The sequence below is a fragment of the Odontesthes bonariensis genome, chromosome 5, assembly GCF_027942865.1.
Source record: "Odontesthes bonariensis isolate fOdoBon6 chromosome 5, fOdoBon6.hap1, whole genome shotgun sequence".
NCBI classification, from domain to species: domain Eukaryota; kingdom Metazoa; phylum Chordata; class Actinopteri; order Atheriniformes; family Atherinopsidae; genus Odontesthes; species Odontesthes bonariensis.
In genome coordinates, this window is record NC_134510.1 from 14,194,550 (window position 1) to 14,441,281 (window position 246,732).

General features: G+C 41.8%; 5 protein-coding genes across 11 annotated transcripts; 3 read left to right on the forward strand and 2 right to left on the reverse strand.

Annotated features, from left to right (window-relative positions):
• Nucleotides 1-23,035: 23,035 nt before the first annotated feature.
• LOC142380682 (DEP domain-containing protein 1B-like) lies at nucleotides 23,036-32,685 on the forward strand. The gene is made up of 11 exons (XM_075466580.1): nucleotides 23,036-23,193; nucleotides 24,443-24,708; nucleotides 24,925-25,069; nucleotides 25,566-25,693; nucleotides 25,780-25,910; nucleotides 25,991-26,038; nucleotides 27,029-27,169; nucleotides 27,265-27,431; nucleotides 28,330-28,506; nucleotides 29,326-29,508; nucleotides 30,071-32,685. The coding sequence occupies exons 1-11, from the start codon at nucleotides 23,146-23,148 to the stop codon at nucleotides 30,233-30,235; spliced, it is 1,599 nt and encodes a 532-aa protein (XP_075322695.1). The 5' UTR covers nucleotides 23,036-23,145; the 3' UTR covers nucleotides 30,236-32,685.
• An 11,463-nt stretch (nucleotides 32,686-44,148) lies between these two features.
• On the reverse strand, nucleotides 44,149-61,874 carry LOC142379735 (galanin receptor type 1-like). The gene is made up of 3 exons (XM_075464949.1): nucleotides 60,803-61,874; nucleotides 60,644-60,709; nucleotides 44,149-50,843 (listed from the first exon to the last, which is right to left on the reverse strand). The coding sequence occupies exons 1-3, from the start codon at nucleotides 61,466-61,468 to the stop codon at nucleotides 50,523-50,525; spliced, it is 1,053 nt and encodes a 350-aa protein (XP_075321064.1). The 5' UTR covers nucleotides 61,469-61,874; the 3' UTR covers nucleotides 44,149-50,522.
• A 24,135-nt stretch (nucleotides 61,875-86,009) lies between these two features.
• Nucleotides 86,010-134,459, forward strand: LOC142379736 (myelin basic protein-like). Of its 2 annotated transcripts, none has more exons than XM_075464951.1 (4): nucleotides 86,010-86,244; nucleotides 102,769-102,827; nucleotides 112,703-112,784; nucleotides 134,156-134,459. In XM_075464951.1, the coding sequence occupies exons 2-4, from the start codon at nucleotides 102,783-102,785 to the stop codon at nucleotides 134,452-134,454; spliced, it is 426 nt and encodes a 141-aa protein (XP_075321066.1). In that variant the 5' UTR covers nucleotides 86,010-86,244; nucleotides 102,769-102,782; the 3' UTR covers nucleotides 134,455-134,459. The 2 variants fall into 2 exon arrangements, with proteins under 2 accessions (XP_075321066.1, XP_075321065.1); XM_075464950.1 differs by lacking the exon at nucleotides 86,010-86,244 and adding an exon at nucleotides 97,428-97,512.
• Nucleotides 134,460-134,588: 129 nt separating this feature from the next.
• Nucleotides 134,589-149,648, forward strand: LOC142379737 (myelin basic protein-like). Of its 5 annotated transcripts, XM_075464954.1 has the most exons (7): nucleotides 134,589-134,708; nucleotides 142,721-142,825; nucleotides 143,031-143,057; nucleotides 143,593-143,622; nucleotides 144,961-145,032; nucleotides 145,153-145,170; nucleotides 148,117-149,648. In XM_075464954.1, the coding sequence occupies exons 1-6, from the start codon at nucleotides 134,589-134,591 to the stop codon at nucleotides 145,153-145,155; spliced, it is 357 nt and encodes a 118-aa protein (XP_075321069.1). In that variant the 3' UTR covers nucleotides 145,156-145,170; nucleotides 148,117-149,648. The 5 variants fall into 5 exon arrangements, with proteins under 5 accessions (XP_075321069.1, XP_075321068.1, XP_075321072.1 ...); XM_075464953.1 differs by lacking the exon at nucleotides 145,153-145,170; XM_075464957.1 differs by lacking the exon at nucleotides 143,593-143,622 and having other exon boundaries at nucleotides 144,970-145,032.
• Nucleotides 149,649-153,121: 3,473 nt separating this feature from the next.
• On the reverse strand, nucleotides 153,122-227,117 carry znf236 (zinc finger protein 236). Of its 2 annotated transcripts, none has more exons than XM_075464959.1 (32): nucleotides 227,036-227,117; nucleotides 225,749-225,888; nucleotides 223,222-223,386; nucleotides 222,946-223,124; nucleotides 221,057-221,187; nucleotides 217,880-218,052; nucleotides 210,566-210,688; nucleotides 207,683-207,856; nucleotides 206,861-207,038; nucleotides 206,439-206,711; nucleotides 205,916-206,119; nucleotides 205,541-205,673; nucleotides 204,293-204,553; nucleotides 203,899-204,125; nucleotides 201,813-201,914; nucleotides 200,516-200,658; nucleotides 200,030-200,133; nucleotides 198,150-198,301; nucleotides 197,518-197,694; nucleotides 196,293-196,605; nucleotides 195,169-195,272; nucleotides 194,253-194,696; nucleotides 193,277-193,422; nucleotides 189,207-189,438; nucleotides 188,919-189,110; nucleotides 186,824-186,982; nucleotides 164,408-164,565; nucleotides 164,120-164,242; nucleotides 163,707-163,901; nucleotides 161,910-162,039; nucleotides 156,611-156,784; nucleotides 153,122-154,199 (listed from the first exon to the last, which is right to left on the reverse strand). In XM_075464959.1, exons 1-32 carry the CDS (start codon nucleotides 227,085-227,087, stop codon nucleotides 154,078-154,080), a joined length of 5,583 nt encoding a protein of 1,860 aa, XP_075321074.1. In that variant the 5' UTR covers nucleotides 227,088-227,117; the 3' UTR covers nucleotides 153,122-154,077. The 2 variants fall into 2 exon arrangements, with proteins under 2 accessions (XP_075321074.1, XP_075321073.1); XM_075464958.1 differs by having other exon boundaries at nucleotides 203,893-204,125.
• Nucleotides 227,118-246,732: the final 19,615 nt, after the last annotated feature.

Sequence of the window (246,732 nt, forward strand, 5' to 3'; positions counted from 1 at the left end):
GGCAAGTTCAAGACCAATATATGAAAACAGCATTTTCTCTTCTGAGTTATATTCAGTTGATAACCAAACAACATTTTGCCAAAACACTTTTGTCACTTCCTGGTTGCGATTTGGCCTTAACATTGAATGGTTGGGGTTAGAACAAGATAACAGTTAGGGCTAAAATACATTTGACCTTCACCCTCATGTAGCCTTGTGTTATTCAGAATCAGAATCAGAATCAGAAAAAACTTTATTTATCCCCGAAGGGCAATTAGAAGGGCGAAGAGCGGTCCATTAAAGAAGAACAAGAAATGGAATCATAAAGAAAATAAAACACAGAAGGGGGGTGACAAAAAATAAATAATGAAAAATAAAAATAAAATAAGAATAGAATATTTAGCAAATAAATAAAATAAGGCGTCGATTATATTAAAATGACAAAGTAATTAAAGTGACAATAAAAAAGAAAGAGACATTGTCGTTAAAGTGTCGAGGTGACATTGTAATTTGCAAATCAGATATTGCACTACAGAGTGTACAGAAGATCTAAGTTATAGTTAGAGTCACTGTCTCAGACTTCTTAGAGTTCAAGTGGAGAATGACACTGGGAACAAAGGTTGCTCTCCTCCTTTGGGTCTTACAGGCCGGACAGCGGAACCTGCGACCAGATGGCAGCTTCTCAAATGCCGGAAACAGAGCATGAGTCGGGTCCTTGAGAATTCGACGAGCCAGGCTGCTAGCCTGCTGCTCGTACACAGTGTTCAGATGGCGAACAGAAAGTCCAATAATCTTAGAACACACCTTGACAATGTTATGCAGGCGGTTCCTATCCTATAGTAATGGAGTGATACCAGATGCATATGGAGAAAGCCAAAACACTCTCAATGAATGAGTAATAGAAAATCAACAAGATGTTCTGACTGACAGAAAAAGAGTTCAGTTTCCTTAGTAGGTACATCCTCTGGTGACACTTCCTCAGGATCCCTTCTGTGTTGGAAGAGAACCTCAGTTGGCAACCCAGGATGGTTCCCAGATATTTGTATTCCTCAACTGTCTCGACCGGAGAACCGTGGATGATAGTGGTGACAGCCGCCGCCAGTTCCCTTTGGCTGCTAGAGAAGGTCACCACCATCTCCTTAGTTTTGGTGACATTCAGCTCCAGGCAGGAAGAGTCACACCACTCTATGAACTGCTGAAGAGCGGGTCCATGATGGAGGGAGGGGCCGGATAGGAGGGACAGGAGAACTGTATCATCAGCAAACTTAACCATGTGACAGTTGGAGTGTGTTGATCTGCACTCATCGGTGTACAGAATGAAGAGCAGCGGAGATAGCACACAGCCTTGTGGGGAGCCAGTGGAGGTGGTGAGGAGGTCAGACAGGTTGTTATTAATCCGGACACGCTGGGTTCGATTGGTCAAAAAGTCCAAGATCCAGAGGATGAGCTGACTGCTCATGTTGAAGTTCCGGTGGAGTCTCTCTGCTAGAATATGTGGTTGCATGGTGTTAAAGGCTGAGGAAAAATCTGCAAACAGGAGTCTGGCGGAGGTATTGGGAAGCTCCAGATGTCTGTGAACAGTGTCAATGATGAAAGCTTTGGCATCGTCAACACCTTTGTGACTTTGATATGCAAATTGGAGCGGGTCGAGTTGTGAATTGGTCAGAGTGAGAATGTGTTGCTTGATAAGCCTCTCCATAGCCTTCATCACCTGGGAGGAGAGGGCCACTGGGCGCAGATCGTTCAGGGCCATGGGGGGGCTTCTCTTGGGAATGGGGATAATTGTTGAGTGTTTCCAACATTTAGGGACAGTTCCTGTGTTGATGGAGAACTGGAACAGTTTCTGGAAGACACTCCCTAACTGGTCCGCACAATGTCTGAGGACCCGGCCACTGACGTTATCGGCTCCAGGTGCGCTATTAGCCTTGGACCTCTTAAGGGCCCTTACAACGTCTGTGGTGAGAAAAGAAATGCAAAGGTCATCCAATTATTTGCCTTGGTTACATGTCAACACAACACGTTACGACAAAACGTTGTCACTTCTTGGTTGGAATTAGTCAATACATTCACTTGGTTAAAATGATGACTGATTCTGATTCAAATACATTCTTTTTACAATGCCACAGTCACCATCACTGATGCCATGTTTTTTTTACAGTTCACATGCTATCACAACCATTAGAAGTTATATAATTCAAACAATTATATAAGCAATTTTGGCCTGCATTTAGGCCTACCAACAACCCATGGGGAAGTATTTGGGTGGAGGACAATTCCCAGCTTAATCAAAACATATAAAAACAAATAACTGGAACTAGCGACAGCTAGTTAGCTTAGTTAGGCATTGGTAGCAAGAGGGAGAATGCTAACCCAGCTCTGTCTAAAGACAACAAATCTAATTCACCAGTAACTCACTAACAACAACAATAGCCTAAAAGTGCTGGACTATGTATTGGCAGTATATGTCACATCACACCAGGCTGAAATTTGGAAAAGAGCTCCATCTTGTGAGCAACACTCTTCTGTTTCCTGTACCTTTTGTGGTCTGGTTAGCTTAGATTTAGTTTGGCTAAATATTTGTAGAAGGGTGAGATGGAGACTGTTAAGGAAAGAGAAAATTGACTTTACTGATTGAAACAAATGGATTTGTAGGCTGAATTACTGAAATTAATGCATTGTCTGTGTGTGTGTGTGTGTGTGTGTGTGTGCTCTGCATAGTGCAAACCATGCTTTTTGATGCACTATGCTTGAGATTAAAAGCTACAAAACCAAGGAAGCCCCCAAACATTTTTGCAGCGACTCCATGTTATGAGAAATTAACTAGATCTTTTTGTAGTGAAATCTGATTCCCGGGTATAAGGCACATATCATCTTGGAACTTTTACTGAAAATGTTTTACGTAGCATTGAACAGATAAGTGCGTCATTTTGTTACATTGATTAGGAAAGGGCTGAGAGTGCCTCAGTGCTCGTAAGACCCTTACAATAAGGTGCATAAACACACGTAATTAAGTGATGATAATATTGAAAAGGAAATACTCTGCCACATCACTGTTAACTTTGAAAACAACCAGGACACCCTTCTCCTGTTTCTAAATGCTGTTCTAAGTTAACTGGCTTCCACCTGCTCCATCTTCACATTTATTTCACAGACCCGATAATGATCTTCTCATATAACTCATAGTGAGAAAGAATATTAAATTATCTTCAACAGATTGGAGGGCTGGAAATATAATAATTGCAGGTTCATTTATGCATTTGAAATCCTCTAACTATGTGTGCATCTTGTACAGGGAGAGGAAGGGACTGTTTAGAATACTCCATCAGAAAATGCTGAGGCAAATAAAATCAGCATTGATGTCTTATCTAAACTCCTGTCTGTGAGTAGCACAGCATGAAATGTGTATTTGATAAAACAGGGCCGTATTTTGCTCTCAGATCAACTAAATTCACTTTAGAGAAACAAAGTAGAGTACAAACAGCCCACCAGCTTAAGACATATAAGCTGGTAAAGACTCTACAAAAAGTATAATTTGCTCCATGTGTTGTCATGTCCATGGGGTTTTCTCCATGTCTTTAGTTCTTTTGAGTTTTATCATGTGTTAGTTTATCTCACGTCTTAGTTTTAAGTTCATGTTGAGTTTAGTTCTGCCATGTTTTAGTTTTGCCATTGTTTTTCCCCTCACTTCCCATCTCAGGTCATTAGTTCACTCACGTCACCTGTTTATTGTCTTCAGCTGCACCCACTCACCAATCACCCTCCTCAGTATTTAGTTTCCAGGTTTCCCCATGCATTATGTCAGATCCTTGCACCTTCACGATGCCAAGCCAAGTTAAGGTCTTTCATGTATTACCCAGTCATGTTCTTTGTTTTGTTTTTTCTTAGCCATGTTTTCTTCACAACAGTCTAGTTTTGTCTTTCGGCTCAGCCGCGCTTTATGTTAACCTTGTTTTTTTAAATCGATTTACAACTGGCTGAGAAGAGTGGAGAAAAGTTATAGCTACAATGTAAGAGCTGCAAGAACAACATTTACTGACAATTTTCCATTTTAAGTCCAAAATGAATGTTGGACATCTGCATCAGGTTTCAGTATTTTACTCTTCAAAAGCTGTCTGGAGTGAAGAAAAGCAGCACCAGTAATCACTTTTTGTTATTGTTCAGACATTAAGTGTCTTTGCTGATGATCGCTATTTCTTTGTGGGAGGGGTTGTCGGCGAAGGTAATGAAATGTAAAGGAGCTTCCACCTTTGTTCTAATCACTGTTGTTTTCACTAAGAGCATGCTTTGTACAAAGAGCATTTTCAAAATGAAACTTATATAAACCAATATACCCCAATAACAGAGAGAGAACGGTCCACTCTGAGATACGCTGATTCCTGTGAAACAGTCAGGATCTTCATAAAGTGGAGGGGCAACGGATTATCACTCTCTTTTGACAAGAGCTTTTATGGTTTTGCTCTTTAGATTATTTACTTCCCTAAGGACATTATCAGTGTGCATGAAGCAAAATGCCTTAACTGCACATCCCCATTCATCCTTATTGCATTGGTCCCAATAGTAAAACCTCATATTATTAAAGATTTTGTAGGGTGGAGTGGACTGATCCAAACGGGCACAATACAGGAGTCTTCACTCCTCTTCACTTTTGTACTTTAACCCAAGATCTGATGCAACATGCTAGTATTCTAGTTCCCATGTTTCAGAGTCCCCTCACATTTGAACGAACAAACAAGTTTAGCATGATGACAGGATACACAGCTGTCGCTAAAATGATGATCAACTGCTTAATAATCACAAGTAGCAACTCTTTTGTTTTGATCGTTCTCCACTCTTAACTGCAACATATTGCTGACTCTGGCTGCGTTTATTTGATTTTAGCAGCCATCTGGCCAACTCACTGCTCTTTTATTTCTTATTACAGTGAAACCAGCTTTTCACTTGCAGATTACACGTGTCTGTGCGGCTCAGTCTTATGGAAAAAGATGATATAGTCATGTAACAGACATTTTTTTTATTTGCGCTAACAAAGAAAAGAAAATCTGTATTTTTTTATTTCTATTTATCTGTTAATTGTGTGACACCCAACGTGACTTTCAAAGTAATGTATTTCAGTAGGACATCTGATTGATGTGTCCAGCGTGTTTTGTTTATTTAGCTGAGGGGATGGGACTCAACAACCAGTTATCCAGAAAACGGATATTTTGATGCAAGGCCCTTATTGCAGGGTCTATTTTAATGCAAGCCATGATATTTTCCCTAATCTTAAGCAACTAGTTTTTAATACTTAACCTGATAATGTGTAAAGTAGCAATTAAACTGTAAGTGAATGCACAAACGATATTTCTGAGTAAATTTACTTGAAGGCACAAGTAGTTGGGACAGAGCTCAATCTTCTCTCTACTACAGTCAGATATACAGCACCATCCTCCAACCCCCAAATACAGACTTTATTGCTTATTAAGTCTGATTCAAATTTCAAAAAGTGACTCTGTGGACTTACTTTTGTCTATGGTTTCATAATAACAACAACATTAAAAAAAGATATGGTGTCTGTGGATACAAAAAATACAAGATTCATAGCTCATGTTTAAAGAGTACAGCAAAACATTTTACCAAGGGCAGGTCATGCACGTAAGTGTGCAGGCGGGATACCACGGAAGGCAACAAGAGACTGAATATATTCAGTCCTTCAGAAAAAGAGAATGAATACACTTTACAAACAATAACAACAGCTGGCCAGTTGTGTGATCTGTGGAAAAGCCCCACCCCCCAAAAAAAAAAATTAAGCTTTTTGGCAATTAGATTCAAGAGCGTGCAATTTGATTCACATCCCCATGGTGAAGAACGGTAATGGCAGTATCATGTGGGTGGAGCTGATATGTCTTTCAACTTTATTGTTGACTTGACTGTGGCAGGCATTGGAAGTAATGTGATGGTGGGGGCTAAAAAGAAAGCAATCATAGTGGCAGAAAATTGGATGTGTCCTTACAGTGACCTGCAACAATAAACCAAGAAATCCTCACTGGAATGACAAGGAAAAAAAATTGATGTCATTGAACCTGATAAAAGTTGTGTACTAACCACTTTCCTTCACTCCGACAGAGCTGGGCAATGTTTTTAAGAAAAATGGGGGAAAATTGCATTGTCCGCTTGTGCAAAGCCAGTCGAGATATCACCGCAAATTATGAGATAAACTGAAATTGCTGCAAAAGCCATTTGACATGGACTTGAGCATTTATGCAAGTTAGTTATGAAAATGATTAATAGTGTTTTCATTTTGGCATATCAACCCTCTGGTCTTATTTCCTTGCATAAATATATCATAGTTAAGCAGTAGCCTCTTTTACACTGCAAAAACTCCTGATCTAGCCAAGACTTGCAATCTTATATCTAGCCTTAAAGTCTTATTGATCTTGTTTTGAGATAAATATACTATGTAAGACCAGATTGTGTAAGATAATTAAGATTGTTTTAAAAACATTTGTACTTTTTTTTCTTACCTAGTAAATGAATCTTGAAGTTAGTTACTTTACATGTAAATCAAGCCAAATTACTGTCAGAAACATTATTTGAGGCCACCTTGTGTTTTTTAAGACTGTTTTTTAACTTGTTTCAAGATTGCTGAGTAACAAATACTTACACTTAGGATTTGTTGAGTCACATAACTTAGTTTATTCCAAGTATTGGTGCACTGTTAACATCAGTTACTTGCAATTGTTTACAAGCAGTAACACTTTCACAACCATACACAACACAGCCATATCAAGAATTTTAAATCACCACACCCACCTTCCAAATCTTATCCAGTGGTTACTCAATTATAGTTTTAAGTGCAATGACATCATCAAGATTATATTTTGTCAAAACATACACACCATTTTTTAAACAGATTGGATAATATGATGTATGATCAACTAGCTTTTCAGCATCTATCAACTCTGTTGCCTGGGCAAGATTAGGTACAGCAATTTCATATGCTAAAAGATCTCTATTCAAACCCAGAGTTTCATAAAGCTGATATTCAAAACAATAAAACAAACTGTCTATCACATAAATGTTTTTTATAAGTCCAAATACAGGTACTGTCTCATTTGCATTGGTGATTATCAGAGACCTTTCACAGATGTACTTGTTACCACTGAGAATAAGCCACTTTACTGTGACTGCATGTCGTATGCCATCGATCCCCAAGAAGTCTCTAATCTTTCCTGTGATGTACTCCATATTTGTCACCTCTGAAACAGGACCCAATTCCTTCTCATGTGCAAAAATGGGATGCTCAGTGCCCATTTCATTTTGACAACATTCTAAGAGCTGATTGTGGTTCACAAGTGACTTACAGACATTTTTGAAGTTCAATTTAGATGACCATTGCTTGAAAAAACAGTGCTTTGACTCAAATCTCATGCACATATGTCTTATCAAAGGGCCCAGAGAAAGAATTTGTGCAGGGAGATGCAGCATGTAATGTTGCTTAGGAATAACATTATTCTCAGGAAACAGTTGTTTAAACTGTTTGAGATGCTGTTCGATCATTTGTTTCAGTCTCAATACACTTTTCACAGATATAATGGGAGCAAAAAGTAGCTGAACAATCTCAATCAAGTCCAAAACAAACTGAACATATTCATTTTTCTCTATATTGTTCAAAAGAAAAGGTATGATCTTCAACAATATCAGCATTTGCCCAGAGGACTGTTTAAGTTTGTTATCATTAGATGCTAAGGTACTGACACTGATAGGACAGGGTTTGTCACGCACATCTATTGATGAAAAAGGGAAACTCTGCATGGCTGAATTGAACATTTCTGACTCCATGTGTCCAGAGAGAACAAGGTATTTTAACACACACTTAATTTCCATGGGTGCAACACCCTCAAGAATGATGTGCATGATATCCTGTGGAGTTTGTTCAATGAGGTCAAAGGCTGGAAAATCAACCAGCTTGCTTCTCCTGTTTATCCCATACGTGGTTTTGAGGGCTGATTTCAAGTAATCTGTGCTCGCCCTTTCGATTTCAATGCACTGTCTAATGTGTTTTTCCAATGTCCTTTTGGTAAAACTCTGTTCAGCAAAATTCCTTTGCATTTCCTCAAAGGTACATTCACAATGCCTACATTTACTGTAGGCAAAACCAACTCCTTCCTTGAAACCAGCAAGCTCATGTTGTGCAAGTGTGTCACCACATACCGAAACAACAGCTCCAAATAAATCCATTTCACCATTCTGTGTTTGGATTTTGACACCATTGTAAAGCAACTGTAAGTCTTCATCAATTTTTTGTAATAAAACATCAACACCACACTCGTCAATATCATTAGCTTTTGCTATAGCAAGCAGTCTGATTGCAGCAAGTTTCGACCTAAACTTGGGGTCTATGTTTCCTAAAGTATAATATACCATCAGTAACTTATTGACAGAAGCATGTGACCCCAGGGGATTACATATTTCTATTTCATCAGTATACAAAATCACCTGCAAAGCTGAAGGTTGTATTGAAAAGAGTGGGTGGGATTTGAAAAGACTCCCATCAATTATGTCATACAAAAAACCATCTTTGGGGCAGCTCTGTGGTGCGGTGTTGATCATATCAAAAATTCTGGAGTTGGACAACAACTGTTCAAGACTCTTAATCAGGGGTATATAGTAAAAACATTTGTTTTTGATTGCAAGAACCCTTGATTGTCCTTTCTTAACTCTACAAACCCTTTGAGAAATCACTATCTCCTCTGGTTTAACTGGGTTGAAAAGCTTCTGAATCGTGCTGTCCTGCATGTATGTAGTGGCCATTACGGAGAAAGGATCCTGAAAATTGTCCAATGTTGCCAGTGCCTCCTCTTGGAGCTGCTCCATACTATCTGAGTGTCTTTCGAAGACCCTCCTCATTGTGTCCCTCAAGGTATTCAGAAGAGCAGCTTGATACTGCTGGACTCCAGAGACAATAGTGCTGACACTCCTCTGAAATATTAAAAAAGCAAAAAAAAGTATAAGACACATCCTGTTTGTCCATAACCTAAAACTAACATATGTCTTAACAAGAGTACACAAAACAAGATTTTATACCAAAATGGTTACTGTCTTATTACAGCAACTTTATCAAGTTTGTGCATTTTGGAGATAACACGCGATTTCTTTTGACGGACCCTTGCTGTCCGCCAACATGACCATGGATTGCTAAAAGAAATAGAAGGTAAGGAATCTTCCTTTTTATATGTATTCCTGTCACAAACTATGGGACTGTTGTTGCTCTAACAATGGGATTGATTATAAAATTATCCATAAATATAATTGTCGGTTTTCATACTTAAGAAAGGGTGCATTGCATGTGCAGATTTATTTGATTTTTGTTATTTAAATTTACTGTTGATTTTTATTGTTATTAAATAATAAAATTATTCACCTGATGAATTGGAAGGGGTATTAACATACAATTTAAAAAAAAATTAAATAATGGCCCTGAATATTGGTAGTGCAATACCTGTGACAGGTGGCATTGTTCCCGGACATTGATGGCAAATGCTGCTGCACGTCTGGTAAGATTCTCCTTTAATGCACCAGCTCCTTCCTGTAGACATGATATGTACAATTAGAGTTATATATTGTTTGACCCAAGTATTATCTGTATTTCCTTCTTTTTTTTTCAAACAGGAAGTGTTGCGCAAACAGCATAATGTCAAAATAAAAATCGAACAAGTGAAACAGGAGCAGATCAGAAAATAAGGACACTTTGAACTAAAATATGACCAAAATATAATAAGGGAGTTGTCTATCATGGAAGCAAGCCAACATTACATTACCTGATGATCAGGATGTTGAATCTGAAAATCCTCAGGCTCCTGCATTTCATCTGGGGTGACGGTCATGTTGACTTCACTGCTGGTCCTTTGCATCCCTCTTGAGTGGCACAGTCAGAAAAAATTGGTAAATCAAAATTTTCACCTCCAACTCTAGATGGCTCAGATGTAGTTGCCGTAATCCATCCGGTTGGCGGGTGCCCAGTTGCAAGATAGAGCGCATGTGTGCGTCTGATATGGTAGTAGAAGGAGTTGAAGACTCTGTATTCTTCAGTACAACCATCAATTCCGCATATAACACGGAAATCTGGATTACGACTATGAGCGGTGTTAATATGGCTCAAGAGAGACTTCAATGTTAAGGCAACAAAAACAAAGCAAATCATACACCTCCAACAGGTCATGATTTTGCTCTTGCTAGCACAGCGTGACAAAAAAATTACTTGCCAACTATAGTACTACAAAAATACATAAATTCAATCCACACCGTCTTCAGGCAGCAAGCAACTACATCGGAGAATTTTTTTCACTTCCTGGCGGGCACAGACTACCGAGCTCATTGGTTGGGTCAATACCAAATCAAGAATTAGGGGGGATTTATTGTAATACTCAATGTAATTTACATTCAATAATGTCATTCAAGAAAAAAGAAAATTTATTTAACGATGAATTTATCTTTACAGGTATAATATCCAACAATGATTTGTTTTTATTATAACTATTTACATTTGGACGGATATTTTGAGCACATATTTCCCCTCACGCTAATCGTCACGTCTGGCATGCGACGGTTAGGAGAAGTAATAATTCGAAGCCAACAGTTTGGACACCAGCAAGAAAAGGTATATTTTTTATATTGAAAAGTACATTGAACTGTTGGTAAATCATGATTTTTCTTGAATTTTACACTACTCATTGAAGCTAGCCGTCATAAACTATTCTGAAAACTGTACAACGGGATGGCCACACAGCATGTAGCTAAATTCACTTAGCTAACGTTAGCTGGGGGAAAGTCTGCTCCCGCCCGGAGTGAAACTGAGAAGGGTTTTTCACGTTTGACACCGACCTTGTGCCATGTGAAGCCCCGGACCAGACTAGAGTGAAAAATACTCTTTAAGTCACCTGTGGTGACCGTTAGTTAACATCAATGTCAATATCACGTTTCTTATTGTGTTGGCTCTATGTACTGTAAATTCTAGTAATGTTAACAAGCAGTTAGCATTCCTTTTTATATGTGGTCTGAAATACTGTACTACTAAGTGTGAATTTCAGTATAAAGGGTAAAGTATGCTCAAATTGGGATGATTGAAGATGTAGTTTAGGTATGATTCGACTGTTTTTAATATAATTTATGTTGATTGTAGTTTTAAAGTGGCAGAACCCTATCAGAGGTTGTCATTTTGTCGAGATAAACAGAGGTATTTCATGATTATTCCCATAAGTACCACCACGTTGCAGGCATTACAGATAGTTAAGTTAGCTATTACAAGTTGCACTCCAATTTTAATGCTGTCTGTATATGACCAGCAATCCGCAGAGATGTCTAGGGTTCTCATTCCCGTTTGTGCCTGTGCAATTGATACTATTTTAGGTTTCAGATAAGGTGTCACAACTTTTAATTGCTGTGGGACAAGGGATCCATGGCGGACTGGCATTGTAAAAAAACTGATCTTGAGTCAGAAGGCTAACTTGTCTAATTGTGACCTTAATATGATGATTTCTCCCTTCCAGATTGAGGAGAAATTAAAGGGACAAGACAGGGGGCAATCATGGATGAGCTGGATGATGTCACAGTATCAATTTTAAATGGTATGTCATGTTTTGGTATGAAAAGATTTCCATTAATGGGATTTGTCAGCTAAGCAATTAAATAACAGTATGCTGACACTGATCTCAATAACAAAATTAAAGTATTGTACAAATTAAATACAAAATGTCTAAATTGTATTACATTTACATTTAATCGTGGTAAGAGAAACTGACAAGACACAAAACTTACTTGGTTTGACCTGTCAAGTTGAATACTGGTAAATTCATCAGTTGAAAAATGTATAAAAGTGTAAAGGGTTTGTTAATGAATGGACTGTCTTTATAGCCGCCAACATTGATAAGGCCTTGCTCCACACCCTCAGTCGTGATGATTTGAGAGACCTTTTTCCCGGGCCAGAACACTTTCTCAGGAGGAAACGGGTTTGGGCTGTTATTAGTGTAGAGGTGATTGGTTACCTACTTTGCTCTGAAAACATCTAGCATAACACATTTTGTTTCTAATATGGTCTATTGTTTCACTCTTCATCATTTTTTGATCTGGTTTTCTCTAGGATGAGAATGCCCCCTTACCAGACAACATTGGGCCTGATGAAGCAGGAACTTCACCTAGAGGAACACCTCCAATCTGTCCCCAGACATCCACTCCTTTGGTGAAGAGCAGCCCAAAGAGGACCCTACAACTTCCTGGTCCTCCAGAATATGTGATCTATACAGACAGTGAGTTGGAGCTAGCTCGTAAGCACTACTTTGAGATGGCCCGCACTGGCAGAGAAAGGGAATGTGTCATGTCCAAAGAGCTGAGATGCAGGCTGGTGAGGAACACTGCCACCAGCATGATTTCCATCTTGAGAGCCAGAGCCAGTCAGCAAGGAGAGGAGGTCCGGTACCCCTCTAAGCATGAAGTCACTGCAATGGCTAGGAAACTAGTGGAGTATTATCCCATGCTACAGGATAAAGACAAAACTATGAAACATGTAAGTGGTTATATTATTTTGTGCATTTAGATTTTGAAGTGTGTGGATATTTTTGGCTGATACTGTTTATCTGTGAACATTCAGTTTTCATCTCTATTTGTTCTTTCAATGAGTGAAATTTTATTTACCACAGATGAGCATTTACAAGAATCTTCACAAGAGGCTTCAGAATGTGAAGTCCCCACACAAGAGGCAGGGGCCCACACCAGAGAGGAGCCGTACAAAGAAAAGGCGTCACATTGACTTCTCAGCAAGTGACCAGGGAGAAGATTATGACGCAGACTCAAGTGGTGCATCAACAATTATTTTGCATCAGTCCCCTGGGACCAGTTCTGATAATGGCCACAATTCACGTATGTAGAAACATGTCATTTTGATGATAATAATGGGTATGCAAGGCAATGTTATGATAGTTCTGGATATCATGATATATTACCTACATTTTTACATTTCAATTCTCATTGGGTCTTGATATATTTTGATGCTGCAGACGATTTCATCCATTTGGCTTTCTAAAGAGCAGAAACAGCATATGTTGTTTAATGTATAACATGCATAATATAACTCTGTGTGTGGTGGGGGTTATAAGTTGCTTTTGTTTGTCAATATATTTTGCACTTTCAATCAGAGATACACAGATTGCAATTATCTGTCCTGCATTACTGTTACACTTAGTGTCATTCAGATTGACACTACCAATACCCATTACTGATTTGTTTTCTCCATTTCAGCGGTCGAGGATAGTCTGACAATGCAGGCCAGACATTACCAGACCCTGCAGGAGCTGTACAAGAAACCAAAACCCAACCAAGATGCTGTCTCCCAAATCCTTGAACTTGAGTTTCAAGCCAGAAGAGCCTTTATTGACAGTGATGCTCTGAAAGAACAGGACAGGCCAACAAAGATCCTGGATGCATATCCATGTTTCAAGGATCTTCATCATGTAAGGGATTAACTTGTTTTGGATTATTAAGAAAAGCAAGCATTGTTACAGGTTTTAACACTTACTTGCATTATAGGTGATGAATGAGCTGCGGAGAATCCTGGATAAGGACAACAGAAAATTCATAGATGAAGTAAAGAAGAGATGGGATGACTTCTGCTCCAAGGTGCAATTTTACGGTGTTTGGAAGAAAGTGATGAAGCCACCCATGACCCTGGATGTAGGTAAGTCATTTAGCTGTTTCTCTAATTCACTGTGTAGCTGCTTCCTCATACATGGGTGTGAATAGGACTGTGTATGTTGCTCTGAAAAAATAGATGCAGAATGCTAATACTCTTCATGGTGAAAAAATAAGATTTTTTTTGTGACCAACACAAACCTAATAATAGTCATGTTTAGGAAGACTAACTTTGAACTAAAAGTTGATTTGTTCTGTTCTAGTGGAATACACCATAGCGCTGTTCAAGGCACTCCCCACACTCTTTCCTTCTCCAAGTCCACCGCCTAAGAAGCTGGGACATGCCAGTGAGGCCTTGCTTCATGTCATTCAGGTGAAAGTTTGTTCACATTTTGTCAAATTCAACAGTTCATGTCTGCAAAGGCATTTACTTAAAGCTGCCGTTGGCAACTTTTTTTGTCATATTAGCTTGAACTGTCATGGGATTCTGAAAGGAGAATATTAAATAGGCTGTTTAGGAAAAATCCCGAATTCTGTAGCTCCCTCTAAAGCCTGTAATCGTGCTTGCAAAAATCGAGCGCTCCCGGCTGTTTTTAACCAATCACGTTAGGTTTATTATTTATGTATTATCTGAGCAGAACAGTCACCCACCAAGTCTTCCATGCTGAGCGTGAGTCTGCCCCAGCTTGTGTGCGCTCACACTGGTGTGAACTCACGTGCACAACCTCGTCCACAGAGGGGGAGGGGTTTGGGGGGCGATTCTGAGCTTGTTAGAGGTTGGGGGAGGGACCTGAAAGTTGCATCCGTTCGAATTTTCCGACTTTAGACTGTGTTTTGAAAACCTGCCTACGGCAGCTTGAAAGTACCCCAACATTTCCTAAAGTGTGTAGTGAGCTTGACTACTGAGGCAAAAGCCATTCTTCTCCCAATGATTTCACCAGCAAATGTGTTTTGGTATTTTCTTTAAAAAAGAAAGCAGTCTGCTTTCATATACCACATGCATGTCTAGTATTGCTTCAATGTAACATGCATGGGCATTGTGGTGTTTCAGTGATAGGACTGCTTGGGTAGTTTTTTCTGTTCTACCCGAAATAAATGTCTCTGTTTCTTTCTTCTTTTTCTTTAGCCAACAGAAGATCCCACAATCTACCTGCAGAAGAGATCTCTCTGCAGCCCTGTGTTGCTGTTTGATGGGTTCCGCTGTCTTGTCTGTCTGGGAACCTCTCCCGCCACCACATTTGCCAAGGAAGACTTGAGTGAAGGTCTGCTTTATCTAATGGCTTACTACTACACCCTGCATCTCACATATCCAAAGTGTGTGGCAACCCTCCTCTCTGTCATTCAGACAGAAATATTACAGGACACTATCCATGAGCGAGACACCACAGCCTCATACAAAAAGGCCATGGCAGAGTGGAGAGATTTTATTGGGAAGTAGAGCTGTATAGGGGTACTTGGGATAAGTATTGATAAAACTGCTAGTTTGACTCCCCTGGTACTATGAGTAACTTAAAGGGGAACTCCGGGGCATTTTAAGCGCAATCCCATTGCTAGAGATTGTCAAATACTGACAGTAGGACACAGACCGGTGCAAATCGGCGCTCCCTGTGCGGCGATTGCGCTGTTTGCGCAGCCTGTCATGCTAACCAAATTTGTGGTGGCTAGGGGCAAGCGCTAACCCTTCCACGTAAAACAACAACTTGCACACTGCAGAAACGTCACACCACTTTATAAACCATCCGACAATAAAGTCACAAGCCTTACCATCAAAACCATATGCATGGTTCTCACATTACTGGCATGGGGACGTTACAAAACAACTTTATAAACAGCATGTCACTCACCGGCTGGTTGTAGGCTCGCGCATGTGAAAGCCCAAAAGAGTTGATGGACGATACTCCCATATACAAAACAATTATATTCTCTAGAAAAACTGCGTTCAAGTGTTTAAAACATTACAACAATATTACTGGGCATGTATTGTTGTAATGTTTTAAATACTTGAACGCAGTTTTTCTAGAGAATATAATTGTTTTGTATATGGGATTATTCTCCATCGACTCTTTTGGGCTTTCACATGCGCGAGCCTACAACCAGCCGGTGAGTGACATGCTGTTTATAAAGTTGTTTTGTAACGTCCCCATGCCAGTAATGTGAGAACCATGCATATGGTTTTGATGGTAAGGCTTGTGACTTTATTGTCGGATGGTTTATAAAGTGGTGTGACGTTTCTGCAGTGTGCAAGTTGTTGTTTTACGTGGAAGGGTTAGCAGTTGCCCCTTAGCCACCACGTATTTGGTTAGCATGACAGGCTGCGCAAACAGCGCAATCGCCGCACAGGGGGCGCCGATTTGCACCGGTCTGTGTCCTACCGTCAGTATTTGACAACCTCTAGCAATGGAAATGCGCTTCAAATGCCCCGGAGTTCCCCTTTAAGGGTGGGAGGGAGTCTGTGTTGGACAGTTGGTTTAAAGTTTTTCTGTCATTGATCAAAAATTCTTTTGGGCCACCAATGTTCTGTATGCCCTGTTATTGACATATAAGAAGGTTTACAAAGTTACAAGCATGTCATCAGTGGTGGTAGGAACACAGCACTAGTATGCAACTCTTCAAATATTGTTTTTTTGTTGTGTAACTGAGCGTCAGGGAATGTTCAATAATGATGATAGTGAATAATGTAACACCACCACATTACTACCTGAGATGTTTCATGTTGCAATGCCTTAGTGTTGTTTGTATTACGAGGCACTATTTCAGCAATTGAATTGAATAAATAATTGTTGACAATATTAATTGTTTGCTTGATTTTTTTTTTTTTTTTTAGTGTGAATGCTTGGTCTCATTTTAAGAAAGAAAAGCTAATAATGAGAACTCTTGAATTAAGAAGAATCATCTTGTTTAGTAGCGCTGGTTTTAAGATTTTTTACACTCAAATTAAGAAAGAAGCAAACGGTGGAATAAGAATTGACAAGCTAGTTTTGAATTTATTTGACTTAGTACAGTGCTTGGAACAAGTGCTTCACTACTTCTTTCAAGAGATTTCTCACTTTTGTAATGGCTAGATATATTTTCTTATTTTAAGAAATCTTACCAAGTCTAAATATCTTACTGCACTGGCAGATAATTTGACTTGTTTCTAGTCTTGTCTTTCTCAAATCAAGTGATTATTTCTCGTATTTAGATGGTCAGTTTTTGCAGTGTACCGGATGTGTGTTCCACAGCGAGGCTTGAAGTTGCATTTTGAATGCAAAATTCTTTATGGGATACAAAAAAAAAAGATAACATGTTGTTGTGGGAAAAATAGTGTACCTTAGAGTAGATCATTTCAGTCTCTGTCTGGTCCTTTTGGCATATTACATGTTTTTTTTAAACGCATATGTTTAATATAGTGTATGATAGCTGATTTTTAGTGTGAGCGTGTGTGTGGTCATCTGACTCTGTGTGGTCCTGTGATGGACTGGCGACCTGTCCATGGTGTACCCTGCCTCTCGCCCAATGACGACTGGGCGAGAGGCAGCTGAATTACAGTTGAACTACAGTTGAATTAAACAGGTATAGTAAATGGATGGATGCATAGGCGCCATCTTCATGTCAACATTGGGGGCGCCGGGGTGTGACGTCATGTTGAAAGATCAAAGACTTAGTCGCGCAAGTCATTTTCATTCATTACTATTGCAAGCGGGATGCATAAAAAACTCACGACTTTAAACATTGTATGGAAAATTATTTATTCAATAAACAGTTTATTGCAAGCATTACATTTATTGCATTGTAAGTTTAGTGCAATTTTCTTTGAAATTAATTCGAGAGACAACCGACAATAGTGCAAAAGTTCAAACGTGCACCAACCATATAGCCTATATCTAACTTACAAACTTCAGCAATAGCCTACATCTCGTTCATGGCCACAGAAATGAACAGGTAGCCTAGGCCAGTAAAACGAAATAAACAATAAAAGAACAAAACCATCTCGCACCTAATAGGCTCCTAAAACTTCGCAAAAATATCACCCCTTCAGTCATTAGCGCTGATAAATTCATTGGTATTTTTTTTCAAATCAATCTGGTCTGTATGTCCCTTGTGTGTGTACAGAACAGCCAAATGATTCAGCCTCGGAGCAGTCATGGTGCTCCGCAGGTAGGTCTTAAGCCTGCGCAAAGCACTAAAGGACCTTTCTGCTGTGCATGTAGTGACTTACCCAGGCTCCGCCCTCGCAGTGACGCAACACCTTCGGCTCTGCTACACTTACTCAGGCAAACTGCTCATTCAGGTGGATTCGAGTTCCCGAAAAAATGGGAACTCCACCCACTTTGTCGGGAAGCAATCAACTTTGAGCAGCGCCAACGGCCCAGGGTAGAGGCGTGTTCAAGGTAGTGACGTGGTTGAACTGCCACTCAACCCATGGATTGTACACGGAAGCGCTTCATTCAATATCAACATGGAGCAGCGTCAAGCTTTTGACACTGCTGTAGATGCTGTAATGAAAGTGTTCGACGGGAGATTCTTGTTAAAAATCGAGCAAAGAACAGCCCTTGAATCATTTCTTGACAGGAAAGACGTTTTCGCCTTGCTCCCTACTGGCTTTGGTAAGAGTTTAATCTACCAGTTAGCCCCGCTGGTAGCTAAATCATACGTCAGAGGAAAGAGTGGTGTGATTGGCTTAAGCTTAGGCACAGCCTTTTCTGGCCACAACCAGTAGCAACCCGAGGGAGGCGGGTTGACCAGGCCATTTCGAATCGTATTCGTTATGGTCTTGGTCAGACCAGAATCTCGAAGAGATTTGAAAGTCTATGTTAATCAGGCTAGTAGTGACTGGCAATGTGTAGAACAACTTAATGGCTTTAACCACCTCAGTAAACAGCCCTTTCAAGCCCACCTCGGATATGAAAAACTCCTTCAGATCATGCATGGAGCGAATAGTGAGACTGCGCGCTCTACAGGTGTCACCAAGCATATCAAGCTGTACTTCCAAACGCCCCACATCCACGTCTTTGCTGAGGGCCGTACTGTCCCAGTCCGAAGCCCCTGTATCTCCGGTGATTTTTGCCAGTAGCGCACGCTCTGTGAGCTGGGCACGTTTGAAAGCCTCTGATGCGAATCTGTCGTTCAGACAGGCCGTGCAGCTGTCAAGAACAAGTATAAACTCTGAAAGTACGCCTTTGGATCAGAGTAAGTGTTGCTGTTGTCGGCTTCATCCTGGAATCTGCATGGAACGGGGCGCGCCTTCGGAAGCTTGGGGTCACTGACAATTGAGCTGTCCCGAGCGCTCTCCACGACTCCTTCGTAGAATGAACTGAAGTAGGCATCGTTCCGCTTTGACAGCAAACTGTTCAGCAGGACGTTGCCGGCCTATTGTTTTGAATGACCCACTTGTCCATTTTGTTTCATTTCTATGCTCACTGTTCACACTAAAAAATGTTTGCCTCAGTAGCGCGCTTCCTTGGTTGCCATGCGACGCATTTTTGTTTCTGTGCATTTTTCGGGGAGAAACCTGTCAATCACTTACTGTAAACCATTGGAATATTGCAAACTGAGAAGGGGGCGGGTCATGTCCGATCATAACATTTTAGATTGCGTTTCTCTATTATGTAGTTTGTATTCAAAGCTAGGCGATTATTTGTTTACTTGGTTTCAATCGTCAGTTTAACATGAATTCAGTGCTGTTGGATATTTGTCACGTTTCATTATTGGGGGGGGTTTGCCCCCCCAACTTTATCTTTGGGGGGGCAAAAAGGTCATTGCCCCCCCATAGATGGCGCCAGTGGATGGATGTCTGCTTTTTCTCCTCATTGTTGCCTCTTTCCCTGTCCTGTTGGTAAAGCCTTTTTCTCTGCCTCTTCTTGTCAAGATGAGGCTGTCTTTAGAGTTAATAAGATGGCACTTTTTGCTCAGATTTTTCATTCAGTTATTCTCGAGACACCTCTATTAATATCAACTGAGAATTTAAGGCACTCTTTCTGGTAGCAAGGGCAGCTATGAACTCAGCTCTTTATCGACCTTTACCTGTCAAGTATTCTCAGACTGTTTTTATGTCACTCTGATCTTCAGTTTTGCTTGACAATGCCTGTCTGTAATATATAGTCCATAAAAGAGAATAGTTTGAATGATAGAACTTGAATAATTACTGTGGCATTTTTTTAGCTAGTTGGAGCTATTTTAGTTGCTATTGTTTTAATTAAACAGGAGTCAATGTTTCTCATGAATTTTAATGGAGCATTTCCACAGTCGGAGTTCATTTTAAGGTGCCACTCAGCTATCTCTCTCAGACAGTCTGAGTTTTTTTTAAGCAGCTCTGCCCTGACCCAACTGATCAGACTTCTGTCCTTATCTCATTGCTGCCGCAGGCTTCTTGTTTCATATCTAAAGCTCTCTCAAATTGGTTAGAATTATACACATACACACACACACACACGCGTGTGTTTGCTTGTTTTTATTGTTTTTTTTTTTCAATTATTTTAACCTGCATGATTAATGTTGGAGGTCAAAGATGACTTATTTCCCCAAGCTTGAATGCAGACAATATGAATATCCGCCCCTTTGGACCCACAGTAACCAAAAGATTCTTTAATTGGTATGTTATTTGAAAAATTATGAAACCAGCACCTTTCCTTTTGTCCCAGGAGTTTCTTGCTTTGTTTCATTATCAGCTTAGAACTGCCTCAGTTATTAGCCATTAGGTCCTCCTCTCATCAGGAGGCGGTCACCTCTGCAATTATTCACATATCCCTTAACTTCTGAAAACCCCAGCACTCTATCCAGAAAATTTAACTTGGCTATGATGAAAACACCATGTCACCAACTGCTTGTCATTTGACTATATTATTAAGATATTTGTGCATTTCAAGCCCGGCACGTCTCGCAGCTCTCTCAATCTGTCAGACCCCTCCAAACTAAACATGTATATTTTTATACTAATTGCTCGGTGTTTTACGGGAAAGATGTTATTATCCACAGTAATTAAACTGCTACGGTACTTACTGTAATGACATGGAGGAAACAATTACAACATTAAACAATGTCAAGTCATCATTAATCATTTTGATTAAGCTGGGATGATTGGTGTAATTCTGTTCCAAGAGATACAGTAAAACTCAACTTTTACAAGCCAAACATATACTGTGGAGGAGTTTCTTTCCTCCCAATCAAAACACCATTCACAATAGTTTTAAGGGAAACATTTTAAGCCCTTTTTTTCACAAATTTACATGGTTCTCTGAGGTATTAATGAAGTGTCTGCGACGTACTTTGGTGAAATTAACACGGACACAACAGCAGCTCTTTTTTTTCTTCCACTTACTTACACCTCTATTTCATTGTTTTAGGAGCGTGGAGTGACCCACTCAGTTCCACTTGACCACCCTCTTTCAGGAGGTCTTGAGATATGTAGTAGTTAATAACCCCTGGAGTCATTAAGGTATAAAAGCATATTTAGGAAATAGCCTGGGAGCTCAGACCCCACACCAAACCAAAATAATGAACTGGCTGTGTTCTCAAACATTAATATTGCCCCTATTTGCTGCTCAACCATGGACAGCTGGTCAGCTACCAATCTGTCTTTTCACAGCCCAGTCATGTGTTGAACTAACCCATTAAAACTGACACAGCAGAACCTAATGGCTGCTGGCTGGTTAATAACAGCGTTGATAATCCACTTCATCATCCCTCTGTCACATAGCTATTCCATAAACTCTGCACTTCACTGTCGTTCCATTCCTCTGTGATTAGTTTAATTAGTTTTTAGCAGATAACATTAAGAAAACAGTGACAAACAGTAGACGGATCAAAAGAAGGGCCAGAAGCCCTTCGTTCAGATTTTATTAGGAAAGCATGCACATCATGCTGAGATACACCATGTTTTCATCTTATAACCTTTATTTTCTATCTTTCAAACTCTGTTAACTGCAGAATTTTTATAGATGCAACAAAAGAAGTGTGAACAAATGATGTCTCTTTGCAACAGCCTGCTATACAAAGTGCCTAAAGATACCATTTGAAATTGGCTCTCTACTAAGTTGTCTGTTATTTGGAGACACAGCACACCTTGATTCATTAAGTTAGGTGCCTTTTTTCTCTTGAATGTGTAATACCTCAGTGTTAAGTAGCTTAACCAACAAAACAAAACATTTCTCAATGTGTCAGGTACAAGGACTTAATTGGCAAGGCAAGGAAATGCAATTTTCTTTATAGAGCACAATTCGTACACAAGGTAATTCAAAGTGCTTTACAGCTACATAAAATCACAAGAAGGCAATAAAATCATTAAAAATAAAAAAAACCATTAAAAATAATCATTAATTAATTTAAAAGTGAAGAGTGCAGATAAAATACTTTCAGGTGTCATATGCCAGCACAGCTAAAGAGAACTGTTTTCAGCCTGGATTTAAACATTGTCAGAGTTGAGGCCTGTCTCACATCTTCTGGAACACGGTTCCAGATTTTAGGAGCATAAAACTGAAACGCAGCCTCACCTTGTTTAGTCCTGACTGTTGAAATTGAAAATGAGCCAAAAGGCCTCTCGACTCCAAAGAAAAACTTTGAAAGACCTTCAGAATCTTTAAAGCAATACAATGTAACTTCTCAAAAAGCCCATTATGGAGCTCCCCCTATAGGCTTGGAGGTAATGTACGGTTACACTGTCGTAAATACAACACCCTTTCGCTTTCACGTTTCACGTTTGTTGACGAACCGGCGAGGAGTCAGAAGGTGCAAGCTATGTCGACCGAGAAGGTAAGAGTAATCAAATGTACCTGGGAGCGTGAGAGGGGTCTATTTGTTTTTGCGGTAGGTGTGCCAGAAAGCAAGTCGAAGTACTTCCGCTCAGCTCCCGGGCCGCTCCAGCAAAGTTACATAGCGCAGTTTTTCCAACTCAGACCCCCGAAGGGCATAGGAGACAGGCCAATCGTAATATTAAAACTCATTCTAGCCGCACAATTTTTTTCAAGCTGTTATTTTAAGGTAGAAATGTTACATAGTATTGCTTTAAAACTCATTCTAACTGCACAATTTTTTTCAAGCTGTTATTTTAAGGTAGAAATGTTACATAGTATTGCTTTAAGAACTATTGCTCAAGGCAACTTTAAAAAAAGATTGAAAACTTGAAAGAAAATCTGTAAAAGGCTGAAGTTTTTAACTGCATACCTGTAAGCAATAGCTTTTATATTAAAATGCACTTTAAATGACGAAAGAACAAAAACAAATCAAAAATAAGTTATTAAGCGTTGGAATTAGTTCATGTTACAACTTGTGTTAGCTTATTATTGATGTGCATTGTGCACGTTTGCTACCACTTCCATTCACAGACGCTGTAGTCCTGCTTGTCACGTGACCAGTTCGCTGTCAAATCAGGTCGTTTAAATGATGTGACGCACAAGATTCAAAGTTGGCAGCAACGTCTCTGTTCAGACATTTATTCTTCGTTCTTCCACGGCTTTGGTATAAACTTAAAAAAAACAAAAAACCTCATTGCTCCATGTTTTCAGACGTGTGAAGATAGTTTTCTGTCTCAGAATGGAAGGTAAAGTTATCGGACCAGGGCCGTACCGGGCGACGAAGCTGGTAAGTCTGTCATTTTAGAAGCGTGACGTTAAAAAGCTTCAACCTAACGTTAACCGTTAAACGAGCTTCATCTTCACAGTGTGGGTCGAACATGTTTAATATGTTTACTTCCTGCTACTTACGATATACCACCGTAAATTTAAATTTTGTTACAGTTATGTTCAGTTGTCGAAAGTTCATAATGGATTTTATTAGATTATTAGCTAACACAGTAGTTTTTCATCTCGTGAAATTGAGAATTTAAAACTTTAAATGTCAGAAAAACCTTTGGTTTTCGTCATCAATTGCAACATTTTCATGTGGGAAATTCGGCTTTGGGTTGGAGAAGTGTGAGTATCTGCATTATCACGTATTATTAGTTATGTCCACTGTGTGTACCCTACGTGAAATGTAGCTATTATGGCACAAACGCAGTTTTCGTCTTATTTGATGCAAAAATAATAATACAGAACATTCACTCCCATTATCGCTCCTTTACAGCTTCTTTAGTTTGGTACATTGCACATTAGTATAGATGAAATGCAGCATGCAGTGTCATAATACATCATATGTCTAGTAGCCTACACCACACAGTAATTTGGTTGTGATAAGTCCCTTTACACGGCAGACAAAGCACAGGACCTCTGTGCTATCCGAGAGTCCACATGCACAATGGGAGAACAGAGGCACCAAAATGGTATTCAGCTGTCATTAATTCTTATTTACAGCTGGGTTTATTTTGTGTCTTCCTGGCTAGTCCCGTTTTATACATTCCAACTCAGTTTTCTGTCTAGTCTGCTGAGTTACAGTTGAGATCCTTTTCTTTTTCTTTTTACTTTAACAGTGATTGTTTCCTACAATACCCGGGTAGTCAGTCCCTGTCTCTCTACTTCAGTCGGTTTCATCCATTTTCCTTCAACCTATCTGATAACTCTAAGATGTGATCCCACTTAAACCTGCAAATGGAAAGAGTCCAAATGGCTGTGAAACCCGCAGTTTCCCAGACTGTAGAGGGCATATCGGATCATGAGGGCCACCATGCTTAATATTCGTATGGTTGTGAAGCATCACCATTTTGACATTGTGGGACATCCAGCATAATACTTATATGTGCATCTCCAAGTACTTTTTAATGGTGTTGCCCTGAACTTTTTGATCTTCTGGTACTGAAGTGATGGCAAATCAACACCGACAAAACATGTTAGCTGTGACATACTGGTTTATTGGTTCATTGACAGTGTCTTTGGCTGATCGTCTCCCTCTCTCACAGTGGAATGAAACCATTCAACTTTTCCGTGAAGGCATGCCATCACGAAGGCACTGGGCTCACTTTCGCTATTATGACGGCAGTTTCACGGGATCAGAGGCTGTGGATTATTTGCACGAGCTGCTTAGACTCAACTACAACTTTGGACCTGAGGTCACTCGCTACCAGACTCTGCAGCTGCTCAGGAAGTTCCTTAAGGCCCACGTGATTGAAGACATCAAGGGACGCCATGGGACAGAGGACTTTGAAGACAATGGCCACTTGTACAAGTAACAAAATAAGACAACCCTCGTGTTTGCTATGTGGTCAAAAAATATTGCTTTGTTAATGAACACATCTATTTCGGATAAATCTTTGTTCTTATATAGATTCTGTGAAAATGATTTGTCGTCCTGCATTACTGAAGGCATTGTTCCGTCGTCATAGTTCACCAGAGTGCAGCTGTTTCTCTTCTCCGAGCTAAGTGCTGTCGTCTTTCTCTCCAGGTTCCCCACACTGTCTCCTCTCAAGTCTCTACCGGCAAGGCCTCCATGGAAAGACAACAGTGACCTGCCCAGACTCATCCGCTGGGATGACTACGAGGAACTGCCTCAGCAGGAAAACGTTGCGCCCCTCAAGTCTACTGCCTTGGTAAGAAAGGGAAAGTGGAGCCACAGCCTCCCCCGTGTTTTAATTAACTTAATGTGAATATGCAAATTTAAAGTGGGCAGAGGAGAAATTTCGCTATTTAAATGACAAATGAATGCTACCAATACTCTGCTCTCAAGGTTAAACGGAACCCTGAGAAATGAAAAGAAAAGTTTTAAACACTTCAGTGTAGTACACGGGGGAACCAAGTGCTCAAATGACATTCTAAGTTTTGCTTGAGTTCCTCAAGATTAATGTTATGCTGCACTCTGACAGACAGCGTCTTGTTGATCATTCTTTATATTTAATCACCTCTGTGTAATGGATTCTGGTAAAAAGAAGCAAGTATTTAATTCAGCCTTGAAGTCTTCATAGAGTTGGCATCAGCACAAAGAATTCTATAAAAGCTTTATTTGATTTGTTCACAACAGAGTTTTTATTTTATTTTATTTAATCACTGTCAAGCTCTCAGCATTTTTCATGTCTACATTTCCCTCAGACTTCAGATTTGTGGAATAAAAGACACAGTGTTGCTATCGGAGATGTTCACGAATGCAAGCTCATACGCAGGAAGGAGGTAACTCCAAAACAAGTGGACCACATCTGGAAATCAATGACATTTGCGCAGTACGTTTTCCTTTCCCGTGACTGGTAAACTATTCCTATCATCCGTGCCTGTTACTTACTTTTTGATACCGACTTTGTTGATGTAGTTTACAGAGAGTTTTGGGCCTAGAGACGTTGGAAGGAATTTTAAACCCAACACATGTGAACGGCAAGCACATTGTCCACAATGTCTTCAGCGTTAATAAGACGGGCATAGTTGTACTGGAGAACAAAGCCGGTAAGGTGCATTAGTTCCTAAATCTAAATGTTGACACTGAAACGACTACAATGATTAATTCCTTTCCTTTGTATCTCCAGAGGACATGCCTTATTGGGTGGTGTCGGCAATGAAATGCCTTGCAAAGTGTAAGTATTTTATTTATTTTTTTGTGCAGACTATAAACATCAACCTTTTTTAAAAGAAAAGAATCAGGACAGGTTCAACAACTTTAAAAACCTCAACTGTAATGGAATTAAAACAACCGAAAGACATGAGTAGAGCCTCGTTCACACTACAAGATTTGAAGCTCTTAGACAAATGAGTTTGAATGGGGGTCATCAAACACTGTGCGAACATTGTAACGGCATGAATTGGAAGGCTCAAAGACACCTTCCACTGTGAACAAATATCTAACTTGCTTGATAGTCTGGTGTAGTCAGCAGGGAGAAGTTTGTGAGAGACAGGGTCAGGGGATTCAGTAGGGGGGATACAGACCAGAATTAGCTTATATATCAGCAAGAACTCTCACACCTCTGAAACTTTTTGAAAACAAAATTAAAATGAATCCCCAGTATGCAAACTCATGACAGACTCGATGTGGAGAGAAACGGCCAGTTATCTTCAAACGGAGCAAAATGGCGTAATTCAGCAGGAGCTACTTGCGTCATGGTGTGAAGTTAATGACAACACAGATACTTTATTCCAAGATTGCTGGAAGTCCCAGAAGAAGACAAGTCGAGGGTAAAGTTTGGCAAAATAAATGAGTGTATGGAGTCAATGTTCCTTGGAGTGTCTGACCTCCAGCTGCAGATCACTCGTGTGGTGTGGACTCGCTGTCGCTCCTGATCACAGCGGAAACAGTTCAGCAATCTGACATCACTGAGCATCTCGAAGTGTGAACGTGGCTTTAAACTACTAAGATGGATAAGGCCCATTCTGTCGAGTAATTTCCCTCCTTTTCTTATTTACTAAATGTTTTTCATCAACCAGCTTTCTGAAGGAGTTGCTTTCATGTGTTCAATACTTGCTGTACTTCCTAGCTCTTCTGATATCACTTAACAATAGACAAGTATGTTTTTATGTCATATGGGCATTCTTTATAATGAGCTATAAACCTGCCTTTGACCTTTTCTCAGGGCCTAACGGCAATGAAACAAGACAGCCGGTGTACCCTGGCTTCGAGAGAGACGTTCTGAAAACGGTGGCAGATTATTTCCAGAGACTCAAAGAGCCGCTGTTGACTTTCCATCTCTATGAGGTCTTTGTCAACATTCTCAGTGAGTGCTTCTCATTGTGGACCCAGCACAATATTTGGGCACTGCTTACAGATAAATATTTGCTGATGTTCACTTTGCTCCTCATGTCATTGCAGGCCTGCTGCAGGAGCAGGATGCAGCCACTGAGGCTCTGCAAGTCAGCTGCCTCCTGCTGCCACCACCCAACCGACGACGCCTGCAGCTGTTACTGCGTCTCATGGCCCACGTCTGCCAGAATCCCCTGCTGCCTCCGCTCAATGATACCATTGCTACCCGCACGCTGGTACTCATTCCCACAATTAAATTTGCACTGCTTCCCTGGTTTGCAGAGTTCAGTTCTTCAGGAACTATCCCACAAAGCTGCATGAGATGATGAGATGAACAAACGGTAGAATTACAACATAGTTGTTTAAAGTTACTTCTAAAAAGCTTGTAGCTCGGTGTATGACAACAGCAGATTCGGGAGTCGTACCAAATACCACAGAATTCCCACAAATGCACAATTGTGTAGCCAAAAAGAAATGTGCCTCTTTAAATGCATGCATTTAATTCAGTAATTCTTCTATTTAATAACTTCTTGTTCACAGAGTTGCACAACATATGTGAATGAGGGAAAACGCCAACAAGCATTATCAGCAGTAATCCAGTTCAAATAATTATCCATCAGCTATAGAGGGCCACTTTAGTAACTGAAACTACAAGTAATGCTTTTCAAAATTCAAATTACCATCAGTGAAACTCTGAAAGATCTTTTCTGACCAGCGACTGTGAAATCAGAAGGAATATTCCAGGAAGCACAGTGTGTCGAGTGCATCACGATGAGATCATTTCCATGGGCAGCTGTGTCGTTATTTCAGTATGGAAGGTGATTCTTGGGATTTCAGAACACAAAGTGGGTTAAGGCTGTTCCCCAAAGCTTGCATATACAGTACAAATATCACAGGGTGAAGGCTGAAAGCTGAACTTTCAACAAATAACTGTAAGTTGCTGTCGAAAGCAGTAAAATGTCTGTTGTCATTTTGCTGTGAGTTGAACCTGCTGTCCAATCTCGATGTTGATAAACAAATCCTGCAAAGTATGTATCAGGGTTATGCCAACAGAATACACTGTCTATACCCACGATGTGTGTTTTTTCACTAAAATAATTTTCCAATCCTTTCCCCGTTGTGGTCCATTTTCAGATGGTGCAGATGTTCTCTCCCTGTGTCCTGGGCTCTGCAGACGACATTGACTTGGACGAGTTACTTGCTACCAAACTGGTGACCTTCATGATGGACCACCATAACACCATCTTCCAGGTCAACACCAAACTGCGGCATCAGGTGGAGGAGCATCTGTCGCACCTCAAAAGAGCTCAGGTCAGCACATTTTCTACAGTCACAGCGCGACGGTGAATGAAGCGATGAAAAGGATAAATGACTAAACAGGAAATGCAGCTGGAACAAAGTGAGAGCAGTAAGATGTGATTTCCAGCAGTCGGCTTTATGAACGCGGAATAAAAGTCTGAGGTTGTCATGGAAATGACTACCCGTGTTCCAGTTGAACATCAGTGAAAGCAGCGCTGTTCATTAAAATCTGGTCTTACTAACACTGCTGACAGAAACCATCCACTTGACTTGATATTTACCTCCCGCCACTTCAAGGAAAATTCATGTTCAACTCTATTGGCATTCACTGAAATGAAATTGGGCTCATGACATATGTCACCTCCGTGTGAGATATGGAGCTTATCATGATTGGGATTAAAGGACAGCGAGGGGATTCGTAAGGGTGAGACAACAAGTGACTCGGACTCTGTAAATTAAGATTTACATTTTCTCAAAGATAATGTCCTTGCTGTCTTCATCGGGTTCACTGTTTTTATTCCTTGGTATGAAGAAATCGTGCACAAAAACGTGTATGTGTTGAGTTTCAAATGACACGTCAGAATATAAACAAAACTTGGTATCTGTGCTGCAGATTGTTTGACCTACAAACGGAGGTTTGCACACCCTGTGCTATGATTTGATATAATCATGCTCTGGTTGGAAAGCCAATATTCTGCTGTATTTCAGCATAGCAAGCAGTTGTTTGTTGCTGTATTATATTTTGAAGTAAAATACATTTAATTTGTTGCGTCACTGCATTGCATCAGTATACATGTTCTTTGACGCAGCACTTCTTCCTTCTTCCATCAGATCAAATATGCAGGTTCAGATACAGATTTCAGCGCGTCCCCAGCTTTTTTTAAACAGATCAACAGGGTGGAGTGTGAGGAGCAGAAGGTAATAGGTACACAGACGCCCCTGCAACAGCTGCTGGAAGGCCTGATCGCAGACGAAGAACTACCTGTCAAGGACAAGAGGAAAAGACTCAAACAGGTATGCTTCTGTAAAGTAAAATCTGCTCTCGTACAGTAAGCTCTAAGCATTTAGATGGCATTCTAAATACATCACCACTGCAAGTATATAATGAAAAACCCATAATGAGTGCTAAAATTGTGGAAAGCGAGGTGCTTTGTGTTTTCCACTGAACAAAAGATGCAGTTGATGCTTCAGGCACTAGAAAAAACTCTTGGCTGTAGACGGCAGTAATGTGAAGTGATTGAGTGCCAAGTTCAGTCGATCCAACAGGTCAGCTGGAACCTTTGTTTTGTGAAAGAATCCTGAACCGATTGTGTTTGACTTTACTTTAACATGTTGGCAACATGGTGAAATGTCCCCGTTTTTGTATGCATGTTGCCACAGCTGCCACCTGTCTCAGCAGCGATACATATACAACATCCTCAGCAGTTTTGCATTGCCGGGCCTATCTCCACACCACAGTGTTGGCTTTAGCTAAATAAAACCCCACACAAAGTACCTGTTGGATGCCTGCAATATCTCCAAAGAATGTGTTTTTCTGTTCAGTAAGATGCTTTTCTCTAACCCCCCCCGTTTTCAGTTCCAGAAATCCTACCCAGAGGTCTACCACAATAGGTTTCCCACTGAGGAAAGCAAAGCTGCTGTCTTACCAGACAAAACCCCACGGCTCAAACCTCAACTCATGATCTTTAACCTCAAAAAACCTTTCCAGCCTTTTCAAAGAAGCTGGAGTTTCAGAGCATGATTTGCAACTGCTGACACATTGACTCTGAGATGGAGGCAAAAGCTGTGCTACTCTCAATTAACTCGTATATTTGTGTGTAAAGAAAGGAATCCTTTTTTGTGGTACTGTTAAAATTTAGTAATAATTTGATGGATCAAATTATTCAAATTGCAAAAGTTTTCCTTCTTTCCTAAAGAGCACGGGTCTTGGCTGCTGAGCGTTGTCTCCTATTGAACTTTGATATAAATGCTGGATTTGAAAGATGGGGATGGATGAATGGACCCTTTAAGTAAACCTTTTCTTATTTAAAAAAAAGTTAAGGGAACAATGACCCACTAACACTAAAGAGTCACTGATGTTTCTTACTATGAAAACTTAATACATTAATGTCTGTCTATTTCTGTGTGTACTACGTCTAAGAAGCAGAATTTAAAGAACTAAATGGAATGAACAACATTTCAAAAGTATTAACGTGTTAATAGATTGTTAACGTAAAAGTTGTTGAGTGTTAATGATCAAATACAGTCTGTATATAGTGCATTAAAGATAACTGATTTATATCTCAGAGTTAATCAGCTTTGATTAAATCATATTAGGCAGCTTAATTATCTTTTTTCTACATATATTTAATCGGGTAAACGTTACTTGGCATCGACAAACATATCAAGGGTTGGCTTAGCAAGGCATTACAGTACAAATCTCAAATCTGGACACACCTACTTGTTCGAAAAATAAACCTGTGTCCAAACCTTTAATTAGTACTGTGCATGTGACTGTTACACAACTAAGAAGAATTAGTTAAGCTGAAGATCACAACTGCATTTCCAGCTACATACACATGTGCATGCACTATATTGCCAAAAGTATTCGCACATCTAGCTTTACACATAAATGAACTTAAGTGACATCCCATTCTTAATCCATAGGGTTTGATATGACGTTGGCCCACCCTTTGCAGCTATAACAGCTTCAGCTCTTCTGGGCAAGCTTTCCACAAGGTGTAGGAGTGTGTTTATGGGAATTTTTTTTTTTTTACCCATTTTGTGAGGTCAGACACTGATGTTGGACGAGAAGGCCTGGCTCGCAGTCTGCACTCTAATTCATCTCAAAGGTGTTCTGTCGGGTTGAGGTCAGGACTCTGTGCAGGCCAGTCAAGTTCTTCCACACCAAACTTACTCATCCATGTCTTTAAGGACCTTGCTTTATGCACTGGTGCGCAGTCATGTTGGAACGGGAAGGGGCCATCCCCAAACTGTTTCCACAAAGTCGGGAGCATAAAATTGTCCAAAATCTCTTGGTATGCTGAAGCATTCAGAGTTCCTTTCACTGGAACTAAGGGGCCACGCCCAGCTCTTGAAGAACAACCCCACACCATAATCCCCCCTCCACCAAACTTTACACTTGGCACAATGCAGTCAGACAAGTACTGTTCCCCTGGCAACCGCCAAACCCAGACTCGTCCATCAGATTGCCAGAAGGAAAAGTGTGATTTGTCACTCCAGAGAACGTGTCTGAGCTGCTCTAGGGTCCAGTTACACCACTGCATCCGACGCTTTGCATTGCACTTGGTGATGTATGGCTTGGATGCTGCTGCTGCTGCTCAGCCATGGAAACCCATTCCATAAAGCTCTTTTTGTCTTGAGTTCTTGAGCTAATCTGAAGGCCACATGAAGTTTGGAGGTCTGTAACGACTGACCCTGCAGAAAGTTGGCGACCTCTGCGCCTCAGGATCCGCTGACCCCGCGCTGTCATTTTACGGGGCCTACCTCTTTGTGGCTGAGCTGCTGTCGTTCCCAATCGCTCCCACTTTGTTAAAACAGCACGGAGAGCAGACTGTGGAATATTTAGTAGCGAGAAAGTTAATGACTGGACTTGTTGGGCAGGTGGCATCCTATCACGGTACCATGCTGGAATTCACTGAGTTCCTCAGAGCGACCCATTCTTTCACAAATGTTTAAAGAAGCAGTCTGCATGCCTAGGTGCTTGAATTTCTACACCTGTGGCCATGGAAGAGATTGGAACACCTGAATTTAATTATTTGGATGGGTGAGTGAATACTTTTGGCAATATAGTGCATGTCGAACCAACCTTTCTCTCCTAACCCTTTCTATACCTTACTTGAAGAGTCCCACACTATCTGCACTGTTTAAAGAAATAATTTAGTGTTTTTACTTGCTGGTTTTATTCTGTATGTAAAAATTCTGTTCTTAACCGGTACATATTCCAGTGTCTGATATCAATGTAGCCACCAGTGTTGTCTGTTACCTGCTGTCCTGCCATGTCAATCAGGTGGTCTTTCACTTAATTAGAGACTGAAAGTGGTTTATTTTTGTAAGTGTTGATATATATTTTTTTTAAATATAGTTTGTGAATTGTCATTAATTATCTGAAATGCTGGAATTACTGTTACACTTGAATTTATCACTCTGTGTTGAACAAAAAAAAAAGGGACACGCAGGATAAAGTGAATTCATGTCAGTGCTGATTTTCTTATGAAAAAATATATGTATTGCATACAAAACTTTGTTGTCTGTCTTCATTTTTGTTCCAGCTTTTTATGGAGACACTAAGATAGCATCTGAACTGAAAACTAAGTGTAATATCTTGTGCATAAGCCTCCACAGAACGGTGATAAATGACCTCTTCAAGAGCTTCTATAGCGCTGCAGGAGTGCAGCAGCACCCTCAATATCACTTTTTGTCTTTTGATTTAAAATATATATATATATATATTCTGCAGTTCCTCATTATGAAACTATCTCCATTTCCCTTCAGGCAGCTATTTGACAGTGAAAGAATTCAGTTTTATAAACGACTTTCGCTCATTTTTCTTCTTCTTGGCGTCCCTCGCTGTAGAGGCTAATGAATAGTTCCTAGCCGATGGCAATCGTACAACATGACGGCGTGCCTGAGCGGCAGTGACATGCTTAGCAGGGACTGGGAAGAGAAGAGATTTTGTTTCAATGGCGGAAAAGTTGCAAGTCGTCATCAGACCCCTGCGAACATCCCACTCAGTAAATACGTTGGTTGATGCTCTTAGGCAGGAGGGAACATATCAGCTCTGCTTTTCCACACAGGTCACCACTGATATGACTCGCTGTTGAAATCCCACCGCATTAAGTTTTTATCTAACTTTGAAGCAGTTGCCGTTGAACAAGTTAAATGTGGGCTATGTGACTCTGGCTTTCAGAAATGATGACCACAAGAGATTTAGCGGAGTTTATGTTTTCATTCCCATTTCCTTGCCTACCAGGTGACAGTGAGAGAAGGGATTACTACTGTTGGCTCTAGACGTCAGGTCCCACAACGTACAACCTTTCTCTGTGTTGACTGCGTTGTGGTTTGAGGCAGAGGCCTTGATGATGTGATCCCTGGCTACTGAAGCTGGTCACAGCAAAGGAATTCAAGGTCATGTCCGAGGATAAGAGAATCAGACTTGATATAGTTGAGCTGGCCTTGACGCAGCGTGGATTCTAACTCTAGAGTTTCCCCGAGTGTAAGGTGGCAAAAAGGGATGGGTTTACTCGTAGCCCCCTGTCTTGGCATCCGATGTTGGAGTTTTTCTCAGTTGATGAGGTAGTGGCTCATTTGGGTGACCCAACGGGCTCTGACTGGGCTTATGTTCCTGAAGACAGTTTCTGGGTGGAGTGATATTAGATGTGGGCTGCACAGTGGTGTGGTTAGCACCGTCGCCTCACAGCAAGAGGGTTCCTGGTTTGAATCTTGGCTGGGGCCTTTCTGTGTGGAATACTCCGGCTTCCTCCCACCGCCCAAAAACATGCAGGTCAGGTTAATTGGTTTACTCTAAATCTTCCCTAGGAGTGAGTGGGAGTGTAAGTGTGGCCCTGTCCTGGGTGTACCCTGCCTCTCGTCCAATGGCAGCTGGGATGGGTTCCGGTGGGGTTTGGTGGGCTCAAAGAACATGACTTTCAAAGAGGTTCTGGCAAATGCTTCCGCAGGACGAAGCAGTGCTTCACCAACCGTGTTTACAGTACGTGTGGAGCGCTGATGACACTCTGCCAGTGAAGGGAATTCTTTTGAGGTTCTGGGACTGTAAGTGTCTGAATGAATCTCCATCTGTTACCAGCTGAGATAAACCAGTCAGTGCCAAGCCAAATTCTCTGATATGAAGTCTGCCTCACTATCTGGGAAGAACTCATTGCTCCCACCACTGAATGCAGATTTAGAGTAAACTTGGGTTTGTGTTTGGGTCACATAATGAAGGCGTGAAATCCTCATTACATTTTTCCTGCGTCAGTGTGAACACATCCCATTTCAAACGTACTGCTGACTAATGCACAGAAAGCATTCATTTGAAACCATTTTGATGCTCAGAGTGCACTCATCAACACTTGCTACAGCTGTTTCCATTAACAAATCCATCTGCCCTCAGCTACATGCACCATAATCTAGTTAGTAGCCAAAGAGCAATGCAGACGGATGGAAAGACCATCCAAGTCTGGATGCTTGGGTTCAAAAAATGATGCCTTTGAAGGCCTTTCAGTGACTGTTTGGGTTAAAAAAAAAAAAAGAATTAATTTAATTTGCATAAAACACACATCTTGTAACCTTAATGAACTAGTATAGCTAAAATTCACCTTCAGGCTGATGGTGACGCGTCGCCTTTAAAGAACCGTTACGACTGGTTTATAACTCTGTCATCATCATCCGTTACAAATGAGATGTCTGTTTAAGAAATGTGAATTACATAAGACTCTAATGAGAAGCCGCACCGTGTCTGTGGCTCAGTGTTATTCTTGAGGCGATATCATGGCATTAATATTCTGGCCTGTTTGTCCGCAGATAGTACGGTAAGTGTTCAGTTCAGGGTGATGAGTAAAAGCTGATGTCTCAGCAGTGGAGTGAAGAAGAGGGAATTAAGTCCATCATCAGGACCTCTTCAGCCTTTGTAACCATGAGTGCCAAACCTGACTGGAATACAAAGCAGCATATTCGCTTTCAAATATCAAGACTGCGTAGCTCACATCTGATAGGGCCTAGTACTCTATTCATTGACACTCAACATATTTGATCCATAAGCGGCGCTGCGGGATGTTATGCACTCTGACCTTATATACAACCTTTTTTTTTTTTCTGAATAGCTAAAACCAGTAAGTGAATTTTATTTTATTTTTTTTAGTCCCATAATGCCAAAGTAGCTTTTCTTACATCCTGCACTCTGTTTCAGGCCGGAGTTCCAACAGAGCAATAACTTTGGATTCTGTGAATCTGTGAGAAAATAAAGCTAAATGGTTACTTTTCACTCTCAGCCCCAGATGCTGTCAAGGCTGCATGTGCCCATGCAACATTTTTAGGTATTGTGTGTCAGAAGCTCAGCCCATGCTCTCCAGTTGGGAAAGCCCACGCTGTTACCCTAATGCTTTTCTGGGAAGAGATGTGTAGCCTTGGTAATTGGTTTTTCACTCTGGTACCCGTGAGAGGCAGGATCACAGTGACCTCAAAGCAACACAACACAGGAGAAAAATATCCTGCTGTAGTTGCAGGGTTTTCCCACTATTAACTACACATATGTCAATTCCAACACTTTTTTTTTTTTTGGTTAAATCAAAGAACAAATAGTCAGTGACTAGTTTACCCTTACAACACAGATGGATAGTAAGTGACAGGTCCCGCTATAATTATAGACAACCTGAAATTTTTGGGATTTGTTCAGCGTTATTGCTGGCAGCAAATGCTTCTTATTTTAACCATTCTGAAAGAATCCAAGCTTCAAGAGTCTACGCCTACGGTATAGCAGCATAGATGTTGCCAGGATATCGTTTCTTTCAAAAAGGATTATTTCTTTAGTGATAGAAGAACGGAGAATGACACTGGAGACCTTACATAACTGCTTTTCCTCTCTGCTTGATTTAGAAGCCACTCACGATCCGCTGATGTGATTTGTTAAAACCGTCTTGTGACGGACAATAATGGCACACCTCTTCCTGGAGTGTTATAGACTCACTGGTTTACAACAGGTGACAGTGCCATTTTAACATTTTGCCCGGGTGTCAAATGTACCAGCCTAAACCTGAAACTACATTGGTGGTTCCTTGAAGTGGCAACAAAGGTGGATATTGGACGACTGAAAGGGAAAAATATTGGTTTCAGGCACCTCACTTTTTCGCTCAAGAGACTGGAGTTTTAGTCCTCCGCGGTTTTGATTTACAGTTGGAATTGTCTGATGACCTGTACATGCCCATGAATTGACAATAGCTCGACCAAATAGTGATTTTCATGATTTTGTTATTGATTTGCTACACGTACTTATGTACTGTTATTAAAGTAATATAAGTTTTATAATCCAGTATTTACATTGATCAGGCATAACATGTAGGACCAGCGACGGGTAAATAAGTAACATTGCTAATCTTGTTCCAATACATGACACAAGAAAAAGATAACTTTTTGTCTTTGTCAGACTAAAACTGAACCTTTAAAATGCACGTAAACCATGTCAGAACAACCAAAATCGCACAAAATTAAGCCTGTTAATCCCAGACTAACACCTCTAGGTAATGTGGTTGGGCCTTGGAGCACTTGGCCTCTACACATGTTTATATTAAAACAGCTAAATTTCCAATAAGCTGCCCACATTCACATATTTTTATGCTACTTTTGTCAGACGTCTGAATAGGTCAGAAATTTAACATATTCAAATCACTACACAACTTTGCAGGAAGGTGCCACATTGCCATATTTTATGTGAAAGTTCCTGCTCTGCAGAGGAAGGTGCGTGTGTGTGTGTGTGTGTGTGTGTGTGTGTGTGTGTGTGTGTGTGTGTGTGTGTACGCACACACACACACAAACAGCAGAGGGGACACTGTGACTTGAACCGATGACAATGTTTTTATTGTACTCGCACTCACATGACGTTATTGGCTGGTGTCTGCACACCCTCGAGCAAAAGGTTGTGGCCTTGCAAAAATCCCATACACGGCAAGGAGAAATTCTGAAAACAGTTTCTCTTAACGGGATCTCTCTGCACAGAAATGATGATTCATATATCTGTGGGAGTCCAGACATTAGAAAAAAAATCAGGTGGTTCTGCTTAACAAATCATTGGGTTAGTGAAGATATACAGTGCACATTCATAGTAGTCTCATGTAGCAAAGGCATGAAATCAGAGCAAACATTAAATCATATTGCATTAATGCTAATATAAATGAATTGTGCATTTTTTTTCATGACATTCAGCACTTTCATAGTAATGTATTTCAGAAGGATGTTTCTATTCTACTGTGCTGGACTGGAGAACTGTTAAGAGTGTACCCCACCTCTTGGCCAATGGCAGCAGCTATAGAATCCAGCACCACCACGGCCCTAAACTGGAATAACCACATATAGAAAATGGATGGAGCTATCATTTATTATATTTTCCCATAGCTGGGATTTTCTACCCTAAAGCTCAACAAAAAAAAAAAAAAGACCTCAATAAGAACTTTTACTGCATAAGCTTAACTGGTCCGTGAGTGATGCCAAAAGGAGACGGCAACCAAGAACAAAGGTGAAAAGTGACCTGCCTGATGTGAACTTGCGTATAAAAAAATAATCCACTCTCCACCGCATTCAGTGCATCAATTAATCTTTTCTTGTGAAAAGCCGAAATAAGTCTGCTGTGAACAAGCACGTATTCCTACATCAAGAAAAGAAATTCTGTTAATTGATTAAGATGTGTCCATGCTGCGTACGACCCATGTCTCAATTAAGCATGCATCAGTCATAATTGCAAGTACAAAAACACTCACAGCGTGAATTTCACCTGTTTTGCAAGGCTGCATGAAAACACAATGTTACCGTTAATCACGAGGGAATAAAACAAAATGGTGCAGTATATACAGAATGGAGAATATCTGCAGTAATAAATGCCAGTGAAGCAGCTTTGTGCGATCAGAATATTTTAAGTCTGCAAAGTACATTAGTTTGTTTACTCGAGATGGAAAGAAGACCATCAGGAAAAGAACAACTAACCCACAGTAGATAGTTGTAGAGGTTCTGTCACGCTGTGAGGTCTTAGTACAATTAGTACAATAGTACAACCAGAAAAGGACCAAGATATTTCAGGATGACATACACTACCAAGAAAATCTAAGTCTGAGGTGAAGCTGTTGGGTCTTTCAGCACGACTGGACACATCCCACAGCAGACAGGTGCGTGAAGCTTCTCGAAGGCTTGAAGAAACATTTTGAGGCTGTTATTGTTACTAAATGTTTTTGATTGAACCTTTAATCAAAGGTTTCAGTAACCAAGGTTACATTCTGTGTTTGTATCATTGCACCACGATGCATGTTTTGTTCAATAACCGTGGATGGTTCGGATTTTACAGAGTTGGTTCAATTGCGTTTAATTCTTTGGATATTTTGAATTGTGTGCTCAAAATGACCTGTGCGGCAATACAAAAGTGGGCCAAAGTGGAGTTAATTAGAAATAAAGCAGAGTCAGTGGGAGCGTACAGGAATGAATAATGTATCATTTCAGATAGCAACACTCATTTTCTTGGTGACCTTTTTAATCCATCCACTCGTTTTGATATTGCATCTGCAGTCTGCTCCACTGTTCAGACAGGCCGAACTTCCTTCTCCATCAACGTCAATTAGATAACAGCCAATTCAGAGGAAATGAGGCTGCGGTGTCTGTACTTGGGCAGAGTGAGCAGCATTATTGTTTATAAGGGAGTGAGTGAAAGAGTGGTTTGTTTTTCTGCCACTTGCAGTTCGAGTGACTTTTTGTCTTTCATCCTCTGTGGGGTAGAACGCATTCAGCTTTTGTGCAGAAGGTGTGATTGTAAAATTGCCTATATTTTTCTTCCTCATTATGTGGCTGATGTGAACCTTGCGTATCTACCCCTAAGTGTATGGCTCTAGTAAAAGCATTTTATTAGTTTTTGATGAAAGCACTCTTATGAATCATTATCGTGATCTAATCGCTAAGTAGCTCTTCTTGGAAATATGACCAGTTGTCAGAGCCTTTAAAAAGCATCTTCAGTCACAAGTTCTAATTATTCCCTGCTCTCCACGGTTTCTCTCAAACTTTGAATTTTGGCAGCGATTATCAGAGGCTACCAAGGCAGAAATAAGATCACTTTGATGTAAGATAAACAGTAGCAGTTCCTTTGTTTTGCGAGGAGGAGAACACTTTATTAGCAAAGATGTGTGTAATAATTATGTTGGACAATGTGTAAAGACAGCAAAACCTACTGGCCTACATCACGTCTGCAAGGCACTTTTCTTCCACAACTCCTCAGGGACTCTTCCATGGGAAAGGTATGTTCCAGAGGTCAGAAAAGAAGAGCTGCTGCAGAAGTACTCCACAATCAAACTTGCTGCCAGGGGTGATATCTGAAGCCTGTCGGCATCCCTCAAAGAGCTGCAGACCTGAGGCAGAAAACTGTGGGACATAAATCAAAATGTAGTCTGGTTTAGAGATTTTGAAACAATTTGGGCTTAGGAAGGAGCTGTTAGACTTGTTTCTCACATTTAACATTTCCCAGCGTTAACAGCATAGCATGGAGTACGCTGAGTTTGTTCACTCAAAATCAAATAGAATAGAAAAATACTTTATTCATCCCCCAATGGGGGAAATTCAAATTAGTCAAGTAGCTCAAAATTTTTTTAAATATTTACAATGATTGTATTAACAACAACAATAATAATACCAATTCTAGTAAAAATACTACTACTAACTTATAATAATAATAATAAATGACTAAATAAACAAATAAAAAAAATCAATCAATCAATTTGAGAAGAACTCAGCAGTCACTGTTAAATAGCCTTATGGCTGTGGGGACAAAGGACCTTCTGAACCTCTCAGTCCTGCAGCCTCTCACTGCAGCTGCTCCTCTGTCCTGCCAGGATGCTGTGGAGAGGATCTTTATTGTTCTCCAAAAGAGAATACAATTTCCTCCTCTTCCGTTTCTCCACCACAGCACCGAGAGGGTCCAGCCTTCTGCCTACAACAGAACCAGCCTTTTTCACCAGTTTGTCCAGGCGCCTACAGTTTCTGTCTGTAGTGCAACTCACCCAGCAGACAGCAGCATAGAACAGTGCACTCTCAATGTGATAAAAACATGCACAGCATATCACTGCAGACATTGAAGGACCTGAGCCGGAAAAAGAGACGCTCTGGCCCCTCCTGTACACTGCGTCTATGTTGGCAGACCACTCCAGTTTATTATCCAGCACCACCCCCAGGTATTTGCAGGTCTGAACAGTCTCTATCTCCCCTCCATCAATGCAGACTGACTGGTATGGGGTTTTAGATCTCCTGAAATCCACCATCAGCTCTTTGGTTTTGGTGGTGTTCAGGAGCAAACAGTTCTTTTTGGTCCAGTCAGTAAAGGCCTCCACAAGGTCCCTGTACTCCTTCTCCTGTCCACCATGCACACATGCCACAACAGCCGTATCATCAGAATACTTCTGTATGTGGCAGGACTCTGAGTTGTACCTGAAGTCTGATGTGTTGTCATGATGTCAGGGAGGGGGCCACACCCATACTGAGCAGCTTGTCTTTCAGTATGGGAGGCTGTATGGTGTTGAAGGCACTGGAGAAGTCAAAGAACATGACTCACATATGAACCAAGCACATCCAGATAAGCATATGCCCGATGCAACATGTACAGAATCGCGTCTTCCACTCCTATGTGCTTCTGGTAGCCAAACTGGAGGGGATCAAGAGCCTCAGCAACCTGCAATCTCATGCGACGAACAAGGAGTCTCTCCAAGGTCTTCATGATATGAGATGTCAGAGCCACCGGTCTGTAGTCATTCAGCTCCACCGGTTGCCCTAATTTGGGCACCGGTATGAGACAAGAAGTTTTCCACAGAGCCGGGACTTTTTCCATCTGAATGCTCATATTGAAGAGCCTCTGAAGAGGGACTGCTAGTTGACCAGCACAGTCCCTCAGAAGCCTTGGACAGACTCCATCTGGGCCTGAAGCCCTCCCTGACTTAAGTCTCCTGATTTCAGCTCCAACCTCCTCTATAGTTAGATACAGAGGTTGTAGCGAAGGGATGGCGACAGGAGTGATGTTGCTATCAACCATAGAGGTGGGGGTAGAGGTGCAGCTGGACAGAGGAGGGCTAGTGGTGGGAGTTGCTGCAGAGGTGGAGGAGCAGCTGAACCGAGGAGGCCAGGCGGTGGGAGCAGCCACAGATGTGGAGATGCAGCTGTACTCAGGATGCCTGGAGATAGAAGCTGCCACAGAGGTGGAGGTGCAGCTGGGCTTAGGAGGCCTGGCAGTGGAAGCTGCCGCAGAGGTGGAGGTGTGGCTGGGTTCAGAAGGCCTGGCTGTGGAAGCTGCCGCAGAGGTGGAGGTGTAGCTTGGCTCAGGAGACCAGGCGGTGAAAGTTGCTGTAGAGGTGGAGGCACAGCTGGACAGAAGAAGCTTGTTGGTGACAGTTGCTGCAGAGGTGGAGGTGCAGTCAGGTGAAGGAGGAGGCTTGGCGATCTTGGAGCTGAACTGTAATAAATATATGCAAGGAAAAATTTGTATTTTGTCTGATTGTCTAAGCTGAGTTTTGAGACTGTCCAGCTGTAACCTATTATTACATTCAAAGAATATTCAATCTCCAGTGGTCATGAGAGCAACTGTATTCCAATAAGTAATACTGAAGTACTTTATGTTTTATTCATTTTCAGTGTGTAATGCACCATTGGCTCTGTTGGACCCTTCCACAGCCTTTTTAAGCTAATTCAACATGAATCAACATGAGATCTCTCAGTGAGAGAGGTCACTCTGCTTGGATTTTTAACATAGTGAATGGGCTCATTAGTGCATTAATATGATGTTGATTGTGCTATTTTTCTTGATGCATGAGGCTTGAGTACTTAACAAAAGCCTACATGTACAAAATGGTGCGACAGAATGAAAAGCAGGTTTGTGAGTCCAAATTTAATACACCGCACTAAACTGAACCAGAACTATATTACATATTAAAAGGCAAACAAATTGTTTAGTCCACGGTTTTACCTGATTGAGTTATGTATAGAATCTTTCTCTTGTACCGGGGTTGATTGCACATCACTGACTAAAGTTCCTAGAGAGGGTATACAAGATAATACCAAGGCAAACATTGGAGCATGAAAGTTTGGACCTTGGTTGCTATTGCATAATTCAATAACTCTCTCTGCAGGACTTTACTGAAAAGCATTTACTACAATAACACCCATACTTGGCTCAGGTAATCCTGAAACATCCCATAGTTATGCTGCTATAGGCCTAGACTGCTGGGGGGCCTCATCTGTCACACCTTTCCTCACTTTACTCTCTTTTTCCCCTGTTTAATTTCTCCAATGATATTATGTACATGTGACATTATTGTGGTCATTAACTCGTGTTTCCCTGTACCAACAGGCATCTTTTCAATGGTGTTACATTGTTTTTCCCCCTCTTTTCTGTCTTCTGAAACCCCAGCTGGTTGAGGCGGATGGCCACCCTTCCTGAGTCTGGTTCTGCCAGAGGTTTCTTCCTGTTAAAAGGGAGTCGTTCCTTTCCACAGTCGCCTCAGGCACGCTCAGGACGGGAGATTGGACTGAAGACAACTTTCAGTGCAATCTGTTGGTTTCCTTAGCTAGGAAATTGTTTTTGAATTGGCTCTATATGAATGAATTGGATCATTTTGTAAATAATTATGATTACAATGAATTGAATTCCAATTGGGTTGAATTGGACTATACTATCTAAGTGCCTTGAGATGACATTTTGTTGTATTTGGCGCTATATAAATAAAACTGAATTGAATTGAACTTGTGTGTACCTACTTGATTAACTGTAATTCCGAAATAGTATAAGATTTAACCGTGTCCATTTGATCTTTTACAGAAATGTTTCCTGGCCTTCCTGCTCTCACTCCTCTTTCTCATGCCTTTGCGCCTCCCAGCAACAATCTGAGAGGGACGGAAAGAGGAGCTGTGACGGTGGAGATGTCAAAGCTGTCAAATTACATCCCTGGCTCAGTAGCATCAGTTTTAAGAGATGTAACTCACTTATTACAAACATCACACCTCTTGAAGACCCACATAAGTGCATTTAAGTTTTTCTACAGACTTCCTCTGTCTTCGCCTCGTCTCTTTAAAGTTAATTCGAGTGACTGGAAGATCCTCCATGATGAGGGGGGATGGTTTCTGGGTCATGGAAGAACAGAGGATGTAAGGAAGCATATGTAGTCATAATGAAGAAAACCTAACAGTGTGCCATGCTTGCTATATTTAGTTAGCTTACCAACTGCTAATATTTGCTAGTTAGCACTGAACAGAAAGTGCAGCTGAGCTTAAAGGGACTGTCATTTGTTTGGCAAGTGTCTGATTACACACAATTTATCGGACAAACTAAAAATGTCCAAGATGAAAGGTCAGGAAATCAGAGAGGGACATGAATGTCTGAGACAATTTTCATTGCAACTTCCACAACTCAAACTTCTGAATGCCAGAGCTGTTTCTGCACTGAACGACTCATCATCTGGGAATACGAATAAGAACAATTCGTTTTCCTCATGTACAGAAAAATGTAGGTAAATATCAAGTGATCTCCAGGCTAAATAGGAATCATTTTGTGAGGCATCTCATTTAAAATAATAACTCATAATAAGCTGAGTATTTTCAGTGCAAGCCTTCGTGGGAAAACATTGTTTCTTCAGACCTTTTTTGGGATCATTTGGGTTGATGTGATGACAGAAAATGTCTCCAGGCCACAAGTGTGTATCCAACAAAACCAAACTCTGAGGGGCTGTGGGAACTGCAATTTTCCTTTTTTTGGGGTAAGACCCTTTGCGGAGGTGAGGGTTGAACAATGCGGTTTAATTGAGGCTACAGAAAAGCTCCATTTATAGGGGTAGAAGCCTTAACAAGACATTTAGCAAGAGATTTTCATTTGTCAGAAAAGACAAGCATGTTTTCTTACAGGAATAAAAGGATTTCTTCAAGTAAATGCCACAGATTTTAATTCAGCTTTGTAATATAAGTAGCACTTTATATAACACAATCCAGATACGGAGTACTTCAGAGAAAGCATTATGTTAATATGTTGCATTCCAAGCAAAAAAAAAGCAGACTTAAAAAACAAAACTCATCTTTTTTTTTCACATTCTGGTCGAACTGTTTATATCACAGCGGCAGTTACACAGGAAACAGGATTTCAAAGATACAACAGCAAGCCCTGTAAAACACACTGACTTGAAAGATGATCATAATTGTGTAAATTAATAAATAAAGATAAAAAAATCATTTAAAAACAAAGGAACCATCAGAAATGTGCACAAAGAAGAGCACAGATATTGTGTGTTCTCACTCGTCCCATGTGTAGTATTTAAGATTAAGATCAGATTTATTGGTCATGCATACATGCATACACACGAAATTTGTCCTCTGCTTTTAACCCATCCAGGTTGGCACCTGTTGACACACTCATGCTCATGCACAGGGTCACACACTCAGACAGATGCCATACACTGGAGCGGTGGGCAGCCATTCACAGCGCCCGGGAAGCATGGGGGTACGGTGCCTTGCTCAAGGGCACCTCGGCCGTGACAAGGAGGTGGACTGATAACTCTCCAGCTGTCAGTTTCACCGATCTTTTTTGAGTGGCGAGAGTGAGAATCGAACCGCCGGTTATTGGGGACGACCGACTCTAACCACTGAGCCACTGCCGCCCCCTATTTGTCGTCACAAATGGATCTTCTCTTAAAACTGTGGTTTTAAATGAAAGAAAAAATAAGGCTTTTTGTCACAAAACCACAACATTATGGAGAAACAAAAATGCGTTGAAAATCCTAATTTTCCAAAATGACAGATAATAACACTTGTGTGGCTCACAAATTACAGTGAAAGTACTTTACATTGCCGGTGAAATACCAAATAACAGCGTTAGAAGTGTAAAACAGTCTGCAGACAACCAACTGTGTTTAGATCAGGATTTGAAATAATAAAAAAAACATTTTTTTAATATAAATATAAGGTAGAAGCATTACTTGTTTGTTTTAGATTATGAACATTTATTGTTGATGATGCAGTGATCAGTTTTGATGGTCACGTGGTTCTTACATATTACTATATTACTTTTCAATAGTTAGATGAACTGAATAACTTGAATGGTGCTATCTGATAGCTCTCATGACAGAGTTGCACTACTCTTCCTACAGCAATACTGTATAATAGCATGATATGAACTCTGTAGAAGCAATTTTAATGTACTCTGTCATGACAAAAATACAATAAAGTCCCTCTCAAACCCATGTGCACAAAGTTGAAAACCCCCCTTTTCCCTGCCTCCTATTTTTTTTGTGTCATGCTGAGATTTGTCTGAGTCCACAAAAACAATAAATATCACAAACCTCATTTCGAAAAAAGTTTCCTAAACTGCTATTACAAAGAAAAAAAATCTTGTTTTTCTTTGTTTAACAGACACTAGCCCAAATAAAATAAATTTTGTATCACTGACCAACTTCCTTGTATTTCAAAACTATGAATCAATGAAAATTTGAGAACATTTTAGTCGGTCTCTCTTAGACGAAACGTTATTAGACTACACAAGTGACACTGACTCTGCAGATTAACTGGCAATTTGTTGGTGGTGAGGGTGTCAGGATTGGGTATAAAAGGAACATGCAGCACAAGGTTTAGTCTTTCCAAGCAAGGCTGGGTCCAAGTGGCTCACCATTTGTGCCAAACCTGGTCAGAGATTCATCAGAGATTCAGGTCTGGGTAAATGACTAAAGGCCACGGATTGAAACTACTCTCAAACAAAAGTGGTTTTCAAGCCTTCAGACACCGCTACATGAAAATCTACATCATGCCACCATGATCAATATAGCCTCATGGGCTTGGGAGGAGCTTGGAAAACCATTTTCACATAACACGGCCCACAGGTGCATCAAGAAATGTGTTCTCTGAGCACAAGCTCATCTTTGATGGACAGAGGACACGTGTTCTGTAGTTACGTGGGTCAGTTGCTTTTGGTGAAAAAAAATTAGTTCTGCTTCTTGGTGCCAAAGATGAGTGAGACCATCCGAAAGCCAGCAACTGTGATGGTGCAGGGGCCAATGTCCATGACAAGGGTACCAATGATGCAGAGGCATATATTGGAATTTTGGAGGCAACATCTTTTCCTGGGAGTCAAGTAGTTATTTCACCTGGACTATGTTAGACCTCATTCTGCATGACTTACAACAGTATGGGTGTGTGCTTAACTGTCCTACATGCAAACCACATCTGTCCTCTATCAAAAAGTGTAAAACATCACGATGAAGAAAATCCAAAAAAAGCAACAACCGTGTCTTTATAGAGTAGCTGAAATCTGGCATTCAACAAGAGTGGGCACAGATTCCTCCTTTAAAACGTTTAACAGCGAGTATCCTCAGTTCCCAAACAATTAAAAATTGCCACTACAAGGAAGGCTGATTTAACCCAATTAATGCTGTATAGCATTCAAAATTTTAGCACTGTTGACCGGAAGCCAAGTAACGACATTTCGCTGTGTTTTTTGTGCAATGACAATAAAAGAAAGTCGAAGTCTAAGTCTTAAGCCTTTATCCCAACTTGTTTCGAGTGTGTTGCTGGCATCAAATTTTACATTTGTTTATATTCTCTAAATACAATGAAGTTCGTCACTGTGATGGACCGGCGACCTAATATCCAGGGTGTCATTTAGTCGGACCAGTTTGTTTCTTTTTCTGCATTTTAGAAAACTTCCAAGTATTTTCTGAAATTTCACTGGAATTTGCTGGCTGTAATCTTAAAGGGACACTATGTAATTTCTTCCCACATCTAGTGGTGCAATTTTATTTTGCAAAGTTGAATGAATTTGCTCTCTAGCGCCTCGCGTTTTCAAATGTGCGTTGCAACTTCTTGAACTACGGCAGGCGGTATGTGTCAAGATTCAAGAAGCTATATATTCAGACTCAAGGTCCATACAACCAAAAATACATCAAGACACACAGTACAAAGGATTACATAACACACATACAACAACACTATAAATACAGATGACAGATAACATGTCAGATAACATAAGTTGACATAGCCTTTGGTGTGCAAATCATATTCCGGGAGTTACCGGAAGTGACGTCGACGCAGCGTTAGCGTTAGCAGCAGTGTGTAGTTGCTATCTGGAAAGTGTTCTTTTAAATAAACTCCCGGTAAACTTACAAACTTTCTAATGCCTCGTTTTGTGAGTTGAGAGCCTATGTGTACTACGGCAGAAGTTTGGTAACAATCAATGCATTATTAGTGGGATAATTTACGAGATAAAATCTATTTACCATTAGCGCCACTAATAAGCCATTCGGCGGACGTGACGTCAAAATGACGTCATTTCCGCTTGCAGGCCCGGCGTTGGGGAAAACGCGATTCGAAGTGCTTTTTGTCCCTCTCAGCACTTCGTCGTTTTTCATAGACCGGAAGGACATGGCAGCCTCCATAGAGCTTGCCCGCTCTATGTAGATACAGACAAGTTATTCTTCACTCAGGAGGATAAGTGAGATTTTTGACAGAGATAATTTTACACCAATGAGGACTAATTTATGAATGAATATGTTGATTTGAGCTAATAAATGACTTAATATATTACATAGTGTCCCTTTAAAAAAAAAATTTCAAACATTTTTTTTTTTTTTTTTGCTTAGACAATCTTTTGTTCATGTGCTCTCATGTTAAATACATTTGTTTATGTATTTCTGATCTACATTGTTTTTTTATTAAGCCAAAAATAAAAAATTCAAACAGACACATGCGACTACAATGTATCCCAACGAATTGCTATGCTTGCAAAGCATCCAGGATTATGCTGTCGTGCACAGGTCCTCTGCATCACTCCCTGCACTCTGTACTATATTGAGCAAAGACATCTACTGCACCCTCCTCTGCTCCCTGGGAAAAATCCTTGATTATCACATCCAAAATCCTCGCCGTCACGGGGTATGAGAATCTGCTGATTAAACTGATTAGGTCATGTTAATCAGTCACTTCAGCTGCTGGAGGGAAAAAAAATATAAAAAATCCAACTGCAGCAGAAAAACACATCAGGTCACACCAAGCTTAAATCGACACGCAAAACTTTGGCTCCTTTTAAGGTAAAACATGAAAAACGGACGCAACGTTTTCCAGCAAACCTCTAAAGGCAAACATCAAATGCTTAATTCAGCTTTTTTTGTTATACTGAGGTAACGCTGTGCTGTGTGGAGGCATGACATATACAGGTGACATGTATTTCAATTCTTCGTTCTTCTCAACAGTCTTCATGATGATTCCCTGACAAAAGGGTGCAAAACAAGCATAGAGCTTAATGTGACAAAGAGCCTAGCTCAGTCCTACAGCACAACACAGTCCAAAAACTGTCAACAAAGCATTTAAAGCAAAGTACAGAGCAAGGCTTTTACAGGCTTGTGTGAAGATTAACTTCAATCTGCAGATTATTTACAACCAAATCTAGTTTACGCAGGTCACATGAAGAAAAGGATCATTTACCCCACTAATACATTACTGTAACTAGCACTGCTCCAATAAAGCTTTTAACAACCCCCCCCCAAAAAAAAACTTGCTTAGTAGAGTACGGAAAAGAAGATGTCGTCTTTCAACAAAAGCTCAGCCAACAGCTCAGCCAGCAGCTTTCCTCACGGGGATCCACTGTCGGCTACAGGTACAACAACAGTGAGATCAGCCCCCCCCCGTGACTTCAGAAATGATCTCTGTCAGGCAGGCTTAATTTAGATCACTCATTTTTCTGATATTTTGTGTGTTTGTTATGCCGAAGCATTCAGGAACTACCAAGTCCAGTTATGAACAAAATGGGTGAATAAAATGATTTGCAGCTGTTATAAGTGTATGTGTACATAGCTGTCTACATATGACCTTTGTGAGCTGAATGCCAAAATGCTCGTGTTCCGATCAGTCAGACTGGACACAGTCTGGACTTTAACCGGCCAGGTCCCGAGACATAAAGTGGGCACTGCAGAGACTGTGCCGCCTTTGGAACTAGCAGGACCTCAGATCGCCCTTTTACTGGCCTGAATCTACAATCTTCTCCTGCTTTTTTGCAGAAGGCTGTAATCCCCTCGCAATTTTGAACAATTACCTTCCATTTATCTTTGCTGGTTGGTACAGTTTACTGCCTTGTCATATCAATTTAGAAGCTTGGCTCTACCAGTCCAACTGGTTTGCTCACTGCATTCTGTCATACACGCATCTCTGTGATGACGTGGCACAGAGACCCTGTCCATAACCCCTTCTAAAATAATGGCACTTGGTGCTTCATTCCAAAGAAATTCTGAATACTCAACAACCCTAATTTCTAATTTACCCCTAGTTTGTTCTATGTGGTAGTGGGGTGGGGTTTTGCTCAGATGAATAAGAAGCATGGGGAGAGGAGGCAGTGCAGCTGCGGGAACACTGTCTTTTCACTTCCTCCTCTTCAAATGCAGTAACGTACCTGCTGTATGCAAAAGGAGGCTGGAGACTAATTTTGCCACTTTTAGAAACAAGGTTGGCTGTTTCCATGGTATCTATTATTAAGAATAGTTGAGTGTACCAAATGACAAAATAAAGGAAAACATGGCAGTTTGATGTGGTAACATCCATATTTTGTTCTTTACAAAATTGGTGTGTATTTACTGAGAATTCATGGCACATCAGTGCTAAAGTTAGTCCAGATTTGGACAACTATGTGAAACAAAGTAAAAACTCTGAAGTGATTAGCAAGCCAAGCTAAATTCATTATTTATATAATGTCTACTTTGTGATGTATGGATTGATTTCACAGTTACTAGTGGCTACGTTTCTTCTCTTTCAAAGCGGCTGTAGGCATCTCAGGCTTCTGAGTTAAGCTACCTAAGCTAACACATGCTCCTGGAACAGTTTTTTCCACTCTAGCAACAAGAAGAGACGGGAAGTCTAACTCCAGATAGAGTCACACACCAGCCAGCGGTTAGAAATTGTAGGAATTTGACATGGTAATCCTTAATAATCCCTGGAAAAAGGGACTACAGTTTCACAAAATGCTCCAATTGTTCTTTTGCAGCTGGAGGCGATGATGTTTGTGAGTCAGTATTTTGAACCGTGGTTGGGGGATCATTTTCCTGAGTTCTCCACACCACAGGCTTTTATCATAGCATGACTCATGTCCTGCAGCCACTGTGGCTGGATCCCCCTCCAGTCCAGGTATAGTGCCAACTGCTTATGTGGAAAAATACAATCAACTATACTTACCTACATCAAAAACACCCGCCCACTCATGTTTCATGACTGTGTCACAATGTCTTGTCTTGAGTTTCGGTGTCACCGCTGGCATAAGTCATTCTCCTGTGACCAGGCACTGTCAGTCAAACATTGGTGCAATTAGTCGAGGGTGGGGTATCCGCTTTGCAGCGGATCTCCTTGATGTCGTTGAGTGGGTAGTCACTGGTGCCAATCTGGCATTTGAACACCTGCTTGTAAGCCTTCCTGAAGTTCTCTGACAGAAAGGCGTAGATCACCGGGTTGACAGATGAGTTGCTGTACGCCAGGCAGTGGGCGGCCACCCGTAGCAAGAAGGAGGCCTGGTTCAGTGGGAAGGTTCCAAACTCCACCCACAGATGAACAACGTGGTGAGGGAGCCACGACAGGCAGAACACCACCACCACCACCAGCACCGTCTGAGCTGTCTGAAGGCCATAAAGGAGAAAGACAGCACATGGAAGAATAGCACAGAGATTTAGTCAGTCCCTAAAAAATGCCTCTTTTTGTCTCAGTTGAAATAAATGTCAGCAGCTGGACTGACTGACAGACTAATGTGCGTTGTTTATAGGAACGACATTCATTCTAGAAGTGTATGATTCAACTTGTTTGTTTTTTTAAGGAGGAAGAAAATTGCAATTACTGATTATATCGAATCGCAATACTTGGAGAATCGCAATTATCAAGAATCGTGATACAATCGAATCGTGACCAAAGCATATCGTCCCACCCCCAGCGATAATGTCTGCATACTTTTGTCAAGTTCAGAGTTCTACTACAGATAAAAGGATAAATTGAGTTTTGAGAGACTAGTAACTTGGAGGGCTTATCCTGCTTCAGCTCTGCTGTTTCCTCAATTAATTTATCTTACTATCTTCATATCTCAAATCTTTGTAATATGATATGAAAAGACCTAACCCTACCCTAACCCTGTCTTATGATGTAGGGTTTAAGATACAAATACATAAGTTCATGGGTATAGAACATAAGCCACTTTATACTAAGTTATTGTTTGTCAAATAGCCAAAAAAAGATGGAGCCATCAATCCTTCTTTCCCTCAAAGCTACACTGATGATTTCAAGGCAAGAATGTAAATCCAGCATTCATTCTCCTCTTAGGTCAACTTTGGTCTGCAACCTCTGAAAACAGACTACCGCCTGCTCTATATTTCACCAGATAATGGCTTCTTCGTGGCACCAAGCAGGAATACAATGTTTTTCATAGCTTTTGCGTTATTAACTCTTCCCAGCTGCAGCTGGAAATGAGGTTTGTAATGAGGTTGAAACAGAGTTACAGGCTGAAAATCAGACCAACGCAGTCAGCCGAAATCTGAGAGCTGACGAGAAACGGACGTTTTCAAGCGACCCCTTTCACCAAATATTGTGTCATTTGATTTATTGTTACTATATAATCGCCGCTTTAAATTGATGACATATCACATCATGCAAACAGGCACATTTGCGCGAATGCCTCTGAAAAACCAAAATGATGTGTAAATCACATCATCCTATTGATAATTCTCTCAGCAGATCCAGATGCAGTCCTCTAAATGTTTAAATGACTCTCTTATCAGAATCGGCCATGATGCAAAGACTCATGAACATTTATTCACTTGCAGAGATAACGCGCACTTGTGAATACAGGGGAAAAAATATGGAGAAATCTGTCTAATTCATCTCTTTCTAATCGCCCTACATGTCCATGGAGCTGTTTATATAAGGCTTAGACTTAGTCTGTATGTCCTTGTCGAAGCTTTTAATGTATATGGGCTGAAGAACCTTGAGCATATATTCACCATTTATAATATAAAATAGAATTTGGGCGAATTAACAGCAGGTCACATGTTCTGATGCGCCTGGAATCTAATTACTTCTGAGTCCGGCTAGAAAAACTCTTAATAAACACTTAGACATGTCTATTTACCTGAGACTAATTAAAGGACAGAGAGCATCTGCATCACACAGTGTAGAAAGGAATGAAAAATGTAAAAATGTCTGGTTCACAAGTTTAAATACTACTGGCCTTTTAGTACTATTACATACAATACAAGAGTGGCAATATGGTTCTCTGGTTATTCAGAAGAGAAAGGTATCTATTAATACACCCCTCTCTCCCCTCCGTTGCCTGCATGATTTTGATTGAGGTTGGGACAAGAGCAGGGAAAAAATTGACTTAAAGCCATTTTCACAGCAGAACGCAACTCAAATATAAAAATGAGTAATTTAAGGTAAACACAAGAAAAAAACAGGTTTCAAACAACACAGATGAGAATTTCAAATATCAAATGAAAGAGTGATGAAAGAGCGAGAAAGACACTCATTTATTGCCCTCAAAACTTAAGAGTGGAACTTTAAAGCCAGTTTGTACAGAAACAAGGAGCCGGTGTCGGTTGCGTAGGAGTCACATGATCTCTCATTTCAGTCTCAGCTTGTGTTACAAAACCGACAGCAGCAATGTTGAGAGTTTTAATGAGCCAATATATAAAGTGTTACAGGCAAATAGACTTGACTTTGCCGGCTCGGTCGAGGTCGCACCCTCAATATATTGCACAAATGATTAAAAGCAGGGATGTGATTATCATGGCAAAGATGCAAATTAGCCTCTTTAGTGGACTTCAGTGAGTCACCCCGTACACTGCCACCCACTCACTAACCAGTGGGAGCGCAAAATAACCTGAAAATGTATGTATTAGAATAAATGCAGGGGGGGAAAAAAAGTTCATCGTTCTGTTTGTGCCTACACGAGAACACTTAAGGGAAAAAAATACTGTTTGTCAACGTTGGCTTAAAAGGTGAGACCAGTTTTCCACACGACGATGTAAAAGTTGGTTGAAAATATCAAAGGTTCCACTAAAATCAACAGCAAGGACAGACGCGCTTCCACTTTCAGCGTTTCATCTGAAAGGATTTCAAACTTGGACAAGAATTGTCTATTCGATCATTTTGGCATCTCCTTCTCAAAAAAAAGGTGGATTAAAGAGGGGACAATTAGTGGCTCGAAGAGGTCGGGATATGGAGTGAAGTCAATCACTTGCCGTATCTAAAGGGTTACTTAAAAATGCCACAGAAAGAAAGAAGGATTCGTAATGAGGAGCTGATGTGAAGGCAGTGCATTCAAGTGCTGGTGAAAAGGTCAACTGGAAAGGAGCTGGGAGAGGAGAGTGCTGAGTGCTGTTTTTTTGCACGGGTCATCCAAAGACTAATGTCAATGTTGTGGCAATATTTCATGGAAGAGGTTGGAAGTTACAGCTGATTTGATGTGAAAGTTTTCCCTCTGTAAGATCATCCAAGGGACAGACATTTGGGTAAGTTTTCGCCCAGTTGCAATCAAGAACATGTAATGTAATTGGTTATTTCTTTGTTTTCTAAACAGCACTAATTGTAGAAAGGATCTAACTCTGTGAGGGGGCCGTTGCCTTTTGTTTTGTTTAGAGCATCATTTACTTGATTTTTATCCTAACACCTAAACTCTTGCAACTGACAGCAAAGTAAAAAAAAAAAGGCCAGACTCAAGTCAGTGTGACAATCTTCTGATTAAATGAAGTATGAAAAGCATGAAGTCACGAGTAATGCTTTTTAAAGGCAAACATAGGTTTGTTATCATTTTGGAGCCCTGAATTTGTAGCAATTCACAATTCTTCAACCTTTATCATGAAAAAACAAACAAACTTTGGAACAAAATCGCTCAGCAATGTCGTGGGACATCTTAAGCGACAGAGTGATAAAGTAGAGCTTTTTCTGAAGAGATAACATATTTGACCTTTTTTTTTTCGAGTCACATCAGTAGAATAAGGTGATGTTAATGGTATTACCAATACAAACAACACGAAATGTAAGTTTACAATTTCTCCCCTGAGACATTTCCCATGAATTCTACCCTTCAAACATCAACTGCCAAGTTATCTCTCCCCAAATTCTTTCGGCCGCCGATGTTTGAAGGGTGTCTTCAAACATCGCTGTATCACCCCATAGCTTCTCAATGGGACTAAGGTGGCTCTTTGATGGGCCCATTCCACAAACTCTCAATTTCTTCCTTTTGAGCCTGGATGGATTTACTGAAATGTTTGAAGTCATTGTTATTGTCAAGTTCTTCTTTTTCAATCCGTGGACTTGCATTTTCTGCACGTACCGTCTGACACAATGAAGAAATCGTATTGGATTCTGTGACAGTGAGTTGGTCCAGCAGCTGCAACAGAGCAGCCCCAAGCTGCACACAGATGTTTGCTTAAGATTCCTTTGCTCAAATCCAGTCGCTGGTTTATGCCAGAAATGTCTCCCTTTGCCTTGAATCTAATTCTAGGAGTTTTGTCAAGTCATATTACCTCAACCTTTCATTGTTGTTGAAATAAAGATCACATTTCAACCCTCAAAAAAGGATGACATTTTTATCGGGTGTTCTTCTTTTTCCATGACTGTGTTTGTCTCGAGATCCCTGCTCTGTGCTGGCAGTATGGGTATATTAGGCAAAGCGTGGAACATAGGTTGGGAAATGTGTCGATTGGCTTCTGAAGGCAAAAGGTGTGAGTTCCTGGAGGACAGGCTTTTGGCAGGCGCTTGAGATAGCGACATCACAACGATCCATCTTCTTCTTCTCTCAGTTTGGCACTCCAAAGATGCATTCAGATGATTTAAGTCAAAAACACATCAGACTTGTCCTCTAAAAGGAGAAACATAATGAAAACATTTATCTTGTGATGTGCTCTGCAGTTCAACTAATAGTCTAATTTCACTGCTTGCTGCCACATTTCCTTTATTACCCTAAAAAAAAAAACAGCCTTGGAATAGGCATTAACTTAAGGATGCAATTTAAGGATGCAACAGAAATGAAAAGGTGCAAGCATCATTTTAAATGATTGTTTTGAATGTACATCACTTCATTATTCTTTAGAAACGTCCAATTAACTTTGCTTTGAATTACTCTGCAAGTCACTGAGAGTCGATGCCGGGTGTAAGTCCTACAGATGAAATAATAACACCCAGTTTAGGATAGTGATGATGTTTGGCCACAGAAGCATTAGGCTTCCTTGATTTGTTTTACAGATGCTGTTAGAAAATTTCAAGAGGACTCTGCCAAATATTAATTTTTGCAATTACCCATAACCATCTGTGTTCTCCCTCTGGGAGGCTGACAGACTCGAACTCCCTTAACAACCAGTGAGTGCTGAGCCTCTCTTAACCTCTGGTTCAACACTGAGAATCCAGTAAAAACGGAGCGTTTGCCAAATAAAACAAACAGCAAAAGACCCTTTTCTCTGTTCTTGGAACTGTAATATTTACTTTTTCCGTTTCAGATACCAACATGTCTCATCTGGAGCCGTATTGATCGTGGCCCAACATCTCCTGCTGTTTTTTTAAAAACAGGCTTGTCGCAACTTTGCACGAAGTACTTGCAGAAAGATGAAAGACTGATTGACAAATTATTTTTGGATTTGGCTTTTCGTGGTGTCTGTGAATTTTGACGGCTGCATGATTTCCTGGGTGCCTGAATGTGATAAGGAGTTTGTATTTCCCAACAGCAGCGGGAGTGACCTCGTTCTCTCCAGGTGCCATTTACGTTCCATTTCAAAGGCCTGGCAGTAAGCTCGTCAGCCAAAAATGTTATTGGCTACGCTCCGTGGCCCACTGCGAGTATTTATTTGTCCCAGCTTATTTGGAATGTCCTGTGATACTTTAGGACAGCAGATATAAACAAAACATGACACTACTCTCAAATTTAATGCATAGCAATATTTTGGGTCAATCATAAGTTTCCCCAGAGATAACCTAGTTTAAGCTTGAAGGAATAGTTACACATTTTGGAATGTTTCTTTTGGAAGGTTGATAAAGCTGTGTGCTCAGGTGGCTGGAGGGTACAGCTAGCTTGCTTTGTGTTTCTTATTTATTCAAACCACATGAAAAAACTGAACCGAGTGGCATCTGGTCACGCACATACTGTATGCTGTCTTCACATTTGGACCATGTGGGGAGCACATTCTTAGTTCCTTTCAAAATGTCTCTGACTTCATGAAAAGGACTAAAGAACCTAAAAGCTCAGTGCTCACGCTTTACATACCCAATGTCAACCCTAATGCACTGTGCATCAGGTGTGCATTGTACACCTAATGCACAGTGTTTCTTCACTATAAAGGTGCTGATGCATGCATTTTGCTTGCTCTGGACAGAGCCAAATGAAAAGTTTTTTTTTTTTGCTTTTTATCTAAATGTAAAGCTTGGCCGTAAAGCTGCTTCAATCAAAGTCCTCCAAACAAAATGACCAATACCCTTTAATATGCACTATAGGATATCTTTGCTGGTGGGAGGTATATGACTGGATTATGATTGTAATGAATTGATCTCCAATTGGCTTGAATTGGCTTGTATTATTGAAGTGCCTTGAGATGACATTTGTTGTAATTTGGCGCTATATAAATAAAACTGAATTGAATTGAACATATCTGAGGAAATGTTGTTCCCAAGTGCTACCTTTACCAATTCATAAAATCCTCTTTAAGCTGGATTTACAGTTGATGCGTTGCTCACGGCGCAGTCGACCCGTGACGTCAAAATGACGTTTCAGGCCTGGCGATTGCCTTGAAAAGACGGCGCAGCGCGTTGTCGTGCACCAGTCGATTTTTGTAACTTGGCTGCGCCAGAGCGACAAACCGGATGGACCAATTTGAGACCAGCCTCAGTCAGGAGGTGCGTTTGTACAGAAACTGCAGTGAAACAGCACAGGGACCACGTAAACTCCCAAAACTCGTGGACAGAGATTGGCAGAACTTTGGGGAAAGAGGGAGAGTTCTGTAAGAAAGTGTGGAAGAAGCTACGGGACAGATACGTGAAGGCAAAGAAGAGGGCAGAGACTCCAAGTGGTGATGCCGGGGGCTTCAGACCTTCACCTCTTTTAACTGAATTAAAAACTTAAAATTATCCAGATACTGCAGCAGTATCATTGATGACAGTGTTCCTGCTCTTGACAGTGGCAATGTTTTCTTCTCGACTTTCGTGGTTGTAGAGTAGTTAGCAGTAACCTTCACGTAGCAGCGACACCTCTGTGACGGAGAAAATTGCAACTACTGGCGCATCGACTTGCGCCACCATATATAGCCGGCATAAAATCGTGACGTCATCAACACCGCTCGCTCTCGCAGACGCGGCAACCATGCTAAAGCCTTTAGGATGAGGAAGGCATGTGGATGGTGCAATTAGTGTTTTCAAGCACGGCATGCGAGTCTGACACCCAGGTGCAAGAGCTGTTTTCTCACTCATGGGTTCAAGTCAGTCGTTAACACAATAAAACTTTATTAAGACATTTTGCATCACTTTCTGGCTGAGTTTACACAACTTGGATAGGGTTAGAAATCAGAACTGCATGGTTAAGGTTGGAAAGAAAATTACAGTTAGGACTTAAAGGCGGGGTAGGGGATCTTTTTCTGGAACATTTTTTTACATATTGCTTGAAATACTCTTCACACCCTCATTGCAACCAATCAATTAAAAGTTTTGACACAAATATGAAAAGTTTTAGTGGCCTCTAGAACGTACAATCTAGGAAAAACAGTATCCAATCATTGTGAACGGTCCTGCCGTCTATCAAACTGCAATCTGCTCCTCCCTCCCCCTCCTTCTCCCTGTGCGCGTACCCTGCTCCGTGAACGTCCAGAAGCTTGCCAGGAAGCTAAACTAGAGCCAGCTTGGCTAGCACCTAGCATTATTAAACGTATAATTAGCATAAACTAAATACTAAATACTAAAACGATCGATGCTTGCTGTCAGAACAGCGCTCGTGCACCTTCGTGCTCGTGCGCGTTCATGTACTCTAGAGGCGTGCCTTCGGGGGGAAAGTGAAGAAAAGGGTTGGGACTTTTTACCGGTGTATTTTCAAAATGCAGCTTCGCTGGACTGAAAATCCAGGATCTCCTACCCTACCTTTAAATACATTCTTTGTGCCATGCTACATTCACCTCAATGGATGCCATTTTGACACCTCACGTGCAGTTGCTCTCGTGACCACTAGAGGTCATATATTCTTCTAATGTATACATAGGTCATTATTGCCTGCATGAAGAAATGACCTTATTGGTTGTATTTGGGAGGAGGACATTCTTGGTAGTACATCTGTCAAGGAGCAGTGAGTAGGATTTGGCGACATCTAATGGTGAAGTTGCAGACTACAAAGAACTGATCCTCCACTGTTTTTCATCTTCCCCAACCAAAAACATCAGAGAAACAACAACGACAGTGCAAAGCAAAAATGGCAAAACAGCATGTTGGACTGTGAGAGGGAGGACATGTGGTTACAATAATGTGGGCATGTACAGCCATGCTGGTTTAGGGGTGGTTATTGACATATTTTTAATATGATGCAAAGTGCTATTCTTATTTATGTCATTCTAAAACGATAAAAAATATTTTGTATTAACCTATCATTTGTTTTACAAAACTACTAAGCTTTCTTCTCCGTTTTTTCACATTGTTCACATCACATCAACTCAGTCTAAATTGTTTGCATCTTTTTTTTATAACACCAACCAGCCAGGGAGTTGAGTCATCTCTGGACCTGCCACAGAACACGGGTTGTGCCAACTCGTTTCCTCCTGGAAGTGTGTTTATCTACCAGCACCTTTAGCTTAATTTCACATCATAGAAGGCAGAGAAAATCAGCAGCTGGGGCGCCTCAAGTACAGCTTTTTTCCAACCTTTTGAACACAAATATTTAAAAATAGTTTGAGAGCAGTGTTAACAGATCCAGTGTCGGATTTAGTGCTTCTGTTTGTTCAGTGAGCTTTAAACAGAGTTGGCTATATGAAGATATACAATAAAGACAAAAAAATAAAAGCTACCTCCAAAAATGTTTGAATGACACAAGTATCTAACATATAAATGCAGTTTTCAGTCATTTCAATCCGTCTGTCAGCCTTGCACTGTGTGTTCAAACCGTCATTTGTCACAGTAAAAGTATCCATGTTGGAAACGTATGTATTACAGCTTAGGTTGAATGCACTGTTTGCCAACCATTTATCACAAAGGCTTCTTACGTTCCCTCTGTGCATTCTCAGTGAGCCCTGTAAATCACGAGAATATCTGACATTCCTCTTTACCTCCCACAGCTAGTCTTAAGCCTCATGCAATAAAATATGTTTAAAGAGAGATACGCAGTCACGTTAAATCACATTTACATTCTCATCAATCTCTCCTCTTGAGGCCGACCCGTGGCCTTTACCCCTGGCTTTATAGCACGCTGCAGTTATCAGATTGTGCTTTTAAACAGACCAGCTGTGAAGAGCAACGGCCGGACAGAGAGACAGACAGACAGATCGGCAATCAAGCAGGCGACGGCAGATAACTGTCTCTTGGTGAAGCTACAGTAAAATGACCTCCACCAAGAATAATGAGTGCTAGATGACAATCTGATTGCCCATTCCCTTTTGGGCACTTTGCTCGAGTGTGCCAGTTCACGGAAAGAACCGAAGCATTAATGCTCACTTCTTGAGTTCCAAGGAAAATCAGAGAGGGTTTCCTCTGGCTGGCTGCTGGATTAGCAGTAAGAGTGCAGCGTCTGGTGCAGACTCACTGGTTCCTCCCTGAACGTGGGCTGGACTTGCCATACATACTGCTATACATCTTTCTATAGGCCATTAACACTGACCTCTGCTTTGAATCAAACCACATGTTCACGGAAGATGAGGCTGCAGCATAGCGAACCATAAATACACAGATCCACATAGATGTAGTGCATTTCAATGCAATTTTAGCTTTTAATTAAATGTTTTCACCCTATTGATCATTATTTAATGGGATTTGACAGCAGCAGCAGCATGGGATATGATACTGTAATAGTAAATATAGGGGCTTAGAGGCTGCTTTTGTATGGAGATTTATCCCACAATGAGTATTTCAGGGGGAGCATTATTTAACTAGATGTCTTTTATACACTGTGAGCTTATACTCGATCCATTTTACTCTTATTTTTGTGCATTTATTCAACAGGTGGCAGACAGCTCTATTTGTCTATATGTCACCTAGAATATAAACTAATGTCATTTATTTGTAGAAATTACAAATTGTATGTTTGCAAATACACATGCGCACACACACACACACACACACATATATATATATATATATATGTATATATATATATACTTACATATATATATATATATATATATACAGTATATGTGTGTTTATATATAAACCATGACATTAACTTTAACACCTACCTGTCCATAACTGACTTTATACATACCTTTTTCTTTGATGCCTCAGACTTTTTGGACATATTTCTCAGTTTTTTGTGCAAGTGATTTAACACCTGGAAACAAGAAGATTATAGATAAGACTTACTTTTGTTTTAAGCTCAACTTTTTTTGTCACAACTGACGAACCTTTTAGCAGGTTTTCTTACCTTTGCATAACAGTAGGAAATCAGCAGCAGAGGCAACACATAACCGAAAACAAACGTGCACACCACGTAGATTTTCTTCTGGTTTTGATCCGGCCACACTTCCCAGCAAAAAGTGTGATTCTCCCCACGGTGAAAAATGTTCTGGTAGTACATGACAGGCGCTGCCATGGCCAGAGAGAAGATCCAAATCACCAACACGCCGATCAGAGCGTGCTTTGCCACCCGAATAGAGGACGACTTTCTGGAGTGCACGATGGCGATGTACCGGTCCACGGACATGGCAGACAGAGTGAAGATGCTCACCAGCATGGACACGGTGAAGAAATAGTGGATGAATTTGCAAATGAATGCGCCCAGTACCCACGTCGGCATCATGTAAATGGTGGACTGGAAAGGGATGCAGAAAAGCAGGTAGGACAGGTCCGCTATGCTCAGGTTGAGGATGAAGATGTTGGTGGTGCTCCGCGGCTTCCCGGGTTTGCTCCGGGCCAGCACGGTGATCACCATGGAGTTTCCCAACACCCCGAGCGTGAAGATGAGCCCGAAAACCAGCAGTGTGATGAAATTATCCGTGCCGATCCCGAATAAAAGTTTCTGGTCCTCCTCCTCCGCTCTGCTGAGGTTCCAAGGCTCGTCCAGGAGCCACACAGCCTCTGACAAGTTCATGATTTCTTCTTTTCCCCTTGAATGAACTTGAAAATGTTGCCAAATTGAGCTACAGGTGTTCTGTGTTCCGCTGCTGCTTCATGGCACAGAGTTTTCACGGCGGGGGTTTATGGTCCGGCGCGTTTCCATAAGAGCGTCTGCAGTGTTGTGCTGTCTTTGGGCTTGTCTGCAGTTCTGTGCGTCACATCAGTGTCTAGTTTGAGTTAAGAATATTCCAAACCTAGTTAGTTTTCTGCACATCATGTATAATTTTTTTTTGCTGCTGAGCCTTTTGGAGTTCCTCCGTCTCCTGATGCGCACCTGATGCGTCTGCGCGCTCATCCACTCTGTGGACTTGCTCCCTGCGTCTGGAGTTTTTCCCCTCACACTGAAGCAGGGGCTGGGTTGTGCCATGCACGTCAGCACCCATACCACCTCCCAGAAATTCTGAGAGAGAAAAAGAATATGCGTTTGGATTAACTTTTTTCTTTTTTTTTTCCAATTCGTCGCGTTTTTCTATGGAAGCCACTTTCCGCCACTTAATAAAAAGACATTTAGAAATACTAAGTCACAATTCTGAAATAGGATCTCATAATTATGAGATACTAATTCAAAATGATGAGATAGCCTAAGTCAAAGCAAGTCTGTGTCTTAAAGCAAAACTACACTTTGATGTGACACATGGGGGGTTGTAAGTGAGTACAAATGACTAAATGAAATAGTGTTGATTTTTGTGTGTTAGGATGACACATTAGATTAAAGTTGTAGATTAACATTTGGTCATTTTCTGTTCCTAAATCAAGTCTGAGTCTGGCAGGGCACCCACCAGAATTGATCACAGCATCCATTAAGTAAACAGTAATGATCTTAGGGTCATTGTTTGTTTTGTAAGCTTCCAGCCATACAATCTTTCTGGAAAATCCATCGATGCATCCACTGATTGCAACTCCATATGGCTTAAGCTTATCGTAGCCATCAATGTGCCAGACATAGTTTGGACCACAGCTGTGGTTTACACCCCCTTCGCAGCCTGTTTCTTGACCCCAGATCGACACCTTCACCATCCAGTAACTGTAGTAATATTTGCAATAGTTTCTCTGTCTGTCACAATTCCATGTAACCAACATTTTTGGTGCATCCAACTGTAGCCATTGCACTGACCAGATGTTTGCAGTTGCTGTTCAATGAAAGTTTCCACCTCAGCCACATCAGTTTCGTTCTTTCTACGCCAGAGTTGCTTCTTGCTTAAAATCCTCTCAAGGGTGCGTTTGCTTAGTACAATCCCATGTGAATCAGCAAGCAAATTAAGCAATTATTTGTTGTAAAGCCAAATTTAAAGTAGTCCTCAATGTACTCACAATCCATTTCTGTCATACTTCCCACACCAAAGAGCTGCTACTTGAACTGCTGTGTGAAAATATCTCATAATTATGACTTAGTATCTCATAATTTTGACTTAGTATCTCATAATTATGACTTGGTATTTCTAAAAAAAAATTATTAAGTTGCGGAAACGGGCTTCCATACATTTTGGTATCCATTCCTGATATAATTTGAATGCCAGAGGCCAAAGCCATTTTGTCAGACATGTAGAAACTTGAATATTAACAGATCTTGGTTTCATTGAGTTTCCCACAACTCTATTCTAACACCCCCAGATGTGAGGAAGTGCAAACAGTAGATTGCGGTCTAACAAACGTATTACATGTTGAAAGTGAGATATTTTGCTATTTTATAGAAAAATATTGGCTGAAAAATATTGGTTAAATATAATCTTGAATTTAATTGCAGCAACATGTCTCAAAGTTTGTACAGAGCATGTTTACCTCTGTGTAACATTTCCTTTTCTTTTAAAAACAGCTTGTGAACATCTGAATACTGAGGAGACCAGTTACTGGAGCTTCGGGAGTGGAATGTTGTCCCATTCTGATACGTCATTCTAGCAGCTCAGCAGTCTAACAGTTGTATTTTATGTTTCATGATCCTTCAAATGTTTTCAGTAGCTGAAAGGTCAGTCCAGCACCTGTGAAGCCATGCTTCTACTTTGAAACCATGCTATTGAAACAGATTCAATTTTCAATTCAATTCAATTCAATTCATTTTTATTTATATAGCGCCAAATACAACAAATGTCATCTCAAGGCACTTAGATAGTAAGTCCAATTCAAGCCAATTGGAATTCAATTAATTAATAATAATCATAATTCATATGTCGTATGTGACTCAGCTTACTTATGTCTTATGTATTTCTCCTTACAGAGTGCTGGACAGTTGCTCAGAGGAGTTCATGGTTGTGGATTGTCAGAACAAACTAGTTAAAGACTGAAAATTGTAACAAATTTATCTTGGAGCATATATTTTTTGAGTTGCCCAAACTTTTGCATGCCGCTCCATTTGTTTTTGTACGTTTGTTTTGTTTTGTTTTCCAGTAGTGTACAAAGAAAATCAAATAATCGTGCGTTTCATATCTAAATTTAAGTGTGTTGACGGCATAAGATGTTTTATATTTTCTTAATACAAAGAGGCTGGTGAGTGAAGACACAGAAAATGATTCATTTGGACTTGTGTGTGGATTATAAAAAATCATACAAATGACCACATTACAGAAAAGTTTTTACTGAATCCTAGAAAATTCCCCAACCTTTTCTGAAAATGTGGTTTGTAAAGTGTTGTTGTGCTATTGACTGAAGGTAACCCAAAAATGAAAAGAAACTGTTCTTATGCATGTATTGAATTCACGAGTCATGGTTAAAAGAGCAGCACATAGCTGCTCCGTCCATCCCCTCCTTCCTCCATGACAGCACTTTTGTGGCTTCAGAATTGACGTTAGTAGAAACACTCGTATCTACCTCCTTTTAAGTGGTGGGGCAGTAGTTGTGGGTCCTATGGGTTGTATCAAACTACCAATTAAGTCATTTCAGCTGGAGAACATCTTGTGACAGACACACAAATGATGGGACTTCTTGAAGGACATTCCAAAGCTCTTCTTTGGATGTTGGCTTCTTTTTGTTCCGTTCTCTGTCAACATGATCCCACACTGCTTCAATAATGTTGAGCTCCGCGCTCTGGGGAGGATTCATCCTTCCATAAGACCTGTTGCCACTGATTTTCAGTCCAGTTCATTTGGCAAAACTCAGCCTTTTCTCCCTATTTCTCTTCCTAAGAAATTATTTCATGACAGCCACCCTTAACGGAGACCATTTATAATGAAGCTTCCTCCAACGGTAGATGGATTGATCGAAGGTCCAGGTGCATCTCTGAGGTCCTGTGTCAGGACTTTGCTGATTTTTTTCCCACTTTATAAAGAACATCCACTGTTAGATACTGTTCTCCTGCCATCAATGGCTTTTTTTTTAGGCCTGACACTTCTTTCATCTTCCATCTGTTCAGTGTTTTCCAATTTTTCACACAATGTGAAGATGTACAAAGTTTTCACCTTGTTGGTAGAAAAAAATTCTGTTTTACGCCTGTCAATGTTGTCATCTGGCTCTGTCTGGCTGCATCCCTCTCCTGAGCTGAGTGTGTTCACTCAGGGAAATCTTCCCCTGGGTAAGACTCAACACCAGCGGTGCATCTCCTGACAGGTTTGGCACTATGGATAAAATCCATCCTGTTGTCGGCAGAGTTCCGGTGTGAAAGTTCCCCGTCTCCGTGTTATTACGGAATGAAGTTGCAGTTTCCTTCAGCCTGGTCCAATCGCCTGTTCGTTGTTTTCCCCGGTGGTAAACTCAGGTCATGCTGCAATCTCAGTCTTGTTCTCCGTACTGACTAATGTGCACTCTTTTTGTCCACTTCAGGAGCCCCATCTGCCAACAAAAGGCAGCCTACCCTGCTGAAGACAATGCCTGAACAAACTTCTGTTGTTGAAAATAAATCACAGATTCAACCTTTAACTCTGCCTCCATGCCAAGACTTGGATTAACCGGTTAGTTCATGCCAATCCATGAGATTTATCAGCATCTCTATGAAAAGAGCACACAAAATATCTGTGTTTCTTTGAGTGATTGCGTAATATGTTGAAAAAAAAACTAGAACGAACATCATAGAGTTCAGCAGCCATTTTCGAGGCTATTCTTACTGCATTCTTTCATGAAGTGCAGATTTCCCAAGAGACTCAAAGGGTCATGCTAAAGTTCAAGATGAGTTGTTGATGGAAATTTCATTCATGAACTATTGGCTTATTGTTCGGTTTGACGGAGGGACTGCTGTGTGGAGCACATAATGACATGGTTCACTAAAAGTACTGTGACATGATTTAGCGCAATAACATTTATCTCCAGAAATATACTGACTGCTCTCACTTCTGTGACGTGCTCAGCCAAGCCGCCAAACGTTAAGGGCATTAGCAGTTCATCATATGTGGTCAGAAATGGGTGTACATTTTTTTCAAAATGATTACTCTTTTTTTTTTTTTTTTTATCATCCATAAACGACTGGCTCTACAGAGCTAACAGTGACAAAGTGTCCGTCACAACTTCCCAGATAAAACAATGGGAAATCTTGAAACTGCTTGATTGGTCCTCTAGGCAAAAGTCAGACATTCAAACATGTGTGGCTTACCGCTGACAAAAAAACAACAGACATTTTGCAAATGAGGGGCTGATCATGGTTGGCTTGTTGTTGTGTTTCAGTCGTGTTATGAAAGCATCCAATAGTCATTAACTTCGCTTTGCTGTCATTATTCGTGACTGCTTTGTAAAGGTGAAAAACTGTCAGACAATATATATGTTGTTGACACTTTAGCCTGAAGTTGAACTTACTTCTAGAAATGATCCCATGCAGGAAATTTTTTAGCACCTTTACATACATTAGTGTGTGTTACCCGTCAAAAAACCATGACCACTTTAAAAGCCGAAAGACAACGAACAAGAGCAAAACTTGAATTGTTTATATAATAAGTATATTGCTCCACCCTGGGGCTCTTGGCTGTAATGTTTGATATACAAGTAGTTCTTTAACAGCACAAATGTTATCGATATATCTATTCATATAATAGAATAAGTCAATGTTACAGACTTTATTATACTATATGAATCCCATCCATCCATCCACTTTCTATACCCGCTTGATCCAATTAAGGGTTGAGAGGGGGCTGGAACAGATACCCAGCTTACATTTGGTGAGAGGTGGGGTCCATCACAGGGCTATATTAAGCCCCAAAGTGAAATTATATTATTACAGTAAAAGAATGAAAAGTTGAAAATGAAGAGAACAATCATAACAAATTGTTTGTAAGGCCATTGTTGCAGGCAGGAACGGCTTACTTGGTCCTAAATGGTCCTCATTGCAGCCGACCCGAAGAATCCTCTGACTGAAGACATTCCACTGTTTAATCACTATGGGTGTGCAATTTCAGCTAATAAACGGATATTCAAATATATAATTGGTGCATTTTCCTCTTTGTCCAAAATGTAATAAGGTCCCAAAGGAAGTGCGAAAATTGACAGACTGTTTTTTATTGCCTGTTATTTTGTTTGGGGAAATGTTCAGAGTTCCGTTTCACGTAGCAGGTTTAGTAAAAACTCTGAGTAGGTTAACCCTGAAATGAGGGAAACCCTGAGTTTTCCGTTTCACAAAGGGAGGTAACTCAACCCAGAGAAAGAGGGGTAACTCTAGCCTGTTTCACAAAGAGAGGTAACTTAACCTCACGGTCAGTTACCGGAGTAACAGACTCTCTGAACCTAACCTGGTCAGGACCAGGTTTTATTCAAGAAACCTTGAGTTTCTTTCTGTCTCCGCCCTCTTTCAGCCACACACGCCATTTGATTTCCTCATTCATTCAGTCAGCAGAGCGAGTTCTTCTACTTCTAGAAGTCCATTAGGCACAGTAGGAGGCAACTTTTTTCACGAACATGTCCTTTTGACAATGATCCCGTGGATGAAGGTGCAGCATTATTGCGCAGAGAAATAAATATTCGTGGGAGATGGTTATCAGACCGCGCATAGATTTTTGCATTTACAGACAATTATCTTTTTGAGCGGCACCATCAGAATTTTGTTGGGACAAAAGAAAAAAAAGACATAAAAGACAAATAAATATTTGTATGAATAGGCTTAAAAAAGACATATATAGGCCTATTATATTTTATAAAGGCACAAGTGTCTTGGGGGTGGATTCCCTCCGGGGATTCCCTCAGCCACTGCCCTCCCGTTAGAGGTGGTGGTGCTGGGCAGCACCGGTTTTACGGGCATCTGCCTTCTTTCTGTTGGCTCAGTAGAATTCTGTGTTAGTTTAAATAGGCTTAATTATTTAACAGAACATGATATAGATGATGACTCTAAATTGTCCTTAGGAGTGAGTGTGAGTGTGCATGGTTGTTTGTCTCGTTTGTCTCTATGTGGCCCTGTGATGGACTGGCGTCCTGTCCAGGGTGTACCCCGCCTCTTGCCCATTGACTGCTGGGATCGGCTCCAGCCCCCCCGCGACCCGACTGACGGATTCAGCGGTGTATAGATAATGGATGGATGGTATAGATGAGAAGACATAGTTTATATGTGTGAAAACAGCATTATGTTGGGAATAAAATAACTGCACAGTCAAATAGCCACTTAATATTTATTTTACAGTGTAAAACATGATCAAAATGAGGTACCTCCATGCCGAGGTCTCACCTGTTTGAACAATGTTTTTATATTTCATCTTAAACTGCTGCCAAGAGCGCTTCTCCCCTGCGGGATTGCACCTAAATGAAATAAATGAATGGGCTACCATTCAAGCAGTTTCCCTGTAATATTATTGTGATTGCAAAGGACTACATTTAAACTTACACTTTTGCTGCTGCAACGGTGTTGCACTTATTTCTAAAAACGTATTGAAACTCGCCGTATGAGCGCATTAAGATTTCCAATTCGAGGTTGGTGAAAAACGTAGCCCCTCCTCTTCCCCGTTGCCAAGGTGACTCGTCGAATCGGGGCTCCATTGATGCTGGCTTTTTAAAGTTGTGGTGCACGCGCTTAACTCAAGGTGAAGGTGAACTTACTCAGAGTTGATTAAACTCACTCAAATCAGCGTTTCTGGAACCGAAAACTCAGGGTTTTCTATCTCAGAGTAGATCAACTCAGAGACCAGGAATAGACTCAGAGTTGGTTGAACCTGCTACGTGAAACGGACCCCAGGTGATGTGGTTCAAACCTGTAACCATGTCTTTGTTGATATCCAAGCCTAACCCTGTAGTTTATTTCTCCATTCCTCACCATATATGTATTACCTAAACCTGACCGTGTATTTTTTCATGCCCAACCCTCCCAACCGCGACAGATCTCAGGGTTGAAAAGCGAAAACTTGCTGGACAATATTGGTTCTCTTGAATGGAATCTCATGATTCAACGGCTCCATACACCCCCACCAACCCTTTAACAAGCCTTTTTTTTTCAAAATGTAACAGTTGTGCAATTTCAAATTTGCGACAGTTACATGTAAGGCAAAACATAGGCATGTTACAAATTTGCAGTTTGTTTGTTTTTTTGCCGTTTTACAATTCTTCAGCCTTTTTTTTTTTTTTTTTTAAACTGCTGCATTTTGGGCCAATGCAGTTCTTTCTCATTCTGGTGTATGACAGCATGGGCCATATTGTTCATTGTGTTTAGTAACTCATGCAACATTCTTGTTTGCACAGTCAGCTCTATGGTTTCAAGAACAGTCCCCAGCACAGAGCCAGCCTTCTTTATCAGTTTGTTCACATGATATGGCGATATTGTTTGCAAAGGAGCTGTTTGCTTGCACATGCAGCAGCCATGAAGTACCATTACCATCCATTTTAAGCCATGTTTCTCGCCCCATGGAGACTGTCAGTCCTCTTAGCTCAGATTTTGGTCAGCTCCTGCTGCAGATATCAATAGCGTTCGATGGTTTTCTTGTTGCGTCTTCTGGCACTCACTAAAGCTTGGTAAAGCTGAAGGGAAATGCAGTTTAATGTGATTCTCGCTACTTGTTCTAACCGTTAATGCTGTGATTAACTGCTTCGAGGCTACCTAGGTCCATCAAATTTCACAAAAACTGCTTTGAATGTCACATCAATTTTTTTTTTTGTTTAAAAGCTTTCTTAGAACAAATATGGCATGACAGATTTATTCAAAGAATCTTTATTTTGAGCCATTAGATTCTGATTTTACATCACATTCCCATGGCAGAGACACAGTTCTGCTCTGCCACTGACATCTTTTGCTGCTGTTTTTTTTTTTTTTGCCATCCTTTGCCGACTTGTGTTCCACAAGATTCAGCTATGGTAAAAAAACTGGAACGTTTGCAGCATCACTGAGCTCTGCCGGCAGCTATCGCACAGAGCTAAGAGACGTAGGTGTGGAAGGGTCGGTGCAGAATAATTCACCGCTTTCTGCTCCTGTCAGATTTTCAAATCCCACAAGTGCAGCCCGGTTCTTGTTGTGCCTCACAGCAAAGTGTATGAACATAATCGGCTGGGTAGCACGCAGAACAGAGAGCACACGCATCTCAACAATCGTTTGTCTATTCAGACATGATTAGATTGCATGTAACCTCTAAAATGGTCAGTGTAATTGTTATTCAAAGGTCAGACAAAAGGCCCAATACAAAACAAATAGATGAATAGGACATTCTACTGTAATATGATACAGTACTGAGTATACTATTGACATTTTAAACATTGTATACATTGTGTAGAAGGTTTTTTCTCCCAAGAGACTCTGTAATTGTTCAGTTCTGTGTATGGCTGTCTCTAAATGTCATTGCTAAATGTCTCTCATTTCTTTTGCTGGTTTAGCTGCGTTCTCTCATAAATCTGTTCTTCTGTCATAACATTTATACTTCAATACATAGAGTGTTGAGATTTAGGATCTAGAAGGAAGAGAGAAGAGCCGTCGTTGGCCAGTCGCAAGTTTGATCGAAATGTCCTTGGGCGAGAGTGTGTGGAAGAGAAAAAGTATCTTTAGCCTGTAAGACTCTATTGGTGTGTGTGAATTACTAATGTGGCTTGTAGTACAATAGTGCATTGAATAGTCAACAAGACTAGAAAGATGCTATACAAATACAGTTGATGAATGGGCCTTAACTTGTTTGTTGTCATGATTTTCATATCATTTCACTCCAATGGAATTACGTGCTTGCATGGACTAAGTGATAGAATTGTACATGGAGGTACAGAATGTTGGTCTCAACAAGATGGACATTGAGCGTACATGATAAAGTGACACTGAATGGAGGCTGCAGCAGCGACCACGTCGTTTTACTTTTGGCCTCCGAAAGTTTAATTACGTGGTCTTCTTGTGTGTAACAGAGCTGTGGTCCCCAACCCTGATGCTCAAGGCACATGGCCGTGCATGTTCTTCATGTTTCCTTTCTCCAGCACACCTGATTAAAATGAATAGGTCCTCCTCGGCCCTCTTCAGAGTTTACAGAGCTTAAGAGCTGACCCATTTATTTGATTCAAGTGTGTTGGAGAAAGGGCACATGGGAAGCATGCATCTTCGTCTTGGTTCACTTCTATTCATTACCTTTGTAAAGCTTTTGTAAAACCTCCCTCTGTAAATATACAGTCCATTTTTTTCTTTTGTTTTATATTTTTCACCAGAGTGCAGATTTACCACCTGTCTGGTTTCAGTCCTGTTTCCTTCCTGGCAGTTTGGTTGCTTTGAAATATAGTTTTTTAGGTTCTATTCTTTTTGTTCTTCGTCCGGGCGCCTTCTGTATGTTCCTACACTTAGGTCCTCTTCTGCTTACCTGAGCAGGTATCGGCCTTATTCCTGCATCAGATCTGTTGCAATTAGGGAATGCCTTCAAACTGATTCAAATTCATAAAAGGCCCTCGAGTGCAGGGTGAGTCATCAGCATATTTCGGACAAACGTTTGGACAAAACTTCTATTTTATCATTCTTAGGCCAGGCTAGGTGATGTGGTGTATAAGTGCTGTATCACAAAAAGACACAAACATTAAATTGGATTTTATGGAAACTTTAAAATCATATAATTTCACAATTTCTAAGGTGCCCAATTAAATTGCAACAACAGTAATGTCAGCTTGTCTCAACAGTGAGAGCTCAGCAACCCCACATCAATTTAACACCTGCCGATGGTCGTCACTGTAGCATGTTGTCATCTTGTGTTATAAAACTTTAAGGATCGTGTTCCAGGAGATGCTGCTGTTTTATACAGAAGATGCTAACAGAAACATTATTTTGAAAACTTGTGATGGGAATCTATGCTTGACGGCTCAAAGTGCATTTGTGTATTCGGGTCATGCAGACGGTTTGCTTCTATCTCTGGCAGTAATTCCCACTCTGTGCTTTTGACAAGTATTCAGTGAAAATAATGAGACTGTGCGAGCCAACTTGATTTTGGAAAGGCACGCAGGCTAATTTCTGTGGTTACAGAGTGCCATCATATATGCAGTGAAAAGATTTGGACGAAAGTTCCTTTACTGTCAGTTCCACACAAATCCACGCAGTGCAAAGACATGCTGGATGTCAGAATGTCAGTTTGTGGTGGTTCCTATAAAAAGATGTGTTTTTTTTTCTTTTTTAATCAGGTATGTATCAAGAACTAGGAAACTTGCGGACACAAATGCAGGAAGACAGATGGTATTCAGTTCTCAGGGTTATTTATTCAGTCCAAGGGTCAAAATCCAAGAAGTCAATCAGAACAGGGAGTGGTAAAAAAAAAAAAAAAAAAAAAAAAAAAAAAAAAAAAAAAAAAAAAAAAAAAAAAAAAAAATCGACAAAAAACAAAAACGATCAGACACAGGGAATACTCTTTTACAAAACCGCTGGAAAGCTGCTCACTGACACACAGGGTACCACTGGTTATATACACACAGGAGGGATTTAAGGTAAACACAAGAAACAAATGGACCAGACTCCGTGAATAATTCCCTATAAACCCTATATAGACCAGTGAGCAGTGCTGACCAACATGTCATTGGGGTCATCAGGTGGGAACCTCCTTTCATCAGTGTTTCGTCTAGTTAGGCCCACGACACCTCCAGGAGGCTAGACAGTGATCACTGGTATCCCAGAGTTACTCCCCTAATGCCAGCCATCACTGTCCCTCACACCACAACAACCATCTTTTTTTTTTCCACAATCACAAGCTACCCCAGTTTCTCACCAACTGCACACCAGTCATAGCGGGGTGGGGATACAAACCCTGGTTCGGGTAGGGGGTAGAAATAGAAGAGGTAAAGATAAGTAGGAATGGAATTCAAACCCTGGTTCGGGTAGGGGGTAGAAATAGAAGAGGTAAGGATAAGTAGGAATGGGATTCAAACCCTGGTTCGGGTAGGGGGTAATGAAAGTATAGAGGGTGCCAGAGGTGGAGGCATGACAAGAAACACTAGCAGATTTAACAGACAAACTCACCTAAACAGTCCTACAATAACTAAAAATGCCAGCAAAAACAAAGCCATACAGGCCAACTCACCTAAAATGGCCACCTGGTTTCAAAAGGCTCACATGGGCCACCCTCCACTTAAATATCCTGGATTTCTTACTTGCTTCTTCCAAGAGTCTGTTGATCCTAAGTGCTCCCCCTGCTGGGCCCCCAGCTCCTATTGCTTCTTCTAATCCAAATCCACTGACTGGACTTTACTGGACTTTCCCTTACTGGGAAGGGATAACAAGACACAGGTGAAACACATAAGGGCGAGGACGGGTAATCAGCGGGGAACAGGGAGTGAACAGAGAGACAAGACTATCAAAATAAAACAGGAAACTGATAGAAAACACAGACCCTGACCGTATGCTGTATTACTCATTTTCTGCCATTAAAGACAAAACGGTCTCATTTGAAACATTAGTACATGACTTTGTTATCTTTTATTTTGGCTAGTAAGAGCTTGGCAACAAAGGAATAACACCTCTTTATTACCTTTCATAGCGCGACAGATGGAAAATATTCACACCACAACTTAAGGCCAACATCGAATCAATCTGTGTAGGTGTGTATTAGACTGATAACAAGTTGGCTTCAACAGCTTTTTAAAGTCTTTTTCACCATGTAAAGATGTACCGGTACACTCCAAGAATACAAAACCCATCTATTTCGCTTTCTCAAGAAAGGCTAAATCCTTGTATTGAATCCAGGATCTTTTTATGGCTATTCTTAGATTCAGCAGCACACAGCCAGTCAGAGTTATGGGACCGAAATGCACAACACAAGAGCAGCAAAAAGAAGCAAAAAATTGAATGTAGCAAAACCGAGCAGGCAATAAATTAAAAGTGATGGGGCTGAGAGAAGCCATGGTTTTTTACGTACAAAAGCACAAAAACAAACAAAGAAAAAGCGACCAGATGGAAACTTAAGCCGAATACAGGAAAGCACCCAGCTTCCACTAAAAAATACAGATGGGATAGCATGAATAATATGTACCGAGGGACTGGTTAGCAGAGTGGAAACAGCCGAGCTGACTGGAAAAAAGGGTCAATGGCAGGAGACAAAACTGACCAGCAGGATTGCTTGTGGGTGGAAGAAAGAAAACTGGAAAAAAAATTCTTCCAAAACTAAATACATGAATAAATAATATGGTCAAAACTCAATTGAAATGGGTGTAAAAGGTCTGAGGGTGATTGGGGAAACAGATAAACCAGAAGCCTTTAGTAGACGGCACAATGGAAAAAAAGATTATAGGGCTGCTGAGGTAAATGCTCTGAAGGTGTGTTAGGCAGGGTGAAACGCAAACACTGGAAGAACTTGTAGGACACAGGGCAGGCAAAGGGTGGGAAGAAAGATTAATTGAACACCTACTGACAGGATGGGCAGTTTCCCATTAGGTGTGGGATCATAGATCAGTGGCCAACAGAACCTCTATCTAATAACTATGGGGCTGAGAAGCTGTGATAAGCCATGCTTTTTGTACTGGTCTTTCAAAAAACTCAGAGATTGGCTATTGGCTGGTTGACTTAAAACAAGTAAACTAGTGGGAGGTGATGCAAGTCCAAACCAAGTATCTTTAATTCCTTCAGTCCCACAGCAGAATCTTTCCAATGAAGATCTCCCTTACAGCAGGTAGAAACCAGTGTCTACTGGGTCCATATATGCCAGAACATATAAGACATCAGATTGAAGGAGATGCATCACCAAAAGGTTGGCTTTAAAGTCAAAGGGATAGCGTCATCAGTCAAACATAGTTACATGTACAGCTGAATTAAGCTGCAGTTACAGCTCAACTTGGCCATTTAATTGGACCCCTGTCCCTTGTCCCAATATACATGCGTGGGAGTGGAATTAAGCTATTAAATAAATTATGACTGACACAGAGACATTGTGATCTGAGTGAGAAAATGTTCATGACATTCTGCCACTTCTAACTGTCCCAGAGGGAGGTGGGACTGAATTCCCCGCACAGACGTCCTCTTTAAGTTACTTTAATAAAACGATAAAACCAAGATTTTTAAAGCAGAGCAAAGCTGCGAGTTTTTTTTTCTCGTGTCATGTAAACATGTTTAGTGTCTTTGTGTGAGAGATTTGCATTTGTTTTCATGCTTATCCATAGTCGTGGCTTCTCTCCGAGTCAAGGACTCTTCCCCCGCTTGCAGCTTTTACCGGATTAAATTTAGAAAGGTGAAATCAGGTGACAATTACTATCCATCAGGTCTCTTGGTGTTCATTAGATAAATGTGGAAAGAGAAGTGCGTGTAAAACAAACAACAGTGTGCTGAAAGACTGTACTTTGGTGAAGCAGCATTTTCAGTATTACTGACCATTCAGAATGAAATTTTGTCAACATTCCTCAAATTACCTTTCATCTTGAAATTAAAGGCACTGAAATATATTTTATGAATCATTCATTTAGCTTTTTGTTTTTGTACTTTACCCCATGCAAAGTTGGTTATGTGGCTGAATTAGCTGTTCATCTGAGAATTACCAAAAGTCAGAGTTGCTACCAGGGAAAAATCTGTTTTACTGCAGCCCCTTTTAAAGAAGGTGGGTCAGATTAAAGCATTTTAGTGGAACATGTCGATTACGTTTGTTGCGGAGACAAATAGAATTTGAGGGCTTCAGGTTTTGATCACTGAACTTTTATTTCACATTTTAGTTTTTTATTTCAGTTTGTTTATTTCGAGCAAATAATCTGAACGAAATAAAACACAAAGCAAAATAAGAGAGTTTAGTGTCAGCAGTAATCACATAGTTTTCCTATTTGATCACTTTTTAGCAACATTTTCTTACCAAATATGTTGGTTTAAAACAGTTCTGTGTTTTTATGAAGTGATAAACATGTTTTATTTCCTCGATGCAGTTCATCCAAACATTACTCCCTTACCTGTAAAGTTGTGATATTTTGTTCTCAATGTCCTCTTAATTCATGACATTTCAGTCTTTTTCGGAACAAATCCTGAGTGTTGTGGGGCAATGACTGGTTTCTTGCACTCCACACAATTTGGGCTGTTTTGAAGTCAACCTAGTCCTTAAATTTGATTACAGTATGTCACATGTGGAAGTGTAAAGGAACAGTAAAGAGTGTGCAATGATTTTTGGTTTCTAACATTTTTAACTTTACATAGTAAGTGATTATATTTTATTTTTAATATAACTGATGTGTGGCTTCCAGCATAATCTATTTTGTATAATCACTCCAAGGAATTTAATTTCAGATACTTTTTCTAATTCTACCTTGCTAATCATGAGTTTCTTATTTGTGGAGGTTAAGCGATTTCCAAATATCAAAAATACAGTTTTACTTAGGTTCAGTGTTAAGTTGGTGTAAACAAACCAAATCTTTTGTTTCTTTCATTTAATTCTCCACTTCATTAAGACATTGCTCCAAATCATTACCACACCACAGTAAGTTGGTGTCATCTGCAAATAGAACTGTCTTTAGTCTTTTTAGAAATTCCACACACGTCATTCATGTAGAGGACGAACAGCAGTGGCTCTAAGACAGATCCCTGGAGAACCCCACACGTACCAGTTTTAAATTGTGAGTTAAGATAACTTTCCACCCATGATAGTTCAATCCCTCAGATTCTTTTATATATGTAATTTATCAAATAATAAATCACCGTAAACAGTATGAAATTTTTTTTAAATCTAGAAATATGACAATGCCATATTCCTTATTTTCAACTGCAGTTGCTGCTATATCAACACATTCAGTTAGTGCATTTGATGTAGTTCTTTTAGGTCAGAACCCATATTACTGTAGGCCTATATGTAGCGCATAATTCTTTTGTGATGAATTAATATAATCTGTTGTGGAATATTCTTTTGAGTATCTTAGAAAACTGTGGGAGTAATGAAATAGAGAGAATCACCAGCCTTATATATTGGTACAACCTTTTTTAATTTTGTCAGAGAATACACCAATTTGTAATGACGGGTTACAGATGTAGATAAACGGTTTTGTGATACGTTCTATGATACTTTTGACCATGTCTATATAAAAGTAATCACAGTCTGTTGATTTCTTGACCTTATATAATTCAACTATACCAATTATTTCCTTTCATCAGTTCCCCTTATAAACACTGAGTTAGCTGCATTTATGATTTTAGTTTCAGGAAGGTCTCTAACCTCAATGACAAAGAACTCATTAAAACCATTTACTATTTGAGTAATATCATTGGTGGTTGTGTTTTGTATTAGAAAATGACTTGGGTATCTTGATTTTCAAGTTCCATTATTAATAATGTTATTTGTTTTTGATATTATTTATATTATCCTCTAAAAGTTTACCATAGTAATCTCTTTTCCAGTTTCTAACAGTTTCTGTCCTTGTTGCTCTTTTCTTTAGAAATTATTTATACAATAGGTATTTTTTCCCCCCTTAGTAAGCCATGGTTATATACCATATCTAACGGAACAGGACACCCAAAGTAGTTCCAACAGGAAATACAGGAACACTTTAGATCTCATGAGTAAAGAATTTCGAGCAATAATGGAACATAAGAAAAAATTAGTAAAAGTGCTCATTTTAAGATGAGAGATAACAATTGGGATACAGTTATGAGGATTCCATCCCTCAATAATGGGGGAAATAGATCAAAACTAAGTGAACTGACAGATTACTACAGAACAAAGTTTAAAATGTGCATCTCTCAGTATCAATGAAAATATTTTCAGCTTCTACTCTACTCATCCATTCCAGTCAAGTCAATATCAACAGTTTAACTAGACAAACTAAACTGAAAAGCTACATGGCGAGAAATATATATTTTTTTATTCTTCATTTAATGTTTCACACATTTTCATGGATGTTTTAACTGATAAATTGCGTTCTTGGTTGGTGAATTAGGTGTCTTCCTTTGAGCTTTGAAGGATGTTACTGACATCTACATGGCTCACTTATGATTGCATTCATACAAATAACTGGGGAGAGAATTAAATGACAGATTGTGTCCATATGTTGACGGGAAACAAGGAAAGCCATCTTCTCTATGCATGACGGCTTTCAATTAAGATAATTACCTTCAGGAAAAATACAAATATGAGTAAGACACCTGGGTTTATCTCTGACAGGTCCTCTTGCAAAAACATCCTGCAATACATAAAACATGAAATCACAAAGATGTGTCAGCTTCAAGGCTGTTTTTCATCACCTGTGCTTATCTGCAGCTGGTGAGAACAGACACTCTGTGATTTATGGGGAGTTTTTTTTTTCAGTCATTAACAAAGGAAACATAAATACTAGTTTGGGTTAAAGGACAAGACCGGGTTTTTGACATTGGGCCCTTGATTTCACATTATAACATGATGTTCTACTCACCCCTGCTTGTTGTTGGTAATTTGGAGCTGTTCCGAAGATATTCGAGAGGCGTCTGGCTGCTCTCTTGAGATATTCGGCCATGAAACGGTTTCCTATGGGCAACGTTATACAGGCACAAACTATGCTGTTTATAATTTATTAATTACTGTACACTAGCACTGATAACGTGGAGGTGCGTCGCTTACTTAAAAAAATCCAGGTTACTGTAATTTTGAATTTTTGTCGTAAAGTGGGTGTTCTGACGTCATCATCGTGCTACTACCACAGACAGCCCACAGACAAACACACACAGACTTTACGACAAAAATTCAAAATTACAGTAACCCGGATTTTTTAAGTAAGCGACGCACCTCCACGTTATCAGTGCTAGTGTACAGTAATTAATAAATTATAAACAGCATAGTTTGTGCCTGTATAAGCTTGCCCATAGGAAACCGCTTCATGGCTGAATATCTCAAGAGAGCAGCCAGACGCCTCTCGAATATCTTCGGAACAGCTCCAAATGTTCAACAACAAGCAGGGGTGAGTAGAACATCATGTTATAATGTGAAATCAAGGGCCCAATGTAAAAAAAACGGTCTTGTCCTTTAAAGGAAACACGACTCTGTATATCTTGTCAAGAAATTGCCAAAGTTTTCCACAATACAAATACATTAAAGACAAATATCTCCCATCTGCCTAACACATGCTGTCTAGGTTCATTACCTAGACTGAAGCCTGGGTATTTCCATGACAACGTGTTACAGTATCTCTGCTGAAATCAGTCCAGGCTCTGAGTTAATGGGTTATTACTCTATGACTGACAATGTTGAGTCATTTTCTATGCCTTAGGCTGAAGTCCCTGGTAAACAAATTGCTGATACTGCCAGCATCCCCCCCGACTGCCATTCCCACCACCCAACTCCCACATCGCCCAACCTGTACAGTACAGTCATAAACACATCAGTTAGAATGGATTAGACCCACTCACCCCAAGATACATTATTGTGGGCGATTTGAGTTATTGAGCCATAACGGCATCATGGTATTACTGCCTTGAAACTAAATATCCTTGTTTTATATTCAGTTTGAGTACTTTTAAAGCTAATGGCACTCCCAGAAACTTCAGTTGTGCATGTGTTTAATGTTAATTAATATACTTTAGTATGCCATTATGATAAATTAAGTTGGTGAAAAAGGTGCTCAACATGAACAAGTTAGCAATGTGATCACTGATCACGTGTTAGCATAAATTTTAGTCAAATTTTAGCAATTTTAGTCATGTAAATGAGTTATTTATTGCCGGATCAGGTATAAATATTAGCCCCTACTTTAACTTGTGAGCACATTTAAAAAACAAGAATCCATGAACTATTAGACCATTTTTTAGTTGGTAGATGAACAAATGTGAAACTGAATGATAAAGCAAAAGAGTGGTGATTGATAAGCACTGAGCCCTGCTATGTAATTGTCTTAGAATGGCTTAGTTACTTTCTTTCATCTTCTATCGTCATACAGTCCTCGAAGGGAAGGGGTTACAGAATCATTTGGGGTTACTCAATCAAAAAGTACCCCAGTTTCAGGTCATTTTGGTGGTTGTTGTTCAGTTCAATCCACATTCATTTGGATCCTTGGAATAACTTGCCAAACCTAGTCTTTACTATTGGGGGAGCGCTCTTTGAATCTAACAGGAACAGGTTCAGTAGTAGTAATGTGGTTGGTCCCTATCAGGATCTAGGGCTTTACATTAAATATGTTTACACGAGATTTAAAGAATCACTGTTAAACTGATGAAAACCAAACTTTTATGATTTGTTTCAAGACGTTAGTGGGGGACTACTGGTATTCAATCAAATTTATCAGTCGGAGTAACACACCTAGATTGGCCAATGTGGTTTGGAGTCATATGTCTCCCACATGCACCCTTTCAATCGGATCCAAACCAACCTAGGCACTCTGTAGCCTGATTAACATAGACTTTCAAATCTCTTCGAGATTCTGGTCTGACCAAGACCATAACGAATACGATTCGAAATGGCCTGGTCAACCCGCCTCCCTCGGCTTGCTACTGGTTGTGGCCAGAAAAGGCTGTGCCTAAGCTTAAGCCAATCACACCACTCTTTCCTCTGACGTATGATTTAGCTACCAGCGGGGCTAACTGGTAGATTAAACTCTTACCAAAGCCAGTATCAAGGCGAAACGTCTTTCCTGTCAAGAAATGATTCAAGGGCTGTTCTTTGCTCGATTTTTAACGAGAATCTCCCGTCGAACACTTTCATTACAGCATCTACAGCAGTGTCAAAAGCTTGACGCTGCTCTGTGTTGATATTGAATGAAGCGCTTCCGTGTACAATCCATGGGTTGAGTGGCAGTTCAACCACGTCACTACCTTGAACACGCCTCTACCCTGGGCCGCGGGCGCTGCTCAAAGTTGATTGCTTCCCGACAAAGTGGGTGGAGTTCCCATTTTTTCGGGAACTCGAATCCACCTGAATGAGCAGTTTGCCTGAGTAAGTGTAGCAGAGCCGAAGGTGTTGCGTCACTGCGAGGGCGGAGCCTGGGTAGGCACTCTGTGCCCGTTTCATAATAAAAACCTGCCCTGAGCTTTGACTCTGAAGAAATAGAAAAAGCTGTTACATTGGAGAAGAAAAAGTTGACAACAACAGAGAATAACCACATAAAAACAGGATTTACAAGGTGATGTGGCTAACCTTGAAGCTGCTCTGTAGCTACTTGAGTGCAGAATCGGGCTGTGGCCCATTAACATAAGAAAGGCTATATATCGGGCTGGGCTCAGATCAAGATTATAGTACATTTAAGTACGTTTGTAAGAAGTTTTTAAGAGGGATTATTTGTAAAGAGTGAAGTTGGTCAATGAGTGGATTATATTTGGGTTGCATATCTTTTTCAGCCATATGTTGCTATGCTGGAGCTTGTGGGTATTGTGATATGTAGGGATACTGGGACTAATATAAATGACCAGGTTGGGAAGAGGGAGCAAGCTGAGCTGGAAATGCAGCCAAGGGTAGATAAACATGAGGTGGGATTTGGACACCAAAGGCTGAAATTCTATGAGCTGACTGTAAAGAAGCCAATTGTTTTTGTGGAGGTACATAATGTTTGGCTGTGCGTGGCCTGTTGGCACAGGAAGTGGTCATGATTTGGGCTTTGATGTGCTTAAGTTAGAGGCACTTGATTGACATGAAGCACCTGGCTATGATTTCCATGGGTTACAGCCAGTTAGCTAAAACACACTCATAACATTAGCCACAAGTACACTTGGGCTTAATGTGTTTGGCTGCGTAACAAAAGTCCTGGACAAAGTCATCTGTATTATGCATAAGCAGACACTTAGGTGTGAGATGTTTGATCTGTGCATGGCTGGGAAGAGAATTTGGTTCTCTGAATTTAATTCTGTTTGACTGCGCTCCACAGGGCTGCGGTTACACAAGGGTATTTGACTGACAGTTACAGAAAATAGATTCCCACAGCCTCCAGCTGCAGAGTGAGCTAAAGACTGTGAGTGCAGGCTCCTATAGATTGTTCTATGCTTTCTAACGGGAAACATGCTTCTTTAACATAGAATCCCTCTTTGTTTATTCAAGTGTATTTTTTAAGCTTTTCAAACAATGATTGTTAGTTCTGCAGGTTCATCTCAAGTTCAAATTGACACTAAAGTTTATGAATGTTGAAAAACGCGAAGAACATCAAGTAGAATTAACTAAAGAAAAATCAATACACGACCGATGAGACAAAAAGATGGCAAAAAAAAAAACAATAAATGCAGAAAGTATTAGGGACTACATCTTGCCTAAGAACTTCATAAACATCATTACTATGGAAATGACTTACAGATTACTTTCCGTTAACTTATCTCACATCATAATCTTACCACAATTTTGGAGCTTTTGCAGCTAGGCAATATGAAATGGTTGCTGTGATACTGAGTTTATCCTCCTGACAGACAAAAGGGATTCGAAGCCAAAAAAAAAGGAGCAATAGCTTTGTCTGGATTAAGAAACTACAAACAGACATACAGACTTTATCATGCTGGCAGGTTCTTGGACGGGGGAAATGTAATTTTGGTCAGATACATTAAGCCAAAATAAAACGTTTTATTTTCTCGAGGAATTGAGGTCTCTCGGAGTTGCATCCCTGAGGTCCGCTCTGAGTTTATCTTTAAAGTTGTGGGAGATTTAGCAGGGGATAAAAGTAAAAATAGACAATTCTGTCCTCATTGGACAACACAAGACTGATTCCATGATACATAGTGATGGCTTCTTATGGAGATTTTGAAGGGAAGAAGGTGTTGACATTCCATGAGAGAGCATTTTCTTTATCTGAGCCAAAACAGAAAAGGAGATTGAATCCAAAAAAAAGAAGAAGAAAGATGCAAAAGCCTTTCAATTCCGATGACACCTTTTTTGAGTTCTTTGATTGAAAAGTTGAAGTTTCTGAATAAATTATGAGCATATTCATCAATTATTTGAGCAAAACGGAGCATTCAGGACTGAACAGTCTAATACGATTTGTTATGAATATCCAATCAGTATCTCATCATTCATCAGTCATTTCTGTACAAAAATTGATTAAAAACTAAAAGTTGAGTCCAAACAGGCTGGTGTAGACCAATTACAAAGTCATTAGAAAGTACACCCTCTTTAATTTCTGAAGGTTTTATCGGGACATGAAAATTAGGTGAATACTAGCTCAGATGAATGACAACGCATCCTGTTACACCGTGTCATTATCCAACTCAAAATAAGCAAAAATGCATTGAGTGCATCACATGTTTCAACGCTCCGAACAGCCACCATTAGCAGCATTAGAAGTTTCTGTAAGACGGTATCAGCCTGTTGTGGGAGCATTTTGGACCACCTTGCTTCAGTTTTTTGTGGTTTGCAACCATTTGTTTATGCACAGCTTTCTTGAGATCCCACATCGTGATTTCCATCGGGTTGATGTCTGGACTTTGACTGGACCATTACAATTTTTTTTATAGGCATTCTGTGCTTGGGATCATTTTCCTAAGTGAGGCCTGGTTTTAGCTGTCAAACAGGTGGCCTCACATATGACTCAAGAATACTTTGGTATGCAGAGGAGCTCATTGTCGACTCACTGACCACAAGGTGCCCAGGTCCCGTGATCTCTCTCACCGATGAACCCAACACAGATTGAGTCGAAAAAGGTGTCCAACAGTGCAGATGCATCAAAAAAAAACCAAGAGAGATCATATTTTTCTACGATATGTTCATCGACAATCCCGACATCTCCAACAGCTGATTGTGGGCTTTGAGTATACAGCCCCTTGAAAAAGAAGAGGCTTTGTCCTATCAGTCCTTTCCAAACAAGCCGTAATTGATCAGTCTTTCTCTGTCATAAACGGTAACATTTAGCATGCTAACTGAGGCATGTAGAGTCTGAGATGCAGCTCTTGGGCTTTTATGTTTTTTTTCTCAGTTTTTGTTAAATAAAGAATGAGAATCTGTAATATGTCAAGTTGTATTTACCTGACTTTCAGACCAGATAAGGACCAGAAGCTCCCTAATAAATATTTGACTAAGATGGATGTAGTGTTTGCTGTGCTTCTTGTTTGCCACAATAAATGTGGTAGTTCTGCAGATGATGATGTATATACCAGGTTCAATTGTAAATCATTAATAACTCATTGTTATGATGCTTTCATATACTCTCTAATTCAAAGTTTGGCAGGAAGTAAATGATCCATTTTTGATGCACACTCTGTACTCTGGCATGGTAATGAAGATACTGAAAAGCTTAAGAGGTTAGCTGACTGTTTCAAAAGGCCATCTAAGCCTTGGGATGCACCCTCAATGCAGTGGTGGTTGGTGGGCATATAGAGAATAAAGGGCAAGGTGTCACTTCTGCCATTTCATTCACAGTGTTTAAAGATATCTTAATCAGCTTTGCACTTACAAGACCAAACACAGCAAAACTAAGCAATGTGAATGCAAATAGATATCATGGCTGCCAATTATTTGCTCATAACATCTTTTATTCGCTCATTTACAGTACCTAGATTGTATATTTTCTCACTTTGGGGTCATCGTATTTTGCGAATCCTGTTGCAATTCAATCATTAAAGACATTTCAATTCTCCAACAATTTCTTCACATGCAATAGCAATTAAGAGGTGTAAATAAGGAGTGACTGAAAAAAACAGTTCTGGGGGATGGAAGATGTAGCAGCACCCTTCAAACGAAAAAATATCACGGGTGTTTTTCCCCCGCAGACATTTCCACATGTGACAGCAGGAAATGCACAGGTGTTACCAATAATACGAACAATGGCTCACTGAGCCAGTATGCACAGTGCTGGGGCCAGGAACTGAAGCAGCTAATTGGTAATCAGCCATCATAAACATAATAACTTACACCTGGGCTTTTTTTCCCCCACATCCCTGTCTTCTATGATAAAGCCTGCATGACTATGTTTTAATACTGAAATAAAAAGCACATATTCGACATGTTGAGAAGCAGTAATGTCAGCAAAATTATCTCTAAGTATGAAAGTTTTGAAGCTCAACTTGAGTTTGTAGTTGAAGATAAATCCCTCAGAGGGAAGATTTCATGGTCAGATTAGGGAGCGTTGAGCTGTCCTGCCACAATGACCATAAACATGTGTAGATGAGTGAAGATGAGGCATTCAGCCTGTAGAGCGGTGTACCAACTAGTAAGCATGGTGGTGGTAGCATCATGCTGGAGGTGCTCTGCTGCCAGATTTCGCAAAGCGGAAGTAGTAACGAAGAAGAGGATTACCTCAGATCTCTTCAGTATAACCTCAAACTATCAGCGCAACAGCTGAAACAAAAGCTAAATTGTTTGTTCTAACAGAACAGTGACGTCAAAAAATGCATCAAAGCTGCTTGTGGAATGGATAAAACCGATTCAAATTAAGCTGTCTGCGTGAACTTTCCAAAGTCCTGTCATTAATAATATGTGGACTGTGCTTAAAAGTCGAGGACATACCAGGAAACCAGTTAAACTGAACATTGCTGCCGATTTCATCAAAAGGGGCAAAGGGGGGTAATACATCTAACCATAATTCTGCCCAGCGTCTTATCTTCCTGTTGTTCTTGTTTTCTCTATTAAAGTTCTGCCTGAAAAAAGAATTACACACAGAAATCACTGAAAGCCAAATACAGCCACGACCGTCCATAGATCACAATGAGTGTCTGTAAAATTGATTTAGGAAGAGCATAGAGCAATGAAATACTTCACCACCCGCAATGTAATAGGTGCAGGACATAATTCTGCACAAGAATGTACCAATCCAGCTCATTTCAAAGCGTCTTCAAAATGAGACATTTGCATAAGCAGCACATGTTCGTGCACAGGTGGCTGTTATACTTTAGAGACCGTTGAATGTGAGAAAATAGTGAAGGTGTAGGGACAGTGCATTAATAAGGGCGGATCCGGTGTTAATTTACTGTGCAGGCCTGACCAAAAAAATAAAAAAAAAAAAAGAGAGAAAAAACTGTTAAGAATCAAATAGAAAACTCCTTGTGGTTTACATTGGGGTAGCGATACGAAAGATGTCTTTATTTATCGTGAATTTATTGGGAATGGTATAGACTGTCAGGTTTTTCAAACTTTAAAGGAGTCTGGGGGAGTGAGCGCGGATAAAATAGTAAGGGAGGATTGCCACTGCTCTCCTGCAACCTGCAACATGGGCAACCCACTCACCTGTCGGTTGCTGGTATAGTGCAACTTCTTAAACGCGTTGGATCCTATAGGACCTATTACTCCCAAAGCACGTTCTTTTTAACCCCCCCTATAAGTGCTCCCGAGTCGGTAATCATACACAGACGTGCACCAACGTGCTTCCAAGCCAACATTTCTTGGCGGACTGAAGCTGCATTCCGCCCCACCCCTTGCAAACAACATCATCACCACTGTACCTAAATCAGGAAGCACGGATACGTTGTTTTTCTTTCCCCCCCCCCCTTTCTAACGGAGACACTAAAGTGATTACAGCAAAAACCAACCGTAAAAGGGGGAAAAGGCGTTATTGTCAACGGTGTTGACAACCACCGTCGACCACTGCTGAAGAAGACTGACAGTTGGTTACATCCAGTGCAAGGCTCAACTGTGGATGCATTTAACACAGACCAACCGGAGACGGGTATGTGCACTGTCAAACTGATCAAATTCACGTTTGTGTTCAAGCCGATGTAGGGAGAGAGAAAAAAACTAAACAAGCACACGAGCTCGGTGGTGTATATGCAACAGCCGCTTTGTTGCGGCTTTTTTTTTTTTTTTTTTATACGAGGGCTGGTTACGTGGTTTTTAACTATAGTAAACATGTTATCCACGTAGACTTGTTTACACTGCGTAACAGACGTCAAGAAACCCTGCAGGTAAAAAAATGTGCTTTTTCGCTCTCTTCCGTGTTGTCCTAACTTGGTGTATGAAAGCACATTAAGTTTTAATGGGTTTAAGCATCTCTCTCACCAAACTGTCAGTTTGTCATGTGCTTTGACTGTGTGGCCCCCACCGCCTGCACTACCCCGCCACCCACCACGACCATCTCTTCCGCTCCAATCCCTCTTAGCATATATCGTAATTTAACGCTTATTTAAGCTCTGGTAGTGCATTATATACTTTGCACGAGACTTAGCAATTTTTTTCATAACAATTGGATGGTTTTCTTACATTCGGCATATACGACGCAAACAAAGCAGTCTCAAAATGTAATGAATTTCAGTTTGTATTGAGCAATTACTGCGCACTCCTACCGGAAATGTGTGTAGCCTTGGAAAAGATGAACGACTGAGTCGTTTGCGAAAATAGCTATTTATTTAAAGCTTTAATGCAGACATTTGAATTACTAAGTCGATTGTATGTGTGCCGAAATTAGCATTACGGTCAAATTGAGACTTGGAAAAACTGAATTGTGCTCCACGAGGCATTAAGTCCTGCTCTGATGTTTGTCATCTTTAAATAGGAAGATTTGAAAATGGTAGTTTAGCATTTGTATTTAGGGGCAGCACGGGAGGGGAACATGTCAATGTTTGCTCCTAACCTACAGTTTATATTGTCTGCCAAAATACCCCACATTAATACAAACACAACTTTAGGGAGCCACAATCTTATTTTTTTCTTCTTTAATGACTAGAGTATCCATTTTTTTTCAGTGTTTTCACAGTTGTTGAAATCATTTTTCCGCTGGCTTTCATGACACTCAATGTAAAGCCCAGAGGAAACTTAAGTATTACATCACTCTGCTTCCTAAGCAGAATGCTTGTCTGCAGCAAGCTCCACTTGTTACCCAACTTTACATAAAAACACTGAAAGCCTGTAACAGAAACTGAATGGACTCCGTTGGCTTAAATGAACAAAACAGCTTCAGCACTGCCCTGTTGGGGGGGGAAAAGAGTGGCAAGTGTGCACAGCAGCTGAAGATCCTACAATAAGCCCACAGCTACATTTCTTAATCACATGTTGTCAGTTTGATATGAAAGGGGAGATGGGAGCTCAAAGCTGTGATTACGTGCTCGCTTACTGTCGCTGCTTGGCGCAGGCTTTGAATAATGCACTCGCATATGAGTGGGTGCTTTTGTCTGAACTGCACAGATTCATTAAAGCCTACTGCCCTGAATGCTCTCGAGCTGGAGAGTCCTGTGTGAGATAACCTCAGGCCTTAACTGATGCTAATTACAAACAGGTTTAATCCTCCCCTTTTTTTTAGATCTTCCTTCAGATGGTGAAACACTTAGGGTTCATCCTTTATATCAGCACGGTCACAGCGCGTGCACGGCAGTCTGGCTGTACTGTTGTTTCAGTTTTAATACAGAAAATAGAGAAATCATAGATTTAGTTAAATATCAGGGATTACTAAGTATTAAAGGTATGTAAAGCCAACGTTTTTGCTGAGATAATGAGATGGCAAAACCTTAAGGTTAACCTCTACATGCTTTGAGGAGAAAACTCATGTTCGCCTGTGAATACCTTTCCTGGATAGGTCTGTGGAATGCATTCCACTGAGTTTCGCAGGATTTGCCCCGACCAGGAGAAAATGCCAAAGGCTTTGCTCACACCCTCACGTGTTTCGCTTGACATTCCTTTGTCTTTATAAACGCACTGCACTTACAGCAGAAAGATTGGAGAGTACTTCTGACAGAAATGTGCGTCTCCTGTCAGAATTTTCGGCACCGAGGGACGTTTTTCCATTTTGCTCGCTAAATGCACTACATCGTGGCAACAAGTTTTCTCAGGTGATACACTGAGGTTAGTCGACTTCCGTGCTTTCAGACTCACAAACTTCCTCCTGCTTCTCACTTCCCCTCCTGTCTGTGCCTGTTCTTGGCAGACAGGTCGAATCGCATTACCTCCTGTATGAACACCTCTTGAGCAGCAGCGCAATGGTTTTGTTCATTTTGCCCAAGGTATGACGCAGGCAGTCAGTCCGGGGTGCTATTCTGAGAGCATATCCCATCATCCGCAGTATTTAGTGTGGGAGAGAATAACTGTTTTGATCAAGGACAAAAAGTGTAATATAGCCTTTTTATTTTGTCTCTGTATTCAGATTGAGAAGTCACAGATTGGATTTTTAGGCTGGAAATGTAATTGCTTTTAATAATCCATTTGTTGGGCTGCGACGGCTGCCTTGTGCATCCTGTGGTTATACTAGCTTCAATTTTGGCTACAGGAAATGTCGCTGCATGTAAATATGGTAGAGGCAACGGAGGGTCAAATTTGAGCTGATGTCTCACATCCTCAATGAAGGTGCTTTAAATACCAGCTATGATGCTGCAGCTATCCTTTTCTTTTTCCAAAAAGGTTGGAACTGGAAGCAGTGGGACACTGTGTAAAATGTGAATTCAAAACTTGCAAACCTCTGAATAAAATAATGTGTTCACAATAGAACAACAAAATAAACGTCAAATGTTGAACGTTTACACGTGCTCATCTTGAATTTGATGGCAGCAACACGTTTAAAACAAAGTTGGCCTTGAAAAGTAAGTCGTACTAAAAGGAAGTAGCCGAAGGTTAATTGGCATCAGATCAATAATATGATTGGGTATGAAAAGAGCACCCTAGAAAGCCAGAGTCTCTCAGAAGTAAAGAGAAATGTTCAGCAATCTGCAAAAAGCTGCGTACAATGTATAGAGCAATCTCAGAATAATGTTCCTTAATGTTCCTGTGAAAGTGTGAGTGCTTGGAATATTCAGTCATTGACATACAGTACAGAACAGACTGTATATATTCATCATCATTATCATTTATTTACTCATCGTCAAAAGAGTTAAAGAATCTGGAGATGCCTCTGTGTTCAGGGGCCTGACTGAAAACCAGTGCTGGATGCCTCTGAACATAGTTCCCTGTGCCATCTGCTAATGCAGGTTAAAGTTCTATCATACATAAAAAAAAAATCCATATGTGAAACAAGGGGGATCCAGGAACAAAGTGAATTTAAATGGACAGAGAGAAAAGGATTTTGGGTCCGAAAAATCGAAATTTGAAATTTGGTTTGGAAAATGAAATTGTGGAGAGTGACCATCCACCTCGTTTTCGGTGCTCAGTTCAAAAACCTGCATCTCTGATGGAAGTCGATTGCATTAGTGCCTACGGAACTGGCAACTTGCACATCTGGAAAGGCACCATCAATGACGAAATGAACATACGGGTTTCGAGAAACATGCGCTCCCGTCCAGACATCTTTTTTGCATATTTTAGGAAGACGATGCCAAACCACATGCTGCATCTGTTACAACAGCATGCCTGCAGTCCAGACATTTCTCCAACTGAAAGCCTTTCGCTCGTCGTGAAACACAAAATCCGTCAAAAAAGACCAAGGGCTTGGCTCGAATCCGATATGGGACAAGACTGGAACGACACTCATCGAGGGCCAGCAGCTGGTCTCCTCAGTTTATAGACTGTTGTTAAAAGAAAAGGAGATACTACACAGTAGTAAACATTGCTCTGTCCCAACGTATTATTGAGATGTGGAACCGTCATTAAGTTCATGTCAAAAAAAAGTTTTTTATAGAATGCCTCACTTTCCACATTTAACATATTTTTATGTTCTATTGCGAATACAATACTGTGTTTATGAGACCTTCAAATCATTGTATTCTGTTTTTTGTTTTTTTTACGTTTTTATACAGCATCCCAACATTTTTGGCATTGAGGTTGTATTTCTGGTCTTGGATAGTAGATCCAGAGGGGCACCGGCTGTGCATCACCACTGAAGAGTATTGTCCTTATGCTTCAGGTCCTTGGCTATATTAGCTGAACTCCGAAACAAACATCTACTTGAAAGAATAAAGCATTCTCTATACATAGCACTGGACCCTTGGGATTATTGTTTTAAACAAACATTCCCATAGAGCCATATGTGCCGTTTCAAAAATGTCCCACAGCAGCTTTTTCTAAGAATTCACTCACGTTACACTTTATTTGTCTCAGCAGTCACACTCCTGCAAAACATCAGACTGTGTGTCATAGTCTGAAATATAAGTCCAAGTAAGGGGGTCCTCATCTGAATGAATCACCCACGTGTGAAACCATTCATGTTGTGGTTTTAGAGCAAGAAGCCAGAGTGGCAGCGACTTTCATGTTTCAGTCGGGCAGCTGGAGCCCAAAGGCAGACGTTGCCTCGCTCTGTTGTGGAACTTCTGTAGTTCAGCCAAACAGTCATGTCTGCCTGCTCACCAGTCTGACGAAACCGAAACTCCTTCTCCAGTTTGGCCCCACGCACAACTGTCCTCACAGATAGACACCGAGGATCTCAAACCAGGCTGCCATTATTATCTGAGAGGAGTGCGTGCTGATGCTGATGATGAAGGGATGCTGGCATGACGAATGTAAATGCAGGGCCCTGACGATCAGACACGACTGTGACGGCCTGCCCTGGCTTCAGTTGGTTGTTTAACGATCACAAAGAAAGCTGGGCTAAAAAACTGGCTTTTTATGTCCTCGCTATGAGTATTTTTTTTTTTTTTTTTTTTGCCATTCTCACTTTGGTTTATTTGCAAAAATGATTTTCAATCATTCTTAAGCTGCAGAGTGTTTTCCTTGTTTTCTCCATTGTCTGGAAGCCATTGAAAAAATTGCTGTGACGGTATACTTGAGTGCAAGGTTGGCCTACAAAAATACCTGAAAAACTAAACTATCAGGCAGAGTTTTTGAGATTTTGAAATAAATATCAAAATCATGAATATCAAAGTATTTGACCACTGATTTTTCTTTGGCCAATTCTGATGATGAGTAAGAAGATAAGATTGATGTTTGAGTGTTTTTTAGAGGTGACTCTCATTTCTTGTCTCCTGTTTAAAACAAAAACAAGAAAAAAAAACACCTGTGAAGATCGCTGATCTAAGTGATTCAAATAATAATAGCCTTACGTGCTCTAATTACAAAACCTGCAACTCGTAGTTGCTGAAGACTATGACGCAGCGTCACATTGGCTATGACTAAATGAATCTCTTCACGATAATCCCTTCCTTTAAATAAAACAGAATAGTGGTCATTTTCTGTAAATTTTCTGCTTATACCAGTGATGTGCAGTAATGGGTTACTGTAATTCGATTACTTTTTCAAGTAACGAGTAAAGTAAGGGATTACAATGGCAAAAAACAGTAATTAGATTACTGTTACTTTCCCGCAAGCAGGCTGCGTTACTGTGCACCTCTCGCAACGTTTTTGTCATCCGCTTTGAATTACCTCCACACCGCAGACATTCGCCCAGCTTTAAGCTGCTGCCGTGTTCTGCTTCGCTTTACGGCACGCAGCAAAGTGACGTCATGCCGCATGCGTTTTTTCTGTGTGGAGTTGAGACAGTCTGACTCTGTACCACCACGTTACAGTAAATACTAAGCTGTTGTTTTTTTCCCATTTATTTTTTAAATATTATAGTTCTGATTTTAAAAAAATAAATAAAAAAAGAGAATAAATATACATTTATAGATAGGCTATATATCCGATCCCTGATCGGGATGTAACGTCCGATTCCGATCGAGTCTGAAACCACGTGATAGGATCGGGAAATCCCTAGCTAACGTTACCCTAAACTTTAACAGATAGCTGCTTTCAAAGAGCGAGAAAAGTTTCTGGTTTTATTTCAGTGGTTAACAAATGCATTGGGTAATAATATGCTCTTTCAGAAGGAATGCTGGGTAGTATCATAGCTGATAACAAAACTGATTAACAGAGAATGCCACTCTTCATACCATTTAAATACCATCCCCCTGGCTGCCGAACCATGTGCTTCTTTCTTACAGGGAAAATTCCAAAGCTATGCTGTGTGGTGTCTAAACTGTAACTGCGCAGGTGTCGGCAGTGGAAGGGGCTTTGATCAATGGCCGAGAAACTGACCTCAAAATAGCAATGGGGGATCATTTGCATTCGGGTTTGAGTTAGTGATGCACTTCTTATTTGGTGACTTGCCACTTATCTGCTAGCATAGAACACCAGCACAAAACAGAAGCCTGTCTCCCAAAAGCATGACATGCACTTAGGGCTGGGCGATATGGAAAAGAGTCATGTCACAATATTTATTTATTTTTTTATATCAGTTGATATCGATATATATATCGGGTCCATAACTTTTAGCATCCACTTGAACCCCTTATTTTACACTGTGCTTATTTTTAGCATGTCTTTTGCAAAACAATGAGCTACTGCATTTGTAATATCACGGTGTCTCTTAGATTTTTTTGTCATACGGCACGGCGCTGGATAAAGCAGACTCTATGGGCTTTTGTTGCTGCTGCACAGGTGTTGTTATTGGGGGAAGATTAGCACTTGTTCCGGGCTGTGTTTGTAAAAGTTTGCATTCTCCGTGCTCAAACGGGTGGCGCTGCTTCAGGTGATGAAAAGGATTAGCGGTATTCCCTGTCTTTGCCGGAACATGTGCTCAACATAATTTGCAGTGCGCACTACTCTGTTTTGTGTTGAACTTCAAAAAAAAAAAAAATACTTCCACACCACCAAACTTTTCGAGCCCTTCTTATCAACAATGTCATCCCTTACGCCTTGGGCTGTGTCTTCCGTCGTTTCTTCCCGAAGGAGCACCCATTTTCTTCTTTTTATACGGCTGCAGCAGCTAAAACAAACACGCCACGGCTAGCTGCTGGCATAGCTCTATTCCAGCCACGTGATTGGTTCAGTGCGACGCAACTCTCGTTGTCATTTGCTATTTGTATTGTCTATCAAAAGATGGACAAATGTAATCTATCGAAAAGTATATCGACCGTGTTTCATATCTCTGTCGAGGAAAAGTTATTCCTCGATAGCTATTGTTATCGTTTTATCGCCCAGCCATACGTGCACTGCATCTCTTTCACCGTTTCAAACTTTTTTGTATGATTAACTCGATACAAAACATTATTTAAACACTAATAATGCCTGTAGAAAGATTGATAACGGCCTAATTTTCATCAGGACGAGTGGTTTTCTGAGCTGGACAAGTATCGGTGTCTTTGTGCAGCCGCCTGTGAAACCAGTTCACTGGGGCTCTTTACCAAGTGCAACATCTGAAAGAGCAGCGGCTTCTGCTGGCTTTCATGTTTGATAAAAGGCGATGCGTGCCACTTAGTTCTCAGTTGGATCCGTATTGTTGATTAAGATCCACAGAGACATCTTTGATTTGAGAGCAACAGAAGGTCCTATAACCTTGAGCTGTTTCAGTGATCTAATAGTCGGCGTCCGATCAAATTACAGTTGCATTTTTAAAATGAAAGACAAGCTGCAAAAATGATTGAGTTGAAGGTCAAATTGAAGCATGAAGCATACTGCTAAAAAAAAAAAAAAAAAGACTAAAGAGACTGAAGTCAGCCAGGTTAAATGTGAGACTGTCTCTTAAACAGCACTGTTCACACAGATGCCCTCCCTCATTCACAGATGTTGACCTTTGACCTCATATCTCTTGGCAAGAATAGTGTGCTCTCACTGGCAGATTAGCAGAGTGTTATTACAGTTATTTCTCTCCTCCTTGCCCTCCCCCCCTCTCTCGCATATATGCGGACATGCACCAAATTCATTACGTAATTGACTCTCACAGAAGCTCCTGACATGGTGCAGACATAGCAGGCAGCTGGAGGAGCTGCTGTGTCACATGCTTGGATGCAAACCTCAAGCCAAACAAAGGAACCAAGCAATTTCCAGACAGGCACACGTGTTCCGGTCAGAGAAATGGGTTTGTCCACATGTTGTGGAGTGATATGCCATGAAGGCATAGAATAGAATTTTTAGAATAAAATATGTATGCTGTGGTTTCCTCTTGTGATTCTTAGCAGTAGGTTTGTGTTAGTTCTGCTCCACGGGAGATATACATATATATATAGATATGTGTATATGTGTATATATAAAATGTGCTTAGTTAGACAGAGATATGCGAGAAAGACAGAGCAAACATGCTATTGTGCTGCAGTACGAAGGGACAAGCCGTCTGCTGAGCCAGTTAAACTCCTAATGTGCAGTTAGATGGGCTTTCCTTACTGCAGCTGCCATAAATCTTACGCGAGTGGAGTGTTTTTATTCGCTTAGCACAGAGATTGGAGGCACACAGAGACTAGACCAGCTCTCATCAATGTTGAAGTCCCTTTTTTCTTAAATTATTGATAACTTTACAGTTTACAGTAAAGTGGAGGCTGCAGAGTTGGGTTTTCAGAGGAAGTTATGTGCTCGAGCTGTTTCCCGGGGAACAGAGGCCAGCAGTCTCAGAAGTCACTGTGTCACCTTGGTGAGAAATATTTAAAGCATGTGGCACGCTATGATATTACAAAGCGGCAGTAACACTTTTTTTTTTTTTTTTTATTAGCAAAGACTGTGTGTGTTTCTGTTCATGAAGGCGCTCTCACCGGATGAAGCAGGGTTTCCTGCATAATTTTAGTCGTAAATGTTACGTCAGGGTCAGCCAGAAAGCGAAAGGATCGACTGTTTTCATTCAATCAGCTCGATGAAAAGTAAAAGCAGCCCAAGCAAAAAAAAATTAAATTCTATTTTCCTTTAATTGACACAAATCTGACTCTTTTGATGCACTGAATTAGTTTTGATTCGGCTGTTTGAGCTAATTTCCATTAGCTCTTCAGAAAACTTGGCTCTTTGTGGGAAGATAACTCAAAAATAAATTGGATTCTGACTGTGTTTAGCAAGAGCACACAGAGTAAACTGATTATCTAAAAGAAATTATGCTTATATGCTGCTGCATGGCAGTGATGTCTGTATCATTTGATTAGATAGTCTGGTTTACGTTTCTGTTACTTTTCCTTACCCTTGATCTCGCATTTGCATTAGGATGGAAAGATAAGAGTTTCCTACCTTCTCTTGGCCTGTCGACATTAAACTGTCATAAAGATGACTTTGATTACAGACGTGACTGCCACTGTGTTCAGTTTTAGACCCCTGTTATAGTATGACTTAATCGTGCAGATGCACCTTTTAAGAGTAAAATCATTTCGTTGCAATAAATACTCAAACGTGCTCACACGATGATGTAATTTAAAGCCTTTAGTTCTTACACATTGGTTGACGAGAAAAAAAAAAAGAAGCACGAAGTGTCACGGGCTCATGTGGCCTGCAGTGAAATACGACGTCAAAGTAAGTGTAGAAATAAGTTTGACAGTTTTCCGTACCATCCCAACTTTTTAATGGTGTTTTTTTTTTTGTTTTTACCTTAAATGTGTCACGCTGGGGATCTTTCCCACCCGGTACGACACGGGTGGCGTGCGGCGGGCGAAGGTGGATGCTGAGCCTGGCCCTCGGAACTTTAACCTCCGTCCTGCACCTTTCTTCCCTCCTCCGCTGGAAGTGCAGGGTTCGGAGTCACAGCCTTCCAATCACTGTTTTCAACCTTCTTTCAACTCAAATAGTGAGCCGTCTCCGCGTGTGTTTGGATTTTCTAATATCTTTTAAATCTGCGGGTATGTATCGAGGCAGGATGTATGAATCTGAGCTAATGGAAACACTTTGACTGGCGGCTCTGTTTTTCTGCCTCAGTCTCAGCACATTAGTGACCTCTCTGTTAGTGGAGTCACTGACCTCGAACCTCTTAAGTCCTTTACCCTCGCATGTTCCCAAATGATTATTAGTTCTCCCCACAGAATGTGCCTTTAAGGGAAAATTGTCCAAGAGCATTTCGATGCACTAATATGCTGGACAGAAAAGGGAAGTAAATTGCCCATCGTTGTTTACTTGGCTCCTCCCGTCCGCTCTCTTTTGTTATGTTAGTTACTGCACTACAAAGTGACGCTTTATTTAAGGAAGTCTATCTCAGACAGAAGAGTCTGTCCCTGCACACCGTGTTTTGGCTTCGTTCAGAACTGCTTCTCCAAGCAAAAAAAGTGCAAACATACTGACTGCCTTTCGATAAGACAGACCTTCTTCATTTCACCGTTCCGACAGTCGTCGTGAAATCTGTGCATCAATGCATTTAGGAGGGAAAGATTGGGATTTTGGCTGTAAATAACTTTACAAAACTTGAACCAAATCTGCAGCCGGTGGCCCAGAAAAGACACCGCAGGTAATATTCTTCCATCTGTTCAGCTGTCAGTCCTGCTGACAACTCCACCGTCGCACATCATTTTCCTGCAAAATGTGAGAGCCCCCGGAACACGATCTCTGAAAAGAGAATCCTGTCATTCGGACGTGATGGCTAATACTTGTAATACTCAAGGAAACGGAACATCAGGTTTGAGTAACTCGGTGAGAGCTGTCAACAAAGAATATACAGTCTGTTTTGTTTATTTCAGCGTGCAGCCGTTTTCCCACTAATGACTCCCGTTTTGTTTTCTTCCTCCGAGCCATGTAAAAAAACATTATTGGCTTATGAGGGTGATGATCTGAAATGGCTTCGGGTAATGGGCTGGTCAGAGGGATGTAATTGGTCATATGTACTGCACTGTCCACTTTGGGGAGATAATGGATTCTTCGAGGTGCTGGCCTGTGTATGTAGCCACCGGAAAATAAAGAGCTTTTTCCATCTTGATGATGCATTAAAATCCCAAACAAAAATGTTTCCAGATATGCACTTAGGCACACCTGGTGGCTAAATGCAACCTATAGGTCTGAAACCAGAAGGGATTATTGAAATGAGCTTTTCCTTGCATCGTTGTTAATTATTTGTTTTTAAATTACAGGGGTGTGTGTGTATGTGTGTGTGTGTGTGAGGAAACCAAAAGGCCATGCAGTACAGTCTGTGCTGTTTTAGTGGTGCAGTTGTATTTTTCCCTGCTGTATCACACCCCGCCTCCCGCTCTTCTGCCTGTCTGCCTCTCTCCTTCTCCCTCTCTCACACTCCATTATGCAATCGTCAATTCTTGCAAGTCCTTGCAGGATCGCGGCCTCGATTGTGTAACATTCAAGAGGGAAACGCTTTGTATGGCCTCACATTTACCCACAAAGGGTCCGGGCAACGTGTCACGACATCCAGCAAACATCAGAGTCCTCAGTAGGTAGTTTGATGTAGATGTTTGTTGATGTTCTGCGTATCAGTAGCTCTAAAACCGCGAAGGTCGTCTGCGTTAGATACGTGTGGTCGTGTTTGGGTGGAAAAAAAACACACCCTCTCAGTGGAAAACAGAAACACAGAAACCGGGTTGTTGTGCTTCGTTATTCTGTCTCTACTTTGCCTGACACTCTGTTTGAGGATGTCTGAATTAGACAAGAAAAGTTAATTTTGCTTGCACTAATACTTTCACTTGTTGTTATTCCATCGGAAGCGACAGAACGCCCTCATGTTCTCTGTCTCTTGCTCACATTCACTGCCTCCTTCAGCTGCCAGTCTGCGGTCAAGAAATCAGCCACCGCATTTAGCTAGTCAAATTATCTGCTGCTAAGTTTGGAGCGCAGCCATATAACGGCCATTATGGTAATGCACTGAAGCGTCCCTCTGTGCTCGAAGCAGAGAAGGGCAGAAAGGGACGGTCGTACATGGAGGGTAATTAAGGTTTTTGAATCGTCTCCACATTTTCTTCTTCTTTTTTTTTTTTTTTTTTGGCAGGTGCTTTTTTTTGAAGGGAAAAAAAGACGCTAAGAGCCGTCAAAATGTGTGAATTAAAGGGAAGAGGCCCACGTAATGTGCGTGTGAGTGAGTGAGTGAGAAATGATGGGGTAACGGGCTCAATATAAGCTCACATTGGTTTGGAAGCCTTAAATATATTTATTCTGAAAGTTTTAGTAAGGAGCAGCCCAGCAAGGAACAATCACAGAATTACATTCATGGCAACGGGTTGAAGGACCGGTGAGCTAAAAGGTCGAGTGAATAAGAATAGGTGATCACACACTGTAACTTCTGTTAACTGCAACAGGTCCCACAACCACGTCTGAGCATGTGGAAAGGTTCTTTCCCCTTTAAGATTTAGCGGTGAACGCGGGGCAGCCAGTCGGGATTTGCTGTCAGATCTGAGAGATCTAGGAGCTGAGTGGAAGCGAAAAAAGCCTGTGGGGCCCTGGATATGGAGAGGTTTGAAAGCAGTCAGCACTGCAGGGACCCGATATTGAGTTCTAAAATAATCATGGAGCAAGTGAAGGATGCCCTGGACTAGGGTGATGCGTAAGGACTTTTTAAGTACCTGCTTTACGAATAAATAAAGAAGGAAGGGGCTTAAATCTGTTGAATTGGACTAACTTTTTCCAAGTCAAAGATCTGGCCACACAGATAACAAGTTAGCATAAAAATGTCAATATTTACTCAGTACTTGGATCAAATCAAACAAATCACTGTCAGTTATGTTTCCATTTCAATTCACCCACTCGGCGCTAAATAACACTTTAACTGCACCCACTTAGGAGACGTGTTGAAATGCGTCAGTCTCTGGTTCCCTCTGCCACCGACTGAACAGAGCGGGGACTGAGAGAAGTGTGTCTGCAAGACCTTCCTGTCGCAGTGCAGGGCTCCAGGTCGCCTGCCTGAAAGCAAGTTCACACGACACGATTACATGTTGCATTGCTCAAACTACCAACCATGCGACTCTTATGATTGGCAGTCCCGGTGGTTTCACAGTTTATGAGTGGTCTGCAGCAGGAGATCACCCACTACAAGAGTTTACCCCAACTCGTGTGTCTGATCTCTATCAAGCAGTCCCAGCTGTCAGACAGACATTACAGTATGATAGAAGTGACTCCTGTGTTTACATCTGGAACTTGCCAAGTGTGTAGTATGTTTGTTTAGCCCTTAACCTACTGGTCAAGAATCAGTTACCAGATTTTGATACCCACTAATATCTGTCTTTTGAGAGCATTGCAGAATCACTTAAAAGGCTTTCAGCCCTGTATCAATTGACTCAGCAGTTGTCGTGGTATTTTATCGGCTCCAGCTCGGCACTGATTGGAACAAAGATTGGAACTTTCAAACCTGCTGTGTTGGGCTAACGTCTGCAATCTACTGTGCAGGGCTTTTTGCGTTTCATGGAGCTAAATTTGCTCAGATCCATATATCTGAATATTTGGACATAAAAACACGATTTTAGAGTACGTAAAGTGTTTATTCCAAAGGGAGCCATTGAAACTTTACTTTGTTTATCCTAAAGAACCTAGGAATCTGTGAAAATCATCTGTAAAGACAAGACATTGATTTCTCCCTGAGTACCCTCATAATGCAGAATGTGTCAAACCGGCGCGGGGTAGGTGCGTAAGTGGGCAGCCATGGTACCGCCGGACTGTGTCACCTGCAGAGGGAAGTGTTGTTGCTCCTCCTTTGTGCACTAAAAACTATTTTCATCACGTCTTCAGGACCCTGTGTCAATCTGCCCGCGTAGTTTTAAAGGGGAAATTTGTTCTGTTTTTGTCCAAATAAATAAACCACTGTGCAGTGAAAACCTTGCACCCCTCCTTTTGTTAGTGGTTGGAAACCGCTGTTCTACAGTCACTTTGTAGATAATCTGTAAACTATGCGTAATGAGCAGTTTGAAACCTCAGCTAAACGTAATAGTCTCTCGTTCATCAAGCCAAAGTAGTGACAGATGCTTGATGATATAAATCAAATATTTTTAAAGCGTATTATTAGACTAGCTGACGTGTGCACAGCGATGGCAAGTTATTCTACTTTTTAAAAATGTGTTGCACTGAGATAACACATGCGAGCACGGGCCTCGATGGCCCACTTGCATCAAGTCCACCTGTAGAATGCAGCACAATGCCATCCCTTCATGTCGTCATAGTTACAGGCTTGTCTCCTAGAAGTTGGGGATAGTTTTTTGACTGGTTCTCGAGGTTGAATATCACATCTTTGAAATGTTGACACATGGCCGCAAACTGAACTCTGCCTTCCCTCGGATCAGGGCCATTCACAAGCCACCTCCAATGTTTGTCTCTGACGTGAAAATCGGGATTTGAATCTTGTGTGAACATGCCTTAAAGGGCCACAAGAGCTGTCATTACGACAGTAATACTTCAAACTAAGAATTTCAGTGTTTTCAGCTCCAATGAGAGTTTCAAATGCTTAAATAAATTTAATCAGTTTTGTTGTTCCAAGGTTCCATCTGTTCAGTGCACAGTGGATGCAATGACACCTCGCAATGGGTTTTCTTTGTAATGTGAACTTTCTATTTAACTTGTACCATTGACAGTTGCATTAGGCAAATTAGGTGTTTAATCATGTGTATGACGTGGTTTCTATCCTTGATTAATGTCTTCTTTTAACTGATTGACTTATCTGAAGGGAGTGGGGAACTTGGGTAACAGACTGCATTCTTGAATGAATTGCTCTCAGACACTGTTACCTTTCAAATGTCGAGTTCTCCACTTTCCTACTCGCATTTCTGTTCCAACTGTCAGAAACCTATTCCAACATGAGAGTGTACGATGAATAGACTATCAAAAAACCACATTACCGAACAGTTGTATTTGGCCTGAGCTATAGCAGCAGTATTATTTTTGACTGCATAGAAAATAAAGAAAGGCCGGGGGGGTCTCAAAGATGATGAAAGCATTTTCTGGTGTCTTCAGAGCTCTCCCGAGAGCCAGAAATGCATGCTGTGATTATTAGAAAGTATAGGCAAATGGTCCTTGTTGGGGGGGGGGGAGTATTCCCAGAAATGATGGGTGCAGGCTGAGGTTTAGATAAATATTCACCCCTTCAGCTTTTTGCTGTACAGCCTTTCGCTTTTTAAACTTTGTACGTAAATGAACGTCCGTCTGCCCCTCTTTACTCAAGTTAGAATCCTTAATTTCTTGCTGTCTTGCTTCGTTATTCTGTCATAATAATGTTATTCTGAGTTCGGTTGTGCCAGAAGCATAGACACTGGGACACACGAACACGAATAAGTCTTGCCTTCTAGTGCTGCATGATTGACTACGCCGTCATTGTGAACGTTTATAATCGCGTTGATTAATCACGGCTGGTAATTAAGCCACTTTTTATATGATAAAGACACCATTACTTTCTTTTTATTCCTTTCTTTCTTTTCCGGACCAAAACGCCTTTGGTCACATGGCGGAGTAGCACACGATGATTAGGACGTGATTAATCGGTGGCGCCCCACAGCAAATTGATAAGTCAGATGAGAGCTTCCAAGATGACTCGGAGGAAGTGGCTGCTAATCGACCGCAAGCTGTGCGTAGCAGCAGCAGTAACACCGCAGGACAAAAAGCGGCGTCACACGGTTGATACGGGGACACGGCAGCTTTGGTGGGTTCCAGCATTCTCTGCTGCGTTTGCCTACTCAGTTTGGTTTGTTTGGAATCTTTTGAAAGGGAGCATGATTATGCGACTCTATAAGAAAACCAAACAAAATATTGTGTTAGTTCGACCAAAACCGGATTTAAAATGCATGTAACTGTTAGTCTAATCAATATCTTACGAAATCGAGCTTCTCAAAACTGCACCAACGCACCCAGAGAATATGGTTGGAGGCTGAGTAGCTCCTGCATATGTATATGCTCAGCTAGATTGAAAATATGAACATGCCCCAGAGTTCCATATTTCTGCATCATTTTGTAAAGCCTAACTGGATATTGATGCAGCTAAATTGACAGTAAAGTTGCTCTCCATTCACATAGTTTCTTTTTCGTTAGATGGCTAACAGTTAAAATGTGAGCTACTTAAATCAGCATCCAGCCTCCTACGCCTTCCCTCAGCTCCAGCTAGCACGGCTGTTGCTGTGCCTCGGAGGTGAAGTAGAAAGTTGAAACTATTTTTCTCTTGCTTTTTGCTTCGCCCCATGCCCCTGGATGAGATTACGCAGGTATGGAAAATGGATGGATGGATGGATGGATGGTGATGGGCGGTGCTCCCATATTCCCGTATCGCCTCCTCTGATGGCCACTGTTCCCCAGCACGTCTCGCGTGTCATGTCACCTTTCTCCTCCCAAGACGCGACCGTCTAAACAATTCCTAAACGGCTTTGAAAGTTTGAAAAAAGAAGTGCAAAGCTTAATTTGCCTTAAAATCACGACTATCCCCATGCCTCTATTAGGGGACAGAAACATCAATGTTGAAATGGTACGAAAGTTAAAAAAAAAAAAACTCATTATAAAGATTAAATCTAAAGCCAATGTGAAATACACATACACATTCAGGAATCAAATTCTTTTTTCCCAATATTTAAGTTACTACTCGCACAGTGTGTGATGCTGCAGTTTCACACACTGACTGAGGACGCTGCCCCTCTATCTCAGATAAGGAGGTGTTTTTAATCTCCACATAATATGCTGCTTACAGCCTCCCTCCCCCCCGGTGTAAACTCATTGTCTGTGTTTCTTCCAGTCTCTGTCAGCAGCATGGGACAGCATCTAGGAAAGAGGGAGTCTCCCGCAGACAGCAAGGTAAGAGTCTTCTCTGGTTTGGATGCTCTAATGTGTTGTTTAGAGTCCACTCAAGATCTGGGAATGAAGCGTGTGTGAGGACTTTTTTTTTTTTTTTTTTACCCTTATCAATGTGAGCGCTGGCTTTTATCAGCAGGACTTTGGACCACTTTGCAGTCGTGCTTGTCGGCCTCCTTCTCTCATGCTGATTTATTACTGTTATTGAGCTTTCAGTCAGACGGTTAACCATTCCACAGTTTGTATGTCGGGAATCCCTTTTGAGAAAACCTTGGATAGGACGGCACAAAGTTCTAAATTATAGAATGTAGTTCTTGTTATCTTTAGAAGGGGTTTAAGTACTTTTGGAGCCACCTACAGTTTGCAGTCTTGGTTACAACTCTCACTCCCAGAGCTCGGGTCACAAATCGAGGCTTTGTGCTAATCACACTGCCACAGGCCACACTTTGTACCCCCCCCCTCACAAATGTATTAATTGGTAGTAATTCACAAACAAAGCTTTGACTCGCACCTCGTGTGTAGGTTTATCGCGTTCGGAGCACGGTATAAAAGGTGAGAATCAAATATGTTACAAGTTTCAGATTGCAAACTTACTTTTTACTATCTGGCCGTCATTTCGACTCACAGTTATGATGCAAAAAGAAAGTACACCCATGTGTTAGAAGGTGTTGCGTATCAGAACATGATGATAATAATAATAATAATAATAATAAAAAGAAATAAACTCTGTGGTCCTTACCACAACAAATGACACTGTCATGTTTGTTTTTAAGTAAAACTCGGCCAAAGCCGAGAAGCAGCCTGATCGAAATGCTGTGGGGCCAATAAGTGATGAAAGTGATAATATCCCACAGAAAACTATTAGTTAAAGTTATTTCTGTTTAAGCTGGTTCAATCATGGTCTAACGGTGTAATTAGTTTTTCACAAGCTGCTGCTGCATCTCGACTTATCTTTGATTAAAAATAGATAATGACACTTTCACATGTATTTCTTTTCTCGGTGCTGTTGCTATATTTGACCTCATTTTAGGACCTGGTAAGGACCAAATGATTTTTTACATTAAAATTGAAGGAGGCTGTGTAGAGATGTGTCATTTCTCTGGGATAAGGACCATGCGCAGTGTCCTCTATATTCATTATTTCCCTAAGTGTGGAAGCTCTCATTGTGAGAATGAGCACATCCACACTCTCCTTTTCAAGCACGGCTGCTTAGACCAAATTGCTTCTCGCTTTTCAAAGATAATATTTCACACATTGCATTTTGAGCAGTCGCAGCAATCAGCATCTCCTTTTCAACCGCAGCAGTTTGCCATAGCGATACCTATGACGCGGCGAGCATCCAAGGTTCTCGTGTGCCTCCCGATAATATAGTCTCAAATAATCATAAGTCTTCATAGGTGCAGCAACACTTCACAGAGGTTCTCATTTGAACTGGACAGAGTACACAGAAGATGGCCAGCATCAGGACTATCACTAAACCCTTTCCAGGTAAACATCTCACTCAGCCGTTAGCTTTGGCCCAAGGATCAGAAGGATACAGTTCACCTACCCTTTAATCCCTCTAGAACAGGGGTCCCCAACCTTTTCAGCACCAAGGACCGGTTTGGTTCTGCAATTTGTTCCTGCGGCCCGGTCGGGGGTGGGGGGTTGCGGTTACTTTTTTTTTTTTTTGTACTTTACGTTCAACAGACATTACATTTAGCAGACGCTTTTACAAATTAGGATATGATGACAGACAGACAGTCATCATTGAAAAAAATAAACGTGCACAATCGGCCTCCTATAATGCAATCTTTGCAGTTTCCAAGTATAGAATCTAGCGAGTGAAATGAAAGAATTCCTGATTTCCATGTCTTTTTTTTTTCCCCCAATCTCACGGCCCGGTTTGGAATGTCTCGGGACCGGTACCGGTCCGCGACCCGGTGGTTGGGGACCCCTGCTCTAGAAGACCAGCTTCCGGAAGTGGAGCGGTAGCTTTTGCTGTTTAAAAAAGTAAACTGGAATGAAGTGAAACTACACATGCTGATGGAGTGTGTTTGTTGCTGTGACGGGTCAGCTAATGGAAATAATTATTGGAGCAGAAGCACCTTTTTTTTTTTTTTAGTCGTCAGCTTCACCTGGAGGTTGGCACATAAAAGAACAGATCTATATCTGGTAGTGCTGTCATTAAAGAGAACAATTCTTCTTAATGTTTCAGCTCTGTAAGTGGAGAAATTACAGGTCAGGCGCTGCTCCTGTTAGCGCATCATGTAAATAAGTCCAGCCTTGTTTGAGTTCTTCGTGCCACAGCTTTTAAAAATGACCGTGGCTGTAATGAGTTTGCACCATAATGGCGGAGGCTCCAATCATATCTGCAGAGGTTTGCAAGCTAGTTGTGAGAGGATCTAACCTCAAGACTCTGAGTCTGTGAGGGGAAAAAAAGAAACACTGAGGACGGAAGCACTCCTCTTTATCAGCTCTTGAGGTTGTGAGCAGCAGCATAAACCTGTGGACCGCCTCTGTGATCTTTCTTTTGGCTCCGTGCAACGAGTGTGTAGGGAAGATCGGGAGCCTGAATCAGCAGTGAGGCTCGTGGCTCAGCTCACATATGATTTGTTTCCTGTGCCTGCCAAACACACTCCAGAGAGACGAGCAGGAGGGAGAGAAGTGGATCGATTTGTCAAGTGTGGAGCTGGTGGAGGAGGTGTTGGGGGCAGCGTGCCGCATTAAAGCAGCTTTTCCTTTCAGGTTTTACATTTTTCTTTACGTTTGCTGACCACGTTTCTGTATTTCTCATTTGTTTTGCCATTACTTTATAGTCAACTTAAAGCCCTGACAAAAGAGCCAGTTGTCATAGCGACGGTAAAACAGGAGCAAGCGCAACAGAGCAAGGCAGGTTGTGTTTAGATGCTGTTTTCAGAGTCATGATCCATCTCGGAATCCCTAATCACTTTACGAAGGTGAAATTACACCTTCTGTCTCTCACCTCAGTGGAATGTAAACAATAATGAAATCATGCAGCCATGAATCCTGCCTGGAATTACAGGATAGTTTTGTGTTTTAGACAGCACGGTAAGGAAAAGGCATTTTTCCACGAATAAGGGTGCTGAATGTCATGACAAGAGCATTCTCTCAACTGTTAAGCACGGGGGTGGAACAGTCATTTTTTGGGCCAGTGTTGCAATCACTTTCACAGAGAACATTTCAGTTCCAGAGGGAAGAATGTATTTGATTAAATAGGACTTCAAAAGATTTTTCTTTAGTTAAAGTAGCTCTTATAGAACTAGTTCAGCTATGAGTGCGAAAGCTGACGTTATGCTAACAAGATTCACAGCCAACAACATCACACATGTTGACCAAGAGTTGGTGGAATATTTCATAGTAGGCTATGTTTAACAGTAAGACTGGCTAGCTATCCACGTCATTATTACAATGCAAAAACTTTAGCAGACAAATGATTGACGGCGTACCTTTGCTACAGTTTGAAGCCGAAGCAGCAAGATGAATAGTGAACAGGATGTGAGATGATTGTTGGAGTAAAACCAGCTCCACAGAGAGGCTGTATGGCTCTTGCAGCTTGTGTGTGTTACAGCTGCCATCCTGTGGTGTTCAGAGCAGGAGGCGCTGAAGGGCTAATGAGATTTCTAAAAAATGTTTCTTGTCACTTGAAATGTCAAGGGGGTTTGCCGACACCTGATGTGGATGATCCAGTGCATTCATTAATTAATTAACATTTCCACTGGAATGCCGTTGTTGTTGTCCATTATGAAGAATTCGTGGTTATTGCAGCCAATCACAGCTGAGTGCTCTTCCAGGAGCGGCTACGATCCGAAAACACCCTTCAGGATTGTATCATGGACTACCTCAGAAAGCTCTCACCTGAGGGTTCCCGTAGCCTTCGTTCGCCATTTGACCTCCATAACAACACAAATCTGTGTATGAACCTCGTGTGACGTGTGCTCAAGATGAAATCTCACAAAAACAGAAGACAGTTTTGAATGACGACTGAAAATCCTCACAAAAAGAACTGAAATATTCTTTCTTTATTTATTTATTTACCCTGCAGCCTGTGCAATCTGTTCTTTTTCTTTCTTGATATTTTTAAACTGTAAAAATAGCATAAAGCCTTTTGAAAACCAGGTGATTTTTAACTCGCCCACACTGTCACAGAAATTAGTATCATTCTTGGCTCATATGTTTCTTTACTTATTAGCACTTTTGAGAGGGTTTAAAGAACTCTTGATATCAGTAAGTTTGGATGCAGTCTGTGTGCTTTAAGTCAGCACTGAAACACAGAGATAGGGGTGGGTACATGCTTAGATTATTTTCCACTGCATTTAATTTGAACTAACCATCTGAGTAGACGTGAAAAAAAAAATGCATCAATTAATACTCAAGCCTGCTTTAAAATGACAACCATTTGTGTACCGTGCATATCTGACTGCCCTGTGAACGACACCCATCTGTTGCGTGACACCTCGTGTTTTTTTGCAAAGTTCCAGTGAGTGCTATTGATTTTTACTCGGCTCGAACATCAGCAGAGAACATCAGGATGTGGTATAGCCTCGACATGGTGCACCCTTTTCCTCCCTAGAGTTTCTGTAATGCTGAACAGTCAGAGTGAAACAATTACAGTAAGCACAGCAAGAGGTAAACAGACCACAGCAACCACCTCCCTCTGGCTTCATAAATGCTTTTGGGAATGTGCAGCAGTAGTAATGTACAGTTTACTTTAACACATGGTGTCTAAAGCCATTTTTGGGAAGTGTTTGAATGAACTAACTGAAGAAATAGATTTATTATTTTAATAGACTTATTTTGCTCCAGCATGACTCCTTTTTTGTTGCTTTGCTTTATATTCGTGTAAGTTTCGAGACTACATTTTCACTTCAAAACTCGGAAAAGAAAAGCTCACCAGAGTGAATATGATTGGATCTGTTTAACACATCTAACAGCATCTTTTCTCCTCACTGCAGAGAACGGATGTAAATCAGATTGAAAGACCCAATGACTGCAAGTCACCACGCACAAAACTCTTTGTCCGAATACTGAAGGAGAGTTATGAGCTTGGCCTCGGCAAATTAAACAGCAACAAGTACAGCTCAAGTTTGTGGTTTGCTGCTCCAAACCACAAACTATGTTTGCATTAAAGCTTCACAATAAGGTGTCACTTCACCAGTTTAATGTGCTACTTGGTGCTTGGTTGCAGTGCAGCTCTATTACTGAACCGGCTGAACCGAAGACTCAAGTCTCCAGATGAGGGAGCTTGAGGCTCATTTTAGTTGACAGATCAGCCGTACCAATTAGAACCCTCTGTGTATTGTGACAGGCTCAGCCGGCATGTTGCTGTATTTACTTTTCCTCTGTGTAAAGTCTGTCTGGAGTGACGGCAACATCAGAATCACGGCTACTTCTTCCCACCCCTAAGCGTGGAATTTACACCCCGCCACATTACTGAGCATAAAAACTGAAACTTTGACTCTGCTATTACCTGTAATACTTTGACTGGGTGTGGGTAAAGATATATCATTCTGTATGTGCTCTTTTCCCCTGTGGTGGGTATGTTGCGTTCGCTTAGTTTTACAATGACTGAGGAACCTTTCAGATGTTGCTCCCTTCTCTCATCGGGAGCTTTAACTTAAATTCCGCTGAAAAAAAAAACGTGCATGCTTCATTTGTCCTCAGTTCCTCAAGAGTGGACAGGATAAAACACTGAAGTGCACAGCCATCACTGAAATACAGATGAGGCTAACTTGGATCCCTTTGAAAATCTCAAATCAGCCGAGCCATGAAAGGTGTTTAAATTGCTGCATTCCTCTTCACCTTTCTCTGAGTGCTCAGGAACACTGAGCCCCATCCAGCACTCTTACACTGAACGCGGATCAGAAGGCCGGAGTGGACTAACACGACACTCGGGAAGCTTCGGGGCAAAAACATTGTCATTTTTTCGCCTTTTCTCAAACTTTAGCGTTTTTAATTTCGTTGTAGACAAAAGCAGGCGAATCTTTTCCGACAGAAATGAGATCTTCGGAGCTTTAGTTAACCATCTAATTGTTAGCTACCTTTCATTTCAACATTTACATTTGACTGGTTCAAAGTGGGCCTGTAGTTTGTGCACGTTTAAGATTGCATCGATTTGACAGATGCTATTATTCCTGGCAAATTGCAAGTAAAGAATCTGGTAAAGCATCACGTGGCCTTTAGTGGAACTCCATCTTAAGATATTTGCTCACTGCTATAGTGGTGTTCATTAAATCCAGGTGGCTCAAGGAAGGTGTGTGGTCCTAAGGATGCTGTAACGTTTGAGGGGGCAGTCATAAGAATATGTTCTAAATATTTCAGAGTATGATTGACGATAGCATAAATAAAGGCAACCAGATTAGAGTAGAGCAGGGCCTTCTCTAAAAAGCTTGAAAAATAAGCAACTTAGCTCGCATCCTGCTCCCAATTTCAGGCCACTCAGTAAGATGCTGTCTCTCCGTCTCTGGAGTCAAGACTCACATTTAATAAGCCACCAGTGGTGAGTGGGTTTGAAGTCCCTCTGACAGCAAAATTGGCCTCTCGGACATGTTTCTACATATTGTCATTATTTTTGTTGCATTTTGTCCGGTCATGCCATGTCTCGATGAATAGAACCATTGTCCTAAAAATCCTAAAAATCAAGATGCTTTAGGCTAAAGTGCATTTTTTCTTTATTTTTTTTTTTCTTTAAACCATTTCACTCGGGTCAAGTCACGAGCTGTTTTTGAAAGCCTGTCATGGGCAGATCCAGTCCCCGCAGTTTCCTTGCCAACCTTTTTTTTTTTTGTTTTATCATTGTAGGAAGTGTCCAGCCACCAGTGGCCCAGTTCTTGGAATGTGGATTTGTTGTTTGCATTGCTGAATTTAAAAAAAAAAAATCGGCCAAATGTCTGCCAAGAGAGATAAGACAGCTGTCCCTTTGTGTGTGGGTGTATGTGGAGAAACTCCAACAAAGGATGAATGCTGGATGCTTACATGATGGAGAAAAAAACATGTAAATGTGCCCGACTGTAGGAATGCAGAGATAATGTACACTTTAGCAATGCACAAAAATCCATGCGCAGCTCTATTGTTTTCCACTATTATGCTGTTTACAAAGATATGTCCACCTGTTTGTCCACCATGCTCATTATGTTGTTATCAGTCACACTGTTAAAGGGTGTGAAAGATGAGACTTCTTCAGCTCGGGATGTCAAAACAATGCACAAAATATAACCATAAGATTTGGGTAGTTGTAGCTCATAGTTGGATCAGATTCATCTAACAGTGGCATCGTTTTTTATTTGTTCACAACCACAATTTTACTTTGACGCAACAACAACGACTGCGGTGGACATCCACTAGAGGAGAATGGAGGAAAAAAAGTTCTTCATCCGGAAATACTTCTGAGAATCTCTGAGAATATCTAGGACGTTATTATCATATCAGGGAATCTGGCAGCCAGTTGTGGCAGTTTTTTGTTTCCCTGCTCTGACACAGAAACAGCCGGTGAGTCAAATCATTTTAACGTTTGCCAGGTCATACGTGATTTGCAAAGTTGTTTTCATTCCCCTTCGTGTACATCAAGTTTTCTTGGTCCATCTCGGAGTGACATAACTGCGAGCTCAGAGGCAGAACTAAACAAGGAAACTAACCTACAGCCTACAGCTTTGTTTAGACTTAAAAAAGACCCTTAAAAGATTAAATTGCTTTTGAATGTTCTTAAGTGTAATTCTCTCAAAAGGGATAAATAGTCACTTGGAGTCCAATAAATAAATCGGAATTTCTTCACATTGGCGGAAAATGCATAATGAGCTTACATAATTACATAATTAAACAGTCAGCAAACTTAAAAAGCATGGCACTTGTCGACCTTTATGTGATTTGCATTAGTAAGTGCTCGCTCACCACACTTCACCACCACTCAGCTGACAGGACTGCTTCACAGATGCACACAACTGTCAGCTTGTTCAAATGGAGCAATGTGCCCACGGTTTTCGAATGCCTTTGCTGATTCCCCGTATTGGCGAGCCCACTTGGAAGTCGAAACCGGAGCCCTAAGTAGACACTTTGTCAACAGGAGGAGTGGATGAGTAAGGGTTTTTAGAAAACCAAGATTAGAAAAAGAAAATGCCTCAAATGCTTGTGTATTCAGTGACAAAGTAGAAGTAAAATAACAAATCATGACGCATAATTTGCTTGTTTTGTGCCAAAAGTACAATTTCTTTTGACTCAGAAAGACATGTGAGCGTATTTACTGCTCTTGCATGTGGGCCAAGTTACGCATTCATCCATTTAAAGGTGGATTTTGTTATTTGGGCTTCAAATATTATCACCACAAGGGGGTAGAGTTTTATCAAGCAAGATGTATTGAATGACAATGTAGCCCTCCTCACATGTTGGTTCCACCTTATCAGTGCAAAAGTTAAAAAAAATGAGGTCCTTGTTAACTCGTTAACCAGCTGTTTTCCCCCTGTGGTAATCCCCCCGTACCAGAGGCAGCTCAGCACTCACTAATGTGTGCACAGTAATGTGAGTTTACTTCCCAAGATGGCATGGCGGAATCGGCTGAGAAAAATTACTGCAACATCAGAAGCTGCATCCACTTTGTTAACAATTGAAGCTTTTTACCCACCAGTCCGGAATAAAAGTTCCAACCTCCGCATCAGAATTAGTCATTTACTGCCCAGAAGCAAAGTAAAGCAACACCAGATCTGTTCTTGTTTTGGCTGATTTATTTTTTTTTTGTATCTTTGCATAGTACATCTGAATTTTTTGTGTAAAGTCAAAGAAATTGCTTTTTTCCAATTTTGTTTCTGTCTTTAGTTGAATTTTGTTTCGTGTATAGCGCAGACGAAACGGGAACTCCATACCTGTCCTGAAATGGCTGCTAAGTGTCACGTGGCGTCTGATTGTGTTAGCCATCACTCTGCTGCCAAATCTGTCAACTAACTGAGCAAAACTGCATGTGTACATGTTTCCATTTTCACCCTCATTACTTGAAGGCTCTGTTGCGACAGCTGCTGAAGAAACGAGGCAAAGTATTTCAACCGCATCAGCGGTGTCCACAGAGTCTTGGCTGTCTCTTAAGAACTATTGTGATTTTGAACAGGTGAGATCGCCTCGAAGAACATTTTAACGGATTCATAGATTCAATTTGGGAATCCGTGTAAAACGGTCAAGCCGAGGAGTAACTCACCAGTCTTGTCATCGATGACATCTGGGACAATGAGCTTAGCCGCATTGCTGACCGCCGTCATCCGGTCTGAATTTTCCATTTCACTGGCTTTTTCCCCCAAATCTCTGGATACGCTCACAGTAAACCCTTCTCATGAAGGAGGGTGCCAATGTTATACGTGGATTTGCTTTGAATTTATTCGGCTTTCAGTTACAAAGACGGAGACACTAGTCTCTGCATGTAAAGATATATCACAACAATCCAGCTCAAATCCCAAGTGTAAACAATGTGGCGCATGATGTGAGGCATGAATTTGCTTTATCCTTTTTGTCACATTGCAGGCTGTTGATTTAAATCACCTAAAATAAAGCTGCAGTATTATTCAAAGCTTGACAAAAAGAAATAAGAGGGATTTTCATCGATACAGTGGCGTAGAAACTAAACGCCCTTCCAGCCGAAATCTCTTGCTGAACGCTGTTAATCCTTTGTGAAATCCTGATTTAAGAAATAAAAGTGACATGTGGAGTTCATAATCTTAAGTTCTCCTCTTAATGCTAAATGAGTGAATGCCTTTCAGCATCACTCTGCGCTAATGAGGCATCTCTCCTTTCTCTCCCTCCCTCCCTCCCCCGTGGTCTGTCTGTTGGTCTCTGTCTTTGCTCTGTTGCCATGGCACCTCAGCGCCTCACCTCTTCAATCTGTTTTTGTGTTCTTATTAAAGGCTTCATCACCTGAACCCGAAGCAGAGCCGGCACTAGCAGCACAGGGAGCAGCAGAGCCTGAATCACAAGATGAGGTTTTTGGTAAGACGTCCAAATAAGTCCTTTTTATTAGAAATGATGTGCATGCTGTGTGAACATCACCGCCACCAAACTCCAAACGTGTGTGTTCTCGCTTAATAACACACGTGCATTTAATGCAAATTCAACCCAATAAAGTGGTTTCTCCAGCGATTTTTGCTCGAAACTTTATGCATAAAACACTGTGGACTGCACTGAAATGTGTTGGCCAGAGGGTAGCTCAACCTGTAGTTTGAGCATTGACTCTACTCTGGAACAACTCCCAGCCCAGTTTAACTCGGCTATTTTGACTCACTATCTGCTCTTTCCCCCCATCCCTTTTGGCCAGAATGACAGCTTCTGTTTCCCCGAAGTGGCTCACGGTCTGCTCATCCTGCGCTGTGACATTTGTTTGCAGGAGGCAGTTTGACCATTTGAAAAGTGAACAGACACCGAAAAGAAAAGAAAAGAAACTTAGTGGCTTCTCTCCAGTATTGTTTCGATTTTCATACACCAAAAAGTTATTATTTGATTTGTTTTCTCGGGGGTTTTTTTGTTTTGTTTTTTGGACTCACAGCCATGTTCGGTGCGAGAGGGCAGGGCTGCGAGTTCCTTTGTAATGCCGCCGCTCAGCAGATGAGGGCAGAGTTTGACGTACAAGAACGAACCCATCTGCAGGTTCGCTCTGAGCCCATTGATTTCAGAGGGAGATGCTTTCAGAAATCAGGATGAGGGAGATGATTTGCGAGAATTACTCGCGCATATCCGCCGAATCCTTTTTTTGTTTGTTTTTTTTATTCTTTTTAAAGAAACAAATTCGTCCAAGACCCCTTAAAACTGACTGCTGGGATCTACGCTGCAGTTTCTGCCCAAAGTCATGAGCAGAAAATAAGCTCCTGGAAAGTTTATTTTGAATTACCCGACTAGTTTCTTTCCGACTGTAAATGAAGCTGTCAGTATCTCCGACGCTTCCTGTTGGCACTTGTCAACTTTGATGTCTGAGGCTGTGTGAAGATTCAGCATCCGTCACCACCCATGGAGAAGGAAATTACTTTTTTTCTTCTTATTTTTTTTTGTTTTCTTACTTCCCATACACCAGGCGCTAGAAGCCGACTATAGAATCCCAATGTTTTTATCTTCCCATAACTCCCTGTTCCGGCTGTTTGACCAGTTGTTAAAGAGACATTTACCTTAATGCTGATTCTGTGAGTATGTGTTTATGAAAGAGTTGGAACACCATGACCCATTCATGGCTTATTGACAGCACATACATAATGTTATCATTTCTAACATTTCTAATGTTTTTGATCATCATTTCTGTCTGTTATGACCTCTGCCACAAGTATCAACACAACTGATACTACTGGAACGTTCCGTGTCAAGTCAAACAGGTATTCCTATGACAGCTTTTCCTTCTTTTCTTTCTTTTTTTTCAGCCTCATGTCGAAAGTTTAACTCATCCCAAATGTTTGACACATTCAAGTACAATTTGTTGAATTATAGCTATGTTTTCAAAAAGGTTGGGACACAAATGTCACAATAATCCCCTTTTACAAAAGATCAAGCACCTTTCCATGCTACCAATGGTTGTTTTGGTTGATGTTAACCAAGCATGCTCAATACTATAAACCACCACTACTTAAACTGTGTTTAATTCAAGATATTGTACTGAACGAGCAACAAAGTATACACAGTATGTGATAGGTTATGTGGATATGCCATTACATATGTGTGATTTTTGTTTTTCTGTTTTTTTGAGGGTCGGCTAATCCAGCCAATTAAAGTCTATTAGTCATGACGTCATCATTAAACTAACATTAATCACCAGAGCAGTTATGTGTTCCTGTTGTTTGCTGTCACACGAGCCTTTAGTGAGTCCTCATCGCGCTGGTAGAACCCGCGGAAAGCTAGCTTCATCCCGCGTAATGTGCTCTCGACTTTGTTATCCACTTGAGTGAAATACTGCTACGTGATGCTGCCGTTGCCGACATCTGCTGCAATCTGCTGCTTCTGCTGTGGGCGTAAGCTCCGGCAGAAACATCAGTTCTCTGCGGAGTGAAACGTAAGTCTCCTCCTGTCCTGTCCCAAACAAAAATGAGTCAACTCTTTAAAGTAGTCAACAATGTGCGCCGTTCCAACTAATCGATTAGTTTATTACGTCAGTCATGCTCATCTTTAAAATGTATTTGTTTCGGTCAGTGCTCCTAAAATTTTTTTTTTTTTTCCGTGTTAGTGCTCATAGTACATCAAAGTAGGGCCTCTGCTTTGAAGCTCTGTGCAGCATGGTTGGTTGGGAGTCTTAGTAGTTGAATTTTTTTTTTGCTTTTTACATCACACTGTATGTTTGTGCAGGTTTCACAGAGGCCCAACTTAGCTAGCTTTCATGCCTCAACTTTAAAACGAACTGAGCCTAAAATCAATAGTGAGACCCAGTTTGGAGCCCAATAAATAACTTTCATATCCTATTTAATAAAGTAAAAAAGAGAAAACAACCTTTGTGGACTCGGATTGTATCCCTGCGTTGATTACTGCATTTGTGGGCATCACATATAAATGATTTCAATCACCGCTTAACATCAGACACAATGTGTCGGACTTTAAGTCTCAAACATAGTCAACATCGAGTATCGAGTGATTACACGAGTTGTTGATACTTCATTACAAGGTGTAAGGCTCAAATTGATTGGTTTTCCAAAGGTCTTTATTGAGTTAATATTATGCGTGACGAATTGATCTGATGCCTGATTGAACTTTTGTGTGCCCGTGGTAATGTGAAGTCATCTGGTTTGAGTGCAGCTTGTATGCCTCTGCATGCAGGAACAGAGAGCCCTTACTCTCTCCTGTTCTTTTTACTGGTAATTAGCAGGAAGGTTATACACTGAAGGGGCTGCATCTGATAGATCCACTCGATCCACTTCTCCCTTGATGGCATCTGTAATTAATGTCCCACCTGTTAAAAACTTGTCATTTATCAGCAGGGAACAGACTCGGAGGGTCCACTGCTGACACAAGTGATAATTCAGAGCAGTCCCCCACACAGTTTGTGTGATAACATAGCAGTCAGGCACTGTCATGGAATTATGTAAAATAGAGTAACTCACTCTGACGTCACTTGCTTTTTGCTTACATTGTTTATTGGCCTGGCTTTGAATATACAATGATGAAACATGGGGAAATGGTGTATTTCTTTTACCTTTCTGTCTCCTTTTTGCCTTCAGTTTCCTCACAGTGGCTCATGATAAGAATGAATAAATTAGGAGGCAGGTTTAAGTGATTAAAAACATGATCGGACTGCAGTGCCTGCCTCGCTTGCTCAGGTTCTTTAAGTTCCAGCCGAACATTCCGTGAGTTGTACCTCTTCTATAGAAATAACTAGTTTATTTAAACCGATTAAACTTTTAAATGAAGACTGAAGCTGTAGTAATGATGGAATCACCACCACTTTTTTAAAGTAATAAGATAGAGGCATTCGTTTAATTTAGGGATCACTCAGTCGTGAGGGGGCAAAATTAAAGAATCATGAGTGAAAGTTCTCCTCCTCCTCTGGCTTTTATGACATTTGAATTCTTCGAGGACTAATGAAAAACATTGGGCCTCATGCAAGAACATTTTTGTATTTTTATTCTAAATTCCTCTTACTTTTTTTGCACAAAGGTCTCGTACGAACCTGCCACGTCAGATTCAACAAACACTCTTAACTTCGGAATAGGTGTGTAAATGATGAATCCCACCCGTGTGTATTTATGTGCACGTGCACGAGGATAGTAGATTTGCATACTCCACGCCCTAAATTATACCATATAAGGCTGTGCTTCCTCTCTGCTGTGCCAGGAAGTGTTGAGTGCTGAGTCATGAGAATGGCATCAAGACGCAAAAAGAACAACTTTAGGGGCTCTGAGACTGAAGTTCTGCTTTCAGAGATCCAGAAAGGAAAATCTGTCATTTTTAGCAGTGTCAGCAGTGGAATTACGGGACCTGCTAAAGCGAAGAAATGGGAAGCAATAGAGCTTGAAAGTCCCGCCTCCTTGACGTCATTCAACTTCCTCCCCTCGGGACCACGGAAGTGTAATAATTTGACATTCAAGTCAATGACGGAGCCATGACGGAATAAAACTATTTTTTGCGCTTGATGGAATTGAGTCTTGCATTTCACATATGTTGTGTAGGACATTTTTTAATATTTTTTCATACCAGTAGCGTAACAGTTTAGCGGGCATAAGTGCTTCATTGTTGTTATTTTTCTGAGCATTTCTCGAACTACAGCATGTAGCGTTTGGCACGGAAAATAAACGTCATCACGTTTGGGCGCGCAGAGGAGTGGAAGAAGAAGAGCAATCATGGCGCTGTCGTTGGCCAGTTTCACTCAGTTTTTCGAGGGCGAACGAAAACTTGTGAGCCGAGGAGAGAACCACTACCAGTCGGGGCACGTGGAGAGCTTCTGCTATGCTGGTGGTGATATGTCTGGCTTCGTTCATGGTGGGAAATATGATCAGTGACGTAGCATATGCGACGCAATGTAGTCTTTTTACCCTAACTTTTTTTTACAACGTTTAAGCAGGCACTCCTACGACAAATCGCCAATGTTTTTGCATGAACTCATCCATATTTAACCCCAGAACATCATGCGTGTACTGTAAAAAGGCATATAATGACTGGGAACAGAAGACATCATCCTGCCCATGTCAATAGATCCAGGCATGAGGTCCCATGGGGACGACGGAAGTAGGAAAAAAAAAGCAAAAAAGGGGGCGGGACTTTCAAGCTCTATTAGGAGTCCTGTTTAGTCCGTGTCACCTGTAGTTCGTAATGTCACCAAAATAAAGAAGAAATGGTTTGATATGAAAATGGCTTAAAAAAACGTCTCGCCATGGGCAGGCACTCGATGACTGCAACTAAAGCCGTGCAATCAGTTGTTGCCTCATCATGATGGCACTTTGATGGGGCGGTCCATGAGGGGGGTCTTCTGGCACCACACCTTCTGGTCTGCCTGGGCTGGTACAGGTGGAGACCTCGTTCATGGCAATATTGTGCATATTTTGTACTTGTTGGACAGCGGTGTATGGGAATTTGATGTATCATGGGTGATAATGAGCTTTGATGACCAAGGGGAGCGCACGATTCACAGAGGACTGGGACACCCCCGATCTGTCTCCAATCTCCCTCTGAAAGGTTCCGTTGCCAAAAATCCAAGGGTGGTGAGGACCTGGACGTTTGGTGGAATTGGGTTTGATCGGCGTGTTTCTCTCTGGAGTTGTGGCTCTGGCAAGCTGCATATTTGCAGCAGCGCAGTCCTTGGGAATCTAAATCGCGATGTCAGCCATTCGTCTGTCTCCACGGTCTCGGAGCACACATGCGCTAAGGCATCCAAATTTAGCAAATCAGCCGCTGTTTACATTCCCATTGATCTTGTTATATACAGAGTCAAATTAACCTTCAATTAGTGCACAATTTAAGTCAAACAGAATAATGTCAGCATCATTGTGGGGTATAATGTATATATTTATTTATGTTTGCTTCAAAGTAATTAAATATACAATCCATTAGTCAAGCAAACTTGATTTAAATAACAGCGGACTATTTTACGAAACTCCTACGACAGCTCTGGATCACTCGTAAATTCTGTTCGTACCTGAAAGAAAACGTAAAATACGAAAAAGATGGGTGAATGCGCAAATTTTCTTAAATCACTCGTACGCACGACTTAAGGACAAATCTGTGCGTACAAACGGTTCTTGCATGAGGCCCAATGTTCTTCATCAACCAGGTTCCAACTTTCTTGTGTAGCAGATGACGGATAAACTTTGGAGGATGAGGCCCTTTTTTTTTTTTTTTAGATGGTTTTACATTCGACTTTTCTGGTAAACAACATTTTCCTGTTTTTGCTGCCCATTTTCTATTTTCAGGGCCTATTGTTTTTCTGTCCCGACACTTTGACGTCTTCCACGGTCCACCTGTGTGTTTCCCTTTTACAACTGTCCCGTTTTGTTGGCACTCGCTCCAGATTTTAGACACAGCTGACTGGGACCAACCACCGTCTTTTGTCACACTGAGCTGAATGACTTTGTGCACTGTTTCCACTGTCAGCTCTACTGTCGGGGCCATGTTTCCTGCCAGTCGGCCAGGTGCAGCAGCTCATTAGGCTCTGCAAGAACCCTCTTAGAACTGCAGTCATTTGCATATTAAGACTTGTGCAGGTTTGTTTTAGAAATGAAAATAATAAGGCGATTTCTTAATTTTTCTTGTTGAACGAATGATTCTGTAGCTTTTTCTTCAACTTCACCTGGGAAAAAAAGCAAAAATTGCAAAGATTTTATAAGAATCTTTAGGGATGTCTTAGGAAGATGTTAAGCTATAACGTTTTGTGTCGTAGAGGTTGTAAAAAACTCTAACACAGGGTGTATTTTTACTGATGGTTATGGATCAAAAATCTGCTTCTGTGCATCTTGATAAGATGCTTAATGTTTAACTGGTGTTTTGCTGAATCAGCTGTACTTTCTGATGTTGTATAAAGTCCCATTTTCTCTTCAGTTCCTAGCTCATTGCTATGGGATATAGGGTGTGTTTAAAACCTAGGTAGGTCCAGAGTGCAGGCAATGGAGAAAATAAAGAATTTCCACTAAACTGGCACTGTTTGAGTGCTTTATGACAAGGAGCTTAGCTGTCTTATTGGAGCATCTTTTGGTACAACTATCATCAGCAGGCGTCATGGCTCTTTTCGAAATGTCCAGCGTCTGGGATCCATGCCGCTCTTCCTGTTTGTGCTGCTTTTTTCACTGAAGGGCAAACACTGCCTTCAGCTGCCCGGCTGTTAAAAGCCCATTATGAGTCCATTACCTGTCCCAGCCTGCAGCAGGCCCTGGCTCAGCAAAACAGACCCCCTGTATCTGTATGTCTTCCTTTTCCATCCCGACTCAGACTGAGTTACTCTTTCTTCGTCATCGCACGCTGCAGTGAGGAAAAAATGCCTAGCAGTTTTAGATGGGAGTCCAGGAGACGCAGACAAAAGTGAGACCGACACAGCAACGGCTGCCTCTCCACACATTTTATTTACATTGCCATTTTACATTCAGCCCAGAGGTGCTGAGCACACAGTGGAGATGGAGCGTCGCTGTGAGAGAGCAGTTACACCTGTCGTGCTTCTGGTCGCTCGGTTGGAACGCAGACTGTAGGTGCCGCTCCAATCATAATCATAATTTTCTATGATGCCCAGGCTGCTACATCACTATTACAACTGTGAATGTCAGCGATCCCAGCATTTGTTTTCTAACATCATACATGCTAAGAAATGGCCTTCGAGAATATTGCTTTATTTCTGCCAGACAGTATGTACCGTAGTTCAACGCACCACAAACACGTTTTACTGTTCAGACTGAACAGCTCAAGTTTCAAATGTGGTTCGTGTTTGCATTTTACCGATAATTTCTCAAATCCTGTGGCTCGAAAGGAAAGAGAGCCATCCGCCTTGTGGCTAAGATCTCAGTGGGGTATTACCTGCTCACCAGGCATTCTCAGCTGGTCAGAAAATCTCAACAACTAGCCACAAATACTAGCGCCAGCGTGCCCTGTCAGCTCTTTCACAGCCCTTTTACAGACAGCCGTTCCACTACCTATTCGCCCCATTATAAAAAATTTGGCTGCAGTTCAGTTGATTTTCTCTGGGGGCGCTGGCGAGCGAGTGCAGAATGACCATTTTCCATAGGGCTGGCGCTAATAACTCAAAAAATGTCCCCGCTAGCGGCTGAAACCTGAAAATAATACTGTGATTTCTGACAGAGGGATGTGGATTTATATCGAAAGTACAATAACCTGGGAGTTATAGCTTTCTGTTTTCTTACAGGTCTGGCATTTGCGAGTCAGTATCCGCTAGCATTTAGCTAACGGAATCTGAAGAACGCACGGCTGATTACGACCGGCTGCTTTACGGCACTCGTCCACTGTGCCAAAGTGCTAACCTGGTGCCGCTAACAACAACCAAAGCTAAACCAGAGGCTAGTCAGAGAGTATGTAAAAGGGCTGTGCTGAAATCTGTAACTATTTGAGCTAACACCTCTCTGCTAGCTCAGCGTTAGGACTGACCATGCCGTAAAGTGATGCCACATGCGTGACGTCACTCGGGATGCAATACTGACAATAAATGTGTATTTTAAACAAATCTAGTGAGTCTAAAAAAATCAAACCAAGTGCCGTTTGAAAGGATAATTTATCCTGCCTTTAGGAAAATTAAAATGAAAAAATATAAAAAATTCTATTAAAAGCAATGGCTGCATCTAAGGTGGATTTCATAGTACCACCATGGAGTTCTGCGTGCTCTGCACTGCTTCGTTGGCGCCCCTAGAGTGCAGTACCACCCGGAAATAGCCGCCAGTTTTCCCTCTCCTCATAATAGAGACTCTCTGGCTCTTTGCTCCAGTGCGCAGTGCATGATGGTCTGTTTCTATTGGTGACGTGTCCGGCTGCTGTACGCCGCTTTTGGTGTACCATGTAACAAATCTTTAGTGCACTAGGATAGTGATTGAAAAGCTTCTGTTTAAATTTCAAACAGTGCTACAAAAATGGCCGCCTCACTAGATTATGGTTATGGTTATCGTCATTTCCTGTCAAAACGGCAGTTTCAAGCTAGCTACAACGAGGGTAGTTTCACTTCCTGTTTTAAAAAAAAAAAAAGCACCAATTGTATCGTAATGGCTTTCCCTATGATAAAAGGCAGCGGGTATTTTATTTTGTGAAAATAACTGGAAGTGCGTTGCTCACTGCGGCTAGCTTTAGTAGCACCAAATTCGTCTGAACAAAATTGTAAATAGCCGGCATTTTGGCAGGTTTTCAACACGTTGAGGATCTAAACGATTACTTTCTCGCCTGAAAATGTTTCAAATGTTGCTAAAGTTTACAGAGTTTAGAGCTTAAGCGAAATCAGCTTCAGGCCGGCTGATTTCGGCTCGGGTAGGAGCGAAATGCATTGTGGGTAAACGCTCTGCATACTGTCTGATCGATGAGTATGCCGTATGTAGTATGAATGTAGAACCCATACAGGGCTCATTAAAAGGTGCTCGATTCTAATTTTGGGATCTAGTAGAACAGGTTGAATTTCTGTAAGGTTCAGAAATAGCATTATTTTCCTGATACTGTTCACTGCTGTTTCGTATTTTGTTAACCTCGGTCGATATATGCTCTATTTTAGCTCCTTTACGAAGGAGAAAGAAGAAGAAGTCAGAGTTTGGGCTTTGTAGCCATGCAGATTTTTTACATGCAAAAAAAAAGAAGCTATAGAACTCTGAAAAAAAAGAACTGCCCGAAATTGCCACTTTCGAGGAGTGAAAATGTGTTTTTCTCATTTTTTCCTTTATATATTTTCCCATTCTTGATGGAATGTGCAAGTCAAACCGTAACAGAATGAAATCAGGCTTCACCACAGGAAGGAGAGGAGAGACGGGGAGCAGATAAATGTTTCCCTGCAGTGGATCAGAGAGGGAGCTCGCGGCTGACTTGTTGATGGCTCAAACACGATGACACTACGCGTATACGGCGAGATCAGACGGCACAGAGTGTACAGTCACGGGGAAAATGAAAAGGGGAAAAATACACGCTCTTTCAGCTCCAAGGTTTTACAGATGAGGACGTGATCAAGGCATCACACTTTCTGAATCTTTCTGAATTGTACGTATATGACATAACGCCGATAACCGAAGAACACAACGAACGAGCCAATTGATGACACTCGCTTTGGCGCTCTGTGACCGTCAGGAAGAAAACCGATTTAAAAAAAGACTTTTAAACTTTTAAAAAAGAAAATCGCACATTAATGGCATATTTAATCAATACCACATTTAACATCAATACCACCATATTAACTTAAAGGGTCTCAGTTGCTCTTCAGTTTTCTTTATGGCTCTTTTTTTTTTTTTAATCATTACAGAATTGATGAAATTAATTAATGAATTATTACTGTGGAATGAAGTATACCCTCAGAGAACGCTGCAGAGAAACCCACTAAATTGGAACCAAGCCTACACCGTTTCTTTTTTTTTTTGAGGAACAACAAGCAGCTCGTGTAGCTTTGGACAAAATATGGTGAGACTGTTCCCTGAAAAACAGGCACAGCCGAGTTCTATCAGTGTAATGAATGGATATCGGCATGAGCCAGTTATCGCTTATTTCATACGCAACGTGCATCCCCTCTAATTGCATTTGGGACTTACGGGCTACTCTTGAAATATTGAGGGTGGAACAGGCTGCTGCAGATGGCATTGATTTGCTCTGAGCCTGATGAGTTTAGTCGGAGTGCCCTCTTTTCGGGCCGATGGGGAGCAGAAGGAGGTCTGAGACCCGTCCACTTCTCTGTCTGTTCGTTACTAACAGTGTAGAGAAGCCTCTGAAAAAAGAGCGAGCCTAAATAAAAACAGATCCCGAGCATTTTCTTAAGAAATTTAATTTACCCTCATGAATTTATTTTTTCTTTAGCATATGTGATGTCTGCTTTCGGCGATGAAATTAAAGCAGATTTGTGTGCGGCGGGGTTTTCATTTACCGACATGCCCTTCGTCTGCTTGCCTCGGTAATGATGTCAATTTCTTCCTCGCCCTGCCGCTTTCGCTGTTTGCACTAAGCAACGAATGTCGTATTCCTCCAGAGAATAAAGGAGCCAAACCAGTGCACTTTAATTTGTTTTGTTTTTTTTTTCTTTTCTTTGGTGGATTTTGGCCCCATCATCCCACCCAACAGCTCCACAGGCTGAAAGATGAGACGGTTTTCTTTAGAACGGCACAGCTGTGCCTATATTTTAACATAGTACAGTTTCCACGTGGGCTTTGGACTGGTGTGCGTTTGTGCTCTATATTGTCACTTAGATTGTGCGAGCATTGCTGACTGTGCATACAACACAGCATTGAGACTATGTGTGAAAGTGTAGAGGCTTGGTCATTTGTCTCCGTGGCGGAGAGCGGCTCGAGCTGGTACGGGCCCTGGCACTGCCAACACCTCTCCATGCCCCACTAAAGCTCTGATTGTTAAAGCGCAGCATCCATCACTGGACCAGTGTTCCTCGGTTTGACACCATTGTTCAGAGTCTCCCTCTGTGTCCCCTCTCTCTTCTTGCTTTCTCTCCTCTGATCTCTTTTTCTTTCTTTCTTTCTTTCTTCTTCTCTCTTCTCTTCTCTCTTCTCTCTCTCATGTCTCTCATCGTGTAGGAGCGAGCTAATCGCTCAGGAATGTGACGGCTTTACTGTCGGTCCTCCGCGTTGCATCTGTGTTTAGACAAACACGTTCATTACCTCTTTTGCACGCCGCCTCTGCCCCCTTTCTATGGGTTTGTGGGCCATGTTGTAAGAGACTGTGCCTTAGTGTGGCCAAGAGTTCAGGAGAGCACGTCATCTGGCTTCGACCATCTGGCAGGACAATCACCGAGTGTGTGTGTGCATGTGTTAGCAGCTGGGTCTGTGGCCACAGAAAAAACCCCAAAGGGGAGGGGATGATGGGTGACCAAGAGAGTACAGAAGCACTACCATAACTAACTACATCCCATATGTCAGACAAGATGTACTGGAGCCCTTTCCTGTTGGAGGGAAAAAACAAACTCCACTGAAAATGGAAGTTGAGATGTGGATAAGCACAACATTCATCTCAGGTTATGTCTGTGTTCGGTGAATATGGATTACTAAACAACTCCAGACTATTTTCACCCTACAAGAACTATTTCCTGAGTGTAGACCACAAAGACACCAAATAGATTCTGGGGAAAACTCTTAATCCCTTCCCACAAGAGTTAAAGTTTACTGTTGATGTCTTTTATTTATTTATTTATTTTTTTTGCCAAAGCATCTATCACACGGTTTAAAGGCGGGGTAGGGAATCTTTTTCTGGAACATTTTTTTACATATTGCTTGAAATACTCTTCACACCCTCATTGCAACCAATTAATTAAAAGTTTTGACACAAATATGAAAAGTTTTAGTGGCCTCTAGAACGTACAATCTAGGAAAAACAGTATCCAATCATTGTGAACGGACCGTTCACAATGATTGGATTCTGATGCCGTCTATCAAACTGCAATCTGCTCCTCCCTCCCCCTCCCCCTCCCCCTCCTTCCCCCTGTGCGCGTACCCTGCTCCGTGAACGAAGCTTGGCAGGAAGCTAAACTAGAGCCAGCTTGGCTAGCACCTAGCATTATTAAACGTATAGTTAGCATAAACTAAATACTAAATACTAAATACGACAACGATCGATGCTTGCTGTCAGAACAGCGCTCGTGCACCTTCGTGCTCGTGCGCGTTCATGTACTCTAGAGGCGTGCCTTCGGGGGGAAAGTGAAGAAAAGGGTTGGGACTTTTTACCTGTGTATTTTCAAAATGCAGCTTCGCTGGACTCAAAATCCAGGATCTCCTACCCTACCTTTAAGAAGGAAAAAATAAAAATTTGTTGTTTTGTGTGATCATTTAACTTAAGGCAAATGGTTGAAAAATGGCTTTTTACTCGTCCTTTTCAATCAGTCTGTGCCTCCAAAGCATCACTCGGATTCATTTTAACTTTGTTCTTTTCGATCAATTCAGCGTGACCGCTGATTTCAGTAAAAAGCGGCACTTTCTTTGAAGTCCAATGGGCCATATTGAGCGTTATCATCTGTCCAGTTTCTTGTGCAGACGGTTTCATTACACTCCTATCTTCACAAAGCTGCTCGCAGAGGTGCTGAGCATCATTCATGCTTCCTTCTGTTGATGTGCTGTACGTGTGTTGAATGTTTCCCGTCCAGTGAGAAAGACTATCTGTCACTGCAACTGTTGGGCCACACAGAGAGCAGTAACCTCCAAACAAAACACAGCGATCAAATTCCCAACGCATGTAACACCGTGTCAGTAACATTTGACAAAAACTGAGCCAGAAGGCAGAGGCAGAGTGTGAAAAACCCTCCACCCTCACTGTTTCCATGCAAACTAAGAGGGTAAATAGCAGCTTGGTGCTGCGAGTCGAATGCATTTGATTAACTAGTGACAAGCAAGTCTGAGCACCTCTATAGAAGCAGAAGTTTTGGTCTGGTGCATTCAGGTGTGTGTTAAAACAATACCAACGGAGATGTTGTGGCCCATTAAACCTGGAAGGCATACTGTATAAGGCCATTTCTAAACTATTTTGAGTCCATCGTTCTACAGTGAGTAAGATTATTCACAAGTGGAAAACATTCAGGACAGTGGTCAATCTTTACAGGAGTGGAAGTCCCGGTTGGTTCACCCTGAGGTCTACTAGTCCCATGCTCAGAGAAATAGCAAAATACCCCCCAAAAAAAGAGCCACATCTCAGCTGTACAGGCCTCAGATTGCATGTTAAATGTTTAAAGTTCATGACGGTACAGTTAGAAAAAGAAGGGTTGCCAAAAGAACACGGCAGCAGGGCTTAGGTTTGCAAAGGTGCATCGGAACAAACCCCAAGACTTCTGGAACAATGTCCTTTGGACAGATGCATGGTCATAATGCTTAGCACCACATTTGGTGAAAGCCAAACACAAGCACATCAATAAAACCCCTCGTTTTGTTTGTCGAGCATGGTGGTGGAGGGCTGATGATTTGGACTCGTTTTGCAGCCACAGGAACTGGGCTCATCCATCCAACAGCTTAAACTTGGGCTAAAATTGGGTCGTGTAACACCGCGATGACAGCAGCGAATCTACAACAGAATGACTAAAAAAAAAAGAGAGAATGAAGGTGTTGCAACGACCCAGTCAAAGTTCAGACCTCAGTCGAATCGAAATCCATCCGTTCCAATGAGACACCGATAAAGATTAGTTTCTATTATCGCTTTTGTGTTAGCTTTGAACCACAGTGTGCATAGTTTTGGTAAAATGGCGGTTTGCTTCGAGACAAACTGACTGTATGTGATGGTGATGGAGATAGTTACGATTGGCTTCTAAATTTGTAGCAACGTTACAAAACACCAGAGAAATCTTTCCCTGTGAGCAGGACAGATGTAAAGTTGGGAACCTGCGTCATTTCCCAACAACGATCCAAGAAAAGCAACAATCAGAACAGTTTTTTTCTGGTGAAGGGGTACCTCTATTAAGTGCTTCTTCAGTGCTTTGTGGATGCACCTGTTTTTAGAGCTGTCCAGAATGACAAGAGAAAACAGCTGTCAGTGGCAGTGTAAACAGAGCCTGCTTCATTAGGGCCCACTTCAACCCACCCTCCCCTGGCAAATTAAGCAGTCCCACATCAGAACATTTATTGGCATGTGCTCTTCTGCAGCATAAACCTTTAATCTCTCCCATTTGTTGAAAACACTGGATAGCCTCTTTGTTACGTTTGACTGAGCAAAATGTTCACATGCAGGGAGGACTTCAGGAAATATGATTAACAAGTGTACTTACAGCAAAAATAACAAAGCTTATGGTCTCCACTGAAGGCTTTCACTAAACCCTCCAGCTGGCCTGCTTCTCAAGGTAATTAGTAACACGAATAAATGTGTTTTGGCCTCTTTGGCTCCGTCTGCTTCTTGGCCCAAGCTGAGCAATCATCATCTTGGGTCAAACAAAATGTCAGTGGACATTTAGTGTAAATCCAGCATTACATTGCTAGCAAACAGTTACAGTGAGGTGTAGGCAGAACATTTGGCAAATGGCTCTGTACAGATGTTTTTTTGTTCTCTCTATTTGTATTTGAATTAATATGAGAGAAAACATACAAGTCTCTGATATACTGCTGTCAGGGAAAGCTAGAGTGATGTAAACAATAAAGATAGAATACGGTCACCGTTTCGCAGGGGGTAATGAAGGTTCCCCCTCACAGCTGCTTGAATAAACTCAGCCACTCTGACATCGCAGGGTATGATGGAGCAAGCAGAGATAAAAGTATCTATTAAAATGCCTCATTGTTTGCTCTGGAATCTGAGGACTTACTTTCTTTTGATTTGACACGACAGAGAAAGATGTTGGAATGAATCTCTGGCTTAATCGCCACAGACTGAGCAGACCGGTCCCTCTTGAATCCCATCCTTCCCCACGTTTACAGTCGCAGCTCAAAGTGAAGGTCCAGGTCATGAACATGGCCTGGGGTCATAAGGGAGTGGCTCTGCTGTCACTCTTATCTCCTCCATTAAAATCTCTAACGTCCTGCATGCCAGTTGGGGTGACAGAGACAGAGGACGTCTTTTTTCCCGCCGAGCTTGTGGGTGCTTCAGAGCCAGCATGAATGCAGCGGCAGAGGGATTTTTGCCCCCGGGTGGGAGGGTTGGCCTCGGGCCACATAGCAATGGAAGTTTTTTTTTTTCTTTTTTTTTTTTCCAGAGGAATGCTTCCCGCGCCTCTGTCCCACCACAGTCCTTGTTGTTGTCTCAGATGATTGGCTGCACATCCTTTTCACCCCAAAGAAGAGGAGGAAAAAATGAGGAGATATGGGCCCACTCCCTGCATACCTCCTCCCTCCTAGATGCTGATACTTCTGCTCTCCATTTCTACCCTGAACAGGTCAAACACGCCATTCGTGCCGTCTTGACCCAACTATTGAACCGAGATCATGCAGAAGACAGAGGGGGTGATGGTATTTGATTTGGGCACAATAACTAAGATGCCAAGATGGCAGATTGTATCAACTGTTCCCTATAATTTCACCAGCATTTTCCGGAAGCCTTGGCACTTAATTTGTCTTACTGTCATCTTTGAGTTGTCGTGGTGAGTTATTCACTGAGGTAGCAGGCTGTTATCTGGTCATCAGCAAACTGCAATAGTTTCTGGGCTGTATTATAAGCATTTTGGGGGGGGATACAACTTTTAATTGAGGCAGCTATCTCTTGGTGCTGATAAAAGCAGGCGTCCGGAGAAATATACTTGAGAGCATGCCTTTCATGTCCTGACCTTCCTGACGTCTCTGGTGGTTTAAAGACCCCTCTGCTCAGCCTTTGAAGGAGTGGGATTCAGTTATTATCTTGGGCTTTCAACCATGAATAAATCCAGTATTTATGAAAGAGGCCAACAGAGTGAAGTGAGCAAGCTCACAGGAGATTTGCTTCTCTCAACTCTGCAAAAAGACTGCTGCAGAAATAGTCCCGATTGGCGCTTAAAGTGGTTTTCTTTTTTTTTTATGCATCACGACTATGCTCAGTGATAACCATGCAGATTAAAAGGGGGGAGTTTGCAGTGTCATGATTTACCTTAAGAAAACTTGAATGTGAACTGCTCGATATTCTTCTCATTTCCACATTCCCAAACATAAAGGGGAGCCCCTGTGATGCTCAAATATAAGCTGTGACATGAAATCACACGAAACTGGTCTCAGCTGTGAAGGTGAGCAGCACAGACAGTTGTGAGAAATGAATTAGGCCAGGTGTTCGAAAGGTTTCATTTGGCCTTGTTTAGGAGCTGACTGATTCTCATTTCACTCGTGTCATTATTAAACTAAAGGGTAGATCACAGGGTGTGGGTGAAACCAGCGGGCCTGTGATGAACTGCTAATAGATGTCAGCATACTGGGGAATGCTCGCCAGCACACGGCGAAGTAAGAGAGACGGTGTCTAAAATAGCAACTGCACTGTTACTACAGTTTTTTTAGGAATGCCACTTTTTCTCTCATCCTTCGCTTGTTCGGTTTGTTTTAAAGACGCACTGCACACCATGCTGAGATGGGTCAAGATACTATTTCATTCCTCTCAAACTGTGCTGTGTTTGGCATTTCTTGTAGATGCAGCTAAAGAAATTGGAACACATGAGTTCTCTTTGCATCAGGCTGCCGGTAACAAAGATACAATTTGAAACTGGTTTACGTGTGGACACAACACTGGCTCATCCCTCGAGTTAGATGCTTTCGCTTTGCTTTACAAACCAAAAAGCACATACCTCCGAAAGTGAGTGGAAAAATCAGCCAAAGAAGCCTTCAGAGGGTCGAGAGAAGTATTCCTCACGAGCTCTTTAAAAGATAACAAGAACGTCTGGCTTGTCGGAAGTCCAATATAAAGAAATTAGGTGTGGCTCAAGACTTTTGTACTGTAATGTATATCAACTTGTGTGTAATATTAGCACCAATGTAAAAACCATCATGATGAATACGTCTGTAGGCTTGTACTGTTTGCTTGAAGCCCTTCTTCCTGTATATCTTATAGTGAGAATACGTCCGACATTGCCCGACCTTTTGTCTATCGCATGTGTGAAAGCAACTGTAAACCCTCTGCCTATACCAACGGGATTCATTGCACACGGTCCAAAGTTTTTGTGCGAAAACAGCTTACACAGGCGACTTCAGAGGACGTGAGGTTATCTCGGCTTTTTTGGCCTATCTTAAAAGAAAGTCCTATGATAGCTGACGGGCTGCACAGGAGAACGACGTTTAACAGGAGCAGGGATTATTGGTGGCGTACTGTGTTCCTGAAAATGGACCTTTTTAGAAAAGAAAAAAAAGCAGCCGCGTGGGGCTGTTTTCAGGGGAAACGGCTCCTAGAAACTAGCCAGTGAGGACATTTTGCCTTCCCCGTTTCATTATCTGTTATGTTACAGTACATTAATTGCACATATGGGCAAAGTGGTCATGTGCCAGGATACGGCTTTAATCCTCCGTCTCTATCCACTCAGTCCACTTACACTGTGTCACATTTTCTGCATGGATAAGAAACTGTTTTTCATGGCAATTGAACCGTCTCACAAAATAAATATCTATAAATAAAAAATACCCACACAGCACAAGTAACAGTCTTTATCTTCACTGTGCAGGTACAGAAGCTGTCAAAAGGAGATCCAAAAAAAAGTCACTGGAAGATGACAAACGCATCGATTAAAAACTTAGTTGTTTGAGTCTTTAAAGGGATAGTTCGCCTCTTTTGACATGAAGCTGTATGACATATTAGCAACATCATATATGAACATTGACTTACCCCCCGCTTCGTCCTGTGAGCAGAGTTCCGGCCTCGTTTTAGCGTTGACGAAGGTAATCCGGCTAGTTGGCTGGGGTCCCGAAAATTAAGCGTCTTGCTTCTCAAAACAATATGCGTTCAAAAGAGTAATACATTTGCATCACAAAATCGTCCCTCCAGAAAAAGTCAGACCTCACAATTGCTAGGCGCTATTTTTGCCTCCCTTCATATCAATGCGTTCAGCCACCTAGCGATAGCCGCACCTGTTACGGTGTTTACTGCTCGGAAGCAGAGGACTGCTCGGTCTGCTCTTCGGTCTGCACAGCACGCAGTGATACGAAGGTAGAGAGAAATAGCACCAAACGATTGTGAGGTCTGACTTTTTCTGGAGGGACGATTTTGTGATGCAAATGTATCACTCTTTTTAACACATATTGTTTTGAGAAGCAAAACGCTTTATTTTCGGGACCCCAGCAAACTAACCGGACTACGCCAACGCCAAAACTCGGCTGGAACACGGCTCACAGGACGCAGCGGGGGGTAAGAAAATGTTCATAAATAATATTGCTAGTATGGGATTTCATACAGCTTCATGTCAAAAGAGGCGAACTATCCCTTTAAAATAACCACATACGTTTCACTTTGTAATCTGCCATCCACCATCATTAGTCAGGGTTTTTCATTGTTTTTTTTTTTTCCAGAGAAAAAGAGTTGGAAAACGTGTCATGATTGGCCTCAAATGTCAGCACATTAGTTCAGAAATGAACGAGTCACTGAGGGACCGGCACGGTGAGTGCTTTGGATGCCAACGCCCTGACTTGAATGCGCACAGGTAGTCGGCTGATTTCCATTTACCTATCATCAGCACCTAACCTTTCCTCTGGTCAGACTTGACCAGCGTATGGTCAATATTATGCAGGAGCATTATTGACCGGGGAGGTCTGTTTAAAGTTAATCCATGTCAGGATGTTTTTCTGTGTTTTATTGGTATTCCAGCAGTTGATGGCAGCTTGGCTGGGCTGAGAGAAGAGAGCAAGAGATGATGGATGGTGGAAATTTAAGAGGCCTAGTGGGCAGGCCACTAAAGGGTAGAAAAACAACAGCTCTCTTATTTATTCCTCTCCGTAGAGTGAAGTAGCAGCCACTGAGAGGACAGCTTGGTAATAAAACATATTTACTGCGGTTAACAAGAAGCAATGAGTTGCATTATCTTTCAGATTCTTTACTGTTAGCAGATGAATTAGATGGGATCATGATAATATTATGAGGCTGTGCCACTGTGGATGACAGTAAGGTGAAATAAACAGCGTTGCAGCGTGAACAGAGCGAACCCCAGCTGCCTTCTTGCAGCTCCTCCTGTCCCCGAACACTTTCCGGACCCGTGCGTCCCCAATAAGAAAGAAACCAAACATCGAAACTCCTTACAAACTTTGGCGCTGCGGTGCTTAAAGTTGCACCTTAAACAAATGAGCTGAATTGATTATGTTATTCGCCGGCAGTCCCTGTGGAAAAGTCACAGATTCAAACAACACATCGAGCAATCAGTTATTTTAATCAGCCTCACTGCTGGCTGCTGAAATCACAAGCCGGCTTTTCCTTCGGTGCCTGGCAGGCCATGCTGTCTGCTAACAAACTCCGGGGAGAAACTTTTGCATGGCTTGAACGGCATTTAAAATGTTTTCAGGCCCGTGAAGTTGAAAGAAAATCAGCCTTGTTAATGGTGCGCACAAACTCTTACGAAGACGAAGCATTATGGACGAACCACAGCACCCACCTGATGGCATTGATCAGAACTTTGGGAAATGAAGCGGTTTAAAACCGCTATTTTTGGTCAATGGAAAAGGCACTGGATGTGTACATTAGGCGCCATAGTTTTGGGAGTCTGTCCTTTTTCGGTACGGATCAGATTCGACGTTCACAATCATAACTACGAGTTTCTCTGACTCTATCTGACTTTCGTATGAGCGTGCCTGCCCACTGAACCGGTACGCCCACAAGATACCTTTTTTTTTGGGCATAAAACGCCATATTCGTGAGACCGCATTGGAGATTAGGTTGAGATGCCTGAGAAATTATGAAATGGAATCTGTGGGTGAGATTTAGCTTAAGAGGACACATCTGTCCAGCTGCCTGGGAAATGATCAAGAGCTGGACGGTGACCTTTTCTGCTTTATCATACGTGAAGTAACAAGAAAGCGATTCTTGGACCAACACTGATCTGCCTCAGAGTCAATGATCCAAACTTCCCAGTGATGTGAACACCACATTCATTAGTGACTGGAGCTAAAATCTAAAACGGATTGGACGGTGGCGTGCCTTGTATATATTCTGAATGTTATGTCTGGTAATAGCTCAGTCTAACTTCTGGAAAAGAAAAAAAAGGCTGCTTTGTATCGGCATCCCTCATTTTCTCCACCTGATAAACAAGCAACATAACAGAGAGAAAGTGTTGAATCTTCTCCAATAAAAAGTGTTTTGACAGAGGTATAGCTACTAGTCGAGGTCTTTGGAGGAGTGATACTGTACGGCAAACTCCTCGCAGCTTCTCTCTCCTACTCAATCATCTGAGTCACGTCTGCATCGACTTCATCATCTTCGTTTGCAGTCTCATTTGATAGATGACTTAAAATCCCACCACGGGGGGGATAAGAACTCATCAGATCTGTTGCTTTTGAAGCGATTCCATTTCAAATTGTTACAAATTGAATTGCAATGTCTTCCCAGCAAAGAACCAGAGCAGGCTCCGCTCGCACAGCGAGCAGCGTCGGAGCCCTCGGGTCTCAAATCAGATAAGTGTCACCGTGCATCGAGTCGAAAATCCATACTTATAGGAGTTATTTTAGTGACACTGGGCCCTTTGTTTTCTCTGTAATAACTATGCAGCTCTGACAACGGACCTCTGTGTGAGCCAGTGTTAGCATGCAGATTCTCTGGTGTAGTGCTACACCATTTCTGTCAGTACATTGGGTGTATTGTCTCAGTGGCAGGAATGCACTGGATGTCCTCTGCTGTGGGAGCTGGCCGCTTTAATGGATTGCTGTCAAACTGGACGTTTCAACAACAGGCGTATTTCCATTTCTGTGGCACTAATACAACTTTGCATTCATTTCCATGACATTCCAGGCAGATGGGATCTAATGCGTGACACTGGGTTGGCTCTGTCACACAAACATAAGCATGTCCAGTAAGACCCTGTGGCCATTATAATGTTACTTCACGTGCTCGCTTTTGTCAAAGGAGAAACAGTTTTGGCCTCAGTTGATTCTTTTTGTTGTTGTTGTATGAAATCAGTATGATTAGTGAGCAAGCACTCTAATGAGCTGTGCCCCGGTGAGATGAAGCTGGAATTAGGAAGTACACCTGCCACAGCGTTGCTTCTATTCAGAGGCAGCGTGCCCTCGTGTCTCCAAGCTCAGCAGGTGAGCTTCATTCCAGCTAAAAGGAGAAATATTAGCTCTGCTGGTCTCGACCTCAGCAGAAAAGGTCGGGTCCTGTCAAAAGAGCCCATTGTGTTGCTGTGTGTTTTTTTTTTTTTTCTGTGCCATGCGGGCCCATAGATGACCCTTGTTGTTTCTGCGCAGGCCTGGGTGAGGCAGATGCGAACCAGAACAATGGCTGCGTCTCGGAGAAGCCGGCGGTGACTGACTCCACGGGCGCTGAGGGCCCCCGCGAGCCCTGGACCCCCGCCAGCACAGCTGACCCTGACGCCGCCACACCACGCCCCCACCTGGTCCGCCTCTTCTCCCGAGATGCCCCGGGCCGAGAGGACAACACCTTCAAAGAGCGACCCTCCGAATCGGACGAGCTGCAGACCATCCAGGAACACAGCGGAGCGGCTTCAGAGTGCGGGTCGGAGACTCCCGAACAGGACCTAGAATAGGCTAGCTTTTTTTTTCTTTCCCTCTCCTCTCTTTTCTCTTTTTTCCTCCTTTGCTCTTTGCTCTCTCATTTAAGGAGAGACAAATAACCCGACTTTTGACAAATACAAATAAGCCACCAACTTCTACCACAAGCATGGCATCCGCAAGCAGCTCCGCACAGGCCGCCTTCGGGCTGGGCCGGAGAAAGAAGAGCCCCGGGCTCTTGGATCAGATTGGAAACTTCTTTGGAGGGGACAAGAAAAGGAAGGGCAAGGTGAGGAAGCGGGGAGAGTCGAGGTGGAAACAACTCGACCCTTCTCACATATCTCGGTGCATTCTGCGGATTCGCTCCCAGAACCACGTTTTACTCCAGATTCTGTCACCCGTACTGTAAGATTTTGTCGCAATGCATCTGTCAAGTAGAGCTGCGTTGGTTTTCACCTTTTGGTTTTTAAGGTCAGCCAAAGCCTGACACTGTCCTTCGACTCACATTAACTTTTCCGTTGTGTGGCGGGTGGGATGATAACTGGGTGGGGTTTGTTTTATTTTATTTTAATTTAATTTTTTTTTATTCCAAAGAGGCTGTGATTTTGAATCATTTAAAGATATACTTTCTCTCTTTAATTTTGAATGGTACTGACATGAGTAGCATTTCTTCAGTTAAATTTAATATATCAGTAGATGTGATGTTTTAATGTTTGACATGTTGCCGCCGTTATTGCTGTGTGTTTATTCGAGCATTTGTCTAACTGGAGAACAGCTGTGTTTCACTTGAGGTACCTCACTTAATGATGATGATGATGATGATGTTAAACGCTCAGAAATTCGTTTCCACGCCATTAAGATGTGATCCGGGCAGAATATTGTTGGACTTTTTTTTTTTGCAGCTTCTTTGTCTCTTTGATGCTGAAACATCTGTGAGAAGTCCCCCACAGGGAGGCACTTCCCTGCTTTCTGTTGTACACAAGTCTGCTTAGTCACTTCCAAACTCAATGATCACATCGTGCTATAAATGATCAAAGAAATATATATATATATATATATATATATATATATATAATTTAACTTTTAATAACGGTTATATTAGAGCTGGAGCTTATTTTCGGGGATGATGAAAGTCTTTGTTGTAAGAAAGGGCATTTCAGCCTGAGTTGATTTATGATTACTTTGTACTGTAGTGTTGTCAAGATGCCAGTCAATGTGGAAATGCCAACCTCGCTGAAAAAGGGACAGAAAAAACCTTCTATTTCTAATGTCTGCCTAGCGTTTACCCGTGCTTCGTTTCCATTTGTTCTCTTGCCATCAATCGGTCCACCAGTTGAGACAAACTGGGATCCACTTTCAGACATGATGGACTGCTTGGCACTGCCGTCCGGTTTTGGTTGTCTTGGCAACACTACTGCATCCAGCGAAGCCTGAAAGCAGAAAGCTTCTTGTGTTCCTGGGTGCGGAGCGCAAACCGGGGTGTGTTTCCATGCTGTTTGCAGAGAAATCACTGAGCAGCATGGAAAGAAATATGCATCCCCAGCCACGCCTTATACCAACTATGAGACCGATTCAGGATAAATAGGATTTCGGACTTTTGTGAGAAAGTTTCAGCTTTACCCTGCTCTGCTGATCAGACGCGGTTTTGCTTGAAATATTCAGGGAACAAGGGTCACCAGAACAAATTGTGACTTTGCTGCAGTATTTTTTTGTTTGACCTTCTCGTCTGTTTGTTTTTTTTTTTTGCCACGTATTGCATGATGTTGCGTATTGATACGTTTACTAAATAAAAACTTGTACGAATAGATATGGATCACCGATGTTTTGCCTTCAAACGACGAGTCTCAAGTTAAACGGCAGGTTCACCCCACCTCTGTTGCCTCTAGCAAAAAAAAAAAAAGAATAGAAAAACAAGCTGCACTAACTTTCTGCCGCAAAACTTATGCTTTCCATCAGGGCGGACATATTTTAACTTGATTTTTATGATCTTGCCTGCCAGACAGTGTGCGGGGAATTTCTACAGGCGCTCTAAACACACACTTTGACTTACTCAGAGGATGGTGTCAGTGTTTCTTTGCTGAATTTTGATTATGGATGAGTCGTCTGCACCCTTGGCAGGTGTGGACCCATGTGCGCGCAGATCTCTTGTGCTTTTTGATATCTCGTGTCTGAAGGATTTAGCATAAGTTCCCGTCTGAGCCCCAGTCGGGTGGAAAAAACATTCCGGACAGATGTTCCATAAGACGCCGGATGACGTCGTAAAAAAAAAAAAAAAGACAAACGCTGATCTCGGGACACAAAAGCAACTGTGGAAAATCTGCATTTGAATGCTAATTGGTTTGTGATGATATCAAATCACAGGAATAATGATTTTCTAATTGAGGGGAAAATTCAGTCTGCATAAGCGGCCGCTTTTCGAGCAGCAATTAAGACAGAAACAAAAGAATTTTTTTATTTTTTTTTTCCTATTCATTTGCATCCTAATAAGTTCAGCGGTGTACAGAGCTAGTCATAGAATGCAGCACAGGAGTGATTACTGTATATGAGTCAGGGCTCTTTGCTGAACAGCTCTCTGTCAAAATCCAAACTCTTGTGTTACTGTACTCTGACCCCAGTGTCTTGGATGTGAGAGAGGGAGGGAGGCAGGTGGGGGGGGCTGACACCTCCTCTCACATCAGGTTGCTCACCTCAGGTTGTCTTTGACCCAGTCTGACTCGATGTAAACCAGCAGCGGGTCAGTGCCGATCTGCTGTTTTGTAAACGCCTTGGACTTTGCAGTGTAACTGTTTGTATCTGTTGTGACCGGTGACCTGTTCCCGATCTGATCCTGTTCAAAGCTTTTATTTTAGATTTTTTTTTTTTTTTTTTTTTTTGCTTGATTAAAACTCTTTAACACCAGTCCCATTGCTCTTATTGATTTGTTTTGATGTGCACTTTGCTTTCCTGTGTCTTGTTTTGCGATAAAGCTTGAAAGTGACCCCCCGCTAACAACTGTTAACAGCCTCTTAAAGTCTTTCTTTCTTAGTTTGGACACCGGACCGCAACAAAAGAAAAAAACCTCTGTCTGCAGTCTCTGCTCCTGAGAATATACACCTAAAAAACGGTTTGATATATTCCTAACTTCAGTCATCACACAATCGTTCTGCAAACCAAAAGGAGTTATCAGAGAAGGCAGAATGGAAAGCAGACCTAGTGTTTATGTTCAGCCTGATAGAGCTGAGTAATGGATGACTGCCTCCGCTTGTTTGTGTGAGCCTGAAGAAGTTACTTTGCCAAAAGATGGCTGGATTCTGTAATCAGCACAGGTTGATTGCTCTTGTTGCCTGGAGTCACGTGAACAAAAATGAATTTACTTGGGCTCGGATTAGAGTCCAATATCCAGATCGGTCTCGGAAGTGTGTTAAAGACTTGAGTTTCAGACATTCAGAGAAGTAAAGAAAGCTCATTGGAATATTTATTAAAGAAGCAAAAAGCTGGTTTTAATTCATGCCCTGATTACAAAAAGCAAACGCGTACAGTCATGCACCGCGGCACAAGGAAATGATTGCCTCATAGCAACAAACCCTGCACAGGATTTTGCACGGCCGTTCGTTTGAATATGATTTAAAAGCACGCTGCAAATGCCTGATACTGCTGAATTAACAGCAGCCACACGAAGCAGGAGAACGGTGAAACCCGAGAATTCGCCTGTTCAAGAACGAGTGCATATATCCCACCAGCAAAGCAATTTCCTCATTTTGGGGGGTTTTTATGCACCAAGTAGTTAATGTTTAAAATGTAACATATCCTAAGAGATTGTATGAATCGTTTTGGGGAGAAAGATGTTCAACATACTGCAGTGCATTACTCTAAATGAGTTACAGTATACTTATATAGCACTATAATTACAATTTAATTTAGCCATTAATAAGTACCTGTGCTCCTAGTGAATGGTTACGGCTACCAGTGACCCTATCAGCCAAGATTTAACCCTGGGTTGTAGCCTTAAATGTTTACCAATATGATAGAGTTTATAATGCATTAGTTTTGGCTAACCATCAATACCCCATCCGAATTACTCAGTCCCCAAAGAAAAATAATTTCTCTCCATTTGTTCTTTCTGATAAATGCTTCATTAGGCTCCTTTTCAAATGTTATTTGCAATGCACAATATGCCCTTCCCTTCCCTTCCAAGGGGGAACGCAAGCTGCCGCTGCCAACTTTGTGCAGCTCTGCCGGCAGATTAACTGCTATGTTTGTCAGCCAGATCGATTGGCCCTACATTTCCCCTGCTGAAGAGTGCAGCCAAAGAAGAAGACATTTTTTTTTTTTAAAGTCCCCAGAGTTGAATACGATTACTTCCTCTTTCCCTCTACTTAAAAAAGGATTAAGCTGTGGTGGATGGTAAGCATCCTGCTCAGTGCTCAGGGTGAAGTACAGCAGCTCTAATAAATATCCATAATTCCTCCGCAGAACAACTACGAGAGCACAGATCGGCTGTAAATAACTGTGAGAAAATGAATGAAGGAATAGAGGCGGGGAACTGATGTCAGCTCATCTTCCGCACTGCAGAGCTGCAGCTCATTTCTGAGATGTTAAGCTTTCATCATTTCTTGATAAATGTTAAATACCAACATATTAAATGTTCAGAGTGAAGTGAGTGAATCTAGTTAGAAGTCTTAAGTTCTATTTTACGGTACTCACTGTAATAGAGATTCGTGGCCATAAAGTCTTCTGCTCTTGAGTTTAATAATTAAGTATCATCCATCAAGAAGGAGACTCCCGGTCAGGCAGTGACCTGTAACCTCAGCAGAGCTGGTTAATGATCATTAACCAGCACTTTTGGATAAATTGAGGGGCAGGAATACCACATGCTTTGAATCCTGATTTCTCATTTCCTCCTGAATAATCATCTGAAAGACACAATTTGTGACGGAGATAAAGATGAGAGATGAACGAAATTAACAGAAAAGCTGAAAGTAAGATATATATTTTGTGCTGATTTGTGTCAGGCAAATGTAAATTCAACGTCCACCCCCTTTAGCAAAGTTTCCTATTCACCAGCTTACAAGAAAAAAGTGATCATTTGGGTTTGGCATTTTTATTTATTTTTTATCTTTTGAGTCTAAACATCGAGGTTACAAAAATAAGGCAATTCTAAGAAGCCATTAGATGCTAATTAGCCAACCCTATTAATAGTGTTGTAGAGAGCAATAGTCCCGCTTAGTAATATGAAAACTAGAAGATAAACTCACTATTTGACATGTTTTAAGGACTCTATGCTAAGCTAGCCAAACCAACATTAGCTTAGCCAGCTAACTGGTTAGTTATAATGTCAGTAACAGTTTGTTTTCCAAAAGATATTAAAGAATGTTTCCAGAGTTTTGAAAATTGTTGATTTGAAGTAACTTCACCACTGAAATTATATCAGCAATTAGCCAACTCCAATCTTTTCTTTTTATTTGGCACTTAAACCAGTGACGTGACTGATGGGTAATCTTGCTTCTCCACAGATGAGTTAAATTGATTTCATTTTTGGGACTCAGAGCCCCTCCTTTCTCGCTCACACCTGCATCAGAACCCTGTCTCCTCAATCACAAACAATCATTTATTATTAGTTACTGTGGAAAATCCCTCAAAGTCCTGAAAGCTGTGCAAGTTCAGAAAATCAAAAACCTTCTACACACCAAAATATCTTGTTAGAAAGCCTTAGTGGGATCCATCCCCGGTCTGAACGGCTCCATCTTAATCAACATGCCAGAAGCCAAAAAAAAACTTCAGTCCTTTTGGCATCATCTTGCAGTCTCTGCTCTCAGATGGAAAATGGAGAAGAGAACAAAGAAGAAATAACTCCTTCAGATCAAAGGCAGCACTGGCAGAAATTGAGACTATATCGGGATAGATCCTTTGGAATTATTTGATCCGTTTCCTTTCTCATCTCTTTCTTTCTCCTCAGCTCTCCCTCCAAACAAAGTAGCGAACTCTGAAGTTCACTGTTTTTTCAAAAGCTTTTCATGTATGCATCCATTTACCATAATTTCCCACCTCAGTAAAGATGGCCATGCAAACGCATACACAGCAACACTTACAAAAGAGGACATCATTACGGGGTCTCTGCTGAACAGATGAGGGTCTGGAGTACCCGTGCTGACGTCAGTGGCAAAGAAATAGTTGCAACGGTTGTAATAAAAGGGTAGGAGCATTTTTTTTTTCTTCTGTATTTGTATGCTCTCTTTTGGTGGGTCCATTTTCAAAACACCCATAAAAGGTAGGCCGGGTGACACCGCAAGTATATCATGTTGTGTAATGGTGATGACACTGAAAGTGCCCCCCCTCCCCACCCCTTTGTTACCTATGAAGTTTTGTTTGATGTGAGGGTAATGGATGAGAATCATAACCCCCTCACACAAACACACACAGTCCCGTATCCATGCCTTCAGAGGACATTACAGTGATTTTCATGGAAGCTCAGCACTACACATAAAGCTAGCCTCACCCTAACAGCAGCACAATGTCTTAAGATCGAATTAATTGTTGCAGAGACTTTATTTTTGTCTAGTGAAGAAGCAAGAAGCTCCCCTTATAACACTGTTCCCATTACATAAGAAATACCCCGGCCCCCATACACACACACATTTTTCCTGTTCCATTACTCGGCTCGGAGAAAGGAGATGAATAAGGGGAAATATCTTAGAAGATGGGTTGCACAGCGGTGTTGTACTTAGCAGCTCTCAGCAAAAGGGTTCCTGTTTCAAATCCTGATTGGGGCCCTTCTGTGTGATGTTTGCATGTTCTCCCTGTGTACGTTCTTTCCAGGCTCATCCAAAAATACTTCCGTTAGGTCAGTTAGTGGCTCTAAATTGTCCCTGGGAAGGAGCTTGAGCGTGCATGGTTGTTTGTCTCTGTGTGGCCCTGTGACGGACTGGCAAACCGTCCTCCCACCCGGCGGCAGCTGGGGTAGGCTCCAGCCCCCCTGCGACCCTGAATTGGATTAAGCGGGTATAGAAAATGGATGGATGGGAGATTGAACGCACTCAGGAGGTAGAAATGAGTAGTTGCCTTTGTTCTGCGGTTGGCTGCAGGTTGCTGATGGTGTTTATGTAATAGAATCATTGTTCCGTTTCCCCTCTATGTCTCTGTGCTGTCAACAGATGATTTCTTTTTATTTCTTATTTAATAGGCCGGTTTTTGCTCGGGCTTTATAGCCTGTAAACGTTCATCCTAATATACCTTCCATAAAATTTGACTTTGAAGACCGGGCTTTGTGCTTGATGCTTCATTAGTTCTTTTTGTTAAGATGAACCCATTGACAAGAAAATACAGACAGCTTCAACTGCTCCTCTATGCAGTTTTGATTCATTTTGAATGAGTTGTGGTCAAAGGTTAATGAGGTGCACCTCGCACCATCCGCAAAATGAGTTTGCTGTTGATGTCGTTGAAAGAGTGAAAGTAGACTTTCTGTTCAAAGCGGCCGACGCCACTTCTGACCGCGGCCTCCGGCTTTCAGCGTTATCAGCCCATTAAATGGACCTCCCCACTTGTTATGACTCCCACAGATATGGCCAGGATGTGCCCCTCGGAATGTACACAAGTGAAACCAAGGAACAGTGTTCTTGGTGGCAGTGCATATCTCTGAAAACAAGAAGCCTAAAACAAATGTAAAGCAGAATGCCGAGCAATAAAGTCCCATAGGGGGAAAAACAACAAGCTGCTGCTGTCACCATCTGACGATAAGCCAAATGAATGTCAGAGGACACGGAGGAACTTCCGGGCCAAATCTGCAAGAGAGACCCAAGTTGAAGGCCACTCGGTAGCCTGCTAATATTCCAATCAGGTGCTGCGATATGACCTTCAAGAGGGCAGAAGCTCCCACATTAATGCGAGTGGCTGTGTAAAGGTGAACAGCAGAGGGGAAAACGGCCAGAATAACATGAAGCTGCTGCAGATTCTTGTTGTTTTAAAGCAGCCATTCTTTCTGACTGGTGGAAAAGCACTGTTCCATAATCAAAACACTTAATATGTCTTCTCGTTTTTTGTTTTTTTTAATTAGTTGCTGCATATTACAGCATTATTTGAAGAAAACACTTAATGACTGGACGAGCATTCGCTATCTGATTTAATGTTTAAGTCGGAATCTGTCCAATATTTCATGTGAGTAACCCCAGCATGCACAATGATTCTCCATCCCAACTTTTCTGCCAGTCCCAAAGCTCTTTTAAAACAGCGCCTGAGCTGCACGCCCCCCCTTAACAGGTGGAGGCCGCGCTGCGTTTATAGCACCTCCGACATGTAGGAATACTGCCACTCTCCTTGTCTTCCCAGGGCTCTTTCAGAAGTGCTCTCTCTCCAGGCGCTCAGAAAGCCTCTGCGACCTCCCCACGTAAGCGCGGAGCAGAGAACGCCGTGGTCCACTTCTTCCGCACCATCGTGAGTAACGCTCGCACTGGGCTACACCTCCCAAACACTCACAGGCCACCATCAGCTCAGATGTTTTTTACAGTGCCTCGGCATATTCACGGGTGCTTTCTGTCTGCTGTTCTTCCACGTTTGTCTCTTTTTGCTTTCTCATGACATCTTCTGACCTCGTTAACTCTGTCGAAAACCTCTTCTTCTCTTAATAACTCTTCTTCAGGTGTCCCCCGCCCCTCCCAAGTCTAGGGTGAGTGCACGCCGTTATTTGAAGTTACAAGATGTGTTGAACACATAAGAAAGCTTAAGAAAAAAAAAAGTGCCTTCCATTGTTATGGCAGATTGCATCGTATTAGACTGTGACCGAGACTGCCAGAGCTGAGCTTTTCATAGTTTATCGCAACGTTTGATGACATCATTTATCTTGACATTTGCACATTTCAAAATGGCAAAAAAAAAAACAACTCACTCATAAGCACCCGTAATGAATTATGTCTGGAAATATACATCGAAACAAATGTGCACAGGTATGTCTCTGCCTCTAAATTTGTGCTCTTTCCAATGTGAGCATCTGCTTTGCTCCTCCCTACACATCTGCCCCACGTCCCACCTGATCTCCTCCTCTGCTCCTGCCCACCCTGTGACCCCGTGACTCCTCCCCTCCCTCCGGACGGACTCTCCTACCTGCCTCCTCTCCTTCCCATCCTGCCTTTGCACTGAGTAAGACACACCTTTTTCTGTTTGTGCCCCCCACCCCTCTATCTCTTGTTTCTCTGCACATCCAGTGGAGGGGACTAGCAACCAAGATGGGCCTGGTAGGTTGTTTGAAAACGAGGAAAAAAGATAAAAGCTGGGGGGTATCACGCCTAATTAAACTTGACAGAGCGGGTGAGGTCACCCTTTCAGACTGCCTCCGCGCGTGACGCCCTTGGCTCTCCTTACATTTACTCTCCATCAACCCTTTTAAGGCTCCATGATTTATCCATACACCAGCGATAAAGCTCTACTCACTTCCAACTTTTGGTCCATTTCGAAATAAATCATGCCCATTTTGTGACTTTGCAGACTGACTTCTCCATATCATGCACGTGTGTCGTACATTCATGATAACACTGGCCTTACTCTCCTCTTCATTGTACTTCTTGTCAAAGGTCTTTTGTGGCTGGATGTCGCTGCCCTCCATTTCAGTGTTATCGGCACTTAAATTAACATCCTCGTATGCGCGCGTGAGGCAGAAGAAGGGTGACTCGCAGATAAAAGGAACTTCATTAGTTAATGGCATGGGGAGAAAAAAAAAAGGAGGGCATTCTAAGTATTCTTTGGCCTGACAGTAGATTCCCTCTTGGTTATATCTAATTTATGTTAACATTCCTTTATAATACGATGAATAGATTTAAAAAGAAATCAGCCCTTGCACGACCATGAAAGGACCAGTATCTATGTTCTAAAATCCCCAACTCAGTTAACTGAGTTGAAATGTGAAATGATTACCTTGTTCATGAATATCAGATAGCTCTATAAATAGCAAATGATGTAGGTCGTGAGGTTCCTTATCAATGAAAGAAACAAAAAAAAAACATTCAAGTTTTTATTTGCAAATACGTAAAACAAACAAAAAAAAAGTTGCCAAAAGGCGAATGCGACCCTACGCAGTCCATCGCAGACTGCTCTTCGTGGGGAGGGTTTCATGCTCACCTGATCTAACAGAAGAACCGCCGTCGGTGGTTAAAAACTCTCGGCCAAATATGCAAACGGGAAACCTTTCCTCTGCATATTCGCTGCATTGCGGCCTCTCCCGGTCATGCATAATTCAAACGCTCGGAAAACCTTGCAGGAGTGGGACACGATTATACTGTAAAATCAGGGTTACAATTGGATTCCACTGCGATCAGGGAGCGCAGTGGAATCCCTCTCCAGCCTCTCAGAACTTTGGGGTGATTGGAGAGCACGCAGCTCCATCACTCCTGAGCATATTCTGGAGCCGGGTGATAAACCCGTAGACCACATCATTTCCTCCAATGCAGCAACTCTGAGTTTTTCACCACCCTGGGGGGGGCTTAAAATTAATCAGAAAAGGTCAGCGACATCTCAATCCCTTTTAAGAACACCTCAAAGACTCTTAATGTACTTGAATTGTTCTGTCCCTCTGCCAGGGCCAGCAGAAGTCAAGCAAGAAGGCCAGCGCAGGGGATGGAAAAGGCTCCCTGACTAGGATCTTCAAAATGGTAAAAAGTTATTTTCCTATGGTTGCTTTGCACTGCTTCTCTTTCCTGGCAATGGAATCTCACCGAAAATGGACTTCTTCCCTAATAACATTCTTGCCCCTGTTTCTTTTCCTATCCCAGTGATCATATCGTGGCAGAGTGAGTAATCGATGTGTAACGGAGGGATACTCGCATTTAACTCACTGCGCATTTGTTCAACATTGTTACGCTTGGAAAGCATCACAGTCTCATTGCTACAGCGGCAGAATAACAGCAGGCTTTCAGACACTGTGCTTGCTGCAAGCTTTAAGGGAGCGCTGATATAATCTTGCTGAAAGATGGCTGAATCTGCTCTGACGAGGGCCCGGCGGGCATGTGTCTAACACGCCGGACCTGCTCTACCAAGAAGGGAGAAGCTGCTCACGCACACATGTTTTTCATGCTGCATTATTAGTAAAACAGACTCCTTCAGGTGCTTTGAAGGAGTCGGCAATCGCAAACTCTGGCATCTCCAGAGTTGGCTATCAAATAGCCCGTTAGCAGCTAAGAAGGTTGAAATTTAGTAAAGCCAATAAGACAAAAAGAGCCAATAAGACAATGATTGGACAAAACAAAAAAAAACTTTAAATGTAGAAATTTCTTGTTTCTGAAGGCAGTTTTTCCAAATAAAAGTCAATACATTTAAAATGCGTCATTATCCACTCAGAAATAGATTATAATGTGACAGGAAAACATCCGAGTTTTATGCCATAAAATAAGCTGCTAATAATACTGTGTTCTAGTTTGCATAATGTGTAGAAGTACCTGCAGGCAACGTCTTTAAGTTGAATTTGTCAACAATGGCAAGAGTGAATTTCTAGCTTTAAATTGTTCATTTGCGTGTGAGAATAACTTTCGTAAAATTGCATCTGACAACACCGTTTCTCTTGCTAAAACCTGTGAAGGAATTTGAGCGCAGATGAGCAATTGTGGCTCCTAGAGTGACTGAATGATCGGAAGTTTTTCAAACTCCCTCAAAGTTTCAGGCCATTCACTCTGGAACATTAGGACGGTTCTTCCACATGATCCAGCACCTGCGTCACGCCGCTGCGTCGTAACTGCTTGGCCTTCCACTTTACAGAGAAGCTCCATATAAGCTCCATATATTTGTTTTCATATGTCATGAAAAGGAGTGTCAGCCTTCATGCTCCGGTAGTTTCTTTCTCGATAACTCATTAACAACCAGGCACTCCGACTGTACTGTAGATTAGTTAGTTTAGCAATTAGTGGAGGTGGAGAGAAATTCAAATTTCCCAGGGGCTGCATCTTCTTTGTAGTGCTTAAATGGTTGTCACTAAGCTACAAGAGTAAACAATTCTGAAGGTGACGGACCGCTGGGATGCTTGTTTTGTATCTCTCTGATTTAGCTAATTAGCTTAGACTCAGTGGTATTGTCCCATCACTTCTGTTCCTTCCCCATACAAACGGCACGTAAATCCAAACAAAAAAAAAATAAATACAGCCATTTCCCGTTTCTATTCATTCATGCTATACGCACTGCTGCTGTATATTAATCTTTTCAAGGCAGATAATGAACTCCCTCTGCAATGAGTGGAAGAAAAGCTCAGTTTGCAGCTCTCATTCAGTGAGAAGTAACAAGCTTTTTCACAATATGGATTATCTTCTTGAGGAATCCATAAAGATTTGTCTCATTTGTATAATCTTTCTGCCTTTCGGAATCGTTCACGTTTCCTGCGGCTTGGTTTCTGTGAGAGAGCGTCAGGGGTGGCGGGGGCGGCATCTTCTCAGAGACTCTGTGATAAAAGCTGAACTTTTTAGTGGAGAAAAATATGTTAGACTGTGAGTTTTTTTGTGAAGCAGTAGACGAGATCCAAATTAGTGGTGTATTCTGTTGGGGGAAAAAAATACAAAGGGGTCCCGATTTCGGCATGAAAAGGTAATAACGATGAGATTCATAGTTCAAATGTATTTTCACACAATCTCTTGCTTTCTTTGAGATTCACTTCATCATTTGGAATCTCAAAATGGCGGCACGGTGGTGGCCTACATGTGCCCCGGTCAAAACAAAGGAGTGCCGGAGAGTCGAAGCCCTCTTTCTCTTCCTTTTGACAGAGTCAAACAATACAGCTAATTTCCATAATGAATTCAGTAGGATTTGGCAGCTTTTGTTGAGGAATATAATTACTTTTGTTTTGATAATAGCTTGTGTCTGCAGACATCTGGCACGAATATGGATTTGATTTGTTCCCGAAATTATGCAAATGGTTTGCCTTTAAGAGACCTTTCTTTCCAGTCCAAAGAACAATTGCCCCCTGGGATCAAATATTGAATCAATACTGTTAAACTGGTAATGCTTTCTGCATGTACTTAAGTAATATTGGTTATTTGCATCGATTTCTCATCATTTTCAGCAGCTCCGAGTGCGATTTGATTTTCAATATGGACAACAATTAAACCAAAAGTACTTTTATTTATTTTTTTAGGTATATGAGCCATAGGAAGCACAGGCCAGTTGTACACACTTCCCCTGCTTAATCCACGCCTGAGGAGGGGTCTCTCTGAAAGCCAGTCTCATAGACGAATAATTATCCGGAATTCTAATTAAGATTCCAAAGTTAACTGAATTCAAACCTGAGCAGTGAAGTATATCGCAAGTAGGACATTATTTGGAAGTCTTCTCTTGACATGCAAGTAAAAAAAAAAGTGATACGGATATTTTTGGCCTACTTTCTCTGAATTTTTTACAAAATTTGGACTCATAAGTTTGTTACGTTGTAATTCGGTTTAGTATCTTACACAGTATCACATATTTTCACGTCATTTTTTGGGATAATTCTGCTGTTACAAATGGTTTTCTAGGCCTATTAATCCCCACACGCCCTGGAAATTGCACACATCTATACTAACATGCTTATTTCTCACTTTGAATGACTGCTCTGACCGCTCACTGTTGGGCCCTGGTCTCGTTATTCGGAGGGAGAACAGATGGCCGGTGAAAAATCGAAACCTGCTTAATTCGGTGGCGTGTGAGTGCAGGTCTTTGGCTCTGAAACATAGCCATCTCACTGTCATATTTTGATAAGGTGTGTCTTGTCTCTTTTACAGGGAAGCAGGAGTGCTTCTCCAGCCAAACGCTGAAGTCCCCCTCTACAACCCCTTCCAACAGCAAGACGGCAGATATTGAAGAGCACAGGGGGGACGATAAAAAAAAAAAAAAAAGTGGATGAAAAGGAGGAAATCTTGTCAACCCGTCACACTTACCTTCCCAGTTGCCTTTGTTAACACCCTAATGTTAGCTAAATCCCACCCCTCCTATATTACTGCCTCCCCACACTCCCTCGGCTGATAGTTAGCGACACAATCTGCCCCCCACCCGCCCTCTCCCGCGAGCATCGTGCTTAGTCTGTGCAGCCATCATTGCCAGTGTGAACTGATTGCTGAAGTTGATCCTGAAGCCGCTCACATGTGCAGCCTGAATGACCTCCTCCCCCACCCGCCATGGCTCTCCCTATATATACAGCTTGAGTTTTCTGTAGTGTCTTTGGTAGTTTCCTAACCCACATGGGCTAAACTGAAGCCGACCTGGGGCAGCTGAAGGTTAAAGGCCGGTGCAGGTACAAACTGACCTGACCGTTATTGCCGTTTTCTGATTGGGTGAGAAGACCAGGTCGCTTCTGTTTTAGATAAAGAGCGGTTTTCCGTCTCGTCACACTGTCTGCGTCACTCCCTCGAGACTTTTTTTTTTTTGTCTGTGCCCCCACCCCTCCAAACATACACGCCTGTGTTTGAAACATTTGTTTTGTGAAAAGATTTAACATGTTTTGCTTTCTTGTGAGAGCCATTTTGGTCACAGTGTTTTTATTCGCCTCTTGTGTCGTAGCTGTAGTGATGCGTCTTGTCATGAATGTGATGTTGATACATGTTGGTCATCTTAGGACCTAAGGTTATGCTAAAAAAAAAAATAAAAAAGCAATTTCTTTTCCAGTCCATTAGATAATGACACGACTTATTCATCCTTCCCTGTATAACTAAAGTAGTTCATAGTGCAGTTTTCCATTAAAAAAAAACACGTGAATCTGAAGCCGATTCAGAGCTGTACTCAGAGCTTTAGTGTAGTCTGCTGTAGGTTTTCCATTGTCACCTTTGTTTCTATCGCATGCGCTGCACAACAAAAACCCAAAACTGTCAATTCAGTTCACCGCTCAACAAGTGCCTTTCCTCCTCACCACCAAAAACAACGTGCTGTTTTCTTCCGGTAAACGACAAAGACAAAAAAAAACCAAACACACTATTTCAAAAAAGGTGCTCTTTAACTAATGGTAGCGACACACTATTACGTGGTTCTTTAGAATGTGCAAGTTTTGTGTCAACAAAGAAAAAGCTCGGCGCCGTCGGTCGTGCCGTTTTCATCTGTCTTCCAAAAAAGCCGGCATGTGTGATGCGTTGTGTTCATCCCTCCTACTGTTTGCGTGTGCTTGAGCCTCGTGAGTACTGTGTAGTGTTTACTGCTGAACGGATCCCCGGGAATGAATGTAGACAACCTCCTCATCATTGTTCGTGTAATAAAACATGACCAGCCACTTAACTGAGAATGAAAAGAAAGTAATAAAAAATAAAAAATCCAAACTACAAACCAACCCTGCTCCCTGCGTTTTGAATGTGTGCTGTTTATGTGTGGCTCACCATGACCAGCAGCAAATGATGCATCATCAGAACGAAGAAGGAACACAAAGACATGCACAGTGTGGGGAAGCGATACATTTGGGTCAGGTCACAGCACCACAGCACACAAAGGTATGACCACTTTTCTTGCATGGAGTGCATGACTCATTTTGGTAATCATTATTCATGCCGAGCTTTCCCCAGCTGGAGCAGATGAAGCGCTCCCTATTCTGGCCAAAGAACAATCACAGAGTGCCTGCATTTCCATGTCCCACGGTACAAAGGCAGTGTAAAATATGAATGCGCTTCCCCCCAAAAGGACGCGAGAGAAATCATTTCTGCATCATCATTCCATTTAGATAAGTGGGTGCAAATTCTACTTTGAGCGTTGCCAAAAAGCACACATGAAACGACGAGAAACATAGACGTGCACATCCACAGAGTATATTTTTGCACCTGTCACACACACAAGGTGATTATGTCCAGTTTTTCCATCTCATCAGGCTTATAAGCATGGAATCCTATTGAGTTAGAGGCGGTATAGTCTGTGTTTCATATTTAAGAAGGAGGGAGGGGACGGTGGGAGCAGAGGCTGTACAAATGTAAATAAAAAACAAAAACACTGTTACAAGTTGAAGTGTTGATTTAACTTAGTCAGGTAAGAGGTTTAAAAAAAAAAAAAGGCAAGCACTGAACAGCCGTTTTAGGTTTTAATGGAAAAAGGTAATCCTTTGAAGAACAACTCCACCAGCTCTGTGAATGTTAACCGAAACTCACATTATATTATGATCTGAGGAGACCTTTGTGATTTTCAAATATGATAAAGAACTCTGTGCTGAAACAATCTACATTGAGAAAAAGTTTGCCGAGAGTCATTCTTACTGTAGACGACTTCAAACAGTTGGTATGTAAGTAATAACTTGCTGCTCAGTGGGCACCTGGCTCATTTTCATACACATCATCAGATGAACTTCTGGCTCTTCTGGTCACACAGACATTACTTTAGAGTCTCCAAGTCCGCTCAAACAGTGTTTTAGTCCTTTAGTATAGGAAACACTGGCAGACCATGCCGATTACTGAGTTAACATTCAACATAATATTGTGTGATTTTCCTCAATGAATTAGCAACAAATGAAACATGTTTTTATTTTTTTCTATAAAATAAATGAGAAGATTTTTCAGAAATGCCCAGGCGTGCATGTTGTGCTCGTGTTTGCTAGCTTTCAGTGCTAGCTATGCTCTGAGTGTCAATAGCCAGGTTTCCATTCACGAGTGAAGCAAATGTGAAAGCGAACTTTTTCGAAAAGCTGGAGAAAAGACAGTAAGACACAGCTCCACTAAATGGTTTTGGGTGAATTTACTAGGCTGTGCATTGTGTGGTGGTAAGTGCTATGTTGCTAGCGGATGTAATTCAGTAGAAGACAAAGTAGAAAGACAAAGTAGAAAAGTAAGTGCACACTTATGTGATGGACTTTATCCAAAAGAGGAAAATGGAAAGAACTCCTGTGAAATAACTTACAATAATATGTATAAAATGGGGGGGGGGGGGGGGGGGTTATATGTAGGTCAACATCATTTCAAGTTTTCCCTGTCAAACACGAGTTATATTCTTTCCACTTATAAGACGCATCAAAAAGGTAAGACGCTAGTCGTCCATTGTTCAGTCAACGCAAGCCGTATCCAACGCATTCAGTTCATTTTCAATGAAATCCGGCCGATCGTTGTCGCCGTGCTTGCAAAGCATGCTGGGATTCCGGCACGGCGAGCGGGGGACCTGCGGCACGTCAAAAAGTTGGGCTCGCTCGAAGTTTATGCAAATTTGCCACGGCAGACGGAGTGCGTTACCCAATGACAGTAGATCATGTAGGCGTGTCATGATAGGTTTGTCGTGACGAAAGCATCGCGGAGAAAAATCAAAAATAATAAAGAAGGAGGAGTGTTTGATTACGGCGGTTAGCGGGTTCCCCGTTTTATTCGATCTATCCCTGCCATCATACAGGGATACAAACATAAAAGACGAGGCGTGGAGGAAGGCGGCGGAGATTGTGGGTGTCCCTGGTGGGTTGACATCTGTGTGAACTGTACAAAATTACATGAACACCTTGCAAACATCATGGCCAGTAATGTATGCTAACGTAAATGGCTAGGTCATTCCCCTGGTTGTCTTCGTGGTGATGAGCTAGATATGTTATATTATGTATAGTAAAATAATGAATGAAATAAATGAAGGGCATCACTCAGTTTTTTTTCCCTTTGTTTATTCACCCCTGAACGTTTCGGGTATTCCTCATGTCATTGCTATTGCTGGCAAAATGAACAGCAGCAGTGGCCAGAATGGCTGTGCTAAAACGATTGTAGGCGAATAAACACACCGAAAACATCAGGCAATTGCGTGAGCATCTCCACTTTTGCAGTAAAGTAATGACCATCAAGGACCGTGGCTCAGTGGTTAGAGTTGGTTGTCCAATAACCGGAAGGTTGGCTGTTCGATTCCCACTCTCGCCACTCAAAAAAAAAGACTGGTGGAACTGATAGCTGGAGGGGTGTCAGTCCACCTCCTTGTCACGGGCTGAGGTGCCCGTACCCCCCATGCTCTCCGGGCGCTTCATGGCTGCCCACCGCTCCAGGTTGGCATCTCTCTCAATACTTGTGATAGGCATTCATTTCAACAAAAGAACCAAATCATACCCATGGCCAAATTAGGTGATCTCCTGTGTTGCAGCAGCACAATAGCACCTCTCCTCGCTCGCAGATCCACATCCATGGTGCAATATAAAATAATGTTCCATTGCTGACGATTTATACACATTAATTTCCCTCCAAGGGAGAAACTTCGGTTGGTTAAAATCACAAGTTATTTACTTTCCCCCGGAGCCATTCTACCGTATGCTCTATCTACAACTTCGTATACACGCCCACTGTAGTAGCAACACGGTAGGCATCCAATCCGGCGAGTTAAGTTGACGTGACGGAACAATGGATCTCTACCGTAAAGGCCTCGGTTTGCTTCTCCGTCGCTATCCGTCAATCCGATGCGCGAGGCAATTCAGTCAGCAACTCCAGATCAGTAGGCGTCGCTACATTAGACGACCCAATCTCGCGAGGTCTATCGTGAAAGTCGTTGATTGATCGTTTACCTTCGGCTCCGTTCCGCTCCTCACAGTGAACGATGGCGACCGAGAGAGAAAGAGTGTTGCTGGAGTTGGAGCTTATTGATTTTGAAATGCAAATAATTTTGACCAAATGTTGACCGGCCACACAGTAAACTGTTGTTCTAAGAGGAAGGAGCTAAACCGGAAAAGTGATTCCGGAAATGATGTTGTTAGCCGACCAATCACAACCCTTGCGGTCTTCGCGACTCTCCGTTGCCTCGACGGATAGATAGGAATTTTTTTTTGCTTATTATTGGAACCCCACCCCGAAAAAACAAACACACACAGACAGCAGATTTAATTAATAGAAAAATTTACTTTAACCTTAATTTATCACAAATAGAAAATACCACGGCAAAGGAAGGAAAAAAACCAACAAAAAAAACCCAGCTCATCATCTCGGCTTTGCTTTACAACAAATACAACATTCTGCTAAAATTACATATACCCAAACAATCTGTATCCTGGTGGTTCTTCAGAAAATATACGCAATCTAACCACAATATTTACAAAATGAACTACAGTAAAGAACAGGTTGTTGGTGTAAATCCAAACGATACGACAACAGGAAACATAATGCTGACATCTTTAGTGTAGAACTTAAACGGCGCTGAATCCACCATCAGCGTCCTCACAGGTCAGTGCGGAGCTTCACTACGTGTTTGGCGCAACATTCCTACTTAAACAATTATCAACAGAAAATTAAAATTCAACTCCAGATTAAATATGTACAGTAAAAAAACTAAACAACAAATAATAATAATAAAAAAAAAACAATAATTCTCCATCTCATGTACTGTTACACAGTTGCTTCTGAAGCCAGTTACCAACTCTGGTTCTCCGGGTGGCTTCTTTAAGTTCAGCCAACTGCAATTCCCTCTCCGTCCAACAGGGTCAGCAGCAGAGCGACCTGCTTCTCTCTCGAGTTGGGACTCGTCTGGAATGCCTGGGTTTACTGGGCCAAACCTCTCCGGAGGTAATCATATTGATGACTATCACTGGGCAGCAAAACAGATTGAAGTCATTAAGCTGATCCAGAGAACCAGACTCCCCCGACTTCACTGCTAATTTGGATAAACAGAAGAGGACTCCTGCTCGAGTTAAAGTCCCCGACACGTGCTGGAACAAATGATAAAGTCTGAAGTCTCTTTTTCTGACAATGTGCTCCGACAAAGCTTTTGATTCTCAGCTGTAAAATGTAGTCATCGCTCGGGATCCCCCGTCAGCGCTCTCTCACTCTTCGGAGCTGTGGTCACGGGAAGACGTTTTGCCAGTCTCCGCTCGACTCGGGAACCACTTCGAGGTCAAGCTCGGGGGTCACCTCCACCTGGGCCACTGGCTCTTCTTGGCCCAAGGGCACGTCCTGTATTTGACCTGGAGGGTGAAAGAGAGGAAACGAGAGGCGATCTGCATGAGTCCTTCAGTGAAGTACTTTCCCGGTAATAAAAGAGCTCTGCAAACCAAGGGACATTAACACCCATTCACAGAGCAGCACCAGCAGCTCTCATTCTGAATTCAATTTGCCAGAGGCTGTCATAATAATGAGACCATCCGTCAAAAAGCAATCATCCTCTCCTCACTCCAACAACATTTGCGTTGATATCCCACATTCTCCCCTTTTTCCTCTCCTTTCTTAAGATACCGTGCCCATTAAAACCAGCTATTCACACACGCCTCAAACGGCTGATGTGGAGCGCACGCGTTGTCAGATGTAAACACGACCCCCACCATTCATCCTAAAATAACCCGTGTGCGCTGTTGAAGCTGAGAGCTTCGTACGCGCCGATGCTGCAGGCCGCGCGCCGAATTCAATTCCGCAGTGGGAGTCATTTAATTATCTCCTCCCTTTATTTTTGCTCCATGTATGAAAGTCCACAAACACATATTCATTAAGTTGCTGGAGCGTTTAAAAGTGCTCCAGCGTGAAAAGAAAAAGAGGAGAGAAAAAAAAGCAAAGGGCTCTTTGGAGTAAACAGATAAAGGATCAATGATTAATCTGACTGAAACTCAATCTTTGGCGACTACGGTTGCGTGAAGTCGGCCATGAATTAATAGGAAGAGTTAATTCCCTACAGAGGGGAGTTAATATTTAATGAAAACCCATTCATTACTTTGGTCATTACAACCTATACTTACATTCCATTCTAACAAAGTGTTTCAAAAGGACAGAGAATGATATGCAGTCCTTTAACAACATCATCTTCTCAGCTGCGTCACAAGTCATTTCTTTTTAATGGCAGTAATCATGTGGAATCCAATTTGTTACTTTTGAAAGCAACCTTACTCAACCCTGAGCCCCGCTGTGAAACAAGTGGGCGACTCGGGTGTGCTGGGAGGCTGCTGCGAGGCTGCTGTGTTTCACACAAATCCAAATAGGATTAAAATTGCACCGTGGAATGAATCTGCACAGCGTCACAGAGCTCTGTCGCAGCAGCAGGCTGCGACTCCCCCGATGAGACAGTGACATAGCCCACAAAAGCATCTTAAAAAAAGTGGGGAGAAGAAAACGGGGGACTGTTGAACTCTGGGGGAGTCAAACCGCCCCCCCTCTGAGAGCTGCTAAATGTCGACTGCAGCGATGGCCTTAAAAGGGGGTTTTAAAGGCTTCGTACTTGTGTTCATCCCATTATCTTCTTCTGTGCTTTATCATTTAAAATAATGTTCCACCGAAAGCCAAAACCAGCGTATCGCCCCGTTTGTCTCTGTTATTTTTGGCTTGTTTTAAGGGAGAATTGTGGTTTCAAAGTCAGTAAGCCTTATGCCCCAGACGTCAGGCATATCTGTCAAAAATCTAATGGCAACCCAGAAAACAGTTGAAAACACCTCGCTCTACAACGCAACAAAAAAAAAACATTTATTGAGACATTACACTGCCTGAAGCTGCAGTCACAGCGTCCCACACAAGGCTCCTGCTGCTCGGTGCTTTTTCTTGTTAAAACGCGCTGATGGAAGTCATTGCGTGGCACCATCAGCAAGAAGCCAAGTTTGGGTAATAAAAAACAAACTGGAGGTTGCTGTTTCTGTCCCGCTTTGATAATTCTGTCACTTCTGGGAGCTTTTCACTGCAGTCTGCACATGCTGCGTCTCATCTAAAAATCCAATGTCAAGGAGGACACCGATGATGTGCTTCTGTGCAACGGGTGTCGTGTCAATATAAGGCCGGAGCTAAAAGTGGACGACTTTACTCTTCAGAACTTTGTGACACAGCTAACCCGGAGACATTTTCTTTTTCCTTGGCAGGTCCCTCATTTACTGAATGCTGTTTGCTCTAATCCTTGTAGAATTTGGACCCTATTGAAAAAGTTTACCAAGCAGAACAGGTACCACAGCACTGCTCTTTGCTTTGGGTTAACCGAAGGAGAGCCACAGCTTTAAGCTAAACCGTGACGCTGTCAGGAGCAGGCTAATAAATCAACTTTCACAAGTTGACTGACGTCCAACTCTCTGATGTCACTGAGCTTCCAACATGGAGGCACACAGATCAGTGTGGAGCATCAGCGCTGACATCCTCCACACGTGTAAATCCAAAAGAGAAACTTTCAAATGATGATTGTGGACTGTTGCCTCTCAGCTGTCTAAAGTGCTCAGATGCCACTTTTTTTTTTTTTTTTTTTTTAAATGTTAAATGCTGAACATATGAAGCGTCTTATATTTAGGAAACGAAACATCGACCAACAAAGAGACGTCACAAAGAAGAAAAAAGGACGGATACGCAGACGGGACAACCCCAGCTGCTCCTCGCCCTGCAGCACAAACAGCGGGAGCATGCCGGGACGTGCGCTCACCGTAGCCGTGGGATCTCTTCATGTGGTGTTTCATGTTGCTCTTCTGGGTGAAGCGGATGCTGCACACCTCACACTTGAAGGGCTTCTTTCCAGTGTGTTTGACCATATGGACCTGCAGAGCGCTCTTCTGGTTGAAGGCCTTGTCGCACTCGCTGCACTTAAAGGGCCGCTCGCCTGCAGTAAAACAGAAACCACCGCTGAAAAAAAAACATATCAAGAAGGCGGCTGCACTTATGATATAAACGCCGTCAACAACCAGAGGAAGGAAACTCGTCCTTTACGTGCCTGGAGTTTTCGTAACCTAGCAACAATAAGCACTTGAGAGTAGCACTCTGAAAATGAGCTCATGGGCACAAAAACAGCAGCCAGTAGACACGGACCTTCATGCTGCTCCATCTATAGGATATCTCTCTAGCACCAAAACAGTGCTGAGTACACACAGCATTCTGCAGTGCTTGCTCCCATTGACCAAATCCCACTCTGTGTGCTCAGAAACGCAGACAGACCGGGTTGAACACATTGGATGCGTTTATCATAAATCATAAATCAGTGACGGAGTTCATGAAAATAAATGTATTAACTCATAGATAAATGAACACACCTCGGCTGTTTTCCAAAGATCTTGGTGTGAACGTCTTAATTCACACGAATAAGCAGCGGTGAGGTCGTGCAGTTCAGGCTTTGTGCTTATTTCAGAAAAAGGGGAAAAAAAAAAAAAAAACTAAAACGGCCGAGTTGACTTATGATTTCCAAACAGGATAAAAACTTTTGATTGATGGGGTCACATGACATTTACCTCATTTTCCTAATTGTAAATGAGGTTTCTGGATCTTATTTGGAAAGGTTTCTGTCTTTGTGACAAACTGGTTCACCGGCGATGGTCTTCAGTGCCCCTGAGCCCATGCGGTGCTTTGCGATGCTTGTTAATTTTACCTCAAGAGATGGAATTCTTTGACTGTTGAACTATTTGCCCACACAATCTCTCAGTGCTGAACACCTCCCAATCTTTACTTCTAAACAACTCGCTCTGGGATGTTCTTTTTAAGCAATCGTTTAAAAATGTTTCACCAGATTTTTCTAAAAACAAACAAACAAACAAAATAAAAAGTTATAAAATTCCTCCTCTTCAACATTATATGCAGTGTTAGAAATCTCTTTTGTACTGCATCTGTGCTATTTATACGGAAACTGCTGGGCGCTTAGATTCATAGCCTTCAGCTTATATAAAAGAGTATTCACTTTTTCTTATTTTGTCCTGTTGAAACAAGCAAAGCAGACGGAACAGTGTACCATTCAGCTGTCAGTAATGCTTATTGTTATAACATTTCATTCCAGACAAGAGCATCCTTTCACTTCTAATCCAAGGACGTATGATCCGAGTCTCTTTGCACTTAGATATCGCATGAAATAACCTTGCAAAAGGACTCTTATTCACTTGGTCTTGTGAAAGTTCTAAACTAAAGTTTACTGTAACAGAACGGTTTCTTCATTTGTGTGGAAGGCTGATAATCAGGGCCGAATGCTTCAGACTGCACAAAGAAATGAGGAATTCAAGGTATCGTTCTGCTTGTTAGCTGTGTCTGTATGAATGTATGACTTAGCGAGTCAGCAATGGGAGGTTAATTGCTGTCAAATATGACACAGAGTTCTTTTTAGATCGAGAAAGCGTCAGTATTGTAAATTAGGCAAAAATTCTCCATTTTATAGTAAATAAGGAAATTATATTAAATTGAATTAAAAAAATAATAATACTCATAATCTTGAAGCATGCAGCATGCATTTTTTTTTTCTTTTTCATGAGTGATTAACTCAGAAATATTCATCAGAATCACTCTGAGGCACTCTGGGGTCGTTGGCCCTCGCAGGAATGATCCCCTGTATCTCATTTGTGTTGCAGTGGAGCTGAAGCAGCCTCTGGCTGAACACACTCCATTGCTTGCAGTGTGCGTTCTTCGATAATCAGCTCTATTGGCTCCTCCACCACAGACTCGCAAATACAAAGATGTCGCTCCAAACACTGATGCACCCAAGCTTTCCGAAGAAAGTCACATCAAATAGTCTTCAGCATTCTTTTCGTTGACCTCAACATCTTTACATTACGGTCATTTTGCAGACGCTTTTATCCAAAGCAACTTACAATAAGTGTGTTCCACATCGGTAGGCAAAAGAACTTCAGGTCACAAGAAATCATAAGTGCATTTCCTTCCAAAACCAAACAGCTAAGAGCATAACTAGTGCTAGAGTAAGTGCGGTAAGTTAGGTACCTAGACAAATGGGAAGACAATTTAGGAAACAAATAAGTGCGTAAGGAGCTAGGACGAAACCGGTCCCAGTTCCCAAAGGTTCACACTGGGAAGTATTTGAACAAATGCTGTCCCTTAATGTCAATGATATCAGTCCTTATAGATCCCTAATGCATTCAATACTTTTTCTTTCTCATGAACGTGGAGTAGAACTTTATTGTTAATCCATTTTATACGTACAAAATATAACCGACATTCTTGCAAAACCAATTTGTCTGCGCTCAGAGAGCCCCGCTGATTGCTCAGGAGTGTGGCTGAATTATAACGCCGTAAGGGCCACGCGACATGAGAGGACAGGAGGTTACCTGGTGAGCGGACGCAGGTAGATGACAGTTTGCACAGTGTTATTCTCCCTCGGTATTGTTATAACCACGGCAGCCTCGCACGGCATGCACGCGCACAGACTCAGTCCCTCCTGGTGTTTTATGGGATATAGGGTGACATTTTGAAATGACAGAAGAATTTTCAAGTCACACTGGTGCTCCTGGTTCTGCAATTTAGTTGCACTGCCTCAGGAAATCAGCCGCGAGATGCGACTAATCGGTCACAGTCTGAGGCGTCGGTGCGTGCCATGTGGTATGGAAATGCAACTGGCAATTTTCTAAATGTCGAACGGGAGGGGAAATGAGAAGAACAATGTCCTGACCCTGCTTCATCCTTCAGCTCATCGATATCTTTCATACATAAAGAGTATATAAACTGTAAATGAACGCAGATTGATTTACAGTTTTACAGCAAAAGTCACAATTTGTCAAGGTAACCTTAAAGATAAATAATCCATCAGACAAATTCAATGATCAGTCAAGTTCTTCTCCCCCTGTCCCCTACTCAGCGACTCTGTCTCGATCACAGGGTGCATGTTCTCTTCCGCCCCTACTCACAGATTTGTCATTGCGTACTTTTCCCTCCGGTCTTTCAGTTTCATTTACAATCCATCACTCTGTGAACTTTCTCCTACAAATGTCCAAGGCCCTTCGACAGTGTTGCATATATGCCACATGTACAGGTGGCTGTAATATTGTTAATACTGAAAATATACTCTGAGACTGAGACCCTTCTGTGGCAAAATATATCAGGGGAGACGTGACAATCGATCGTCGTTGCTATAAATGTTTGGTGCAACCTGAGAGCGGAGCAGTGCTCGTGTATATATATATATATATATATATAGATATATATATAGATATATATATATATATATAGATATATATATATATATATAGATATATATATATATCTATATATATATTGGGGCTGGGCGAGTTGACTCGTTATTATTGTGTTAACTCGTTAATTATTTAACGCCGATAAATATTTTATCGCGCATTAACGCAGGTTTTATTATTTATTTTATTTTATTATTGTAAAAGTCTGTTGCTCACAGGCTTTTATTTTGTAAAAGTCTGCTGCTGTCTGCTGCGGAACCGGAAAAGAAAGTAATCGGCGGATCCACCAAACATGGAGAAGGGTACAGAACTTTTACTCGGCCATTTTCATTTTAAAGTTCTTCCAGACGGCGGAGTCGACAGAACCAAAGTCATCTGTAAACACTGCCAAGTTGAATTGTCTTCTCACCGTAGTAGTTCCAGTCTAAAATATCACTTAAAGGCAAAACACACAATTGATACCAGCAAGTCATTCAAGGAAACAGACAGTGGAGCGAGGCTTCTACATAAAAACTACATAAAGATGCTGATCTTAAAAGTGTGTTTGCACAGCAAATGTTATGGCACTTTCATTCATATGGCAGTACATTTAAAATAAAACGAAATGCTAAAAGCTATACACTACTTTTGAATTAATTTTTGGATTTTGTGTACAAATGCGATTAATCGTGATTAATCGGGGAAATCATGTGATTAATTAGATTAAAAAATGTAATCGTTGCCCAGCCCTAATATATATTAAGATGGTATAATCAATAATCAAATTAGGAACATGAAGATGTTCCTAATTTTTGGCAATATTACAGAGTGATGCAGAAAAACTGCTCCATGCGTTTGTTTCTTCCAGACTGGACTACTGTATTCTTTATTATTGGGCTGTCCCAAAAAGTCTTGGAAACAAATTCTCTGATCTCTAAATCTAAGCACTAGTTGCTGTTGTTAACCCAAAGGCACCAAGCTAGCTATCCTGCCATCTCACAGCACAGCGGTGGCCTGGCAGTTAGCTTGGAATTGTGGTCCCTTCCACTTGCTTCAATGTCCTGTTTGGGGAACTTGAATAAGACAGAGACAAATATGTAAACAGAGTTATTTAAGACTTGCTTACATATCATAAAGTATCTATGATGCTTCCTCCTCCTGCTGATGTTTTGATACAAATACAAAATTGGATCATTTATGTAATTCAGACATACAACATCAGCTTTTCTTCCATTTCACCATCTGTTCCCGTCTAAATCGATGGCTTCTACCAGCTGCAGGTATTTGTCACACGGTGACTGATGCAGTTACAAATTGCATCGTTGCTGTATGGCGAAAGAAAGCGGAAATAATGGGATTTAGAGCGGAGTGGTCCTATTGTCCGACAAGGGCCACGGGCAGGATTCACGTGTATGTGTGTGAGACGTAAACGCCCTTGCTTCTTTTTCACTTTCAAAGGGGATACGTCTTGTGTTGCCCAATCGAATTCTGCTGCTTGCTGCTTCGCTTTGCCAGCGTGACGTGCGCTGGAGCGTTGAGAATAGTTCAGCTTTCGATGTGGCCGATTGCCACAACAATTCCAAATGTCAGGAACCATTCTTTGGATTTTTTTTCTGTACTGCTGCCCATGCTAACAGAACCTAAACGGCTATGCAGAAGTAAAAGCCTTGATCTGCACAATACCGACTTTGGTTTTTCTATGATCAAATATACATGTCAGTGTGTGGAATAACTATTTACATTAAAGTTTCCCAAAGGATTGCTTCAGTCCAACATGAAATTAGTTCATATTGTTTAACTCTAAAAAGGAAAGTGACATAAAAGAGATACACGCGGTGAAAATCCTCTTACCCGTGTGTGTTCGGTTGTGTCTCTCCAGCTGGCTGCGCTTGGCAAACGCCTTCACACAAGAGGAGCAGTTGAAGACTTTAGGTTTCTGGGAGCTGGGTGATGGGCCCGGCTGATGCACTCGCTCATGCTCCTGCGTAAAGAAAAATCTCATTTTGACCGTTTCTTCACCGAACTCCAACTTTTCTTTACTGAGGGTGACCTCAAACGTGAATTCTGCTTGTTACATTGGAAGGCAAGTGTTACAGCAGGTGAGAATATTGGTTGATCATAGTTAATGGATCTCAGGACAAAATGATGGCGTTCGTGATCGGAGGGAGTTAGAATCGGAGGTACACAGAATACGACTGAAAATGTTGAATTGGCTTCGCGGAGCAGCAGTCGCGCCAAAGATTTGCCATCACAAAGCAGAAGGGCCCTCAGAAAAGTGAGTGCAAAAGTGCAAAAACAAAGAGACAAGAGCATTAAGAGGCGAAACGGGCGACGACACTGCTGCTGCGTGTGGAGATGAGAAGAGTCATAAGGCTGTTTGAGTGCTTGTGGAGAGAGAGAGCCTAATCCATTCAAAGCTGAGGCCTAATTTAAAAGCATTTTCTCAGCCTCTGACACGCTGCGGGGAATTATGGCCAAACAGCTCCACTTCAGTTAACATTTAACTACACACAATCCCAAGGTCTGAGCTTCATTTTTTTTTTTTTTTTAGGGAGCAATGAAAGCGCACTTGGTTTTTCACACACTGCTTTGGCTTAGTTTTTGTGAAAAGAAACCCCGACTAATAAGATTTACAGGCCTTAATATGTTCCAAGGTTTTTGACTCTCCAACTTAATCACGACAGCTTTCATGGGTCATAATGCTGTCATTATCCCTTTTATTCAGTTATCCAGGACGTGTGTGAAACCTGTGAGATTTTTGCACTCTCAAAGAAGAACCCTCAGTCTTTTTATTCATCGTTTATTACACTTAACAAATAACTAACTTGCAACATTGTTAAACCGCCGCCTTCGGCTTACTTCAACATGGTTATCTAGAACAGCACATGCCAGGAGGTGGAGCTCCTCCGTTTGCATTCTGCTAACCTCTCTGCTTTACTGTCGTGCCCTCATCTCTTATGCTAAGGGTTCAAATGGCCAAATTACAATCCACAGTTGAGCAAAATCAATAAATAACCCCTCCTAATCTCTTTCTTTTCATCAGAAAGTTAAAGCCCGTATCCATGTTTTGGATGGAGACTAATGAGCAGCTAAGGGACCTTGAAAGAAAGGAGCTCGGTTGTGACACCCAACTAATCCCGGTGTCGTTACTCTTAATGAGAAACGAGCGTTGCTCAGCAGGTTGAGGCACATTTACAAAAGCTGTGGCACAGTGGCCTTGGTGTAAAAACTTGACATATAGCAGGGAAAGAGCTCGAGTTTTAAACCACATCCTCCTCCTCCCAGGCTCTTAAATAATGGAGTGTTTCCACTAGATGAAGAAGGCTGCTGGAAAAGAGAAGCACTCATGGTCTTCTACACAATGTGGCAGAAAAAGACCTCTTGGCTTCAGTGTTTTCATCGTCAAGAGAGACGGTTCGAGAGACTATCTTGACAAGCATGTATTTGCAATGAAAAGTGAGACCAGTCTTTGTTGAGGACATCCCTTTTCTCACCGACTCTACAATTCTTCAGTTGACACAAGTTCTGCATCATGAGATTTGATTAATAGCTTCGTAAAACCTGCAGAGAGACTCATCATTTGCATGCACATGAGCTTTAAATAAACTCACTCCGTAGCTTGTCTAGTCTACTGTGCTCGCTTCTCACCTTGAGGTGCGTAGCTCGCTTGAAGGCCTTTCTGCAGACGCTGCAGACGTGACAGCGGTCCTTGCCGTGCGCTTGCCGGCAGTGGCGTCGCAGTGAATTGGCGTTCTGACACACCTGGTTACAGTAGAAACACTGGTTCCGGCTATCAGTCTCCATCTGGGGGTCTTTCCCGCCTTTGTGGCCGTCAGCAGAATTCTGGGTGGCACACAAAAAGATTACTTTGATGTTTGAATAAACATTTGACTTTTTTCTATTTAAATCATGAGACAGACACCGTTCCTGTTCGCGGTAATGTCAGCTGACAGATTCTAATTTCGTTGGGACAGCTCATCTATCCAAGTACATTATGCGACGTCCGTGTGCATTTTTTCAAGGAATGTAATACTTTCGTTTTGCAAGACAAACACACTCACGTTGTATCCGTTGTCAGATGCTCCGTTTGTGGGCTGGGGATTGTGGCTGACCAGTACGACCTGCTGGCCGGAGGTGACCGGCTGCATGGCCGACTCACTCAGTACTGCAGGGAAACTCTGACCCTAAAACAAATGGGAAAATGAAGCCGACTAAAACATTCGGACATTAAATCTGATCTAAATAATTTTTTATCACTAATTTAAACTGTGTAACAATTCTAGTTTTTCGGTTTCAAATGACCAGATATGACTGTGTTACTGTGTCATTTTCGTTTTTTTCTTTCTTACCTGTGTATTGAGGTTTAGAGTGACACCATCCAGCATACCCTGAGCATCTGCGAGGGTTAGAGTGACGCTGCCGTCGCTGGCCACCCCCCCCGGTGACATCACTAGGCTCTGGGCCGCAGCAGAATGTGACAAAGTGGTGCTCGATGCCAGACTGGTAACTGAAAGGTGGGAGGGGAAATCGTGTCAGCAGTCGGTAGTGCTACCCTTCCATAGCAAATGTAGGCAAATAAATAAACACGGTGTTCTGTTCTTTGCCACCTGAAAACCCTTTAAAAACCGACTGGTAGCGACGTATAAAAGACTGTGAAGTTTTCATTCTGAAAGAATGCATAGTCACGAAATAACAAAGTACCCAAACCAAGAAATATCCACATAAAAGATGTGTGAACAAATTTGATTCAGAAATGCCAATGATGGTGAAACAGATGCTGAAATTGAAAGAGTTATCTGACATCAAAGGGGAAGTAGAGAAAAAAGGGTGATGGTGCAGTGTGGCCGCCACAGGAAGACGGTGCAAGAACGATTATAATCAGATTATGAAGCGGAAACTTATGGGGTCTGGTAGGAGGGAGACGCAGCTACGACTGTTTTAACCCGACTTTTTTAACCTGACTGCTTTATCCCGACTGTTTTATCCCGACTGCTTTATCCCGACTTTTTTAACCCGATTGTTTTAACCCGACTTTTTTCACCTGACTGTTTTATCCCGACTTTTTTAACCCGATTGTTTTATCCTGACTGTTTTATCCCGACTGTTTTATCCCGACTTTTTTAACCCGATTGTTTTATCCCGACTGTTTTATCCCGACTGTTTTATCCCGACTTTTTTAACCCGACTGTTTTAACCCGACTTTTTTCACCTGACTGTTTTATCCCGACTTTTTTAACCCGATTGTTTTATCCTGACTGTTTTATCCCGACTGTTTTATCCCGACTTTTTTAACCCGATTGTTTTAACCCGACTTTTTTCACCTGACTGTTTTATCCCGACTTTTTTAACCCGATTGTTTTATCCTGACTGTTTTATCCCGACTGTTTTATCCCGACTGTTTTATCCCGACTTTTTTAACCCGACTTTTTTAACCCGACTTTTTTCACCTGACTGTTTTATCCCGACTTTTTCAACCCGACTGTTTTATCCCGACTGTTTTATCCCGACTTTTTTAACCCGACTTTTTTCACCTGACTGTTTTATCCCGACTTTTTTAACCCGACTTTTTTCACCTGACTGTTTTATCCCGACTTTTTTCACCTGACTGTTTTATCCCGACTTTTTTCACCCGACTGTTTTATCCCGACTTTTTTAACCCGACTGTTTTAACCCGACTTTTTTCACCTGACTGTTTTATCCCGACTGTTTTATCCCGACTGTTTTATCCCGACTGTTTTATCCCGACTGTTTTATCCTGACTGTTTTATCCCGACTGTTTTCACCCGACTGTTTTATCCCGACTTTTTTAACCCAACTGTTTTAACCCGACTTTTTTCACCTGACTGTTTTATCCCGACTTTTTTCACCCGACTGTTTTATCCCGACTGTTTTATCCCGACTGTTTTAACCCGACTTTTTTAACCCGACTGTTTTAACCCGACTGTTTTAACCCGACTTTTTTACCCGACTTTTTTTAACCCGACTGTTTTAACCCGACTGTTTTAACACGATAGCCTGATAAACCAGCCTAAATGGATTGGATGTCTAATTTAGTCTGGCACCGATCAATGGATACAACGGAACATTGTTGATGAGCACAACCCGTTGTCTTTCAAACCGCGTCTGTGCCTATAGGCCAACGCTCTGACCAATCAGCGCAACTGACTGTGACGTAGTAAGCGCGACAGAAAGCTTTGGTGGGAGGGGACTCTTCCAAAACTGATGCCAAGCACAGATTCTATAATAGGACAGATACGCCACTCACGGTGCATTTCCGGTTTCCAACGAGGCGATTTTGGTTGCAGTTCCACCCTCTTCCACGTGGGGCGCCCAATTTTGGAGACCAGAATGAATGGAGTCCTATGGAGCTATACGCCCTTTCGTGCCCTTATCTCAAGATATAATTTTTTCTCTAGTAATTCGAATGTTGTTTTCGAAAAAGGGTGTTTAGAAAATACCCATGGCTGAGTTTTAGATTTTTAGAGCCACTCATTTGCTTAAAAAAAGGATTTGAAGTGTATATGACGTCATACATAGCGGGTCGACCAGCTGTCATTAGCACAATGCTAGCGCGTTGTGGACAACAAGAAGCCAACCAGTGAGAAATCAAAGCGATATATGTACTCGTTCAGTAGATTTTTTACTTGAAACCCATGTTGAGCTCTCAGAAACTACATTCAAATCTGAGCGCTCTTGAGGAGACTTAGGTGAAACTGACCATTTGTAGCATCTAGCTCCATTGGGCCCCATTCATTCTGATCTCCACCGACGCTCCCAGTGGAATTCTGGTGGAACTGCAGCCAAAAAGCCGGTACAATGGGGCTTAATACAGTGGCAAGGCTGTTCGTTATAATGGCTGTGTGCCAAGGCTGAATCAAACGAGCACTGTTCCATTGCCGCCGCCATCTTTCTTGTTGTGCTTTCGCTTGTCTATGTTCGCTTCCGCTGCCCAACGTCGCACTGCTCTGTCGTCACTCCCTCAAAACCCCGCACCAGAACCCTCTGGCCCGCCCGCGTTGATTCAAAACACATCTCTGCGTTGTGATTGGTTTAGTTGCCATCTGCCAGATTCAGGGCAGTATTTTCAAAATGACAAGTGGATCGAGGCCAGACCCAACCGCAGGCAAAACATTTTGCCGTCCAGCAGTTGGCGCTGGTTTTCCAGGCTATTAACACGACTGTTTTCACCTGACTGTTTTATCCCGACTATTTTATCCCGACTGTTTTATCCCGACTTTTTTAACCCGACTGTTTTATCCCGACTTTTTTAACCCGACTGTTTTAACCCGACTTTTTTCACCTGACTGTTTTATCCCGACTGTTTTAACCCGACTTTTTTAACCCGACTGTTTTAACCGGACTGTTTTATCCCGACTGTTTTAACCCGACTTTTTTAACCCGACTTTTTTCACCCGACTTTTTTTAACCCGACTGTTTTAACCCGACTGTTTTAACACGACTGTTTTCACCTGACTGTTTTATCCCAACTGTTTTATCCCGACTGTTTTATCCCGACTGTTTTATCCCGACTTTTTTAACCCGACTGTTTTAACCCGACTGTTTTATCCCGACTTTTTTTAACCCGACTGTTTTAACCCGACTTTTTTCACCTGACTGTTTTATCCCGACTTTTTTAACCCGACTGTTTTATCCCGACTTTTTTAACCCAATTGTTTTATCCTGACTGTTTTATCCCGACTGTTTTATCCCGACTTTTTTAACCCGACTGTTTTAACCCGACTTTTTTCACCCTACTTTTTTTAACCCGACTGTTTTATCCCGACTTTTTTAACCCGACTTTTTTTAACCCGACTGTTTTCACACGACTGTTTTCACCTGACTGTTTTATCCCGACTGTTTTATCCCGACTTTTTTAACCCGACTTTTTTAACCCGACTGTTTTAACCCGACTGTTTTATCCCGACGTTTTTAACCCGACTGTTTTAACCCGACTTTTTTCACCTGACTGTTTTATCCCAACTTTTTTAACCCGACTGTTTTATCCCGACTTTTTTAACCCGATTGTTTTATCCTGACTGTTTTATCCCGACTTTTTTAACCCGACTGTTTTAACCCGACTTTTTTCACCCTACTTTTTTTAACCCGACTGTTTTATCCCGACTGTTTTAACCCGACTTTTTTCACCCTACTTTTTTTAACCCGACTGTTTTATCCCGATTGTTTTATCCCGACTGTTTTTAACCCGACTGTTTTATCCCGACTGTTTTTAACCCGACTGTTTTATCCCGACTTTTTTAACACGACTGTTTTCACCTGACTGTTTTATCCCGACTGTTTTATCCCGACTTTTTTAACCCGACTGTTTTAACCCGACTGTTTTAACCCGACTGTTTTAACCCGACTGTTTTAACCCGACTGTTTTATCCCGACTGTTTTATCCCGACTTTTTTAACCCGACTGTTTTAACCCGACTGTTTTATCCCGACTGTTTTATCACGACTTTTTTAACCCGACTGTTTTAACCCGACTGTTTTATCCCGACTTTTTTATCCCGACTTTTTTAACCCGACTGTTTTAACCCGACTTTTTTCATCTGACTGTTTTATCCCGACTTTTTTCACCCGACTTTTTTAACCCGACTGTTTTAACCCGACTTTTTTCATCTGACTGTTTTATCCCGACTTTTTTCACCCGACTTTTTTAACCCGACTGTTTTAACCCGACTTTTTTATCCCGACTTTTTTTATCCCGACTGTTTTAACCCGACTTTTTTCACCCTATTTTTTTTAACCCAACTGTTTTATCCCGATTGTTTTATCCCGATTGTTTTATCCCGACTGTTTTAACTCGACTGTTTTAACCCGACTTTTTTTAACCCGACTGTTTTAACCCGACTGTTTTAAGACGACTGTTTTCACCTGACTGTTTTATCCCGACTGTTTTATCCCGACTGTTTTATCCCGACTTTTTTAACCCGACTGTTTTAACCCGACTGTTTTATCCCGACTTTTTTAACCCGACTGTTTTAACCCGACTTTTTTCACCTGACTGTTTTATCCCGACTTTTTTAACCCGACTGTTTTATCCCGACTTTTTTCACCCTACTTTTTTTAACCCGACTGTTTTATCCCGATTGTTTTATCCCGACTTTTTTCACCTGACTGTTTTATCCCGACTTTTTTAACCCGACTGTTTTATCCCGACTTTTTTAACCCGACTTTTTTAACTCGACTGTTTTAACCCGACTTTTTTCACCCTACTTTTTTTAACCCGACTGTTTTATCCCGATTGTTTTATCCCGACTGTTTTAACCCGACTTTTTTAACACGACTGTTTTCACCTGACTGTTTTATCCCGACTGTTTTATCCCGATTGTTTTATTCCGACTGTTTTAACCCGACTTTTTTAACCCGACTGTTTTTATCCCGACTGTTTTATCCCGACTTTTTTAACCCGACTGTTTTAACACGACTGTTTTAACACGACTGTTTTATCCCGACTGTTTTATCCCGACTGTTTTATCCCGACTTTTTTAACCCGACTGTTTTAACCCGACTGTTTTATCCCGACTTCTTTAACCCGACTGTTTTAACCCGACTGTTTTATCCCGACTGTTTTATCCCGACTTTTTTAACCCGACTGTTTTAACCCGACTGTTTTATCCCGACTTTTTTAACCCGACTGTTTTAAACCGACTGTTTTATCCCGACTTTTTTAACCCGACTTTTTTAACCCGACTGTTTTAACCCGACTGTTTTAACCCGACTGTTTTCACCTGACTGTTTTATCCCGACTGTTTTATCCCGACTGTTTTATCCCGACTTTTTTAACCCGACTGTTTTAACCCGACTGTTTTAACCCGACTTTTTTCACCTGACTGTTTTATCCCGACTTTTTTAACCCGACTGTTTTATCCCGACTTTTTTAACCCGACTTTTTTAACTCGACTGTTTTAACCCGACTTTTTTCACCCTACTTTTTTTAACCCGACTGTTTTATCCCGATTGTTTTATCCCGACTGTTTTAACCCGACTGTTTTAACCCGACTGTTTTAACCCGACTTTTTTCACCCTACTTTTTTTAACCCGACTGTTTTATCCCGATTGTTTTATCCCGACTGTTTTAACCCGACTGTTTTAACCCGACTGTTTTAACCCGACTTTTTTAACTCGACTGTTTTAACCCGACTTTTTTCACCCTACTTTTTTTAACCCGACTGTTTTATCCCGACTGTTTTATCCCGACTGTTTTAACCCGACTGTTTTAACCCGACTGTTTTAACCCGACTGTTTTATCCCGACTTTTTTAACACGACTGTTTTCACCTGACTGTTTTATCCCGACTGTTTTATCCCGATTGTTTTATCCCGACTGTTTTAACCCGACTTTTTTAACCCGACTTTTTTAACCCGACTGTTTTTATCCCGACTGTTTTATCCCGACTTTTTTAACCCGACTGTTTTAACACGACTGTTTTCACCTGACTGTTTTATCCCGACTGTTTTATCCCGACTGTTTTATCCCGACTTTTTTAACCCGACTGTTTTAACCCGACTGTTTTATCCCGACTGTTTTATCCCGACTTCTTTAACCCGACTGTTTTAACCCGACTTTTTTCACCTGACTGTTTTATCCCGACTGTTTTATCCCGACTGTTTTATCCCGACTGTTTTATCCTGACTGTTTTATCCCGACTGTTTTATCCCGACTTTTTTAACCCGATTGTTTTAACCCGACTTTTTTCACCTGACTGTTTTATCCCGACTTTTTTAACCCGATTGTTTTATCCTGACTGTTTTATCCCGACTGTTTTATCCCGACTGTTTTATCCCGACTTTTTTAACCCGACTTTTTTAACCCGACTTTTTTCACCTGACTGTTTTATCCCGACTTTTTCAACCCGACTTTTTTTAACCCGACTGTTTTAACCCGACTGTTTTAAGACGACTGTTTTCACCTGACTGTTTTATCCCGACTGTTTTATCCCGACTGTTTTATCCCGACTTTTTTAACCCGACTGTTTTAACCCGACTGTTTTATCCCGACTTTTTTAACCCGACTGTTTTAACCCGACTTTTTTCACCTGACTGTTTTATCCCGACTTTTTTAACCCGACTGTTTTATCCCGACTTTTTTAACCCGACTTTTTTAACTCGACTGTTTTAACCCGACTTTTTTCACCCTACTTTTTTTAACCCGACTGTTTTATCCCGATTGTTTTATCCCGACTGTTTTAACCCGACTGTTTTAACCCGACTGTTTTAACCCGACTTTTTTCACCTGACTGTTTTATCCCGACTTTTTTAACCCGACTGTTTTATCCCGACTTTTTTAACCCGACTTTTTTAACTCGACTGTTTTAACCCGACTTTTTTCACCCTACTTTTTTTAACCCGACTGTTTTATCCCGATTGTTTTATCCCGACTGTTTTAACCCGACTTTTTTAACACGACTGTTTTCACCTGACTGTTTTATCCCGACTGTTTTATCCCGATTGTTTTATTCCGACTGTTTTAACCCGACTTTTTTAACCCGACTTTTTTAACCCGACTGTTTTTATCCCGACTGTTTTATCCCGACTTTTTTAACCCGACTGTTTTAACACGACTGTTTTAACACGACTGTTTTATCCCGACTGTTTTATCCCGACTGTTTTATCCCGACTTTTTTAACCCGACTGTTTTAACCCGACTGTTTTATCCCGACTGTTTTATCCCGACTTCTTTAACCCGACTGTTTTAACCCGACTGTTTTATCCCGACTGTTTTATCCCGACTTTTTTAACCCGACTGTTTTAACCCGACTGTTTTATCCCGACTTTTTTAACCCGACTGTTTTAAACCGACTGTTTTATCCCGACTTTTTTAACCCGACTTTTTTAACCCGACTGTTTTAACCCGACTGTTTTAACCCGACTGTTTTCACCTGACTGTTTTATCCCGACTGTTTTATCCCGACTGTTTTATCCCGACTTTTTTAACCCGACTGTTTTAACCCGACTGTTTTAACCCGACTTTTTTCACCTGACTGTTTTATCCCGACTTTTTTAACCCGACTGTTTTATCCCGACTTTTTTAACCCGACTTTTTTAACTCGACTGTTTTAACCCGACTTTTTTCACCCTACTTTTTTTAACCCGACTGTTTTATCCCGATTGTTTTATCCCGACTGTTTTAACCCGACTGTTTTAACCCGACTGTTTTAACCCGACTTTTTTCACCCTACTTTTTTTAACCCGACTGTTTTATCCCGATTGTTTTATCCCGACTGTTTTAACCCGACTGTTTTAACCCGACTGTTTTAACCCGACTTTTTTAACTCGACTGTTTTAACCCGACTTTTTTCACCCTACTTTTTTTAACCCGACTGTTTTATCCCGATTGTTTTATCCCGACTGTTTTAACCCGACTGTTTTAACCCGACTGTTTTATCCCGACTTTTTTAACACGACTGTTTTCACCTGACTGTTTTATCCCGACTGTTTTATCCCGATTGTTTTATCCCGACTGTTTTAACCCGACTTTTTTAACCCGACTTTTTTAACCCGACTGTTTTTATCCCGACTGTTTTATCCCGACTTTTTTAACCCGACTGTTTTAACACGACTGTTTTCACCTGACTGTTTTATCCCGACTGTTTTATCCCGACTGTTTTATCCCGACTTTTTTAACCCGACTGTTTTAACCCGACTGTTTTATCCCGACTGTTTTATCCCGACTTCTTTAACCCGACTGTTTTAACCCGACTTTTTTCACCTGACTGTTTTATCCCGACTGTTTTATCCCGACTGTTTTATCCCGACTGTTTTATCCTGACTGTTTTATCCCGACTGTTTTATCCCGACTTTTTTAACCCGATTGTTTTAACCCGACTTTTTTCACCTGACTGTTTTATCCCGACTTTTTTAACCCGATTGTTTTATCCTGACTGTTTTATCCCGACTGTTTTATCCCGACTGTTTTATCCCGACTTTTTTAACCCGACTTTTTTAACCCGACTTTTTTCACCTGACTGTTTTATCCCGACTTTTTCAACCCGACTGTTTTATCCCGACTGTTTTATCCCGACTTTTTTAACCCGACTTTTTTCACCTGACTGTTTTATCCCGACTTTTTTAACCCGACTTTTTTCACCTGACTGTTTTATCCCGACTTTTTTCACCTGACTGTTTTATCCCGACTTTTTTCACCCGACTGTTTTATCCCGACTTTTTTAACCCGACTGTTTTAACCCGACTTTTTTCACCTGACTGTTTTATCCCGACTGTTTTATCCCGACTGTTTTATCCTGACTGTTTTATCCCGACTGTTTTCACCCGACTGTTTTATCCCGACTTTTTTAACCCAACTGTTTTAACCCGACTTTTTTCACCTGACTGTTTTATCCCGACTTTTTTCACCCGACTGTTTTATCCCGACTGTTTTATCCCGACTGTTTTAACCCGACTTTTTTAACCCGACTGTTTTAACCCGACTGTTTTAACCCGACTTTTTTACCCGACTTTTTTTAACCCGACTGTTTTAACCCGACTGTTTTAACACGATAGCCTGATAAACCAGCCTAAATGGATTGGATGTCTAATTTAGTCTGGCACCGATCAATGGATACAACGGAACATTGTTGATGAGCACAACCCGTTGTCTTTCAAACCGCGTCTGTGCCTATAGGCCAACGCTCTGACCAATCAGCGCAACTGACTGTGACGTAGTAAGCGCGACAGAAAGCTTTGGTGGGAGGGGACTCTTCCAAAACTGATGCCAAGCACAGATTCTATAATAGGACAGATACGCCACTCACGGTGCATTTCCGGTTTCCAACGAGGCGATTTTGGTTGCAGTTCCACCCTCTTCCACGTGGGGCGCCCAATTTTGGAGACCAGAATGAATGGAGTCCTATGGAGCTATACGCCCTTTCGTGCCCTTATCTCAAGATATAATTTTTTCTCTAGTAATTCGAATGTTGTTTTCGAAAAAGGGTGTTTAGAAAATACCCATGGCTGAGTTTTAGATTTTTAGAGCCACTCATTTGCTTAAAAAAAGGATTTGAAGTGTATATGACGTCATACATAGCGGGTCGACCAGCTGTCATTAGCACAATGCTAGCGCGTTGTGGACAACAAGAAGCCAACCAGTGAGAAATCAAAGCGATATATGTACTCGTTCAGTAGATTTTTTACTTGAAACCCATGTTGAGCTCTCAGAAACTACATTCAAATCTGAGCGCTCTTGAGGAGACTTAGGTGAAACTGACCATTTGTAGCATCTAGCTCCATTGGGCCCCATTCATTCTGATCTCCACCGACGCTCCCAGTGGAATTCTGGTGGAACTGCAGCCAAAAAGCCGGTACAATGGGGCTTAATACAGTGGCAAGGCTGTTCGTTATAATGGCTGTGTGCCAAGGCTGAATCAAACGAGCACTGTTCCATTGCCGCCGCCATCTTTCTTGTTGTGCTTTCGCTTGTCTATGTTCGCTTCCGCTGCCCAACGTCGCACTGCTCTGTCGTCACTCCCTCAAAACCCCGCACCAGAACCCTCTGGCCCGCCCGCGTTGATTCAAAACACATCTCTGCGTTGTGATTGGTTTAGTTGCCATCTGCCAGATTCAGGGCAGTATTTTCAAAATGACAAGTGGATCGAGGCCAGACCCAACCGCAGGCAAAACATTTTGCCGTCCAGCAGTTGGCGCTGGTTTTCCAGGCTATTAACACGACTGTTTTCACCTGACTGTTTTATCCCGACTATTTTATCCCGACTGTTTTATTCCGACTTTTTTAACCCGACTGTTTTATCCCGACTTTTTTAACCCGACTGTTTTAACCCGACTTTTTTCACCTGACTGTTTTATCCCGACTGTTTTAACCCGACTTTTTTAACCCGACTGTTTTAACCGGACTGTTTTATCCCGACTGTTTTAACCCGACTTTTTTAACCCGACTTTTTTCACCCGACTTTTTTTAACCCGACTGTTTTAACCCGACTGTTTTAACACGACTGTTTTCACCTGACTGTTTTATCCCAACTGTTTTATCCCGACTGTTTTAACCCGACTGTTTTATCCCGACTTTTTTTAACCCGACTGTTTTAACCCGACTTTTTTCACCTGACTGTTTTATCCCGACTTTTTTAACCCGACTGTTTTATCCCGACTTTTTTAACCCAATTGTTTTATCCTGACTGTTTTATCCCGACTGTTTTATCCCGACTTTTTTAACCCGACTGTTTTAACCCGACTTTTTTCACCCTACTTTTTTTAACCCGACTGTTTTATCCCGACTTTTTTAACCCGACTTTTTTTAACCCGACTGTTTTCACACGACTGTTTTCACCTGACTGTTTTATCCCGACTGTTTTATCCCGACTTTTTTAACCCGACTTTTTTAACCCGACTGTTTTAACCCGACTGTTTTATCCCGACGTTTTTAACCCGACTGTTTTAACCCGACTTTTTTCACCTGACTGTTTTATCCCGACTTTTTTAACCCGACTGTTTTATCCCGACTTTTTTAACCCGATTGTTTTATCCTGACTGTTTTATCCCGACTTTTTTAACCCGACTGTTTTAACCCGACTTTTTTCACCCTACTTTTTTTAACCCGACTGTTTTATCCCGACTGTTTTAACCCGACTTTTTTCACCCTACTTTTTTTAACCCGACTGTTTTATCCCGATTGTTTTATCCCGACTGTTTTTAACCCGACTGTTTTATCCCGACTGTTTTTAACCCGACTGTTTTATCCCGACTTTTTTAACACGACTGTTTTCACCTGACTGTTTTATCCCGACTGTTTTATCCCGACTTTTTTAACCCGACTTTTTTAACCCGACTGTTTTAACCCGACTGTTTTATCCCGACTTTTTTATCCCGACTTTTTTAACCCGACTGTTTTAACCCGACTTTTTTCATCTGACTGTTTTATCCCGACTTTTTTCACCCGACTTTTTTAACCCGACTGTTTTAACCCGACTTTTTTCATCTGACTGTTTTATCCCGACTTTTTTCACCCGACTTTTTTAACCCGACTGTTTTAACCCGACTTTTTTATCCCGACTTTTTTTATCCCGACTGTTTTAACCCGACTTTTTTCACCCTATTTTTTTTAACCCAACTGTTTTATCCCGATTGTTTTATCCCGATTGTTTTATCCCGACTGTTTTAACCCGACTGTTTTAACCCGACTTTTTTTAACCCGACTGTTTTAACCCGACTGTTTTAAGACGACTGTTTTCACCTGACTGTTTTATCCCGACTGTTTTATCCCGACTGTTTTATCCCGACTTTTTTAACCCGACTGTTTTAACCCGACTGTTTTATCCCGACTTTTTTAACCCGACTGTTTTAACCCGACTTTTTTCACCTGACTGTTTTATCCCGACTTTTTTAACCCGACTGTTTTATCCCGACTTTTTTAACCCGACTTTTTTAACTCGACTGTTTTAACCCGACTTTTTTCACCCTACTTTTTTTAACCCGACTGTTTTATCCCGATTGTTTTATCCCGACTGTTTTAACCCGACTGTTTTAACCCGACTGTTTTAACCCGACTTTTTTCACCTGACTGTTTTATCCCGACTTTTTTAACCCGACTGTTTTATCCCGACTTTTTTAACCCGACTTTTTTAACTCGACTGTTTTAACCCGACTTTTTTCACCCTACTTTTTTTAACCCGACTGTTTTATCCCGATTGTTTTATCCCGACTGTTTTAACCCGACTTTTTTAACACGACTGTTTTCACCTGACTGTTTTATCCCGACTGTTTTATCCCGATTGTTTTATTCCGACTGTTTTAACCCGACTTTTTTAACCCGACTTTTTTAACCCGACTGTTTTTATCCCGACTGTTTTATCCCGACTTTTTTAACCCGACTGTTTTAACACGATTGTTTTAACACGACTGTTTTATCCCGACTGTTTTATCCCGACTGTTTTATCCCGACTTTTTTAACCCGACTGTTTTAACCCGACTGTTTTATCCCGACTGTTTTATCCCGACTTCTTTAACCCGACTGTTTTAACCCGACTGTTTTATCCCGACTGTTTTATCCCGACTTTTTTAACCCGACTGTTTTAACCCGACTGTTTTATCCCGACTTTTTTAACCCGACTGTTTTAAACCGACTTTTTTCATCTGACTGTTTTATCCCGACTTTTTTCACCCGACTTTTTTAACCCGACTGTTTTAACCCGACTTTTTTCATCTGACTGTTTTATCCCGACTTTTTTCACCCGACTTTTTTAACCCGACTGTTTTAACCCGACTTTTTTATCCCGACTTTTTTTATCCCGACTGTTTTAACCCGACTTTTTTCACCCTATTTTTTTTAACCCAACTGTTTTATCCCGATTGTTTTATCCCGATTGTTTTATCCCGACTGTTTTAACCCGACTTTTTTTAACCCGACTGTTTTAACCCGACTGTTTTAAGACGACTGTTTTCACCTGACTGTTTTATCCCGACTGTTTTATCCCGACTGTTTTATCCCGACTTTTTTAACCCGACTGTTTTAACCCGACTGTTTTATCCCGACTTTTTTAACCCGACTGTTTTAACCCGACTTTTTTCACCTGACTGTTTTATCCCGACTTTTTTAACCCGACTGTTTTATCCCGACTTTTTTAACCCGACTTTTTTAACTCGACTGTTTTAACCCGACTTTTTTCACCCTACTTTTTTTAACCCGACTGTTTTATCCCGATTGTTTTATCCCGACTGTTTTAACCCGACTGTTTTAACCCGACTGTTTTAACCCGACTTTTTTCACCTGACTGTTTTATCCCGACTTTTTTAACCCGACTGTTTTATCCCGACTTTTTTAACCCGACTTTTTTAACTCGACTGTTTTAACCCGACTTTTTTCACCCTACTTTTTTTAACCCGACTGTTTTATCCCGATTGTTTTATCCCGACTGTTTTAACCCGACTTTTTTAACACGACTGTTTTCACCTGACTGTTTTATCCCGACTGTTTTATCCCGATTGTTTTATTCCGACTGTTTTAACCCGACTTTTTTAACCCGACTTTTTTAACCCGACTGTTTTTATCCCGACTGTTTTATCCCGACTTTTTTAACCCGACTGTTTTAACACGACTGTTTTAACACGACTGTTTTATCCCGACTGTTTTATCCCGACTGTTTTATCCCGACTTTTTTAACCCGACTGTTTTAACCCGACTGTTTTATCCCGACTGTTTTATCCCGACTTCTTTAACCCGACTGTTTTAACCCGACTGTTTTATCCCGACTGTTTTATCCCGACTTTTTTAACCCGACTGTTTTAACCCGACTGTTTTATCCCGACTTTTTTAACCCGACTGTTTTAAACCGACTGTTTTATCCCGACTTTTTTAACCCGACTTTTTTAACCCGACTGTTTTAACCCGACTGTTTTAACCCGACTGTTTTCACCTGACTGTTTTATCCCGACTGTTTTATCCCGACTGTTTTATCCCGACTTTTTTAACCCGACTGTTTTAACCCGACTGTTTTAACCCGACTTTTTTCACCTGACTGTTTTATCCCGACTTTTTTAACCCGACTGTTTTATCCCGACTTTTTTAACCCGACTTTTTTAACTCGACTGTTTTAACCCGACTTTTTTCACCCTACTTTTTTTAACCCGACTGTTTTATCCCGATTGTTTTATCCCGACTGTTTTAACCCGACTGTTTTAACCCGACTGTTTTAACCCGACTTTTTTCACCCTACTTTTTTTAACCCGACTGTTTTATCCCGATTGTTTTATCCCGACTGTTTTAACCCGACTGTTTTAACCCGACTGTTTTAACCCGACTTTTTTAACTCGACTGTTTTAACCCGACTTTTTTCACCCTACTTTTTTTTAACCCGACTGTTTTATCCCGATTGTTTTATCCCGACTGTTTTAACCCGACTGTTTTAACCCGACTGTTTTAACCCGACTTTTTTCATCTGACTGTTTTATCCCGACTTTTTTCACCCGACTTTTTTAACCCGACTGTTTTAACCCGACTTTTTTATCCCGACTTTTTTTATCCCGACTGTTTTAACCCGACTTTTTTCACCCTATTTTTTTTAACCCAACTGTTTTATCCCGATTGTTTTATCCCGATTGTTTTATCCCGACTGTTTTAACCCGACTGTTTTAACCCGACTTTTTTTAACCCGACTGTTTTAACCCGACTGTTTTAAGACGACTGTTTTCACCTGACTGTTTTATCCCGACTGTTTTATCCCGACTGTTTTATCCCGACTTTTTTAACCCGACTGTTTTAACCCGACTGTTTTATCCCGACTTTTTTAACCCGACTGTTTTAACCCGACTTTTTTCACCTGACTGTTTTATCCCGACTTTTTTAACCCGACTGTTTTATCCCGACTTTTTTAACCCGACTTTTTTAACTCGACTGTTTTAACCCGACTTTTTTCACCCTACTTTTTTTAACCCGACTGTTTTATCCCGATTGTTTTATCCCGACTGTTTTAACCCGACTGTTTTAACCCGACTGTTTTAACCCGACTTTTTTCACCTGACTGTTTTATCCCGACTTTTTTAACCCGACTGTTTTATCCCGACTTTTTTAACCCGACTTTTTTAACTCGACTGTTTTAACCCGACTTTTTTCACCCTACTTTTTTTAACCCGACTGTTTTATCCCGATTGTTTTATCCCGACTGTTTTAACCCGACTTTTTTAACACGACTGTTTTCACCTGACTGTTTTATCCCGACTGTTTTATCCCGATTGTTTTATTCCGACTGTTTTAACCCGACTTTTTTAACCCGACTTTTTTAACCCGACTGTTTTTATCCCGACTGTTTTATCCCGACTTTTTTAACCCGACTGTTTTAACACGACTGTTTTAACACGACTGTTTTATCCCGACTGTTTTATCCCGACTGTTTTATCCCGACTTTTTTAACCCGACTGTTTTAACCCGACTGTTTTATCCCGACTGTTTTATCCCGACTTCTTTAACCCGACTGTTTTAACCCGACTGTTTTATCCCGACTGTTTTATCCCGACTTTTTTAACCCGACTGTTTTAACCCGACTGTTTTATCCCGACTTTTTTAACCCGACTGTTTTAAACCGACTTTTTTCATCTGACTGTTTTATCCCGACTTTTTTCACCCGACTTTTTTAACCCGACTGTTTTAACCCGACTTTTTTCATCTGACTGTTTTATCCCGACTTTTTTCACCCGACTTTTTTAACCCGACTGTTTTAACCCGACTTTTTTATCCCGACTTTTTTTATCCCGACTGTTTTAACCCGACTTTTTTCACCCTATTTTTTTTAACCCAACTGTTTTATCCCGATTGTTTTATCCCGATTGTTTTATCCCGACTGTTTTAACCCGACTGTTTTAACCCGACTTTTTTTAACCCGACTGTTTTAACCCGACTGTTTTAAGACGACTGTTTTCACCTGACTGTTTTATCCCGACTGTTTTATCCCGACTGTTTTATCCCGACTTTTTTAACCCGACTGTTTTAACCCGACTGTTTTATCCCGACTTTTTTAACCCGACTGTTTTAACCCGACTTTTTTCACCTGACTGTTTTATCCCGACTTTTTTAACCCGACTGTTTTATCCCGACTTTTTTAACCCGACTTTTTTAACTCGACTGTTTTAACCCGACTTTTTTCACCCTACTTTTTTTAACCCGACTGTTTTATCCCGATTGTTTTATCCCGACTGTTTTAACCCGACTGTTTTAACCCGACTGTTTTAACCCGACTTTTTTCACCTGACTGTTTTATCCCGACTTTTTTAACCCGACTGTTTTATCCCGACTTTTTTAACCCGACTTTTTTAACTCGACTGTTTTAACCCGACTTTTTTCACCCTACTTTTTTTAACCCGACTGTTTTATCCCGATTGTTTTATCCCGACTGTTTTAACCCGACTTTTTTAACACGACTGTTTTCACCTGACTGTTTTATCCCGACTGTTTTATCCCGATTGTTTTATTCCGACTGTTTTAACCCGACTTTTTTAACCCGACTTTTTTAACCCGACTGTTTTTATCCCGACTGTTTTATCCCGACTTTTTTAACCCGACTGTTTTAACACGACTGTTTTAACACGACTGTTTTATCCCGACTGTTTTATCCCGACTGTTTTATCCCGACTTTTTTAACCCGACTGTTTTAACCCGACTGTTTTATCCCGACTGTTTTATCCCGACTTCTTTAACCCGACTGTTTTAACCCGACTGTTTTATCCCGACTGTTTTATCCCGACTTTTTTAACCCGACTGTTTTAACCCGACTGTTTTATCCCGACTTTTTTAACCCGACTGTTTTAAACCGACTGTTTTATCCCGACTTTTTTAACCCGACTTTTTTAACCCGACTGTTTTAACCCGACTGTTTTAACCCGACTGTTTTCACCTGACTGTTTTATCCCGACTGTTTTATCCCGACTGTTTTATCCCGACTTTTTTAACCCGACTGTTTTAACCCGACTGTTTTAACCCGACTTTTTTCACCTGACTGTTTTATCCCGACTTTTTTAACCCGACTGTTTTATCCCGACTTTTTTAACCCGACTTTTTTAACTCGACTGTTTTAACCCGACTTTTTTCACCCTACTTTTTTTAACCCGACTGTTTTATCCCGATTGTTTTATCCCGACTGTTTTAACTCGACTGTTTTAACCCGACTTTTTTCACCCTACTTTTTTTAACCCGACTGTTTTATCCCGATTGTTTTATCCCGACTGTTTTAACCCGACTGTTTTAACCCGACTGTTTTAACCCGACTTTTTTAACTCGACTGTTTTAACCCGACTTTTTTCACCCTACTTTTTTTAACCCGACTGTTTTATCCCGATTGTTTTATCCCGACTGTTTTAACCCGACTGTTTTAACCCGACTGTTTTAACCCGACTGTTTTATCCCGACTTTTTTAACACGACTGTTTTCACCTGACTGTTTTATCCCGACTGTTTTATCCCGATTGTTTTATCCCGACTGTTTTAACCCGACTTTTTTAACCCGACTTTTTTAACCCGACTTTTTTAACCCGACTGTTTTTATCCCGACTGTTTTATCCCGACTTTTTTAACCCGACTGTTTTAACACGACTGTTTTCACCTGACTGTTTTATCCCGACTGTTTTATCCCGACTGTTTTATCCCGACTTTTTTAACCCGACTGTTTTAACCCGACTGTTTTATCCCGACTGTTTTATCCCGACTTCTTTAACCCGACTGTTTTAACCCGACTGTTTTATCCCGACTTTTTTAACCCGACTGTTTTAACCCGACTGTTTTATCCCGACTTTTTTAACCCGACTGTTTTAACCCGACTGTTTTATCCCGACTTTTTTAACCCGACTTTTTTAACCCGACTGTTTTAACCCGACTTTTTTCATCGACTGTTTTATCCCGACTTTTTTCACCCGACTTTTTTAACCCGACTGTTTTAACACAACTGTTTTAACCCGACTTTTTTCACCCTACTTTTTTTAACCCGACTGTTTTATCCCGATTGTTTTATCCCGACTGTTTTAACCCGACTGTTTTAACCCGACTGTTTTAACCCGACTTTTTTAACTCGACTGTTTTAACCCGACTTTTTTCACCCTACTTTTTTTAACCCGACTGTTTTATCCCGATTGTTTTATCCCGACTGTTTTAACCCGACTGTTTTAACCCGACTGTTTTAACCCGACTGTTTTATCCCGACTTTTTTAACACGACTGTTTTCACCTGACTGTTTTATCCCGACTGTTTTATCCCGATTGTTTTATCCCGACTGTTTTAACCCGACTTTTTTAACCCGACTTTTTTAACCCGACTTTTTTAACCCGACTGTTTTTATCCCGACTGTTTTATCCCGACTTTTTTAACCCGACTGTTTTAACACGACTGTTTTCACCTGACTGTTTTATCCCGACTGTTTTATCCCGACTGTTTTATCCCGACTTTTTTAACCCGACTGTTTTAAACCGACTGTTTTATCCCGACTTTTTTAACCCGACTTTTTTAACCCGACTGTTTTAACCCGACTGTTTTAACCCGACTGTTTTCACCTGACTGTTTTATCCCGACTGTTTTATCCCGACTGTTTTATCCCGACTTTTTTAACCCGACTGTTTTAACCCGACTGTTTTAACCCGACTTTTTTCACCTGACTGTTTTATCCCGACTTTTTTAACCCGACTGTTTTATCCCGACTTTTTTAACCCGACTTTTTTAACTCGACTGTTTTAACCCGACTTTTTTCACCCTACTTTTTTTAACCCGACTGTTTTATCCCGATTGTTTTATCCCGACTGTTTTAACTCGACTGTTTTAACCCGACTTTTTTCACCCTACTTTTTTTAACCCGACTGTTTTATCCCGATTGTTTTATCCCGACTGTTTTAACCCGACTGTTTTAACCCGACTGTTTTAACCCGACTTTTTTAACTCGACTGTTTTAACCCGACTTTTTTCACCCTACTTTTTTTAACCCGACTGTTTTATCCCGATTGTTTTATCCCGACTGTTTTAACCCGACTGTTTTAACCCGACTGTTTTAACCCGACTGTTTTATCCCGACTTTTTTAACACGACTGTTTTCACCTGACTGTTTTATCCCGACTGTTTTATCCCGATTGTTTTATCCCGACTGTTTTAACCCGACTTTTTTAACCCGACTTTTTTAACCCGACTGTTTTTATCCCGACTGTTTTATCCCGACTTTTTTAACCCGACTGTTTTAACACGACTGTTTTCACCTGACTGTTTTATCCCGACTGTTTTATCCCGACTGTTTTATCCCGACTTTTTTAACCCGACTGTTTTAACCCGACTGTTTTATCCCGACTGTTTTATCCCGACTTCTTTAACCCGACTGTTTTAACCCGACTGTTTTATCCCGACTTTTTTAACCCGACTGTTTTAACCCGACTGTTTTATCCCGACTTTTTTAACCCGACTGTTTTAACCCGACTGTTTTATCCCGACTTTTTTAACCCGACTTTTTTAACCCGACTGTTTTAACCCGACTTTTTTCATCGACTGTTTTATCCCGACTTTTTTCACCCGACTTTTTTAACCCGACTGTTTTAACACAACTGTTTTAACCCGACTTTTTTATCCCGACTTTTTTTATCCCGACTGTTTTAACCCGACTTTTTTATCCCGACTGTTTTAACTCCACTTTTTTAACCCCACTTTTTTTATCCCGACTTTTTTCACCAGACTTTTTTAACCCGACTGTTTTATCCCGACTGTTTTAACCCGACTGTTTTAACCCGACTTTTTTCACCAGACTTTTTTAACCCGAGATTTTAAGTCCATCCGAATCAATCAAGCTCAGGGGACAGAGCAGAGGGGCCCGATGTCCGCCCGCGGTGCGACTGCAGAAGGCCGGCCCTGTGATCAGGTCATCCCAACAGCTGGAGTCACCGAGTGAAGTGACCAAAACAGCCAATGAAAGCCATTTGTAACGAGTTATAACGGAATGATGTATTTAACCCGACTTTTTTCATCTGACTGTTTAATCCCGACTTTTTTCACCCGACTTTTTTAACCCGACTGTTTTAACCCGACTTTTTTCATCGACTGTTTTATCCCGACTTTTTTCACCCGACTTTTTTAACCCGACTGTTTTAACACGACTGTTTTAACCCGACTTTTTTATCCCGACTTTTTTTATCCCGACTTTTTTAACCCGACTGTTTTATCCCGACTGTTTTAACCCGACTGTTTTAACCCGACTTTTTTCACCAGACTTTTTTAACCCGAGATTTTAAGTCCATCCGAATCAATCAAGCTCAGGGGACAGAGCAGAGGGGCCCGATGTCCGCCCGCGGTGCGACTGCAGAAGGCCGGCCCTGTGATCAGGTCATCCCAACAGCTGGAGTCACCGAGTGAAGTGACCAAAACAGCCAATGAAAGCCATTTGTAACGAGTTATAACGGAATGATGTATTTGGAGACATGAGGTGTTCATAGAAGTAAATGTTTAAACATCCATGCCATTCTCTACCAATTATTCTTATCATCAAATCCTTTGCATCATATCCTAACAAGGCTGCAACAGCCGCTGCGTTTAGGGATGTAGGGCTTGTTTTTTTTCCAACTGCATGCGTCTGCAACCCAATGGTCATCAAAGCTCTTTGGGTGTTCTGCTCTAAACTAATCCTGGACATTGGGGAGCCTCTGTCCTGACAGTGGTGAATAACACTTTGATTTGAATTCAGCAAACAAGCCAAAAAAACAAAACAAAGTATCACTTATCTGTCAAAATGCAGGTAAACCCTATTTGCATACAGAGTGACAGAAAGACTTCGCTTTAATCAACAAAGGGAGAGATGCTCGACGTATCTCTGAGAAGCAGTGGGGATATTTTTCACTTGAGTTGACAGAGAAAGGGAATTGAAAGAGGTAGAGTTAAGAATAGAAATTTGATTATGTCTGAACAAGCAAGTCAGTCAAAGGAATATATCAAGAAGCTGACAATGAAAATGGAATTTGCTTCCATCGCACCCCAAAACGCCCCAAGTGCCATACCGTAGACAGGACTGCACATATACAAACCCAAGCCAGAACTACTTGGAATAGTATGAAAAATGCACAAAGATGCCGTGATTTTCATGTTTAACTTCACTTCTTTGCAGACAGCATGAACCCAAGGTGTTTTTTTTCCATGTCAACTTTAATACATTTGTTCACATACGTCCATTTTTGTATTTCAGAGCCACAACATTCTGAAAAAGATGCTGAAAATGCTGAAACTAGAAAGTTTTCACTGTTTCAGAGTGAAAGCGTAGAGATTATCTCTGTCTATTATGCACTGCACTGCAGCAAAATGCAAATCCCTTTTAATCTTCCTTTGAAGAAAATTGTTTTTATGAAAAAAAACAAAAAAAAAAAAAACATTTGTGGACAATCCAAAGATCCTCTGCCAATCTTTGCTCCTCAAAGGCTTTCATGGATGCTGCTTTCACCAGTTGGAGTCACCTGTTTGGAATAACTTTTTTATTTCATTTCTAAGTTTGAAGCAGCAGGTTTGACAAATTCAATCATTATTATCCCCCCCCCCCTCACTGTGGGAGCTTTAAAAAGTCTCCCTGGCAGTTATTGCAACCTCCCACATAGACTCTGATGACTTTGTGGTGGGGGCACAGGCCTCAGCGTGCTATTTAATGAAAAGGGCATTGATTGGCAAACTATTTGAGCCTCTCCATCAATCCAAGGACCTGCCACTGGCTCTGAGGGCCAGGTAGGGTCCATTTGAACCCTTGGAAGAATCAAGGTTAAAGGGATAGTTCGCCCAAGGTTAAAGGGATAGTTCGCCTCTTTTGACATGAAGCTGTATGACATCCCATACTAGCAATATTATTACTGCAAAAGTCAGACCTCACAATCGTTTGGCGCTATTTTCTCTCCCGTAGTATCGCTCCGTATTTACCACCTGCCGACAGCCGCACCTGTTACGGTGTTTACTGCAGGGTTTACCACACTGAAAGATATTGTGTTGAAACTTAAAAAAAAAAAATTATTAATTTGCCATTAAAACCAACAAGAGGTGCAGTGGTATAAATGAATAATGTACGGCTGAACTGAGGAGGTTTGTTGCTTCCGTGCGCATTTCAGAGACCTTTCACGGAGCATATTTGCATCAACCTAATTTGTTGGGAAAAAAAAAAAAAAAAGAATCTGCTCGTCAGGATGTTGCTGTTGCATGAAGACTCGACAGCTGTTTGAAGGACTCAGCGGCCAAACAAAGCACGTCATCAGAATCTAAGGTAGGGTAAGGTGAAACCTTCGCAAACGAGGAGATGTTTGGTTCCAAAGAAATACAAAACACTCATAGTGCTAACCTGCCATTCCAGTGTTGGAGGGGCTCTGAGGTAGAAGGTGGTCATTAGTGATGGTCAGGGTTGCGTTGGTGGGCTGGCTGCTGAGCGGTGATGCCAGCCTGATGCTGCCGGTCATCTCTGCACCATTCGGATTGTTATGCTGGGGGAGCAAGTCTTGACCTGCAAAAAGAGATTCAGGAAAAAAAAAACATATATTTCAGGAGTAATTCAAAAGGCTGTCAAGTGCGGCCAAAACTGTGTACGATTTTCAGTTCATTTCTAAGTTTTTGCTCAAAATGAACATATAATAAGAGCCAAAGTCATTAAAAGTCCACAAAAAGTATTTTCATTCATCTCGTTTATGAAGTAATGAGTGTTGGGAAGTTAATTATCGACCAGTAATACTGAAATCTAGTTGTGAGAATATGAGCTCTAATTATTCACGATCATATCGCTATCAAATCCCAACACTCTGATACCTGGCAGTATAGGGATGAATGAATCCAAACAGATAACAATGTGATAACGTTTACTCCATGTTTTCTTAATAATGGCCCATTATTACAAAATGGATTTGCTACCAAGCCTTTTAAATGACATGAAAACGCGTGGTGCTGCATTGCACCATTGTGAGCTTATAAATTAAATTAACCTGCTTCCTAAAGCCTTACACTGAAGAATTCCAATTAAAAATCTGAACTCTTTAATGGAAGATTTCAGAGGAAATGCATCATCCTGCCCTGTTGTCCAAGGAGGGATGATTTATTTTTGATATAGTGGGCTCAGTTTCCTCTACACTGTGGATGCAGCATATATCCCCAGCTGACATATGAGACTGTGGAAGGAGGTAACGCAGGGGTGCAAACAGAGGTATGGTCAAAAAGGAGTGAGATTATCGAAGCCCACGACCCCGCAGGAATTATCATATAATTACATTTTGCCACCACCTCTGCCATCCAGGGCTCACCCTATTCACACAAAAATGTTCTTTATATGAAAATACACTGTCCCAGTTCCTTGGAAATTCTTAAAAGTAAAGAATACTGAGACAACGCTGGAAACATTTGGCATGTCCCCTTTTTTCCATTTTTTTGAAAAAGTCTGACATTTTGAATATGACTCAAAACACACAAGTTCCACAATATCACACCATTAACAACCTCAGTTCACTCTCATAGACTTTTATATCACCACAACTTTCTTTAGCACACCGAGAAACAACAGAAAAATAGCCTCAGAGCAGCTAAAAAGACAAGTTTCTCACCGTTGCTCTCTGTATTTCAAATTACGCCAATATCGGAGCTTGCAGCGGCTCTACAGGTGACAGGTGAGTGTTAGCCTGTGAGACACAGAGCTAGCAATAGCATGGACGACGGTAAGCGTTAACAAGCCTTTACTTTGATAACTGACTCGTCTTACCGACGTACTTGTCTCCAGACTTCCAATCGGTAGCCTATGTGCTCTGACTTTCTGGGGATTTTTCTCCTTTTTCTGTCATTTTCACAAGTAGCTGCGCTTTACTTCTCTGGTTAAGGTCAGAAAATAACGTAAAAATCGTGCGCCTGCAGTTCACCTGGCTGTTGAGGCACTCCCCACGTGGGGTCATACGAACTGTGCAGTGCATTCAAATGCAACAGGCACATTAAACTTTACCGATGCAAACATAAAATAAATACTCTCCCGCTTCTTTTATTGGTCTCTATGTCAGTCCAGAGAAATTCGGGCTGAACTCTGATGAAATTATAATCAGACATTACAACAACACCCCCCACCCCCTAAAAAAAAAACTCATCGGATCTGCACGATTCACACAAGTCCCCCAGACAGCTGTGAAAAAGGCGGCATCCGCCAAAAGGCGCGCCGTTTGCCCCCCTGATGTTGTATCAGCTATAATCTCCAATACTGCAGCCTGAAAGCATCATCAAAGGGTAAGAAAGGGGAAACGTTAGTTAGGGAAAAGTCTTTTCTTTCCACTGCCTGCTAGTGTGTTTGTCTGGGTGAGGAATCAATAAACATACCCATCCCTGAGAGAGTTTTACCCTTTCTGTTTGTTTTTATTGATGATTTGCTGCAGAACTCTTGCGCCTGCAGCCAACTTGCATCCAGCTGTCCATACCTGATATGGTGAGGGTGATCTCCTGAGGGTTTCCCGCGGCCGTGCTGGAACCCGCAGACGAAGCGTGGGCCTGGACCTGGGCGAGAGCTTGTGTCAGGCTGGAATTGTTGATGGTCAGAGTAATCTCCTGACTGCCGCTACCCCCCGACACCAGCCCAGAGCTGCCCATGACATGATTTAGGTCTTGAGAGCCTGTACAACACACAGTCGGGCATAGATCAATTTCAGAGGTTGTTTTTTCTCTATCTCTCTTTTTTTTCCTCTCCAAACAAAGGATTTATCACAGACCCGCAGCATCCTGCTCTGTCAGTCCAGCCATTGAGACCTGCGGGGCTGTGATGGTGGACGGCTGCAGGGTAAGGCTGGTCAGGGGGTGGATGACGACGTTGGCAGACACCGAGGCGTCCGCCGTAGACATGAGCTGGCTGCCAGAGTGGGACACCAGGCCCGTGTCCACGCTCAGGGGTTGAGGGAGGAGATTGTTCTGCTGTAAGGTATGCTGGAGGAGGGCATGGTCAATCTGCAAGGGAAAGTGGTACATCAGACAAAAATGACAGAGGGAAAAATGAGGTGGACGTTAGTGTGGCAGATCCTCTGCCTTTAGTCCCTTTTGGGGTGCTAAAGCATTATGTTTCTGGTCTTATCCATCCGTACTGTGAAACGCTTTTCCCACCTCAGAATTTATCACCAATAAACTCCAGTGAAGTGGCATTAGCAGCCAGAAATACTCATGCAAATACAAACATGGCAGAGACAGTAAGTTGGCTCCAAACATCTATGCATGAAATCTGCACAATATCTTTTAATTTATCTAGACTGTTGCTTATTTTTAAATTCATTTAAATGATTTTATTTGTTTCTCTTTATATTCTTTTATGTATTTTTAATGCTTCTTCCACTCCCTGGTGCAATGCTTTTATTTGATGTAAAGCACTTTGAATTGTTTTGTACATGAAATGTGCTATACAAATAAATTTGATTTGATGATGTTTGACGCAGCGTGCTTTAGATCCTGAGCGCTTCCTTCCCTTCTTCCCCAATCTTCTTCCCTCACTGTCTTGTCTCATCGTTACCCAATCACAGTATTCTTGCTCTTGTCTGTTTAGTGTATTTTTAGACGTTTTTCCAGCAACATCGACTCTGACCTCTCTCTGTTCCTTCGTGAGTGACTGTGCTTTGCATCTTGAGGCAAACCTTCTGTACTGGCATAGGTTAAGGCTCCTCGTGGTTATAGACGATGACATGTAAAGTTGCTCAAAACCGTTTGCGACTCATTAATGCACATCTTCTTTATAAGAGTGCACCGAACTGTTGTCTTTGTCATTCCTAAAGCTCCTTGCACCGTCTGTTGCATGGTAGCTCTACAAACAAACAATATGGAAGTGTGTAAAGGGCTATGTTGAACCAAGCTTAGGTTTAAATGGTGTAGCTACGGACGGACTATTAACTATCCAATGCAAGGTGTATTAAGTTTTTATCAGATAAAGCCACTGTCATTATCATGCTTTATGAGTTTAAGAAGGAGAATCTTTTGTTAAATCCTTTTTGTCGAGCTTTACCGCTCATTTGGTTAAGTGCACATACACTCACTAGTAACCACCCTGCATCCAATCTAGGCAGTGGGATGGTTTAGATCAGTGGAATTCAACTAAAAGTCACCGAGGTCCGGTTACTAAAATTTTCGCAAAGGCAAAAGGTCCAACTTGTGTCTTATAGCCTACCCCCCTATGTCCACATTTTTCTATGACTTCAACAATATTTTTGTCAATTTTCCACGCAGGAAACTTCTAACAGAGTGCGCTTATATAGGTAACAATCACCATACATAAAAGTAGTTCCAGGCAAATGAACGTGAGGCCTTTATTTCAAATTAAAGCAAACAGAAACCTCTGAATAAAATAAGTAACAAAAGTGCAAACAGAGACTCAAATAACCTTTTTCCGTAAAAAATTTAAGGGCTCAGCACAGAGCTCCTTCTTATCTTTGTGAAATAAATCTCACGTAGATTTAAAGCTGGGCATTATCAGTAACACCTGTACACTCCTCAGTGGCCTGTTCTCTGAATAGCTGCATCAAGCTGTGCCAGTGCATCCTCTGCTAATGTTTCGGATTTTCTGGTTGCAGCAGACATCGGGATTTGTTTGAGTGTTTCACACATCTTTCCTTTTTGTTTTCCTTCTTATAAAGTCTCATTAGCGGCGTTTAAGCACTCCTTCACAACCGTCCCATCACTAATTGTTTTTTACATAAGCAGCGCACGCTGTTTAGAGTCGCTACCGTTGGAAAAAAAGCACTCCATAAAAATGATCTATTCTCGTGAGCTTATCCGGACAGAACCGTCACAAATGGCGGACCTCAGTCCGGATCCGGGGATTTGGTGATGCCTGGTCTAGACGAACCATCATTAGCAAACACAACCGCTGTGGCAATGCAGCCACAAAAAGTGTTGAATGTAATTTCTGGTTGTGTAAATTAAAAGTGTGAGTGAAATGTCATTCATTAAGATTCTGAAAAGAATCTGAAAACTCGCTCTGTCTGCAGTAACTGTCTGCCCGTACAGTCTAACTGCCGGAGAGAAAGACACGTGCTGTGTCCTCGTCAGTGCTCCAAGCTGGTCACTTTGATTGGCCAGGGATCTCACATTACCAATGATGATGAACGAAGGAAATGATCTAAATTTCCTCCTCCTTGCTCTACATATTTCTCACACCCTGCATCCAGGATGCCTCCTCTTCAACATGTCTGAATTTGAGGTCTTATTCCTGGCATAATACCCAGTAGTATGATGACACTTTTATCTTATTTTATCTTATTCGATTTTATTGTATTTTATTGCTTTCACTGATCTTTTATTGTTTTTACTTATTCTTCTCTTTATTTATTACCTGCTGTAAAACACTTTGGTACATCGTAAGGATGGTCTGTAAAGGGCTGTATAAATAAAGTACATTTACATTATTTGGGCTTTGGAATGTTCAGTCAATCAACAACTTTCCTGTTGGCACAGTAACACATAAGATATTCCGATCAGCACAGGATCCAACCCAGCGTGAAAAAAATGGGCAAATAATATTTAAACTCATCTTTGAGTAATTCAAATTAAATCCTTATTAATTCATGTGGTTCTCCACCATGACAAAGCGAAAACAAATGTTGTAGTAATTAGTAACTGAATTATGAATGCGAAACTAAAAGTTTTCGGATTGGGAAGTTGAAGATTATTTGAAAGAATCTTCCTGAACGATTGGTGACAGGGCCTAAAGGCTGAGTTATACTTCTTTTAACTGCCCTTGCGCTTGGGTCTTGCGCTTGTGTTAATGGCTCGAGACGTTTATGCTTCATTTAGCTTTGCCGGCGCTTGCGTGTGCTGCGTGGCGATTCACCGCCAGGACAGTAGGTGGAGTAGCGGTTTTTTTGTGTAGATTGGAGAACCCTACAAAACAGCAACCATCAGTGCGGCAATTCCAACAATCAGACCTTCAAACAGGAGCCATCTGTCAATAAAATGAACACCCCAACGGGAATGAGCTAAAATCCACCTGAATGACTCTCGGACCATGAGAAGTCAAATCCTAATGAAATAAACACTGAACTATTTGTGCTCAAATCCCCGACTTGCCAAGAGATTAATAATGCAGAAACGTACAAGGCAAACAGAGCAAGCCTGAGTGAAAGCCATTTTCCAGAAGGCACAGAAGGGTTTCAAGCTGAGAGGAAAATGTGCTTTAAGCAAGCACAAAACAAAGACTTTAAATGCTAATGTGAATGGAATAGTTCATTCATTTTCATAATACAATTAGAAAAGCCTTCTGAAACCACTTTTTGCATGCCACAGTGAAGCTCGTGTTTGGAATAAATTAAAAACAGAATCCATTTTAATATGATTCGAACATAAAATGTGAAAAAAACATTTAAACTGCCTTTTTAGCTTGGAGCTTCCATGTTTAACGGCCACAGTAAAGGTAAGGCGGCACGATCTTTCCACAGAAAGTACTTGCTTTGTATCATTTTTGGCTATTATTTAGATTCAAATAGTGATTTATGACTATGGAACTATTAGTTTCCTATCAGGTGTGTATCTTTCCTTTATCAGACACTTCGACAAGCATCTAGAAATACGTTATTACACCGAACGGTTCAGTTGTGTTCAGTTCAGTTCAATTTGATGAAGTTTGACACATTCTGGTTTCTTACAAATTAAGGCCGATTTTTCTACATCATCATCGCTGGTTTGCCGGTTTGCCTTCTCTAACATAAAGGGTTTGGTCATGACGCATTAATTTAAACCCACAACAAAGAGACAATCTTCCGGCCGATCTTAGGTGAGAACACAATGTTCAGTAGCAGGTGTGCGTCACCTGTAGTGTGATGTTGTTGATGTTGCTTGTGTCGATGCCCGAGATCTGGACGTTGGGGCACACCAGGTTGGCTGGTGTTAGCTGTAAGTGGATGCCATCCAATGTTGTTAGGCCGTCCGGAAGAGACACGGTCAGGTCTCCTGCAGCTGCAACACACACACACACACACACACACACACACACACACACACACACACACACACACACACACACACACACACAGACTTATTTGAGTTGTTGAGCATTAATGTTTAATTGTTGGGCTCTTAACCATCAAGGTAATAGAAGGGCAACAGGTACAGCAATTTCTGCATCTGAATTCTCTCAAAAAAGGAAAAACAGAGGGAGGCTGAGTGACTTTTATCATATCATATCATTATAAGCTTAACTCTTGACATAACATTTCTGAATATCCTCTTTGAATGGCATTTAGACGTGCAGGGAAACCGCTGAGAGTGTGGAAGTGCCTGCTGCAGAAACTTAAAAGCCCGTCTTTGGTGCCCGGGAGCGTTAGCTCTCTCAGCTGAGTACAAACATCACAAGCAATGTTTGGAGGCGCATGACGGCAGGTTTGTCCTGAAAATGATCAAAAGCTCTGCAGTGGTTTGAGGAAATGTGGTGCACAGAAGGTGGCTCATGATGATAAAGCGTCTTCATGCCCCCGGCAGTGGCCTTATGAGGCTATGACATACATCTTTTTGCTGATGCTGCCACAAAAGCTAAGAATAGTGATGTTGATGATCCCTGCAGTGTTAAATAAAAGTTAGTGCATTTATCGGCAGACTGACATTATGATCAGATAATAAAACAGGTGCCTCACTTTTACTGTTCCAGATCACCTCCTCCTCTGAAAGTGATGCTTCTGACTGTATTATCTGTGAGTTAATAAAATATCCTAAAAATAAAATAATCCTTCCACTGCTCTGCAAACCAATTCCTTTGCTGCATGTGTTTGTATGTCATCAACAGTCCCTACCTGACATGGAGGCGGGCAGTATGGCTTGACCTACAAGTCCTGGTTGCATCAAATTCTGGTCAAACTGCCCCGCCAGGACTTGATTGGCTGGGAGGTAAATGCTGGGGTCAGAGTTGGAGGTTTGAAATAGACACACGGGATGAAGAGCCTCTGAAGAGGTCGGCTGCTGTCCTTGACCTGAAGCCACAGCCTGCCCGGTGCCCGGGTCTGGATTCTGTCTGGCGTGACTGGCGGACGAGGAGGAGCGCTTGGATTTGCGGCTGTCGCTGTTAGGGCGGAGGTGACACTGGATGTGGGTTTTGCGGTGGCCTGAAGTTCTGAAGCGGAGCTCGCAGAAGGGGCATTTGAAGGGCTTGGAGCCGGTGTGGAGGCGCATGTGCACCTTCAGGCTGCCCTTTGTGGAGAAGGAGGTGTTGCACATGTGACAGCTGAACAGCTTCTGACCTGCAAAGACAGCAAGAGTGTTATCCACCTTCTCCTGAATATCAACTGCTGTTCTACCTCATCTAAAGACTCTAAGACTTTGCTATCCAGTTTTCAGGGACCCTTTCCATTTCCTGCCTCATATCCATCTGTTAAGAAAGCAGCAGCATAAGTTTTATGATTGTCACAAACATCAAGCAGCTCTGAAATAACCCTTAGAATGCTTTTTGAATGAGAGTCCATTGGAGACAGAGATACTCTACAGTGAGCAGTGTGTTACTATCACAGATTCAGCAGCTACTGATCAGGACTGCAATAATGTGTAACACATCAGGCCATGAAAATAAAGCTGAGGGAGAAACTCGCTTTCTGTTGTGTTGGGGGCAGAAGCTCTCCCTTCGCAATTCCACTTCCTAAGGATGCTCGTAAGCAGGTAAAAAAAACAAAAAACTCGACTCCATCAAACAACATCCTCCTGTTGTAAGGACCTAACCTGTATGTGTTTTCACGTGGCAGTCCAGAGTTGATTTTACTGTGAAACTCTTCCCACATTCGTCACATTTGTAGGGTCTTTCGCCCGTGTGAATCCTGATGTGCCTGTGAATGGGAATCAAAACGTGGAAAAAGCACAAAGGACAAGTGAGGGGTTTAAAATGGACCCAAGGAGTGAAAAGTGAGTGCAGGTCGAAATACTTTCAAAGAGAATAATAAATGAGGCGAGTTCATGGAAGAAAAAGAAAAACAGAAACACAACAATTGAATAATTCTGAAAGAAGATTGGACTCATCCAACAACGTTTACAGTCCCTGAGGGGAATGAAAACCCAGATTCGTTTTCACCACTACATATATAAAACCATTCCTAGACTCACACTCAATGTTTTCACAGTCTTTCAAAGCCATTAACTGAATGTTACAACAGGTAACAGGGAAATGTGACCACGTGCGATGTTCACAGACTTCTGTCATTTCTCATTTTCGTCATTTTTTGAGAGTAATTACAAATTCTGACACATAACAGCTTCTTCAAATTGCACTGGGAAATTGAACGACTCAGTAAAGCCATGATTTGTATTCAGCCGGTGTTTGATTTGATGTACATGTGGAATTCTAAATCATTCCTACAAAACACTGGTCAAACGCAAATAGCTGGAAGAAGAAAAAAAAAAAGCAATATGAGCCCCTACTTCTTGAGGATACATGCTAAATCGACAGGAATGGTGGACTATGAAGCGGGTTCAACACAGACAGAGTCTGCTCTTTGTTTGCCCAGGCTTCCCCCCTCAGCCCCTGTTTTAAGGGTTATTTGACACGTCTTCCGAACAGACGCCTCATTCATTACAGCAGGTTGTTTGACTAAATAATATGACAATGGTGCGCTGAGCCCCAAGTTGTACTTTTCCAATGTTTTTTCTCTGTGCACTTGCTACATTCAAACAGTTGGAAGCACACAGAACAGCTCAATTTCACTGAGAAACGGATGAAGAAGGCGTTATAATTTTGTGAAATGAGTTAAACGTTCGTGTCGACTTCATTCAGCTGCAAACCATAAACAACTCGCTCTGTTTAAGCTAAGAAATCTCTCCTCAGTCTTTCAACAAGCAGATGCAGCATTTACCTGACAAGGTCACTGGGCTTCTTGAAGCTCTTAGGGCAGTAATTGCAGCAGTTGGAAAACTTGGGTTCCGTTTCCAGCTCCACGGCCTTGTCTTTGATCTCGCTGATCCGATCCCTCTCGGCCGCTGACTGGGCCAGGATCCGCTCCGACACCGAGGCCTCCTCGCCGGGATCTTTGGCCAGCTCGGCTGCCTGCTCCTCGGTGAAAGTGATTATCTCCAAACCCCTCCTCTTTGCTGCTTTTTGTTCACTGTCCTCTTCGTCGTCGTCGTCGTCCTCTTCTTCTTCCCCATCTTGACTATCCAGACCTATAACTGTGATAACAAGCCTCTGTTATTCCACATCGCTGTGTGTCCTCGAGTTACACTCAACGCCAGGCGGCTGAAGCCGAGGCAAAATGTAGGGAAATATTGTGAGTGGGAGTGAAAATGTAAATGTTAATCAGAACTCTGAACATGTATACTCATTTGGGCCAGGATACACACCCATAATCGCCCCTTTTCACAGTGGTCACACCTTTTAGGCGTAAAATAAAGGATAATACAATTAAAATAAAGCCCTTTTCAGCTGTATGAAAAAGTGTCTATGATTCAACAAATTGTTAGGAAGAATATCGGGGCATCCGTCAGTGAGCTGAATCTCCCTTCACACACACACAAGCACCGCTTGTCATTAAAACCGCTGGCTCCTTAATGTGTCGGTGTCATGTGTGAACCCTTATTTGAACATCCGAGGATATTTGAAGTCAAATTTATGTGAAAGATGATATGTATACAGTGGCCTCAGCAGAACTTTTAAAGTCGCACACTGTTAGATCATAATGAATGAGCCCCGGAGTGAAAGAAAGGCAACGACCAGCGCTCAGCGTGTGGTCGTTGCTCAGCGGCTCCGGATGACGCCTTCAGTAGGCAGGTCACAAAAAGCTGTTATCAAGGCAAAACGTGGCTGCTGCGAAGAATTTCAATTTTTTTCTTTGTTTGCATTTTGGTCCTCCAAACATACTTCTCTCTGTATTAAGAGAGCTGACATCTTCACAATTGTTCTACAAGGTAAAGAACAGCAGAACAATGAAGAGCTGTTAAAAGAGTGCATGTCCAAACTTCACCTGACACCGCACAGCTCTGCGAGCATGAATATATGTTCACGGAGAACTTAAAAACCTGGGATTTTTTTGTGTTGAAAGGTAACAACTCTGATGAAAGTGTCCCCAACTGACCCATACTTACTTTGTTCCTCCACGCCGTGCTCCTTCTTCATGTGCCTTTTGCACAGCAGAGTGGTCCGGAAGCTCTCGTTGCACACGGGGCATTTGAAAGACTTGATGTGGATGATCATGTGGCGGCTCAGGCTTCCATTGGTGGTGAACGAGGCGTCGCAAACGTCGCACTTAAAGGGCTTCACTCCTGTCGGGGAGAGGAAAGAGGAGCCGTTTCACAGGATGTCTGCAGCGTTTCCACAAAGGGTTCGGTGTAACGGCCTTTAAGAAAAAGCAACTGAAAGACACCCAAAGACTCAAAGTTTGCATTAAAAAAACTGTTTAACCTTGCAGTCTCATTCTGCCAAAGCAAGTCCCAAAAATTAATTTTCAATGCGGCCTTTTCCGTATCTCTAACTATGTAAGTTTTGCTTTCACCCCATTTTACCACAGATTTTTAATTACAGAGCACACCGTAACAGCAGCGCAGACTCTGAGAGATAAAGTAGAAAGTAGTCAGAAAAGAAAAGCCGGAGAAACATTCAGATTAAATATATTTGAAATATTAAAATAATGTGGAATTTACGACTGTGTGTAGGAATGCATGTGATGAGGGAGATATTTTTCTGAGTGCCTGCAGACACTGACACAAAGAGAGCTCACCTGTATGAGTATTCAGATGGGACTTCAGCACTCCGGCTGACACAAAGGCTCGTCCACAGAGGTGACACCTGTATGGTTTTTCCCCCGTGTGGGATCGGATGTGCTGCTTCAGGTGGCTCGACTTTTTGAAACCTTTATCACACCAGCTGCACCTGAAGAGGGGGGGGGGGTTACAACATTAAGAGAGATTGTTACTTCGTATTAGAGGCTTACAGTAGGAGCTTAGCAAAGCTGCTTCTTAAGCACCGCTCAGCACCGGCGACGTGCATCTTGTCCCCGGAGCAGCAGGCAGGTGAACTAAAGGCTTTGTATCCTGTTTGATTTGCCACTTGTGCAGATTTGCACCAGCCAGCTGAGACATTTTAAACGTTTTAGAAATTCTTGCCTAAAGCAAGATGTTGAGGAAAAACGCCAAGTGTTGGAGTTCCAAATGAATAATGCTGAACTGATGGGGTAAGCAGTTAAACTGAGAAAAAAAGAGGAGGAGGGGGGGTTGTTATGGTTTTGTCAAGAGAGCAAAAATCATTTTCACGTCTGTACATAAAATAAATGGACAATTTTCTATTCTAAGGTTTTACATGTCAGGCAGTGTTTCCCACACATAGACTAATTTGTGGCGGTGCGCCACAGATTCAACACCGGCCGCCACATATTGTGTTTCGTTATTATTATTTTTTTTAACGCTATTTAAAAAATACTCGTATTCGTTAAGCTGCATTTCCTTTCCTTTCACGCGTCTCTCTCGCATAGCCTACTCACACAGCACAGCCCCTCCCCTCCGTGCACACCGCGTGTGTCTCCATCAGCGAGATCATCCCTGGAAGCCTGGAAGCTTGCTAGCTTCAGCGTCGCGTTAGATTAGCTCAACCGAAAGAAGACGGCTGGCGAAATTCAGGAAAGGTTGGTATCACGTGCACCTTTATAAAATCACACATTAAAAAGTCCTATAAAAATATTTTATATTTTGAATACAATGTTGTCCCGTCCCGACCCGACCCATAACAAACAAGCGATTACGCCTTCTTTATAAAGTTAACAAGTAGCAAGTTTGCCGTAAAAAAAAAAAAAAAAAAAATGTAGTTGGGTTGTCGAGGTCAATACACTACCAGCCGTGAATCAAATAAAGTAGGTTTTTTAAACTAACACTGAATGTTTGCTGCTTCAATCCAGATGAGTATTGACAAATCCCCCCCCCCCCCCCCCGTGGCCCACCACCACACATTGCCTTCACATCTGTGGGAAACACTGTGCACATGTTATCGTTTTATTCCCAGGCCCTCAGTTTTCTCAGGGTTGGAATGAGAACATTAAGTGTCAAAAAGATGAAAAAACATCTATGAGTGTGGGGGCCTAACAGTGCAAGTCTCAATATTTAGACACTGTTTAGATATACTGTGAAGTCCTCTTAACCAGTGGCCACCCAGGGAATCACTTAATCACTTATTGGAATTTGCAAAACTGTTCTCATAGAGCTCCGAGAGCAGATTTCTGCTTCAACAATGCCATTCTTGAGCTCCTCTATCTGGATGAAAAGCACTTCTGTGAAAACCAGGTTCTGCTCATCACACAGCAGCATCAAGCCAAGGCGAGGTGTGTTGAGTACTGAGGAACAAACCTTCCCTGACTTTGTGCGGACAAAGTGAAATTCTACATGAGTTGAGGGGGGAAAAAGCAGAAAGCACCTTTGAGAAATGCAAGAAAGGTGACAAGAGGCAGACGAGAGGAGTACGGATGCTGCAAGTACGAGCCGGAGGGATTTTACAAGGCTTGGAAATAGAACAGCGGAGTGGCGATAATCATTTCCACACACGCTGCGAAGGCACCGACACAGGAACACGCAAACAAACAAAAAATATATTTAAAAAAAAACAGAAACAAACCTGTAGGCCCTCTTGGTATTGTCTTCACTGTCTTCCTGGTAGTCCGGCGCTTCCGTGGTCAGCTGGAGATCGTTCTGACTGCTCTGCTGGAGAAGTCCATTCGTCTTGACATAAAGCAGATAAATGTAAAACATGAAGGATCACATTTCCTGTACATGGAAAATTGCCGTTGTAATCAATTTTTATTTCCTTGAAACATATCCTTTTTTTCTTTGTATTGAAAATGATGACATGATAGTCACAATATGTCAGGTTTGAAAGGTAAAGGAAACATACAGTGTCCTCCATAAGGTTCGGGTCACATGGTGGAACTGAAATATACGAAGATGACTTTAAGTTAAACTCTGGAACGTGCACTTTAATCATGTCTGAATTGTTCGATCCAGAAGTTTACACTGAGGGGGGGGGGGGGGGGGGCTTATCCCAAGCATTAAGCAGGGCACTGTAAGTGGGTTCAGGTATAAAGCTGGTGGACCTGGAACTCACCACCTCGGCACTGGGAACATGAAGCAGGTTTGGGGGGTGGTAGCTGGAGGACAGGGCCTGAGACTCCAGGGTGCTGGAATCCTGCAGCTGCTGCACGGTGGAGAACTGCGACTGATTGTAGCTCGTTTCAGTGATGGTGAAACCTGCAGGGAGCACAGAAGAAAGAAAGAAAGAAAGAAAGAAAGAAAGAAAGAAAGAAAGAAAGAAAGAAAGAAAACAGCTTCTTGAATCCTTTCATTCAAACGTTCTAACCTTGACAAATAACAATACTGACTCTATATAGAAATATTTGAAAGGCAGAAAGAAAACCTGAAGATTATAATCTGCAAAGAAAACAAAAAACAGATACATCAATGCCCGACTGAATACTTAGAATGAAGTCAGATCAAGGACATTTTGATAACACTACTAAAGTGAGCCAGCCTCATCTATAAAACTGAAAAGACTTTGCGATTCTGTTTTTGATTATTCAGTCTGAATGGAAGACAGGCTGCTTACTTCGGAATGTTTCTTCTCCACTTCTGAATAATCTTAAGCTTTTGAAGGGCTGCTAATTTCGAAACAGAATCCCAGTGTGAGAACTTCAAATGAAGCGGGCGCCTGTGGATTTGGGCACGAGTCGGTTCACCCAATGAGATTCTGAGATAAGCAAGTAAACAATACTGGGTTTCCACGAGAGGCCCCCGGCGGATCGGTGTCAGCAGTCGAAGCCCGGCCATCACAATACATGCTATCGCTTCAGTTCCTACTGCACACTTCTGGGGGGATCAAGTTCAAGAGCCCTCTTGTCCAGACACATGAAATTTGTGCTCTTCAATGACAATCAAAGCCCCGAGGCATCCTGCGTGAAGTGATACCCCTGCTCCGTCAGAAATAAAGGTGAGAACATGTCCTGTGAGAGACAGATAAGACAGATCCGCTTCCCACAGAAACAACAACAGTCCGTCAGCCTGGTGGGAACTCTGGTGAGCTTGTCAGGAGGAATGAGAGCACTACACTACAAAACCATCATGTACAGAGATTTCATACTTGCTTTTTTCTTTGTCACAAAACACAAACACAAACACACACACACACACACACACACACACACACACACACACACACACACACACACACACACACACACACACACACACACACACACACACACACACACACACACACACACACACACACACACACACAGACTTTACTGTCTTGTTAAGCATAACAGACAATATAAAGTCTGGGAACCGTTTGAGTGGGAAGCAGAAATGGTAAAGTGGTGATACTGGAGCGGCCTTTGTGTTTGTACCTTGGGTTAGAGCTTGCTGGTCAAACGCGGGCTGAGGAAGCGCTGGCGTCTCAAACTGGCTGATGTTCTGAGGTAAAGCATGTTGTGAAGTCACATACGCGTCTGTCAGTGCAAAGAAAAACATGCAAAGCCACAGGTTACACTCATTCCATTAGTTGGGTTGATACGGCGACATATTTATGCTTAAATGTTAGACTTTGAGTGTAGCTGAGCAGCAGATTATTCAAAGAAAAATCAACCATTTCAACAGGTCCACGTGGCGTCTTTTTATACGCTAGAAGCCATATGTTGAGTAAAATAAGTAGCCAAAACTGCAGCTTCGCCTTGGAACTGAAGAGTACCAATGGCGATGTCAAAAGCACGGATTCAGACAGCCGGGGTTTTCAAGAATTAGGTTAGCAACTTGTTGCGAGTTGATTGGGTAACAGAGCCAAACTATAGAGTGAAGAAAGAGTGCGTTTAATCAAACAGAGATGGGTTTTTAATGGTGTAATCTAACTAACATCATAGCTGAACTGTGTGTGTTGTGAGAGTTGTTTTGAAAAGACAAACAGAATTGAAGTCTTTGGACACGGAACTCAAGAATTACAAGCAGGTCCAGCTCACTGCAAATGGCAAAGCTTTTGGCAGGCCTGCTCGACTCTCCCACTAAATGGTGGCAGAGATCTACAAAGACTATCCTTACAATATGTGCTGTCTAAGGGAGACGCATTCCATCCTAACAAGTTCCCTTGAGAAACTATTGTGGAAGGACATGGCATTTACTGTCTTTGCTTAGTGCCGTCCGAGGGGATTGGGATTGTTTTCAAACACACGGATGCGATCCAAAAAGCTTTTACTTCATGCATCACACGTGTTTCTGGGTGAAATACGACCCAGTGCTGGGCAAAGTCTGCAGCCACCCCCTCGTGTCTTTATATGTTGAAGCATAGGTGAAACACGAGCAAGCCGAAATGACAACACAGTAAATAAGACCAATTCTACGAAGCTGGAACGTTAATATGCGATATGAGCATTTTTATTCTTCAACACAGCCTGAACCCTCTCAGATAACCCTCTTCTGAAAGGGAGCCGCGTTATTTTTTGTTTTGTTTTGAAGCAACTAAAGAGACTGAAACAAACTGTGTGTCTTTGTGAATTTTTAGTGAGTTTTCTAAAGGTACAGTTGAGTGATGACTGAATCAAAGTGTTTTTTGTTTTTTTTTTCTGCTAAAAAAGGAGTCCAAAGAAAAACACATAAAAATCTTCAGAAAGTCTGGAGAACTATTGCTCAGGACCGCTGTAAAAGACTAGAAAGTCTGGCTCCTTGGAGGCAAACTATAAAGAAATGATGGATGGCTCATGAGTTCTGCTCAGTACTGAATATCATTCCAATGAAACTGGAGAGCTGCAGTCACCGAAACACAAGCTTAGCTTGCTCCTTGAAGTTTATGTGTGTAACATTTTGCAGGATAGGTTTAAAGTTTGGAGGATCTTTTTGCTAAAATCTGATAAATTCAATCGGTGAAATTGCTTGTTGTGTTTTTGTGACCTCAACAAGCAATTTATAGCTACAGACAGTGAGGAAAGGCCTCATGGTTTGGCATTTTGCAACGCCACACTAGTTCAGAAAGGAGAACGCTGGCTCTGATGATGGCCTTTTGCAGCTTCTCTTTCCCACTTGGGAGGGGTGTGTGAGGCAAAGGGAAACTCTACACTGCTCTTCAAACAAAAGTTGATTCCGAACCAGCAACAAGAAGTTCGTTAAAAGAAACCCTGGAGTTTGAAGAGGTCATCTGAGGTGATCCAGTTGGCTTAGGCCAGTGTTGACCTTCTCATAGCAGAGAGATTACATGCCATTCTCTTACTGTCCTTGAAGTGCTGGAGCTTCAGACGCTGCGTGCTTGGCCATATCTTTTAAACCAAGTGTTTGTTGCACAGAGGTTAATCCCACTGCAGAGTGGTTTGAGAGGCTTCCACTACTTTTTGACAATAAAAAGTCACAGATACTCAACTTTCTTCAACCAGTTTGAACCGTTCTTAGAGGCTTCACAACAGTAAAGTGATATAATATGGTCAAAGTACTTTAGTTCGCTCGTACCTTCACCTTGTACGAGTGGTTGATCAGTTAGGGGGGCGTCCAGTGTCACTTGCTGGTCTCCATTAACTACCTCCGTCTGGCCCAGTCCCAGCATGCCTTGCTGCTCTGCAGCGGTAGCAGCATTTTGCTGGAGAGACTCTGTCTCCATTTCCACTGGCATATCATGGGCCACAGCTCCTGCTGCTAAGGGGTCTTCTGCTGACTGGGGTTGTAGCTGCTGGGCCAGTTCATACCTGGTTTGACATGAAAGTGGAACAAAAGTCAGGGCCAAAGAATGACCTTTTTGATTCACGACTTTTTAGCACAACAATAATTCTCCAAAGCACATCGATTGCAAAAATAAAAAATAAAACAGAGAAAAGAAGGAGATCACGCGCGAACACTTGGTGAGAGTTCAAACCTGTGCGTCTTCATGTGCTTCCTGCAGTTGGGGGACGACTTGAACGTTTTCTGGCAGTAGGGGCACATGTAAGGTCGAAGGTCGCTGTGAGTGGTCATGTGGCGCCGCAGGCTGCCGCTGGTGGTGAAGGTTGTGTCGCAGATCAGACACTTGTATGCCTTAAGGCCCGAGTGTGTCCGGATGTGGGCTTTGAGGACTCCAGAGGAGGCAAAACCACGACTGCACTGCACGCACTTGTACGGCCTTTCTCCTGTATGTGATCTGGAAGAATAAAAGAGGATTTAAAAAAAAAAAAAACACGGTGTGAGGACGCAATCAAGCATCAGGCGAAGACGTGCTGCTTTAAAAAAAAGAAGAAAAAGAAGAAACGTGTAAGTATAAGCAAATGGAAAACTACAGGGCCTCTTTGGTAAATCTAAACCTGAATGCTGACTAGATGAAGGCACTGCAGGGGTGAAAGTGCCATTATTTAGACTGACCCATAAATATGAAAATCATCCCAAAATGCAGCCTGTCATAAAGAAAGGCGAGAAAGCTTAACAGACATGCACTGATTAGCGCACTATTTTGCTTAGTGTCACTATTTGAATGTCATATTTCATCCATCAGGGGCATTTAAAAGTTATCTCGACTACGTCCTTTGCGCTGGCCATCACTGTGTGCTATCAAAACAAACAAATAACCTATAAATATGCCAAACAGATATCCAAAAACATGTTTAAAGGTTGATGCGACAATTCGAGACTAAGGAGCAGCGGAGGTCTTATGTGGCGAGTGCTGGGTATGAGGCAGTTGCCTCTCCTCTGCTCACCTGCTACTTATGTGGTACTTTCCCTTCACCCCGTCTTACATGAATCTAATCTCACCCCCCTTTGTACTTTCATTCCATCCTCCCCGAATTCATCACCTGAATAAACATGCCTTCATTTCCCTCTGTAATGATTATCTTGGCCCAGAGCTGTTTGATACGGGCAGATTTGAAACAATGAGACCGTAGAGAGATCAAAAATCAGGGCCGCTGCCTGGCTGAGGTTCTACTTGTCTAACAGAACAAGTCGTTGCTGGTCATATCGCCCCCTTTGGTGCTCAAACTCATCTGCTGTGTTCCACATGGGTGTATTTCTGGTGTCTTCTTATAGTAGATACTTTTACTACTCAGCGATGTCTGAAACCATTCAAAGCCATTTTTCCGCTTTCCCTCTATCGTGCAAAGCTGGAAAGAAACACTGCATTACAAGGACATGTTACCTGACATGCTGTTTTAGATGGCTCGATTTCTTATAGGCCTTGTTGCAGAACTGGCACTTGTACGGCCTGTCGTTGCTCACCACGTCCAGATACTGTTGAAAAGCCAGGCGGGGGTTCTGGGATGTAACAAGGCCTGTAGAAAGCGAAGCGTATACATGAGACGCGTCGTCTTCCGTGTGAAAAGATATCATTTAGTGTCAAGAAACAGTGACAGCAAAATGACAAATCGTTCCACTCGCTAAAGCACAACAGGTAAAGTGTATGTTTACAATCTGGAACACAGATGCAACATCACCCTGGATTATTATTATTTTTATTTATTTTTTTTATTTATTTATTTATTTTACACGCATGCCTGTCAACCGGAGCTCATACCGTAGTCGGAGATGAAGATGGGTTCTTGCAAGGGGATATCAGGCAGAGGTAGGTTGCTTTTGGACACTTTGGCTTTGTTGGTTTTCCGGGGAAATTTCTGCTTCTTCTGCTGCAGGCTCTTGAAGTGAGAAGCAATGTGTGTTTTCCTGTGACCTGAAGTACGAAATATCTTGTCGCAGTGTGGGCAGGAGAAAGGTCGTACGCCTAAGAAAAGTCGGGAGTAAACAACACGTTTGCAGAGCTGATATTTTGAGAGTTGCACCGATTCTGATATTCTCACCAGACTCGAAAAATGTGTCATCCTCAAACAAATCGGAACATCCGTTTCATAATTTCATGTTGTTACGGTTACGAAGCCTTTCAGCATCATGTTGGATCCCGACACAAATCTTTCATTTAAGCTTTTACTAAAATGATGAACACGCCTATGGTGTCGCACACGGAGAAAGTTAATTGAGCAAAAAGATTATTTTTACTCCGGCTTTACGTGTGAACCCCTCCATGAAGTGGGCCTGCTTCTCACCTGTATGCAGCCGCATGTGCACTTTCATGCTGCCGGAGGTGGAGAAGCACTTCAGGCAGCACTGACACTCAAAGGCCTTGACGCCAGTGTGCGTTTTCATATGTGCTGTGAGGGTGCTCTTCACGGCGAAAGCTCTGAAGCACTGTTTGCACTTGAAAGGCTTCTCGTGCGTGTGGATGCGGATGTGGCGAACAAGGTCACTGGGTTTCTTGAACTCCTTGGGGCAGTACGGGCAGCCATGCCAGCGGACGCCGTCCTCTTCCCTGATGGAGCCTGGACAGGAAAGGAAAGGAAGCAGGTCTTCAGTGTTTCTATACTTAAATGCATTTCAACTTAATGCATTCATAAGCTTATCGCTAAATTATGTTTGGTAAATCTGACAGTGGACACAGGACAAAACCAACAAAAACGCCAATGCCCACCTGGCATTTGTATAGGTTTCTTAAAAATGCTCCTCTTCTTCTCCCTGATGGGTTTGTCTGGACTCAGCGCTTTCCTGCTCTCGTCAGCGACACCCTCGGAGTTCTGGCTCTGCAGCTCTCGGGGCGGGGCGTCACTCTGTGGTTGGACCACGCTCAGGCCGCTGTTCTCCAAGGCTTGCTGCAGACACAGAACACACCCGCCGCAGCTTCAAAATCACGCACAGGACAAGTAAATGCAACCGCCGGGCAGATTTGAACTCCATAATTCCAATACAAGTGCTGTCAAGTAAAACAAAATCGAATCTAATCATGCTAAAAGAAGAAAAAAAAGGACACTTGCTGATTCAACCGTTTGGCCACAAAAACAAGCTTTGATCCAGATCAACAGCTCGTGATGATCACATCCTAGCGAGCTGTTGATCTATTCAACTCCGCAGTCGTGCCCATTGATTAAGTTTCCAGATGGAAATGTATAATGTTGTCTTCTTTCCTCTGAACAGATTATGTTTCCACTGCAATGAAAAATGCGGCCATGCAGTCGCCAGAGGAGAGCAGGGTGACGGAGCGTATCATTTGATTTCTAACTAACATCGTTAAAATCGCTTCTTTGAACCTCTCTTTCTGGGTTTGAATACATTCACCTCCACATAAATCATTTCCAAATAAGTGGCTCCACTAAACTGACTGATCATCGGCAATCGTCATCTCATAAAATCCCCACTTCTTGAAATATGTTTGTTGCTTCAACATCCAAATGAGGGACCTTTTTAACCCCCCTTCTGTATGTCCATGATGATGAACATCTAAGTGTCATTCGCTCACCTGGAGGATGTCCTGGTTGATGGCAGTTTCCATGGTAATGGCCGGCTCTGGAGGCTGAGGCTGGGCCGTTTCCCCGCTGACTTGCTCAGACAGCTCAAGAAGCTGCTGGATGACATCGGTCACTCCCTCACCTCCCTCTGACCCCCCTGCATTCTGACCCGTGGTGTCGTTCTCCTGTGGTTGAGGGGGTGACGTAAAGGAGGGAAAAGAGGGGAGTAGAGCGATGAGCAATGTGACAAAGTACCAGAAGAGGCTTAAATCTAAAGGTTGACCCAACTTTTATTAGGGGCTCCTTGATATTACCACACAGAATGTCAACATCTGGCTGTGTGCGAATCACCGACACTTTGAGACACGGATTTCAAAATAACCACAGACAGACAGTGGTTGGGTTTACATCAGAGTTCGCGTTAACCGACAATTGTCCGTCATTGACGGATTTTTTTCAGCTATGACGGAAAAATTTGAAGGCCGTCCGTCATTTTGACGGATTTGACCATTACCATTACCAATAATAAAAAAATAACAATAAAACACACAATTGAAATCATAGGCAAGTTATGACATTTTTCTTACTCTACATAAGTTTCATTGCCGTCACCAACTTTCAATCTGAGCCGCAGCTTTGGTGTTCAGTGGGCCGATACATTGTAGCCAGCTGCGCAAGGGTGTTCTGATAGCCGCCCGTCTGTAACTTTGACAGATGATGAATCATAAAAGTAGCCTACCCGACCTGGTGGTGGCGAGCTCGTGCATATTAATTAGCAATTTATTAGCGATTGATTAGCTGTCATCACGTTCAGAGGCTCTTGCCGGCTTCTTATCGTTTCATTGGGAGACATGTTTCCCGACTTCAGAGCTTTGGCTGGAGTGGCGCTGGTCATTCCAGTGTCCAGCGTCGCAGCTGAGCGTGGGTTCAGCCTTCAGAATAAAATTAAAACCTCAATGAGAAGTCGTCTGTCGGAGGCAAGGATGCAAAATTTAATGACAATCGCCTCGGCAGCAGTCTCAATTGATGCGTTCGATTACACACAAGCGAGCTCCCTATTCAAATCAATGCGGGCCAGAAGGAAGGTTTGAGCTACAACAGGTCAATTGCAGATTACCACTGCAACCATTCTAAGTGGACTGTTCATATTTCACTTCAATTGTTCTAAGTGGACTGTTCGTATTTTCACTACAAATTTCTTCGTTCGACTACGTTATAAAATAACATGTTCATATGCCCAACAGCCGCAATGTTTTTAGCAGCGAAAAAAACGAGTTCACAAGTGACCGAACGTCAATCTCTGAAGAAATGCATAAATAAAAAAAATATTAGATAATACACACTTGTTCTGTGAAATATTTTTTAAATGAAAATAAGTCATTAAAACACAAGTTATTATAAACATTAGGATATAGCCTGTATATTAGCCTACCATTTAAAAGCCTGTATATTACCATTTAAAATAAAATGACGGATAATAATGGACAATGACGGAATTTTTACGACCCTGTCCGTCAAAATGACGGACAGTGAAAAAGTCTAGCGCAACCACTGGTTTACATATACAAGGTTAATTTGTGTATGAATAGGTGCCACAGAATTTGACATCACAAAGCTGTTTATAAAAAGTTGGAAGTATTGAAAAATGAATGCAAAAGAAAACGGCATCATTTTCTAGCAGTGAGGTGGAAAAATGGGCCTAAACTATGTTACAAAAAAAGTCTTGATAGTGTAAAGCTTGATTTAACTACCTCCAATTGAGCCGATCAAAAGTAAATACAGCAGCAAATCACTCCGGTATTACGCTGTCAACAAACTTGTTACACAGAAGTCATGTGCAAAATTCGGGATTTATGTTAACAGAGTGGGAAGCATGACCGTGGGCTTTACTTATCGTATCAAAAAACACTCTTCCTGAAATTTGGGGCGCAAGACCAAAATATATGAAAATGATTGGCTGTTTGGGGTCCAAAACTACAAAGGTATCAGTCAGGGTTTATGGGGGACAATTGGGAATGTGAGGGAATTCCTTTTTAAATTCTCCAATCCATGAGAAACGAAAGAGGGGGGCGGTTTGGCAAGTGGTGTTAAGATGACCGTTCCACAAACAAACACAAAAAAAAACACCATTGTATCGATGTTTGACACCGACAGTGCCATTATTGTGCCAGGTTCAGAATGACAGGCCCGTATTTGAAGGCTCAGAGGTTATAGTTTTTAAGCATCATGAGGAAGTTGGAGCAGAAGGCCTCTGAAGGGGGCAGCTTGGAGGTGTCATTTCCAGGTGTCGCGACACAGAACAGGAGTTTTTGCACATTAGCTGCCCAATAGTGTGACGCTAGTTAGGGAGTAACAGGAAATCCCTGTTTTTAGGAAGTTGGAAGGTGGAATTTTTAGAAAAAAAAATCATCTGCCCGTTGAAATTTCAATGGAGACTTGTATAACTTGATAAATAATGTTATAATGATGAATACAGTGAAATGCTTAATGAGTTGAGGAAGGAAGGACAAGCATCTCAGTGATGATCCAACCCACTTGGGACAGTGATAAAACAGGCCAAACAGGCAAAAATCTCCCTTAGTCTTCGTGAGAAGAGGTAAAAAGGTTTGCAGGGAATATGCATGCTGTGATAAAAAATACCTGAACAGCTAAATCAAGCAAGCAAAACTCAAGCCAAAGAAAAGTTAAAAAAAAAAAAAAAAAAAAACTTGCATCGCTTGAGAAGTATTAGCATCGTAAGCTCTCCTTTCTCTTTGATTAAAAAACACAGCCGCTGAATAATCACAACTAATTTTGTGGCAAGAACTCCCCCTGTTGTCAAATCATTTCTATCCAGGAGCGTTAACTGACTCTCTGATGTGTAGTGGACTTTCTGCTTCCCGCTGCTTTCTTACCGGCGTGCCGGAGGGAACCTCAATCACAGAGATGTGCATCTTGCTGATGTGGGCGTTCAGACTCCCCAGCTTCTTGAATACGCAGCTGCAGTCCATGCAGGGGAACAGAGGCACCCCTTTGATCTGAAAAAGAACAGACACACACAATCATTTTTGCTGGCTGAAACATTTGCTGCTAACTGTTCACGCTCGGTGACTCATTGAGCCGTGACCCTCTTTGCTTTTTGGAACTCAAACGATTTGCCCACGACAAAAATAGTGTCAGATTCTGGATCTCCTTTAGAATAGCCAGCATAACATTGCATGTATTGAATTGATTTGCTTGTGGTCCATCAGATCCGAAAAAAAAAAAAAACACATTTCCAGCCAGTGGAAAATATCCATCTCCTCTTTATTTTTGCCCAACTTCAGGTTCGGATCATGCTGCATATGCCGTCCTTCAAAAGTGGAAACTCTTGCTCTTGGTTTTTGCTTTAGCTATTAGTGGCGAGTGCAAGTTCTCGTTAGCGGTTAAATAGAATCACTTGACTTTGTGAAGAAAAGCTGATCATGCTTCAGTTAAAATGAGCCAAGAGAAGCAAGATTCCATACGTTAGTTGCTAAAAGAAGAAAAGAATGGAGCAACAGTGAAGCCCGGCATCACTGAACCGACATTTTTGACTGCTGTATTAACTCATTGGCTGCCAGCCATTTTCATTTCAGAGAGACCCATACTGCCAAGTGTTTTACAGTATTTTGACTGATTTTCCAAGACCCACAGAAAAGTGTGTCTTATGACTATGTACACACCGAAATTACCAAACGAAAGAGTAGACTCTCTTCTTTCATCAGGAAAAAAAAGTTTGTTTCTACCATTTTCAGTCCTTTAGTAATAGACAGTAGAACATGGGTTGGTTTCACCAAAAACAGCTGTTTGACCCAAAAAACAGAGAAAACACGCTTCTTCTTTTTTTGTGCAAAGTGGCACTGATGCCACCTTGCGGGTAATTTTGCCAGTATATTCTCTGTTTAGTGTTTACAAGCCTAAGATTTAGTGACGTACTCCGCTAGATTGTCCCCCAGCCCGCTCCATTAAAAAACGCAATTGACGTCTATAGACGTCTTTGGCAGTCAGCGTTTTTTTTTTAAATTGACGTCTATAGACGTCAATGGCACCGAAAGAGTTAACCTGTCCCACCCTGCTACTTCTGGGGTTAAGTCACCTATTTGCCAGCTCATATGTGTGTGGGGGGGGTTTGACAGCATTGATTTAATCCGGCGAGAAACTGAATTCATTATTGACTTTGGTTTATATCCTCGAGAACTGAAAATAGCAATGGCTTATTCAATAACACTGTCGGCCTTAATATTCTGGATAGAATAATTGTGATATGAAACAAAAATGAAGAAGTAGTTCTTACATTTGTTGTCCATAGTTATTTACTTCACCACCTCAATATCTCTGTTGCAAATCTCAAAATGTTTTTGTATGCTCGGGTCAGAGTTTGCTCGCTTTTTTTTTTTTTGCTTTTTTCATAAAGTAAAGTTATGACATGAAGTAAAGACAATTTGGAATCCCTCTGTTCCTACCAGCAGACATCCCAGAACGTTTATCCCAAGCTCAGAACCGTGCAACATTCAGAGAAACAGCACAGAAATGAGGAGAAAAAGAAAGGATCGATAAGTTCATAAAAGTACAGTTAAAAAAAAAAAAAAAAAAAAGACTACGTAAGCATGGCAGTTTGACTTAGGTTTGTGTCTCAACGACCCCAAGACAATGCATAGAGCGATGTTCGGTGCTATCCAAAATCAGCACAAACACCTCGTACCAACTGTAAAGCACGGCAGTGGGCGGCTGATGATTTGGGCCACCTTTGCTGCCATGGGATCTGGACACCTTGCAGCCATTGAGTCAACTGTGAACATCTCTGTATATCAAAGTATTTGAGCTTGGCCGAAACTGGGTCCTGCAAAAGGAAAACGATCCCAAGTACAAAAACCAATCTACAATAAAAAAGCCTGAAAAAGAAGACAATCGAGATGTCGGAATGACCCAGTCGGAGTCAAGACATCAACCTGACTGAAATATGCATTAAACCTTAAAATTGCCAAACTGTTCTTTAGTGAATCTGATGATCTGCTGGCTCTTTCTGCTGTGATACAAACAAGAGGGGATACTTTAATGTATCTTGCTGAAGCGATGCCCATACGTCATACGTCAAGTATAATGTCAATAATGAATGAAAACTATATATATAAGGACGAGATGTTTGTCAGTGTGTGCACACTTTCCATCCTTATTTATGAAGCCTGTCAATCTCAATGACAGTGCAGCTCCCACAACCTGAATTTAAAAAGGAAAGCAGAGCTGCTCTCACAGAGTTCACTTCAGGGGAGTTTGGTGGAAACAAACACTCACAGCAGATACGAGAATCTTTTTTTTTTTTTTTTTTTTAGATTTTTGAGGTTCAGCACAATCTTTAAAATCATAAAAAAGTGAAGAAGTGAGACGCTGAGATAAGAGATAACTACTTTGAAAATGGAACCACTTCCAAACGGGACATTCAAACCTAAAAAGACAGTAAGTGGTGGGTTTGAAAGAAAGCTGTTGAGCATACCACTAAAAGAAAAACAATGATAAAAAGAAAAGAAGGTTAAGAGGAGCAGTTGGAACAGGTAGTTACATGAACGTGCAGTGAAAGGAGAAATGATGGCAAACATTGGGTGTATGGAAGATGAAAACCATAAGCATGAGCTTGAAGTGTTTGAATATGAAAGCTTCAGGTTCAAGAACAGGTTGAGATGGCATACAGAGGCATACAAGTGTTTGAGAGCTGTGACTGAAGGTTGAAATCTTTTGAAAAATACTAAAAAGATTTAAAGTGTCTGTTGAAATTTTTTCTCTTAATATGTAAGATCAATTGCAAGAATTTAGAGTTGTTGAAATCTGGTAAGGTGTCACACCTGGAAGCAGCATTTGTGTCAGTTAGTTCTGATGTATTAAAAAACAAAGTTACACTGTTGATACAGCTGTTGTATTTCATAAAGATCTTTGAATATTAGGACAACTTTGACTAAATTGGCACCATAGTTCTGAGACTTGAGCATTATAATAGCACTGATTACACACAGAATGCAGAATCTTAAGGATTTGAGAGTTTTTACCATTCAAATTCTTATACTACGAGTTATCGCTTCATCATCAAGGATGGTTTCTGAAAAAAAGAATCAAAGGTGAAGCTGGTGTTACAGGTTGCTCACCTATGCTGCTCGTACTCTCGTGTCCTAATATTTATTGACATAAATCACAGTTTGAGAGACTGTATAAAAATAACCATGCGCCACTCTGAATGTTGCATCCACAAGGAATTCTGAGATAGAATCAATGTTATTTCTTTCATAAAGAATGGTGTTTACTATACTGAAGGAAATAATAGAAGGAGACATCAAAGCTTATTTCCTACGTATCAAAAGAATTAGATCAGCTCTTATTATTGCTGCTAATTAGATACTTTCTGGTTGTTTCATTCAATTTGGCGCCTTCCTAATCAGTGGAAAAAATAGAAGAGACTATCTGACCTTGGTTTTGTGTCACAGTTGTAGGAGGAGATTATGACAGACATGGCAGGAATTGCTTCATCACTGTAGCTAAATGCAGACATGCAGTGTGGTGTCTATAGTAAGCTAGGCTTTGTGATGAAAAATACATGTTTATCAAGTACATTGCATGATAAACAGCATACGTGTAAACTAAAGTTGAAATATACTGTAGCTTTATAATATGTTTGTATGTAAAGATATGTTAAATAGCCACGTGGGGGTGTGTGGAGGAAGAGATTAAACCACACCATCAGTGAAGTTAAAGTGAGACATGAAATTTATAAAGAAGATTATTTACACTGCCTGAACTCGGATACTGCTTGTGATGCTGTTGCCATGGTTTCAGACAGTACTGAAGCAAAAACTAGACACAGAAAGGAGCAAGCACAAGATACAGAGAGCAATACGAGGAGCAGAGGGTAATCTAAGTGACTACAGGAATGGTCTGCCACAATATATATATATACATACACATATTTATTATATTATTCCTTCCCACAAAAGTTTTCGAAGCCATTTAACAAGCATGATGTTAATGTATCAACATGTCAGGAAGTAACACGAGTCCTTTTTCAAGGAGGAGTGTTCAGCAGTCATCTGCTCATGAATGGTAAGCCAAATAACACTATCTGGAACATGAAAGCTGAAGCACACTTGTGAACATCAAATGTATTACTTGGATGTTCCGGCGGTTTGGCCTTTTCAGAAATGAGTCAGTCCCCTCATTCCATCAGCAGCTTTTAGCATTGGAATACACAATGGAACGATGGCTACTGTTGAAATGTAATTGAGTTTGTTCAAATGTATTTTTGTAATAAGACGATAAGAAAGAAAAAAGTTGAAAGCGCTGAAAATGAAATTAGGAGGCCCTAACCACCTGAGCCACCAAGATGGAGGACTGTGCAACATTTTACTCACAAACAACAGCTTCGTATACAACTTCAGAGAAAACCATGTAATTTTAGTCAGTTGATATTCATGATTCAAATTGATCATAAAAGGAAAGTGGATATTGGTAGAAAAGAAAAGTCATTTTTGGCGTTTTGTCATTCTGGACAGATTTTACAGGCCAAAACACATTCGATTATAGCTATAGTTGGGTTATGCTCCTCATTTGAGCAAGGGTAATTATCCTTGGATATATGGCGGTGAGTGAATTGAATCATTGGCCCAAAGCATGTCATACCCCAGTACGATAGGTGGCGCTGTAGCCATTTCAACTATTGCTAACAGAGCCTCTTCCGGTTGACCTCTTCACCACCACCAACAACAACAAACTCAGGCATTCGAGAAAGATGGTGAACGAAGAGCAAGATGAAGCTACGTCCCTCTATATTTAGTTTGTGATGAGCTGCTTATTGCACAAACGCGTCGCACAACGACCCCATCGCGTTGTTTGTGTCTTTCCGACGGCGGTGACAACAACAGTAATATCGTCTCCTTTGACTTCCGGTTCACGACCCCGGGAAAAAATCTCGAGCATGTGGAGTCCAATCCACCACGTGCTTCACCGTCTACAAGCACATTTAGTGTGACTTTCAACCGAGTTATCTCGGGGTCTTAATCCGACTGCGAGTAACCCGATCTGATCCAATTTCTTGTCAGATTAAGGGGTCTACGTGAACTTAATAACTCAGTCTTATTGTAATTTAGCCCTTAATCCGATTTTTACAGTGCCATGTAACTCCACTGAGTGTGATCACTAACATTTTAGGTTTACTTGGCTCCATTTTTTTTTTTTTTTTTTATATATATATATATATATAAGACATAGAGTCACTGAAGTAATTTAAAAAAAACCTCTCAGCTGGGGTGAACAAAGTTAGTGAGGGTACTGGGGCGGTCTTCATCGTATGATACCTGCTGATTGGGGCCCCAGTGCACCTCCGATGATGGAGATCATTGTGGTGATTTAAAATCAGGCTGACAGGGAGCTGACCTAGTTCAGACTGTGGCCATGTTATTGGAAGCAGACATCAAACAGGAAAGAGAAGCACCATACCAATCCACCTATTAACGGGCTCAGTTTCCAAATAAAAACCCTCACACAATAGAAATTCTCATCTGATGGCCACCTAGGGTAGACTTTCATGTGTGCGCTTATTTTTTACCTCTCAACCGCAGTTTGGCACTCAGAGAATGAGCTGAGAGAGCGTTGTTAGAGGCCAAAGTTGCGCCTAAATTAGATCGGATAAATCAGGAGGCATTTTACAAATAGGCTGCCGGGAAATGTTGTGAATTGCTGTAAAATACTTACAAAAGAGGGGGGGGGGGGGGGGGGGGGGGTGTACAAGGCGGAAGAAAGGAGCACAATTTTGCCTCACCTCCTCTCTGTGAGTCAAACAGTCAGAGAAGGTGTCAAGCTGTACTGAAAATAACAGTCTGTAAGCCTGAAAGCTGGTAATTTAGTGTGTGTGGAGCCACTGTACAAAGACCTCTTGAAAAACTGTCCGAAGCAGAATTCCCACCTCACAGTTGTAAGTCTCTGCCAAGCAGCCTGGTTGCAGCTTAAATCCTCCACCGCCTCTGCTCGGGGCCTGATATTTATCTTTCTGAATAAGGGGAACGCTCTCCCCTCCATTACCTGCCTCACATAAGGGTAATGCATAAACAGTTGAGGGACACTGCTTGTGACCTCATCTACAGCTCATATGCTGTCCTATTTTTATTTCAGAAAGCATTTATTTGCTTTCCTCCAACTTAATGTCGTCTCACTGAACTAAATTCAGTGATCATCGCTCTGCCCCTCTTTTCCGAGCGGTCATCTTCTGAAACTGCAACAGTGTGCCAGACTTCTTTTTTTCTAATTTCCAAGACATGGCACACTTAACCATGTAATTGGTCACACAAACCATGTGCCTTGAAAGAAACTCTCACTACACATGACTTCTGCTCTGTTAGCTTGACTTTGTAATTCAACTTGGCACACTGTACTGAAATCCTTATTGGAATTCTCAAGCATTTCTGAGTTATCAACATAACTGACAACACACAACGACCTCTACACATAACAGTGACCAAACAGAGGGTCTTCATGCAGAGGCTTCTTCAAGCTTGGCTCCAAGTATTACATGAGGTCGTTTGTGTCTTCAGCACAATGACTCTCTACAATATCTGATTTACTTTGACCTGTTTTTTTTTTTTCTGTTCTTTTTATTCATTTCGTTATCGTTACAATATCCTTTCGCTAAGGGGATTAACAAAACAAACTTTTTTTGTGAGCCATTATGTTATAATCTAACAATTTAGTTCATTTGGACAAGCGTTTACAAATCTGTTCATCTGCTATACCACAGGAATTTGAGATGAATGGTCTATCTTACCTAATCAAAGGACTAAGCCTTGGAAAAGCTTGTTTTCATACACGGTGCGCATTGCAGCAAAAAGCCTTCGAAAGCCACAGAGCTAGTACGTTTACTGGCGTAAAATCTGTGCGCTTATTCACCACGATATCAGAGCAGAATTCAGGGGATTTTGTTAAATGATGCACAATACCCACAATCCTGGGCTGAAATTCAAGCCCTGCCCTGTCGATGGGGTTTTGGTTCTGAATAAAAAGGCGTGAAAAGTGTTTTGGCAGAGCATTATGATCGTTCAAACTCGAGTCTGACAGGACGTTTGTGCCACAAACAATGAAATTCCTGATGTACTGCATCCACAGGAATGAGTAGAACGAAATAGGAGAGAAGGGGAAAAAAGCTCATGAAGCTCAGGGGTTGGGCAGTGTGCCGTTACCTCAGAATGAACCCTCTGAACGTGGGAGTGCAGGTTGCCCTTCTGCGAGAAGGACGCCGGGCAGAACATGCAGAGGTGGGGTTTCTCTCCAGTGTGTCTCACCATGTGAGTCTGCAGCACCACCTTCTGGTTGAAAGCCTTGCCGCAATCTGTGCACTTGTAGGGTCTTTCACCTGAAGGGGAACACGGGGTCAGTTAGAGAAGTGCAAATCCTGATTTGACACATTAATGGCAGCCACACGCACGACCTTAAAACAACAGGTAGTGCTTTTCGTTTCATTTTGGGACGTTACTCATTAAAAGGTTTGCAATTCCCCCCCCCAAAAAATCCAACTGCTTCTGTGTTATTTCAACAAATTCAGTATGGATGTGTGTGTGTGTGTGTTCTCACAAATTGACTCCTCACCTCTTCAGCTTAAAGGCTGATTGAGATTCGAAGCACAGTGGAATCGACATCATCGACCATCAGCCATGCAAGCAGCGAGCCAACCAAACTAATTAACATGTGGACGATGCGCAATCAACATGTGGATGAAAGCTGCTGGCTACATCGCCCACAACCCAGATGGCTGAACAATCTCAGAGCAACACAGGAGCATTAGAGTGTAAACAGAATATCAAAATTCTACCCACAAACCCTTTCTGAGTGACAAATGAGTGATGAGATGTGTACACTCTGTCGGTTACGGAGGGAAAAAATAACAGAGGAAACCACTCAGGAAAATAAAGAAGTGATGTGAGACTTTTGTTGTGCGTTATTGCTCTGGTTGCAATTTAGGGGGCACTAAAACGCTCAAATGAAGAAATCAAACTGGCAGCTCACCTTTTTATGACAACATCACACCCCACCGCACCCATGGCAGAAAGCTGAGCCTCGATCAGTCACGCCTCGGCGCTACTATCTGCCCAGCCCGATGAACCAGGTGCTTTGTTCCGCAGACGCATCTTAAAAAGTTCTCCATAAGCAATGTTTCAAAAAGTTCAGGCACTTCAAACAAATGCTAAGTGCAATTTCGACTACGATTGGCTGGCATATCGATGGTTAGTGTTTTAACCTCAAGCCAGATTGTGAATAGGAGAGACGACTGTTTAATGTCATCGCACCTAAAAAACCCAACCGTCACTCGCCGGTAAACGTCACTGATCGGTCTAAACCCTTTTGAAAAGATTCACTTCAGGTTTTCTGGAATTTACAAACTGGAATTTAAAAACCGGAATCTCATCCGAGCGATTTTCCAAATATGTTCAAAATTCAATTTACAGACAAAATACTCGAGAAAAAAAAAAGGAGATGCAGACTGGATACACAGCCAACCAGCTAAGGTAAACGATAAAAACTGGTCCTAATACTTAACTGTCAGTTAAATGAAGAGCACAGCCAACATCACCAGTCCAATAAGAATCTGGGGGCTACAGTACATTCAGGACCTGTCCAGAAACTACACCCAACTCTCAGAGGACAAGCCTGTAACCATGACGACATGAACAGATGGCCTCAAACAGGCTGTGTTGGACAAGAATTTTCTTATAAGCAAGACCTTCAAAGATAATCAGATGACGGAAGCCTTCGATTTAATCACTTTCGACTGGACCGCAGACATCAGCCCCCCCTCAGCAGCACTGAGAGTGGATGGTTTAAAACTTAATCAGTCTCGTCTCTCTTTGTCTGCGAGTTGGTGCCGTCAGTGTCAGTCGTGTGACGCAGGACAGAATGCCGATCGAACGCTTTCCCATTGCTCTCAACACCCTTTTAGCGTGTATGAGTGTTTGACACAGCGTAATAGCAAAAAAAAAAAAAAAAAGGTAATAAAAAGCCACTCTGCATTACCAAGAGATATCTCTGAGTGAAGAGAAACAATTACATAAACTGAAGGGGAGAAAAAAACTATAAACAGCTAATCCAAATACTGTCATGTCACTTTTTTAGAGCACATTTAAAACCAACTGCAGTTGACCAAAGTGCTTCACTGAATAAAGAAAACAATGATTTAATACAGTGGATACATAAAAATGATCAAAAAATATTTAAAAATAAGATGGGATTATAAAATTGCTCAATTCGAGGGGAAGTCGGAGAGAAAGAGATGCGTTTTCAGTCGTGATTTGAACCGGAGAATGCAGGTCTACTATGGAGAGGAAGGCTGTTCCACAGCAAAGGCTCCATCTCCTTTTGTGTTTCCTCCGGTTCGGGGGTTGTGTCCAGGAGGAGTTCACAGGTCACCGTCTGGGGCACGTACCTTTAAGAGCTCGGATAAGTAAGATGGAGCCCGTCCGTGGACACATTCAAAAGTAAACAACAAGATTTGAATTTGAGAATCAATCCTCTGATGGACAGATTGGAGGGAGCGCAGCAGGGGTGAGACGTGGTCTCTTTTTTTTCTCTCCAGTTAGAAGGCGAGCGGCAGCATTCGGAACCAACTGCAAGCGATGCATTGATGTCCGACGTACAATGAGTTATAGTAATGAAGCCATATGAAGGCATGGATCACCCTCTCCAAAGTCTTTACGGGGGACACGGGGCACCACTTTTGCTACGGTTCTGATAGAAACCGGACCCGACAACTGAAGAGATCTGTGTGTCGAATTTAAGAAGCGCTGTCAAAATAAATATCAAGGTTTTTTTTTTTTTGGTTTTTTTTTACAGTAGGGTCAATGTTGTGAGCCAGATAAATAGGACTGAAACCATCGGAGTGCAGAACCTTTTATTCCTGCTTGTTTTTTTTGTTTTCTTAAACGAGAATCCACAGTTCACGAGATGTGAAAAAGTCAAGGAACGCAGGATTGGCCAAATTTACACCGCGCCAACGTTTAGGCCAAGCCTTCATCTCAGATGAAGATTGGACCAGGGGAGTGAAAAGGTCATGTTGAGGTAATGGCATTTACACCATGAGTTACACTGAAGATAGCAGGAAAGTTCATCAACAGAAGAGGAGGCAACAAAAAGTCAATGTTTTGTCAATTCAGACAAATGTCTTTAGTATCAAAGTAATTCAGTCCTAGTTGTCCATGTTTGTGATGGCGAACAGCTAAAGCAAAGTGTTAACAGCTAATTCAACTTTATATTCCAAAGAATGGACCACAAAAACAAGCTTATGTCTCAGCCCGTAACAAAACCCACCGCACCACCACAATACTGAATGTCTTGCTTCTTGAAACATTTCTGAGCGTCTCACTCACCTGTGTGTATTCGTATGTGTCTGACGAGCTGGCTGGGTTTTTTGAAAGCCTTTCCACAGTGATGGCAGCTGTTTGTGAACCCACTGCGGTCTATGTTTTTCTTGTAGTTTCTGGAACTCGAAGAGAGCGGCCTGGGACGGAAGTAAGCACAAGAAATTCTGACTGACAACAAAGGAAACAAACAGCACCATCGTGCCGATTCTTTTAAATTCTCGTACTTTGGTTTTAATGTTTCACATTCACACTGATAACAGGCTAACCTTGGATTGGACGACTAAAGAAAATTAATAAAGAAAAGAAAAACTAATAAAGAAAATGGCCTAATTTGAAATTAATAAAAATGTTTACATCTTGTTATCAGGCACTTTTAGAAAACAAGCTATTGGGGTAAGAAGTGGAGAGCTCTCAGAGGTTTATGAGGTTTTCTTTAAATGTATTTGCACAGTAGATAAGAAGGCTGAGGTGATGCAATAGCTGACAAGCCGTTTGCACACAACTTAAAATATGTAGCGTTTCCCTTGTTGCAGAAATGCTCAGCCATGCCTGGACTTCAGTGTCAAGTTTCCTGCAGCTAACAGGGAGGGCCTTAGTTTACACATCCAATATGTTACTGATGTTTACATAGTTCTTTTGAAACAGCGTTCGCCAGTGCAAATGTTAGTGTTGTTTACTAAATCTTTAAGGAGCGCCATCCTGTCAAAGAGGAGCTTAACCACTTCATTCCAACTCGCCCCTCAAATAATTTCACCAGTTTGGGTTTTAAATGCAACATTTTGAGATTGGACAAGTTTTGAGAAATTTTAATAGCACAACTGCAGATTGAAAATGATCCATGGTTCCCATGACTACAACACCAAGTCTTTGATCATTTCTGGCTGTTTTTTTCCCCCGTATCAAGCATCCATCAGTGGAACTCTTTACCACAGTTTGTCAGGCAATCTTCATCCTATCTTTTGTTTAAACACAGTGCTTTGCTTTCGGATAAAATTATTAAAAACGCTCTTATAGTTCACAGATGGCTGCAAACATATGACGGGTGGACTGCCAATGAAAACAAGCCTTTTGTCTTAATTGGGTAGTTTGAAATTGACTTTGTTTATATGCCGATTAACAGATATTGTCCCTTCTTTAAATATTCCATTTATTTGGGAAGAAAATGTTAAGCGAAAAGCTGCAAAAAAACAACAGAGACGTTTCCATGGCTACGTTGCTAGAGGCTGTGATTCAGTAGAGGAAGTAGTTGTCCTAACCAGAGACTAACCTTAAGGAGGGAAATTTTAAAAAACAGCTGCGGTGGACATCTATAGGATTAAAATTAAGAAGGCTCTTTTTCAGGAATTACTTTCGTCCCTGGGAATATCTGGGACATCATATCTTCTCTGGACAAATGCAGATAAGTCATGCGAGTTCACGGTTTGAGTGACAGTTTTCATTTATGCCAGCCAGGTCAGATGCCATCCACAAAGTCGTTTCCATTCTCTCTAGTGTCAATCAAGTCTTCTCCAAAACTGGCAAAAATCTCCTAAAGTTAACAAATTACGTCTTTTTTCCGCATTAGTGGAAGTTTATTGATTATTACCGTTTCCATTCCCCTTCTCATATTCACATCGTCTGAATGCAAATCAATACCAGCAGTGGAAGTGCCACTGACATGTGACTTTAACTTAAGGCCCTTTCCACACATGCAGGTTTTCATTAATCTTGTGGCAACTGAACGTAGCGACGTGTGTGAATTATCCTCTTTTACAGTAGTTCAAACCCTCACACTGATGGTTCAACAAGCTCAAGCATGTAAACATGTTTCAGCTGTTGGACTTATGCTCCTTTGAGCAGCTGTTTCGCTGTTGATTGGGCCAAAAAAAAAACAACAAACTAATAAACAATCTAACCTAATCTTGATGTGTAACTTCATGTGTTCCTTGAACTGCGCAGATGTCTTGAACTCCTTGCTGCAGTTTTTGCAGATGTAGACGCTGAAGCCCGTGAGCTCCTTCCGGTGCTCCTCCAAGTGCAGGGAGAGTTGGCTCTGGAGAACAAACTCGTCTCCGCACTCTGCGCAGATGAGATTCTGCAGGAAGGGAAGCAAAGTAGATGAGGGGGGTGGGGCGAGTTCTTGGTTATGTGCAAAAAAAAAAAGCAAACATGGCAGTTTGACGTCCACTTACCTCCTCCTTCTCGTGCAGCATGACATGAGATTTGAGGCTGGCGATCCGGGAGAACTTCTTATTGCAAACAGGGCAGGTGAAGTCAGAGGTGGTGTGCGTCGACCTGTGCAGTATGAGGTTGAACTCCACGTTAAACGTCTGGGAGCACTGGTCACAGCGATGAGGCTGCGAAGAAGGGAAGAGGTAAAGAGTCTGCAGAATTCATGTTGTGAAGGGAGAAGAGATGCGGGCAGAAAGGGAATGAGTCCGACTTACGCTAAACCCACACAGTCTGAAATATTAACAGGCAGCGTAAAACAATGTTTCTCCCGAGAGGCAGAAATGGCCCCGAAAATTAATTTCCATTTCTGTCACAGGGGCCAGCTGACTTCATTTCAGAGTGCGTTCTGACAGCAAAGGTGGCACTTGTAAGTCTGAGGAGTGAAAGATCCCAAAGCTACAGCTCTTCAGCCTGACGAGAACTAAAGTAAATAGAGTCCTTGGAACAGAAATGACCTACAAATGTAGATTTAGCTGAAGTAAGGCTGGGTTTTATTGTTGTCTTTCTAACAGCCAAAAAAACAGTCAAGGTAGAACTTTTGTTTCCTCTGACATCCTTGCTGATAAAACCGTGTAAAAAAAACAACCTTATCCTGTATCTTGTTTGTGAATATGAGGGAGTAAAAGGAGGGGAAGGCGCAGAAGGCGCAAAAGGGAAGAAAAAAAAAGGTGTTGCCAATGCTCATAGCAGAGAGTAAATAAAGAGAACTTCAACAACAGTCAAAGGTCACCAGACAAATATTCAAATTAGAGAGAGACTGACAGAGTGATGGTGTGATTATAAAGGCTTATGAGATGTTATCCTGGGAAGAGCTGCACAGGCTCATTATTTCAGCCTGGCTGTAAACAAAAAGCGAACTCAAGACTCATCTGCACGTAAACAAAGGCAATCTCGACATGATGAATAAATACATTCAGAGGTGCCAATTAAGTGGACGATGAACGGGATAAATATTTTCATAGATTTCCAGTTCTGTGCGTGCACAATCCCTTGAAAAAATGCATCCTTCATGAAAAGGTAAAACATTATCACGGTGTTGTGAATAAAACATTTATGAGTGTATGAGCTTTGCAGATCATTGCATTATGTTATTTTTATCCTTTTTTACCCTTCTACACAGCATCCATGATCCATATTATGAGCTCGAATCTGTGAGCTTTTCCGATAAAGCAGAAACAGAAAAATGCCAAAACGCTCAAAGAAAAACCAGGATCAAAAAGTCAAGACTTTTAAAGAAGAAGAAATGATCTCAGACGTGGAGTTTTCCGCCCCTTTCATCCTTCAGTTACGGCATTCAATTTGAAGCTAACAGGACCAACATCCTGATACTGGTATCATGTACTGAGTCCCGCCAACTCATTCCCGCTTCCTGTTAACGCGCTTGTCTCAAGTGGCTCCACCTACTGCCTTTGAGTATGACCCCTCCATTGGCACCCTGGCTCCCATCCGTTTCTCACGCATTTTACATGCTACAGCGATGAAGAAAAAGGGAAATGAGAAAAAAAACAAAAAAACCTGGATGGCGTCTGGAACTCAAGCTTCCGACCAAACTTCAGGAACAACCTGTGTCGCATTTAAACCATGGCGGAGAGCTCTTATGTGGCTTGGTGCGGAATGGCAGAGAGCAGCTGTGGCAGCACAAACTAACCTGGCACGCAACAGGTTTGTTACGCAGAAACATCTGGTAAGAACACAAACTGTTGAGAAAAGGGCCTGGGGGTTTTCATTTTCTCAAAAATGACACTTGGCAGGCGACTGGATGAACCATCTGTCTGTCACAATCTAACAGGATTAGCTTTGATCAATCACATTAATGGAGCAGGAGAGGGGTGTCATTTTCTGAAAGATAGGCCCTGAAATTTCGTCATTACTGCGACAAATGCAGCAAACTGTGATACGGCCATGCTGTTGCATTGAATGTGCTATTAGCAGAGAATCACAAGCTTTAGCCTTTCTTGCCTAAATGTAAGAAACAGATTGTAACAGACCGTTACAAAAAAACAAACCCCCACCTGTGCACCAATTGTACACATTTTCTCCATGACTGAGGCAGTCATTCACAAAACAAACACGACAATCTTATCGGCAAGCATGAACAGCTTGGAACACCACTGCTGTGACACCACAATATTCGCCTAGAACACTATTCAGAGTTCAGAGGCACAAAACCTCAGCACATTGGCCCCTCACTGCTTTCCAGATATGCCCCCGAGACTGATAAACGGCTCAGCATGAAGTCTTATTTATCAGCAGTTACAACTTCCACATAGTGGAAAATCATTCGAGGTGAGAAACTCAGGGCTTCCCCAGCTTCGATGTTAAGCCACCAGGCTCGGCCCAACTCCGGCCTGTAGCTGGAACATCGTCAACCACCGCGGTTCAGGTCGGTTCACCTCTTCAGCTGGTTGGACTCAGGTGAAAGGGTCAGGCAGAGTCTCCCCTATCCTCACAAAGTGGCATGCTTTTCTGGACTTCTCATATACCTACCTTATCATTGACCTCATGTTCACGGAGATGCTTCTGCAGCTGGCTCTCCGTGGTGAAGATCTGGGAGCATATCGTGCACTTCTTATCCTTGAGCTCCCCATCGCCCAAACTTTCTGCCTTAGCTTCACTGGGATCCGCATCTGATGAGAGAGGTAGAGGAAGCGAGGCACGAGTGTCTTAATGTGGTTCAAGAGGCTTTCTGCTGCAAAGAACATCTGAAGTAGACATGAGCTGAGTGCTGCGTCTTAGACGCGTCTCTTTAGTGACAAAGGTGGAATGGTCACTGGTGTAACATAACAGAATCATCCAAACAGTATATTTTCAGCCACTCTATGATCTGTGCTTATGAACATTTGGCAGAGAAGACAATGATCATTAATGCTGTTTTCTTTATTACACAGAGAGAATACATTTACAGTGTTTTCGTACAGCAAAAACTCTATTGAGTTTATATTAATGGTGTCTTTTTGTTAAACTGGTATCGGTGTTCAACAGCTGGGTACTACACGCCCATCTTTGCTGTGACAGTCACTGACAGCGCGAGGACACTGGGCGTTTGGTTGAAATTAATGTTTTATTCACTCCCCCCCCCCCCCCCCCCCAATCTATTTTCGTCATAATTATTTGTGCCCATCCAGTTGTTAATTATTTTAAAATCAAATCCTGGAATCACTTGCTTATTTACTATTTAAGTTGTGGAGCTAAACGTGTTAAAGAACGTGCCAGACTATTGTACTCCAGTGTTGACAAACTACAAAACGAATTCATTCCGACATTTCTTTTGTCGTTTAGAAACAGTGACAACTCGCTCCGACTATCACGACTTTCCCATCGGTCCATTGACAGTCTCGCTACGGTGCTTCTCGGGACAGAAAAAAACCCAAAACAACGGCAAACAATTTAGCGTGTTAGCGGCTAACTGTAGCAAAGCATGCTAGTTAGCAACAACAAGCTAACAACGAATTATTAATAAATACGGTAAGTGTTATCTGTGAGAAACGAACATTAACTAACGTTACACCATAACGCCGCTCCTCTCCTCACGGACACCAATTTAGACTGGAAGCCAATAAGAAGAGCCACAGAAACGTTATTAATATCATTCCGCCTCAAACGCTCCTTCGCCGTACAAAGCAAAGCCCACCCGCAATACTATATCCGGGGACTATATACACTACATTGAAGTGTTATTATTCAAGCGACAAGGGTGCTTGATGAAAAAATAGCCGGCTATTTGGATAGCCCACAATTTGTATTATTTATTTCTTACATTTTTGTACTAGTTACCTGTTTCGTCGTTGCTTTTAACTCTCAGTTTGCGAGGCCGGCCCCGCGGCATAGTTCCAGTACTCAAGGCGGGTGTGCTGTGAACGATTTGCTTTTCAAAATGGCGATTCGCTCATCTGTAGACAGCAGCGAACCCAATGAAGACACGGCTGCACGGACTAGGGAGACATCTACCGTTTGGTTAATTGTACTTCCAGCTTCAGGTAGAGATTGGAGCATAGACGTGATACTGATAAGGGAGTTGGAGGCACATTGTTATCAAGAAGAATTTGGGGTGAAAAAATTAAATAAACTCTTTTTAAGCTGACATATTGCAATCATCGTCCTTTAAACGCCAAACATATATAAATGAGATAAATAAACAAGAACAGATATTGTTAAAAATGAAATGTTGGAGAAAATAACTAATGGACGGAAATGAACTATGAGAATATTTTTACAAGTAGTATTATGTCTCCAAACAAAACACATTAATGAGAGAGTTCTTGTACTATGGGGGAAAAGTGCCACAAAGTGTGCCATATTATGACACTTTTCATTCATTACCAGGGTCACGATTAGTGTAATATCCCTGACAAAAAAAAAATGTATTGTGTGATGAAGCCACTTTCACCACTGCCATAATTCAACTTCTATAGTAGAGTGTGAGACAGGACAGATCATATTATGTCATATGTTAGTTTTATCGTAAAACGTGTACTGTTGACAAGATCCTTTTGTTTTTTTAAGAGCATATCAGACATGTTGGTAAATGATGTTATTATCCATTAACACCAGCAGGGGGAGGCAATGAGTTATGAATAGCTTTGTGCTGCTGATCACGGTTGACAGTTTGTTTCAATGAGATTTCCATAGGATGTAAATGCCTTATAGCGTATGTGGTGACAATCCTGCCTGACACTAAACTCGAAATGTATCCATCCATTTTATTTGACCCTGCTCATAGCTGCTGGAGCCGATCCCAGGATGTACTGGACAGTATGCCTACCCCATAGTGCTCCATAGAGGAACAGACAACCACACAAGAACAGATGAAAAGTCCACACAGTAAGGCCCCGGTTAAGATTTGGACCACAAATGTTCTTACGATGAGGCGACAGCACTCACCATTTCACCTCTGTGTCTCCCTGAACTCCACATTCCCACACCCACCTTCAGACTAAAAGACGTGCGGACGGTGCACACAACCATGCAAATGTGCGCATGATGGCCTCAGTGAAGATAAAGACATCTCATTTGCTTGTCTTTGTCAATTTATAATCTGCCGCTGGTATTGGTCTCTGCCCTTTCATGCATTCACAGCGGCAGGAAATCAAGAGAATTTGTTTTACGACTCACATGAGTAGGGAATTGTATGGAAGAGCCAAGGCTTTGTGTCACAATTAGGGGGACTGAATCCCAAACCCAGGGAAATCATTTGTACTGAGTCTAGTTGAGTCTACGAGCTCAGTGATCGAATTCAGTACTTTGCAGGGTTGCAGCCTGGTTATCTCACTTCATGAATTTTACATCAGCTGTCTGTAATATAGGAATCTTTTTCTTTTTTTTAAAAAACGTATCTGTTGCTCAAAGTAAATCTTAGTTTACCGAGATTGGCCTACAGGTGGAAAGCCGCCACTCTCCTCTGTATGCTTCTTTGTTTTCAGCCGCTTCACTTTCAGTGAATAAGCCACCGACTGAGTGCATGTTCGTTTTGCAAGAGCATCTGTTCTCTGGCAGGCCTGCCGGTCATGTAGCGCGTCCCTCCGCGGCTGAGCAGGCCACTGATCTCACGGCTTGGGAAACAAAAGACTGGACACCGCTCTGACCTTGTGGGATTGTCCACACCCCTCTAGCCTCCCTTTCCCTTTTCGTTGTGCTGCGGGGTTCTGTCTTCCCCCCTCGCCGCAGTCAAGAAGAGGGAGATCAGTCATGGAAATTGTCATGAGCTCTGGGAGTGGGATTGTTAGGACTCCCCATCTCTCCAGGAGACATGCGAGACTCATGTTGAAGAAAAGCGTGTGAGGGGAGATCTGCCACCCGTCACATTCGTGCTAACGCGCAACACTGACATCAGTGATACTGGCTGCACTTTTCCACAGTCGAGGCTAGACGTGAGTCAGACTTGGAAATGCGGTGCTTGTTTGCAGCACTTTGCAGATGAGGTATCCTGTGAAAAACTCCGGCCACAATTAAAGATTAATTCCTTGATTTCTTCGCAGTCGGCCAACTTAAAGGACATCAGACTATTCAGCCAAACATCAGTTGTCTGAACGCTGTCCTTGCTGATTCCCCTTTCAAAAGCAGGACATTGTTGTCTGCAAATTCACCACCATGTCAGGCAGAAGCAGACAAAGACGAAGTCAGACTTAAACAAAGGCTAAATTCAGACCCAATATGCTCCGTCTGTATCACGAGGCCTGGCTGTACGTTCCTGGATGACGGAGGTGGGGGGGGTGACAGGTCTTGCCGTGACCCTTGGAACAACCTTGTTCAGGAACATTTCACATCCTGCCAGTGTTGTCTTGTCCCAGGTGTGGCCGAGCCTTCCCCCTGTGCTGTCAGAGAGCTCAGTCCGGATCCATGAAACCGATCACTCTCCGGCATCATGGAAACAGCATCTGACAGCCACGGTCGCCACGGGCGGCCTCCCCTGTGACCGTCCTCAACAGGGGACCGGGGGAGGTAAGGCCATCGCTCAGCAACGCTCTCTGGACGACTGGTTCTCAGCTGCAGTGAGGAAGCAAGAGGCTTGCGAGCGTGCAAAGAATTTAGTTTTTTTCGGTTAATTTTATTGTGAAGATTCCAAACTTAAGTATGAAAGTTTGCAGCTGAAACGAGCTGCGGGAGGTAGAAGATGAATATAGACTATCAATTAGAATTGAATTAAATTGATCTAAGCTAACTAGTACACTGCCTGTCAACACTGATTTTTTTCAATATATACATGACCGCACCTCACTGACTTGTCTCCTCCCACTTTTGCCTTTCTTTTCCTACCTTTGTCTTGTGCCATTGTTGTGCAGTGTTGTGTACGGGGAATGGGAGAAGCTAAGAGGAGTTTTTTTTTTCTGGCTATCCACTATTTAGCATCCCTCTTTCTTATGGGGGGGTTAGAGAAATAAAACCAAACAGTCGGTGGAAAAGGTGCAAGCACATACACAAAGCAGATCTCGACTACTTTAAAATGAAGCTCGGTTCACGGTCAGCTGTGCTCCACAGATGAAATAGCATTGCCGGAGTGTTTTGTAATCAATAATGCATGGCTGTCCGTCTTCGGAAAAGAGAAAGGCCCTCCAAACACACCAGAGGCATCAGACACTTTTCATTTCATGCTGAAGGTCAGCGGAGCAGCATGGACGTCCCCACAGTGCACGAGGAAGCAGAGGGAAAATGCTCTCAGATGTACATACATCCATGTTTGTGTGCTTTATCTAAATCTAATGGGCTTGCTGCATGATCACAAGTGTAAATAAAAATCCAATGAATGGCCAACTCAGTGGTTAAAGGCCGTGTAGATTTCATGTAATATGTTTAATATGCTCACATTTGTCACATTTGAATTTGCTTTCACCAAAGCGATAACAGACGTCATCGTAACTGTAACACGACACTTCCACACGTCAGTGGACACGGACGGAGAAAAGTTAGCCATCAACATGGTCCTTTTCTCGTCAGCTGAATGATCCAGCGGCTTTCTTTGTGTTTTATCTCTCCCCTATAACAAAGAAGAGTTCGGTGCACTTTTACAGTGATATTGTTTTATGTATAGTCTGTGATAACTTGTAGAAAACTACTGAGTAGTTATCGCTCACCAGTGATTTACTGGCATGGTTTCTCGCTGTTGGCTCTTGTGTACTATAAGGCTTTTCTTGATTGTTCCTCACTCACTCTTTGCAAACATATCTGTCTCTTATTGTAAAGTCCACCCATTTGTCGTTTGTACCCACTCTATCCAGTCCAGGGGTCACATTGGGGGCCGGAGCCTATTACAGCTGCCATTGGACGAGAGGCGGGGTACAACATAGACAGGTCACCGGTCCACCGCAGGGCCAACACGGAGGCAAACAAGACCAACAACCTCGCACGCTCACACTCACCCCTACCGTCAATTCCAAATAGCCTATTAGTCTTGTTTTAGACTGTAGGAGGAAGCCGGAGTACCTGGAGAGAACTCGCGTGTGCACTGAGAGAGCATGCAGATTCCACACAGAGAGGCCGCTGCTTGCTGTGAGTGAAATGAGTTTTTACAAGCAATACCCATAAGGTTTAAAATAAATATACATAGGTTTCCAAGACATATGTTTCTTTTTCTGCCACTTGAAAACCTTTTGCTTCCCATAATGATTCCTATATCATATAACCTAGAATGGTCTTCAATAGAATCTTGGCCACTTGAGTTTTTCTTGTTTTTTTGTTTTTTTTTGCTTTTGAGGTATGGCTGATGTGCAGGTCAGGTTTGACAGTGAGTTCATTTTGTAGCCACAGCTCCTCCTGTCACGGTGAGGACATTCCTGTCGTGACTGTGAATTCAAAATGTTCATTTGAAGAAAAGTACGTCTCAATGTCCAAATAAGTTGCAGACCTAACTTCTCGCTACCTACAGTGTAACCTACAGTGTCACCCCCCCCCACCCCACCCCACATCGACCCGCAAACCTTTCCTCTTGTCACGTGTCCGTGGTCTCACGCTCCGCTCCAGCTGATTATGATCTCGGCTCCATGTGAAACCTCTTCCTGTGATTATTCGTCCTCACTATAAACTCATCCCCACACTCCTCGGCATTTTTCAGCGGCACCCATCTGCCCGCCCCAGATTACCCTTAAATATTAATCCATCTCCTTCCTTTTTGCATTATGACAGAATGCTCATCACCTGCTCGGGAGACACGCTGTGTATCGATTTCCCCGCGGCTTCTCCAAATCTGGATGTTGAATTATTCGACCACGGCACTGCCGTCCCTCCTCTCAGATGCTGTAAGTACATATATGCATATGTGCAGTCCCAACGTGCGCATACACACACACACACACACACACACACACACACACACACACACACACACACACACTCGCCCTTTCTGCTTCAATTTAATGTTCATACAGATGCAAACAAAACCCCATCCCCTATTTCCTGCAGAGTTACAACAGTTTGCTGTTACATTTACCTACACAGACACACACAGTCACCTGTACACAACATGCATGCAGCCGCCTTATTACTACGTGAAAGTCAGAAGGATGAGCTTACACTCATGTCCTGAGGATGATCATCCTCCTGCCACACAGAGCCCCGGCCCTGTGACAGCTCAGATCAATTAGACGCCATTAAAAGCCGGCCCCAGAACAGCCAGGGAGACTGCCTAATGTCTTCTCTTCCCTCCACGTGGCGCTAACTAAATCCATCTTCTCCCTCACCCAAACCTAATTACAGGTAGAGATGCACTGTGTGAGATGAAAAGCAGGAAGACGCTTTGATGGATGGCGAGCTCCTGCAAAACAGAGCAAACAGGTAATTAACATGACAATGGGGGCGAGGCAGGGGTCTCACACAGAGACACAAGTGTGGCGTCGCCGCGAGTGCAGGAGCAGAGGTGCGCTTCTGTGTGTGGTGCGCACGCGCTCCGGGGGACAAAAAGCACCAAAGTGCAGAAATAAAGGGGGCTGAGGACGAGAGCTGAAAACTTTGATGTGTCGTGAAATGCTCCCGCGTGCAGCCGTGAAGTGGAATTGATAACAGTCTCAGACAGCGCTGCAGGGAGTGACCAGACGCTTAATGGAGGTGTTGAAACCTTGTGCACGGATAAATAATTTAGCCTTTGACAAAGTATACCTCATTCATTTTTCATTACAGCATATTTACGAGTGGATCATGAAGATGTGATGTCTGCATCCATTTTAATTGTCAGGTGTGTTGGAAAAGAGTTGCTCCTCCTCCTCTTCCTAAATGAGCTGATATCAAAGAGAGGATGTTTCAAGCATGAACCACCGATGTGGTGTTTGTAACTGCAGCGTATAGACTGACAGAGGTGATGTGAATGCAGCTGCACCCTTCGATGTCTCGGGAGAATAAAACACAAACCTCAAAAGCAATAGCTGTACACTGGGAGTTGCATAGAGTTGTAAATGGCACCACAAATGATCCCTCTATGGGCAATGTGTTGCACTTCTGACAATGTTTCTATGCTGGGATGACAACTATTGCTTGGCAACAAGTTTGTAAGTATGGTCACTGACAGGGGACTGAATAAGGACATGTGATGGATTAGCAAAAGCACAGTAATGTATCACCTCTAACTGCAACTGCAATCTTTAACAGAGTAAAAATGTAGTAGAGTAGGTGTAGTTGAGCAATAATGCACGATAGCAGTCATAAAGATTTCCCTCTGAGTGTTCCCTGGTTATGTTGGCAATAAAAACCAGGCAAAAAAGCATCTCAGCAAAATATTCACTGTTGTTTTGAGGATGAAAAAAAAAAGGGAAATTGACCTTGAGTCACGGCGGCTTTGTTTGTTTTCGGATATCTGTAACAATAAGCCATAGAGATGATCCACTACCTGTGAGTGAATCCTCTGTGGGTGAGCGTAGCTGTTGAGGAGTCGGCTCGGCCAGCGGATCGTGTGTGACGCAAGAATATGGCACCGAAATCTCATCTTGTGTCTGTAATAACTGTCTAGTCTGTGGTCGGCCGGTCATACATCCAGTGTCTGTTGACACTTGACATTGTTCTCAAAGTGGTAATTCTCTCATGGTAAGTTATGTTTAATCATATGTCGCAACGTGATTAGATTTGTCAGGCTTTTCTACCCGCCAGTGATGAACAGTAACAACACTTCATTGTAAAATCCATTTGTATAGTAGGGGTATAAAAAGTGCCCGTTCTGCTGAGAAGTGGCCCCTGCAGCTAATAAATGTATGGAACTGATAATATGTTGCTCATACCAACGTGTGCACCAACGTGTGCACTGCTTTCAGCTGCTTTATACAACTAGTTGCAGGTCATTTGGGTCCCAGGTTGTAAGATATTTGTACGTGTGACTACTTCCTGTCTTTCCCTTAAAAAGATACTGAACTAGCAAAGCAATATTATGTAAAATGGAAAGACTTGAACAGGTGAAAAGTTTAGAAGTGTAGAGTGTATACTGTGGCCCTTATTGCAGTTTCTGTTGGAGTTTAGGTTCACACTCCCTGGCTTAATGATATTTTGGAATTCACGGAGTGGGTGTGTCGAGGACCTTGTTACTCCACTTCTGGACAGCTCCTGATTTATTCCAAGCATGCAGCCTGCCTCTCTGGAATTTTTTTGATAAGTAAAACAAGTGATCTATTGTAGATAACAGATTGGTGTCCAGCATACTCCTTCTAAACCTAATATTCCATGTTAAACACGTCTCTCCCCATTTTTTTCTTTTTTGAGTGTGTTGCGAGATTCGTTTAAGAAATGCATCACTTAAGAAACTGAAAATCATTTGCTGAGCACACTTGTGTACGCTGAATAAATGTTTAAATGAACATCCAGCATATTTTTTTAACTTCTAAATGAAGGAAACCGGGTATATGCACTCAAACTAAGTAGAATCTTTGTTTTGAATTTATTGAAAAGACCTGAATTTGCTGTGTATTAACTTTTGTATATTTACAGAGTTCCTTTCTTGGTTGTAGGTAAAAAAAAAAAGGATATATATATATATATATATATTCATACTTATTGAACCAGTGTTTTTCAGGAAATAAACAAATGATAAATTTACAGTTGTGTTTTGGGGCAGAAGCATCAGAACTCAAACAAACTGACAAAGAAGGCTGACTTTGGACTGGGAGGGGCTGCTCTGGAGCTGACTACACAAAGCAACCAACAGAATATTTTCAGCCAGAGGCTTCTTCAGCTCACCGGGTTAGGGGCTATTATGGAAGGACCTTCCTGCTCTCAGCAGTGGCCTTACACGGTTAAGTCAAGCCTCGGTTATAGTTTGACTTGTCCAGTCAATCTGACTACTCATCTTTCACCTATAGATGTGTGATGCTGTGGGACACTCTGTTGCCTCAAACTTTCGCCACGGAAGATCATTGCACTTGTAAATTTGACCGAAATCACTGCGGAGATGTCTTATAAAAGTTAAAAAGAACCATTACAGAAGGTCATTCTGGCCCACAGCAGCAGCATAATTGCAATCACTATTTTTTTTTGCAAGGACTTTTTGCTCATGCTCATTTTATTGCTTGATATACTGCAACAGTATAACTTTCCTTCGGGGATTCATAAAGAATTATTCGACTCCATTCTAAAGCAAACCCATTGCACCAAAAATGATTTTGTGGTAATATCTTCTTTTACATTTCAAAATCACATCATTAGAACACACTATAGTGTGTGTGTGTGTGTGTGTGTGTGTGTTATTAGGAATTACCATGTATAAAAACACGCCAACTGTTTGCCACAGAGGTCGTTGCAGTGATACTAATCTACTTATTGTAGATTTAACTTTTTGCTGTTGCCCTCTAACTGACCCACTCAGAATCTTCCCAATTGGGGGTTATGATCCGGTTTATGATCCTCTTACCCTTACAATTTGTATAAAAGAGATCAAGTGTTAACCTGTTGTTAGATGTAATGTTTTTTTTCAACGCTTAAATACAATAAAAAAATAAAAACCTCTTGTGGCGATAAAACTTCTAACTACAGCGTATCAGCTTAGATTACATTCAGAACCAATGCTGTGAACCCTGTGCTTGATGACCCATCACATGACTGAAAAACACAGTAATTCTCAGTCTATGTTAGAAATGTTCCTGTGGGATTAGTGTTGTGGGACAAGACTCCTTTGTTTTGGATTTCAGCGCTACATTCTCTCTACACTCAAATCATTTCGCAACTACAAAACAGCTTGCTGTTCAGCCACTGGCAGCGCCGAATGCACTCGTCCAAACGGCACCGACCTGCTTTGGGCACATGTCATTACTCTCCACAAACAAAGATACGGCTCATGCACGCTGCAAATCTCCCTTTCATTACAGTAAATAATTCTGCTACGTTTTCCAAGCTGATAACAATTAGGCCACAAAGACCATGCGTGTAGCGCCAAGCTATATGTCCAGATCGCACAATAAGGTTGTGTATCAGAGAAGTGGGGTGTGAATGAGAGACTTACAAACGCTTTCAAGGGGGACGCTCTGAAACTTCCAATGCACATTTGTCATGCTTTTAAGTGATTTACAAATGAGAGGCATGAGGGCTTTGTGAGCGAGGGGTTTTCAGAGAGGAGCTTTGTGTGTCCCTGCCTACTCGCAGCATATAGATGGAGTTGGAAATCATGTTTGTGCGTCATCATTGGTCATTAAAGCAAGACACACACCACAGTCCGTCCGTAAGGGTGATGGAGGTGAGGAGGAAAAAGGGGAGATGATGATGAGGATGATTTAGATTATCTGGACGCTTTTCATTGGTTATTCGTTTCATCAAGCGGGGATTTCACAGAGAAATTTAGAATCTAAGTCAAATTCATTTGAAAGTGTCGATATTCCAGTTGAGCTTTTTTGTTTTCATCCATGTGTGTCCACTTTACTTCAACTCCCCTGACACCACACCCACTCTTTCCTATACACACATAGTTTCTTCCTTTCCCACGCGCACGCACAGTCATAACACCTCCGCACAATAATAACATGGAGCATCTTATGTGCTCTGACATTTGTTCTCGCCACTTTTGACTCATTTCTTGTAGTTCGGTGTTCAGGGGTTGCTTGTTCGAGCCAGGCAGCCCTTGAACAAAGATGAGAGTGAAGGAAAAAAAAAAAAAGACAGAGGAAGAGGGAGGAGGGACAATCTAAAAGCCACCCATCCCCCCTCTGCGTTAGAAAAAAGAAAGGCCTTACCATGATTTCCTCTCTCACCTTCCTACATGAGGCCTATGTTGTTTTTCTTAAACTTTTACTTTGCATAAGTAAGAGAACAAGACAATGCTGAACACTCGGGCGCGCCACCCGAGTTTGACTGCTGCCACCATTTAGGATTTCGAGTTGAGTAAAGTTGTTGACTAGTTTTCTACACAAGGCAACAGGTTTCTCTGCAAAAGCAGGTCGCTTTAACTCCATGATAGATGTAATTTGGTGAGATAACTTGAACATATACTCAAGCTATAATTGCCTATTCTTTCAGAACCACAAACGACTGATAAGTATAAGCTGACACGTATGAGTGTCAGCTGTTTTGAACACGGCTTCTGTGTTGCAGCTATTGTCACTGGCTGTGTGCGCCTGTGCTGTGTGTGGCTGATCCGGGGTCTACTTTGCAGAGAGGATTGGGAGTGGGGGTGGGTGTTGTGCAGTGGGATGCAGCTCCTATTGTTGTGTAGGGGTTTCGGGCTCCTTCTCCACCATCCACACTCATCACTTCGGCAAAGCACAACTAGAAAGGGCTAATTACAAAGTCAGTTATAGCACTCGGGTGCAATACAAACAACAGCTGTCTGTGGCATGAGTAGGAAAGTCAAACACACAGTTGCGCACAGAGACACAAATCTACACACACGCCTTAGATATAATTAGCAAGATCAAGATAAGTGGAGGTCGATACAAAATGTCTGTTATGTGTGTCCTGTGTGCTGAAAAACAGCCATTTGTTAAGTTTCACAACCACAGATGAATGCACGGCAACTTTGTGTTGAATGCACATATTTCGATCTCTCTCTGTTTCTATTCGTTTTATTTCATTTGATTTATCTCGCTCTCCTCCCCTGACCTCTGTCTCGTCATCTATTTGTGTTTTGTTACACGTCATTACGATGCTGTCGTGTGATTGTGGATGTGGTAAGCTGCAAATGAATTGCCCCTCTTGGGATCAATACAGTTGTCTGTGTCTGAATCAGAATCTGACAAGTAAAGGTAGTTATAGTGATGGAAGAACGGCTCTCCAGCTGGCATTGTTTTCACTTTGTAAGTCTGTATGTGTGCGGTAATGGAAAAATGTGCTCCTGGAGACATCCGCTGTGGCAGCACTACCACAAGGGGACGTTTGAGTACTTTGTCAGGTGTTTAATTTGTCTATTCATGGCCAGATTCCACCAACATGAAGAAGACTTGATGCATGTGTGTTGATGAGATCAAACTGAGGGCTAAGTCCTAAGATCCTTAAACAGCAACTGTTGACAAATGTTGATGCTGCTGGGTTTCCATAAGTGTAAAATATGCTCTATGACATTATCAGACTGAGAGTAGAATTTACTGCTTGAGCTTGCTCGGTCTTTTTACAGTGAAGCACAGCCATTGTTGACCCAGTGATGTGGCTCTCTACTTGGATACAAGAATAATCTGAAGAGTCATAAGGTGGTTAATGATTTATTTATTTTTTCATATTTTATTGTAAAATGTGGCTAAGTATCCTCAGTCATTCAGTGGTCTGTGATCTGGTGTAAAATTGTCTCATGGAAGATAACTGTTGCAAAATAAAAATGGAGTTAAAAGAAAAAAGTACAATACTGATCTGAAATGACTCAGAATAAAATGGACAAACTCAAATAAAGAACAAATACTACAAAATCATTCTAAAGAAACACTGTAAGCACACTTACTTAAAGGCATATTTCTTTCTGTTTTTTTAAAGTGTGGTTGTGTGATGCTCTGAGTTGCCCGTCGGCACGGTTACATGCACAGTTCAGTTGAGCTGTGGTGCCTGCTCAACTTGTCCCAGTATAGATGCAGGGGAGCAAAATCGAGTTATTAGTCGAAGTGTTTCCGACTCCGCAAAGCTGTGGACTATGTGAGAAAACATGAATGATATTCTCCTGCTTCAAACTTCCTCGGTAGAAGTCATCACACATGCAAGTATAGCTGAATTCACTGCGCAGACAGTGTCTCTTAAGTTGCTTTAATAGTGATTTTGTCGGATGATTTTATTAGAGCGGAGCGACAGCCTGGAAATGCTTTTTTTGCAAGTTGAAGCGTAGTCTTAGCGAGCTGATTATCATTCCGAATTTCTGACATGTTAGCCATCTGTCAAATGAATAATATGTGAATCAGAGCTACTGTATAGAACTGTTTATATTAAATATAGTTTCATGTAAACATGCTTATTGACAACTCACAAAAATTTCACAAAACCCAGCTTTAAAAAAAAGTGTGTCTTAAGTGTGTTTTAAGATTACACTTCACTCTTAAGCTGAATATAAATGGCAGAATCAAGGCCTTTCTTTTTTCTTCTGGACACAAATTTTAAATAAAAACTAAAATAAAGAAAATATAAAACAACAAAGAAATAAGCTAACCAAGTGGATGTCAGGAAAATGCCTGAGCAAATGGATTTGTTATGGTAATAGGATTGATTTTTTTCATGTTTATGTTTACCAGTATTTGACGACTTATTTTTAGAGTGGATCAGGGGAGGGTAAGGTGAGCGGGTGTGTAACTGGAACTATTATAGATTTCAGAAGGGTCTGCAAAGCAGGTAATACGGTGCCTGGATCCTCTGGTTCTGCAGCTGAAATGTTGCATGCGTCGCAGCGGAGCTGGTGCATGAACTGGGTGAAAAGCAATTGACAGGAAGTCAGCTGAATTTTCTCATGAAAAAGACATCTTTGGATGTTTTTTAAACGTGACAGCCAAGCCTGCTAATCCCTGTCCACCAGGAGGAAAGCAATCAAGATTGGTTTCGATCCCTCAGATCCAAACGAAGGTCCCTCCGTAAATCAGATTCCCTGCTGTTGTTGACTCTGTTTCCACCTACATCAGTGGCAACACACAAAAAAAAGAGGGACACAACATAAATTTCCAGTCCTATCGCAGGACTCAAACTTCAGGCGCCCGAGCCTAAAAGCTTGTGATGTCCACCCCCACCACTCCTCCAACTTAATGTAGACCCTGTCCACATCTGTCTTTGTGCACTGAAAAATGCCCTCTCAATGGTGGGGAACACAGTGGATGAGAATGAGACATCAAGGGCTCCTGACCTTGACTTTGTCTACGTTTCTGTTGTGTTGAGCTGAAAGTCGGCCTTTTATTGACATTAGTGAACTTCAATGTGAAGCTAACTTTAGCTCCCATTCAGCATTGTTGTTGCCGAAGGGGGACAATGGAGAAGCAATGAAGCAAGGCCCCCGGACACGAGCATAAACATTACACCTTTGGGAATTTCCTGGAAAATTAATTCAGGGGTTTCTTTTGAGGAAGGTGTCACCTTTAAGTCCCATTCCAGGTTGTTCACACACCAATATGTACTGCACACCTTTAACTGCTGGTCTAATGAACTAAAACACTCTAATCCAATTTAGAAATCATAGAACACGCAATTCAGCGTGTTGTTATCTTAAGCCATCGTTATTTGCATTTTGTTGAACTCAGAAAGGTGTTTGATTGAGTATATATTTATAATCCATCTCTATGGCTTTACTGTGACTTTCCCTTCTTTAAATTTTACATACTTAAACCAAGATGAATATATTGGCTCAGGCAGTGTTACTCACACAGACTTGGTACAGCATCGTCACTGAAAAATGTGCTCTGATAAAAAACAGAGCATTACATGAAAGTCTTTAAGCCATCTTCTTCCCCGTTACGGTTGCCTCAGAGCTCACCCAGTTGAAGCTGTTATCCAAAAGAAAAGCTTGGTGTCATTTTCTAAATGTTTCACTGCACTCGCTCTAGAGTTGTGGAGGCATTCTTGAAATTGTGTCGTAATACTGTAGATGTCAGTGTTTGCGGGACCGGAGTCGCCACATCTGTGAATTTCATAGAAAATGGGTCACCGAAACCCACGGTTTTAACGTTGGTTTTGTCTCAGCTCCCAGATTCTCATAAAAACACACACTGCAGTGCGCACACGTGAAATTAAGTTCACTAATGGGGTGCCTAATACGAAAATAAGCATGTTAGCCCAGTTTAATGTTCTCATTACATAATGTAAAAAAAACAGAAAGTAAAGTAAGGAAACTCTTGCAAAAAAGAAAGTTAAATCTCTTTCAACTTTAATGTATGTGTATATTAGCATGCCCTGACAATCTGTTGAGTGTCTCAGTGTCTGAAAAATAAAAAATCCTTTGAAAGTCATCATAATCTTTCTTTATCGTTATTATTGTCCATACAGTCGATCTATTGTGTTATAACTTTACTGAAGGAGAACACCTCTCAAGAGAATTTTGTTTTTATGAAAACCTTCGGATGAACCGGAGCAAAATGTTTTCTTTCCTCCGTACGGGATCTCACAGACACATTTCAACAGTGGTGCATTTCTCACCCGTTGGAGAGCTTGCTAAATTGGAATAATAGAGCCTCATGGCAGACAATAATGTGAATTACGTCCTGTAGGGCAAGGAGCTGCAGAGATAGCCAAACAAAAGATAATCAATATCATATGGTGTGTTGCCTGAGTCTAGACTCTAGACTCGCCCGCATACTCATCGCATGCCTCTGAGCGGTTGTCTACCACCAGAGTCAATGTCAGACACAATGTCAAACAGCCAACACGTCCAGGGCAACGTGTTAATTACAACATCATCGCACTAGTAAACACAATGGCGATCTGACAGACTTCAACACCGCGTATTATTGTGAATGTATTAAAAGCCAAAGGACTCTGCTGAGTTCAACAGCAGGTTGGGTGGATTAAAGAAGATGGAAATGATTTTGTATGATTTGAAAATCACTTAGATGATACAGTTCTAAGGGAAAGACCTCAACTTTTTTTTAATTTTTATTGCCTAATGAAAATATGGAAGCCCAAACATATGAAGACAGGGTGTCTAATGACAGCCATCCTGTCATTAGACACCCTATACTTCAGCACAATGTAAAGCACAATAGTGGTGGCTTCAAGTATCAGCATAGGCAGATGTATAGAATGAGCTTCAGAACTTACAACACAAGCTTTATGCACCTTTTCCTGCCCCCATCACATGCGCATACTACTAACACCCTCCCTTTCCTCTCGATTTCTTTTGAACCTGAGGACAGACAGAGCTGGCTCTGTGTTTGGATTAAAGGGCCACGACAGGAGCGGACACTTCCCTTCTTCTGTGTCAGGCTCTACGTGACAGGGGCGCTGTCACCAGTAAAATTAACCATGCGTGCACGTCGATGGCATCAGCGGCTCCCTGCCTGACTTCCTGTTTGCCTTGTGTAAGTCAGACATGGGATCCTCATGTAGGCTCTGCTGCAACACAATCACGGAGTGACATAAGATCTAATGATGAAATCCCAGGCTGTTTTATTCTCAGTGTATCCCCGATGGCTGTTTTTGTCTTATTGTTTGCTCTCCCGGCACCTCGTCTCTGAACATGCATGGCTGCCTTTGAATGAGGCGGGGAGTGTGTGTACCATATGCAGGGGGGGGGGGGCGGTTGCTGTAGGGAATATTTAGTTACCTTTTGAGTACATGTAAAGTCTGCTCTTTAGGTCATCATCTCTCTTGTAATCAGCTTGCGGACTGTGTAATGTTTATTTGTGTGGTTGCATCTTGCAGCTGTTTGTGTTCAGGTCCGGTGTGTGCGTGTGTGTGTGTGTGTGTGTGTTTTTTTTAGAGTGATAATTCTGCTGAGAGGTAGGCAGACAGTAGGGGAGGGAGAAGGAGGAGGAGGAAGAGGAAGAGGAGGAGGACTGAAGACAATGTCAGTGCTGCAGTATGATCCTGTATCCATCAGGCTGCCTCCTGCAGTCACCGCTGCTTAAAATGCGCTGCCACTGAAACACACACAGGAAATGGCCTCAATCACTGTAGCACACCGTCCACAGTTTCTCATTCCAGATGGGATTATGATGTTATTATTGCGCGATTACACCACATAACTATGTTAGCAACAGAACACAACCTGGGACTTCTCAATCAGTCACCTTCCCTTTATAATGAGAGGACTTTTCAACAACCCCTCCTTGCCTGCCACACACACACACACACACTGCACACATCCTGAACTAACAACAACAGGAGTCAGCCATTTACCTTTATCTTTATCCCCCCTGCTGCTGCTGGCAAATTAGTTATTGTAAGCATGGTGTAACGATGTTTGTGCTGCCATGATTTGCTATTTTACGCTCCTTGAATTCATCCGGCGATGCAAACAAGAAGTGTTTTATTGGGAGATTGAATTTATTTATTTTTTCCTTTGCAGGTGAATGTTGCAGCCCCAGCTGAGAACAGCTCTGCTAAAATAGCAATGAATGATCACTCGTGTGGGTGGATCCACCCTCACTTCCCCTCCCCACCCTTTGGAATTTGATAAGTTGGAAAGGAAAGGTGGACAACCAAAAGAGAAGAAGAGGACTGGTGGAGGAGGGGGGGTTTGGGGGGGCTGGGGTGAAATGAAAGAGATGTGAAATTTCTAAAAATGAAAGCAAGGGGAGGGGAGGGGTGGGAGGAGTGTAACCAGGAAATAAATGAGATCCAAAAGCTGTTTGTGATCGAGTCAACAAGATAGAGAATGAGAGAGAAACAGAGTGAGAGTAGAGGGAGCAGCACTTCCTCCTGTACAGTAATGAAGAAGTAAGACAACACAGTTTTCCTGAATTCAAAATGCAGCCTTTCTGGAAACAGTTTTTTGCCTCAGAGCTATGAAGTGTGTGTGAAAAGCTGTCACCGTCAGACACAACTTACAGCAAAGAAGTTAGAAACGAGGATTCACACCAAAAATGTATTTATGTATTTAGTTCACGCCTGCTCAGGACATTCTTCTGATAAACTGAAGTGACTGAGGCGTGGTATCAGGGTCCAAAAAGGAGCATTACTGTATTTGTCTAATTCAAATGAGAGGGAATGTGATATATCGCATGAATATTTCACGTTGTATGGCAATGCCTGCTCAGAGATATGTGTTCACGGGCTGATTAGGCAACAAAGCACCACCCCCACCCCTGCACTCCCTAAGGCATCTCCTTCAGGGCTCCCCTTGCACTCCTTTGCCAGCTGACAATTAGCATGCGGTCGCTAATGCACTACAACATAATTGAGCACAAGGGGGCTGAAGGTGTCAGTCACTGGAGAAGGCTTGTGATAGCGGCGTATCCCACGACTGAACACAACTGCCGTTTTAAGATAAGAAGGGATCAACTTAAGAGAGGAAAGTGGGTCACAACCTGAGCAAAAAGTAAAGTCGGGAGGACAGTCTAACCACCTCCTCTTAAAGCAAATATTTCTAAAGTGTCACTTAGTGACATTTGCTACGAATTAAACGGCCGCTTGAAGAATATCAGCATTTTCACAGAAATTTGATGAACTTATTTTCCCTCTTTTTGTGTCAATACCTCACAAGTGCAATTCAAAGTGAAGTCAGGTATCACAAACACGTTCTGACACCACATATAAATCAGTGCTGGCTGGAACACTGCACATCATTGTGTTGAAACCAGGGGTAGCTATTATAAGAGCTGCCCTGAGGTCCGTGCATGAGCCTGCCGCGCACGCACGCGCGGCTATGCATGTGTGCAAAATGCGTGCATTGTTTATCTGCATGCACCACCGGTGCAGTGGTTAGGGGAAGCATTTTCAAACCTCTCTTTTCTTCAGAGGTGAAGGTTCACTGAGGTGTGTTTTAAATTGCTGAGTGGGTGCAGACTGAAGGGCGTTCAGCAAACGGCAGAGAGTCTGCTCCTGCCGACTGCCTCGGAGAGGAAAAGAGACAAGAGACGGAGAGGGAGAGGACACCTTGGTGTGTGTTTGCCTTGACATTCCCTCCGACTTGGAAAGCAGGAATGGAGAGAAAGGGAGACTGTTTTAAAAACGGCTCTCTTATAAAACAGGAAGTATCTGAACAGTGACTCACACACTACAGGGACAGAGTGTTGAAGCTCTGTTCAGTGTGTAACAACAGTATGCATCACTCGTGTGTGTGTGTGTGTGTGTGTGTGTGTGTGTGTGTGTGTGTGTGTGTCTTTCTTATACTCAATGGTGGGAGTAGATTTTTTTTTCTTTCATGCATGTCATACTGAGCGTCAGTTAATGATTGTGTATGCGTGTGAATGACATTTAGTAAGCAAGGAATTGGATATTTTAGAAGCCATGGGGCCATTTTAAGCATGGATCCTAATGTACGTGTGTTTGTAAGGAAGTCCATTTGCATGCATATGGATTGGTGTGGGTGTGTGTATTACGTTTGCAAGTAGATCACATTTCAAGAATGCTGCTGTGCATGCATGTGTGTGCATCTGTGCACTCTATCTGCATGTTGTCATACATGAGTTTACGGTGTAATGCTGAGTAAATCAGACGTCATCACGGATATCATGATTTGTGCATGTCCCTCTACATCTTTAGGTATGCATGCATGTATTTATGTTTGGCCATTAGTGTTTGTTACTGAAAGAGCAACGACGCATCACAGAGAACATGTCAGTGTGTTTATGGGAGTGTGTAGCCCCCGTCGAGCTCTGGGCGCTGCATATACAAAGAACTCTGCCTGCCATAACAATTCAAGGGCTGGCTGCTGATAAGATGTCCGTGTGTCTTGAGTCACTGGCGCGTCAGCAGCCAGCAACATGGCTCCTTCTCACTGTGCTCGAGCTGAGCAAACAGCCCCGACCTCCGTGTGACACCCTCAACAACACAGACGAGTGACAGTTCATACACATGACTTGTGTACATAAAGCTGGAGCTCGTTTTGTCCACACCACAAAGTTGATCTGTGCGGCATCCCGGTGTCGGAGCCCGGAAGAATGTACACAGCTTGGTGAGAAACACCGAGTGACTCGAGCCCATCATCAGACTTTGAAAATAGTCTAGAAAAACATAACATGTGTGATCACGGTTTGTTTCTGGAACCAAACAAGCATATTTGTCCACACTTTTGCACAGCTTCTGATAATCGCCTTCATTTTTCATGCTTTTCTAGACCTTCCAGTCCTGCGAGGGAGGCACGATTAACTCCTGCTTGAGTGACATTTTTCTTAGATGTGTCAACAATAACCTAATTAATCTTATTTTTTTTTTTTTTTTAAAAAGTACAGGTTATGTGATTTTAGAGCCACATCTTAGCAACAATCTGTTTTTTTGAGAGTCAGGGTAATCATGTATTGGACTTTTAAATGCAGATGTTTTGCTCTGTTCATCATTTCAACCTGAATATGTGGAACCGGATTGAGAACCTGCTCTGCAGAAAATAATAACAGACGTGCTGTCCAGCAACATGATGGTGACGAAGCAGCAGTTTACTTTGCTTTGAAGAATGATACAGGCATACATTCTAATATTTTTCTGTTCTGAATGTTTAAAGCAGGAAAATTCCTTCAGTACAAACATGTTGTGAGTTCACTTCCACATTTTAGAGAATATGTTAGACAAGTTGAGACTGCATCCTTATGCTGATAGAAAAGTGTAACAAAACCTGAATATTGATACATTGTTACACCATTCTGCTCAAATACGAGGAAATTATGGTAATATTTTGTGTTGGTGTTTTTTTGGGGGGTTAATAATTCTCTCAGAATGGGACAGCCTGGGAGTCTAAAACAGGGTGGGTCAAGAACTAGAACCGCCTGTCAATATAATGTCACTCGACTGGCACAGCGTGCTATAATATTCCCATCGATGATTTTGCAGGCTTTCTGCGCCATTAGGCGATTTACAATCTTTAAATGGCCGCAAAGACGTCTGTGAATCGGCAACGCCGCACTCTTGGGGTACTTTTTCGGAGTCCCCCTCAGCGGCATCAACAACTTTTCGCTGATGAGACAATAGCAGATAGTTCCATTTAATGCGGCGGCAGCCATTCCGCCCGTGAAGAGGGGTGTCAGGAAATCGTCACA

Excerpts from the sequence above, each read along its gene's own strand:
- LOC142379737 (XM_075464953.1), top strand. The coding sequence starts at position 134,589 with ATGGCATCCGCAAGCAGCTCCGCACAGGCCGCCTTCGGGCTGGGCCGG. Across the intron at positions 143,058-143,592 it reads CCGCCCCTCCCAAGTCTAGG|TGGAGGGGACTAGCAACCAA; the intron begins GTGAGTGCACGC and ends CTGCACATCCAG. Across the intron at positions 145,033-148,116 it reads TGACTAGGATCTTCAAAATG|GGAAGCAGGAGTGCTTCTCC; the intron begins GTAAAAAGTTAT and ends TCTCTTTTACAG.
- LOC142380682 (XM_075466580.1), top strand. The coding sequence starts at position 23,146 with ATGGAAGGTAAAGTTATCGGACCAGGGCCGTACCGGGCGACGAAGCTG. Across the intron at positions 25,911-25,990 it reads TGTACTGGAGAACAAAGCCG|AGGACATGCCTTATTGGGTG; the intron begins GTAAGGTGCATT and ends TTGTATCTCCAG. Across the intron at positions 26,039-27,028 it reads AATGAAATGCCTTGCAAAGT|GGCCTAACGGCAATGAAACA; the intron begins GTAAGTATTTTA and ends ACCTTTTCTCAG.
- LOC142379736 (XM_075464950.1), top strand. The coding sequence starts at position 97,443 with ATGGCCTCACATTTACCCACAAAGGGTCCGGGCAACGTGTCACGACAT. Across the intron at positions 97,513-102,768 it reads AGCAAACATCAGAGTCCTCA|TCTCTGTCAGCAGCATGGGA; the intron begins GTAGGTAGTTTG and ends TGTTTCTTCCAG. Across the intron at positions 112,785-134,155 it reads ATCACAAGATGAGGTTTTTG|GCCTGGGTGAGGCAGATGCG; the intron begins GTAAGACGTCCA and ends GTTTCTGCGCAG.
- znf236 (XM_075464958.1), bottom strand. The coding sequence starts at position 227,087 with ATGCCGCGGGGCCGGCCTCGCAAACTGAGAGTTAAAAGCAACGACGAA. Across the intron at positions 205,674-205,915 it reads CATCTTCATCTCCGACTACG|GCCTTGTTACATCCCAGAAC; the intron begins GTATGAGCTCCG and ends CGCTTTCTACAG. Across the intron at positions 156,785-161,909 it reads ACACAACCGAACACACACGG|GCGAGCGGCCCTTTAAGTGC; the intron begins GTAAGAGGATTT and ends GTTTTACTGCAG.
- LOC142379735 (XM_075464949.1), bottom strand. The coding sequence starts at position 61,468 with ATGAACTTGTCAGAGGCTGTGTGGCTCCTGGACGAGCCTTGGAACCTC. Across the intron at positions 60,710-60,802 it reads TTTCCTACTGTTATGCAAAG|GTGTTAAATCACTTGCACAA; the intron begins GTAAGAAAACCT and ends TCTTGTTTCCAG. Across the intron at positions 50,844-60,643 it reads CTGAGGCATCAAAGAAAAAG|ACAGCTCAGACGGTGCTGGT; the intron begins GTATGTATAAAG and ends TATGGCCTTCAG.